Below are 213,162 nucleotides of genomic sequence, written 5' to 3'. Positions count from 1 at the left end.
GAAGTGGACATCAGCACAGTACTGTGTCCCAATTGAGGACTCATACTGCTGTCAATCATTGCCCTCCACGACCAAAAAATTATGACTGCTCTGTACTCGAGGTTATCCATTGTTGCTGTTTCAATAAGGGTACATCTGACTAGATGTTGCATGACCAGAAACTAGCATTACTTATATCATTATCAAAACACCACAAACATTATGCATGTTCTGTTGGTTTGTTGTATTATTGCACAAGACAAGCACTCAGACAGGACAAGTCATCTTGGAGGTTATGGAAAGGGGAATGTGGAGACGAATAGCTTTAACCACTGATGTCAAGACATGTGTATAAGCAGACGACACAAAAACATTACAAGACAAAGTTCTCAATCAATATTTTAATGCCTTGTTTCCATTATTTACAGGTAACTATGAATCTAACAGAACAATAAATAACAATTTCTATGATGAAAAAGTATACACAATCAATTGCCAAGATTCTTCATCATGACAAACTTAGTGAATAAAATACATTTGGGATCATAATTATGTCACAACTATTTTTTACGGTGATTCACAACTTACTGTGATCAGTATAGATAACTGTGCATTACACCTTAGAGACAGTGCAGTAACATAGTGATAAAGTTTTTTACTTGGTTAATCTCTCCTGCTGTACAATTCTGCTGTCAAGATGTCACAAAATATAAACAGATCAAGTGTGGCGCAATGTTGATCAGATGTAACCCGGTATATTGAATCCTGTTCACTCCTCATGCACCCAAACGTAAGTAGAAGTCAGCTGTGACATGTGGATGGAGTACTGCTGAACTTCATGTAGGTTAAGAGTGAGCTTTGGTCAGTATTCATACCTTTAAGATCGGGTTAGATTTGATCTCCAGTAACCCATGCTTGTTGTAAGAGGCAACTGACGGGGTCATTTTTGCTGACTTGGTTGACATGTGATGTCATCATAGCTCAACTGTGTAAATCACTACTCATGCTGTTGATCACTGGATCGTCTGGACCAGACTCAATAATTTACAGACTGGAATATTCCTGAGTGCCCATAAAACTAAACTCACCCAGATACTGTCTTTCTGAGCAAACAAGCATGGTCGTATACTGTTTTGACACTCTTCCTTTAGCATCACACCCGACCATACCAGACACAGACACATTGTACCAAGTGGGGAATACGGGTCTACAGTGTGACGAGCGTTCATTCATACACTTACAATATTCATTCATTCACAGCAATGTTCCTCTCCTTAATGCACATTGTAAACGTTCCATCATATCGTGTTGATCTCTCCCATGATGTTGACTAGTCGACCCTTGTACTTCTTCGATATCTCACCTTCCATCTACAAAATAAAACAATAACTTATATATATACCATGTATATTTTTTTTTTATCACCATATAGCAATATTCCAGCCAGAGTATACTCACTATGTCAATCACTGGATTGCCTGGTCCAGGATTTGAATATTAACTACCATGTTAACTATCATTTTCAGTCATATTCCACAATATTATCATATGTTCCCAACTTTTGGACAAACTATTTGTCTAATATAGGTATTTTTGTTTTGGGAAAAGGAAAAACAGTTGTTTAGCAACATCTTGCATTGATTGTATTGTCTTGTCTATACAACAAATAATGTCAATGTATAATTCACTTTTGGCACCAGAAAATGTTCTTTGAAAAAATTCCTTATATAGTCTATAACTGTAGGATACTTATATTTGCTAGTGCACATATCCATGCAACTTGTACATGACCATGGCACTCATTCACATTTTTTTCTCAGCACTCCTGTCAAACAATCAAGCTCTGTATAATGGACTGGTGCTCAGGGAATAAAACATCAAAACAACTGACCTGCTTCTGCATGACCTTCGTCTTGCTGACCAGAACGTCCAGTTTGGGTTCCAGCTGACCCTGTTCCTCCAGCGCCTGCTTCCGCTTCACAACCATCTCCTTCTCATAGAACGCCATCTTGTCCGCGAGGGTAAGCGTCTGCTTCAGCGAGTCCTTCAGTCTCTCTACATACCTGTGCAAGGGAAGTATGTGAGCATAGGTTAAGGCACATCACACCACATTTCTCTAAAAATACATAAAGTATTACTTTGAAAAAAACTAACTACCAGGCATCAGGGAAGCTACCACATAATTGATTGATTTCATTCATGACAAGCATCGGTGGGTGGGGGGGGTTCACTTACTATGTACATTACACTAATTTTAGGCATGTCATTCACATTGCACATGCAACTCCATAAAAATCATCATCACTCCCCTAGCCATAAATTATGAACGATCCCGTAGTTACCTGGTCATAAATCTGGAAAATATGTACATCCTTACCGAGAAGCAGGAACTGATACAGAGGTCAGACAACAGGGAGGAAGCATCATCTCACCAAAGTAACACTTACCTGGGAGAATTCCTTATCAGCAACAGGTGCTGCATCTGGACTGAAGTCAACTTCTCCAATATGGCCTTGACATTATTCAACATGTCCTTGACCTTGGACACATCAATCTGTATGGAAGACGGCGCTGACTGGAACTGACTCCCTGCTAACACATCATCTTCTGACCCCATGTCTGACAACCTCTGACTCAGGAAGGCTTCTAACTAAAGAACAAAAGTTCCATATCACGGATTTATCCTGGATTCTCTATTTAGTACCTCTATCAGACAAACTGGAAAAGAATCGTCATATTGGTATTTCAAAGTTTATATTATATATGAATTCAGAGGCATTTACCATTGTTGTGAGACTGCATTCAATGCAAAATTAAGCATTAAAACTTGATTAACGTTATGGGAGAGAAACTGATTTGTGTATGCTGAGCAAACATGGAACATGACCATAATGAATATATTTGGAGGCATATTTTGCTGGGAAGATTTAACACCCAATTAAAAATAAAAATCCACTAACGTACATATGATCACAAAGATTCTTGTTCAGTGTATATCCTGCTATTTCCATATCATGTGATCATCCAATGACAAGATACTCATTCTAGTGTTTGTTACCTCCAACAGGTCATTGATAAACTCGTTCCTTGTATCAGGGTTGTCCAGAACAGACAGGGCATCTTTCCCTCTTGCCACGCCATCGCCTGTTAGAGAGTGAGTTGAGTTGAGTTTTACACCACCTTTAGCAATATTAGTTATTGCAGTAATATCATGCTATGGGACACCAGAAGTGGACTTCACACATTGTACCCATGCGGGGATTCGAACCTCGACTTTTGGTGTGGTGATCAAACACTTTAACCACTGGGCTACAGGATCACCTGTAAGTCCATCGCTTGTCTAGAGACTCCAGAAACACAGGTAACCACAAATGTAACAAACTCCTTTATCAGATATTGTGAAAATCCAAAATAAATTCCCCCACAACGAATATCTGGGTCTAAAGTAATGTCAAAAATAGAAAAAAAAACTGTTTCTAGGCTGTTTCTCTGTATCCCTCAAATTTACACAACTGCAAATAGGATATGTCGAAAAGTCACTTTGGCCTAACTGGGGAGGACATATGCAGAAAAGCATTTTTACTCGTAAAATCAGGCAAAACTTAGAAAAAATACTAACAGCTGCTGAAAGCATTAGATCAGACTATAGATGGCAATAAGGTCACTCAGCCGGTATGACGATGGACCATTGTATCACCTGGCATGAAATGCATGCGCTGACTTCTGGCACAAGAGGTCCTCTCAAAGATATTTTTTGCCTTTTCATGTGTTGATCGACATTACTAGATAATGTTATATATATGTTAGGACAAGCCGTTTACCTCCTTATGGAATTATCATATCTTAGCCGATATCTCTGTCCCCAAGACCAACCCCAAATCATCGTCTGTTTCACCCATCCTGGTTTTGTTTTTGAGATGACCCCCTCCTACCTGTTTCTTTTTATAGTGATAGTGAGACTCGATGGTCATTACATCCTTCATATTTTGAGCATGAAGGTTATTATGTTTTACACCAGCAATCATTTATAATGCTAAGTCTAAATTAAAAATGGACATTTAAAAAGTGCCTTTTGTAATACAATATCATCACATACCAATTAGCATAAAGCCATGGTCTGTTCCAAATAAGTTGCTTTGGATTCTGAAAAAATCTGCATTGCTCATTTCTACACTAATCTCTCCTCAGTAAAGTCCTTTTTCCAAAGTCCCTATCTCCCTACCAATGGAACTGAAGTTAGGGAACTCATTTAGCCAAACAGGCATTTCACACTTTCACATATCAACTACATAAACTGTTGAGATAAATGTGAAAAATAATTTGTTCCTATTTCCGACAGCACTTTAGTCATTCTATTTCAAAATGTACAGCTAACTGTGAATCTAACTCGCCACTGTGGATCTAAGATGCCCTAATAACATACAACCATCATTTACCTGCAGCATACTAAATAGTTTCCACATTTTACAAGCCACTCACAGGCTAGCTGTGTCTGAAAGTTACTAGCCCACAAAATATTTCAATAGTCAAAAATAAAAAGTAGAAACTAAGCAACAGATAGATAGAGAGAAACTAAGGAATAGATGAGAATAAGATACTGTCAGCATGACACAGGTTTCATCATTAAGATGAAAATATGGTGAGCATTTTCATAGGGCCATAATCTTGCATAATTTACAAGTGTATTATAACTTTACAAGTCAGAGAGAGTGACATACTTTCAAAATCACCTCATGAAAATTCACTAAGTAGTCAGGGCAGTGACTGTAGAGATTTACTTGCCCAGCTGGATTTTACTAGCCGTGGGCTGGTGGGCCAGTGGGCCAGTGGCTATTTCGTACACTGTTTACCTGCAGTATCCACTGTGATGTCCTTAGCTCCTTCTTCAACCAAGTCACCATAGTCTATACCATTTTCATCATCGACCTGTAGAGATGGAGAAATATTAATGGACACCTGTAAATTCAGGCTGTGATACTTCATGCTGAATTAATAAACTGAAAACTATCATCTTCCATGTGCCTTAACATGTGATAATTACCTTGAGTTCCGTTTCTGCTCCACCGCTTTCCACAGTGATGTCAGTGATGTCAGTGATGTCAAGGTTTATATCGTCACCAAAGTCTATCTGCTCTTCATCACCTCCCCAATCGATCTGACACAGAGACATGGAGTTGACCATCGTCGAGACAACAGTGCACAAACTCTAACTTACGGTAAAATTTACAGTGGTACATACGTGTTGAGAAGTGGGTGAGAATGTTTTCTCTGCAATATTCTATCATTTGCAAACAATCCTTCGAGACTCACCAAGTCAATAAACAAAAAAATGTTTTGATGATAATTTTAAAACTCTCATTTTGATAAAATGTCAACAGAGACAACATCTGTCTTACTAGCCTATTACACAATAATGCAAAAGTGAGATTTGTGTAATTTATCACAAATAAATGGAAAATGTAAAACACTTCCAGGAGCAGGACATCCTTTCACAAAGCTCTGAAGTCACCTTCAGTCACTATGGTAACGTTAAAGCAATGTTGAAGAATTGGAGTTAAGGTTAACCTCAGTAAAGTTAGCTTCATGACCAATAAACACATTCTTACATCTCCTGCCTCTTCAACTACTTCCTGCTCATCAGTTGTGTCAATCTGTATATTTGTGTCTTCAACCTTGTCGGGAGTGCTTCCTGTACGCCACTGGTATGTTGTCACATCACCATGCGATATGACAAACTTCAGAAACTGGAGGGATTCAGATTCAAACTTGTCACTGAAATCACAAAGCAGGTTTTAAAGCAGTGTTTGAAATACTTGCCTACCCGACTGCTTGGGAGGAGTTATTTTCAACAGACTGCCAGGTTCACAAATTCACATGTTTGACAGTCGTGCTAAAATATAAATGTGCATATGAAGATATTTTGTTGTTTTGGTCACTGTTGGCAACGTTTACATCTAACCAGCCATGTGGTCTAGCTGAAAGTTTTGAGAGTTTCACACCCTGTTTTGAAGTCATCCTTTCCAGTGAAACACATAACTTCACACAAATACTGCCTAGAATCACAGCTCTAATACAAATATAAGCATGTTCTAGTGATGATGTTCATAATGCAAGAAAAGTTAAGGAAATAACCCTGTTCTCTTTTAAATTCATTCATTTTAACGGCAAAGCACTAGGTTCCTGACTATAATTATACCTCACATTGGAAACACAGCAAGTTTTCTCCAAGGTAACCTTTTATCAAACTAGATCATTGTTAAAAGGCACCTACTGAACACCAAACAAGTTGATAGGACAACACAGTTACATCCACTAAACAGCCAACAAGCTGATAATATAACTGTACAACCAATTTTTATATATTCATTACCTTTTCATAACATATGATACAAAGTTTGTATAATAATCCACAGCTGATTGAAGAGACATTGCTGACTTTGCCATTTTCTGATATTCTGTTGGAAGATCTCTAACAAGGGCAGCTAACTCTGATTTTATCTTCTTTCCCTGAAAGAAATATAATTACAAACAACAATCATCATCCACACACTCAACACTCAACTCAACACTCTGTAAAAGACGGTAGGCCTATCATTTTCACACAAAGAGGTAGTGTTTAATCTTGCTATAATGAGTCACAAAGACTCCAAATACTTGGATAATGGTTTGTATTTAAGATTTTATTGACATTTCCTACTGTAAAACTCAGCCTCTTTGCAGGATAAATCCCTGTCGGAAATACTGACATTTTCATCCGCTGAATTTGTAGACATCCCTAATGATCATTATCATGTAATTTCCCATCACCAACACCACCACCGGGCAGTGGGTAGTACCTCTATGCCCATCTGTTTACAGGACGCATCATACTTCCGTCTCAGTTCTGATTGGTTGCTACTGTAATCTGCCTCCTTCCTGACACAATCCTGCAACACAAAATAAACTTGAAACTATAAACAGAACCTCATATTTGCACACCAAATTCCACACCTATCAATACGCTCGTAACACTGCATTATTATCAACCTTCACACTGAGACAGTGTGCCCTCAAATGGCATACGCGACCCATGAAGATCGGGACAGGAATTGGTCTTCGGCGACCCATGCTTGTCCAAAAGGTGACCAATGGAATGAAGTAATCAGGCTCCCAGACTTGGTTGACCCGTGTCATCATAAGATGCTAAGATTGATGCTTGGTCACTGGACTGCCTGGTCCAGACTCAATTGTTTACAGACCACCTCCATAAAGAAGGATATAGCTGAGCGCAAACAAAGAAATATACATCAAATGTAATTGTCAGTTCCCTAAATGAACGTAAGTCAGTCACTGTATTGTCTAGTCTAAACTCCTTTTATCACAGACAAGTGCTGGAGGTTCCACGCATGAGTGTGATGTGTGGAGCCCTTTTCTGGTACCATCCAACAGTATTGCTCAAATATTGCCATTGTAAATCCATACTCTTCTGTCACAAGTATTCACAGGTCAAAGCTTGAAACAGCTAATTGCAGCCTTAAACATCAAAGCCATGTGGTTAAGTTGCCTTGGAATACCTAGAACACAGGGTCACCCATGTTCTCCATTTAATAATAATAAAGCCCTCAATAACTGAGCGAGTAAGTGAGCATGGTTTCACGCCACTTTCAGCAATATTCCAGCAATGTCATGGCGGGGGCACCAGAAATGGGCTTCACACATAGTACCCATGTGGGGAATTGAACTCACCCTGAATAAGACCTTAAGCACTTGAAACAATGAAGGAAATGAATAATCCTCCGTAGATCCTTATTTGTAAATATGCATCTCAGCCAGGTGCAGTTTCACAATATCCTTCACAAGTTTAACCCTCCAGGGAATCTTACAGCAATGTTGAAGCCATACCTTCTGAATCTGTTGGCATTTTGCTATTTGTTTCTTCAGCGCTGGAATTTCATAATTAACATTCCGGGATATCATCTGTGCCACCTCCCCTGAAATAGGAAATTCAGATAGTGCTAAATGAGACAGGGCAATAAATGCAGTGCCACAAATGTAATGGGGGGAACAAAATGAAATATCATTAAAACATATCACCAATGTGTTTTTTTCTTTAAACTGCTAACTTTCCATACATTGATTAACTGCCACTTATACCACATGAATTGAGAGGAAGACTATGTCATCACACATTCACTTACCAAGATATACTCCATCTTTTTCAAACAGCTTCACTATTTCAGCCCAATCCTGAAAATACATGGTACAGTGATTCAATGTACCACAGGCTGAGAGCTCAGTGTTTCAATATCGGATATGGTAGGGTTCAAACCAGGTTCATGCATGGAGTAGTCATCAGTATCCCTGTTTCATTGAGTAGACACAATATCATTGTGATTGCTGCAAATAATGCGGACCAAAGACATACTCTCCAATAACTGTCTTGTAGTCTGAGTTGGACGTTATTAGGACCCTTTCGTGGGGTTCAGCTTATGTACGAAACATACCATTTTGATTTTGACCTTAAGAGTCAAGTTGGGTCAGCTTTCTATGATAATGTACGGTAAATAGACACATTTTAGGATTACACCACAAAGCAGAAGACCTACATTACTTGTTCAATCTAGCTCACAATGCCCTGTTGACTTAAATGTCCAGATAAGTTTAAGTTACCACCATACAATAGGTTTAAGATCCCTGTATACATATTCACTTGTGATGGATGAATGTAGTTCCACAAAACCATTAAGTATTAATGTTACCAAAATTTGAAAAACAGTCTGACAACAAATGTCATAAAGTAAAAATTAACTGAAAACATCCCTTAATAAATCTGTATACCAATCTCATACACATGATAAAGATTAAAAAGTGTTCTGTGAATACAAATGAAACATACAACAGTAAAACTGATGGCATCTGTTTAACTGATTGTGAGTGAGTGATCAGTGATCAGCAGCATGAGCATTGATCTGTGCAACTGGGAACCAATAACATGCAAGTCTGACCACCCAATCCCATTAGTCGCCTCTTACGACAAGCATAGTCGTCTTTTGTGACAAATATGGGTTGCTGAAGACCTATTCTATACCAGCATCTGTTTTCACAAGTATCAGCTGTTGATCAGTGAAACTACTTCAGAATAATGACACTGCAAACAGAGGCCAAATCTTAGACCCACCTTAAGTCGTTGGGAAGAATATTGACCAAAGATATTCTTCTTTCCTGATTCTGTTTCCTTCAAAAGCCCCAGGATTGTCAAACAGTGGAAATAGTTGATATCTAAAGGAGAAAAGTCAATGTCAAAGAGTGCTTAAACATGCAAAAAGGAAGACAAATATTGGATTGGTATAACTGATTGCAACAATTCGAGTTAAGACATTTGTTCTTTATTTGTTTGCTAACACCCCACTCGGCAATATTCCAGCTATATGACAGCAATCTGTAAATAATCGAGTCTGGACTAGACAATCCAGTGATTGAAATTATAAGCACTGACCTACACAACTGGGATACAATGAAAGGTGTCAACCAAGTCAGCAAGCCTGACCACCCGATCCTGTTAGATGCTTCTCGGGACAAGCATGACTTACTGAGTTAGAACAGATACAAAACGTGCCACATGAACTAATTCTAAAAATGAAATGTTTTAACTAATTTGAGGTTGCCTTTGTGTTACCTGCTTTTTATCCAGGAACATTATACTTGAGCAAAATAAAACTTCAAGTGCACTTATCACCATCCACCTTAAAACAGCATATTAGCATAATCTGTTGCCAATCTGTTGTATATCATAATATTACTTGTGTCTTATTTCTAGCACTTTCAGTCATAAAAACCGTGAAAAGAACATGCAGAGGATAATTCTCAGGGGACATAATAGCTAATGGTTTGGACAAACTTTTTGCAGATTCATTGACGAAATGGCAGCACTAATACAACTAAACCTTACAAGTTCCTTCAAGCAGTGCCGATATCTCCTCTACTTCTGGCATGTCCTGAATTGCTGAGTTGATCTTCTCCCGGATGGTAATGGTCGCCCTCTGCCACTCCTTGCTGCAGTGGCGCCGACTGATGAGCCAGTCTAATGAGATCAAAGGGAAAACAAAACATAATATTCACTACTGGAAAACAATAAACAGATTATCAAAGGGTACAAAAATGTCATCAGAAATTTTAGAGTCACTTTTCAGATTTTTCTGTTCAGGTTGTTAATGTATATAAGTATAAAGACAAAACATGTGGTTCTCTGTTGTTTCTCGTGTTAGTTAGACATTGCATTAGCAAATTTCACATCTAATAAAAATGATACAACTCACTACTTTTAAGTGATAACTGATATGTCATGAACATAAACTTCCCAGAGTCATCAAGAAATATTCATTCATGACTTTTCAGTTGGTGAAGTGAGTTTTCTAAGAATGAAACACGTTTTCAGGCCAAGACAACGCCAAAATAGATTCTATCGTGAAGTCTTTCAAACACTAAAACAGTAGTTCCAAAACCTCCTGTGTTCAATTATGAGGAAATGTGAGTAACCGCTTAGTTGTTTGGTTACTGCAACCAATCTTCAATTATTTGAAATAATTGGAGCACCACCAATTCTTACCACTCAAAAATGGTCAGTGATCATCCAACTCTTACAGCTTAAAAATAGTCAGACATCATCCCCACAAATTCTCACTGACCTTGTTATTATGCAGAGTGTAATACACCTTCACCTGATATATAAGCAAAAGAACAATTCACATGACACTTACCAAGCAGCTTGTTATAGTGAATATCTATAGGAAGACTTTCAGCACTTTGCTGTGACATCTTTGTCAGATTATTAAATCACCAACACAAGTTAAATGTTTCCTCAACTTATGACACCTGCAGAAAAAGGAAAACAATTCATCACGTCATGAAGGTTGTCATGGTTATAGTATTTACATAAATTTAATATACATGCATATGTGTGCGACTGCATGTTTCAGTCTGGTTTCTGTCTGCTTTCACTGTATTAGTCCACTGACATACCAGGGCCACGGGGTAGTCAAGTGGTTAATGGTGCGATTCCTGACATGGTTACAATGTGCGAAGCCCATTTCTGCCATTTCTGGTGTTTGCATTCAAGATGTTAATGTGATATCGCTAAAAGCTTCATAAAGCTAAACCCACTCACACTCACTTATCAGATGGCATGTTGTCAATTCTCATGACTACTTTTACACACATTACATACTGGATACAAGAATATGCTTCCTTGTTTTATCCTTTGATGCTAAACCCCAGGCTGGGAAATAACAAGTATTGGCTTTCAATTTCTTTTAGAAACCAGGGACTGAACTGACAGGCAGTCAACATATGTCACAATGAGTATCTGGTAACAAATATGAACAGTGGAAAATAACTGCATGAAGTTACTGAGTCACTTGTTTTGATGGATATTTGTAGGGTCATCAGAACATTCGAATGAAACTGAGACATCTAAGTACCAACTCTAGCACAGTTGAGACCATTATTTATAGGCTCTGAGCACAGCGGAACTGCGAATGGCTCATTAGATCAGTTATGGTTCCTTAGACATGCTAGATGATACAATCCTAGTTGGATAACTGTGGCAATTTTAGAGCTAATACATGCACAGACCTGACAGACAGATTTCAAACTGGCATACAGTTTTATCATATTCAGTGCGGCTATCGTCCTTGCTGCTAGTGCCAACTAAAGTCATAATATGACATATTCCTAGCAAGTCCACACTAAGTGAGTTGCCAAGGGACGTAACTCTGTAGTACTCATGAAAACCTGGTCCAATTTTGGGGGTCCTTGTTTTACGCGTTTTGGCTTTTTCCACGATGTATTTGGGTGAAAAACAACGACTGGTCCCTTCAGAAGATATTCCCGCGTTTGCGCCATTGGCGAAAAAGGTTGGTCTGCTCTGTTCTTTCATAGTTTTCCAACACTTTTAAATATTGCTGAACATTGAAATTTGTTTTATCAATCGATGGCACACTTTAGATTATTTTTATCATAAGCACACATCAATCCTCTCCATTATAAAACAAATTTTAACTTAATGTAACCAGGGATGCACATTTCAGATAGATTTGTGTGAGGGAGGGGTGTATTGCCAGGGGCAGACAACTCCATGTGTGAATCCAGCTAACAATGATCGTGTCATTACCTCATTCATTGAGTAATTTTATTTAACATGCTTAATATGTTTTAAAGTGTTCAAATGTGTGTACTTTGATTATTAAACAGGTAGGAAAGCATTATTTATGTTTCAAATACCTTGTGCAATATGTATGTTATTTTCAGATTTACATGTATTTTCTGTCTGTATCCAGAAGTGACAGCCATAGAACACAAAATTGTGGCTAATAATAGTAATATTTGAAAACTGACAATATTTTATTGATCTTTTAATTTAAGCAGAATTCAGCATTATTCATTTGTGGATGTCATAGCACTTACATAAACACATGATGTAGATTTGGGTAGAGAGTAAGTATTTTTTGCACATTACAGCATGACAACATACACGCAACATACACTGATATAATTCAGCATCAGATTTGCTTCAGGTTTGAAACATGGTATCTTCAGCACTGTCTTTAAAAGCACTGTCTAAATTGAATTTTCAACACTGGTGATACAGGTTTAAGATTAGAATATATGAAAACATGTTACAATCTTAAGTTCATCCAGAGACCATATAATATCTATTATATGGTCTCTGGTTCATCTTAATTGATGCAAAACAAAGGTAGCACTTCATAATCTTGACTCTCTAACTTGAATCTGTTTCAATAATTTAGTGTTAAGATACTGATTTTGCCAACATTGACATTGTACATCAGTCATGATGTTTAATGAACCGTTTCTTTCTTCTTCTGCAGACCTGAAACATACATTGATTCGAAGTTCTAGGATGTTCAAAGAAGACATATAATTCCAGATGAAACATTTTTCCTCTGTAAAGCACTGTGCTGATAGAAAAGACTATTAATATATTTGTGGTTCAACAACATTTACTTAAAATAGTTTGGTACTTGAAATAAATAGGTGTGACGTTTTTTTTCACAAAAATGGAAATGTGGACATTTCGCAGAGTTGACAGTAGTTGACTTGATCACCTTGTTGATCAAGAACGGATGGACAGAATTTAATCAGGTAAAGTTTGTTGCAATGCGGATGTATCAACAAACCTTGGAAAAATAGTTTTAAAAATCTGAACCGTTGATCTAAAAATGGTGTGGACTTGCTAATAATATTCCGTATGATATCAAACTTACGTCATGGTGGATTATTTCAGATCAAACAAGATGTGCTATGGTTATTGGATCACTGTCTTCACATCAAAATATATACAGCACATGGGTAATTCAGGAAAATCTAAAAACATTAGCATGAGCACCGACCCGGTTTGAAGTTGAACAGAGAACCGCCAGCATTGTGAATGGTAACACCTGTTTTCTTTTTGACAAACAAAATGCAGCCCGTAAATCGACAGTTGCTGATAACAATAAACACGTCAGCCCAAACTGGCAATTTAAGAAAGATTCACTTACAGACTGGACGTCTACAACGTTTCTCACTCTGCACCATATGTTGTGCAAGTTGTCTCTACTTCCGCACACGTGTTTAACCGTATCTCGTAAATAACGTTAACTCTGGTTGGTTCAATTTTGTTGACACCACTGGCTCCTGACAGTGTTCGTGGAGTGAAGAGTTTCTAACTGCTCGAAGCTGCTGTAAAATACTTCCTTATTGTCGGGCCAAAACAAGCAGGGGAAAAGAAATACCGTTTTGTCTTCTGCGAGCATAGAGAAAGTGCAACGATTGCTATGATGAGACGGAAATTGTAATGATAAAGTGTGAACTATAGTTAGGGACCGTTCATTATTTTTGGCAAATGATGTATTTATGATTTTTATGGAGAAACATGTACCCCACCACTAAAATTATTAGTACAAAGTAAGAGTTCAGTGCACTCCAGTATGATGGGAACAGGTCAAAAGGGCCAAAACTGAAAAAGTCAAATGACTAAAGGAAAGTTAAAATGGCCAACGGAAAGTCAAAAGGGCCATAGACTTCAGTCAAAAGGGCCAAAGACTGTCGTCAAATGGGTCAAACGTTTAGAAAACAGTCAGATTAAAAGAAACATATGACAAGTTTTTGCAGTAGTTCTAATCCTAAACATCCTAACCATATCAGAGTGTCCCAGTCATGTTTATTTAAGACATCTCTTCGTGGTCAAGTATTTACTCTGTACCATACAACTGTTTGTGTAATGATTACATGTAGTCAGCAATGTACACAAGATTAACAGTGGTGGTTAAGTACACTGTTAAGATTCTGTGTCTTTACTGTTGCTTATGTTGCTGAACATGAAGGTTAAGTGTGTCCATCAGTATTTCATGTATTGTTGTTTTTGCTCAGTATTGAATATTACAGTTGTCTGTGTAAGCATAGGCTCAGTGTGTATTATTCGTTTCACTGTTTATAGCAGTGTCCACTAAGTTAACTTATCATTGTTATGAGCAGTGTTACGAATAATACTAAGTTTACTTATACTGGGATATTAAGTTGTACATTGTAGCTAAAATGAATGGTCCAGATTGTCTTTGACAGTGAATGAGTGAGTATCTATAATGGGTCGCCAAATGGCAAACCAGCAAGATTGACCCTCATTTCAGGCACACTTTTAACTGAACTTTGATGTCAGATCTGTCTTATAGAGGACTTTCTCAGTTACACAGGTGCCGTGGCTGGGTGTCACCCAGGTCCATGAAGATCCTGGTTAGGTCTTCAGCAACCTTATGCTTGTCATAGGAGGTGACTAACAGGATTGGGTGATCACGTTCACTGATTCATTTCCCATTTGGTTAGATCAATGCTTATTGATTGTCTGGTCCAGACTCAATTATTTACAGACCACCACCATATAACTTGAATATTGCTGAGTGTGGCATTAACTAAAAACAGACAAACCACTCGTCCACAACATATCATGCTAATGACAATGTCTGGACCAAAACCGATTGGTTCTCACTTAACCAATCAACTAAATTTGATCAATGGTCACATGACAATGCTGGACCTGTTTTAACTGATTTTTATATGGCAAACAGATGCAGCTATGTCTTATATGTAGCATCATGTCTGCAAAGAAGTATTAATTATATAACACCCGTTCTTGTTTTCATGGTATGTCTCTCAAGCAAATAGTACCTCTTTAAAAACAAAATGTGTACAAATGTGTACCAAATTGCAGGCCCTTCTCTGTAGTTTTCTAGACATTCAGTAAGAATCTTCATAGAGAGTGTCTTAACAGAATTTTAAATAAACAGTTACATTCTGACTTGTCAGTTCAATAATCCAGTAAAGTTCAGAATTATCCTGGCCAGTAGAACAGCCCAGCAGTTAAAGTGATTGCTTGTCACGCTGATGGCCCAAGTTCAATTCCCCATGAGTTCTGATGCCCCCTGTTGTGATATGCCTTAATATTGCCAAAAGCACTATAAAAATCATCTCAGAGTGATCTGAATCTGAGACGGGACCATTTTGGGGAACTCATTAGCTCTGGATTGGTACCAACAAACCCAGAAAAATAACCCAGTCACCTCTAGGATTTGAACAAATGGTCACTGGATTCTATCATACCCAAGGTACACAACTCAACTGCAACACTTCAGACACGAAGACATACTGTGCCTCTAAGTCTTTATGTGGTGTTATTATACACATCCCTTGTTTTCATATTTCATTTTATGCTCTTCGTTTTCGATCCAGACAATGTCTGTAGTTCACTACTATTATTGTTGTTTTGTCTGTACAACTACATTTGTTTTTGTTGGAAATGAAAACATACCACAGTTTTCAGTTACAGTTTTATTCACATTATTAGCATCCCATGCCATTAAAATTCAGCATATTCTTCTATAAACAGAATAACAAAACATATTGACTGCTTACAAACACAGACTTAGGATGTACACAGAATTCAAAACTAAACTGAAATTTAAAATAACTTTGTGCTGTTCGAGAAAATGTCTGTCAAAATGAGTTCATTCCTTAATAACAGTAAACAAATATACTAAACTTTACTGATGGAAAAGTACATGAACATATCATTTTAATATGGCCGTGGTTTGTAATTTAACTACACTTGTTAAACCATGTTCAGTTTACAGAATTTTAACGTAGATTCGCCATGACATATGAGTACAAGTGTGGCCATGAGTTGTGATGTCCCTATGACCAGATCCTGACAGTGTTGTCACTGCCGCCAGAGACCATGAAGTCCCCACTGCGGTCAAACAGGACACACTGGACAGCATCTTCATGACCAATGAGAGCTGTTGTCTGAAAGATATAAAAACATGACAATGTTACAATCATAATAGGAACTAAACAGCAATGAATCCCGATGTAACTTGCTTGTCACATCACGAATGAACTGGTTGCATCAAGTTACTGGTGCCTTTTTCAGTGAGTGAGTTAAGTTTTATGCGCACTCAGCAATATTCCAGCTATACGGCAGCGGTGTGTAAATAATCGAGACTGGACCAAACAATCCAGTGATCAACATCATGTGCATGATTGGGGACCTGTGACATGAGTTAACAATTGATCAGCAATTCTGACCACCCAATCCTGTTAGACACCTCCTACTACAAGCATGGGTCGCTGAAGATATAGCCTAACCCAGATTTTGCAGGTGCTGTATGCAGACCAAGAGGATTTAGCTTTAAAAATCCTTGTAACATTACACATTTTTACAATGAAAATGCTAAATTCTCACCTGGCCCGAGCCCACCTCATACATTTTGACAGCACTGTCATTACTTGCTACTGCCACAACAACACCTGCGAATATAACATCAAACATTATCAGAGCAGTTCAAACTATTAAAATATAATGTCACATCACAATTGATATGTTTCTAGTTCTCAATTTAAGACACTCTCTTCTTGTTTGATGATTTATGGGATATAACAGAATTATTGAAATCTCTTTGTTTCTCTACTGAACACACTCCCTCCACTACTGAAAGCCTGCTTTTCAGTAGTGTACAAGCGACAAGGTGGATTCATGCCAATGGTATTTGTCTGGTCAGGATTCCATTACTCTAAAGATAAACAAACTGTAAAATGCTTTATCCACTCACAGTACTAAACATTTACTTTGTGTGAAATATTGTTGGAAGATCCCCATTAAATTTCATTCTAGCCAAATCATATCACCTGGATGGTTCTTTAATTGTATCCGAACATACCGAGATAAAACCAGCTTCTAAAAATGCCTCTCAAAGAAAATGTTCTTCATTGCTAAATTTAGGGGGATATGGGTGGAAGTCTTACCAAATCGTTTGCCCATTGATAGTTATCAAATTAACCAAATAATCTTCATCATGGATTAAGCAGTAAAGCTAAAACATGCACACCTTACAAATGGCAATGAAAGAGTTTTGTTAATATATATATTAAGAAACTGTAGTTTCAAATGCACACTTTGACTACAATATTTAACAAGTGGCTGGCACAGATAGTTTGTGATCTCTCTCAGGTTACTATAAGCATGGCTTACTGCAGTTACACATGAACATGTACTTTACCTGATGGATCAAAGGCCACATTGTTTGCAGGGTGAGGACCGATGTCGAGGCTGGTCATTGGTGCCACATTCCTGATATCCCACAGTTTGACGACGCCATACGAGTCACATGATGCCACTGTGTCTCCCTGCATGGCACAAATGATTCAAGTTAGTAAAATTCATGAAATATCTTCAAATTACTATCAATACTGAAAGGAAGCTTTTTTAGTATTTTTAACAAAGTAGACAGTAGAACAACATTGCTTTTAAATGTGACTTGGAACAGGATAGGCTTCCTTAGTTATATAAATAGAGTGAGTTAGGTTAGGTTATGTCGCTTTTAGCAATATTCTAGCAATAACACTGCAGGCACACAAGAAATGGGCTTCACACGTTGTACCCATGTGGGGATTCAAACCTGGCAGCAGTTAATGCATTAACCACTAGGCTATCATACTACCTCTTTTTATAAACAGTAACAAACCTGAAACTGTTGGATTGCTACTCTACATTGTGAGCCATATTTCCATTTTTATTCTTCAGTGAGTGTGTGAGTTTGGCGTTACTCAGCAACATTCCAGCTATATAGCTGCAGTCTGTAAATAATCTAGTCTGGTCTAGACAATCCAGTGATCAACAACATGAGCATCAACTGCGCAATTGGGAACCAATGACATTTGAGCCAGTAAGCCAGACCACCCGATCCCGTTAGTCACCTCTTATGACAAACATAGAAGAATTTTATAGCAAGCATGGGATACTGAGGGCCTATTCTACGCCGGACCTTCACGGGTCTTTTATTCTTCAGTCTATGTTTAGAGCTTCAGAGTTATCAAAATTCAAGCATTGCTTTTTACCATAAAGAAGGGTGAGAATCTCAAAAACAAAGCTGTCTCTTCAAATTAGGACAGACTGGTTAAGTATAATTTGTGCCAAAGCCTTTATAAACAAACATTTAACACAAAGTGATATTAGTGGGGTGACTGTTTTAAGTCTCATGCCATGGGAGACTTAGTATAGTCATGGTACCAAAATTGTTCCGTGAATCACAGCCAAGAAACTTACAATAGAAGAACCATTTCCACTGAATAATTGATCGTGAGTTGTTTTCTACCTGCAGATCCTGTTTGTACATGCCTAACATGAAGCATCAGTGTTCTCCCTTCTTCTATGCTTGACATCACTGGTGTAGTACAAGGTAGTTATACTTACTCTCATGTTAAATGTTGCACTGTTGACTGAATGCATGTGTCCATAGAATGTCTGTGCACAGAGACCCTGGAAGATGAAATATAAGTTGTCATCCACAAGCTTGGTAGTTTTGGTTCAAGTTATCAGGGTAAGTGTTATTATCAAAATCTTGAAAAATAGCAATTCTGGATTAAAAGGACACCATATATTGGGTTCTCACAGGAAGGTTCCAAACATATGAAATACATGCACGATAGCTGAAGCCTTTTGACAATGATGAAGCTTTATATGAATAGTTAGTATTCTGTTCTTGATGACTCTTCATATAATGCTACATACCAATTTTTTTAAAACCATTCATCTAGCATGCTTGTATTGAGTATGCTTGGAATGTTCCTGTGAGAACTGTTGTCTAAACCATCACACACAAAATGAATGTAAATAATAAGTGTTGTAACATCACTCATCACTTGTAAAATTTCCGATTGTACAATAATGTGCACTTAAAAAGGAGAGAGGGGCAGCTGGGGAAGGACATGCATCCCTGTGCCCCTCTGAAACCATAATTATCGTAATAGCCTGACACTTAGTCTTAGCACTTGTGATTCTCACCGTCCTGGCATCCCAGAGAGACAGTGTTTTATCTGCAGATGCTGTGAGGACCGTGTTGGAGAAGGGAAGGAACTCTATGCTATTGACAGAGTCAGCGTGACCTCGTAATGTGAAGCGACATCGTAAACTGTAATACATCGAGGAAACATCTCTGTTATGGTATGTAAGATTTTAAATTTATTATAAACGACAGAAATATTAATAGATACAACTGTAGAGTGATGCAAGACAACTAGTCATCACAAAATGGATATTTTATAAAGATAACTTATTCTTCATCATTTTTATTATTTGTAAAGATGGAAACATTATATGATTAGCATATTCTTTATTGTTTATAATGACTTCTCTTGTGCCTCGCACCTGTTGAGGTCCCAGATTTTGGAGGTATTGTCCATGGAGCAGGTGGCCAGAAAGTCTCCACAAGAATGCCATGTACAGCTCCATACTGAACAAATAATTAAAGTGTGTTGAAACCCACATTTATCTCATGTTTGATACATTTTTCAAAACAAAATAATAAATAATTGAAAAAATATATTACAAATAATGAATGGAAATGAAATGGTTAACCTGGGATAATGAAATGATTAAAACCTTGATTCTTTGAGGGTTACCTCCCTTTCTACATTTATTACTTAGAACAATAAAACAATAAATAATGGAACACACTTCTTTTTTACTTGCGTTGTCATTATAGGAAGTAATCAATTTTGAAAGGACCATTCCTTACATTTTCACATATTGGTACAAAAATATGTAAATGTAATGACACTCCTTGACTGACCTGCCATAGTGTGATCTGTGAATGTATGCACACACTCAGCCTTACTGAAGTCCCAGATCTTCACAGTACTGTCACCACTTGTTGTTGCCAGTTTGGCACCACTGCAAAAACAAAGACAATGATGGAGTGAAATCTACAGCAGTAGTGAGTGAGTGAGTGTGTTTTTATGTTGGTGTGTTTTAGCAATATTCCAGCAATATCATGTTGGGGACACCAGAAATGGACTTCACACATATTTCCCATGTTGGGAATCGAACCCGGGTTTTCAGTGTGATGGACAAATGCTATAACCAAAAGGCTATCCAGCAACCCTCCACTGAAATAGAAAGTGCACTGAACTTTACAACTTACAATGATGTTGCTCAGGTTTGTTTTAATCCACACTGACAACCATTATTACTGAAAGAACAAACATTAACTTTACATTAAAATGATTCTGTTTATTCTTATAAACTTGAAGCTTTAAACTAATGTTTGCATTTTGTTCAGTTTCTTTCTACTCAGTTTATGTAAAACTAAACAAGTAACATTTTACAATCTATACAAATATGAAATAACATCTCACCAGTTTCACTGTTAGTAACAGTACTTACGACGGATGGAAGTCGCAACTAGAGACCCAGTCTGTGTGACCTTCACCTGTCATGATGATATCGCCACTTGGTACTGACCACATTTTCCATGTATGGTCATCACTGCTTGTTGCCAGAATTTGTTTACGTGGATGCAGGGACAAACTGAAAATTTTACTTGTTAATCTTAAAACACAAAAACAATGAAAAACCAAAACCCGAATAGTAATATATACACTTAAATCGTATATTTAAAAACAAAATATCTCACAACATATATATGTACTGTATTTTGTAGAAGCACTATTATATTGTAGTATGTTTGGTTCTATGGTGAAATTTCAACAGGTACCTACCCACTGACAGGGTGGGAGTGCGCTTGGAACGTGTTTGACAGTCGGAACCCTCCTGTGCGGGTCAGGTGACCAGGAGGGGCTTTTACCTGGGACAGGTATGGATTGACACCAGTGTCCACAGGGAACTCAGTATCCTGAAAAAGACCATAATGTGAGTGAGTGAGGGCTGATGCCAATGCACACAGGGAACTCGGTATCCTGAAACAGGCTATAATGTGAGTGAGTGAGTGAGGGCTGATGCCAGTGTACACAACTACTATTTGCTACAGTTTGCCTGTAAACAAACAACTAAACAGAAATTGTTACTGTCCACTAAGGTCTAGTGGGCAATCTTAGCAATATGATCACTGTAACTCATGCACTTTGACACACACATGCAGTCGACCAGGATGCTATCATTGCTTTGAGCAAGCAGTCCCAGGTGTCTTATCCTTACATCTGGATGTCTCTTGTAGTCTACTCCAAGGTCACGGACATCCTTGCCACTGTAGATGGACCTTTCCATTGCGAGTCGCTGATGGGTAGGTCCACGTCCAAACCTGTCCTCTGGAGCATTTCGGAGTCGAGAAGAAGAGTCTGAATATAATTTGTAAGCACACATTACTTAACCATATAATAGAAATTTACATACAGACTTATGATAAATGTAGAGATGATCTTGCATTTTAGTTTCAACATGTCCTTTACTCAAGTGTATTTTATTACAAACTGAAATGTCTACTGACTAAAAGCTTAAATCTTACTGACCTCAAAAACATTCACATGAAGACCCTCCAATAAATGTTGTTTTAGTTAACTGTCAAATTCAGATGTAATTAGAACATGACTGGATTGTGTGACATGAAAGATGATTATTGTCATTATGGGGTTGGCTATGGCAGTCTGTGATCTTAAGTACCAGTCACAAGCCGTACACTGAAAAATACCTTATACTGGTCTAATGGCATCAGCATGTTTTCATAAAAGTCCCAATAATTAGACTAAAACATACTGAAAATAATGCCAAAAGACCCAAAAGCAAGGGTGATGTACCTTGGAGGTTAGTGTTGGATGCTCCCTTAAAGGACTCCATGCTCTTGAGGGTGCTCTGAAGCCCTGTCACCTGACCAACCGCCCGGTCCCGCTCAAGCTTGGCCAACATCTTCTCCTTCATCGCCACCTCATACTTGGACTTGAGCTGCTGCAAGGTGGGCTCATACTGGACATAGTGACGCTTCAGTCTGAAGAACACACAACAAATTTTGTCTTACAACAATTAGCCTTAAATTAGATCTGAAGAACAAATAATCAACAACATATGCTCCAGTCCATAGAAGAAACTCTTCAGTACTTCCATCCCATTCCATCCCACTCTATAATTAATGGACCCGTGAAGATCTGCGGTAGAACAGGTCTTCGGCAATTCATGCTTGCCACAAAAGGCAACTATGCTTGTGAAAGGCGACTGATGGGATGAGGTGGTCAGACTTGCTGACTTGGTTGATACATGTCATCGATTCCCCAGTGCACAGATTGATGCTCATGCTTCTGACCACTGGATTGTCTGGTCCAGTCTTGTTTATATACAGACCGCTGCCATAGGAATATTGCTGAGTATAACCTAAAACTAAAGTCACTCCCTTTAATTAATGATCAGTCCCTTATGTATGTAAGTAAAACTGTTCATATTTTATCACAGACATTTCAAACAGTCTTTTCTTGCTGTCTTATTGATTTGACCCTGGTGCTGACTGTTTCCTACACACTCCAACATGTCAGTCTTTTTTTCAACACGTCATACCAAAAAAACATAAAAAGATGGCATTTATTGTTGCAAAGCCTGGCAATGGACATTAAGAGAATAATCAAAGGAGTGAGCTCGGCATCATAAAGAGTGAGATTGGCATCATTATTTTGTGTGGGAGTCGGCTGTCTATGTTCACTGTGTGGTAGAGGTCGTACTGGGTAATCTAAAATTGCAACACTAAGCTCTTTGCCTCCTCAGCTCTCTCACCCCAGGCAAGAACTGGTTCCAGTAATTCATGCTTGTTGTTTAATCCCAGGATCCACACATAACTATGATGATGTTAGGGGAGTGAGTGAGTGAGTTTAGTTTTACGCCGCACTCAGCAATATTCCAGCTAAATGGCGGCGGTCTGTAAATAATCGAGTCTGGACAAGACAATCCAGTTATCAACAACATGTACATCGATCTGCGCAATTGGGAACCGATGACATGTGTCAACCAAGTCAGCGAGCCTGACCACCCGATCCCATTAGTCGCCTCTTACGACAAGCTGAGTCGCCTTTTCTGGCGAGCATGGGTTGCTGAAGGCCTATTCTACCCCGGGACCTTCACGGGGCGATGATGTTAGGAAAATATTAATATACACTTCAGTTTGGTACTTGACATGGAAATGAGTTTGAACAGATAATTTGATTGTCTACCTCCTAATATCATCAATAAGTTTGTTTTTCTCCTGAACAACTCTCTTGTGGTGCATACGGTGGTAGTCTCTTTCCTTCCTCAGTTTTACGTACGTCTCTTTGGCTTTCCTGGTAAAAAATATGATTAAAATAACATGCATTCTCAACGGAATCATACTCCACTACAATATGAGAATACTAAGACAGCTCAAAAAGATTATGATGCACTTTTGCATCATGTTACAAATCTCCACAAACTGAAGTACAAGTGCAATCTATATGTTGAGCAACATCAGTTTTTAAACATGAACATCTCAGTAAAATAGGACAGATATTTATTATTATAAAGATCAGCCAAATCTAAAACTCACATGGCAGCATTCTTGAATTTTTCAACCTCTTTTTTGAGAAATTTCACCTCATTATCAAGGTCTTGATTACGAGAGTAAATGTCAGGAACAACACCCACATCTTCCTCATGCAACATTCCCCGCTGCTGGAGTTCATACCTGCAATATCATTACATAAATCGATAACATTGCAAAACTTAGCTTTGAATAAAATTGATATTTTATACGTATCCTGACTCATGCTTATTGTACTTATCTTCTACCTCTATGAGAAGATAGTGGAAATCCCTTGAAGTTCTCTTCTAATTGAATCGGATGTACAATACACTCACCCATCGGAAACCAGGAGTCCTTTCCCGCCAGTACGGTCACATGACCAGCCATGCTTGTCACTCTCTTCAAAATTTCATAAGTCCGACACAAGAATTGCTGTGAATTCAGCATGCCTGAAAGGGGCGGCTGGGAGGGCTTGACGCCAAGAGTCTGGATACGCATAAAATATCAATTTTACTAAAAACAATTACATATTTTTCCTTATCCTGACTTATGCTTATCATGCTTACAGAATCCAATCGAAATGGCAGTGGGTCAGGCCACGCTGGATTCTGTTGGCTGCCCCCGTCCCCTACTATAACGCAGTAGTTTTCATCCAATAATCATCGGTGAAATGGGGTGCATCACATCCAGTCGAACTTGTCTTCTCCCGAAGTATTCGTTGACAGGAACATGATGTTAGATAGATCCTGCTAGTGTCTAATCCAACTCTATTTCAAGATTTCCAGTCAAGACCAGTCGTGACCCTTCTTCATGTACAGGTATCTTCATTACAAGTACAGGGTCATAATCACTCATGCTAGCCTGTTGAAGATGTGCGCATGGACTCTCAACCATTATACTCTGCAGGGCATCTTGGTCTCAACAAGTCACGTGATAAAAGGGTGAGTGAAACTCAGCGCCTTTGTGGAACTGTTAGTTGTTGTGTGACAACAAATGGCCCGAATTGTTGAATGCCAGTGACATGCTCCATGGCGATGTCCCGTAGGTAGTGGTTGGCAAATGCTAAACAAAATTCCAAAAGCAGCCCTCCATTAGAGTTGTTAGCGAGCAGTTTCTGTGTAGAGAGACTGTCGATGCCAACGTTCTCACTCCATGTGGATTGGAAGCTTATGGAGGTTCAAGTCCTGCTGCTATGTAGGCCCTCAACATAAAGGCTCTCATCCATACTAAGATGGTGTTGGGGTATACTACCGTACATGTCTCAGTAGATAGAGGGATGAATAGGCGCTTGAAACATTGTCTCCTTGAGTTAGAGATATACTTTCAACACTCCGACTGTGCTTAATGATAAATCCTGAGTGTCATGTGGCCCGAGGACTGTAGATGATGCCGGGATGTGGAATTGTCTTTCCAGTTGTTCAGGCAGTTGATTTTTGGCAACGAAATCCCATCTCAGTCCATGTTGTACAATCTCACAATGACTGGAGTCGAATCGTGTGCGACTGAAGTGACATTGTAGCTAGGGTGAGTAGAAACAGCATTTTCTGTGTCAATAATTCAAGCGATGTCTGGTCTAGAGGTTCTTAAACATCACTCGTGAGATGTTGTAGAGTAACATTCAAGTCCCAAGCTGGAGCCTTAAATCTGCATTGTTGGTCTTAAAGCTTGAACAAGCCTAGTAAGGCTAGTAGTTCAGGTAGTTTAGTCAGTTTGATCCCCGTTTTCATGGTGATAATAGAGTTGAGTGCCACCAAGTATGGCAAGAAGGTAGAACTTTTCAGTCCTCTGGTATGTCGTAAATGACATACATAGTATGATACTTGAGGACGTGTGGCCTTCATTGCAGTGAAGCCTTTTTTTCTGGCATATCTTTCAAACCCCATCCATTTATCATCAGATAAGGTGCAGGTAGATATACGTAAAGCTAGGGTGAGTGCCTTTGCCTCTATAGGAGAGTATCCTCGATGTTTCAAGCAGGCCTTGATACAATCCAGTCATGAAGTTGGAATGATGTTGTTTTGCCATGTGCTTGTTTGGTTTGTGGATGGATGAATAGGTTCTTCTACTCCAGCACTTTTAGTGTTGGTTGTCCTAGACCTTCAATGAGTACTGAGGACCAATTTCTCGCTGGCCTTTAAGGCACAAACATAATCAGTTATAACTGTGTCATCTGTTTTATCTTTCTGATGACGTTCAGTAGTAGTACAGGAGTGGGAAACACGGTAGTGTTCAGCCCTTCCCACGGGATGTTGAGAGTGTCTGTTGTCCACACTAACAGATCCAGCACTGGAGATACAAAGGTTAGTATCTGTTTCTTGAACCTTGTGGCAAATAGGTCTATTTGTGGAGATCCAAATGTCTGACTGATGAGTCAAAATGCCTCTCGATGTAGCATCCATTCCATTGGAGATGGTTGAAGAGGGTGTGACAGCGTGTTGGCCATGACATTGCATGCTACTTGGATGTGACTGCCTTTATGTGGAGGTTTAAGTCATCGACTATGTCGAAGAGTTGAAAGGTCAGCTGTAGCTGTGTGTGAGATCGTGTTGATCCTTGCTTGTTTATGTAGAATGCTTCTGTGGAGTTGTCGGTATGAACCATCAGTACTTTATTCCTCAATGTTGTCGACCAATGACATACAGCGTTGATTACAGCTTTCACCTCCAGGTGGTTGATATGCTGAATGGGTTCGTTGCTTGTCCAGATTCCTGCTGGTGAGATCCTGAATCAGGAACCGTTGTAATGGGCATAATTGTAGAATTCCTCATTTGGTCAGACTGAGTAGATATTGCCACTTTCATAGTCGTAACAGAGAGAGTAGACCTTGCTCTATCACGGCTTGAATTTTGACCCACCGATCCTCTGGGACAACGATGCGGTTCAACATAGTGACAGATTGAATCCCAAGGAATTGAGGATCTTGCTGCAGCTCTAATTCTGACTTCTGCCATATTCCAGATAAAGACACTGCAAAATCCCTGCAGATGTGTAGTGTTACCCCTAGGGTTCAGAAAGGGCAGGGTAAATTCATGGAAAAGGGCACTTCAAAACATCAAAGGGCATGTTGGTGAGGATTATTTAAAAAACAACAACATGTATAAGAAGTCAAATTGTCTTATGACTTCAATTCTAAAGTTCGTTTTTACTCTTCTCAGTTTGTATTTTAACATTAGTATTTGAAAAAAGCATTTCAAATCTGGAAATTATACACTCGTCATAGTAAGCGACAATGATTGAGGTGAAAAAGGGCAGGGCGCAAAATAAAAAGGACAGGGCGCAAAAGTCAAAGGGCAGGGCGCTGCGCCCTCCTAAATGTGCCTACGGGGAACACTAATGTAGGCAGGTGACAATGGGCTTGATGACTTAAGTAAATAGCCATGTGGCCAAAGATATTCCAAACAGTAGACCCGTCCACTGGTAATGATGAATGTTGAATAAGAAACGCAGATATTTCCTGGAATCCAGATGAACTGGAATGTGTAGGTAGGCATCTTGTAGATCGATGCTGGCTAAATAATCCGCTGGACGGATGAGGTGCCGTAGTTGTGGTAGATGGATCATTCTGCACCGTTCTGGTTTCAATAGATAATCCTTGTTGAACTCCTTCATGATGTATGTAAGTTGAAACTTTTCCTTGGAATTTTTCACAGGTACCAGAGAGAATCCTGGTGTTAGTCGATCCAGGTGACAGTTCTTTGACTGTCTTTGCTCTAGTAGAGATGATATGGTCCTCCTGTCTGTGTGTTTCCCTGGAACAACTGCCATTCCATGAAAGCCTTCAACCATGCCTGTGTGAATCCGCATTCATTGAAGAAGACGAACAATGACAGTACCTCTGACAAACAGGGGATGTTGACAGTGAACAATTGCAGTTGTAGTGGGATCAATAAGTGAAGCACTCAGCAAGTCAATGGAAGGAGCTTCTTCAAAACTGAAACAGAATGATACAGCCGACAGCAATGATTTCCGTTTGAGATGATCCCGATTCTGATGACGTCCTCTCCTGTGATCTAGACGAAGTCTCGCTGGTATCTTGATCATGCCTCTGGGATAAGTCTGGCTGATCACTTAAATCATGAATGACAGCTGTGATCAAAAAACGGTTACTAGATGCAGAATCAACCGATTTAGACATGACTTGAGAAAGCCTACATTGTTTGTCCTTAGCATGCCAGTAGCATAACAGTATATAATATAATGCAAATTCTGAATCAGATAAATTCTTACAAAGTTCACAGTTAATAGTGGAAGAACAAATAGGTTTGCATGAAATACACAATATATGCAGACAGCCGTAACTTACACTGAGAGCACAATTTCATCAACTGAGACCAAGTCTAAGTTGAAGAAAACGTGTCTAAAACACATGAAATTTTATAAATTTCAACAATAATTTTACATCATGATGATAATAATTACAATCCAAAAACTAAATACGACACAATTTAGTTTTCAGGTCTGAAATACAAGCAAAACTTATCGCCGTATCAGGACTCAAAGTGCCTCCAACCGTCCTCATCAGACGATGAAGGAGAGAGTGACAAGCATGGCTGGCCATGTGACCATATTGGCTGGAAAAGGAGGCTTCCGGTGGGTGAGTGTACTGTTCACCCCCTTCAGTTAAAAGGGAACTTCAAGGGTTTTCAAGTGTTCCACTATCTTTGCAGAAAGGGAGTAGATAAGCATAATATGCATAAAGTCAGGATAAGGAAAAATGTTCGGAATTGATTATGATTTCAGCTGTCAGACTCAAAAGTTTTATCACAGTCTGCTATTTATAAAAAGAGCTATTACAGAGAGAAAGGACATGTTGTTATTTTAACATGTTGACTGCCACCACATGTATACTCGAAGTATCAATTCTGCTCTGTTTGCTACTGTGAGTTATCTTGTAGCAATATCAGTAGTATTTCAAACATGTTTCTTGCGTTGGCAAAACAAGAATAAGAAGCGATCATCTCCTGGTGGTAACAAAGAATGCCAGGAGACATTTGTGTCTTGTGCCTGTTTGTCAACATGTGAAACTTGTTTTACAATACCACTAATGTAGCTACAAGATTATTTGTACTTATTTGTATTTGTACAAATTCAGCCAGAATTGATACTACAAAGATGCTCATGATAGGTAGTCACTGTGTTAAAAACATGTGGGGACATTTTTAGGAGCAGAGTGATTAATACATTAAAATATATGATATATATCACATACCAGTCAATTTGTGTAAAGCTTACCATTCTGTTTGAAAGCAATCCAAGGACCTGTTCATTCCCATCCTAACCAGAAAATTTCTGACAAAATCATCCACAACCTCTGGTTTCTGTATCACAGATGCCTTGACACTACTCTCCCTTCGGTTCTGGAAATGTGGTATTATCAACATATAAAACAAAAATGAACAAACATTGTCTTCTGTTTTAGTGTGATATGTTAGGGTGTTGGTGTGTTTAACAGAAATGGTACAATAAACTATAAAATTCTACTAAAAGTAAATTTACACAATGTTATCTGATAGATACAGATTAGGGTTGTAACAGAAGAACAATTGTTTATGTAATTTGTCATTATTTCTTTGTACACTGAACATTATTAATATCACAATACCAGAGCTTCAATATCTTCCGATGCTTCTTTGATGGTTCTCACAGCACGATCCAGATCCTCTTCAACCTCTGGAAAAGCAATATTTACAAATAAGCTTTATGGTTTAAAGGTCACATTCAACGTAAAACACAACTTTGCAGATTCTGGTAACTTTCGGCATGCACTTACCGAAACAAATCATAAAAAATGCCAATTCAACCTATAAAGTTGAAAAAAACGTGATGAAAAGAAAGCCCGCGAAATCGAAGTTCAAATGTTTCACTAAATTCCCCCCAGCACTGGGGGGGAAAGCTGGTTTCAACAGCTGTGCTGCGCTGCATCCATAATGCTTGCGCAGTGAATAGGTTCGCGGAGCTTGAAACAGTATGCATGCTGAGGTCGTGAGCAGTAATCTAATCTTGAGTTGTGTACACAAACAAGTAAATAATCTACTTGTTACGTAAAAAAACTTGTTGATTGTGGTAAGCAGTGTCTGTCACAGAGAAAGCTCAGTGTCTGGTTTATTCACACCTATATGTCTGTCTACCTGTCTGCTATAGACAACATGCAATACACAGCTTCAATCATTGACCACGTGCAGTTTGAACTTAACACCTATCAGACTATACGACATAAAGAAACTGATTTATGACTCGTGGACCCGAGTCTGCCACATTATGTAATTAGGCACGTGTGATACACATGACATGTTTTTATGTCTGTGGGTTGCAAACAAACTACATTCATTTTTTTCGGATGACTGGATCTGACGGAAACTGGTGCAAACTCTTGTCAGAGAACAATTATTTTCCAAACCCAACATCTCTAAACCCAACATTCTTCATGGATAACGACTTCTTTTAGTGTATATGATTTTGTTTGACAACAGTATATGAATCCTTACTGAAACGACGCATCAAGTACACAAAAAGAAGTTGTTATCCATAAAGAATCTTACTTTCTGGTGACTGGCTAAAATGCCCATCAAACAAATCACCTTTCTGTACACACAATGAACCCTCAGCATATCAGCAAATGAAACAGCCAATCGGAAGCCGTCGTTACACTTGAGTGCATATCCACCCACTATGACTGGGTTCGGTCTCCCGAGGGCTTCGTTTCGGGGGAAGTAAGCCAAAGTACAAAATATTGCACTTTTGAATCGCGATTGTACGCTTATAATTTTGTTTATTTGTTTTTTAAAAGCAGCAATGTATATTATATGTCATGAATAAGTGATAAATGTGTTTTAATTATGTTTGATTTTTTGGTTGCATGTGACCTTTTAGAACACATGTATGTGATTGTGTAGAAACCAAATCGTTCGTTAGATTCATAAAAGGGAAAAGATTCCAACTGAGTACCAGTACGTTTTATTCTCAAATAAGCACAATAACAACCCCGCCATTTGAATCCAGTAATCTCAAAATATTGTACTTTTTATCTGTGGGCGCTCTTGAATGATTGGCTCGGTAACCAGATATTTTAGCATTAATACAGCAGTATGTTACAAGTATCCCAATGATATCCCTAGTCCTACCTGAGGGGATAAAGTCTTCATCGATTGGCACTTCCTCATATTGGAACTCATCATCAGAGTCCACCAACAGCTGCTCCTCTGAGGTTCAAGGGTTAAGGAATATGCATCATACTTGAATGACTATTACAGTTTTTAATCTTGAATGACTATTAAAGTTCTTAGTCTTAAAAATAAGAATGAAAACTGTTAACCAAATTATCAGTTTATAGACTGTATCTCGTCTATAGACGAGAGTTCAATTATTTTTATAAAAAAGCTCTCGAAAGCTCTCCTGTTTGTCTCATGTGACTGAATAGATACATTTAGTTATGTTATGTTATTTACAAAAGGTAAGATGTACTTGATCATTGGAGTTTAACAGACAGGCCTTGATCCTATCAAGCCGTTGCATAGCCTAATATCATTGTGATTTTCCAGTTTCTTAACTTGACTACCCGAAAATCGTCGTCTTGTCAATAAACACACAGACTCTTACAAAACGTCAAAAGTTTCGATACATATAGCACGCTTTCCTTGTTGCAAATTACCATCAACATTCTTGAACATTAGATGCATACAGACCTACAGTTGTCATTCTGAAAAAATATATATTATATACACAGAATGTAAGGATACTCTCCAAGTAGTACTTGTCTGTCTCATCCGCCGCCATCTTCGTTTACAATGAGGTTGCTACTGACGACAGTAGTATATATGGCACACCCGCACAGGAGAGTATATAAGGGGAGGTAATAATATGCCTTAACGAAGAGTTTTGGTGTGTTTTTAGTGCCTTATGTCTAATCAAAATAAACGTCTCTGGTCTAATTTTTTCAATAATTAATATACTCCCATAAGCCAAGATAACGATGTAGTACTTGTAATCATTTTACATGTTTATAAAAGTTCACAATGAAAACACATATTCATAAATGGATTTCAGTAGTAAAGATGAAAATACACTCGCAGATGGAGGTTGTGTTACAGGCTTGTCGATAGAAATATTCTAAACTTAGTTACACAAATAAAAAATTAATTTTGTAATGAAACAGAACAATCCCATTTGTATTATATTATATTATATTATATTATATTATATTATATTATATTATATTATATTATATTATATTATATTATATTATATTATATTGCCCCTGAGCAGATAGTTAGAAATCAATCAATTATTTTTAGAAATTTATGAATCACATGAACGATATCAACATATAGAGGGACATTGTTGCTGTTACAAAAACGTTTCTGTCAGTTTCTGATATTACTACTTACATCTTGAAAGGCAGGTAATTTCATTATTTATATCAACTGTGTCTATGGCAATTTTGGTCCTTCTGTCAGAATTTATTAATCACATAGTTGTTTTTCAGGGAAGACTCTGACCACTTAAAAAATAATACCATGTAGTTTAATAACAGTTGTGAAAGACCAATATATTGCATTGACGTTAAAGTCAAATCACTTATTCTGATGCGATACCTCTCAGTGGGAAAATCACATGCATTCTCCGTATGGTGTACACACGTCAAAATGTCAAAATGATATGGCACCACCTTATCTCTCTATCTCTCTAATATTCTAGCAGACTACATCTCTGTGAACACTCTTCGATCTAAAAAATTGAATCTTGTGGACATACCAAAATATAATCTTACCAGCTATGGTCAAAAGTTCCCACATGGGCACATTTCTGGTATTCCTTGTCGTGATGTTGATGAAATATTGCTAAACATTTATTCAAATCAAATCTCAAGATGCGCCCATTTTCAGGCTATTATTCACTGACTTCAATTCATATTCTCTATATCACCTGTTATTACTCATAAGCCTTATTTCGGGCTATAATTAATCGGGTTTTTGTTTCATGCCATTATTTCATTGTCTTTACCTATTCTCACATTTTATTCACTTTGAACACGCACCTTGTGGATAAATATATCCTTTCTATATGGATAGAATATTTGTAAATACTCATCATTGTAATTATTATTTCTTTTGTCAGCTGGACTTGTGTTATGGAGGTGGTCCAGAGCGAACGTCGACCACCCGATGATGAGTGAACTCACGATCGCGATCAAGCACAACACAAAGACTTATATATTTACCCTTAGAACTTTTCGTTTCAGAGCTTTCTCGAGCTATAGGAATCACATGTGTTGGAACGCTTCACTTGCTGGTCTCATACTACGTTGTGTCCCTTGGCAAGGCACTTCGTCCACATTGCACTCAGTCCAACCAGCTGTTTAAAGTGGGCACCTGAAAAAGCGGATGAACGGAACAATACGGTCGCTCTTAGCGCTTAATAGCGGCTTTGAAAGTACAGTTCCGTCAGGGTGATAATGTAATGCCAGAGAGCAACATCGCGTTGCAATCTAGAAATTCACTTGCTGGTCTCATACTACGTTGTGACCCTTGGCAAGGCACTTCGTCCACATTGCACTCAGTCCAACCAGCTGTTTAAAGTGGGCACCTGAAAAAGCGGATGAACGGAACAATACGGTCGCTCTTAGCGCTTAATAGCGGCTTTGAAAGTACAGTTCCGTCAGCGTGATAATGTAATGCCAGAGAACAACATCGCGTTGCAATCTAGAAATTACCATTATTATTTTGATGTCTAGCGCTGACTGGTTGATCAGAATGTTCTCCCGACGTAACCTTCTGTGGAGTGAATGAGTTTAGTTTTCCGCCACACTCAGCAATATTCCATCTATATGGCGGCGATTTAGAAATATAAATAATCGGGTCCGGACTTGACAATTCAGTGATCAACAACATGAACATCGATCTACGTAGTGTGGGATACGATGACGTGTCAACCCAGTCAGTGAGCCTGACCACTCTCTCCCTGCATATATACACGTACCGCCAGATCCCCGTGCATACAGGTGCAACTTGGAAGTAAAATCTCTGGACCCAAGTGCACAAAAGAGTTAGAACTGTTGTAACTCCATCACAGGAATGTTAAAGCAAGTGACTCATTTAAGTAAACATGTCAAGGTGAAAATATGAGCGTAGAGATGGGTTGTTGGTTTTTTTTGCACCAACATCGGTGTGCATGTGAGAGAGGACTCTGATCTTTATGTAAATGAACAACAGTGAATGTTTATATCCGATTTTAACCATTTTGATTAAACATCCAGGTCCACTTACTGGTGTTGCTGACTACAAATGACTGACTAAGGTCCACCCTCTGTATGGAATATCTTTCTTTTATTCAGGATTATGTAGGCCATCGACCCATAATACATAGCATCGTATAAGTTATTTTTATCGTAAGGGTATTCCTGCGATCGGGAGAGCACGAGAAATTCCCTACGGCACTTTTCTATGCGCCCGTGTGTGAAAAGAAACATGCGATAATCGAAAGTGACTTTGAACATCGGAGTAGCTCGTCCAGGCTTCTCGTGAGGTGTGTCTCTCTGGAATGAGAGGGACACAATCAAGCGACACTGACTCTGTGGCATCCAGTGACATGGGATGACGTTCAACACATCAGCCAGCCACTGAATAACACTCACTCCGACGTAAACACAGTGTCAGTGACTGTATTGAAATGTGGCAGTAATCTATCGTATCGTAAACATAGTATGTCATGGACGCGAATGTAATATTCTATGTATTACCGAAGTTGTCACTTTGAGGAAAATAAACCCAACTTTTTTATCAAACATAGGCTGGTGTCCACTGTCGCTGCATGTAGAACGCTACTTCATTGAAGAAAAGGGACGTCATAGCATTGTTCATGACGTCACGTCACGTAACGTCACGTCACCATAACAAATTGCTGTTTTGCCTATATATATATTGTGATGGGCAGCTTATCCCTTTTCTGGTGTTCTGATGTCGAGAGATTCTACTCACCATGGATTGGTTGAACTGACATGGAGTAAATGCAATGAAGTCTTTTTGTATGGCAGGTGATTGTTGCCCGAACAGATTTGACTTGTAGATGACCCCAATTCTGACATGGTGTAACATATGATATGAAAGAAAGTGAAGAGGAGAGTTCATTGTAAGCTTCTGAATGTATCAAAAGTAATTAAGAGTTATCTGACAGACCACTTTGAATAGCACAACAAGAGCTTAGACGCAGTTATCGACCATGACGCATAGTTTTCTAAACTGTAGATAATGTTATTTCATCAAATATTTTAGGATTGTGAAACTTTTATTGAAATTTAGTTATTTTTTCTCTATACTGTGTTAAACATGTGACACCAAATGAATTGTTTGTTTTATATATCAGTACAAATTTAGTCCTCTCCTGTGTGTAAGTAGTAAAACTTACAATGGCGGCCATCTTGGCGACCATTTTGAATTCTGGGTATGAAACAATTCCATATAACATGCTGTCACTCTAGAAGTAAACAGGAAACAAAAACAACTGATTCTAGTGACAGGAATAATGTAAACTTTCAATAAATAAATCACCACCACACATTTCCATGAAAAGTCGGAGAATCGCTAAAATCCCTTGTCTCAAAGAATAAGCTGTAAAACATTATATTACCACGGCATGACCATACAAAATTACTTGTTTTGTGCCCAAGCCACCACTCTAGAAGAGACAAGTGTCAAAAAACATCAAAAGTATCAACAATGGATGTAAATGGAAACATTCATCATTTTTTCAGCTGCCTCCTCCTGGATTACTAGGGCATCGTATGAAAAATGCACGATGTGTCCATAATAGTGGGTGAAATTGTTTGTATTCATGAGAATCAATATCTCAAATTTATATAATCACTTTTGATAATTTGTTATACGGCTTTTTAGGAAAGACATTTCCAAATGCACACGCAGTGCAATGTCGGACCCTCACGAAATGTTGGTATGTAATAATTTTAATAATATGTCAAGCACATTTCCAGATGCGCACGTATGTGGTGCCCTTAAGTGCACAATGGTCTTAAGTGCACAGAAAGCATTAATATTTATCAGTATCACAACACACGTGCAGTAAACACGTCTTTAATCTCCGCCCATTCACGTTTAGTTATGATAACGATGTATTTAAGGCCACTGTCGGTTTAAAGGCACAACACGCGTCCTCACGAAACCGCACTTTAAAGACATCGTCGTATGTGATACAGCTTTTCACATATCCAAATGGACAAGTTCCTCTAAACTAGCCCCTCAATATGAGACGCCGGTATGTAATGGTTTTGATAATACATGATACCGTTTCTCTGAAAACACATATCCAAATGTGCTGTGACGGATAGTCACGAAACCATCCCTTCAAGGACACGAGACTCTGGTATTTATTGCTTCATGTGGGAGCCTTCACAAGAGCAGTCCTTCGTCCAGCTAACCACAAACACATGTTGCATTCTTCAGCTGATAAAGTCTGTAACCGGCGATGTACACCAACATGCCGAGCATGCCATCGTGTTGTTATCGTCTCGCGTACACGCTCAACCTCCGCCACGGACCGTAGCCTCGCTCCAAAATATGTCAGGTTGAGATCGAAACTGATTCATTGGGATCCGATATCAGATTATCGTAAATACATTCTTCGTGCCAGTTGGTATTAATGCTAATGCGTCTTCAGAAACGGACATTGTATCATATTTTGTTTTCATTTCTATCATTTATAACTGTTTACTTATAATGTCTTAAACGTTATACTTTTTATATTTTTTTTCTATTTTCAGAGTGCGAATAATGACAGTGTAACATTTCGTTGACTGTGTTTGTTTTTGATTTCAGTAGATGCAGATAAAGCATTTAGTTCATCGGGGTGAAGGTTTGCATATGCACATGGAATCACACAGCTACTGCTGTCAGGCTTTATTGGTGACGTCGAGAATCAATATCTGATAGGAAGAACTCAGATATAAAGATGGGGGCTGGGGGCTGGGTGGATTCCGACTCCCAGCTGCTTTTCTACTTGTTTTTCTCCATGTGGTCGAAGCCAGGAAACGGTGATGTTAAGCGTTTAGCAATTCCACCTGTTTTGTCAAGACATTTACCATCGCTAACTATTAAACTAATATTAAACAAATTCTTCAACATGTTCACTCTTACACACGTAAGACTCTTAACACTATGGATAAAAAAACAGGGAAAGTTTGTGTTTAGGATCTAAACGTGTTTCCATAGGGAGTCCCCGGCAATCATCAAATCCTTCCTAAATGTGCTTACAATTAACAATAAACAATTATTATTACACGACTTTCAAGACTTTTAAATCGCCATTTAACTGAAGAGAATAAAGAGTCTATTTCAGTCTGTAAGATGATCGCCATGTAAATGCGGGTTCTATGATAAATGACCCTTAACACCAAAGCTCAGGGACCGCGGCAGGGGTCCAGTTACCGTTACATAGCTCAGTGAAACTTCACAATCCACCCATTCTGTATCGAGTTATCGAGGTAACAATGAGTGAGTTTAGTTTCACACCGCAACACTCCAGGACAATCACGGCTGGGGACATCAGAAATGGGTTTCCATATGACGAGCGAACCCTTTAACCATTTGGCTACCCCACCGTTCCGGTTCGAAACAAGCGATATGTGGCTGTCAGAACCTTTTGACAATGACGCTGCCGTCCTGATTCGCTAAACTGGAACAATTGACTTGGTGTAAATGTGGTATAAATTTTGTTAAATGTCACTCTCAATAACCCAGCAGTAAGCCTGCTCTCTGGACAGCTTCGAAATAGTAGTATAATTTGGTTGGTTTGTTTATTTGTTGTTTCACGTCGTATTCAGCAATATTCCAGCAATATGACATCGATCTGGAAATAATCGAGTCTGGAGCAGACAATACGGTGATCAACAGCATGGTGAGTGAGTGAGTGAGTTTAGTTTTACGTCGCACTTAGCAATATTCCAGCTATATGGCGACGGTCTGTAAATAATCGAGTCTGGACAAGACAATCCAGTGATCAACAACATGAGCATCGATCTGCGCAATTGGGAACCGATGACATGTGTCAACCAAGTCAGCTAGTCTGACCACCCGATCCCGTTAGTCGCCTCTTACGACAAGCATAGTCACCTTTTATGGCAAGCATGGGTTGCTGAAGGCCTATTCTACCCCGAGACCTTCACGGGTCACCAACAGCATGGGCATCTGTTTGCAACTGGGATACAATGGCATGTATTAACCTTGTCAGCGAGGGTGATCACTCGATCCCGTTTATGAAGAAAGAAGGGAGACTTAAAACGTTTCCAGTTACCCCGAAATACAATCTAACCTAAAATTCAAATCATGAATGTCTGACAATTCGTTAAAAAGTCATGAAGATTCCATTCATGTTTAACATGCAAAGGACGGTAAAGTGAGTCTGTGAGCTTAGGTTCACGCTGCTTTTAGCAATATTCCAGCAATTCCACGTCGGTGGACAACAGAAATTTGCTTCACCCAAATGTAGGGAATCGAACCCGGCTCATGGGTGTGTCGCGCGAAGGATTTGACCATTAGGTTGTACACCACCCCAAAAGACGCAAAATCCGCCTGAGACAGTAGTTTGTCATAAAGACTAGAATTAAATTGTCAGGCCATGATAGAAGATTTAGTCATGCCAAAATGTGTTCTTATCTCCTTTTCAGTAGGCTACCGATGTATAACACATTTCACTCAATGAACTAATGGCACTATGACAAGCATATATCTGTTTGTATATCATTACGCGTAGATATATATATAAATATCACATCATGTGGCCCTAGAGGCGAGTTTTGACATTAGTGTGACACCCTATCACGTTACGGGGTACATATGTCGTAGTAAGCAGTGCCTACTGGTGTCATCGGCCACCAACCCGACTTTACTTACAGCATATCAAGTATGCATACTAATTCTTAGGACTGTGATTGCACATACGTGAGACAGGTGTACCTATCACAAAAGTTTTGGAGCAGGAAATGTGTTATGCATGTCACCTGTTGTGAAATTCAGGACGTTGTTATAACTCACTCACTCCCTCACTTACGATGCTCACACTGTTCATCACTGGCTTGTCTGGTTCAGCCCCAGTTTGTTACAGACAGCCGCCATATGGCGAGTGTGGCGTTAAACAACTTAATGTGTTCCATGCGTAGACTAGAACTCACAAATTCATCCATTCACCCCTCTTGCATGTGGGGTGTTTGAGTGAATAAGATTTCACTCCGTTTTTGACAATATTACAGTCATATCACCAGAACATCTGAACTGGGGGTCACGCATTGTTCGAATATGGGGAATCGAACCGTGTCTTCGCAAACGCTTTAACCAATAGGGACTATGGAGAAGAGTAATGCTTAATTAAGGCGTCCACTCGTCGTCCAATCGACCTAGGTTCGATTCACCACCACCCCCAACCACACAAGGTCACACACAAGGGTGCAGTGTGTGAAGTGCATTTCTGGCGACCCTGTCGTAATATTGTTGGAACGTCGCTAAAAGCGGCGTAAAACTACACCCATTCACTGACTGTTGCCACAAGGCTGTCCCATGTTCGGTAATTGCGTGGTAACAAGTAGTATTAGTCCGCCTGAACTGAAACATCTGAATAGTAAAACATAACAGTTGGGTAAAGAAAGCATGCCCTTGAAAATTGGATTTGACTAACATTAAACCGTTATGGAGAAGTTACGAGGCTGAAAACAAAGTAGGCTAACGGTGCAATAGGTAACTATTAGACTAGCAGGAAATACATCACCGTCGACTAATCATTTCTCAGGTTATGTACCCGTGAAGGTCCCGGGGGTAGAATAGGCCTTCAGCAACCCATGCTTGCCATAAAAGGCGACTTGCTTGTCGTAAGAGGCGACTAACGGGATCGGGTGGTCAGGCTTGCTGACTTGGTTGCCACATAGTCATCGGTTCCCATTTACGCAGATCGATGCTCATGTTGTTGATCACTGGATTGTCTTGTCCAGACCCGATTATTTACAGACCGTCGCCATATAGCTGGAATATTGCTGAGTGCGTCGTAAAACTAAACTCACTCACTCACTTTCAGGTTATGTTTAGTCATCGCGTAACATGGGTACCTACTTTATGTTACACGCTGTTTACCATATGCAGCTATAAGTTCGAAAATATGCAGCTATAAGTTCGAAAATATGCAGCTACAAGTTCGAAAATATGCAGCTATAAGTTACAAAATATGCAGCTATAAGTTACAAAATATGCAGCTGTAAGTTAAAAAGGTTCACTAGTCATGGGCTTCGACGCAATTATTGAACACTTCATACTGAACAATGCGTAATTAATATCTTCGTCGCTTGAACCTAGTGTAACATTAACGAGGAGAAAGGTAGTACCAGTCTCAAGGATCATATTTCAAACCGGTATCGTCCTCGTCTTAACGTCAAGTTCATCAGCGATTTATATAATTTAGTGTTATATATAATGGATCAGTCCATTGAACATTTTCAAAATTACAAGTAAAATATTCAAATTAAACAACACCCTTTTCCATTCCGTATACGTTTGATGGTGGGCGAAGAGACGTTATCTGTTAACGTGTCACATTTCCTTAAGTGAAACTTACATGGGAAACGTGTGTAGACATTTGTAACTTGACACCCCTTTAGTGATACAATGGACTGGGCGGTACTAGAACTTATATGCATTGTCTTAATCGACAGCAGTCAGACTAAGGGGTGTCTAGAAGATGGCGGGGCTCGGAAGGTGGCCCGTTTTACTGTTCATAGTTCTGACACTACTCAGAGCTACGGAACAAAACTCCAGACAGAAACGGCAAATAGCAGACAGCCAGTAAGTTCCTGTACAATCATTTTCATGTATTTCTAAAACGCGTTTGATCGGTCTTAAGAAGAGTGCATATCCGCCCCCTTGGTTAATTATTCATTGTCACGAAGGAACTATCTCCGTCTCAGACCGACTTACAGGATGCTGCACGGTGACATTCTACGACACCTTTTAGATATTTGAAGTTTAAGAACACATTCAGTTTGGACAAACCAATTATAGTATGTCTGTACATGTGTAGTGCATGTGTTCGCTACATTAATTCAATTCATCCTCGAGAAGCACCATACATTTAACTGTTATGAAACAACATTTTGGTCAGTATGAACAATGTAGAAACATTTGTCTTTTCCGAGAAAAGTTACTTTCATTAAGAAATGAACTTTAAAAATGTTTGAATTTCATTAGAGTTGAAAAATGCTTTTGTGTGAATATCAGTATCACTGATTGGTTTGGATCTTGATTTTCACAACGGCAGGAGTGGATCTCAAGAGAATATCAACGTTGAAATTTGGTTTTAGAAAGGTTTTAGAAAGAATCGATCGCTATGATAACAATTAATATGGCTTTCTACTCGGAAGTGAGAGAATCATACCTGCCAGACATGATGATGAACATGAGGAATTTCTTGGATTTCATCTTCTATGTTTTCTTTGAATCACCGTTCCGGTCCAATCATCAGTTAAAACTCAAGGAATACACAGAAGATGAACTCATGAAGCACCATCTTCTAAAATGGCTATGAAGGGCACAGACTTCATGAGTTTGCCATCCTTGTATATTTGCTAAAACATATGAAAATTTGACAGAATACTCAGTTATCTGTTTTATCATTACAGGCCTCGCATCATCACACAAGATGGCCACTTGATCTTCCAAACGGGAACAAACCACAATATAACCTTCAAGAGCTCGGCAGGGGGCGCGGTCACAGTCGACGGGGAGGACTTCAAATCCGTGGCTCAAGGGGTAGGTTTACTCTCATGAGAACAACATCACGAATGAACTACAGGGATTAATTAGTATTCCATAAAGTTTGGTACCATATGCTGCAGTTGGTTTGAAATGATTGAATTCTTTATTTCCACAAATGTATCTGTTAATGTATTTATTCTTTATAAGACGTAGACTGATGAAGCCTGTTTGCCGATCCTTTGTCTATTTCTTTTTAGGCCCGTTCCATCTTGCCACATTAATCAACATGCACATAAAAAGTTAAACAAAGTATCAAACATTGTATATTTTCTGTCGAAAGCCTAATTCGCACACATATCTATGTTGTATGAAGCTATTATGAATTAAGAATTCAATCGCGACACCCGTTCATTGACATTCGTACTTGTGTCCGAGTTTATGGAAAGGCACCAGTATGGACGAATGGCCTGCATGTGCAGAACGCACATCAGATCAAAGCGTCGGTGACCAAGACGACATTAGCTCACAATTTGGTGTGTATCTTGACAGCGGGTATCGAACTATTTTATTCCCCCAGTCTACAAAGTTGTGAATAGGGACAGGTTCGCTGGTGCCATGTTACTACCAAGTCGTCTGCGGCGCTGACTCATTCGTTGTAGAGAGTTGCGTCCCTTTTGAACACCGCACCCGAAACTAAAATTCAGGATTCGAATCCCTTTTGGTTCAATATACGTGATCAGGTTCGTCTGCTCTATACGCGTGGGCACCAAAGTGGTCAGTTTCTGAGATGCGCGTGATTTGGACTTTCCTCCCAAACGAAGATAACTAGAATACTGTTCAAAGGAGCATAAACCCAAGACGCTCGCTCACACATTAGTCCATCTGGTTATGCAGGAGTACATTCTTTCTCAGATTCATTTTTATGAGGGTCTGTCAACAGGGTGGAAACATGTGATAGGAGTAGCAACAAAGGAAAGCAATATTATGATTAAGAAAAACAATGAAAAGCAACCATGGTTCTTGTTGTACAATTTGACATTTTCTTGTAAAAATCTTGAACTTGAATAATGAAGGAAAACTAATTTTGTTCAAAATCAATCATGTTACCCTGACGACCATGGAAGTTACCAGTTTCTCAGGACGTTTGGTTTTGAGTCAAAATAAATCAATCATATAATAAGAGAAAACTCTGTCACTGCTAAGAGCAGCAAGTGAATTCTGGTAACAGAGTTCTCCACTGTGTTGAATAATGGTTTATGACAATATTAACAAATTTCTGGCAGTAACTTAGCAGGGTACACCAGACATGGGTTCCAAACATTGCACCTATGACTGGAGTAAGTGAGTGACTTAATGCCACTTTTAGCAATATTCCAGCAATATCGTAGTGGGGGACACCAGATATTGGCTCCACACATTGTACTCATGTAGAGAATCGAACCTGGGTCTTCAGCATGATGAGCAGACGCTTTAACCACTAGGCCACCCCACCACCCCACCTATGACTAGAACTGAATATAGGTCTTCAGCGTGATGAGCAAACGCTTTAACCACTGAGCCACCCCACCACCCCACCTATGACTAGAACTGAACCTGGGTCTTCAGCGTGATGAGCAAACACTTTAACCACTGGGCCACCCCACCACCCCACCTATGACTAGAACTGAACCTGGGTCTTCAGCGTGATGAGCAACCGCTTTAACCACTAGGCTACCCCATCCTCCCCGAGGACTGGTACAATGAATAATATTACAAGTAACAATATTTACCAATCAAAGTGAGGACTTAATGACCATTTCAACACCGTTAAATATCAATATTTCTTTGTATTAAAAATGGTAAACACACACTCTTTTCTATACAATATATAGTCTTTATTTAGAGAAAAGATACAAGAAATTTCTTTCTGAGAAAAATAGGTCAGAATAATCTGTATGCATAAAGCAAGTCATCAGTTAAATTTTGGTTTAATTAGAATTTATAAATATTGAAAATATATTTGTAATGGTAAATTTAAAATTTATATTTAGGCACATAAGGAAAGCATAGGGTAAAAGAGAGTCTTTGGACTATTGGTAACAAGGATAAACCTATTGGAATGTTAAGTACATCAATGATCTGCCCAACTGAGAATCAGCACCAAAGTAAGTCTGATGTCATACAGAGTTTAATTTACAAGGTGGCAAAATTTGATCAGGGATGTGATGAATGATACCTCACAATGCCCTGCTGATTGTGTTGGATGATCTCTACAAGACAATGTCCAAGCCATGTGAGAGTATCAGGTTATGTCATTATCAGCAAACTCTCGGTGGATTATGTTACAGCCCTTTTGTACATTAGTAAACACTGAAGATTGTCCAGATAGGGTATCAGCTACGATCAAGATATCAGGGCTTGATTGCACGAGGATGAAACATCACTGGTTTAAACTATGCTCGCAAATTAGTGGCTAATCGTTATGTTGCAAAATTTAAAATTTGAACAAATTATGTTGTGTAGTTCATCAAATTTGTGGATGGTTAAGATAAGAATTTAGTGTTTGAAGTTGTAGTAATTACAGTAGGGTTCAACATGACTGTTCTTGTCGGGGTAAAGGGATATCCTAGTTCGCTTTATGTTAATTAGCTAATTACTAATGTTAATTATGTAGATCTGACTACATTAACTTCTAAATAGATCAAAATGACTTAATCAAGGCATGGATTGAATAATTAATCATCATAATTAATTGTATAATTATTTATTGAAAGATGTCTCTTAATTTTCAAGTTTTAACTAATTTGTTGAATTGATCAGGGGTAGAAAAATGACATGGATAGATGAGAAGATATCAGCTCCAATATGATCTGTTGTGGAAATTGTGTTTATTCATTATGCTGAAGTTTTTGCAGTATCAAAAGAACAGGTTTACTTAAAACATAAATGTGTTTTTCACAACGATATGCATCTAATGTTATAAACTGTATTTTGCACCTGGATATAACTTAGCTCAGTGCAAATTAACTGTACTTTAATAACCTTACACTTTATATAATGCTTAAGCATGTGATAACTGCATGTCACATGTAGAACAGGTTTCTGAGCAATAACTGCACTCTACATGTGGTTATAACATTGGTATTCTAAGATGCTTCACTGAAAGATCAAAGTATCCTTGCGCTTTGACTATTAAAACAAATTATTACACCATACATAGGGTAGAGTAAACTGTATTTCTTAAATAACTGAACACATCGATAACATAAGTTAGTGGGTCTTAACTGTATTCTGTATATGGTTATGACATATTCTACTGGATAATGACTGTACACTCGACATAGGTATAACATAGGTTAGAGGGTCTTTACTGTGTTCTGTACATGGATATAACATAGTAATAAACATACATTTGACATGGCTGTAACATTGGTTAGTGGCTTATAACTGTATTCGATATAGGGTTATAACATAGTCTTCTGGGTAATAGCTGTACACTTGACAGCTGTGACATAGGTTTGTGGGTTATAACTGTGTTCTATATATAGTTATAACCTAGTCTAGTGGGTAATAACTATACACTTGACATAGCCGTAACATAGTTTCATGGGCAATAGCTATCATTTGGCTACAAATACCTGTGAAAGAGATATGTTCTCTTCTCAGATGACATAAATGGTCAGATGAAGTATCAGGTATCCCTTCTATTGTATTCTCAGTTTGTCTTGAGCATGTTGGGGCCGGGGGTGTGATGTCAACATGGTGGAGACTGATAGGGGTGTGATTTGAATCAGGTTTCACAATTATACGAGTGTTACTGTGCGACACTGACCTAACTTGGGCTTTTCATTAACTAATTTGAAGGCCATATGTTTTTTGTGCTGTTGTTTTCCCAGTCAGTTGTCTTTATTTTTCCTAAATCATAAAGAACAATGGAATACAGGTTTTAAGGTGTTGATCAGACGATTGGTGGCGGTAAGATGGTAATCTATTATTAGGCCATGCCAAGTTTATTTCTTGTTTTATGGATTTAGTCCTCAGAAAGTCTTAAGCCAGGAGGGGAAAAAAATAAAAACAGAATCCCCAATGAAATTAACATTCCTTCTAAGTAATCAATGTATTTTACTTTGGGCAATTTTTGAAGTGCAAACGAGATAAAAAAACAATCTAAAAAAAACATTTGTAAAGATGTGTGTATTTTTGGCCAATAGAAACATTATGATTTTATTTTTTGAGTGAAGAAAAGTACTTTAATGTAGCTTGAAATTCAAGTCTTAGTTTAGTAACTCTTTAGGCAATGAACTTGTTTCTGTGAATTTCACTGATTGGCCAGTAAAGACTATAAAACAAGTTATGACATTTGTAAGGCCTCAGTGTTGATATCCACAAATTATATAGCGAATGTATACTGATATCTCAATGTGGATATTCACAAATTATATAGCAAATTTATATAGATACATCAATGTGGATACCCACAAACTATGTAACAAATATATATATATATATAGATATCTTCAACATACATACAATTTTGTACAGGTACTTTTTTAGATGGACAATTAGTTCTAGAAATATAGTTGTAACTAAAAACAATGCATCTACAACATTGCTTCTACAACATTAGTTCCATATGAATCCCAATAGATTTATGCTCATGATGTCAATCACTGGATTGTTTGGTCGAGACTTGATCATTTACTGACCGCTTCCAGATAGGGGTAATATCGCTGAGTGTGGCTTTAAATAGAAAAACCCAAGATCAGCAAAAACCGTCATCATGATAGATTGAAATGGATGATGGACATTCGTTAAATATATAAACAACAGTTTCATCATATGCAACTGAGAGGAATTATAGAACATAATGATGAAATAAATACTTGTTGCTTAAATTGTCCAGTGGATTCTTTGTATTACAATTGTTTGTGAATGATTGCTTTTACAGGTGCGCGATAACAAAGCCTCCATTGACCAGCTTAAGAATGTCCCAACTTCTGTGAGTATTATGTCATAAGGAAAAGAGGAAACAGTCTAGCTGTGTTAAGTGTTGAGAGCTCCACACAGTTTAAATAAATTTTAACATATCATTAAGAAGACCCTTGCATCACCCAATTGAACATATACATTCTTTTGTCTAATAACCCCTCATGTGTGTTTTATATTGTGGTGTTCCCTAACAACACTCCCACCCTGTACTGATCTATGTCATGGTATTCCGACTGCTTAGATTGATGCTCATGATGTTGATCACTGGAATGATCACAGACTTGATTATTTACAGACTGACGCCATGAAGTTAGAGCATTGCTGTGTGTAGCATTAAGCATCAAATAAATTCTCATCTAATGTGCCTACCCATATTCTCATGTTGTGGTGCCCCTGTTATGTCTATCTCAGTCATTGTCGTCCCACATCAGTGACGTGATGATAATGACATCACGTGAACATGCAACTGAAAGGTATGGCTGATTAAATACTGAAGGTCAGTTTTGTCTCATTTCAATTCTTGGCATGTTCCCAATCAATATCAGTGTCTGTCAAAGCAGGAAATACATAATGGCCCCCAAGCCCAATATCTTTTTATCTTGTGTTTATTTTATGTGAACAGATCCCAGACAATGTGGCCTCAGAAATCACCCAGATCAACAACCGATTGGACAACCTGCAGCCCACTGGAGAGGTCCAGACTCAGCTTACCTCCCTTGGGACACGGATGACCACTGTAGAGTCCAATGTAAGGCCACAGACACCATAAGTGTTTTTGTGGACTTGAGTTCTGGGTTTAATTCCCAAAATGGTAACATTCTTAAAAATCTCAGGCTTCGATACTTGTTACTGTACTTCCTTATATATCTTGATGAAATATGCCTTACACCAGTGGCCTAACTTCATAGGGAGTATTCGTTATGGGCAATAACAGCTCATAAGGGAGTGATTCATTATTTTTTATCTTCCCTCACACATAAATTGCGGAGCAAGTATATTTTCTGTGTTACACGGTGGAAATGTCAAACTGTGGGAACTTGTGTGTTACTTTATGTTAAGAGTGTCTGGATGTTGCCTAACTCCAGTACTCCTTATCATGTTCCATTATACACGTGCTTCAGACAGTTCAGAATTAACACTGAGGTGTTCGGTATGATAAATACATTGTTCACTGGGTCCTTGAGGCCCATGTGATGAAGTCTCATCTATGTGCATTACCAAACTATGTCTCCATGATGGTCAGTGAACATGTTATAACTACACAAATTTACAAAATGTATCTTAAATATCCCCTACTTTTTAAGTGTTAGCAGGGTGTTAATCTTCACTAAATCTCCCAGAATCAATCACTTGACCACAATTTAAGTTTCACGGTATTTGTTTTCAGGTGCCGCAGAATGCAGCATCACGTCTGACATCTGTTGAGAGTCGTCTGAACAACCTGCAGCCTACAGGGACTGTACAGACACAGTTCACATCACTTACAAATCGGATCGCTGCAGTTGAAACACGGGTAAGGGATATAAATGTTCTTAGGCCCACTTACGATAAGTGTTCAAAATTAAAATTTTAGCTTGCAGCAAGTACTTGCTACCTGGTTTAAATATAGCTAGCAAAATCCCTTACCTGGTGACAGCAGTTTTTGTAATTAACCCCTCCCTTCCAGTCCCATTAGTGTCTTTGGCCCTATCGAACTTTATTGGGTCTCCTGATCCAGTCTCACCCAGTACCTGTTCATTAATGGTTTATGAGAATTCTAATTAATTTTATTAAACAAATGAAAAGGAAGAAAATATTTTTTAAACTATATCTCATTGCCATTGGATATCATATATTATTGAGTAGTGTACATGTATGATATGAAAATTGAATATTTTGATATTTCTGATAACTTATTCTTTTGTGATATGTAAACATTTTAAAATATGGATGCTTGTTTACATGTCTTTTAATAAGTTATGTTGAAATTAGTTTATTTGAAAGAGTCTGTGAAGATCTTCAGTAACCTGCGCTTGTCGTAAGAGGCGACTAGTGGGATTGGGTTGGCGTGTCATCATATTCCAACTGCATAAATCGTTGCCCATTTTTTGATCCGTGGATTGTCTGGTCTAGACTTGAATATATTGAGACCACTGCCACATAGCTGGAATATTGCTGAACTCAATCTCAATCAAGTTTGTTTTGGTAGGTTCAACTTCTACGTGATTTTCAGTGAAACCGTGACAATCTGGAAATTGGTAATCTTGACTTTTTGCATTTGAACAATTGTTATTTGAAACAATATTTAAAGACAGTTTGCATGTTTTATTAAACCTGCAATCCTTGGGATTCCTGTTTAGAAAAGGTCACCTGTGTGACCAGTAAACAACCAAAGGGATCAACTGCTCAGACTCCATGGCATCAAAACCCCATGTGATTCCCTGTAAATAGTATCAATCACAGGTTCACCTGGTCCAGAATTGAAATGTTACAGGAGATTTTCATACAGTTGGAATATTGCCTATTTGGGCATTAAAAAACAAATGAACAACAATGTCCAGACACATGTCAAACTTTACTTCACTGGGAACTGTATTTTCCAGATTAAACTAAAACATTGTTTCATTGTCTTTGCATGTGTGCATGGTTTTAACAGGTGACAACTCTGGAATCAGGCACAGCCATCACCACACTACGTACAACGGTAGGATTCTTAAAATGACCATGTCATATCTGTTCATATTTCAGGTTTTCATTCTTGTTGATTTGAACAAGGAGTGAAATATTGTATATATGTGAAAATACTGTTCCACCATATTGGACACCAAAAATCCACGTGGATGGAGTTATTTGGGTGGAAAATCAGAGCAGGTATTATATTGTGTCTATGGTGATGGTGATGATTGTGTTCATTAGGTTAGAAGGGGATTTAGGAGACGCCCATCAAGGATTAGAAGCCTCAACAGTTACTCACAGTTCAGGAGCCTTACAAGCAGGGTAAACAAGGGTTATCAAAGAGGCATGGTCAGGCATGATCCTGCATGGTCCTGCATGGTCACAAAGATCACTGTCATTTGGTTAATATGCATGATTATTTGGATGGAACATGTCATATATGCAGTTGTATTTGACTGGTTCTGCTTTGTTTGATATTGTACCTGTTCACTCAACCAGTGTTCTTGATCACCTGGTTAATGTTTTTATTCACTAAGCTAATGTTCTTATTCTATCATTTGATGTTCTTGTTCACTTAGTCAATGTTGTGTTCTTGTTCACTCAGCTAGTCTTCTTGTTCATTTTGGCAAATGTTCTTGATCACAAAACTGATGTTCCTTTTCACTTAGCTGGTGTTCTTGTTCACTTAGCTAATTTTTATGATCAATTAGCTGATGTTTTTGTTCACTCAGCTAAAGTTGTTGTTCACTCAGCTGATGTTCTTGTTCACATAGCTAATGTTCATGATATCTTAGCTGATGTTCTTCACTCAGCTGATGTCTGAGCTGATGTTCTTGTTCATGTAACTGGTGTTCACTCAGTTTAAGTTCTTGTTCACTCAGCTAAAATTCTTGTTCAACCAGCTGATGTTCTCTGTGCTGTCCTTGTTCACTCAGCTAATGTTCTTGTTCACTCAGCTAATGTTCCTGTTCACTCAGATAATGTTCTTGTTCACTTAGCTGATGTTCTTGGTGACTTAGCTGACATTCTTGATCACAAAGCTGATGTTCTTGCTCACTTACCAATTGGTCTTGTTCACGTAGCTATTGACCAAGGATACTCTGTCATTATGCATGGCTCCAGATAAGGGCCGTATTGGCATATGTACGGATAAAAAATGTGCACAGTAAAAAATCAGAAAAAGTAGCAGATATGCATCACAGCAATAGTGTATGGTCTTAGAATCATTTACGGACATGTTTATCTGAAAAAGTATTACTTTATTATTTTTGACCTGTTTACACAAGAGTAACAATGTTGTTATATATGAAATGAAACACAAGATTACGTACATGCCATTAAATTACATTCAGTATTTTAACTTTTCCCAATACTTTTATATTGAAAGGTGCACATACTTCTCACGTTGAAAAATTGGAGCCCTGTTATGATATGCAGTATTCTTAGATGTGCATCAATTTTCTCATGTTGCATGTGTAAGGTCCACTGTCAGTGTTGGATGGCTCTTGACCTATGTGTAATACTAGTAGTGTCTGCCAACGCTAACAAAGTAAAGTTGCTGATCTTGTTTGATGCTCTGACAAATCAGTGTGGGACAACAGTTGACTAATATGTAAGATACTCTGTCAGTATTTTGTGGCACCCTCACTGTTAACAAAGTTGTATGTCTTTCTACAAATTTTTTGTTTGACACTCCAACAAGTCATGTAACGCTCCTGCATGACAGTCTAGTATAGCATCTTGGTTTTTCTGAACTCTGTGTTTATAACAGTATAATTTTTGTTTTTTTGTATCTGTTTTGTATGAATTTTTGTTTTCACCTATTCTTAAATTACCTATTCAGGGTATTAGTTTTTTAAAATCAGACATTGAAACCATATGTAAGGACATTCACCTGATGAAGGAGTAAGGGTATACTCAGAAACATAGCATTCATCATAATAAAGAAGTTGATATCCATAAAAGTCTCTTCCTTATATGTAAGAAAAATGCTTTTATTCTCAAAAGAGAGTTGCTTCTGATGTCGTTTTTTCAGGTTTTAACATATTATTTTGATTTTTTAGGTTCAGACCCTTGCAAGTCAAATGTCACACCTTCAGACAGTAAGTGATACAAAAACATCAAATAATAATAACAGTATAGGTGAATGCAACATGGAATTCCGACTATAAGTCCCGCATGGAATATTGTGAAAAGTTTCTTAGAAACGATCATGACTCATGAGAGAAAGATAAACTGTAAATTAATTTTTTCCCAAATGTCTATGGGTGAGAATAATCAGCTTTAACAAAAAGACCTCTCCAGTCATTTGGTTGTACTATTATGAAGTCTTGTGTGTGATTTTTGTACAGCTTCTTACAACAAATGAGTGTTCTGATACTCCCTGTCGCAATGGTGGCACCTGTGTAGACCTCTTCAACGGTTACTTCTGCCTGTGTCCATCAACATGGACGGTAAGTACCTGACATTGTTGTTATTGTTTGTAGTTTAACGCCTCACTCACCAATGTACCAGTTATATGGTGGGGATCTGTAAATAATGAATGTATCTTCAGAAACCCTTGCTTGACGTAAGAATCAACTGGATTGTGTGGTCAGACTGCCTGGCTGGTACATGTCATTATATCCCAACTGCATTGATCAATGCTCATGGTGTTGATCACTGGATTGTCTGGTCAAGCTTAATTATTTACAGACTGCAACCATATAGCTGGAGTACTGCTGAGAGTGGGATAAAACTGAACTCACTCACTCACTATAGGATAAGAAAGAACTTTGTGTAGAATCAAGGTTTAAGGTAGATTCAAGGTTAAAGGTCACATGCAACCAAAAACTCAAACATAATTAGAACACAGTTATCACTTATTCATGATGTATAAAATGCAATGCTGATTAAGAATTAAAAGAATATACCGAATTTTAAGCATATAATAGCATATCAAAAGTGCCATATTTTGTACTTGGGTTTACCTCCCTCAAAACGAAGCAGCCGCGATGCCAAACCCAGTCAGAGCCAATGGATATGCACTCAGGTGTAACAAAGCTTTTTCATGCTCATTGTTTATGGCTTTAAAGCCCAATAGATGTTGATTTTAAATTGGATGTGGTCAGTGATTGAAATTGTGCATTGCATATTGTCATTAGCAGACAGGCAGACAGGCAGGAAAATTAGGGAATCGTTTAAACTCCGATTGTGGGGAGGGGGGGGAGGGAGTGTTTCATTGTGTTTTCTTTCAACTTCATAGGTTGAATGGAAATTTTTGATGATTTGTTTCGGTAAGTGCAGACATTTCAGTAAGTATCAGAATCTTCAAAGTTGTGTTATACATTGCATGTGACCTTTAATATTCTCATCATTATTGTGACATTGATTTGTTCATCCATTGTGCAGGGTTCCACCTGTGAGACTGATGTTAATGAATGTGCACTTTATGCTGGAACTGACCTTGGCTGCCAAAATGGTGGCACCTGCATCAATACACCAGGGGGCTTCCGGTAAAGTTATTTTTTTGAGTTGGTTTGTGTCAACAAAGTGAATTTCTAAAATCTGCATAACTACTTCATGGGCAGTGGGGTAGTCTAGTGGTTAAAGTGTTTGTTTGTCACACCAAAGGTCCAGGTTTGATCCCCCACATAGGTATGAAGTGTGAGGTCCATTTTTGGTAACCCCTCCATGACAGTGTTGGATTATTGCTATCAGACCCTTCATAATTTATGACTAGGGGGTGTGATGATGATTTTAAGGGGGTCACCCATTTTGTTGTGGGGAGCTGGTGATTGACATAAATTTTTTCACACATGTACAAGGGCAGGGTTCAGCAATTTTGTATATACAAACTTCTAGCAATATCATGGAGGAGAACACCAGAAATGGGGCTTCACACACTGTACGCATTCTAGGAATTGAACCTAGGTCTTTGGCATGACAAACAAACTCTTTTACCCTCTAGGCTACCCCATCATCCCCAATAGTTTTGAACTCGGGGTAATTATAAGCATTAGGATTTGATGTTGGAGATGTCGCTGTGGAATAATTATCAAATAATCAGTGGTTAATCTGAAAATTTATTGTTTCAACCTTCAGTTGTCAATGCCCATCTAACTTTCATGGAGTACGATGTCGGGAGACACATGATGACTGCACAGGAGCATCTCAGTCAGAGCTGTGTGGACATGGAACATGTGTTAATGTGCCCCGTACACAGCCAAACCAGGTGAGTAGGTGTTAGTGTCCACAGGTCTGACAAAACAATCTTTTCCACGGTGAGGAAAAATGCTAAATAGTCCATGGAGTTACGCTTACGAGAGTTTTGTGACAGGGGCCACTGGTCCAGGAGGAGAGGAGTATGTAGGTATAGAGAGATTTAGCTGGTGTAGCGAGGTGCTGGTTTGGTAATGTGGAATGGAGAGGAGCGGAGCGGAGCAGAGAGGAGTGGAGCAGAGCAGAGCAGAGCAGAGCAGAGCAGAGCAGAGGCGTGGAGTGGAGTTGGGATGGTGAACTTGTGTGCAGATGATTGAGTGGTCGGATGGATGAATGTCAGAATGATTGGTAGTTTGGTGTAGTAGATGAAACAGTGGGTGAGCGTTGAGTGAAATTCAGTGTAAAAATGACAGTGTGATGTAAGTCTGGTGTGATGTTGCTGGATGAGCAGGTAGATGGGTTGGTGAATGATATAAAAGAAATAAAAGGAGCTGATGAGTGAGTTGTAGTGGTTGAGTGAGTGATCTTGTATTGTGTGTGAGTGAGTAGGTTTAAGCAGGGATAAATGATGACAAACAATCAATGACGGTGAGAGAGTTTGCTTTTATCCTGCTTATAGGACTGTTCCAGCAATACAATGGCGGGAGACACCAGAAGTTGGCTTCACACCTTGTACCCATGTGGGGAATAGCACCCAGGTCTACAGCATGACAAGTGAACACCTTAACCACTAGGCTCCCCCACCATCCCCAGTCAATGAGACTTACAATGGATGGGTGATAGGATGAGTGATTGATGGTGTGGAGTTGTGAGTAAGTGTATAAGTGAGTGAGTGATAGCAAGATGTAGTGGGAGATATGGCGATGGCAAGGAGTACTGGAAATCACTGTTCTAATGAAATATTTTAACCATATTTAAACTTGGGGCTAAAATTAAAAAATGCACAATATTTTGTTAATAATGAAAAGAATTTTGGAAAGCTTTTTAATCAGGATACTGGTCTGTTAATTCAAAATTGAAAATGATGAAAATGTTTACTCGATTGAGTAGATGTGAACGTGAATGACACTAACTCCTGTAAGGGGACTGACTGACAATGACATTGATAATTACCTATCTCTACAGACAGTATTTAGAGCGTCAAAATCTCTACGTTTGGAACAAAATGTTCCATATTTTAGCCAATTGGCTAAATTTCATGTTTGCCAAAATAGGGGAATTCGAATATAATCAGATGATGGTAATTATATACACACAGTATATTGAGTGTACAAACAGATGAATGTGTTCTAAAAGTAGATTATTACATGAGTGAATTTCAGTGTATTTCGCCACTTAGCTAACACTGCCCCTTGTGCCCACAGCCCAAGTACACCTGCATCTGTGACGACGGATGGACCAAGGTCTCTGCCTCCAATCCATCATGTACAGTTGATGTTAACGAGTGTACGTCAAGTAATCCACCGTGTTCCCAGGATCCTCCTGTCCAGTGTACAAATATCCCTGGTTCATTTGTCTGTGGAAGCTGCCCAGTGGGTATGTATTTTGAATAATTATTTTAGGAGTATAAAAGCAGCAATATTCAAGCTGTAAGACAGGGTTCTGTAAGTAATCAGGTTTTTACCAGACAATCCAGTGATCAACAGCATGAGCATTGTTCTGTTGGGATACAATGACGTTTCAAGAATAAGGGCCCTGGCTAGCTCTTCTCGAAATGGTCGTAGCCGTACGAACTTCTTAATCCCATTCTTAACACATTGGCTACAATCAGAGTTAAGAATTCTTAGGGCTACGAATGTTAGGAATATAGAGGGAGGGGTGTAGTTATGTACATATTCTGTGAGTTAGGGGATAAGTTCGGGAGGAGGGGAATTTAGGGTGGAGAAAACTGGTAGACTAGGATATGAGTTGGAATTGTGAATGCTAGGCTAGGTTAGGGATTGATACAGGTCGTACGGGTTGTGTTAGGGAGTTGGGAAAATCAGAATGGTCTCAAGTTCAATGGAAGGGTAAGAATTCTGAATGGAAGAGTAGGGTAAGGTGGAGGGCTGTTTCGTAAAAGGGGACTGTCATTGCATAGATTATTGATGTGTATCACCATGATGATGTTGCAGGCTACACTGGCAATGGTGTCACCTGTATTGATGTGAACGAGTGCAGTACAAACAACGGAGGCTGCTCCAGGTCTCCCTTAGTGGAGTGTATCAACACACGGGGCTCTCGCAGATGTGGGCCTTGCCCCTCAGGTAGGTCTGCTGCCATGTTCAGGATCATTAGTGTGTGACTTACGTTTACTTGAATGCTGTTAAAATTAGAATTATGTCATGACACGTCAGTTTAGTTCAAACCCAAAAATGGAACCATGAACCCTACAAACAGAGTGAGAGTAAACTATGGCCTTCAGACACAAGGACAGTGAACCAGTATTTTGTGATATGACTGTGAGTTATTTCTTTACTTAATTCTTTATTGACTACCTGGGATAAAGAAATAAGCCCAACTTCTCACACTCAGAGAATTTCATGTGTTGTCCTGATGTATGAATGAATGAATATCATGATTTTTCTATTCAAAATAATTTTGTTCATTCAAGGCTACCAGGGTAATGGTGTGACATGTGTATTTGTTGGCATCTGTGGTGTGAACAATGGAGGCTGTTTCCCATCAGCCACCTGCTCTGAGTCACCAGGTGAGTTTCGGTCACACAGGATATTTTTGTTCAGAGTCTCCGAAAAATCATGCTATGCAATATTTAAAAAAAGACTTGAATATTAATACAGATAGCAAAATTTGTAAGCAAGCAGAATTTGGTGATGTATTATACAAAAGTCCAGCACCTTTAGAATGTACTAGATATACGGATATGTATACTAAATAAATATCCTAGAAGAAATAAAAACATGAATAGACAAGTGATGTACTGTAAGTGTATTCTATAGCACTGTATTCCTATGTTTCAGTACAAAGAACCATTGTGTTTAGTTTAAAGATGATAATTTATCAGAAGTGGAATTTTGTAAGAATGGCAGTGATTCATTTTTTGTCCAAACACCAACTCAAATTATGATGTCCTTTTGTCATTAGATTCTACCAAATTTTTACAACAATTGTAGTTTTTTATTATCCATACTGCTGGTCATAGTGAATGCCGTTGTGTGAATTGACTGTTACCCCAAGTGTGTCTTGTATTTCAGGTCTGAGTGGTCGAACATGCACATGTCCATCTGGATATGTTGGTAATGGTGTTGGCACCAATGGTTGTGTCAGATCTGGATCCACTACTGGAGCCTGCAGTTCCTTCCCATGTAGGAATGGAGGAACTTGTACAGTGAGTGTTTGACCCTGTACACTCTCATGTCCATTTGTAAATAGACTCATGAAGATCTGGGTTAGAATTGATCTTCAGTAACACATGCCTGACATAAGAGGTAACTAACAGGATCGGGTGGTCAAACTCACTGATTTGGTTGACACATGTCATCAGTTCCCCGGCTTAGGTCGAGACTCAGTTATTTACAGACCACCACCATATAGCTGGAATATTGCTGAATGCTGCATAAAACTAAACTCACTCACTCACTCACTCACTCACTCACTCACTCTATCAATCAATCAACCAATCGATCGATCGATCAATCAATCAATCAATCAATCGATCAATCAATCAATCACTCAATCAATCAGTAAATCACTCAATCAATCAATCACTCACTCACTCACTCACTCATGTCCATTTGAAAACAGACCCATGAAGATCTGGGTGAGAATTGATCTTCAGTAAACCATGCTCATTGTAAGAGATGACTAACGTGATAGAGTGGTCAAGCTAGCTGACTTGGTTGACACGTCATCATATCCCAATTGTGTAGAGTGATGATCACGATGTTGATCACTGGATTTTCTAGTCCAGACTCAAATATTTACAGACAGCTGCCATATAGCTGGAATATTGCTGAGTATGGCATTTAACAACAATATCAGAGATAGCATCCTGGCATAGTCATATACATTCATGAAAATTGTAAATATTGATATAAATTGAGTATAGTGACATTAGCATCTACACACTTGTGCAATAAAGATGATGTCTATCCATAAAAGACTGTTCCTTTTTACGCAAGTAAGTAATATCACCATTTATCTGCAGTAAACTGACAGATATATGAAACATATTGGAGCTCTCCAACAATTGCTGTATATTTTAGTTGGAATGCACAGAACAAATTAAAGTAATGAAGTAAACTGGTGATCCCTTTGTGTTCATTTTAATCTGAATTCGTTGTATTTTTAACCCAACTTGTCTCAAAATGGTGTCAAGTAAGGTAATCCTGGCTAAATATGATACAGTTTTCTAAGAAAAATGTACTGAGATATTATACATTGTAAACCAAAAGTTACTGTGTTCTGTAATCTGATTGGTTGAAAAACATGATTAAATGGTATTAGATTCCCGGAAACTGAAAGACTACTCACAGCGTATTGACACGTAAACAATTGTTTTGTTGTGTCATCAACAGTGGTGACGTCATTCAAATCATATTGTGACGTAAAGTTAGAATGACGTCACAAATGAGCAACTCCAGAAGCTACCATGAGAACCAGCTGAAACGGCAAGTTGATGACACTTTACTGCTGTACTCATACTCGATGTAAACAAGTGCAGACACTAAAACCCCTTTGGTTTACTTTTGTGTTTACAATGTCGATAAACATCATGTGTTGGCCAATTTACGGGTGTTATTGAGTATTTGAAGCACGGGAATGCATTTGGAACCGACGGCGTCAGCTGGAGGTTTCAAATGAAATATTCCCGTGCTTCAAATACTCAGTTACACCCGGAAATTGGCCAACACATGATGTTTATCTCCTAATCGAATTATTGAGTCTGTGCATGACCATAGTAAGTCTAGGTATTGTTACATATAACGGGCAATTTGTATCAAATACCTATATACATACGAACAGGTTTCAGGTCACTGTCAACATTGGAATGTACAGTCATCTGCCATGGTGATGATAATACCTGATTCTTCATTTATTTTCAGAACTCTGGCAGTTCCTACTCATGCTCCTGTGTGTTCGGATACACAGGGAATCAGTGTGAGACAGATATTGACGAGTGTGCAAGTTCACCATGTCGATACGGAGGCACCTGCGTAAATAACGTCGGCTCCTTCAGCTGCCAGTGCACAAACTTGTATACTGGACCAACCTGCGAAACACCTCAGAGCAGTAAGTTTATATATGATGCAGTCATATTTCTGTGTTGGGTAGTTTCGAGAGGATTTTGTTTATTTGTTGTTTAACGCCGCAGTCAGCATTATTCTAGCTTTAAGGCAGCTTTCTTGAAATAAATAAATAAATAAATCTGGACAAGACAATCCAGTGATCGACAGTATGAGCATTGATCTGCAAAATTTTGGAAACAATCAGCAAGCTTGACCACCCAATCCTGTTAGTCACCTGTTACAACAATAATTTAGATAATTCAGTCTCTCTGTGGTTTTTCAAACATCTCCATGTGGACAGTCTCATTGTCTTCACAGAGAGCGGAAGTCAATTGTTTGATCACCTGACCAAAGGTGATAAAAATATGGTACTTGCATGGTGCATGTCAGATGTGGGTAAACCAAGGATTTGCTTAGAGTCAGCATAATGTTCCTGAGTGTGGTATCAATGTTAAACTGTGTTATCATGTCATTTTGTTCTAGCCCTGCACAGTTCTTCCAAACCAATACACATACTTTGCATAACAGAGAAGTAATTTTGAACTGAGTTCCTTTTGACTTCACCTCACATTGTGCTTTCGGGATTGTGGACCCTGGTCATCATGAAGCTTCAGATCAAACTCAGTGGTTGAGAAGTCAAGTGTTTAACGCGTTAGCTCATAACGTCAGTGAACTGATACAAGATGTGTAATTTTGAACTAAGTTCCTTTTAACTCCACTTCACATTGTGCTTTTTGGATTGTGGACCCTGGTCAGCATGAAGCTTCAGTTCAAATGGAATGGTTTGGTAGTCAAGTGGTTAAAACGTTAGCTCATAACATCAGTGAACTGATACAATATGTGAGGAACATTTTAGGTTCCCTCTGTGAACATTGCAGTGATATGGCTTGAATATTACTAAAAGCAATGTACAACTAACTCACTGTGCCCAAACTATTTCTGAAACATTAGTCAGACATCTCATGTATTCATCTTCAGCTTGTGGTGGAGCATTGCGAGGAACATCAGGATCGTTCCAATTTCCAACCCAAACTGGTACCCAGTACCCACATGGAGCAAATTGTGCCTGGACCATCACAACAACTCGGGACAAGGTAGGGTCATGGCAGCTGTTCCAGATGAGATGCTTATGATTTGGCAATTACAGATGAATTTTAAGCAAGGGATGTACGCTACTGTAGTGATATATACAATGGGCAGGCAATCTTTCTTGAGGGATGGACAGTCCACCCTGTGTCTCTCTCAGATCCACTTCTGTCTGTTTTATGAGGGGGCTGTGGGGTAGCCTAGTAGTTAAACCTCATTTACCCATCATGCCAAGATCTTGGTTCAATTCCCCATATGGGTACAATGTGTGAAGCCCATTTCTGGTGTCCTCTGCTGTGATCTTGCTGGAATATTGCTAAAAACAGCATAAAACTACACTCACTCACTCACTCACTCATAAGGACACTATGCAAACTTATGTCAAATGTTACAGTTGTAGAATAGGAGCAGTTATAGTCACGGGTGTAGTTGTATTGTTGTACTAGCAGTAGTAGCAATTAGTCATTGTTTTTTTTATCTATGTATTTATTTTTTTCAGTTTTTATTTTCAAGAGGTTCATGTTAAACACATCAGGCACTAATTGTATACATGCATGCATACATACATACATACATAGTTATATGTATCGTATTGAATACATACGTGTATGTATACAAACTAACTTTCTAGTCACAGTCATCACAGAAGTGTACAGTGATCATTATCTGAGTAGTGATAATATCTGATTAATAACAGTGAATCATCATATAATTATTCCAGCAATCAGTCATTATGAAAATAATTTAAAAGACATAAAAATAACAATTAATATTATCAGTATAAGCTGTAGTTTTGTCATTATTTTGATTATGCTGTTGGTATCAACATATCTGTCATACTGATGTTAGCAACAATGATAACTGTCTTCACTCTTCCTCAGATTTTGACCTTGACCTTCACCTCCTTCAACCTGGAATCTCACAGTACCTGCAACTACGACTACCTCCAAATACATGACGGACCCACAGCATCATCGCACATGCTCGGCAAGTGGTGCGGCACCAATCCACCAGGGGGAGGCACTCTCAACACGACCAGCAACCAAGTGTACCTGTGGTTCTACTCCGATGCATCCATCTCTGGTGATGGATTTGCTGTCAGTTGGACAACCAATGACCCAGGTAGTCACATGACCAGAAATTCATCAATAACAAAATCAGATTTTTGTTTTTGCCACTCCTAAACAATCATATGAGGATGTCTCAAAGCAGGCCATGTTGAAGGATGTGTCATCTGAGAAATACAGGCTACTGAGAAAGTAACAGTTTGAATGGCAGTGTCCTTCAACCATGAATGGTTAACAGTACCAGAGTACTGTGCACATAGTACAAATGTCAGTTACAACTCGTTCCCTCAATATTATCATCTAAATCTGGTTTCAACAAGTTAAATGTATCCACAGGAAGTCATAACCAATGACCCATGAAGATTCGGGTTAGAATATTGCTCTTCAGTAACTCATGCTTGTCGTAATAAGCAACTAACAGGAACATTTAGTGGCTGACTTGGTTGATATGTGTCATCATATCCCAGTTGGATAGATTTATGCTCCTGCTGGTGATCACTGGATTGTCTGGTCCAGAGTTGATTATTTACAGACTGCTGTCATATGTCTGGAATATTGCTAAGACGTAGCCTAAAACTAAACTCACTCACTCTCTCATTATGGTGGTGGCTCCGAAAACTGTGTCACACTGAAGAAGTTCCTCAGTGGTGATTGGTCCTCTTTGATCTGACAACAGAGGATGTACACACGAAATGTTAAATGAAACAAACTGCTATTAATGATTACATATATTTGGAAGGTTATGCTGAATTATAATATTTTATAACTAAATATTTTCCAGTTTGCGGTGGTGACTTGACAACATCGTTTGGCACAGTAAACAGCCCTGGTTACCCTGGCAACTACCCCCACAACCGAGACTGTGTGTGGACTGTTGAAGTTGCTCCAGCTAAAAGGATTATCTTCACTTTCGCTACTCTTGCCATTGAAACGCATCCAAACTGTAGCTATGATTACTTAGAGGTATATGTGTGCAACGATTTTCAGATAAATTCCGATAGAAATCTACATCCCTCATGTACTCTTAGAATATTAAGAATTTCAGAATAATGACTGATCTAAATTTGTGGCATGATTTTGAACACGTTCCATTACGGGTAGCGCTGATGTTGTCAAAGCATTTGCTTGTTTTGCTGAACGTCAGGTTCAATACCCTACGTGGGTGCAATATGTGAAGACTATTTCTGGTGTCCACCACAGTGATATTACTGGAATATTGGCTTAAATCCCTACAAGTTCACTCAGTCACTCCCCCTTTCTGACACTGGGGTTGGTGGCGTAGTCTCATGGGTAAAGTGTTTTGCAAATGACATCCAAAGTCTGGGGTCACTTCCCAGGAAATGTTCGATTTTGGAAACCCATTACCACATTACCAGCATCCCCCTTCTATAAGGGCTAAGAAATATACCTACCATAGTAAATGACAAATGGTTGACATTTTCTTTACATAGGAGTCACCCCCCCAACCCCCAACAAAGCTAGAATATGTACCTCCCAGGATGTTTAGTCCCAAATATACCATCTTTCATTTAACCTCTTTCTAATAGTTACTGTCGATGTGGGAGAAAATCTATATGACGTATTTTGAAACTCATTTTGTGAGTGAGTAATTGATATTATGGCATGTCTAGTTGACAAGGGATTAAAGACAACATGAGCATAGTTGAAGCTGACATAACTAGAAACAGAATCAGGCGAGATGAGGGAGGAATTCCGAAGTGAAGGAATTCTTTGACATCAACCACTTTGATTTTAGGTGCAGCCCACCAACAAGTGTATGAAACTTATGAAGTTTGAAATATACTCAAATGGGTATTAAAACCCGCAGTCAAATTAACGCATACCCAAGCGAGGCAACTCTTCTCAGCGCCACCCATGTCCCCACCGACAATGAGTGACTTTTCCAAACCTCCTGTAGGTTATATTTGAGTTTTGATATGATTTCCTTTACATTTGGAAAATATTTATGAAATTTTTTGCATCTGCTTCAGCTCCGAGATGGGCAGTTGGATTCCTCACCCCTGCTGAACCGGTACTGCAGTACAACAAGCCCTGCCCCTGTACGAACAACGGGCAATGCGGCATGGATTAAGTTCCACTCCGATCAGTCCCTGAGTGACAGTGGCTTCCATATAACATATGCCACCATTGATGGTGAGGATAATAATTCATGTCATCACCCATGAAGATTAGGGTTAGAATTGGACTTCAGAACCCCATGCTTGTTGTATAAGGCGACAGACAGGAGTGGATGGTCAGTCTTGCTGACTTGGTTGACACATACTTGTGTCCCACTACATAGATCGATGCTCATGCTGTTGATTAGTGGATTGTCTGGTCGAGACTAAATTATTTATCGACCACCGCCATATAGCTGGAATATTGTTGAGTGCGACATTAAACACAGGTCCACCCATCCATCCATCCATCCATCCATCCATCCATCAATTAATCAGTACAAGCACAAACATATGCCCACACATACAAGCATGCCCAAACTTGCAAGCACACCACATGTACATCACTATATAGAGGCAATAAACCCCCATATAGCTCACCTTATCATTAAAACATACAAATTTATTGTATCTAGGGCCATGTGGAGGATCCTACACTACTGATGAAGGGACTATCCAATCACCAAACTACCCACAGCCATATACCCATAATGCACAATGTGCCTGGTTGATAACAGTCCACACTGGGGACACTATAACCCTGACCTTCAGTTCGTTTGACCTTGAAACTGCCAGCTCTTGCCAGTGGGACAGAGTGGAGGTAAGGATATTTCTGAGCTTGATCAAGTAGCGTAAAGAATTCCTGCCTGGATTGTTGAGGGTCATTGGTTCAAGTCCCTTAGCCACCTTCATGCAAAGAAACATTACAGAACTTGATGTTATATATCAAAGGGTCATCAGGTCTATGCCAGTTGCATGTCTGACTGGGGTATCCATGTCTCTCAGTGGCATCACAATCAGCCTTAGTCCTGACTGAATTAAAGCTGAAGGCAGACACATAGCAAGCCATTTTTATCATGTAAGCCTGATAGGTTGCAAAGCGTAATACTTCACTGTTATTGAGAGCTTGCCCAACTAGAATAGCAAAAATGATATCTAAGCCATGATATGTATTACAGATATGTACCTAAGCTATGTTTCTGTATGTATGAATGAATCCCATGTAGTTGTTTTCATTCATCTGATTGTAAGTGAATATGAAATATCTGTTATTGTGTTTGCATTTCTTACTTAAAGCTATCAAATGAACGTAACACAACAAAATGAAAGTTCTGTTTAAGAAAAATGGCACAATGCAGAATGGACTTGCTTAGGGTAACATTTCGTATTCTGATTTTGGCTTGGGTACTGTATATACAGCAACCTACCTGTGATACAAATCTACAGTATCCATGGTGACAACGATACTTTCAGATCCACAGTAACTGTTACAGAAGCAGACTTCAGTATGGATCCTTGTAAAATATAATAAGTTTCATTTCATGCAGATATTGCCAATGTAAATGTGTACTGGACAGATTGTTCCATGATATATATTTTTTGTAGTTTACATAATTATGCAGTTCATCCTGAGGTTTGAGGGGAATGGTGATATATATATATATCTTTTTGTAGTTTACACAAATATGAAGTTCATCCGGAGCTCTGTTTTTGTAGGTGCGCGATGGTTCTGATCAGACGGCCACCCTGTTGGGACGATATTGTGGCAGTGATTCACCAGCCCCTATCAGATCTACAGGCAACACAATGTATGTCTACTTCAGATCTGACTCTTCAATCAGAGGAGGGGGATTCCAAGCCTCCTGGACAGTGGGTGAGTGAGTGTGTTGGTAGATTGAGGGGGTGGAGGGAGGGGGAGCGATAAAATGCTTTGAACTTTAGCTGTTCACGCTCCTTATGATATTTTAGATCAGGATGTGAATATAAAGAAACACCAGAAAAATATTCACTCCCAACTGGCCACAGAAATATATTCCCCTGGGCAATTTCTTCACGACCATGTGACCATTTGCCTTTACTACCATTTAACTAAATTCTCCACTGCTACTTGACTAAGTTACTTCACAACCACTCAGCTAAGTTTCTTAACGACCACTTTATCTCTAAATACAATTTATACTCTTGTTTGTGTGTGTGTGTGGGGGGGGGGGGGGGGGGGGGGAGAGAGACAGAGAGAGAGACAGCAAGGTGTTACATAGCTTTCAGCAATATTCAATCTGTATCATGGTGGAGGACAATAGACATGGCTTCACAATCATTCAATTCAATTACTTTCAGCTTGTGGTGGAACCTTCACAGCCCCTACTGGAACAATAATGTCTCCGTCTTTCCCAAATGCTTACCCTCACAACAAGGAATGCATCTACATTATCAACCAGCCCTCCAACAACCGAATCACCTTGACCTTCTCAGCATTTGCCCTTGAAGGCAACTCAGGATCACAGTGTGTCTTTGATTATGTAGAGGTTTGTAAGCAGGCCAATTTCATAAGATGCATTGTGTTTTTATCGAATACTTTCTATGTTTTAATTTTCATACCTTGTCCTAAGTGATCTTAGTTCCATGCCCAATTTATACACTAACAGTCAAAAGTAAAGCATCGTTAGAACTGAAGAAATAATTTTTGTCATACTTTTTGTCATACTTTTTCCAACATCACCCATGTAGATGACTCTTGCCAATGATATCTATCTAGACTTCTGTTGCCAGTGTCACCTATCTAACTATCTGTTGCCCTCTGTTGGCCAATGTCATCTATCTACCCCTCTTTTGGTCAGTCATCTTCATTGCTATCTTTCAACCAGTCCTCAGTGACTGGTGCATTTACCAATTGTCAGTCACTTCATCTCTGTGGTGTGTGTACAGGTCCGAGATGGCGGTACGTCATCAGCACCATTCCTGTCTCGGTCCTGTGGCTCCCAACTGCCAGCAGTGCAGGCATCCAGCCAGAACCAAATGTGGATCAAATTCAAGACAGATGGCTCAGTGTCCAACACTGGTTTCCAAGCCACCTATGCAGCGGAGGAAGGTTTGTAACTCATCATTCACATGGATGTACAAGATCAAGGCCTGGGAAACATTAAGACACATTGTTAACCAAAGTTAATCAAAATATCAGAGAAGCTGCACACTGAGAAAGAATTTTCATGCATCATAATGTTAAAAACTGCCTTTGAAGGGACAGATTTGGTCTTCACCATCTCTTGCTTAGTCAGGCTCAGGCAGACAGGCTTGCTGACTTGGTTAATATTTGTTATTGTATCTCAGTTGGGTAGATTGATGCTTATGATATCCATCACTGGATTTTCTGGTCCAGAATTGATCCTTTTCAGAGGGCTGAGTTTGAACATTTTTATTTGCCTGTAATGTTTTTATTTCAGAGGCTAGGTATAATGTTCTTTGTATGATGATAAGTGTATCAGAGTTAGCGTTAAGATTTCTGTATGTTCTGTAGGTTGTGGCCGGGTTCTGACAGGCACCACTGGACAGTTCCAGAGCCCAGGCCATCCAAATGTGTACCCACATGGCGCCAACTGCACCTGGATCATCTCCGTGCCAGCAGGACTTGTCATCAGACTTCGCTTTGATGCCTTCAGTCTGGAGTCTCATTCTAGATGTGCCTTTGATAGCGTGACAATTTACGACAACTCTACCATCAACAGCGGCAGCCAGCTTGGAAGGTTGGTTGGCTGCTTGTTTGGTTGGTTAGGTTGGTGGCTGGCAAGTTGTTTGGCTGGTTTGTTGGCTGGTTTACAGGTTGTTTAACAGGTTGCTGTATTGGTTGGTTGGTTGGTTGGTTGGTTGGTTGGTTGGTTGGTTGGATGGATGGTTGGTTGGTTGGTTGGTTGGTTGGTTGGTTGGCTGGCTGGCTGGTTGGTTGGTTGGTTGGATGGGGTTTTGTGTGATCAGTTTACAAACCTTATAAAGCATTTCTGATATCTATCTAAACACTGATTATGAGGTTGACCTTTAAACTTGGCTTAATATTAGTGATCAAATATACCAGGTCATAACTACCAGCATGACATGAAGAGTTCTGGATTGAAATCCTTTCACTTATGCAAATGAGATTTGTTTTCATCCTATGATTAAGCTGTCACCTCTAGGTACTGTGGCTCCACCACTCCGCCTGTGCTGACGTCAACTGATAATGTGATGACAGTGGTGTTTAGATCAGACAGCAGCATTGCTAATGAAGGATTTACTGCCTCATACACCACTCTCAATGCTTCAACAAGTGAGTAAACCAGCTTCACTAACAAGACCATGTGTGTCTCTCAATGCTTCACTTAGTTAGTAGACCAGCTTTACTAACAAGGCCATGTGTGTCTCTCAATGCTCCACTTAGTTAGTAGACCAGCTTCACTGACAAGACCATGTGTGTCTCTTAATGTTTCACTTAGTTAGTAGACCAGCTTCACTAACAAGGCCATGTGTGTCTGTCAATGCTTCACTTAGTTAGTAGACCAGCTTCACTAACAAGACCCTGTGTGTCTCTGAATGCTTCACTTAGTTAGTAGACAGCTTCACTAACAAGACATGTGTGTCGCTCAGTGTTTCACCTAGTGAGTAGACCAGGGCAATGCTAATGAAAACATGTGCCTCTCGAACTGAAAGAGTAGCATTCCCTGTTGTGTTCATCTCTCTCTGTGCTGTCCATCCGAGCAGAGTGTGTTTTAAGTACTATAGAAATCAAGTAAACTGGGTAAGAGGACTCACAACAAGCTATTCCCTTAAAGACTGAGAGTGCAATGTTTCAAATGCAAGTAGGTTATTTTTATATTTCCTACAGAAAAACTTGAAATGTTTTAAGGGAGACAAGACACAGCGGTGTAGTCTCCTTTAACCTAGTGGTTAAAGTGTTCACTCATCTTGCCAAAGACCTGAGTTCGATTCCCCACATGGGTTCAGTGTGTGAAGAAAATTTCAGGTGTCCCCTACCATGATAGAGCTCAAATATTGCAAAAGTGGCGTTAAAGCACTCATTTAAAGGTGACAAAATGAATATAATGAGTTATGGATATTAGAAAAGAGCACTTGTAGACTACATTTGTAAATTTGTTTTTGTTATTACAGTATGTGGAGCAGCACTGACAAGCCTGACAGGTGTTGTGACCAGCCCTAACTACCCTAACAACTACCCTCATCAGCGGGAATGTGTGTGGACGATCACAGTGCCGTCTGGAAACCAGATTCTTCTAAACTTCACCGACTTCAGCATGGAATACCATCCAAACTGCAACTATGACTATGTTGAGATCAGGTACAAAGGCCACACTATATCAGTGTTTGAGGGGGGATATTTTTAACGCTGTACTCTGCAATATTCCAACAATATGTGGTGGTCTGTAAATAATCATGTCTGGACCAGACAATCCAGTGACCAACAGCATTTGCGATTAGAATATGATGGCAAGAGTTAACCAAGTCAGCAAGCCTGACCACCAGATCCCTTTCGTTGCCTCTTATGACAAGCGTGGGTTGCTGATGACCAATTCTAATCCAGATCTACACAGGTCTCAACACATCAATGTATGTTTATATTTTGGTAAACATAGGTCAACTGTTAAATGTTCAGGAGTGGCAATTCCTAGAGTAGAATCACCTGAAATGTCTAGATAGATGTAGAGCAGATATGAGTCTGCAAATGGAAATTCATGGTGTAGAGAAACCTGAGACTGCATAAAAAATATAAATGTTTCTCAGGCAGATATTTTTCAAAAGTGATGAGGGTGGTAGGACTTTTGAAAAATATTTTATGGAAAAATAGTGATGAGGGAGGAACACGTTTTTATTTTTTTCTCTCAGAAATACAGCTTTGGAAGTGTTGCATGTGTTAATGAGTTGTAGATTCAATCACACTCATTCTTACAGACACTCATTCTTAAAAATTCTAAAAATTGTTCATATAAAAGTGATGCACCATGCCAGAGAAACATTTCACCTATTTATTTAGTGTAAGTTGTTGAGTCCTTTAGGCCGGTGGGATAGTCTTGTTGTTAAAGTACTGAAGTCGCTCGTCACGCCAAAGACTCGTGTTCAGTTCCCCACATATGAACATTGTGCGAAACCCATTCAGGTACCCTTGCTGTGATTTTGCTGGAATATTTCTAAAAGTGGCATAAAACAAATTTCACTCACTCACTGTTAGTCCTTCAGAGATCTAGCTAAACAGGGTAGTCCTAGCTTTATTCATGTTAGGGAAATGTTCCAATAATCATGCATTGTCATAACAAGACCATTTTTTTCAGAAATGGAGGGTACAGCACCTCTCCCCTGGCAGGCAAATACTGTGGCTCCACAAGACCACCCAACATTGTGTCTCACAGCAACCAGATGTACATCAAGTTTAAATCTGATGTGTCCTTCTCTGCTCGAGGCTTCAGGATCTCCTATGATGGAACTGCTACAGGTTTGTCACTGCCCACTGCAGACTGAGTCACAGCCATAATCTTAAATATCTGATCTAATCAGACACAGAACAGTTTAACATGGCGATATCTTTGTTGTAATAGTGCTGAGGTGTCACAGATGAGATTTGAATAGGAACATCTTGTTGTAATGGTCTTAGAAGTTTCACAGAATAGATTTGTGCACCCCCTGTTAGTTTTAATGAGAGGCTGTTATTTCTCTGTGTCTGTTGTTTTGAGGATATGTCTGTTGCTGTTTGCAGGTTGTGGTGCTGATCTAACAACTCCTACTGGCAGCTTCATATCTCCAAATTATCCAATGCCATATGGACACAATGCCGAATGCTTCTGGACAGTGACCACCTCTCGAGGAAGCACAATAACCTTGACCTTTACAGACTTTGACGTTGAGTCTCACACCACATGCAATTTTGACTATGTTCTGGTAATTTCATTTTGAAGTTTTGATGAATGAATCTGTGTGTTTTTGTCTGCATCTGCATCCATCTCTATCAAACACCCTCTTACCCTTGTACTACTTCACTCTGGTAGATATTGAACCTTGTTCTTTTCACTGCTAGGCTGACATAATACCAGCAAAATTATATTCTTCACTCACTCACTTTAACCCTCGCTCTCTTATTCTCTCCCCATGTACTCTCTCACCTTCTTAACCTTCCTTACTCTCTCATAGTCTCCCATTCAAACATTCTTATCCTGTCACGCTGTCACCCAACTCGCCCAACTAACTCAGCTTACCCAGTTCAGCCAGCTCACCCATGTCACCCAACTCACACTGCTCACCTAGTTCACCCGGTTCACCTAGCTTACCCAGCTCATACTGCTCACCCTGCTCATCAAAAGCACCCAGCTCACCCAGCTCATACTACTCACCCTGCTCACCAAACACACCCAGCTCAACTGGTTCACCCGACTCACCCAGCTTACCCAGCTCATACTGCTCATCCTGCTCACCATACACACACAGCTCACTCGGTTCACCCTGCTCACCCTGCTATACCACTTACACATCTACTTGTTCATTCGCTCATTAGCAAGTCTCCTTCTCACCGTCTTCTCACTCAGATTATCTTCTCACCTTCTCACAGCCTTTTCACCTTCCTCTTTTATTTAACCGTTTTAACCCATCACTTCTCACCTTCTTGCCATACTCGCCCTCTCTCTCTCTTTTCATTTTACTCACCCTCCCACCAAACTCACCATTCTTACTTTTCACCTACTCACATCTTCACTGTAAGCTTGTGCAAAATACACACCATGTCAGAAAGAACTCATAAAATCTCAACATCATCATCACCATCATCATCACCACCACCACCACTGCTACCATCTCACCCTCCTTCTGTGTTGTAGGTCCGTGATGGGGACTCTGGGGGCAATCAACTAGCCAAGCTCTGCGGCAACACCATCCCCAGTCCAGTTGTATCCACAAACAACACAATATGGATCAAGTACAGAACCGATTTCTCTGTGGCAGGGCGTGGCTTCCAAGCTGTTTATTCCACATGTAAGATATACTACATCTCCTAATCTCACAATTACATTCTCATGTCTCTGATCTTAGGTTCGTTTTTTCTTTCATACATGAATTATTTTTCTTCTGCATTATGCATTAAGGATTTCATGTTAATTTATTATAGAGTTTACACACTATTTTGAGTTTTATCCTACAACATCATGCAAAATTCATTGTAATCAGTAAAATGCTTGTCTCCCTTTTTGAATGACAAAAAGGTAAAAAGGATGCCATCAAGAAGAAATAACAAGACTGGTTTTATGTTCTTGAGAGGCATTTAGAAGTAGGTATTCAAGTAAAAGGCAAATATTATGGATGATAACTGCTTTATTGGATGTCACAATGTTTCTGGGCTTTTCCTTGCTCCTTCTTCAGGTGGTCTGAAACAAACAGGATACAACAATGAGTATATATATAACTAATTATACATGACTATGACTATTTTACCATGTTTAATCACATAAGCCATTCTGTTAGAATATTTCAGAATTTATGTGATTATTAGAAACATTCTATATCTTCACAATGTATCATTTCTTTTTTATATATTCTCAAAAAAATAGAAATATATCTTAATTAAATATGTTTATGTAATTCAGCTTGCAACAACCGCCTGTCATCATTCAGTGGGGTTATTGAGAGTCCAAACTTCCCAAACCCATATCCCCACAGCCGGAACTGTACTTGGATCATCGACACCACTCTGGGCAACACCATCAACGTCTCCTTCACCAACTTTGACATTGAATCTCACTCATCATGCAATTATGACTATCTTCAGGTGGGTGACTTAGGATTACGAGGCACAGTAGACGAAGGCGTCAGTGATAACTGTACAGTGGCACTGCACAGAATTACTGAGATACATATATACAGCAATATGCTTTTCAAATGATATCTGTTGCAATGTCTTGTATGAGAAACTGTGTAATGATAAAAGAACATGTGAAGTCCAGTTCAAATCTGCATTGACTGTGAGTGAGTAAGGACTGTTGTGTGACACATTTTGAATATCTGAGCACTGGAGGTCACTGAGTTGCATCCCATAGGCAAACCAGAGCCTAGATTTTCTAAGCTCTCTTAGTGCTAAGATAGTGGTAAGTGTCATATATTAACATTAACGTGCAACTGTCTTAATGCTAAGAGAGCTTAAAAAATCTATGCCCAGGATCCGACATTTATCAATTATGCATCTTGTCTCCCAAACAAACTGTCTGTTCTAATAATTCAAATAATACAGTATAATTTCATATAAACATTATTAGGGATTTGTGATGTATTAATGGAGACAGGGAGGTGAGATATATTCAGGAGAGGTTATAGGACAATAAGATATGATCGATTGTGGAGCCCATCCCAGAGGTAATATGTTTCCTGTGGTAACGAAATTTCCACTCCAGATCCGTGATGGTGATGCTCCATCTGATGATCCTATTGGAACATATTGTGGGTCAAGTTTGCCGCAGCCATTTGCCTCAACTGGAAGCAGTCTCTGGATCAACTTCTTGTCTGATTCGTCTGTTGCAAGGAATGGTTTCCGGCTTCAGTGGGTGACAGATGGTAGGAAGATATGTTTTTGGCTACTTACTTTTAGATTACGAACCGAAAACGTACGTTACATAACAAAGTACCATCTCCAAATGGGACCAAGAGGAATTTTCAGTTTTGACATAGAATTAACATCATCAGAGAAGATTGTTGGTTATAGGTTGTTAAAGTGCAAATCCATGAAACTTATTACAAAGGATCAATCTCTCAGTGATGGATACATTTATTTAGAAAGGTTTGTGTGCACAGTTAAGAAAGTGGGGGTGCGCACTTCATTTTCACCCATTTCCCCAAGAGTTTCAACGGTTTTCTAAGAAACTTTTAGTGCTTATGTTTTCTTACATGGTGTGCAGTTTCAAATCAAAAGAGCTTACTAACTGCCAAAAATCTGTTGAACTCATTTGCAATTCCACATGTCAGCTGAGTTTGGGGAGGTCTCTCAAGTCATCATCAAATGGGGTAAAAGGTATTCAGTCAGAGTTGTGTCCCTTGGAGATGCGCGCAACCTGTAACTCTTGGTTGTAATCACAGCTTGCTCCTGGCAATTTTCAAGTTTTTCAGCACTATATTTATGCTAGTAGGTTTTGATAGAGTGGTTATTGTCAAAGAACAGCACAACTTTTCATTTTTCTCCTACTATAAACAGACACCTGAACTGTTAAAGCTCTTGAATTTAGCATTTACCTAAGCTGGCTGACTGACTGAACTACCCACGTACTAATCAGCACAAGATGTAGGAAGTGATTGGTAATACAACGAAATGCTGCCGTGAGGGAAATTTGATAATGAAATCCTCCTCCTTAGGTTGTGGTGGTGACTTGACGGGAACATCAGGTACATTCTCCAGCCCCAACTTTCCCAACCCTTACCCCAACCGGCGCCAGTGTGAGTGGAGAATCAGTGTACCCACAGGAAGTGCTGTCCAGCTCACCATCTCTCCATTTGACCTTGAGTCTCACTCACAGTGCCGTTATGATGTCCTAGAGGTGAGAACTTGTTAAGTTGTGTCTTAGAAGGGGAACTTGTATCGAACTCGGGTTACGATGTCTTATAGTGGGAATGTGTATTCCTATGGATGCAGTAATTATGTCCATGCTCTAGATATGTGATATTATAATGATGTACTACAGGTAGAACAATCACAAGAACAATAGAAACCAAGTGACGTACAAAATCCAGTAGAAATACCACAACCATGTTCCAGGTGTTAGACAATCAAAAGAACAATAAGAAGCTAATGACATTCAAAATCCAGTAGAAATACCACAACCATGTTCCAGGTGTAAGAGAATCAAAAGAACAATAGGAAGCTAATGACATTCAACACCCAGTAGAAATACCACAACTATGATCCAGGTGTTAAACAGTCAAAAGAACAATAGGAAGCTAATGACATTCAACACCCAGTAGAAATACCACAACCATGTTCCAGGTGTTAGACAATCAAAAGAACAATAGGAAGCTAATGACATTCAACACCCAGTAGAAATACCACAACCATGTTCCAGGTGTTAGACAATCAAAAGAACAATAGGAAGCTAATGACATTCAACACCCAGTAGAAATTTCAGTGACCATGATCCTGGTGAAAGACATTCAAAAGAATAATACAAACCTAATAGCTTAGAACATCCGATAGAATTACCACAACATATATGTTCCAGGTGTTAGACAATGAAAGGAACAATAGGAACCAAATAACATACAACATCCAGTAGAAATACCACAACCATATATGTTCCAGGTGTTAGACAATGAAAGGAACAATAGGAACCAAATAACATACAACATCCAGTAGAAATACCACAACCATATATGTTCCAGGTGTTAGACAATGAAAGGAACAATAGGAACCAAATAACATACAACATCCAGTAGAAATACCACAACCATATATGTTCCAGGTGTTAGACAATGAAAGGAACAATAGGAACCAAATAACTTACAACATCCAGTAGAAATACCACAACCATATATGTTCCAGGTATTAGACAATCAAAGGAACAATAGGAACCAAATAACATACAACATCCAGTAGAAATACCACAACCATATATGTTCCAGGTGTTAGACAATCAAAGGAACAATAGGAACCAAATAACATACAACATCCAGTAGAAATACCACAACCATATATGTTCCAGGTGTTAGACAATGAAAGGAACAATATGAACCAAATGACATACAACATCCAGTAGAAATACCACAACCATATATGTTCCAGGTGTTAGACAATCAAAGGAACAATAGGAACCAAATAACATACAACATCCAGTAGAAATACCACAACCATATATGTTCCAGGTGTTAGACAATCAAAGGAACAATAGGAACCAAATAACATACAACATCCAGTAGAAATACCACAACCATATATGTTCCAGGTGTTAGACAATCTAAGGAACAATAGGAACCAAATAACATACAACATCCAGTAGAAATACCACAACCATATATGTTCCAGGTGTTAGACAATCTAAGGAACAATAGGAACCAAATAACATACAACATCCAGTAGAAATACCACAACCATATATGTTCCAGGTGTTAGACAATCTAAGGAACAATAGGAACCAAATAACATACAACATCCAGTAGAAATACCACAACCATGTTCCAGGTGTATGGCGGCCCTGATGACTCTGCCGCAAGACTGACACAACTGTGCCACACCCAAACAACAGCACAGGTCATCACAACCACCGGCAATACCATGTTTGTCCGATTCAAGAGTGACTCCAGCATCGCCGGCACAGGATTTAATGCTACCTTCACTGCGATTGCAGGAGGTAATGTACAGGAAATGAGCTGAACACAATGGTTATACAGAATACAAAGGAACCATTACATTTACTGTCGCATAAGCATAGTTCATTTTATATGTATTTAAAATAAATAAGCAGCAAGTGGTCTGGAACAAAAAGGCAATCAGTTTGTCATAAGTGTTTTAGGATACTGCATTTCTTTAAGTTGACACTTAAAATATGGACTGTAATTTATCAAATAGAAGAGCTAAATAATTTTTCGGGTGGTAACAAAACAGATTTTTTTTTCAGAATATGTCAGATGAATGTTATTCTTTAATAATCTTTGGAGATATTAATTTTTCCACCTTTTCAGTACCCTGTGATTGTGTAAAGGAATTCCTTAACCACACCATCATGAGTGATAACTAAGGGTTTATAGGGTTAACAAAGACAAAAGCATTTCATAATGTCTGGTAAATGATTTGTCCATTTATCATTGTTAGTTCATGATTTATCCCTACCAGGGTTTGAGACTCAATGTCAAATCAAAAAATGAGAAAACACTCACAATCAACGTTCATTTTGTCCTAGGTTGCGGAGGATTTTTCAGTGCCCGCACTGGCACAATATATTCCAAAAACTATCCCAGTCCTTATCCACACAACACAGACTGTCAGTGGCTGATACAGCTGGAGGAGAACCGCCCAGTGGAGCTGACATTTGTAGACTTCGATGTCGAGGGCTCCACAAATTGCCGTTTTGACTATGTTACCGTAAGTTTTTAATAATTATTTGAATGTGACTGATTTGAATGATAAAAGTAAAAGCATGCATTTTTTCCTGAATGTCATAAAATTATAGTTAGCAGTACAAAAATATTTTTGGTGTCAAATGAACAATAATCAGTTTAATACTAAATCTCACACGCGTTTAGTAAAAATAATTTCAAAGTAGCAAGTTTCATATTCTGTTCATTAATCTCCCACATATATTGAGAGCAACTGACTACAGTGTGATGACTCTCAGCTTTACATGAGTCAAGCAAGGTCTTTTACAAATCTGACAGACATAGTAACGACGCCATAAATGTAAACCATTATGATGTCATAGGTGAGGCAGTGTAATACAACTGTAATATTGCTGTAAAAATATTACACTGCAGTATCTAATAAAATATACTATTCAAACCAGTTTTTATCCCCATTTACTCAAGTTTTTTCAAGAATAAATAATATCATTAACTCGTTTAATAAAAGTGATGTAAGACTTAAGATTGTTTAGTATCCTTTGTGTATATTATTGTTATACGACTGACTTTTATCGCAGGTTTCTGAGGATTCTTGAATATAAGTCAGGTGATATATCAAGGTGGTGGTATATGATTTGTTTTCATTTATTCATTTATTGATAAATGTAGGTTAATGATGGTGACAGTGATAACTCGACGGAACTACTACGACACTGTGGTAATGCCCTCCCTAACCCAGTCACCTACAGATCCTCCAACAACCAGATGTATGTACGAATGAGAACAGACTTCTCTGTAGCTGGCAGGGGGTTCAAGGCAAACTATGTAACAGGTATGCTGGCACAATCATGGTTTTCATGACGACGGAGATAACCTCAACATTGTTCACTTGAAGAGGCAACTAATAGGATTTTGAAGTCAGGCTCACTGACATGTCATTGCTTCAGAGTTGCATAGATGTATGCTCATGCTGTTGATCACTGGATTTTCTGGTCCAGACTTGATTATTTACAGACTGCCGCCATATATGTTGAATATTGCTGAGTTCAATATTAAACATTAAACAAACAAATCATATCTTCTAACCCCTATTTGAACCACCAACTGGATTCTCATCCTCTCTGATTTTGTGATTTTCAACACCTTCTGGCTGCATTTCTTCTCCAAACCCCATTTTACAACAACATCTATGTCCACACCCTCACTATATCACAGTTAAGACACAGTAATTGTTTGCATCCTTTTTTAATCCTTTTCATAACAACATGACAGGAATGTCACTTGTCTGTGTCCACAGCATGCGGCGGGGTGAGGAACGCCCAGACGGATGGAGTCCTCACAAGCACCAACTACCCCAACACCTACGAGAGAAACAGCAACTGCACTTGGCTGATCCAGGCAGACCAAAACAGTAGGTGCCCTTGTCATGATCTGAGTGAACATTTATCATATCACTGTCAATAAAGTGATATACAGTGCTATATTCTCATCTGTCTCACACATGTATCTAAATCAAATGACCTTCTGTTCCTAGGTGATCGTGTGACCTTGACCTTCACTCACATGGACATTGAAAGTCGAGGCAGTTGTTCTCGTGACTATGTGAAGGTGTTGGATGGAAACGATGCAAACTCCCCCGAGTTAGGAACATACTGTGGCAACACAGTTCCAAGCCCAATACGATCACAAGGGTCGGCCATGTTTGTCATTTTTGTCTCAGATGCTTCCATCCAAGGCACAGGATTCAGAGCCACCTACACTAAATCATCCTCCAGTTAGTAATTATTGAACTACATTGCATGAAAGGATTAAAGGCACAATGTCACACCACACTTCTCTAGAAATAAATAATGCATTTCTCTCAATAATACTAACTATCACCCTTAGGGAAGCAACCATATCATGCATTCCAACAAAAAAATTACGGAGCTAGATTACAACATCAAATTTAATAGTTCAGTTGAATTAATGCAACATTGCAATATATCCAGGTTCACACCTGTACCAGCTGAACATTATTTCAAGTGTTATAGAGTTATGTCCCTTCAAATTCTCTTTACAAATATCCTAGTTTGGCACAGACCGACAACAAAGCATGCAATGTTTTTCAATGTACAGAGCTATTGTTTAGATTCTGTGGCAAGAACATCAGTGATATGACAAGAACATCAATAGGAAACTATAGTGAGTGCATATGCCCCAGTATATATAACATGAGCCAAAATGTTGTTGAAAATGTGTGACAGTGTGCCTTTAAATATTTCAGAAATATTTTTCATGCAAAGGAACTGTGATGAAACTTGATGGAAACAATTTTACCAAAGCATTATTTAGAAAATAAATCTCAATAAATTTCTAACATAAACACCTTATGTAACTAATGTTACTTCTCTGTGAAGTACAGATTCTATCATGATCTGAGATGGTATTACTTGGATGTTCATTAAACTGATACTGAGCGATGTAACTTGAGTATTCTTCACAATGGCTTTAAACCCTACTCACTCACTATTAACTGATACTAACTAGATCATGACTTTGGCTTTGACCTTGATCTTGTCACCTTGACCTTACAGGTTGTGGTGGAACCTACACTGCACAGAGCGGTTCCTTCACCAGTCCTGGCTATCCTAACAGTTACCCTGGCAACACGGAGTGTGTATGGACCGTTCAAGGTGCACCTGGCAACAGCCTCATGGTTTCATTCAGGTAAGTAAAGACAGATGTCTCAGCACTGAGAATAATTGATAGATCGGTTTCAAAGATATCATGATGATGGCGAAGGTTTCTGATGTTAATACTTGATATGACATGATGATGAAACATTTACTGGATTTCTAAGACTGTACTTTCCTTCACACCTGTGGCTGAGAAACTCAGGTGAGATAACTACAGTAACATGAGTCCCAGGTCAATGATTGGCTAACTCATGGTGATGACCTAAAGTTAAAATATGGAGAACTACTTCTTTGATTTTAATTCATTCATTAGTTAGTCATGCTTTTCTAATTTTATTGTTTGTTTGTTCTTTACTGCCCCTCTCATCAATATTCCAGCTATATGGCTGTGGTTTATAAGTACTTGAGTCTGTACCAGACAATTCAGCAATCAACATCATGAGCAATGATATACACATTTTGTATATGATGACGTGTGTCTGACCACCTAATCCCATTAGTTGCCCAATTTATAACAAACTTAGGTTCCTGAAGACCAATTCTAACCTGGATCTTCATGTGTTCTTCTTCGTTGAACTCGCTTACTTCTGAGTTTAAGGTTTATGGTAATAGAGTGTTAGTAAAGGTTTGCAGGTCTTATGTGTAATGTGTCGTTACCACATGATCACATTGCCATGTTAAGTTGTACGGCATTAAAGACAGACCATCACCATATGATTAAGTCATCCTTTATGCTACAACCCATTTTTCATCATCATGCTTGCTTTGATAATCCACTTGTCCAATGCCACATCATGATATTGTCGTATAATGTTTACAGCATTAAGGACAAAGCTAGTTACGTCACAATGCTGCATCCTATGACAAAACTTCCCTTCATGATCACCTTCCTATTGATAATCCTCTGATAGGATGTAAACTTGAGGTGGAACCTTACACTATGAGCAGTAAGCAGGATGACATGGGGTAACGTTTATGTGCACCTGTGACATGAGAGTCACACAGTGTAGAGAACTGTATATTTTGGGAATCAAACCCGAGACTTTGGTGTGATGTGTGAATGCTTTAACCATGGGACTACCTCACCACTCCCTTAGAGCCTGGAATAACGTAGTGATCATGTGGACTGTGGGATGAAATAATGCATGTAATTGCTCTGAAACAAACAACCAAACACTTATCGTAGATGTGTTGTTGGTACAATGAATAATATTGTACATCCTCCGGGATGCAGTAAAACAAATTTCTGTGTCCGTGCTCTACATTTGTGCATACTGGATGCACATTTTTGCATCCTTCAAAACTCTGCACAAAAATATGTTGACCTGAAGCTAAATTATTTCTTCTTATTACTTGAAAAAAAAATCGCACGATAGATAAATGGTGACTCACAGGCACTTGTGTAGCAATTGGAATTTATCACCCCAAACTGTGTTCCACGGGAGACATCTGTTGTGTCAGATCAGATGATATCTCCAAGGAGATTTTGTACAATGCCCTGACAATACTATGACATCATGAAGTTGATGGTGTCACAATGCTATGACATCGCTGCACTGCAAATCTAATGGAAGTAATATTCAGAGATGTAAATTTTTCATTGAGAACTAATGAAGAATGATTTGGGATGATAAATAGAATCTTACCTTTGAGTGTACTGATACCAGTTATAACAACACTCATTGATAAAGATAAAAATATCCTTGGCAAGCCTTGGGTATTTGTTACTTTATCAACTCATGTTGATATATTTGATTTCAGTAAACACTTGCGTGAGATTCTGTATGTAACACTGCATGAATAGCAATAGTAACAATGTCTCGTAGACTATTCGTCATCTACACTAATAGCTAAAAACCGCCTGCTTTCAAAACCATTAATGTTTTATGTTGCAGTCAATTTTCTTTAACTCAATCTGCAAACTGTTACTCTGACTACCTGGAGATGAGGTCTGGAGGTCCCAGCGGAACTCTGATTGGCCGATTTTGTGGAAGCAGTCTACCCTCTAACATGACAGCTACAAATGGAATTTGGATGAAGTTCAGGTCTGATGCCTATGGAACATCAACTGGCTTTTTGGCCCAATATAGCACTGGTGAGAGCCTATAATATATTGTACAGTCAGTAGTTTCTATATATAGACATCAATGCTCAACAGGCTTGTGACCCAGTATGACACTGGGGAGATTTTACACAGCTCTGTTCTGAGATTTTACGCAGCTTTTATGTGAGATCCTATAATATGTTGTACACTCAGTTAAGTTTCTACAACATCAATCCTCAACAGGCTTGTGAACCAATATGACTCTGGGGAGATTTTACACAGCTCTGTTCTGAGATTTTACGCAGCTTTTATGTGAGATCCTATAATATGTTGTACACTCAGTAGTTTCTACAACATCAATCCTCAACAGGCTTGTGAACCAATATGACTCTGGGGAGATTTAACACGGCTCTGTTTAAGATCCTATAATATGTTGTACACTCAACAGTTACTAAGACATCAATCCTCAATTTCCAGACTTGGGACCCAGAATAGCTCTTGTGAGATGTGACAGATTTGTGTATTCTTACTGTCTATATGTGGTACTCCCAATAGTTTCTCGACTCTCTCATTTCCAACACATATGGAATGAGGATGCAGTATGACTAATCATTATCAGCAGCTCGGTTTGTATTTTCTCTAGGGACTTGAGAATAAACATCATCATTATTATTACTATCCTCAATACCACAGAAACTAATTATTAGAGCAGTAGTTTTATTGTGGCTTATCAGATAATTTGGTGTGGATATACCAGTCTATTATGTGCCTGTGACTGATATTTAAGGGCAAATTACATTACCAAGGTTTTCAATTTGGAAAAAAATATACATGGGTTTCAATTTTTATTTGTCTGTGGTTGACATTTTAATTGTTTGATGTTTCTTGACCCATATGTGAAATGTTTTGTCCAATAGGCATGGAACGCAGTTTGTTCTGCTGTAATTCCTGATAATTATCAGCTGTACATCAGAGCGTGTCTCTTCTTTAGATATCGCAGGAATATTGCTAATTGTGGTGTAAAACCATTCTCACTCAATTTGTGCATTGTTGTGTTGTTTTCCACAGCATTTGGAGGAACCATCACAGGATTGTCTGGTCAAATTGCCTCCCCTGGCTACCCTGGTCAATATCCCCATCAAGCTGACTATGTCTGGACTGTGACCACAACAGTCGGGATGAGGATTAGAGTGACCTTCGTCTTCATAGATATAGAAGTGTCCTACACTTCCAACTGTTACTTTGACTACATAAGGGTAGGACTATTCACATTATTGCTATTCCTTGCAACACGTTTTGGGGGGTGTATTAAAATGCTCTCCGTCTGTGTGTCCATCCTTCCTTGCATGTGTGTTCATTTGTCTTTTCAGAAGAACTTCAAAACTGTTCACTATTTCTTCACCAAGCTTATCACATAGATTGATCTGGTGGTGTACTGGCACCTTTTGGTAGTTTTTGGATTCTGAATAAAGTATTTTGTAGCAATTCCATGACAATTTAAACTTTGATTGGATTTGGTGATAATGTTCTTTTCCAAAGCAGAACTGTAAAACCTGTCTTCACTTAACTTGGTACGTAGATTGATCTGGCAATGTACTTGTGCCTTTAGGTAGTTTTGGAATCCTGAATAAAAAATTTTTTGCATTTCCATTGCAACAAAGTTGACTTGGACTTAATTAGGTGGGTGTTCTCTTTTCTGGTGGAGAACTTTAAAACTGCTCACTATTTCTAAACCAGACTTGGCACATAGATAGATTTTGTGGTGTAGTGGTGATTTTGGGTAGTTTTGGAAATCTGAATAAAAATTTTCAATATTCTCCTTCCTCTTTGCCAAAAAATTTGACATCATCATAACTACATATTCATGAAGAGTATTTTGCCATTGTGGTGATATTGATGACTTTGTCTTAACTTGAGTTCTTACAATAACGAATGATGATCCCAATACATGATAAATGTAATTATAATATTTCAAAAAGTATCTTGGGCATCACTGATTGATTGTGATTTCCCAGATTGTGAAACAGTATATGTATACTACTATTTTTTATGCATCTACACATATAGATAGAATCGTTTCATTGTGAAAGCATCTGAAAAGGGGAAGTTCTACTTCCATTTGTATTGCTCTATGTGCTGTCTTACTGAGAGCTCATTAGACATGTGAATATGGATTCCCATGCACTTTACTGTCACAGTTGCAGAAACATGTCTATAATTGTGCGAAACTCACTCACTCACCAGCTCACTCACTCAATCAATCACTCAATCACTCTTCTTAAAGCTGAGGGATGGAGCTGCAGCTACAAGTCCTATTTTGGGAACATTCTGTGCTACGACTACCCCGCCCTCTGTCCTCACAACATCCAATCAGCTGCGAGCTGAGTTCCACTCAGACTTCTCAGCCACTGGAAATGGTTTCCTGTTCAACTGGACTGCAACCAATGAGAATCCAATTTCACCAACTGTCCAAACTTCACCAGGTCCAACCACAGGTGTGTCGTTTGGAGGATATTTGTGTTGCATGTAATCTATAATGTCAATATTGATATATAGGTCTTTCTCTTTTAAAAAACTTCTATATTATTCTATATGTTAAATATACTACTCACTGGCTTTGTTAAACATATAATGAAACACAAGGCAGATAAGCCTTTTGGCAAGTATGCAATTTGTGCTCACTGTTTATTTCGCTCATAAGTATATATAATATGAATTATTTATATAAACTGAAACTAAACCTTTTAAATTCCCTTTTGTCTTGCCAAAAAGCAGCAATTTTGAAAGTTCCAATTTCCAAATAAATTGCCGGATAGTTGCAGGTTTAGTTTTAACGGAGACCATGCAATAATATTATTAAGTAGTGTCTTTTTTTCATAGAGATTTTTTTCTATCATCAGAATCTGTTTCGTTTTTACAGCCCCAGGTTGTGGAGGAAATCTGGTTGCCACAGATACCATGCAGAGTTTTGCTTCTCCTGGATACCCTAATAGCTATACCAATAACTTGAACTGTATCTGGAGAATTACCTCCCCTGTTGGCACTCGCATTGCTGTCAACATCACCAATATTAATCTGGAATCTCATTCCTCATGCAACTATGATGCTGTTAGAGTGTATGACAGTAAGTGGGGAATGGACATCATTTGAAGCTTATAAAATACACTTATATCATCTTGGAGCTGACAGATTCCTCTCATGGGTGTAAAGCCCTTTTCTGGTGTCCCCTGCAATGATATTGCTAGAATATTGCTAACAAAACTATAAAACCATACTCACTCTTGGAGCTGTGATGTTTTCAATGAATTTTTAGTTAAAGTTTATGCTTCTTTTAGCAAAAATATTCCAGTAAGAGACACCGGATACGGGTTTCACAAATTGTAACCCAGACTCCCAAAGTGCTGATTTAATGCAATGCTGCATTCATTCTTTAAAACTTTTTTATTTAATATTGTAATCTAAGCGCAAATCTTTTGGGGGGCGAATGCATTATATTGTAGCTTCCCTGAGGGCTCATAGTATTACTGAGAGAAATGCATTATTCATTTTTTAGAGAAGTGTGCTGTGACACTGTGCCTTTAAATAACATGAACAGTATGTGCCTGAATGTCCTCTTAAATCTGTTCTTTTTGTCAGACTCACTTGCCACAGGGTCAATTCTTGGAACGTTCTGTGGGCGTACACCAAATGCTGATATCCTCTATGCCAGCAGCAACCGAATTACCATTCAGTTTAGGACGGATAGCTCTGTTATCAGAACAGGGTTTTCTATGACTTATCAAACTGGTGAGTGTCAAACAATTGATGAAATGGTCTGCGCATGATTGTTTGATTGGTTTCTTGATTTCCCCCCCTGCATGTAATGGGGGGGATATAATCATCGCCTTGTCCGTTAGTCCTCTGGAGCATAACTCAAAAACTGTTCAATATTTTTAGACCAAAATTGGTAGATGTAACAAACTGAACCTTTTCCACTTTTCTTGCTTTACATTAAAACGTTTTGGACTCTAATGGCAAAGATGGGTTTCGTTTCCAGAGCATATCTGAATAAAACATTCAATATTTTTCTGCAAAACATGGTAGATATATCAATCAAAACCTAAAGTGGTGCCTTTTGCTAGTTACAGGTTTTTTTATTTATTATTTTCTTGGTTTCCATGGAAAAGATTCGGACTTAATCTCAAAAGGGAGTGGTATGCGTCGTTTCAGGAGCACAATTAATAATAAACTTCTTAATTTTCAGCAACACTTGGTATAAATGAGACAAACTCCAAAGTGGTGCCTTTTGCTATTTACAGATTTTTGGCATTTTTATATTAGTTTTCATGGAAACAATTCAGAGTCTGTCTCAAACGGGAGGGATAGGTTTCGTTTTTGAAAACCTCTTAATATCTGTCAGCAAAACGTGACAGATATGTGAGGCCAACCCCAAAGTAGTGCCTTTTGCCATTTACATTCTTTTTGTGATTTATCATTTTCTGGTTTTCCATGGAAATGATTTGGACATGGTCTCAAAAGATGGCTTCCTTTCTGGAGCACAACTTGAAAACTTCTAAAGATCTTTCAGCAAAACTTGGCAGATATATGACGCAGATCTCGACAAGGTGCCTTTTGCTGTTTACAGATATTTGGCATGTTTTCATGATTTCCATGGAAATTATTTGAACTTAGCTAAAAAAGACATCAAGTAACCATCAGATGATTTGTTCTTTCAAATATGTGGGGGCCAGGGGATATGTCATCTTCTGATGAGTCTTGTTTAACACCACACTCACCAATATTCCAGCTCTATGACTTGTGTAAGTAATCAAGTCTGGACCTGACAATCCAGCGATTGACATCATGAGAATCAATCGGTGCAGTTGGGATATTACTACATCTGTCAACCAAGTCTGCGGGCCTGTCTACCCGATCCCTATAGTCACTTCTTACAACAAGCATAGGTTGCTGAAGACCAATTCTAGCCCTGATCTTCAGCCAACAAACCAGCCTTTCATCCCAGTTCTTAGGCCATACATGCTTACTTAAGTGTTAGCATCAGTGCACAAGCTAGCCATTAGATAGGCCTAAATAATCACTTTTGTTTCATGTGGACAGTTCTATCTCTCCTTTGTCTCCTTGTGCAGCTTGTGGCGGAAGGATCACTGCAACAACCGGTGTAATCCAGAGTCCAAACTACCCTAATTCCTACCCCGCCAATTCCAACTGCTCGTGGGCAATTTCAGTTCTCAATGGGAGAACCATTTCCGTTAACTTCAATCAGACATTCAACATCCCCAGTACAGCTGCCTGTGATACGGACTATGTAATGGTAGGTCAGGTTAACACTTTTCATGTCGTTTCTTCCTTTTTCTTCATGTATTGGTATGTACACCATCTCTTTTCAGTCTTCAGAAGATAATGATCTGGGTGTCATTCTACAAAGTGATCCTAGCACTAAAGTGACCATAACTCCCATACCTTAACATAGACTTAAGGTTATCTTAGCGTTCAGGTTGTTTTGTACAACAGCACCCCCTACATGCTAGGCAGTAATTCTCTCATGTAGAATTGCACCATTTTAACTTTGAACTGATAGAAATTTGTATATTTCCATGATCTCAGTTGAGAAGTATGAAGAAAATGCATGAAATTGTTTATGAAGTATTTAACTTATTATTAATTTTGTTAATAATTCTGATAATTTCTCAAATATTCCTGTATTCTGAAAAGCACACATCCACACTGACAACTTGAAAAGTACATGTTCAGTTATAAATTACACTTACAGATTTGCAAGGAGTTTCCAAATTTGACAATGTAAATCATATGATTTTGTTAAAAATATCATGTATATGTTTGAAATTGCTTAAAACTGGATAGGCTCTTAATGGTGGACATATTCTTGAGTGCAAGTTCATTTCATTTAGCAACTGCACAATTGTTGTCTCTTTTATATTTTAATTCCATAAAGCAGGCACCTTGCTGTTGCCCTCATAAGTTTAATGATCTAATTATCAGGCTTTATTTTTAAGCTCCTGAATGGACAATCTGCCACAGCACCGCCTCTTGGTAATGGAACCAACCGTGGCAACCAGCTTGGCCATTATTGTGGCTCCACAAGACCGGCAACTCTTCAGACATCCAGTAACCGTCTCTTCGTCAACTTTGTGTCTGACAATTCAGGTAGCGGCAGTGGCTTCAGGTTGATCTTTTCTGAGGTTGCCATCACTTGCGGAGGGAGCATCACCCTCACCAATGCTGTGAGGAGCGGCTACATCACATCCCCCAACTATCCTGCTAACTATCCCCACAATGTTGACTGTTCTTGGATCATTACTGCTCCAGCCAATGAGAGGATTATGCTACATTTCGAGGACCAGTTCAACATTGAAAATAATCCTTCGTAAGAGAATATTTATGCCTGTTTGCTCATTCCTGATATTCTTTGAGACCGAATGAAGTATTATTTATCACAGATCATTATCATTGTCATTTTATGAGTAGAAAATATTAGTATTGAATTGTTACAGTTAAGACTCGGATTCAAACCCTGTTGAGGATATTCATTCATCAATACAATAACAAATAGAAATGGTAACCATATGCTTCTTGTTTCCTGCAGGTTTTCACCATTAAGTGCTCATAGATGAGTTTGATGTTCCTTAACTATCCGGGGCGGTGGGGTGGCCCAGTGGTTAAGCATTTGCTCAACACGCCAAAGACCCGGGTCCAATTCCCCACATGGGCACAGTGTGTGAAACCCATTTCTAGTGCCCCCCAACGTGGTGTAGCTTGAATATTGTTAAAAGCAGCACAAAACTAAACTCGCATTAATTTTCATGTTAACAAAATATTGATCTAACCCTAAATTTCTTTACTTGGAATTGGAAGAAACACCTTCTCACTTACAGACCCAGGTCTATGCAACTCTATTCCCCTCAAACTCTGTTGCATCAAGAAAATCTCATCCTTTTGAACTCTTTTAAACACGAGGGTCCAGGGTAGAATAGTCCTTCAGCAACCCATGCTTGCAATTAAAAGGCGACTATACTTGTCGTGAGAGGTGACCAGTGGGATCGGGTGGTCAAACTCGCTGACTTGGTTCACACATGTAATCGGTTCCCAATTGTGCAGATCGATGCTGATGCTGTTGATCACTGGATTGTCTGGTCCAGACTCGATTATTTACAGACTGTCGCCATATAGCTGGAATATTGCTGAGTGCGGCGTAAAACTAAACTCACTCATTTAACCACTTTCATTTTCTCTGGAGCACCTTTGAACAGCTGACAGGTATAGAGCAGGCAGTTAGCATCATTGGTATCATTATTAACTATAATTTGTCAACACATGTTTGATTTTGGTTTGTCTGGAATATTGCTAGAAGTGACGTAAAACCATACTCACTTGAATTTGTCTGCAGATGTGTATATGACTACATTGAAGCTCGTGACGGAGGAGCAGTGACATCCCCATTGCTGCAGCGAGTCTGTGGTACCACCCTCCCCAGCACCCAGGTGTCCACAGGCAATGTCATGTTTGCCCGATTCCGAACTGACAATAGTGTCACACGTATAGGCTTCAAGGCACGATATGAGATAGGTGAGATGGTGACGTATGTTCTGATTTGTTGAATGATGCAAGAAATTTTCTATCATGAAAGAGGAAAGACTATCTACCAACCTATGCAAAACCTATGTTCTGCTAATCAGTCCTTCCTTTGTGTTCCTTCCTACAAGGTAAAATTATTGGGTGCCAGAACTTTTTAGTATTTGTCAGCTTTCTCTTACCTACGATTTGGGATGCTCTCCCTTACTTGACAGTTTTAAAGTTCATCTCAAGACCTATTTCCTTGCAAGATATTAAAATTTACTGTTGTATGTCCTTCAAGCATCCCTATGAGATGTGGAGATCAGTGCTATAGAAATGTCTGGATTGTTATTGTCATAAAGAGTGGCTCAGTAATTGTAGGCGCTGTAGAGTTGCCTCCCTTGGTCATAACAGAAACCTATTATTCTGGGTTTGACTGCCTCTTGTCCCCAGTTCCAGGTTTGTCAGTACCATATCCATGCCTGTTGGTGTTGCCCAAATTGGAAAGCATCCAAGACCTCCATAACTTTGGGCCTTCAAAATTAAGGTGACCATCATACCAGTGGAATATTGTAGGGTAGCTTAGCGGTTAAACAATTTGCTCATCACACCAAAGGCCAGGTTTGGATACTCACATGGATACAATGTCAGAAGCCCATTTCTGGTGTCCCCCGCAGTGATATTGCTGGAATAATGTTGAAAAGGGCGTAACACTAAACTCACTCGATCACTCACTTGTATCACACCCTGCAATTTTGCTGCATATCAGAAGTGAACTTGCAAGAATAGCATTTGAGTTAACAGGGGGAACTAATGGTGAATATGTTGTGTAATTGCAATACTTGTGAGATGGTCAAATATTAGGGTGGTGTTAAGAATATTTTGTCAGTTAAATTTTGTGGAAAGCTTTAATTCTTGGAACAAACCTTATTTGTTTTAATACCTTTTGGGACTCATAAAAAAATGTCTTTCCACTAACAGGCAGGACATGTGTTTTATATGCCTTGAGATCTATATTGAAATGTCTTGGTGAATCAAGTAATGTACAGACAATGAGCCTTTAACTTTCAGATTATTTCATTTTGTATAAATATGTAAATATTTATATGAATATGATACTTTCAGATGCTTGTTTACTAACATAAACAAAATATCTTTTTGCTAAGCAACATGTGGTGGCAGGATCAATGGCGCCAATGGAACCATCACAAGCCCGAACTATCCTCAGAATTATGATGCCAATCTGGATTGTGAATGGTACATCACTGCACCAGATGGCCACTACATAACCTTCACCTTCACATCCTTCAACATTCAAAGCTCGACCAATTGTGCTGCAGACTCCCTGGCAATCAGAGAATTCAATGAAACTGGTTTGTATATGTGACATACATAATTTCTACTACATGCATGTGATATGAGGAAAGGTATGTGATAAATAACATGTATTACAGTTCCCAATCATATGATAATAAGTTGGTGATCATGTAGTGCATCCAAACAAATTTATACATGTTCATTATGCTGTGAAAGTTGAAAATATCTTGTCCTGATATTAAATATCTGATTCTGCCTGTTGTTTTAAGCATGACATTTCTTCCACAGGAACTGCACTATTCAATAGTTGTGGCTCAAGGACTGTTTCACCGATCGACACATCAGACAGTTTTGCCTATGTTCGGTTCAAGACTGACTCCTCCATTGCTGCCCCAGGCTTCAGTATATTCTTCCAGGCCAGTGTGGAAGGTTTGTTCGTTCATTTGTTTGTTTGTTTGTTTGTTTGTTTGTTTGTTTGTTTGTTCGTTCGTTCGTTCGTTCGTTCGTTCGTTCGTTCGTTCGTTCGTTCGTTTTTGTTTGTTTTTGTTTTTTTTTACACCTTAATGTGTTGGAAAGTCCCTCCAGTTGGAAAAGAATTGACTGATTGACTGTTTATGTTGCAGCGTGTGGTGGTGACCTTGTTACACCATCAGGTGTTTTTACGTCTCCCAACTACCCAGGACTGTATGCTCATAATCGCATTTGTGAGTGGAGAATACAAGTTCAGGCAGGACGAAAAGTGACCTTGACCTTCACGGATTTCAGACTTGAGTCCTCAGGAACATGCAGCTGGGATTATATTGAGGTGAGCCATTTTGTGTTCTTCTCCCACCCTGATATTTCTGGTATATGGTGGAGTAAAACTATACTCATTCACTCACTTCTTGTTCTTCTCTATGCACACATACCATATTCACCATGTTCCTCTATGTGCCCCCAACCATTTTTGAGACAAACTTTTATGTATATGTTTGATAATCCATGTGTAATTAACCAGAATATTTCTTGTTTTGTTTGCAAAAAACACCAGAACAGAAAGGGCATATTTTGTCATAGTAACTATTGTAAACTATAGCAACCACACTTACAAAACATTCAGATATAATGAACAACAACCAACCAACAAATCATTGGTTCAGTTATGTTTACACTGTGCATACCTAAGCATTTCCTATCACTGACTTTACTACTGGTACTTAGTTTCCATTTCTGACAAGAATAGAAGATATTGATTCCTCTTAATTCAAGAGCAGATAGGAGGCTTGTATTTAAATCCACATGCATATTTAATATTTCTCTCAAGGTTTACAATGGTATCCTGTCCAACTCTCCAAGAATCGGTCGTTACTGTGGTGACACAAATCCAGGTGTTATTGAGTCATCAGGAAATTACATGCGTGTCAAGTTCCGAACTGATCAATCAGTCACTTATGGAGGCTTCAGAGCTACATACTCTTCCAACAATGAAGCAGGTAACGTCATCATCTTGTGTGTGTGCACATAGGTCATGACCTTGTCCAAAGTTTAGAGGGAAATGCTCCTCAGGGAAAATCTTTTAGTTGGGATCGGGTGCCAACCCACTGGATCTGCAACTAAGATGTGGATTACTCAACAGATGATGATACTCCATTTTCTAGGGGATCATGCCAAAAGAAGATTTTTGTTTTGGGGTCCAAACAAGACATTAAGGTGACAATTCTGTTGTTCCAAAGAGGCCAGGTGGTTAAAGTGTTTGCAGGAAAACCCTGTGTCATAATTCTTGAACAGTTGTTATAATCATCATGATGTTGTCCTTCCTTATCAACTCACAGATTGTGGTGGTGTTATCAATGGTGCTGGCAATATCACCTCACCTGGCTACTTTGAGAACGGCAACTACACGAACAACCTTGAGTGTCTGTGGACCGTCAACAACCCGGTGAATGTAAACTCCTCCATCAAGATCATTGTCAGAGACCTGGAACTGGAACAACATGTCCAGTGCTTATTTGATTTCCTCAACATCAGAGAAGGTACAATTCTCCCTGAACCTAGAGAAGATATATAAAATAGACCAACTCTAAGTCTAGATTTCTTGGAGAGTTCTTCTTGCATTGCTTGAAAGAAAGGCCTGGGGTAGCCACATTTAGTGTAAAAGTTGATGTATAGTGAATATGTACTGATAATATTTCAGTTTAAGCAAGAATGTAAATTGTATTAAGTGAAGATACGATGCAAATAACCATTAATTTACTTCGCCAACTGAACATTTAAATCTAGAAACATTTAGAATTGTATTCAGCTTTGGATAAAAGTTGTTTAACAATCACTATTTCAAATAGCTGTTATTAGTTTGTATTACAAGGGGGTATATTCTTCCTTGCATGAAAGAAAAAAGTAGGAAACATATCTATAACAGTACACATGAAACCCTTCTATAATACCAATTTACCATTTTTATCCATTTTCTCTTCCAGGAACCAGTCAGAGTGCTCCACTTCTGACACAGTTCTGTGGCAACAACACAATTCCAAGACCATTTGTATCTCCAGTGCCTTCATTGTGGTTCAGATTCAAGACAGACTTGTCTATTGTAAAACGAGGCTTTTGGCTGGATGTTGAAACAACATGTGAGTATACTGAATGTGAATAATCGGTTTAAATGGTCTAACATAGCTAACATATAGGAATGCATATTTTATTCATGTATTTTTTCAGACAAACAGATCTGTCTTGGGCAACAGTCTGCTAAAATATAGGGTACTCTTTTATTCATGTTATTTTTTACCAGACAAACTGATCTGTCCAGGGCAATTTAAAAATTGTTTATTTAACTGTATGGTTTTGTGAATGGATAAGACAAACATGGATATTTCCTTTGCTTTCAGCATGTGGAGGTGTTCTAACCCAGCGTTCTGGCACCATTACTAGCCCCAACTACCCAGCTACATATAACCACGGCGATGCCTGTGCCTGGCAGATCCTTGCTCCAGAAGGCACCAGAATAAGGGTAATGTCTGTTACAGATACCCTTGTGAATTTTGGTTTTAAGAACACAATGTATTATGTAAGCAATGACAAAGGGATACATGGTATTATTTAGACATTTTACCATTGGAAGTATTTACCCAGTGGTGTAAATTACCCTGTTTAACACATAATGTTTTCCTTATGAGGTAATGTATCCATTAGTTTACACTCTTTACCCAGTGGTGTAAAGCACATGTTAATCCTATGGTGTAACATACACTTTACCTTATGGTGAAATATATAGAGGTTATTGATTGAGTGTGTTTTCATAACATTAGTATCATATGTTGAGAATGAAAAGTGTAATACATATTTTTTATTCCTAATATATGATATTAATTATGTGGAAAAACAATTTCTGTTAATAATTTCTGTATCGTATGATGTCATTCTTGAAATTACTCTGAAATAAAAGAAGCAATTTGTACATGAATTTATATGACAAGAGTCAACCACTCGTAAAAGAATACTTAGCTTACACCAAGATGAAGGTCATTCATGACAGCAGTTGTGACTGGTCACTATTATAGTACCAATGATGTAATGTACCCTGTTTACCCTGTTGAATAACATACCATATATATCCCATGGTGAATGTACCCTGTTTACCATATATTGTAATGGACCAGTGTCAGGTTTTATCCCACATCAATCTGACAAGACATGGTATAACTGGAAAATTGTTCAAAACATTATTAAATGGAATTCACCCACTCACTCATTTGGTGAAATATTTTCAAAACAGTTTCATAATTACTGAATGTAAGTTGAAGTTTAAACACAATTCAATCCTTTTCTAGAGGTGTATCCACATGTTTTAATGTAGAAATGAAATCTTCATGAATGAGGCATGTTGTTTTCAGGTCCATTACGTGGCAATGAATCTTGAAAGTTCCCCAACATGTCAATATGACTATCTCCAAGTGTTCAATGGAGGATATGGCGACTCACCAGTGATCGGCACTTACTGCAACAGTGTACCCTCCGACTTCCTGTCCCAGAGCAACTCTGTTCGACTTGTCTTCATGACTGATTCTTCAGTCGGAGCAGGAGGATTTAAAGTGACGTATACCTTTGAGACAAATGGTAAGGGGCTTCTTGATAAGCCTTATGATTATCTCAAGTATTGATGTTGGGCAAATATGAATCAAACATGAATGGTTAGTGGATGTTGATGCATTTGATGTGGTTAAATGATAATGTGTGTACCTTTATTCATCTAACATTCACATCTTTCATTCTAGCATTCAAGGTGTATATTCAGAACACGAACATTACCACCCCAGTCAATGTCTTAGTGTGCATTACTAACGCGGTGGAGTAGCCTAGTGGTTAAGCATTTGCTTATCAATCCGAAAACCGGGGTTCGTTTCCCAACATGGGTGAAATGTGTAAAGCCTATTTCTAGTGTTCCCCAGGATGATATTGCTGGAATATTGCTAAAAGTGGTGTAAAACACAACACAACTCACTCACTCACTCACAGCAAGCCAAGCTGCTTCTGAGGCAGCACAAGGTTAACAGTCATATGACCATATCATCCCACGGGGTACCCATTCATCACTGAGTGAACAAAATACAATTTTCATCAAAGTCATTAACTTAAGTTAAGGTCACATGTCTTAAAACACTCTTAGGAGTCAAATGCTGCCAAGCACAGTCATCCAAGGGTTCTTCTTGATGGGTGTTCCTTAATTTCGACGGCCCTTTGCTCGGTACCACACATACTACAGTTGGGTTTGGACCTAAATCTCACAGTTTTTGCTAACTGTTCTGAGTCTAGTGACATTTTAAGTATGTTTGAAATATTTTAGTAAATATGATAAATTTCAGGATCTTTTGGTAACTGTTCTAAGCCTATTGACATATTTCTTAGGTGTGAAATATTTTGCAACATATGTCATATTTGGGATTTCACTTTCTCATTAAGGTACAAATTCTAGTACTTTTTTGGTTGAGTGCCATCCGGGATTCGAGCCCTCACCCTCAGAGTCAGGCACCTAATCGCTAGCACACAAAGTCAGCCGCCTAGCCCACCAAGTCACTGCCAGTTCCACAAAAATGAAAGTCGGACAACTGGTAGTCTAGACTGCGTACTTTGTGTACCCCTCTGATAAGTGTGAATTGGCATGGCTCCCACAGCCAAAAGCTGTGATTACACGATGCCATTTATAAAGTGGTCAAATGCAACATATGTCATATTTGGGATTTCACTTTCTCAGTAAAGTACAATTTCAAAATATTTCGGTGAACTCCAGTTTTAAATGGAATCAATACAAGAATGAATAATATGTAATACAATATGACAAGTACTGAAGGACAAGTCTTAGCTGTAATCATTAGTGTCAGATTTATAGCTTGGATTAAGAAATGGTCTTGACTCTCGATTTTCAGCTTGTGGAGGTCTGTTCCACAGCAATGAAGGAACTGTGATGAGCCCTAACTACCCCAACTACTACCCACACAATACCCAGTGCGAGTGGGACATCAACGTGGACAATGGCTACACTGTTCAGATGACCTTCCAGGCCTTTGACCTTGAAGCAGGAAACAGATGTCCATATGACTATGTCCAAGTGAGTTTTTAGCAGATGACCTTGTTTACAAGGTCATACAACACCAACAGTAAGATGGGCAACAAGCAGTGTATGTGTCCAATTAGTAAAATTTTGGTGACCAGAGTCAAGACAGGTTGTGTGACATTTCTGACAAACGGATGTTTCCTGACTGGAAGGGGCCTGAGCTGAGTTACACGTGAAGTGTGTGCCAGCACTGTTCCACAAGCTGTTTGTCATCTCTCAGTGTGAAGAGTGAAATAGAACAATGTTACATGATAGTTTCTTCAACAACTAGTTCCATGATGAATCATAAATTGTCAGATTCCACATCCTGTTGGGTACAGAGGTTTCAGAACCACGTGTCTTTTTTATGTTCTATGCTCTTATCCCTGTGTCATGTGAAACCAGATGGACTGAAGTGAATGGTCTGAGAATTTTTGTCTGCAATGGTAGTGAATGGCTGCATATATTTTCTTCATCAGCATTGGAGAACAAGTTATTATATTGATATTCAGAAGTGACTGATTGTGTTTATTCATTTGTCTGTGCAGATGAGTGATGTTCTCACCAATGGGACACTGATTCCCAGCCGGCGTTGGTGCAGCACTGTATTGCCTGACCCATTTGCTTCAACCACCAACCGTATGAAGCTCAAGTTTAGGTCAGATTTCAGTGCCAGAGGTACTGGCTTCTCAGCCAACTGGACAACATGTGAGTTTGAACTACAAGATTAACCAATTATGTTCATTTCTGTCATCAATTTTCTGCCATCACATAGAAAAATGTGGCATATATAATTAATATGATAACATGGTCATTTGTTTTGGGGAGGTGGTAAAAGTTGGGTCATAGTAGTGTTATCATAGTTTACTGAACCTCATGCAAAGTTTTGATAGCATTTTTGATAGCTATGGCTGATAAATTATTAATATGGCCAAAATGAACCTCTTGACAATAGTCAGCCCATGACAAAATATGTCACAACTGGTACTGGGGCCTGTTTTACAAAACTCAAGAGTTTTCTGAAATGGGCCCCTGGATGTCATGTTGAGGATACTTGGCTGGAATGAATGAAAATACTGCATTAAAGTTATATTTCATTGTTTGGAACAGGAAGCTGTCATGATGATGGTGATGATGTTTCTAATATTATACTGATATGGGTAGTATGTGAGCTGTATGAGGTGAATGTGATGAGGATAGTAGGATGGTCTAAATTATTAATAATCTGTATTTTTTTAGCTTGCTCAATGAAACACACACATAGATAGTGAATAAACTGTCAAGTTAAATAAATCTAAAGTGTGGAATCTTCTTCAGGCAGGTCGTCAGTCTGTCTGTAGGGGACATGGAAGCTTCTGGTTCTGCTTTTTCTACATTGCTGCAATTTATGTTTTTCAAGTACCAAAGACTGGCTAGTACTGGCATTGTATCCAATTATTTATGACTTCTGTGAGATCTTTACAATACAGGAAACAATAAGGTTACAACAAACAGAAATGTTGGGGCATTTCCTTCCCTGCTTTCATGTTAAACCAATACCTTTCATTCTTTCAGCACTATATTTGTTCCAGTTCAGCATGTGGAGGAACGTTCTATGAAGATAACGGGAATATTCCCTTCTATTCTTTCATGTTGAACCAAAGTCTTCAATTCACTCACACAGCACATTACTTGTTCCAATTCATCTGTGGAGGAACATTCTATGAAGACACGGTGATGTTCCATTCTATTCTTTCATGTTTAATCAAAGTCTTTCATTCACTCACACAGCACTTTATTTGTCCCAATTCAGCTTGTGGAGGAACCTTCTATGGAGACACGGGGATGTTCATGTCACCTGGCTACCCCACACTCTACCCCAACAACATCATGTGCAACTACACCATCATGGGGGATCCAGGGAAATACCTTTCTCTAACATTCGACAGCACACTCTTCCGACTGGAAGGACGTAAGTGGCACACGATATTGTGAGAATTCGAATGTATGACTTCTTCCAGCATTTGCAGAATAAATGACCTGAGGTAGCGATGTTAAGTGTAAAGCACCCTGAATAAAGTGAGAGTTGAATGTTGTATAAAAGTCAATTCTCACTCAGAGAATTCTGACACGTTTCTGTAAGTCTTGTCGTTTTATAATATCAATGATTTCGTCTTGGTACCATTTCTTTTGCCCGTTAGTTTATATATGATATACGCCCACACATTTGTAAACATTTTAACATGTTTTGTTCATTTCAGCATTATCTTGTCGTTATGATTCCATTACTGTGTACTCTGGCAATGATACCAGTGGGTCTCGTCTCGGACGTTTCTGTGGTAACACGGCACCTCAAACCATCACCACTCTGGGGGGAATGTATGTTCAGTTTGTCACTGATGGAAGCATTGTTTTCCAAGGCTTTAAGGCTAATTTTGTTGCTGAAGGTGAGCAATCTTTTCTGTCAAAATTAAAACATTTTTTGTGTTAATGGTACTATACTTTTCTGAAACATCAAGAAATCAGTAGCACAATTAGAGAGACTGCAAGCAGATGACAATAAAGGCTGTGTCATACGATACTTGATGACATCATCCATTAGTGGGAGAAAGCTCTCATCATAACATCTCGCGATTCAAACGTTAGTCAAGATAAACTGAACAAGAGTTTGGCTTGTCAAACCCATGACGTCTCCGGAGTCCATTAACTTTTGTCATGATGCTGTATATATTTTCTGCAGCAGCTGATAACTGAGTAATTCTTTGAGCAACATATTAATATGCAACAAAGGTAGTATGTACAACTTTCTCAGGAAAGTGAAATTCCAAATTAAACATCATTTTTCATTTGGCCACTTTCTGAAACGTATTCTATCTACATTCTGTATTAATGTAGCACAAAATTAAGTTGAACGCGCAGCTTTTTAAGTTTGAAACATTAGATCATGAATAAACAAACCACACAACACAAAAATAAAATTTTATGGTATGGTAGATTTTGGCTATTAGCTGATAACAGTGTTTCCAACTACAAGGGCATTTTTAGCACAAAATAAGTCAGCAAGAATTGAGAGTTACAGAAAATAGAAGTCCAAGGGAAAATTACAGGTGTGAGAGGGTGATTCTCTTGTTTTATGGGTAGTAGTTAAAGCATTCGCTTTTCACACTGAAGACCTGGGTTTGAATTCCTCACATGGGCACAATGTGTGAAACCCTTTTCTGGTGACTCCTGGTGTGATATTGCTGGAATATTGCTAAAATTGGCATAAAACTGAATTCACTCTCATGTTTTCATGTCAGTGTCATATACAGGTGATCTTAGACATCCCACAAAGACATCAAAACAAACTTTTACAGATCACACATCACATTTCTGAAAGTCAAGCAATGGGCACTCACTTTTTTCCCTAGCAGTTATTGCTTTAAGAAATGACAGATACCCAAATGTAATTTGCCAATTAGATAACAGTCAAACACGATTATCAATTCTGTTCTTTCATACTATTTTTCCAGTATGTGGTGGTATATTCAACAATGCATATGGCACCTTCAGCTCCCTGGCCCATCCCAACAACTACCTTAACAATCACAACTGCACATGGATCATCAATGTGGCCGCAAACAGGATTGTGGAACTCAAGTATGTGTAACTGTTGTGGTATCATTCTGTAATTAACAATCCTTTTCTGCTTCATTTGGATTTCACCTAAAGACCACTTTTTATTGCATTTTATCAATTCCTATTTTTGTATCAACCCCACATGGCACTGAAAGTAATTAAAAGAGTCCTCATCCATCAAAGAACATCAACATGTAAAATGTTCGTTACAATGTTGAAACAATGGAACTATCCTCAATTCCTTGCAATCATGGATTTTTCAGGACTGATGACATTTTCAAAATGGACAAATAAATGTATCAGATTCACTAGTAATTCTCTTTTTGAATGACATGCTTCAATTTCAGATTTACAAGATTTGATCTGGAGCTGCATTCACGATGTATATATGATTATGTGGAAGTGCGAGATGGTAACAGTTCCAGTTCTCCTCTGATTGGTCGATACTGTGGAACCACCACACCAGAATTCATTAGATCAACTGGTCGCCAGATGTTTGTTAATTTTGTCACAGACATATCTGTTACAAGAGATGGTTTCTCAGCTGCCTACAGAGAGACATTTGGTAAGCTTTATAATTTTAGTTTTTTCTTATTGAGATTTGCTCATCAGTTCTCATAACAGTCAAGCCAGAGGGGTAGCCAAGTGGTCAAAGCATTTGCTTGTCATGCCAAAGTCTCAGGTTCAATTCCCCAAATGGGTAAAATGTGTGAAGCCCATTTCTGGTGTTCCCTGCTTTTATATTGCTGGAATATTTCTAAAAGCTATGTAAAATCATTCTCTCTCTCTCTCTCTCACTCACTCACCCACTCACTCATGACATATTCACCAAATCATCATGACATACCAAACCATGATACAGAATAACTTGACATCATCATAACCAGCTGAACAAGTTTTATGTTTTTACTTGTGTTGTCACAGGTGTTGCACAGGGATGTGGGGGCTTCCTCAACAACACTGCTGGCGGCACCATCACCTCTGTGGACATTGACAACAACGGCCAGTATGAGAATGACCTGAACTGTGCATGGACAGTCATGATGGCACCCAATAAACTGGCCACTCTCAACATCACCAGAATGAACATTGAGGCAGACAGATCCTGTATATACGACGCCCTTAAGGTAACTCTTCAGATACATAATAACAGTAAAGCATGGGTTCTCCACCAGGAGCACAGCCTTTCTGACACTCTAGGTAATACAGAAGGCTGCAGATTTGGGGAGTCTACATATTCTCTGGAAGGTTCTTGGTGGGTTTGACTAGGCAGCACTTCCTGTGAGAAGTCCCATTGGCTGTGCTTCAAGTAGAAGGGGCAAGGGCCCTGAGCTGATGATGAGCCTTACCAGCCTGACTGTGCCAGGATCACCCAAACCCTCTCTGCTGTATTTATATTTTATCTGTAAAACATAATGATGATAATTTATTCATTAGACTGGGGAAGGAAATGGTTCATGTGGTTTAGATGCCTTCCATCTATTGTATAGATTCTCAAAGGAGCTGTAACAGTGCTGGGGAAGGAAATGGTTTATGTGGTTTAGATGCCTTCCATCTATTGTATAGATTCTCAAAGGAGCTGTAACAGTACTGGGGAAGGAAATGGTTCATGTGGTTTAGATGCCTTCCATCTATTGTATAGATTCTCAAAGGAGCTGTAACAGTACTGGGGAAGGAAATGGTTCATGTGGTTTAGATGCCTTCCATCTATTGTATAGATTCTCAAAGGAGCTGTAACAGTACTGGGGAAGGAAATGCATCATATGGGTTTTACAGAAAGTCAGCAGTGAACAGATGGGTCTTCTGCATAAATTTAAGTTTCCTTTGATGAAGTTTTCCTGATTTCCTTTGGAAGAGAGTTGGAGGATGACATAATCCTTTGGATACTAAGGCTCTTCTTATCACTCTACTACACTATATATTTGTTTAGCACCTACATCCAGCTCAGCTCAGCTTCTCAGAGGTGTTTTGTTTTTCATTATTCATGCTATGTTTTAGTAGCCTGCAGGAAGGCTGGCTATGGACATACATCATACAGATCGATAATCTTTAGCAATTCTTCCTATCAATAATATTTCCCAGTATCAACCTTTCAGCCAGCCCATCCCTGCAGTGTTTGGGTGCCAGAAGGCTTGTTTATGGTGTTACCAAACTTCATGAATCAAATGTGCCTGCTTCCTTCATTTTTTCAACCAATGAAAGATGTTATTAAACGGGGATATTTTTAGCCAGTTCTGTTGTCTGATGTGTTGGTCTGGTAAATCCATAGTCATATGATGATGGTGTAGTTCTTGTTGATGATGATGATGATGATGATGATGATGATGATGATGATGATGATGATGATGATGAGATTCTTTCCTCAAGGTATATGATGGCCCTAGCACTCAAGATTCACTGATAGGAACTTACTGTGGAAGCACACCTCCTCCAGTCATTAGAGGCCTGTCCAATGCCCTCTATGTTGTGTTCACTTCAGACAGTTCTGTAACAAGATCAGGCTTCACTGCCACCTACGGACAACAAGATGGTTAGTCTATATCTCTGCCTTACAAATTATCCACTCCTTTCCCAACATACCTGTGAAGATCCGAATTAGAATTGATCTTCAGAAACCGATGCTTGTTGTAGCAGGCAACGACTTGGTTGACACATGTCATGCTCAACTTCAGTCAATAACACATCTCCAGATCAGTGTTATCTTATTACCAATTCCTAAGTTACCAGACTATTGTGAAATATGTTTATGTGACACAAGATGTCTGTGGCATCTGCTGTCAGAATCTAAATATAGGAACTCAAAATGGTAACAAGGTCAACAGAGACCTAACAAGCAAGTGACGTCACATCAAACACCAAGACCCGATGACACATAGAAGCTTTTACAACAGTGTCATGAGAAGCTACTGTCAGATATCTAGACAGCATTATAATTCAACTCTTGCTCTAATTCTAAAGCTGCCTTTCTTATACACCTGTGGTAGTCTAGTGGTTAAACCGGTTGCTCATCACGCTGAAGACCTATGTTCAGTTCTAGTCATAGGTGGGGTGGTGGGGTAGCCTAGTGGTTAAAGTGTCTGCTCATCCTGCTGAAGACCCAGGTTCGATTCCCTACATGAGTTTCAATATGTGAAGTCCATTTCCATTGATCCCACAGTGACTTGCCTGAATATTGCTAAAGGTGACATAAAACAATACTCACTCACTAACCCACTCACTCTAACACATAAGAAACCCATCCTACCCCTACATATAAAATGTGTGAGATCAAATTCCAGATTTGTCAATGGCTAAGCCATAGTGACCTAAGCTCAGATTATGATTGACAACTTTGGGAAAAAACGTATTTGTGGAATGTCACACTCAGAACTTTGACTGAAATCCCCTCTGTTGTAGCATTGTGTGGTGGTACCTTGACTGCAACCAACACGCCCCAGACTATCATGTCACCCAACTATCCAAATGCTGCCGGTCAGGCAGTCCGATGCCGCTGGGTTATCGACTCCATGTCCAGATTCTCCCAAGTGCAACTTCAGTTCAATGGTCTCAGTCTTGTACAAGACTCAAGCTGTTCCCAGGAATACATTGAGTTCAGAGACGTCCCCTTGGTGAGAAAAAATTTCACACTTCTTAAGAATACATATTGAATAATGACTTCTGCCTTATTGCATTCTGTGATTTCTGTATGTAGTTCTTACTCCATCATGAAGCTGTCATCCTATCCACCTTGAGATAATGGTCCTTATGCAATGTTCAGAAGCTGTTATCCATAAATATATATGTTTCAGATTTGCTCAACAAATTTTACCATTCATATGAAATTGTCATGCACCTCTTACTGCATATTTACAAACTGATTTCCATAGTGTTTTAGTATAAATGAATGCTGTGTAAATCCACATTTGACAGTATTATATATATCATCAATAAATAAGCCTTCAACAAGAAATTCACAACGGTTCATGTAATCCTTAACACAAAAGGTGGATTAAGATAAGAAATTCTTAAACTGAATTGTAAAAATTATTAACATACAAAGTAGCAATTTCACTCAAATTCTTGTATATTTACATACTTATATATAGAAATTAGTGATAACATATTCAACTCAAGAGAAGTTAACATTGTAATAATTAAGCAGCAATTTTACATTCTATAGGTACTTAATGCAACAGTTACCATTTCTCTGTTTCCTCACATCAAATGGTGTAACAATTCTCCAAAAAACATTTATAAAATAATAATTGTACAAATATGAATTTTCTTTTCTAAATCTGATTTGTAGGCCCCAAGTGGTAGAAATCTTCATTATTGTGGATCGACCATTCCTGCGATATTTGACTCCGCTGGGCAGGTCGTACAGGTCAACTATGTTGTCCCTGATGGATCAAGCAGCGGTGGATTTAGTTTAACTTATCAGATTGCCTGTAAGTAGAGATTAATGAATACAGGGGAGATTGCCTGTAAGTAGAGATTAATGAATACAGGGGAGATTGCCTGTAAGTAGAGATTAATGAGTACAGGGGAGACTGCCTGTAAGTCAAGATTAATGCATAAAGGAGAGATTGTCTGTAAGTAAAGATTAATGAACACAGGGGAGACTGCCTGTTAGCAGAGAATAGTGAATACGGGGGATATAGCCGGTAAGCAGAGAGTAATGAATACAGTGGAGATTGCCTGTAAAAAAGAGATTAATGAATACAGGGGGGATTGCCTTAAGTAGAGATTATTGAATACAGTGGGCAGTGCCTGTAAGTAGAGGTAAACTTGTTGATATACAGAGGAGTTTGCCTGTGAGGAGAAATAAATGTGCCATTGAATACACAGGAGATTGCCCGTGTAAATTACTAAGTAAATTTGCTATTGAATACAGGGGAGATTGCCTGTAAAAAAGAGATTAATGAATACAGGGGGGATTGCCTTAAATAGAGATTATTGAATACAGTGGGCAGTGCCTGTAAGTAGAGGTAAACTTGTTGATATACAGAGGAGTTTGCCTGTGAGGAGAAATAAATGTGCCATTGAATACACAGGAGATTGCCCGTGTAAATTACTAAGTAAATTTGCTATTGAATACAGGGGAGATTGTGTACAAGGAGGAGATTGTCTAGGATGAGACATAAATGTGTTACTAAATGCTGGGGATATTGCTTGGGATGATAGATAAATGTGCTTTTAAATACAGGGAAAATTGCCTGTGAGGCAGTATAAATGTGCTATTGAACACATGGTGATTGCCAGTGATTAGATGAATGGTGAACACATGATGAGATGGATATTTTATTGAATACAGAGATTGCTTGAGATAAGAAATACCCATTTTATTGAATATAGGGGAAATCACTTATGATAAGAAAAAAATGTATTGAATACAGAGGAGATTGATATTGAGGAGAGTATTGGTGAGATACTTTGTGAGCTGAGATTAATGTGTCATTACATTCAAGGTGATTGTGAAAAGAATTTACAGTTAAAACACTGTGCATGCCACATCAAATTCACTCATCCACTCACTCACTCACTCACTCACTTAAGAGCGTATGCTGCTATCACATGAACGAACAAACGAACCACAGCATCATGAATAATGATACAATACCTGGATTATGTTTGTCTTGTAGCATGTGACAGAAATGTGACAGGATCTAGTGGCCGTATTGTCAGCCCCGGATGGCCAGGGAACTATCCTCGTAACATCAACTGTGATATTCGACTCACTACCCCACCAGGGACGACAATAGCTCTTTACTTCTCGTCCATGAACATCGAGTTCCACACTAGCTGTCGATTTGACTACCTGGAGGTAAAAAAAATAACAAAACAATTTCCACATCCACGAAGTATGGATGCACAAACTGGAATTGATTGTGCCTTTTTAGCTTTATCATGAGTCTGTATCATTAATCACTTTTAAATAGTTATGAAATCAGGATTTTCATGAAATTACGAATATCCTAGCCAAGAAGTATGTGTGGTATTGGGCATGAATGCTTGTCAAGGACTTATCATTATATGTACCCTAGGTGATGATGATTTTTATAGAGATTCATTTACAATAAGAATGAGACCCATCTAAAACTTAAGTACAAAGGGGGTGACCCAATAACCACCACTACCCCTGCCCTTGCATGACAGGTTTAAAATCAATGATGACACTATTGTACATGTAGAAAACCGACCAACCACTAACTCCCCAGAACAAAATTGGTGCCCCCTTTCCTACAATCATCATCAAATCCCCACATGTCCATTCCCCAACCAAGATTATAAATATTACCTAAAGGCTAGGCAACTGCTAACCACCCACAAAAACATTGGAATGTATGGCCTGAAAACTCAAAATTCACTCAGTCATCAGTTTTGTTAAAAATGAGCCAAACTGGAAATTTGAACGCTTAATTACCCAGTTTGATATGAATGTTGTGAAACTGCCATGTCTAACAACAGATCCACAATGGAACAAGTCGCAGTGACCCCCAAGTGGCTAAACTGTGTGGCCAGGTCACCCCTGATCCCATCTTCATCAATGGCAACCAGGTGTACATGAACTTCAAGACCGATTTCTCTGTCAACCATCCTGGATACGACATTTCTTACACATCCACTACAGAAGGTAAGGGTCAGATACTCAGTACTTATACTGGGGTTCTGTTGTACAAAGTGAGTGAATAAGTTTAGTTTTATGCCGCACTCAGCAATATTCCAATCATATGGCGGCGGCCTGTACATAATCGAGTCTGGAGAAGACAATCCTGTGAGCAACAACATGAGCATCGATCTGCGCAATTGGTAACCGATGACATGTGTCAGCCAAGTCAACGAGTCTGACCAATCGATCCCATTGGTTGCCTATTCTTGTCCAGGACCTCCACGGGTCTCTGTTGTACGAAACAACCTTTGCGCTAAGACTATCTTAAGTATGTGTCAAGGTATGGAAGTTCAGTCACCTTAGCACTAAGACTGCCTGAAGTTATGAGAGTTAAGATCGATTTGTATAATTCCACCCAGGAGCCTATTTCACAAAGTGATCGTAATGCTATGACTGTTGTAAGTCTCTGTTAAACTATGGGAATTACAATCACCATTGTGCTACAATTCCTAGCACTTGCCCCAAAGCGACCTTAGCGCTTAGGTGAACATATCTGGACTTCAGACGGTTGCAGTGCAATGGTTGCCATTGTTTTTTTTTCAATCTACAGTTTTTGAAAGTAAACAGGATGTTTCCAGGGCTACATTATTGGTGGTGCTTTCAAAAGTCTGAGAATCACCCTAATCATCAAACAAACGTATAGTACCAAACACTCAATTAGCTGCAAGGTGATGTGACTTGTGGTGTGAGATGATACAGTGCTATTGTTAACAGGATTTAGGCTTGCTGATTTGGTTGACACATGTCATTGTATCCAAATAGTGTAGATTGATGTGCTTGGTGATGATCACTGGATTGTGTGGTCCAGGCTCAAATATTTACTGGCTGCTGCCATAAAGCTGGAATATTGCCAAGAGCACTGCACGTCAAAGACCCAGGTTTCATTCTCCACATGGGTACGTGTGGAGTCTGGTGACCCCCACCATGATATTGCTGGAATATTGCCAAGAGCACTGCACGTCGAAGACCCAGGTTTGATTCCCCACATGGGTATGTGTGGAGTCTGGTGTCCCCACCATGATATTGCTTCAATATTGCCCAAATCAGTGTAAAAACAGCAGGACTATTTGCTGCCAAGGTTTGTCTTCTTTGTGAACTATGCGCAATACACTGGAACATGACATACCTCAGCACATAACACCCTTAACTCAGGAGGCATTTCCTTCAAACTATTGTTTTGTACAGTGTACTTTACAAAATATCCAATAGGAATCTGACAAACATATATCATTTTATACTTGATTACATTTGACTCTTTTGTGAGATGGTAATCTGATTTTGTTTGTTAATACTAAAACCACAAACAATGATATTTTATCTCGATGTGTCTACAGGTTTGGGATGTGGAGGCAACTTGACTGGCATCAACGGCAGTCTCACCAGTCCACAGTTCCCTGGCAACTTCTCTGGCGTTCAGACTTGTCGCTGGCTTATCCAAGTTCCTGCAAGACGAACTCTAACCTTGACATTTGCGACCTTGAGCGTCCAAGGAGAAGCCCGCTGTACAGACAATTATGTTGCTGTGTACAATGGCGATAGTGATGGAAATCAAATATTTGGCAGATACTGTGATGTAAGTAACCGAACATTAATGATCAGCGTAATCCATCAGAGGTGGTAATTGTGATTTGAAATCTCTCTTATTAATCAATCAGAATTAAGTGTTTTTCTAAACTCATAGCATGTGATTTATCTTTTCATTAGAAGTGATTACTTATTTCAACTGTTGACAGTAACGATGGTAGTTGTGATCTGAAACCTCTGTAAAAATCAAGTATTTTTTTTTTCATTATGCTAATATATAACCCATGAATTTGATCAACATGTTTCTTTCTTGTAGACTGTCCCAGCAACACTTACAGCTTCAGGAACAACAGCCTACGTTAAATATGTGTCGACAGGAAGTGCACCGGCACCTACATTCCGACTTCTGTTCAACAGTTAAATGCCAACCAGATTTGATTATTTATTCTTTGTGACAATTACAAAATTAGAAACTAGTAATGTTTGGTATTGTGATTCGGTCATATTTGATAGATCACTGTACGGCAAATAAATCAACATGTGTGATAAATTTGTTAAGTGATGTTTACATGTCCAGTTGTAACATATACATAAAGATATAGGTTTTTAGTCATTTTCATAGGTATACTAACAAGCAGAATTTTGACAATCACTTTTGGGATCATTTAAAAAAAAATCTTGCTTAAGGGTTATCGAGATCTGCAAGTTATTCAATGATGTAATTGTTTCATAGTGTACCACTATCTTCCTTTGAGGTGAATATTTTTGTAAAACTTTTGCTTAAAATTGTGTATATATAGTATGTTTGTGGTTGGAATGGTATTTTATCATACATTTTCAGGGATGTGTTTCAAATTATTATATGTTTATATGTTCCACATATCATTGTAAGTATCACCTGTGTAAAATCAATAAATGAGGAGCTCCTATGACTTGTGTTATGCAGCTGTGATGGACTGATGATAATCCTGGATTGCAGGTTGCTGCAGAATGATTGAGTGAGTTTGGTTTTATCCTGCTTTTGGCAAATATTCCAGTAATATCACTTTGGGGACACCAAAAACAGGTTCACACATTTATCCATGTGGGGAATCGAACCTGGGTATTCAGCGTGATGAGCAAACACTTCAACCACAAGGCTAACCCGCCATCCTGACAAATACAGGAAATATCTGAACATAAATTCAGACTTCCTTTACACTTTTAGACATTTAACCTGCTGACCAAGGGTCAAGGTGTGCCACTTTTTTTATTCAAATACTACACAAGGAACACACAGATACAACCTTGCCTCTTTATTGATACTTCTGTTAACAACCTTTTGACAGGAACAATGCTGCACATGTATGTACTGTACAACCAACAACAACTGCAGCCATTAAAATGTGAGTCCTTTACCCAGTGTGGTACTAGACCATCTATGCACACCAGCCCAGAACAAGCATTTATACAACAGATTTCAACAAGGGAGACAACTGAGAAACTAATGTATACATAAAAATATCTTTGTATATCACATTGAGTCATGGAAACATACACAACTGGTCTCAAAATGTGACCAATGGCAGGACATCAGTGATCATGTGACAAATCAAATATCGTATATATAATTATTCAAACAGTTGCTATTTTGACTATGGCTATTTTAGGCATACAAATATGAGTGTAAAATATATTGATATATTGAACTCTGAGATACAACAGTTCAGGCTTGGATACAAAAAGACTTACACTGTGAAATCTTCAAGAATTTCAAACATGAAGTTAATTTTCACACAGGGATATTTTATTAAATTTGCCTTAAATGTGAAGAGAGGGAGTAGACAAAATATTTATAAAAACAAAATTATCTGAATAATGTTGTTGATTCTCATTATTGTAACTCTAATTAAAATTTCTTTTGTTTTTTGGACTTGTCAAACTTACAAGGGTCAACTGGGCAATGAGGAACACAAGAAAAAAAGGCAGCCAAACCAGACATTCAAAAACAAACAACCAAGCTACAACATAAAAGATAGCATACAAAACGAAACAATATAAATACAACATTAGCTCTTACAAAATACTCATGAAACAAGCCACCAATAAATAGGAATATTGACGTACATATACATACAAATATATAACATACAAAAATATACAAATATTTAACACTTTATCATGCAGACTGCTGCCACTCTGGCCTCTTAGATTATTAGCTCATAAAAAAAATGTTTAAAAATTGTTCGAAGGCTTTCTAAGGCCAATCAGCATTTCACACTTCAACTGTTGTACTTTTGATTGTTAGGCATCATATATTGTGTTTTACACTACTCCAGGACTTGGTGGGTATCTCATCATCTCTTCACAAACTTCAAATAAACAGAATATGCAAATTCAGAATATGCAAATTAAAGTAAATAAAACTAATAAACAATCAAAAGTAAAGTGGTACAAAAATGGCCCATTTTGGCTCAATATTGGTTCAAATTTTAGGAATTTATTTTAAGGGGAAACAACTGAAAAAATACATCCCACTAGCACGATTTTCTCTCACACAACAATATTGAATGTCTTTTGAACATTAACTATTTTCAAACACATATAATTACTGTATTAAAACTACAACTAATTCAGAAATCCTGTCAAATCACAACCAGTTCTAAAGAATACAATACACATTGTATAAAACCTAACACACTCTCGTCATGTTCACTTTGAATGCGTTCAACAAAAAACTATGGAACTAACTTAGAGCAATGTTTGTTTTGATGAATCGTTTGATGCATTCACAAGCAAGATGATCTATTGTGCTTTTATCACGCTTCAAGATAAGGCTCAGTTTAACTTACCCAATGTAATAAATCTGTACTCTATTAGCATTACACAGGAATTATTCATGAAAATGGCATCACGTCCTCACTGACATGATCACCATTCCTCAAGGTGATCATAACCTTAAGGTGATCATAACTCCCATGCTTCACCAAACCAGTAAACCAGTCGTAGCACTAGAGTTGCTTTGTGGAACAGTCTCATGATCCACAAAACATTTGTAACATTATGACCTGTCGCAATGCTATAGTTTATCATTGGCTTATGAATATCATAGTACTGTGAACATTCAATGGATAGGGACCCAGCTCTTTTATTGCCACCCCAACAAGGGAGTTAAGAAAGACAACTCCTTGTTATATTCATTCAAACCAACATCACAAGGAGCACAGCTTGTCCTTTGGATTGGGTAAATAATCAGTCCAGATATTGTACTTGTGATGAGTGACTTGTGTCAGCTGAGACACTGTGATTGTGTTTGTTAACATATTTTTCAGTTTATAAATTGCTGATACTGTCACTTTAGGTATTCAGATGGATCCTTTTGGATAAGAGTGAATGAGTTGGATATTTTCATCATTAAGAGTGAATGAGTTGGATATTTTCATCATTTGATTTCTATCAATGCATGTGAGCTTAGGTGAGTGAGTAAGTTGGGTTTTATGCTACTTTTAGCAATATTCTAGCAGTATCACAGCAATGTCTCAGTTTTGTACGATTTACACCAGGTCAATGGTTAGCAGACAATAGTGGTCATGGTCGCATGATCAACTTTATTTCAGTGTAAAAAAATGGGGGGGGCTTTGACTTTTTTTACTTCAATACAGCAGTGTTTTCCTCTATGTTAAATATAAAACTGTCAAACCATTGGATATATGCACTTGTTCATAACAACTGTAAATCTCACAATGTTAAACAGCTAGCTATGTATGTTTAAACACTAAACTGTGCATCTGAAAAGAACACATTAATATTTTCACACAAATAATGCCATGTTTCTTAATCTGAAATACCCCTGGCTGCATCAGTACTTGTCAATTTTGCATCAAAACATCACAGATGACAAGACTATAGGTTTGCAATGAAAAGTTAATGAAGAAAATTGACAACAACCCCACCAAGAGGGTTTATGGAGCTCCGCACCATAGCACCTGGGATGCAAATAAAATATAAAAAGGATAATAATTAAGTATTTCAAAATAACTTTTCAATAATTTTCAAGATGGAGGATTAAATCCCACCTTTCCCCTCAATGCTTATGAGGGTTGTATTAAGTAGTACTAGGACTTCAGAGGTTGATGGGTCTCAGACAAAATAGCCACATGTCAGTCAGAATTCAATGAAGCACAAGCTGCATGTAATTATATCAATGATAAGTAATAACATACCTTTAACCATAAAAAACAGATATTCACAAAAATATATAATATTAGAGACTAAGTGCCAGCTATAGATGTACAAATGTTACGCAAAATATATGAAGAAATAGCACTTTTGTTAACTGAATAGCAAAACACGTAGCTTTAAAAGCCATAAATAGAACATATTTAATCCACATAATCATAATAAAACCATATTTTACAAAAATTCAATTTTCGGTTCTGCAGATGTAGAATACTATTGTAATGTCGGAAATAGAAAAGAAAAAAAACAAACTTTTTTTAGGCTGTTACACTGTATCCCTCAAATGTACACAACTGCAAATAGGATATGTAGAAACAACTCACTTCAGCCTAACCGGGCAGTCAGTGGGATGTGTGAGAGGATACCCAGAAAAGCATGTTTACTCATGATAAAAACTTATGAATAGCTTCTGAAAACAACAGATCAGACTATTGATTGCAATTAGGTCACTGAGCAGAGTGTGACAATGGACCGTCTACTCACCAAGCATGAAATGCACATGCTGCCTACGGGCAAAAGGGGTCCTCTAAAAGATATTTAGATTTTTTTGCACTTTTCATGTGTAGTGATAGAGTCTTATTTCTAAATGGACATTCAAAAGGTGCCCTTTGAAACATTATATCTCACACTAATCTGCATAAAGCTATGGTTTGTTCAAAATACATCACTTTGAAAAAATCTGCTTTGGTCATTTCTGCACTAATCTCTCCTCAGTAAAGTCCTTTTTCCACATTTCCTATCTCCCTACCATTGGGACTGTAGTTATAAACAGGTATTTCACACTTTCACATGTCAACTACATAATCTGTCTAGATAAACGTGAAAAATCCCCCCTGCACCCCCCTATTTCCGACAGTACTTGTAGGCATTCAAAAAGCTTTTATCCAAAAGTTGTCTCCCTTTGACAACTGTCCACCATTGAACTATGGAAAATTTACTTTATGGACCAAACATGTCAGTTCCATCTTCATGTCATTTTTATAACTCATGGAGACATTTGACATTTTAGAGATATATATTCCTGAGAAATTCTGGCCTAAAACTGAAAAACTATGCAGCAGAAATGTTGTTACATTCGGCCAGACCAATTTTATGTCTTGTCTTAGGGATCTGCCAGTTGATTTTTTACAAGAATAACAAAAAAAAAAACAACCCAAAATTATTTTTCCCAAATAAAATAAATAAAATCCAAATGTAAAGATATATGGAGTGAGACTTCAACTACAATGCAAACCAGCTTGTTGCACACTAAAACACCGGTATCTGTTCTTATAGACTTCAAACTGAATCTCATAATATCTCCAATAAGTCCAATTTTTTTTTTGCCTCCCTCCTTTCCATAAATTATTCGTCTGCTACTTGATTTACTGTAATGGTTGTGATAATGTCATGAGATTCTTTTAACACCAGGAGAAAACATTCACTCAAAACAAATCCCCCAAACCCATGCCATTTAGGAAGTACGCACAATTGTACGTTTTCATTCACTGCTTTCTCAAGGCATGAGAATGAAATTAATCATAGTTCATAATGTGTATGAAATGGGAGGAAATATCTATTTTTCTGAGTATAACAGAATAAACACTGCCCCTTAGCAAGTACTCGCTACACCAGTCAATTCACAGGCATTTCACCTGTATCTTTGAAAGTCTTCACATACTATATACTTCAAATTCAAAAACGATATCATTAGCTCAACACCCTAAAAATACCACAATACAATAAAATTATGTAACAAATAAGGTGAGTGCCAAATAATATAACAGCAATCTTTTCCAAACATGAATCTTGTGACCTTCACCTTGGACCTTTTTGAGGAAGTCAGTGCAGTAAAAATACCTAGCGTCCAATATATTTGTTTATGAAAATAAAATCTTGGCTTGCAGTCAAATCAAAAAGGTGGACACAAACCTCAGCAAAGAAATACACCCAACATCTACCTCAGCATGTCTGTGGTTAAAGAAACAAAAACTGCTGTTGCACAATCCTTTACTTACTACATTACACGTGTATGTGCAAGTGAAAACAATATCAAGCAGATGGCATGTTATGTCAAAGGTTCATATAAACTAAAAAACACTTTGATAATATCTCTTTCAATCTTTTGATGTATCTAGTCCTGAGATTGATTAAATCTGACTAATGTGATACATCAATATGTAATACCTGAACAATACTGAGACTATCAAAATACAAATCTAGATACTGGCGCCATTGCTAAATTTACGGAAAAAGAACTTTGTATGAATAGAAATTTGAAAAATATTCAAATGGTTTGAGAAAAAAATTATCCTTTAAGAAGCCAACTGTTTAGTATAAGTTTGCTTTTTTTCAAAATGGCTGCCAAAGCGGCAATATCATGATTTTATTTTTAGAAAGTTTAAGCAAAATAAGTGATTTTAACAAGCCATGGTATTTTAAGTTTCAGAAGTTGCAATTACCCATGAAATCAAGCTAAATAAACATAACATAACAAAATCCAAACAATAATGAAACAATACAATATCAAAGAGATCTTCAAGTGATGCGAAAATGAAGATTTTTTTTTATGGTTGACTTATCTCCAAAGATGTTTTTGGCAACAGAACCACGATACAAAACAATAGTGAGTGGTGGATTCACCAGGCTGTGCCAGAGGATCATCCATACTTTTGCAAAAATATTTTGATTTGTGCTGACAACAGCTCTGCTTTCATTGCTCATTTCATAATCCTTTGTCAAAGAAATAGAAATCTAATATAGGATATGTCTTATCTCACAACAAATATAATTATCATTGAATATTGTAATCATAATAGGCAGCTTCAAGAAGCAGTTTTAAAAATGAATATATAGATGAATCTTTAAATATAATGACAACTTTTGACATGGCCCCTTTAAATTGTATATAGTCTATTGATAAGCAGTGTTTGAAATTAAGCATGAAAGTCTACCTATTCAGGGTCTGTTTCATAACCTTAATGGTTCCCTTTATAACCTTATTTTCAAACCCTATAAGTTATTATTGCTTCTAATATGAAACATGTCACAAAATTACAATGAGTATGACAAAGCAAGCTTCTCAGCTATGGCTGTTATCACAGAAAGCTGCTAAGGATATTCAAAAAATATTTAAAACATTTTTGATAGAAGGGAAACCCGTCTACCAGTTGACAAAGGCACTGCACGTTGAAATATCAAACTCACATATTCAACACCAATTGACAATAAGGGTGCAAAATAACACTTAGATAACCATGCTCACATCGTGGAAACAAAAACACGATACAAACTGGTAGTAAGGGTTTCTCCTTCAACCTGATCCTGTCATATGAAAATATTTCCAAAACTATCCCCATGTTACACAACTTTTTTAGCCCTGCGCAAAAGTCTCAGAGAAAATAACAGAATAATAAAAGTGTTTATCAAAACAAGTCCTGCCATTAAGCCAATACTATCCCGCACTGAAAAAAATTCCCATTCAGGTAAGAGCATATGCTTTCGCTCCTGCATGTCTTGCAACACGGCTTGCAATTGGTCGAAAGTTGCCATGATTGAGCTCACATGAAACAACTGATGAGAATGGCCAATAATGTCAAACTTGCCCGGGTGTAAACGCTCGGGGAGATGTGTAGAATACAAGAATGCTGCCAAAAATGCAAAAACAAACTGACGGAAGTGGAGATAATTTGCACTTAACTGGCATTCTTCTGGTGTGCAGGTATAAAATCTTATCGCGATGGGAATGCTATCATAAAAATATGGCAGGGCAAAAGCTCCAAGTCGTAAAAACTTCCGTGAAATACCGGACTTCATAAACCGCGTTTCGCAGGCGGCAATGGTACAAAAAAGTGCATTGGCTGCTGCACCAATGATGTAGAAATCGGCATACCAGGTATTCCTGAGACTGGCAGGGAAGACATAGGCACGGTAGGCGAGGGCTACGCCAAAACTAAACAAACTTAACGCAGAATAGTCCAGGAAGAAACAAATGTGACGAGCATTATCTGACATTGTGTTGAATGTGTGGGCAACAGCACTCGCAAGAGGAAAAATACAGCAGGCAAACATGTAGGCAAGCAGTGGCCACGTGTAGCTGTCATGGCGGAAGTCCAAGGTCTCGGCAAGGCCCTTCATTACATACATGAAGTACCAAGAGGGTAGGAAATGGGTCCAGAAATTCAGGGTTTCATTTGTAGCGTCAAACAGACTTAGGATGCATTGTTTGGCTGAACTTTTAGGATGTCTGTACCCTCTGAGAATGAAGAGTTCATGGAAATGTTCAGGAACTTGTTCCACCTGGTAGAGCTGGCCACTAAGTCCAGGATTCGAGGTTGTCATGGTGTTTGACTTGTGGAATTTGGCTTCGTGAACTGAATAATCCATTTTTTCTGTAAAGAAACAAAAATGTTACATTAAGACAAAATGATAATCTACTTTGGGGAACACTGAATTTAAGATGGGCCTACAGTGAGAAAAGCTAATGCTTCAACTATTAAGTTACCCCTCTCCCCTCTAGCTAACAAGACGGTTCCTGACTGATGACATGTTGCCATTCCATATGATTTCAAGAGCATTTCACATTATTGCACATCCTTCAAGGCTTCAGCCAATGAGAAAAGAACGATTTCATCATTGGGTGAAGAAATTAACACTGATGTGAGAACAGAAATGCCCTTAATAGACAACATTCGGACTGCAGTTCTCAATTGTTTTAATCATTTAAATGGACATACTTTTGTCAAACATATATGTAACAGGGACTCAGCAACAAAATATTGGTCTGACCTATTTTATTTCTTGTTTTACAGAAAAACCCACATGAATTTTTAGAGGCATTGTTCTTTTCACGCTCACACTTGCTGAGATGCTCGAAGTACTGACATACACAAATACTGTTTAAAAATTCAGTTTAAAATCTTTGAGAACAAATACCGTTGTTTTAGTGTCAAACAAACTGCCTTCCATACCTGAAGTCTCACTCCCATCTATCTTAACAATGGGATTTTACTTTTTAGAGCATGGAAAATTTACTTTATTTTTATTTCCTTATTCTTAACAAAATATGACTGGTAGATCAGTCACACAACAAATAAAATTAGTGTGGCCTTAATTACAAAACAAACTTTGAAAACAAAAACCAATCAAGAACTGTTATACAGGGTGACATCAAATCAGACATTACAATAATAGAACAGACACTCCATGTGAATAATTTGAACTAAATACTGTCACATGTATAGAGTTATCACATAAACTTCATTTAAATGTATATAATTGAGTTAATCAATTCTGCATGTGACCAGGGAGCAGTCATTGGATTAGAATGTCAGGTATCATGTTATTGCTATGCTTCAACTTTATTATGAGTATTTGTGCGTGATTTCAATTTTTATATAATTCTACTAATTTTCAGTGACTGGAAATTAAAAATTGTCATTATGAGAAATCTTGGCTTTGAAAGGTTATTCTTTTGGTTTAATCCCAACCAACTGTAACATATTTGAGACAACATAGAGTATTTATGAAAAATGTATGTATTTCCATGAAAACTAACCTGTGTCAAGCATCAGTAGTGTTAATCTGATCCAGGATGGGTGAGTGAGTGAGTGAGTTTCCTTTTAGACTGTTTTCATTCCAGCAATATCATAACAGGGGACCCCCGAAATGGGATTCACACTTTAAACCCATGTGGGGGTCTTCAACCAGATGAAAGCATGCTTTAATCACTATGTTAACCCACCGCCTGTTTCAGTATGGGAATAGTCAGTTGGTGATGTGCTGCTCAGTTTAATCACATTTCACCAAAAAAGATGATGAGTAATTCACTGAGTCACAGTCAAAACTAGATTCTACCATGACAGTGCTAAAAGTCTTCACAACAGACCCATAAAAATTCATACAAACATTTAAGCAAAAACAAACACTCTTTCAATTATTTCACCTTTTCAACTCAAATTATTAATTTTCTCCAGTGAAATGTCCGACATCATTCCTACAAAAACCTTCAATTCAAAACAGGGAAATATTTATGCTGAAACATTCATACGCAAGTCCATTAGCTTCAAAATCTCCTCTCCTCTGCTCTCTAACTCAAAAACAAATAATCATAAATTACTCAAACTAATGCCAAATAGGAAAGACACACTAACTCTTCACAATTTTGTTATAATTTTCGTCAACAACATGTAACAGTTGTTTAACAAACCATCCCTATCTCCATTTGATACTGCAAGATTTGTGACAAGTGTGTAGCAACAGCTCAGGTAAAAGCCAGGTAAGTGGGAGGTATGGGCAAATTTGACGATTTATCCTACTGATTGAACAATTGATTCATCTCACACAATGACGTTTACTGGTGATGTTAAAACTTTAATTTACAAGGTCTACAACTACTTCAAGTCTTAAATGTACATGTTGTGCTGTTGGGGTTCCAGAGCAGCAATTGAAAACATTAACAAAACAAAGACAAACTCATTCTTCAAACCAGAGTGCCCAGGAGGGGGAGTCGGTGAGAGTAAGTGGTGTATTAAAATCCACAAAAATTTATACAAACCTGTAGAGGTTATGAATTCTTTGAAGAATGTCCTCCTTGGGGTACATATATAGCATTAAAATGTCCATTTTAAAATGCCTACGACAGTTGTAACAATATTGAATAAATATTTTACAAAACAAAAAACTCGTTTTGTCTTGTGAGACCACCCCTACATGGCCCCTACCTGGGCCCCTTGACAGCCAAGAGCAGGTAACTCCCGCCGCGAACCTCGCACCTCACTTTTCATGCTGAACTCGTCAGACAGAATGTGGGGAGGTGGGTGGCCGTACCCCAAGGAGGACATTCTTCAAAGAATTCATAACCTCTACAGGTTTGTATAATTCTTTTTCAGAAGAAGTCCTCCTTGGGGTACATATATAGCATAAGACAGACTCCCAACGAACGTGAGTCGGGAGAGGCATTCTGTCTGCTAACATATACCCTTCACACTCTCTCATACACTGCCGAAGCTGCGAGAGATAAAGGAAACACTTACCCAAACACCGAGACCGCTGATGTCAATCAGGCGGGGGCGTGGCAAATGTGGGGTATAGCCAATGAACGGCTGCGCTCAGGACTGATGGACATGAGTCCACATTCCCCAAACCAGCGAACAGTGCCGGGAACAACAGTGCATAATAACAGTAGCGTATATCGACGCTATAAGAAAGTGCCATCGTCTTCTTGGTACTTTTTTTGTTTTTTTTGTAATATATATATATATATATAAATATATATACAAAAACCACCACCAGTATAAAATCCACCACCATAATGAATTTACTGACCCATCACCAGAGGTAAAAATACACATGATCTCGATGTCATTAGCTCATTCAGCTAGGGAGGGTCACGACCCTGCCCACTGGAGAGAACTGTCTGACCAAACCGAGCACGCTCCCTCGAGTGTTTGTCCAACTGATAGTGTCGGATGAACGTGCTCGGCCGGCTCCAAATAGCCGCTGAGCAGATCTCCTCAATGGGCAGTGCCGCTGCATAAGCTTGTGATGTAGCCACTGCCCTAACCGAATGAGCTTTCAGCCCTTGGGGTATAGTTAACCCCTTATGGGTGTAAGCCATACAAATGGCAGAGACAAGCCACCTAGAAATGGTTTGCTTGTTCGCCGGCAGACCAGCTCTCCCCCTGCCATAACAGCAAAACAACTGTTTATCCTTCCGGATATCAGCAGTTCGTTTGATATAAGCTCTGAGAGTTTTACGGACATCTAAGACATGAGTACGTCGACGAGGGAGGCTGCATGAGCGTAGGTAGCTCGATAGGTGCTGTAACATGAAAAGCGCCTGCGATCTTAGGATCGAAGCCAGAATTGTGTCTGCAACTGGTGCAGGAATTCCGCTCGCCTGGAGGCGATCCCTGACAGTGGCCAAGCCACCCATTGAATCCTGGGATTCGGGTGCGGCGCTCCGTTCTGGGATAATAAGTCCGGTCGAAAGGGTAACAGGATAGGAGGCAGTGCCAGAAACCTGAGTAACACCGGAAACCAGCTTTGAGACGACCAAAGAGGGGCAAGAAGCACTAACAGTCGAGCTGGTTGGGTGGCAAGCTGCGAGAGGACCCTGGGAATCAGTGGCAGAGGTGGGAACGCCCACAATACCCTGTCCGTCCAATCGAGTTGGAAGGCGTCCTGGGCGATGGCTCTCGGATCCGGTATCCGAGAGCAAAACACCAGAATCTGGTTCGTCCCCCCAGAGGCAAACAGATCCACCTGGAACGACCCGAACAACCGGGAGATAGTCTCGAATATCTCCCAATGTAACATCCACTCGTGTGGAGCCAGAACACGTCGAGAGAGCGCATCTGCTCGAACATTGTCCACCCCCGGGAGATACACGGGACACACCCGCACGTTGAACTGGTCGCACCAAAGTAGAAACTGCCACGCCTCCTGAAGGAGAGACGGAGACACCGTACCGCCCTGTTTCAGGATATAGGTCATTGCCGTCTGGTTGTCCATCTCTAGACGCACCACACAGCCGCTGACCATCTCCCGAAAATGTCGGAACACCAGCCGGACAGCTCTCAATTCTAGCACATTGATGTGCAGGTGCGTCTCGTTCTGCGACCACAGGCCCGAGACTGATTGACTGCCCAGTACACCCACCCACCCCGTGAGGGAGGCGTCTGTCTGAATTGAGAGATCTGGTAAGGGAGCGTCCAGGGGCAGTCCCCTGGATAGATTCCCTACCACTGTCAACCACCATAAATGAGGAAGTAACCACCCCGGAGCGTGGAGCATTGTCTCGTAGCTCTGGGAATGAGACCACATCCGAGCCAAGGCGTACTGAATGGGCCGCATCCTCAACCGCGCTCTCCACTGTCGCCGCCATGTTGCCTAGCAACTGGAGCCAAGTCCGAGCTGTGGCCGAGGGGGACTTGAGAAATTGTAGAACAACTCTCTGAACTCTCTGAGATTCGATCCGGAGATAGGGAGACCAAGCCTCGCGCTGTCTCGAATCGTGCGCCTAAGAAGATCAGATATTGTGTGGGAACGAGTTCTGATTTCTTTAGATTGATAATCCAACCCAACTTGGTGAGAATACACATGACTGCAAACGTCGCATCTCGACTCAAGTGAGCGGCAAGTGCCCGAAGGAGCCAGTCGTCCAGGTACGGATGACAACACCTGCCCTGTGACCTGGCCACTTGCGCTGGGATTAGCATAACCTTGGTGAACACCCTCGGAGCCGTAGCGATGCCGAAGGGAAGCACCCGAAACTGATAGCATACCCCGTCGAAGGAAAACCGGAGGTACTTCCTGAACTGGGGATGCATGGGAATGTGCAGGTATGCATCCTTGAGATCGATGGACGTAAGCCAATCGCCTCTTTCTACAGATGAGATCACCGACCTCAGTGTCTCCATCTTGAATGAAGGGACCTGCAACAATTTGTTCAGACCTTTTAGATTTAGAATAGGTCTGAACCCTCCGTCCTTTTTGGGAACTAGGAAATAAGTGGAATAAAACCCCTCTTGTTCCTGTCCCCTCGGAACCACCTCGATGGCCGCCTTGACCAGTAATGACTGGACCTCGGCGCGGAGCACCTCGGCTTTCTCCGGAACAGCCGGCACTGGCGTGCAACGGATTCCGGAAAAGAGAGGTGGGTCTCGCTTCCACTGTGGTAAGTGGCCATCCCTGAGTGTGGATAGGACCCAGGGATTGGATGTGACCTTTTCCCATTCCGGCAGGAAGAGAGAAAGGCGGCCACCCACAGGGACATGTGGTAGAAGGCAGTGAATCCCCGACGTCAGCAGTACTCCGCCTGTTTGATTCGGGGTCATGAAGGGCACCAGAGGAGAGACTACTGGGAAGTCGGTGCCGACTTCCCTTTCCTCTGAAAAAGCTGCTGGGGCCCGGCAGCCTTGCCCTTACCCATACCTTTACCCTTGCCCTTGCGCACCTGCAAAGGCTGCGCCCATTTGGCAGTGTCCTTGGTTGGAACCAAAGGATACACCGAGGCAAGGGTCGAGGGCCGCACACGAATGCGGCTGCTCCAATAAGGGTTTAGAATCCTTAAAAGTGGAAACAGCCTCCGCGGCCTCCCGAACTACTGTTGCCGCTCCCGGAAACAGGGTGGAACCCATCTGGTAAGGCAACGCAAGAAGAGCCTGCTGCGTGGCCAGCGAATACCGCGCCACCGAGAGCCACAGCCTACGGAGGGCCATAACCGCAGACATCATCTGGCACACTGAGGACCTAATCAAGTCCCGTGCCAAATGAGACTGCACCTCTGTAAGCTGCTGCGCTAGGGTCGAGGGGGTAGACTCCCCCTTGCCCCCCTCACTGTCCACCAGCTGGCGCTGTAACACCGAAGTGTACGCAGCATGGATGGTGACCTTGAGGCATTGCGCAGCGTTGCGGTACTGCTCCTCAAATGACCTATAGGCGGATTTGAGGGCAGTCGCATTGGAAGTAGAGGGTGGTAGCCTTTGACCCTGCCTCGCCGAGGCAAGCGAGCTGCCAGATGAACCCCCCAGGGCAACCGACGCATAAATGCAGTCGTCTACCACAGGGGGGTTATAAATGCCGAGATCCCCCATCAGGTATCTCTGATCAAGCTCCGGTAAATCAAAGCGAGATCGGGATCCCGACAGGAGGGGGTTGATAACATCGGCTTGACGGGATGATGCGGAGCCGAGTATCCGCCACCTTCGTCGGAGCGAATGCCTCCCCTGGGAGCCGAAACTCCATGGGGTCGGGCGTCGCCGTGGCCACAACCACCTGAGGCAGGACAGTAGCTATACGCTCCCGTACCTGCCTCAGGGAGGCGCCGAGCGAAAAAGAAGCTTTGCTAGGCCCCTCCCGACCCTCCCCTTCCTCCATGATCTCCTCGACGCGATCCTCCAGCAACGACGTCTCTGACTCCAGAGACAGCTCCGGAGGATCGGTCGAGGGAACATCGGAGAGTGAGAGCGGCTCAACGCCATGGACCCGACCGAGACCGAGTCCATGTGACGCATAGCCGGCCCCGCTTCCCTAGGAAGACCGAGAGAGGTCGTCCCCGAGTGAGAGGGACCCCTTGGGACGCCATATTAGAAGCCACACCCCCATCCGGATGGACGCCGATCTCCTGACGGAGACCAGACATCGCGTCCGAAATGAGCGTGTGGACCGAAGCCATTTGCTGCTGTAAAAGATTGGTTAGCATATCAAGGGTTAAGGGTTGTGATGGTTGAGACGGAGGTGCACTGGATGAAGTGGAAGCCACCGCCGGGGGGGGGAGGGGGGGGGGGGGGGGGGGGGGGGGGGGGGGGGGGGCGACTGTACATTTCGCTGATTTGGAAGATTTCCCCCTCGCCGAAGAACCCTTCTTTTTCTCCCCTTTAGCTTTTTTTGAGGGTGGCTCCTGGGCCCAAATGTCACCCCCCGCCTGAATATCAAAGACCGATAGAATATAAGGTCTGCGTGCCTAGTCTTTATGGCCCTGGGTGAAAACCCCTGGCAAATAGCACACCCCTGGTCGTCATGTGCGTCTTCAGCGAGGCACCTGAGGCAGGACGTGTGTGAATCTTGGGGGGGCAGCATGGCGCTGCATGTTGAGCATCCTTTAAACTGGAAAAAACAGAACCAAGCTATGTAGTAGCAAGGTCCGTAAATCCACTAAGCACACATAATTTTTACAGAGAAAAATAAAACGCACGGGCGATATCTAATCTGTAAAAAATAGCAGCTATTATACTGAACTGTATGAATAGCCCCAATGCGCCTAAGTAGAGAAGCCTTAAAGGATACTATACTAAAACATACCAATTGCAAGCAAAGGAAAAATCCTTTATCACCCCATAGCAATAGAATCCACACCAAATTTTTTTAATTAACAAGGCTGGAAACATTAACCATGCGGAACATGCTGACCGCCATCTTGCCAGCCACATGGCTGAAAGACGCGGACACCACGCAAAGTTACAACATTTCATGAATGAAAAGGTCTAACCTATGAATTCCTAATAGCGCCCGTGCATAAAAAAGGAACCATACATACAGAGTTAGAAGTCTTCTCACTCATAGTTAGCCGTAAGCTTTGACAGTACTTGAGTCTTTGTGCTGGACGTCTGTCTCGTATGACGACAGTATGAAAAGTGAGGTGCGAGGTTCGCGGCGGGAGTTACCTGCTCTTGGCTGTCAAGGGGCCCAGGTAGGGGCCCTGTAGGGGTGGTCTCACAAGACAAAATGAGTTTTTTGTTTTGTAAAATATTTATTCAATATTGTTACAACTGTCGTAGGCATTTTAAAATGGACATTTTAATGCTATATATGTACCCCAAGGAGGACTTCTTCTGAAAAAGAATGAAAAACTTCATTCATTTCAAAAACAACTTGTCCAGAACACTATCCAAAGTTTATATAACAAAAACAGACACTTATCATTACACATATTGCAAAAAGAAATGGAACCTCAACATTCCCTCTCAATATCTAAGTACCAGTTCTGAAAATGGCTTCATAAGTTCGCAATTCAGTACACCAAAGTTAGTGGGGAAGTGAGACGTATTCTTTGCAAAAGATCACATATTGTGCGAATGAGAAATAATTCTTTATGCACCATACATCAAAAGAGCAAAAAGGGGTTTGAGCCTGTTTATCTTGATGACACTTGCGTAAATGCAAGCCACACTGCAGCAATGCAATGGGTTCCTAGCACTGAAAAGGCCTGTTTCAGTAGACTGCCAATAAGCAAAGGAAAGCAACTCATAGTGCTTCATACAGGTTGTAAATCTGTGGGACTATTATCTAGGTGTTGTCTTGTGTTTAAGGCTAAAGGCAAAGACAACTGAGATAACAACACGGACATGAATGGACAGGCTTAAATGGAATGGGTACAGAAACAACTGGTACTGGTGTTGCCATCAAAGATCTTTACTGTCATGGACAATGCTCCATATCTAGTGTTCAGGATCCTGATACGAAGGACTTAACTTCAAATTCAAGGAGGACAGACATGATTGTGATGAGAAAACCATAATGTACCATTTCACATAACACAACAAAACCAAATCCTTATGAAATCAGTATAATCAACAAAAGAGCACCTGTGTATAAAACTGACCAGTATCTGAAATCACAAACTCATTATGTCTTACATTTGCCCCCTGATCACTGTAATTTGAACCAGATTGAACTGATCTGGGGTATCATTAAATCGGCCATTGCTCGGAATAACACAATATTTAAAATGACAGACTTTCAATACCTAGTCCACGAATCCATGGCTAAGATTTCATAAGACACATAGAAAAAATCAGTTGAGAAAGTTGAAATTGCTGTGGTGCATCAGTACTGGCTTCAAAGTGGTTTACAACAGGTGACTATCAGTCTTGTTATCATATGAGTGCACTCTGATGACTGACAGCAATGACTCCATGTCTGATTCAGAAGCACAGTGTGATGACTTTTGATACCATTCCCTACTGATGAACTCAACATCACATGTGCACTTGCTTACCTGGTTTTTACCTGAGCTGTTGCTACACCCATGTCACAAATCTTGCAGTATCGAATGAAAACAATGATGGTTTGTTCAACAACCTTTATATTTTGTTGACAAAAATTATAACAAAATCCTGCCAAAAAGGTGTATTTTTCTTATTTACTTTGGCGTTAGTTTGAGTCATTTACGATTATTTGTTTTTGAGTTAGAGTGCAATTCATTCAGGAGATTTTGACTCAAATGGACAATACATGAAACTGTGCCTTTCTTGTTTACTTCAAGTACAAACACACTGATGACAAGATTTGAACAAGTGGATCTGATCATGACACGAGTAATCCTTTCCTTTTACTTACCAGTATATCTTAGTTAAAGCCATTTCTACACCTCCCCCTAATGAGTTAAACAAGAATTAGGTGTAACGTGACCCAATATTCTGCCCATTATCACCAGTCATCTTCAATAAGGAAACAATCACGGATAACTTGACAGTTGGACATGTTGCCATGGTAACTGCTGTTGTCTATAATTAGTAATGACCGTATTTTTCGCAGGTTGTGTTACCCATCATCCATAATGAAAAGAAACGGGATTGTTGAAACATCCTCCACCAGAATACATGAACACCCCTTTTTTAGCATTTTGTAGTTTTTCATCCTTGCTTGACAATGGTTTAGGAACCTATATCGAAACACACATCATGTTGTCATACAGAAGCAGTTATCTGTAGCATACCTTTCCTATTATTTTCAAACTTCTAAATCAAACAGTTCAGATTGTAAATATTACCATATGGACCATACAATCAATGAACTGACATCATGGTCATCAATCTATGCATCTGGGACATGATGACATGCTTTAACCAACTCACTGATCCTGACCAAAACACTGTTAAAGGGAAACCATTGTTAGGGATAGGACGTTATCTTGGGCATGGTGTGCTAACACCTTGACAACAGAGCTACCATTTGAGCTCTTTTGAATGTAGACAACATTAGGACAGGACAGGATAGGAAATTTTGATGAAGTAAATCTAATGGTGCAAGTCACAATAGTCAGTGTTGTTGGTCAGAAGCGCTTGCATTGAAACATGAATAGCTCTTGTAATGGTATATTTTTATGAAGTAAAAAAACATTCTGAACAAATCAATATGTAGATAAATAAAAACCCATTCAGGCAGCCGGCCAAATTAAATGTGAATGGTATGTGGCTCTTGCACACAACTTATCATGACACAAAAGTCAAGTTTACGCTGTATTGGACAGTTTTCCACACTCTCCTACCCAGAGTTCCATGCGGCGAGCCAGCATAGTATCTCTACCACAGATCAGAAAGATGTGACGATTCCTCACATCTTACACAGTTCATTCAATATAACATGCACATTTCATAATTGTTTTATTTTTTAAGAGTCCACACAACTAATTAAATATCATTGTTAAACTGGTTCAGTTTCACTGAGAAATTATCCTAAAACATGTAACACTATTTCGATTTGTGCAGCGATCCATTATTTACATGGATTGTACGGCCCCACGTGCTGTCATCGAAGCCTCACGGAGAAGAAAACATGTAGCCGGTTTCAAATATAAATATGTATTATCATAAACCTTTTTGATGTGGTTGTAGAAGAATATTTACGTAACAGTGTAAAATAATATGAAAACCTTGACAAATCTCTTGCAATATGTCAGTTTCAGCTTATTTAGGAATATACCTCATTTGTTTACTAACAAGAGAAAAGTCTGATCATGTGACATGCAAATTAGCCTGCGGCAGTGATGTTACGCTGCATCGGAGTGCAAGTATTCCAGCACTGTCACAGATGGGGAAGTTCATGGAGTAGCCTTCAGTGTCTACCACTTGCATGAAACCCCATGACCTTGAATCATAATCAAACCAGACACAAACCTACTCACTCAGATTGATTGAGTTGGTGTCTCAAAAATGAAACATACAGCTTTATGGATGCCAACTTCTCATTTACTGCATAGAGCAACATTTCAATGTAGGTTCTAACATCGTCATCATGCTACTCTTAGATTGATAACGATGTAGGAACCTACATCGAAGCGCGTCATGCCCATTTCTGGTGTCCAGCATCCTGATATCGCTGAAATATTGGTAAAAATCAGCGTAAAAACCATACTGCCTCACTTGAGTGAGTGAGTTTAGGTTTATACCACACTCAGCAATATTCCAGCTATATGGCGGCAGTCTGTAAATGATCGAGTCTGGACCAGACAATCCAGTGATCAACATGAGCATCAACCTGCGCAATTGGGAACCGATGACATGTGTCAACGAAGTCAGCAAGCCTGACCACCCAATCCCGTTAGTCGCCTCTTACGACAAGCACAGTCGCCTTTTATGGCAAGCATGGGTTGCTGACGGCCTATTCTACCCCGGGACCTTCATGGGTCCACTCACTTGAGGCATACAAAGGGACACAACTCTGCAGCACAAACTGACACACCTGTGGAACACACATTCCACACCTTATGAATACATACTTTCAAGGTCGAGTTGTCTGACACAACTGATCTCAAATTACTAGACATGTTTTCAGATTGGTACAATTAAAAACATCTCACTCTTTACAGAAACAAACCTCTCTGAAAATTACCAGATACCATTTGACACAATCCCTCAAGGAAACTCTTACATGTTGATGACATCAGCACAGGGCAATATCAGGAAGCTCAGATTGCTTTCGACATTTTCCTTTGAATTCATGTCACACTGCTTCCTACTCTTACCCACTGGCGGATGTCACGAGACTGATAGTCATTGATGTTTGTCACAAGTGCTGTCACCCCTGCACACTTCTCTTGAATACACCATCACTCATTACATCCAATGAAGCAGTTATCAGCTATTTGATGGCATGATGCTGAAGAGTGAGTGAGTTTAGTTTTATGCCACACTCAGCAATATTCCAGCTACATGGCAGCGGTCTGTACATAATCAAGTCTGGACCAGACAATCCACTGATCAAAGATGCTGATGAAACTGCGTGCATATATGTGTCCTGAATAAAGAAATAGAGACACATTTCACTGAAATGGGTTTAAAATATATTAAATAGTACTTCCAGATAGTTGTGCTGATAGATGATGATGATCGAACGACGACAACATTGATGAAAATGATTAAGCAACTGAACAATGTTCCAACACATCAGTAATACATACCACCCACCTCCTCTCAACACTTCATGTTATCACTGTTTGGATATCTGGTTCAAGTTTATAGATAACAAGAGGCTTGTGTCTGTGGGTTCTTTCGACTCTGACGTGTGCTGAGTGAGTTCAAATTTATCATCACATCAGCAATACCAGTGACTTGCAATACACCTGGAGCATCATATATTTCTCCTTCACACTCACTTTCTATCGATGTTATCTTTGTGTCTCAAAAGTTGTGCAGAATACGCACAGAAAGCTAGGTGCAGGAGGCAAGCATCTTTGGCACCACAAGGGATTCTGGGTTAGAATTGGCCCCTAGCAACCTGTTCAGGTTGTAAGCAAGGACATTATCGATTGGAGAGTCTGGTTGGGGGGTATGGCTGAGGCTTGCTGTGTCATCGTTCCCCAATGGCAATGGCATCACTTGAATAGTGATAACAATCACTGGATTGTTTGGTACAGGCATTACTACTTAAAGGCTTCTGTTATAAAGCTGGAATATTGAGGGTGGTATAAAAACAACATATACACTCTATATTTCATAGCAGACGTTTGTTAACTAGTTAGATTGCCTTACCAGAATCCCTTCTCACTGAAAAACACTGATATCAACATACTATCTAAAACTAAGGTCTTGGCTGAGAGGTATAATGGAACACAACATGCCAACTATTATAGTTTTTCACTTCTAACAATTTGAAAAAAAATGCAAGATATATTTCAGTGAAAAGTTTCAACATTCCAATGAAGATATCGGTCTTCCCCAACTCAAGCTTGACAAACTCACAGACAATAAGGGCATAGGAGTTGCCTATTGGTTAAAGCATTCAGCCATCACATCAAAGACCCAGGTTCAAAACCTCTCATGGATACAATGTATGAAGCCCATTTTTGGCATCTCCTACAGTGATATTGCTGAAATATTACCAGAAGCAGCATGAGATAAACTCACTCACTCAAACAATGATGACTGGATTAAACAGAAGGAAAATGATATCCATGTTAGAGAAACCAATAAATCAGCGAAAGACGCATTAGCTCTTCACATAGCATGGATTCTTGCCAGGTCAACAAAACCCTGGATATGACAACATTGTGGTATGTGATAAAACTCATCAAAGGTAATTAATTTATGCAGCGCCTGGTAAATGTTCACCGCCAAATCAATAATCAAAGTGTGATGACCTGATCACAGTGCTACGAACGCTTTGTGGATAGATCAGATAAGCAGCTGTTCAGTTTTCAAGCATATTCACATGGGAATTAACCTAAGCACTCTGTTAATTGGCACTCAATAGTACCTTTCATTGATTGGTTATTTCAGTACTTGGATGCTTTGCATACAGTCGTGACCTCGCATAATCACTGCTAATGCTGGCAGAAAACAATGAGGTACCTTCAGGTTAAGTAATGTAACCAGAGAAGATGGCAGCCATTGACTAGTGTATCTGAGATCATTGTGGTGAATCAGAGATATAATCAATTAAGGACTAACCACAACCTTGAGTCCAGAAACAGCAAGTCCTCATAGTCATAAACACAGGGACACATTTCTTGTGCATTGCAACCACTAGGGACTCATAACTTGGGCCTTGCAACAACTAGGAATGAATTACTTGGGCAGTGCAACAACTAGGAATGAACTACTTGGGCCTTGAAACAACTAGGAATTAATTACTTGGGCCTTGCAACAACTAGGAATTAATTACTTGGGCCTTGCAACAACTAGAGACTAATTCCTTGGGCCTTGAAACATCTAGGAATGATTTACTTGGGCCTTGCAACAACTAGGAATGAATTACTTGGGCCTTGCAACAACTAGGAATGAATTACTTGGGCCTTGAAACAACTAGGAATGAATTACTTGGGCCTTGAAACAACTAGGGATATATTACTTGGACTTTGAAACAACTTGTGACTCATTACTTGGGCCTTGAAACAACTAGGGATATATTACTTGGACTTTGAAACAACTTGTGACTCATTACTTGGGCCTTGAAACAACTAGGGATATATTACTTGGACTTTGAAACAACTTGTGACTCATTACTTGGACCTTGAAACAACTTGTGACTCATTACTTGGGCCTTGAAACAACTAGGGATATATTACTTGGACTTTGAAACAACTTGTGACTCATTACTTGGACCTTGAAACAACTTGTGACTCATTACTTGGACTTTGAAACAACTTGTGACTCATTACTTGGGCCTTGAAGCAACTTGTGACTCATTACTTGGACCTTGAAACAATTAGGGACCGATTACTTGGGCCTTGAAACAACTTGTGACTCATTACTTGGACTTTAAAACAACTTGTGACTCATTACTTGGACCTTGAAACAACTTGTGACTCATTACTTGGGCCTTGAAACAACTAGGGATATATTACTTGGACTTTGAAACAACTTGTGACTCATTACTTGGACTTTGAAGCAACTTGTGACTCATTACTTGGACCTTGAAACAACTTGTGACTCATTACTTGGACTTTGAAACAACTTGTGACTCATTACTTGGGCCTTGAAACAACTTGTGACTCATTACTTGGACTTTGAAACGATTAGGGACCGATTACTTGGGCCTTGAACCAATTTGTGACTCATTACTTGGGCCTTGAAACAACTTGTGACTCATTACTTGGACCTTGAAACGATTAGGGACCGATTACTTGGGCCTTGAAACAACTAGGAATGAATTACTTGGACCTTGAAACAACTACTTGACTAATTTCACAGACAGCCGAGTGCTGCCTTGAACAACCAGCTTTAGACATGGACTATCTACAGACCATTCTCTCATGACTGTAATATTGTCAAGACATCTGATAAACAACAAACTTTATTACACACAGACTATCTACAGACCATTCTCTCATGACTGTAATATTGTCAAGACATCTGATAAACAACAAACTTTATTACACACAGACTATCTACAGACCATTCTCTCATGACTGTAATATTGTCAAGACAGCTGATAAACAACAAACTTTATTACACACAGACTATCTACAGACCATTCTCTCATGACTGTAATATTGTCAAGACATCTGATAAACAACAAACTTTATTACACACAGACTATCTACAGACCATTCTCTCATGACTGTAATATTGTCAAGACATCTGATAAACAACAAACTTTATTACACACAGACTATCTACAGACTCTTCTCACATGGATAATATTCCTGATTGCAGATTACACTGCAACTTATCTGCAACCCACAATACTCACTGCCTACTGATGCTGCCAGAGGGGCAAACAAACCGTAGGCTCATTTCACAACAGACAGATATGATTTTCTCCCAGTATATAAGGGCCAACGCAACAATGTGCAACAATAGTGTTTAAAGTTTGCTAGCCAGCCAGTATAGCTACACCTGAAAGTTACTAGTCCACAAAATACATCACTAGCTGAAATCTGAATGTAGTGTTAAATTTGGGTGAAATTTTGAATGGGTCTAAATTGATGAAATAATGTTTCTGGACCCCCTCCAATGTTAAATAGATGGGCAGATGTAAAATAGTATATGAACATTGCATGATTTAAAAGTGTATTGTAACTTAACAACTTGGAGAGAGTGATTTATTCACAAAATGGCCCCATGAAATTATTCACTGCCCTGACCGGATTTTTACTAGCCATGAGACACCAGTGCAGTGGCTATTTTGCACACTTCACATGTTGTGATTTGATTTATTTTGCCTCATTTGTATCATTAGGACACTCCCTCACTCACCAAAGCTAAACTTTCTTTCACTCAAGCTAAAACTTCAACATTAAAATTATGCATCATCATCATCATATCATGTATGATGCTCAATCTAAGCAATCAGGTAAACATTTATAGTTCCTACTAACTGCAAAATCATAACTTTTATACTCAAGTGTACAAACAACATATGCTCCTCAATAAGCGTAATCAAACACTTCATAATGCTAAAGCTACAATTTAGTAGCCACAAGCTAAGCAATGAAACAATTTAGTAGCCTTAAGCTAAGCAATCAAACAACTTGTGGTCTACAGCGGTCAGACACTGACAAAATCATTTTCCAGTCAGCTAAGCAACATATTATTCAGTTTGTGTGTGTTATTGTCTATCACACAAAGTAAGAAAACATGTCTCTTAGTTACAGTTGGCCAGAGTGTTTTAGAGACTCACTGATACATAAAACACCTGCTTTCAAACAGCACATAAACATTTGTGATAGAGACACTGATATCCTCCGAACAGGACAAGCTGGATTAATCATAAACACCATTCTGATACTCACTTCACTAATTTGGGTTTCTACATTTTACTAAATTTGTCCTGCACATTTGCATGCAACTCAAAGTCCAGTGAGAAAGGATGAATTATTTTGTGCAGATCATGCTAAAATCCAGTACACTCCATTTCTGAACAAGGGTTTCAACTGCAAGGTCACAAGAAAGTCAAATACTTACGCCAGTGCCCCAAACAACTTGAATATTCGACGGGATTATCCTGAATGCTTGTCAACTACAAGCTGCAACACTGACCTAGGTGTGGCTAGTGCTCTTGCTGATGGTTATATTTGTATGTTCATATGTGATAACTGTGTCCTTGTTAATGTAGATACTGTTATTGATTGTTGACCATGTTACTAGGCGGTATTGACACCCGTATTCATACCTACATTCATACCAGTACTGACAAATCTGTATTTGGCACTGTTTTGGTACGAGATTAACCAGAGATTAAGCAAGGCTATTAACACTAAAAGCCCACAGTGTACAGATCTTCTTTATCAACATGACATAAATACGTGGTAAAAGTCATCGAACAATGTACAAAACCATATTTATTGGCCAGTCTAGTGGCCATTCTATTGTCTCCGTTGATATTGACCAGGAGACATGTAAACAACAACGAGAAGTTGTCGCTCAGTGTCAGGAAGTGCAAGTGCTTGGTAATCAATAACCTATTTCAATCAATACAGAATATCCATACAAACTAAATACATCAATAAAACATACAGGAGTAGAATGGTTTACTCTTACTGATGATCTTAAGTGCATACTCAACAGAAAATATATCATTAAACACAGCTAAATTGGTTTCATAATGACATTTAAGCACTTAAAAATACATATTCCACAAGGCTGGGCTAAGTTGCTTTAGTGATACAGTCTCAGACTTCTATATAAACTATTGGAAATGAAAACCAAATTAAAAAGTCCTAAACTTGATGTATATGATAAGACTGTTTTGTTGTTCCTAGGCAACAAAACATATACCCTAAGGACTGGTAATATTACCAAAGTGAGTCAAACAATCTACTTTTCTGGTATGGATTGCCATGACGTGACACTGACCTAGCATGCATCTACGCAAGTCGCCCTTAGCCAAGTGAGAGATCTGGGTCACAACACAGTATAGCAGGCATTTAATCCATACAACACAAACCAAGTGATTGACTCTAAAAGAAATAACCATCCTGTCATCAAAACATTTCTGATCAGTTGTAAGGAAAACAGTAGTAATAATATGTTAACATACCTGATCACAAAACCTGTAAATTTAAAATGAATAAACTATGAAGAAAGCTCAGTAATGAACACAATATTTATCATATTTGTCAAATGCATCTACTGAAAACGAATAAATTAAAAGATGCTCCAAAAGCCCCCAGATCAATGATGATCCATTGTGAAATCCTTGTTCAAATGTTTAGTGGAAAGGTATTAAATACTACTCAGTTATTAAAGGATGATCAAAAACCAACACGAAGACACAGCCATCAATATCCCCTGTGTTAACTCATATTTCAGTCAAAGTCAAACATGTTGCCATGGAAATGCCAAAAATATTTTATTCAGAATTCCAAAACCATCAAAAGGCACCAGTACACCACTAGATCAATCTATGTGTCAAGTTTGGTGAAGAAACATTGAATGGTTTTAGAGTTCTGCTCCGGATAAGATAAATGGATGGACAGGGTGCATTTTAACACCCCCCCACAAAATGTGTTGCGGAGGATAATTAATACTCAGGTATTAAATAATGATCAAATATTAAATAGTCAACAAGTATCAAATAATTCTCAGGTTATCAATTATTAGGTTGCAAATAATAGTCAGGTATGAAATAATGCTCATTCATCAAAAATTAGGTATCAAATACTTGTCAGGTATCAAATAATGCCAAGTTATCAAATAGTCAGGTATCTTATTATCAACAGGTGTCGCAAGGTCAGATATCAAATACTTGTCAGGTATCAAATAATGCTAATCAAATAGCAGGCATCAAATAATTACTAGGTATCAAAATGTTGTCAGGTATCAATTATTCAACAGGTACCAAATTACATTCAGGAGTCAAATACTGATAAAACACGGTGATGAAATCATGACACACCTGTCTGGCCTTTTTCAGTTCACAGTTGCAGAACATGTTATCCCTTCTATTTACACATGAAGTCCTAAATGGGAAGTCAATATGGGTGCACCACTTCACAGGTTTTTCAATTTCACTAAACCTTGGTCACATGACAGGCGAACATAATGGATCAAAGATATTCATTCCACTCCAGGATATTCGATGTGTAATGATTAGAAACACAGCTTTGATTATGTCTTGGAAATCTCATTTGATATTGCCAACACATTTTTAGGTTCACAGAAACATAAGCATACATTTCAGGATGTTTGCGCTGAGGTTCAGAAGATGAATTACATGTGTCAGAAATCCTTCAAAGAACTAAGCAGTCAATTAACAGGGCAACAAGTGGGGGAAACTGTCAAAAATGACTGACAGTATTATTCGCTGACAGGTATATCGCTTAGCGCTTAGTAGCAGTTTTGAAAGTACATTTCTGTTAAGGCAACAATGTAACGCCAAAGTGCAACATTGCGTTGGAATCTGGGTACAAAAATTAGCATTATTATTATCATTAATATTCTGCAAATATTCCAGCAATATCATTCCCAATGCCAGAAATGGGCTTCACACACTGTACCTATGTGAGGAATTGTACATGGGTCTTTGCCATGACAAGCGAAAGCTTTAACCACTAGGCTACCCCATTATGACAGAAACTGATGCAACTATATATATAATATAGTGTTTCTCTATGGCTTTTTCACCAGAGTGCAGCAAAACTGTCCTTTTAACTTTGTGGTTTTTAGTTTCTATTTCATTCACATGCAAGGATAACATAACATAATACTTGGAAATCTGACATAGTATGTCCATCTGGGTGTAAGGGTGCCCATTTTGAAATTCTGTCGCCCTGTCCTTTTTTTATCCTGGGGGGACACATCATAATACCTGCATGTCTACAATGCAAACATGGTGTTAATAAAGCCATTTGAAAAGCATGAAGTCTTCTTCCATTTGTTAAGAACAATCAAATGAGATTAGGGTCATAATAAGTGTCATAAAATATCATATCGTCGCAGGAAGGGTACCTTAACGAGTTCATCAGTATAAAAGCTGAGGACCTGATATTCGATTAAAAATGCAAGATGGCATTTTCAAGTTTGCTATTTCCATCAGAAAAAAACAAATAAAGCCATGGCATTTCAAACATCAAAGTAACAACTTGTTTGGTTACCATGGCAACTGACATTTTTAACTGATGACTATTCTGTCTATTCTTGTTTGATATTAATGTCAATTCTGCTGTGTTCATTCAAGCATTTCTAAAAAGCTACCATGGCCCAATAGCCCTAAGTTATGTGAGTCATTTAGAAAATATTGTGGGTCATGACAAATGGCTGTGACTTTCTAGTCATACACAGCTAGTTACTATTATGAGTTCACTTCCTGATTTAAACTTTCAATCCAGGTGAGGTCAACAAGAGATGCAAAAACATATATACAAGTTTTGCTTGAGTTGCCAAGCAAAAACAAAAATATTTCAGACTTACATTTATGGATGTGCTGACGAGACCAGACCGTACCTGTATAGTGTGTCAAGTTAAATATGAGTGTGTGATTGGCGCAAGGACGCAGCCTGGAATGAACACTGATTCTGCAGCTGTCACTTCCACTTAGTGACATGTTACATCTACTAATGCTGGGAACTGGTTAAAATCTCACAACTGATAACTTGTTTATTACCAACAAGCAATCATTAAAACAAAATTATTAGCATCATTTTTCAGATTTTCTTTGACAGGTTAAAACTGTTACTGCAGATAAGCATAACTTTGTCCTCTGGTGTTTTGTTTTATTTAGTAACAGCACAGGTGTTTTGATTTAATAAACATTTAGACACTGCGCAAATTGCATCAGCAAGTTTCACTTCTGATGTAAAATGATGCAAATTGCAACTCTGAAGTGATGACTAATTATATCATTGACAAAAACATTCTGGAAATAGTCAAGAATATTCAGTCAAGACTTTACAGTAAATAAAAAGAATTTTCTAAAAATTAAACACATTTTCAGGCCCTGACCACTTCTATGAAATGTTCCATCGTAAAACAATAGTGGCAAAATCATGAGTTTGGTTACAAGAAAATGTGATCAATTGCCTCGTCGTTTGGCCAAATAATTATTGCAAATAATTAGAACATAACTAACATCTAACAACTCCAAAATACCCGAGCCAGACCTACAATTCAATAATAAACACAGGCCACATGATACAGTGCAAATCCTAAGAAGAACCTGTCCCTGCAAGAAGGCATTCACTGTGGCATCTATCACATTTATTATGATGTAGGTGAGTTCTCAGAATTTGTAAAATGTACAAATAAGTGTCTATTGATGAACAGGATGTCATTGAATCAGGACTCAATCATTGACAGAACAGATCAAAGACAGCATTGGAAATAATTGCCAGCCAGGAGGCCCAGCTCCAAATATTTGCCGGCCCTTATGGCCTTCAGGATGTTATCTTGTTAGTTTCTTTAGCACTTTAAACTTTTTTAAAAAGTTAACATATACACTCTGCGCCAAAGGCTTTGTTAATTGATTTGGTAGAAATAGTGTGAAATTGTGTACAGTGTAGTCTATTTAGGTTTGTCTGAAACAAATTGGGTCTGCAGATTTCTTTCAGGACCTGTAGATTTTAAAGCCTGTAGATGGCAGCAGGCCAACTGACTAACTAAAGTGTAATCAAACCTGGGTCTTAACGAGTCAACTTGTTAACCACTCTCCTACCCTTCTTTTGTCATTGGCCTGTATCTCCCCTGTGCATGCACAAACACAAGACATCATTTTAATGAAATGGCATCTCAAAGCTATTCAGGTCATTAGGACATGCATTATCAGCAACTATGACATCACAATCCTCGCTGGTGAGGTGGACTTGTTGTAACGTTTTCACTTAATACTTGGATAAAACTTTTATGGTCACATATTGAAACATTTGACATTTATTCAGCATGGACAAAATAAAACCTTGAACCTTAAGTTCATCTAAGTTCAAAAGCGTCCTGTAGCCCTTGAAGATTTAAATGTGAATTGGGGGCAGCAGGGATGAGAGTGGGCATGAGACAATTATTTACTCACACCTACTAGCAAAACGCAAAATCCAAATAATAATAATGACTATGTAAAATATGCGTTAATTCACACTACCACTAGTTGATGACATGAGTTGTCACTTGGTATCAGCAAAACAAAGGCAGTCGTTATTCAATAATCCAAGGGTGAAGGTGACATTTCCACCTGAATAAACCCACAACAACTTCCAATAGGCCGAGAAAAATATTTCATGGACAAAATATTTCTAATTCATAAAAAAGAACTTACTTTTTACTTCCTCATTTGCAAAACACGTGTGTCACCTGTAAGACACACACGCACTTGTTGGCCGTCTGTCTCGCAATCCGTCGCCAGCTCTCATACTCCGAACCGAAAACACCCAATTCTGTGGTCCATGATCCACCCCAGCACCACCCTCGAAGTTCAGTGGCAATTGGGGTCACATTTCTCGGCTGGGTGGCTCTTTCCTGTTTGTCAAGGCAGTTTCCAAGGCAGGTGACTCCTGTAAACTCACAACAAGGCTTTCACTTGCAGAGGGCGCAAGCGCTTCCTATGACAGCGTTTTAGCGATTGTTCCTGATTTGAGGACGACGTTCTTGGGTTAAGAACAATCGCAAAAAGATAAGATACATTCTTGGCACAATGAATCGTATAACATTCTCCTCATGAATTTTGTTGTGTAAGTTGGCTCATCATGGGTTCGATTCCGCGTTTTCTAAATGCTACCCATGAAAATTCGGGTTAGGATTGGTTGCATTCTTGCCGTTAGAGGTAATCAGACTCGATGAGATCACTACATTGTCTGGTCCAGAATCGAGTTTTACAAAACCACTGTCCTAAAACTGGAATATTGCTGAGCGTTGAAAAAAAAAACAACCTTAATGTCCCATCCCTTGATATTGCAGATAGATTTGCTGAAACCTTACTCAGTCACTCGCTACATCAGTACGTGTATATGTTTTATGTTGTTTTAGCTGAGGGGTGGTCAGGATGCTTCTGTGCAATACATTGGATGCCACACAAGGTACATTTTGTACACATTACAATGTTCATTTTGTACACAGATTTCGTTCGTCTTTTGCAAAGCGTGGCAACACGATAAAATGTTCACTCCATTGCTTATGCGTTCTCATTGAAAACCATACTTTTTTCTCTTCGACATATTAAGAGGTATCCATGATGTTTTGCATCCTCTTCATTCATGGTGTCGCCATTGGAATGTTTTGTATGTTTGTGTGAAAAGAGTGTATGTTTTGAAAACAGAAATTTCTCTTTCATCTAATATGATTTTTGGACCATATTGTCTACCACATATTTCAATAGACGTTTGCTCACTAGTGTGGTGCCCTTAAGTGCACAGTGGTCTTAAGTGCACAGAAAGCATTTAAGGGCACAACACACGTGTTTACACACATGTAAACTGTAGCGCAAATGGGTTGCGCAGCATAGAGAAAATGGGAACAGGTCAAAATGGCCACACGACAAAATGGCCAGACTGACCCTAGTCAAAATGGCCACACAAAAAAGTCAAAATGGCCACACAGAGAAGTCAAAATGGCCATACATTGTTTTATTAGTTTTTAATGCTCGTGACATTTGTATTATTTGATATCAAAGTGTGAAAATGACAAAAGCAGCTATATCACACAACAAAACGGTGTTTATTATTGAGGTACTTTCCTAATTGATACTTTGAGACTGAGGTGGATGAGAAGTTCACCCTTCTCGAGACTGGCTCACAGAAGGGGAAACCTCTACTGATGGAGTCTAGTGGACGAACCTATGTCCAAAAGGCACTCTAGCAATGTTTTATCTACCACTTGTAGATGTTTATTTAAAACATTGCAATGTTTTCTTTCTTAAAACGTGGAGATGTTTAATTAATCCCTCAATGTTTTCCTCCTTGATACTTAAAGGTGTTATTTCAAGACTCTTTAATCATTTGGTAGTGTTACGATAACAATACAATAAGTAAGCAACTTACTTACTTGACTCAGTTGACTCAACTCAGTGTCATGATACATTACTATATAATGCTGGACAGATATGAACATGATATCACTTACCTCTATCACGGCTGTAAAGTGTGTTAAGTGCACCAAGATCGTCAGGAAAAACCAGCATGCAAATGCATTTGCATGTGATGAAGTGCCTTGCAACTGTAATTCATGACTAAGGCGGTTTGTTAATTACTGTTTAGCATGTGATTACATCCACAATTAAGATGATCTGATTAAGCCTTAATTAATTAAGCTTATCTGGTTAAGCCTTAATTGATTGATTCATTGTTCATCGTTGTGTTTATTGTAATCGTTCTTATACAATCATGTGGAAGGTGAGTATAAATAAATGATAAGTATTACTGTACATGAATATAGAACATTCACATATATATTTGTTAATTCACTAGAATTAAAATGGTCTCACAAATGACACATAAAAATAAACAGTAAAGAGGTGTTTGTACTTGAAAAACAAACATAAATATATTTGTCATTTGTTGAAAATGATTTAATATTACATGTGTAATAAACATCAAGTTTTGCCTGATATAACTTCTTATGTCTCTCTTTACAAATAAGTATAATAAAATAATAAAATAATGTATGGCCCTTTTGACTTTTTGGTGTGGCCATTTTGACTTTTTGGTTTGGCCATTTTGACTTGGAAGATTTGTGGCCATTTTGACATGTACAGGTTACTCCACAGAATTTTAATTACCGAAACATTTCTTTAGAGAATCAAAACAAACGATTCTGACTTGTCTTTTCAATTTTTTAAATTTCCATCTTTTGAAGTTACATTTTTCCATCTTGTGTGAATTGTCATAGATCAAGTGTGTCGAAGAAGTTATTGTTGTGATACTGTAGTGAATATATTAGCAACGGATACATACATACACAGGTACAGATTATGTATACACACAAACACATGTCATATGGACACATACATATACATATACATTGCATACACACACATATATAAATTATAATGTATTCAGTTGTCGGGAATCAGTGTATATAGTATAGGGTTTCTATGAAAAGAAGACCAGAAGGCACGAAAACTTGCAAAGTTACACTTTGAAGACGCAATAAACGTAGGGATTTCATAATATCTTACTATTTCTTTTTGAAAGGTTAAAACGCTTGGTTTAGTCATATTTCTATTAAATATTAAAGGAGAGATTTGGTCATCATGATAAGAACATTCAAAGGAATATTATGTTTACCGTTTAGTCAAACAACATGTGTTTGATTTATGTTCATTCTCTCGCGAAGAAAATGAATCTATTTGTCATTTGTTAGGCGAATGTGAATTTGTGCAAACTTTTTGGTCAAATTTTTATCATGATTAACAGAAGGTTGTGATCACATCCATAATCTCAAACTCACTTTGGAACATTTTTGACTGTATGTTTTACGGACTCGGTTATTTTCTTTGCATTTTGGGAATAAAATTACTTGAACAAATGCGAACTCAATTCTGCCTTACCAAATATTGCTCAGTTCATAAGTGAGTTGAGATTGAGATATAGTACTGAAAAATGTATTTTCTTTAAAAGCTGTAACGCAGAATTTATTCTAAACGGCTAGGGGATTCACAATGCTTTTGCGTAAAAATACTGGTGACATCAAAAGGCTATGGCGTCATAAACCAAATGACGTCACAATACTATGACAAGGCTGCACTGTAAGTCTAATGGCCGTTCCGTATTCAGAGATCTACATTTTTCATTGTAAACCAAAAGTCACTGTGTTCTGTAATCTGATTGGTTGAAAAACATGATCAAATGGTATTAGATTCCCGGAAACTGCAAGACTATTCACTGCGTATTGACACGTAAACAATTGTTTTGTTGTGCCATCAACAGTGGTGACGTCTTTCAAATCATATGACGTATGTCAGAATGAGGTCACAAATGTGCAACTCCAGACGCTACCATGGGAACCAGTTGAAACGGCCTGCTGATGACACTTCACTGCTGTACCCGTACTCGATGTAAACGAGTACAGACAGTAAAACCCTTTGGTTTACTTTTGTGTTTACAATGTCGATAAACATCATGCTGACGCCGGAGGTTCCAAATGCCTTCCCGTGCTTCAAATACTCAATAACACCCGGAAATTAGCCAACACATGATGTTCATCTCCTAATTGAAAACTAATGAGGAGTGATTTTGATGATAAATCGAGAATCTCACCCGAGTGTCTTTTGATATCAAATACATCAGCACGAATTTATAAACTAACAAGTACATATTACTGAATACGCGCCACGTGTTATTGTCGGTATCCTGCCCTTCGTTAATGAATTTAGAAAATGTTTCAAAACCTAGGCAACACCGACTGCAAATGTGAGCAGTTTTATCAATTTTTAAACGGAGACTAGAAAACTATCATTATTACTGACGAGCACATTAATTTCCAGACAGACAGGCAAATGGACAGATAGATAGTGTTCTCTGGTGTTTAGGATTGTAAAAACTGCAGCTGCAAGAACGTGGTTAAAACAGTCTTGCTACTTTCTTAAAGTTTGGCCCTTTTGACTTTAACCTGTATTCATTTCGACTTTCCCTTGGCATTTTGAATTTTCCAGTTCCCTTGACCTGTTCCCGATGGATGGATGGATGGATGGATGGAAGGATTGTTGGTTGGATGGATGGATGTAAGTATTTACAGTCCGCTGTACTTCCCATCGGCTAGTTACTGTTACTGACGAAAAGGAAACAGTTTGATCGTTTGGCAATTTCCATGCAGTTTTCGCTTGTTTAGGAACACGAAAGCATCGATGAAATACACTATGTTAGTGCTAACTCCTCACCGCGACAATTCAATCATATACTATTTGCCTCAAGCAAATAAAATGTATAAGGTTTACCGCTTACATTTTTTGTTATTTGGCGTATCCAAAAAGCTCGGGGGAAACATATTTTTCTTTAATAAAACCTCACAACAAAACTGTATGTTATTGTGCGTATTCGATGTGAAAATTCCAAATAGAACAAAAGCTGATGCATATAACATAAGTTGCACTAGGAAATGCAGAATATTATAAACTGGTTCCACCGTTGGTGAGCGTCGCTGTAGACATGAGCCCAGTCAATTACAAGCAATCTCGTCTGTGTTCGGGAAAAGACGAGATCATAATATTGTGGCGCAAAAATTCAAGAGCGAAGAGGTACTTCACCAAACCTATGTGGGTCAAATTTCAATGGGTCGATTTGATAGATTCCATTCTGATCGAGCTGTGTTCATAGTTTACGATAATTTTCTATATGCATTGTCGCATCACTGTCTTTTTACTGACTTACTTGTAACTGTAAGCCAATGACAGTCGAATAACAGGATCATGTGGATGGGCTGTCAATGCAAGACTATCATGAAACACCGGAGTCCGTATTCAATACACTGATATGTGGTCCACGATGCATGCCATCACAGTTGATCGATGCTCACGATGTTGACGTGGACTGTCTGGCACAGTCTGGTCTAGTCTCTATATGCGGTCCTATGTTTGTATACAGTCAAGATATCGCTGCTCACGGCAGTTCCAAGTCAGTTATTTACATACCACCAATCGCATAGCTGGATTATTGCCGACTGCATTCCAATAAAACATATTACAGTTTCATAAGCCAAAAGATGAAAGGTGCTTTGACAGAAACATTTTACATAAATTTGCAATTTGCACATCATTGTGCACTGTGGTGTGCCAGAAAAGTGTGTGTGGCTTGGCATTCAAATCCCAGTTTGCATTGATTGTTACTTGTTTTACCAAGGCAGTCAACATACAGGACCTTCATATTTTTTATCACCCCAGCATGTAATGCGGGGGGATATAGTTGACACCTCGTCTGTTCGTCCGTCCCCTATCCATCCATCCGTCCGTCAGTAATCATTGTGTTTCCAGAGCATTACTCAGAAACCATTCAATATTTTTAGACCAAACTTGATAGATATAGTAATCTCAGCCTATGGTTGTGCCCTTTGCTATTTACAGATTTTTGGCATTTATATTTTTCTTGTTTTTCCATGGAACATTTTGGTGTTAGTCTTATGGTGAGGTGGGCTTCGTTTCCGGAGCAGAACTCAAAAACCGTTCAATATTTTTTTGCAAAAGTTGGTTTATATATCAATCAGAACCTAAAGTGGTGCCTTTTGCTATGTACAGGTTTTTGTGATTTATTATTTTCTCGGTTTCCATGGAAACGTTTCAGACATAGTCTCAAAAGTGAGAGGTGTGTTTCATTTCCAGAGCAGAACTCAAAAACTTCTTAATATCTGTCCGTAAAACTTGGCAGCTATGTGTGGCAGACCCCAAAGTGGTGCCTTTTGGTTTTTACAGGTTTTTGTGATTTATTGTTTTCTTGGTTTCCATGGAAATGTTTCGGACTTAATCTCAAAATGGAGGGATGGGCTTCCTTCCCAGAGCACAACTCAAAAACCATTTCATATCTTTTAACAGATCTTGGCAGATATATGAGACAGATCTTGAAATTGTGACTTTGCTGGTTACAGATATATGGCATTTATAATTTTCATGAATTCCATGGAAACAATTCAAACTTAGTCTAAAAAGACAATGAGTAACTCTCAGATTATTTATCCTTTCAAACATGTGGGGCCCGGGGGAATATGTCATCTTCTTATGACTCTTGTTTACATTCCCCCTAGCCAACAGATCATAATTACAAGTCACTTCTCCATATCATTAGTTATGTCTATACTGAAACACCTAAACTTGAATGGTTTTAGCAAATTTAAGTTCAGATTTGTGAATTTAGATAATACTGACTTCTGGGTCCCTTGCTTCATTCGTAGGTTTCACATTAATTTTAAACTCGCTGTGCAAGCTAAAGCATATGACCAAAGTGGAAGTTCACCAATAGATATTTTTACATGTTCTGCACATGCACACAGTGAATCGAAAATTAATATGAAACCAACAAATGGGAGAAGGTAAAGTTCTTTGTACTTTTTATGTTGATAATAATTATGTTACGTTTCAGAAGTCATCATGCCAAGCACAGAGTTGTTCTCCCTTTGTGAGAAGAAAAATGCAGATGGAATCATCTCTTTCATATCAAGTGAATCCAATGTAAGATTTTGGCAAACCATGACGTCATTACAGGGGAAGAGAATGGGTCTTTGACTAAAGCCACTGTCAAGATTGAAGCACACATATGTTGACCTGGAGTCATAATACTGTATTTGAGTACGGTATTCATGCTTAATTGTGGCATTGTGTCTCAGTGAGTTAGCGCTATAAACATGATAAAACCATGCCGCTAAGTCTGAACGAATATTCTTAATTATGACGTTAACCCAGTTTCATCTCATCTCACCTCACCTCACCTCATCTCACCATATTCTCTGGTCTTATGCTGGTTGATGACTTATGCTGGTCAGGCAATTGTAATATTTGTTGTATTAATTTCATTTGATGCATTCTTTTCATTGCGACATGACTTAATCGCTATTATTATCATTTTGTTGTCATGATTAATTAATGTTATTCAGTGGTGTAGTTTAAGAGATGGTTTTATTGAACTCGTCGTTTTTTCAGGAGTCTGTGAGTTAAACTTTGCAGTCACATCGGCAATATTTCAGCCCTATGGTGACTTTTTCAAGAGAGATAAAAAAAACAAGCAGAGATATCTGTTTTTTAGTCCTTCTCACAGTTATATAATTGGAATAATGATAGTGAGAGTGTTAATAATGAAAACTTTATGGGGTCATTATTTTCTTTAATTCATTCTGCAGAAAAATCAGAAAGCAAGAAAACTGCGAGAGACATTGTGTTCTTGTCAGCAGCGAGATGTCAGTGCCATGTGGACAGAGCTGTACTCCATGACGACAGAAGCCATCATGAGTCTGGATGAAGATGAAGAAGTATATGAATTATCTTTTTTATCACACGGCCAATTTATTTCGTTAGCCCTTACTGACAAATAGTTTTAGCAGGAAGTATTGTTACTGTTTATCAATTCAATTGCACTGTTTTGCTGCTGAAAGTCCTTGCTTGTAAACTGAAGTATATTTGACTTAATCACTTGATGTGGTATGGATCATTATGCTTTAGCTTGAAATTAGAAATACAAGACAAAATTGTTTGCATGTATTGTTACATGATGAGAAGTACAATTGAAGCCACAAGATTGATTGAATATTCCCTTTATTTTCTTGAAAATTGAGGCAGTATTTTTATTTTCTAGCAAACTGATGACACATGGCATGAAATGTGTCCACTTTATAATGAAAAAGCTACATGTGACTTTCCATTGATGTAAAGGGTGCATCAGTCTGTCGTGTTATTTTTCATGCACATATCTATATTACTGGAGAACCAATTCCTACATTTTTGGCCAATTATGTAATTAAACTTAGATCTTAGAGAAAATAGATTATCATGATGGTGTTTTCCTGAAAGCTGTTACCGGAGTTGCACTTTATAACTTACATGCTCCTTCTCTCTACAGAAAATGAACCACACATTTTCCCTACTGGAATGTGTGGTATTCATTGCCCGGGCTACCTTGCACAATGAAAAGGACCCAGTTCCGCCCTGTCTTTTCGAAACTGCTGTCCTTCTTCACGGTGAGTGATGCCTAGATTCTATTTACAGGTCGTCATGACATTGCCATGGGGTGAGGTGGGGCAGTAATTAAAGCATTTGCTTGTAGCACTGAAGGTTTGAATCTTTGTGTATGGACAATGTGTAACACTCATTTCAGCTGAAATATTACAGATGTAATTTTGACATGAAACATAATTCACTCACTCACTTATTCAATCAATCAATCAATCAATGCTGACTGAAGCATAAAAGATCATTCATTCACACTTAATACCTCTGTGGTTGCAGGTGTGTTGATGTCTCTGCCGGAGGAGGCACTCGGTCTACGAAGTGACATTGCACAGCTGCTGGAGATGTGGTGGCGCCGGGGTCTGGAGGGGAAGGAGGAGGTTGCAGTCAACACACTCCACTTCTTCTTGGAGAGTGCTCAGGCTGCTGAGAAAGTTACTGTAAGTAATACATGGCCTTTTCAGGCATACACAGTTGACGTTACTCCATCCTGTTTGTTTGTGGAGTCCAGTTGTTAACTGGTACCAAGTGTTGTTTGTGATCACTCTAAACAAATGTTCCTGAAATTATTAAGAAAGAATGTTTTTATTTGAATTTGGATATTGTTTTCCAATTACAAGATATGCAAAATGGAAGGATAACAGACAGCAGCCAATTATATTCAAGGATGGCAATTTTCCACTGATATGTGAATTTCTGTCGACTATATTTCAAACTGATCATTTTGAACCTCCCATTCAATGACACTATATAAAGTTTACAGCAGAAAATAGATTTTCCTATTCCCAGCCCTGTGTATTTCATTAGATAGCAATGTGGTCAATGGTCAGTGTTATGACAAATTAACCCTGTCACCATTACCAAAGCATGTCAGACGATTTATGTTCTTAATATTTGACTCAGTGTTGGGTAGCCTCTTTTTTAAAGTGTTTGATTGTCATGTTAAATACCTTGGTTTGATTGCATGCATTGGTACAATGTGTAAAGCCTATTTTTTTTATGTTGTCTCCTGTGGGAATATTTCTAAATCGGCTTAAACCACACTTGCTCCATTTCAAGAATGAAAACTCATTGCTCATGTGCTTTGTAATTCAAACAATATTATCTGCATTTGTTGCCCTATATTGACTAATGATGGATTTGTTGCATCTGTGCTGTAGACACCTCCTTTTTTTGTTTTATGGAATTGGAATCAACACTACCCATGCATGTACATGTTGCAGGCTGTCAAGGTGAAACGAGTGTGGGCAATGCATGATGCAGTCCTGCTTATCAACTGGGACAATGATGACATAGAGTCACTCAAACAGAGGCTCATTGCATGTGTGGCAGCCAAGCCTTTTCTCCGTGAACCTGATGTAAGTCTGATCCAGGCAAATAGTAGTCCCTGATTCCAGATCACTTTGTTATAGTAGTGTATGCTTAGTAGTCAGGGGACACATGAAGGTGCGGTTTAGAATTGGTCTTCAGCAACACTTGCTTGTCATAAGAGGAGACTAACTGGATCGGGTGGTTACACTCAGTGACTTGGTTGACACATGTCGTCACATCCCATTTGTGTAGATTGATGTTCATGCTGTTGACCACTGGATTCTCTGTTCAAGACTCCATTATTTACAGACTGCCATGTAGCTGGAATAGTGCTGAGTGTGGCGTTAAACAACAAATAGTCAGGGAACATTGGGGTGGGTAGTGTTGTCTTTTGAAAGGTGTCTTTCTCTGTTTACTCTAACATAAAGCTAACATGCTGTCATACATCCAGGATAGGTCTAAAGCAGCATTAAATCAAACGTACTCACTCAATGGGTTGGGTTTTACAGCACTTTGAACTGTACATATAGATATTATAGCATGCTGCATTAATGTGGATTAATGTTTCCAGGTAAAAGTCTCGAGTTTCAGATATTAGAAGTGGGTATGAACTGGTTGGTGTTCTGATGTACAGTGTTTGAGTCAAAATCTTTGTTGTTAAACATCAAGGTAATGACAATGACATCCTATCATCATGACCAACAAGGAGATTTCTATGGCTAGAAACTTCTTTAATGTAATATGAGCAACATTTCGGTGTAGCTTCCAACACAGTTATCCAACAATCATGCTTTATTTCAACACATGAGCTCATAGAGCTGGCAAACACTTTGGGAATTTGGACACCAAATCACTTGCTATATCCTGGTATGTCTAAGGGAGGTTACTTATGTCTACATGGTCTAAGGGAGGTTACTTTGGATACAGAATGGGATACCTTAAGTCTCTGGGCCATTCTGTCCAAGGAGTGAAGATACTGGGACTCCAACTGACTTAGTCCTTGTATGTCTAAGGGAGGTTACTCTTGACAGAGAATGGGAAACCTTAAGTCACTGGGCCCTTCTGTCCAAAGAATGAAGAATGAGGATAAATGATTAACATTGATTTGCTTCTATGTATTTTCTACAGGTTATCTCAAAGTATTGATAAACTAAAACTGTTACATTGATTGTAAATTGTAATGCTATCTGGACCCATTCATGTTTTTAGGGTCGAAAGTTTCTGGCCTTCCTCTTCAACATTTCTCCAGAGTTCACAGGCCAGCTTTATGTGAGGTTTAAAGAATTCTTCCCAGGATCAACAAGGTAATGCTCATTCAATATTCTGTAGTAACTTGACTGTGAATATCTCACTGTTCAGTGTAATGTAGCCACACAGCTTGGCTCCTTTAATTCTAGTGTCCAAGACATGCCCTAGGAAAATGCAGCCTTTTTCTCCCCGTTCTATGTAATGTAAAAGTATCCATACTGAATGAATAGTCACATTTGATCCTGCCATATGAAATTCAAAAACAAAACAAATGGTATCAAAGCAGCTGTCTATATAGTGTTTGGATTAACTTTCAAAACATTTTGAATTGGCTGAGTACTTTACGTATACCGATACCATTGTTTCAGGTACTTCTGGCTTTTGTATTATGTATAAAGGAATCTAACCAGGCTAACCTAACCCAAACCCTAACTTTATCTTCCCTCCTATCATGTGCAGAAAATGCATGAGTGATTCTGGTATATGTAAATTTAGCCTACAGCTGAACTTGACAGAACCATACCCTTCACTTTCCATAAAGTGCTAAACTCCCTTATTTTAATAGAAAGTACAGGGAAAAAAATCCTGTTAATGTTTATGAGGACGAAGGCATTTACCTGATTTTGTGACTTAAACAAAACCAAAACCTTTATTACTGAAGTGCATGTATTACTGAAGTGCATGTATTACTGAAGTTTCCATTTCATCCACAGGGACATGAGTACATTCTATGGGGAAGTTTTCTTCCGAGCATGGAAGCAGGCATCAGGGCCTTGCTTAGAGGTATGATGAAAAAAACAAGTAGAGCTTACAACAGATGGTTGATGTTATTAGCATCAACCCATGTCATCGTGGCTTGATTGTGTGTTTATATTTTAACGCCACACTCGGCACTATTTCAGCTATATGATGGTGGTCTGTAAGTAATCATGTCTGGACTAGTCAATCCAGTGATTGACATCATGAGCATTGATCTATTTATATCATCAGTGTCTGATGAATGACTCATTAATTTGCCTCTTACTGAGGACTAGTAATGTGGAATGCTCTCAGGATTCCTTAGTAATTGCTGTTGTAACTGTCCTAGTTCTAAATCCGTGGGTTTTTTTGAGAGATCAGTGGAATGTATATTTTCAGAAACTTGAAAATGACTGTATCCAGAACCTGATGAATCATGCTGTCCATGCCAGGAGAGACGGAACCAACATATTTTCACTGTTGTCACGGGTATGCCTTCTTTGACTGTTCAACATGTTCGTTAGCCCTGCAATAATTCGTTTCGATTTTTACATGAGGCTAGATAATGCTTTTAGAACATTGCCAAGGATTACTTTACATTGTTGCTGAGTGTCGTAATATGGGACTCGTTCACCTGTTTCTTTGGTATGGGATGCAATATACTTGTCATTTTGACCAAACTTGATAACTCTCAGGTTTAGTGCTTGTTACTTCAAGCAAACAGAAAATCATGAACTATGTTATGCATTTATACAACGCGTGAATTATTAGTTTTTAAAGTTAGTGTGGGTTAAAAAGTTTTGTACATGTACTTATGTGGGTAGTAAGTTTTTATATTGAGTGGGTTATGGTTTGTTATACTTTGGTGTTGTAATATGTGTTATACTGAGTGTGGTTTATAACTTGTACTTTGTGTGGGTTATCAGTTGTGTATATCTCCCTCTCAGTTGCTGCAGTACTTACACAACCAGAAGATACAGACAGGCGTTACCGATATGCTGCTGAGACTGTACAACCCCATCCTGTGGAGGTCGCTCAATGTATGTATCCCCATCCTTGAGGGACATATTCCAACAACTTGAGGTGGCTTAATTTCTCATTCCCTTGAAGCGGCATCGCTACTGGAGTCCCTCCCATTCGTTACTGTCAGTAAACACATGTTTAGATAAATGTTAGTACATCTCTGCCATAGGCATCACAGGTGTTGTGAAGGCTACACAACAATGCTTCATACTGTCCCTTCAGCTGGAGATATTTGGGCCCATGTAAAATGCATCTTAATGTCAAGTGGAATTTCATGTTTTCAGTGGAATTTCACTGTTTCTGGTATCAAGTGTCTTGGATTAAGTTCAAACAGGTTATACCTTACAAAAATATAAGCAATTCAAGCTCTGAATCCAGAAATATTTTCCATAAAAGGGATTGACTTTAATAACCATGAGACACTCTGTAGGCATGAATACACAATGCCATTTAGAAAGTGGTTAAATATTGCATTTGATGTATTTGAGATTACAGTAGTTTACACTTAGAAAAGTACAAAGTACGCAGTCTAGACTACGAGTCGTCTGACTTCCAATCTTGGGGAATGCTCTGCAGCAGAGTGGGACCAGCAGCTAACTTTGTGTACTGGTGATTAGGTGCCTTACTGCGACAGTGTAGGTTCAAATCCTGAGTGGGACTTCATGAAGAAAGTGTAATTCCAAATGTTACATGACACCTGTATGCAGTTTAATAATTTTCTGGGGTTTTGTCCCTGTAGGTACCTAACTGTGATGTGAGGGCAAATGCCACCTTCATACTGTGTGACGTGTTCCCACTTACCTGCCCCGTGCAGAAGGATGAATTCATCAACAGACAGTGTGAAGCTTTGCTGGTAAGTGACTGACATAGGGAAGAAGAAATAAAGGTTTTAAATTTCCCCTACAGACTGCCTTGTGTGATCACTACCTCAAAGCTTGATGTATCGCTGTGGAATGTGTGCATCGAATCCTGTAGAACCCTGTTTTATAACTAAGTTTTTCCCACACAGACTGCCCTGTATGATGACTACCCTGTGGCTCGGCGTATCGCAGTGGAAGGTGTTTGTCGCATCATGTCCAGCTACTGGGAGCTTCTGCCCAACCTCACCATTAAGATGTTCATCACGAAACTGCTCCAGGATCATCTGAATGATGCCAATTCAGCTGAAGTCCGCCTGAGTGTAGTTCGGGTGAGTGTCAGTGTGGCTGTTATCATGATCAATCAACAGCGGAGATTGCAGATGAGCATAAGTCCCCAGCAACATGTGGTTTTAGTTCCAGGGGACTTAATGGGCTGGGTGCTTACTGATTACATGAGAGATTCAAAGGCAATGGAATGCTCATGGTTATTAATCACTAGTAGTTTGGCCTAAACTTGTTTACATCCCTCAGTTCAGTGTCTGGCATCTTGTTGCAGTTTGACTTTATCAACAATCAGATTCTGTCTTTTCTGCTTAGGAAGACAATGGAAGCCAGTCATATTTATAAACAACAAGCGTCTAGATTTTCGAGGCTCTCTTAGCGCTAAGATAGATGTAAGTTAATGTTATTATATGGCACTTATGGCTGATTTTTTGTGTGTCCTCCCCTGGTAGGGTTATATAATCTAATTTTTAAACCTATCCTATCTCAGGTCTTGTACGCTCTCTCTTCAGTTTGACATGCTGAGTGGAAACAAAAACAAATTCTTGTCTTGACCATTTGCCCATATAAGGGTGTCTGGGGTAACTCCTCGGAAGCATGCAACTACCTGCTCACATGAACACCTCTCTTTAGTCATCCTCTTTCTTGTCGCATTGTGGTGTGAAAGTATTCTGCAAACTGATTTTCTGAATTCTCTTCCATCCCTCTCAACATGGAAAAAACTGACGATTCTTCAGGGAAAAGAAACTTTTGCGCACAGTGCAAAAAGATGTTTTCAACTGCTGACCCCCATACATCTTGTGTTGATTGTGTGGTCTTTTGCATCTTGAAACAGCATTGCAACCAATGCAAACCCCTAGGAGGATAGGTTACCATTGTCTTGCTGGTAGCACTGAAGGATACGACCGTTCCACCTCCCCTTCACCTGCCTGTTTCAATGCATTTCATGTGGTTGTGATGGATCAGTCAAATCAAGAGGATGCCCAATTCACAAGATCTCAGGACCAGCAGGTTGTCTTCTCGTCGGGGAACTCCCCTACTGATTCAGGCAAATCCATGGTTGAAGAATGTCTTCCCGTTCCCTGGTCAGTCTCATTTGACAAATCCCTGGGTCCTGAGTCTTATCTGAATCAGATGGACTTGAGTACTGATGTATGGCCTCTTCGTTCTCCTTGAAGATTTCTCCCTCATGCTCGTGATTCATCCAACTGAGTTAGTTCTCCAAATTTCCAGTCATCTTGGATCGTTCCTGGTGCACCTAATTGCGCTGGTTCATTCCCATTTGTCCAATTGAAGGCATTAATCGCACCACTCTCAGTCCACAGATCGTGCCTGTTTGAATAGTTGCCATTGGTTCTTGAAATCATGCAAGCTGTACTTGTTGTTGTGGTTTGACTTTGCCGTCTCCTACTGATCTTAGGCTGTCTATTGCTATGACCATCACATATTCTGCATCTTTAGGAACTCCGGCTGCTACGGTTACACCTCAGCCTATTCCAGAGTCATGGGATCCCTCTCAGGACAATCCGACTGTGTCTGTACCTATTTTGATACGGTGATTCGTGTGATCTCATTTGCCTAGTCTCGGATGCAAAACCTACCCGTTTGATGAATGTACGTCCTTGTTTGACAAATAAACGCCTGCGCGTTTCGTCATATCCTGAGGCACCATCACCATTTGCTGCACAGAACTGCCTTTGCCTGGCCACATGAATTAAGTCTCCTATTCTGGAGGGTAGTTTTGACAGGGTGGAGTGTGATGTTTTGGATTGGATTGTAGATAAGCTAATCGTCTTCCGAGGAGTACATCTATAAATGACTTACCCTGCTCCTATGCTATGCGGAATCGAGACCTGACCTTTCATCTTCATTTGATGATCTCTGAAATTATTGATCTCTGTAAATGATGGATTTAATTCGCCAAAGTTCTTATCATCCCAAGTATCCACATGGTTTCTCTAACCTTGTTGTAGCTATGCTGGTTGACAAGGATATCAGCACGATTTGCTCAAAACAGATTCAGTCACCCATCCTAATGGAGGATCGTGAGTTTACTTGCCTGGACACTGCCACCACCTCCAGAGCCAAAGTCTCCCAGACAACCCTGTACTTTTGAATGTGCTCTTCGATTCTGTGAGATTACATTTTTACCAGAGTCCTGTCTTTAATGATGGCCCGATATGGCAACTGTTACTTAACATCCATCGTGGAAGGGTGCTTTTGGAGATCCGACACAGATTAAGGTTTTAAGGCTTTAATTGCACCATGTGAGATAGGATGAGTTGATAAAATATGGAACTACTCAGATTAAAACATTGCTCCAAGAACGAGAATGGAGGGACAAACTAGGAAGAGCAGGTAGTGGAGAATGCTGCATGCTTCCCAGGAGTGACCCCAGACATTCTTATAAAGGGGCAGTATGGAGCACTGACCCCAGACATTCTTATAACGGGGCAGTATGGAGCACACGGGTGAATGGACATGAGAGGCTTAGAATTTTATCTGCAGTTCGTATCCACTCAGCAGGGAGAGTAAAAGATGTGTAATATTAGTAGTCTATAAACAGGAATATGTACTGTGTCCACTAACAGAATTCTATATGCTATGTCCACACAACATGGTTATGCATACTATGTCCATTGACAGGGTCTGACCGAGTTGCTGGACAACCATCTGTGTCACCCGCTGCTGAAGCAGGTACTGCCCACCATGAGAGACCATGTACATGATATGTCCGAGTCAGTCAGGAAGGCCATGATGGACCTTCTTCTCAAGGTCAAGAAAATCCGAGCAATTAAGGTAAACTTACTGCCTCTATTGTTGCTCACCAGGGTTACTACACAACTTTAATAAACAGTAGAACACGGATATAACGAACTCCAAGGGACCAAGGGATTTAGTTCGCTATATCCGTTGTTCGTTTGACCGCCATATTGGCTTATAGAGATGAAGAGACACGTATATACTTGGGCTACATATTTTTATTCTTGTACATTGACATTAAAATTCTGATTTCATTGTTCAAATACATTATCTAGAACATGTTTAACAATCACAACAATTTCAACACTATAACTCTTAACTGCGTTTAACATAGTCCACAATTTTGCTCTGCACGCCACGTCCTGCCGATTTCATTTTGTTGACTGCTGCACATACATCTGCTAGAGAGTCAAAAGTAGAATTGTCTGATCCTTCACTCACAAGCAGATGACGCAGTGTCTCTAATGCTGCATTGGCCTCAGCAAATGATGGCTTCGGACGAGGTTCATCATCTTCACTGTCCGAGTCGGGAGCAGGTGCGACAGTGGGCGTGGCAAACTGGTGGCTGACTGACGTCACAATCTCGTCTTCTGTAGGTCTTTCGGCTACAACAATTTCATTGTCAGCGTTGAAGTCATCCAGCATGACATCAGCCGGGATTTCTTCTGCCTTATCTGACAGTTCACTCCACATAAGTCTGAGATCGGATCGAGGTTGATGTATACCGCTAAGTCGCTGAGTTGACACTGAGCTGACACTGAGTGAGTTCGCTACTCACGTCGTCAGGAAATCAGTTCGCTATAACCGTTAATTCGCTACTCACGAGTTCGTTATTCACGTATAATTTTATTGATATTATCAAGGGACCATTGACGGGACTTTTAAATTTGTTCGCTATATCCGTTTGTTCGCTATATCCGTGTTCGCTATATCCGTGTTCTACTGTAGATACATGAATATTTCTTAACATTGCATACAGCACAGTATTAGCTGGACACATACAGACTGTAATACAAACAATCGATACTGTGTATTGGTCTGCAATTGACATGTACTGCTAGACACATATTAGATGATCCTGCGCACTAAACGCATTTGTGACAAGAGAGGCGGAACAAAGAAATGGGGGAGTACACTTGGCTGCTACAGGTAGCTTGACAATTATGCACGTGCAGTGCATGCTAACCGTGACATGAAATCAACACCACTACTGATTAACACCCGTCTCGCTACTGTGTAGCACCTGTCTCGCTACTGTTTTACACCTGTCTCAATACTGTTAAACAGATTTCGATATTTATCAGACAACCTGTCTCCCTCTTGTTTCAAGTGGATCATTCTGTGGGGCGTTCCCAAGTATGCACATTGGGGTCATCTTATATGTGTTCACCAGTAATGGTATGTTGTTTTTGATTGGCTTTATCAAATGAAATATATTGAAATCTTCCAAATAGAGGTGGGGCGATGGGGGGTAGCCTAGTGGTTAAAGTGTTCACTTGTAATGCCGGAGACCCAGGTTCGATTATCCACATGTGTACAGTATGTGAGGTCCAGTATTTTTACTTATCCTGACTCATGCTTAATTGCACTTCTCCCTCTTCTGTTGGAAAGTTAGTGGAACACTTGAAATCTCTTGAAGTTCCCCTCTTCATCACACTCACCCATGAGTACCCTCCCTTTCCTCTACTTTAACATCACACTCACCCATGAGTACCCTCCCTTTCCTCTACTTTAACATCACACTCACCCATGAGTACCCTCCCTTTCCTCTACTTTAACATCACACTCACCCATGAGTACCCTCTGTGTGCTCCCAATATTGGTCACATGATCGTGATGACCAGACATATTTGTCACTCTTTCCTTCCTTGCCCAACAGGAAGACTGTGTAGCATCTTGGGCTCCCTAATGGCACTTTTCTCTATTTTTTTCAGACTATTATCTAAATAGACGGTTTTCCGTCTATGCTAATTGTATTAATTCGTCATATTTGCACTACATTTGGTGCTTCCAACATCCGCTGTCATCTTTGTCACCATTTATTGTCTGAATTTAATCAATATTTGTTTGGCATTGTGCAAGGGACAAGGTAAGACGGTACCCATCAGTTATGTCTGGTAAGGCAAATGATTGCGCTATGAACTGAATGCTGATTACTACAGTTGATATTTGTAATTCCATTGAGATGCCAGTCATTACTCAGGAGCGTGACAATGATCTAGTGATGGATGCTGCACTGGCTAAGAGATCTACGTCAAGGGAATCATCCGTATCGCAGAGTAAGTGTTCTAAATCGTCCTTGTCACAGAAGAAGAATACGTCATCATCTGCCACAACGAAACCTTGTTCCTTCACGTAGGATATTGTGCCTCCAGATGACGTGGAAATTTTGGACGAACAAACTATACTTCTGCCAAAAGTGCCGCTCACCAACAGATTGCAACCTGCCTTGAAGGCAAGGATTTCAGCTGCAACTTTCACGCAACATAAATCATCGGGCGATCTACCTTCAATGCAGACATCTTCTACAAAGGATGGCAGTATTGCCAATACAGTGCACCTACATCGTAGTTCAGAAGACATCTGTATTCTCAGAAGAATACTCACCAGCAAGAAGGCCTACATTTTGACCTCAGACTCCTCATTGAACAATTCATGCAACACATGATGTCCTTAATGGATCGATGCTTCATTGAAGAGAGGGCTGCCATGAAGGCACCTGCAGCAACTGTTATCACCCTACTCTCGAACCCATATGAATGTTGAAGAGGATGTGCGCGAACATTTATATTCTCATAGATCATCCCCATTGACAACCTCTACATCACGCAGTCACGATACTTCCACGAATGTTGGCTCAACAGCAGTTCCTCAAGGAGGAGATTCTACTAATTATCAACATCGCGATAGAAAGGATTCTCTGTACAAAAGACCTTCTTTTCATCAGCGACAACGTTATACATCATCTTCACCCTCAGGTTTAGAAGCACATACACCTATACCATTCACCGCATGAGGATTTCTCCACGTGGTTCCAATCTTGGCACAAATATTGGAAGCCTTCGCCTAATGTGCATCGGTTTGAAAATTAGGGCAGAAAAGAACGTGTGTGAAGGGAGATACATGTAGAAGATAAACATAGGAAATTACATTCTGAGAACTCATGCTTTGAGGATCCATGCAAGGATCCACAAACGGAGGTTGCACGAAGGGATGTTAATTATGATTGTACACCTCCATGCAGGGAATCACGCAGGGACACTCGTCATCATGACTCTTTAGATAGATTCTTGGATGAAGAAACGGAGGTTGCACGAAGGGATGTTAATTATGATTGTACACCTCCATGCAGGGAATCACGCAGGGACACTCATCATCATGACTCTTTAGATAGATTCTTGGATGAAGAAATGGAGGTTACATTTTCCGATGCGAAAGTAACTTCATGGATAGCTGATGGATTGGATTTAGATTCTCCGTCGCAGGAATCTAATGACGTGTTAACTTATAGGATGGTTGAGTAGGAGTTTGATACACTCACAGTTCCTCCCATTGATCCAATTTCTAAGGTACCTGACAGTCTCAGCACAGCTTTCAACAAAGCTATGAGATATCAAAGTCAACATATACCATCCTTCAATGCAAAAACCTTTTACATCACATGGAACCTTTCATGAAGGCTACAGAGATTGACAAAGACTATAAACTTATTCATGATGCACGGATTAAATGTTATAAAGTGGATGACAAGAAACAAGCTCAACTAGACACCAGCACCTGTACATTTTATGGTCTAGCCAGATTTAGAGCTATTAATGAAGCACTGATATCTAGATTCAAAAATTTAAGTTCAGAGGCTTTTGTCAGCCCTTCTGACACAGAAAAGAGATCAACGATTTATTGCAGAGCACTTTGCATCCACATCAGCACAAATTAACTCTGTTGAGAAGACAACGACTTTTATCATTGTGCAACTGGAGTGACAGATTCACCAATCCTTTACTTAGAGCCCCTTGGTCTGCACCTGCCATCTTCGGTGGAGGAATCAAGGAAGTCAGCAGGAGTCCAGGGAAGTCATGATGATTAAGTATTGATACTTCGGTTGCTGTCATTCGTCAGGTTTCACATCATTAATCTAACAAATCAAAGTTCTCAGGAGTTCAAAATGCTAGAGACAAGAATTATGGCAGCAGCATAGGAGATTGTGGCTGTTTTCATCGTTCAAGAGGGTACAACAGGACTACCTCCGGTAGAGGCCGTGCCCCTAGGAGTGACAGACAGTCACGTCACTGAAGATCAGGTTCAAAATTGCTGGAGCCTTCCATCAATCATTCCCGTACAGCCATCAGCCACGGGTGGAAGACTACAGTGGTACTGATAACATTGGGTAATACTACAGGATGACTTCATATTGCAGATTCTTCATGCAGGATACAAGAGACAACTAAAGACTACTCCGCCGCTTACCAACACACCACTAATGTTGAAATTATGTCTCTTCTAGACAAGAATGCAAGAAATAAAATCGCATCATCTCACACCACCCCCCAATTTCTCAAAACAAGTTTGTTTCATTCCCCAGTTTTCCTGGTACCAAAGAAGAAAAGGGAAAAGTTCAAAGAAAAGTTCAGACTGATTTACACCATGAGGAGATTATCTACTCAGCCGGGACATTTCAAAATGATTCACCTTCCACAGCTGGAGTGCCTTGTTCGTCCACACGATTACATCGACAGCTAGAACTGCAGGACACATATCTGCATGTTCCTATGCATCCACATTCAAGGAAGTATCTAAGATTCCTGTTCAAGGGTTGTCATTTTCCTATCATTTGGAATATCATCTGCCCTGTGGTTGTTTACGAAGATAACAAGGCCTATAGTAACTTATTTCCATCGTTGAGGGCGACACAGTGCCTTTTATCGTTGAGGACGACAGGATTCAAGTGCAAGAAGTCTCTAAACTTAGACTACAACTTGTCTTCACCATCAGACAACTAACTCAGCTAGGATGGTTAGTCAATCGACTAACATCGAAACTAAAATCGGAACTGAAACCGAAACAGTACCTGTAGTTTGAAGGGATACAGTTCATCACACCTCTCCACCATATTATGATTCTGAATTATCAGTGGATCAAGATTCAGTCCGGAATATCACAAACTCTCCATTGAAACTCCGAGATTGGCAATGCCTGCTAGGACTACCCAGGACGAAATGCAGGGGGAGGTTACAATTAAGGCCGCTTCAGCAGTTTATGTATCTACATCTGACCAACGTGAATCTGATACAGTTACCGGAGAATCTGGATCCATATCTTCTATGGTGGACTCAGGAATCGAATGTCTGCGCCAGAACTTATTTATCAGAGCTGGACTGCTACACACATCTTTATGTGGGTGCATCTCTTCAAGGATGGGGTGCTCATTTTGACAAAAGAGTGGCAGCAGAGACGTGGTCCAATCAGGATTGCCGGTTGGACATCAATCAGCTGGAAAGTCAGAAATCAATGTGATACAACTGATGGTCCACACAGACAACTCAACAGTGGCATATTGCATAAACAAGCATGGATCAACAAGGTTGTTAAACCTGCTTCAACTGACCTTTCAACTATTCAACATAGTTGACAAGTTGAACATTTGCATAAAAACAGATGCTCTTTCTCGTCTGAAGCTGAAAATTTTCACATGGGTGACAGGATCTCCCCTCATAGATGTATTTGCAACTCTGTTCAACAATCAGATAAAAACATTCGTTTCTCCAGACGTCAGAGTAAATTGACAATGTGGCTTTCTTTTCCTTCTCCTCCCCACCTCACCGAGATACCAGTTGGACTCTAGAAGAAATTTGAGAATTACACTGCCATTATAGTTCCTTGGGGGATATTCAGGACGTTTTGCAGGAAGAAAAAATTCCAAGAAGTCACATGACCCACTACCATATCTGTCAGATACTGTAAGATTAAGCATGAGACTGGATAAGGAAAAATATGCAATTTTCTGAATAAAATTGATACTTTATACTTACCCTGACTCATGAGGTCAACCCTACCAATCTCCCCTTCACGTTACTTAGATTTCCCTGCAAATCCTTGTGTTTGGGCTATGAATATTTGGAGAGAGTGACAAATATGGCCAGTCATGTGACCAATATCGGTGGCAAACAAAACATAGAGGAAAGGGAGGGTACTTGTGGATGAGAGTGATTTTAATCCTCTTTTGATGAAAGGAACATCAAGGGATTTCAGGTTCTCCTCTAACTTTCAAACAGAAGAGGGAGACGAGCAATTAAGCATGAGTCTGGATAACAATACAATATCAATTTTATTCAGAAAATCACACTCTGGTGTCCAACGCCATGATATTGCTGGAATATTGCTAAAAAGCGTTGTATATACTAAACTCACACTCGTAACTGAGGTAATGACATGGTGGATACATGTCATTATATCCCACTGGCTTAGAGTAATGCTCATTGTGTTAATCACTGGAATGTCAAGCCCACACTTAAATGTTTACAGACTACCATATTGCAGCTGGGAACAATGTAAAGTCTAAAATTTTATTATAATTAATCTGTTAATGTTAAAAATTAGGTCTTGAAAATGACTTTCAAGATAACTTAGTTTGTCCATTCTTTGTCCATCTTGTAGTTCTGGACAATTGTGCCAGTGGAGCACCTGCTAGCGAGACTGAAGGAGGACTCTGCTGCTGTGTGTAAGAAGATTGTCAAGCTTCTCATCAACAGCTACATGCCACTGGAGCAGACCACAGAGGAGAAGATTTCACGACTCACTCACCTCATCAAGGAGGACGCAGAGGCTGCCAGGAAGTTCTTCCAGTATGCACCCACTGAACTCAAGTTTGAAGAATCAGGTAAACCAGAATCTTACACTTGTCATGGTAACTTGTGGTGTCTTACTGTTCCATTGTTTCAGTGAAGTACCTGACTCTACTGTCTATCAGTTCCATTGTTTCAGTGAAGTACCAGACTCCACTGTTTACCTGCTCCATTGTTTCCCTGAGTGAAATACCTGACTCTACTGTCTACTGACTCTACTAGTCTGTACCTGTTCTATTGTTTGAAGTATCTAACCCCAGTTGTTTACCTGTTCAGTTGTTCAGTTAGGTATCTGACCCTACTGTCTGTACCTCTTCTATTATTTCATTGAAGTACCTGGCTCGACTACGTACTTATTCTATTGTTTCAGTAAAGTACCTGACTCAACTATGTGTTCTATTCTTTCAGTGAAGTGCCTAACTCCACTATCTACCTGCTCTGTTGTTTCAGTGAAGTGTCTGACTCCAGCTGTTTATCTGTTCCATTTTTTCAGTGAACTACCTGACTCCACTGTTTACCTGTTCTATTGTTTCAGTGAAGTATCTGACTCTACTGTCACGTGTGATGCTGGTGCTGATCAAAAGAAACCATGCTGAGAATTCAAATGAAAATCACAACGAAAGCACTGCCAGCTCAGCTAATGACAGTAACGCCAACATCACCAGTTCCACAAATGTCACCAGAGATGATGGCAGTAATGCGAACACTGTATGTGTTGTTATTCTAACAGATCAGTTGGAACATTCAGTCATTCAGTCATTCAGTCATTCAGTCATTTCCTTGAAATCTTCAACTTCAGCAGCCTTAGAAACTCATGCTTATCCACTAGTCTTAAACTGTTAAATTGTGATGTGTGAAAAAACCGTAAAGTATTTGAAAGGTGTTGTACCATACCAGTTCTTAATATGATGGTTTGTCCATAGATTGGAATGTAATAGAGCCAGCAGAATGTGGCAGATTTTATGAATGTGTTGATTCCAGGAGGCAGGAAGTGATGACGATGAGGAGGAGCAAGAACTGAGCCTGAAGAACTCGGAGATCATGATGGGTCTCATAGAGGCCATGTACCTCATGTGGGATGCCATCGCTAAACAGTTACACACGGTCAGTTTTAATGTTTGTGGTTGCATTAGGAAGGTCATAAATATTTATCAGAGATTTACAGGACACAAATCGTCCATCCTATGTGCAAAAAAATGACAATGAAATAGATTATTGTGTCCTCAGGGCACAGAAAAAGTCCAAATACTTTTATTTTTAAATGTTGATCGAGCAACATTGTAACAACTGAATTGCAACAATGTTTTAGCATAGTATTAATAATAATATTTAACTGTCTGGGACCATTTTGTAGTCCAGGAGCCCTGATAATTAAGAGTATGAGACCCAGGGATCCTCAAGTATAGGACCCACACTGAAAATTGTATAATATTGGTGAGGGGTGGTGGGGGGTGACTATGTGAAGTCATTGATTGGTATTTTCTCACTGATAACAGGGCACCCACAATGTCTTTTGAGAAAAAAGTGAAGGGAAGTTGAATGCATACATATTGCAAATGTGTTTTCTCAGAATACTGTGTGTTTGACTGAAGAAGAACTGACATTTTTATGCTTTTAAATACTTAAGAACAAAGTTCTACCATGTTGAAAATCTTGATAAATACAATATATATCTTGATATAATGTTATAAGAAATGTATAGCATGCCAGATTACCTCATCCAGGGAGCCCCATGTCTATGACTTGCAAAGCAGGGATTCCCCTATAGTATCAACTCCAGTAAATAGATAAACCCTTCTTAATGCATACACCTCATTAAAAAGAAAGACCCTTCTTAATAGATACACCAAAGTATATACATACAAAAAGAAAAAGATTTGTTCTCTTTCATGGATATATAAACAAAAACCATGCATATTAAGTGTGTAACATGTAGTTTGGGTGGTAATTGTGTACCAAACTCTTTTTTTTTTTATTTCATGTTTTTCTCATGAATAACTTAGTGAAAATGATGTATTTCTACTGATTTTATAGCCTCAACATACTGACATTCGACATGAGTTGCAGAAACGCTACAGTGTGATCATTCCACAGATGCTACGTATATTCCAGGTTGGTTGCTTCTCCAGAGTTCCAAGTACTTGTCCTTTGTGCCTTTTGCGTGCCTAAAATGGCAACAGCACCATGGACAACTATGTGAGCGATCCTAGTTCATTCTGATTGTGTTTATATAGCTCTCATAGGACAATGGGTTAGACCAAAGGTAAAAGCACACCTTGTCACGCTGAAGATCCAGGTTTGATTGCCCTCATGGGTACAATGTTTGAATCCATTTCCGCTGTCCCCCACTGTGATAATTGATTGAATATGGGTTAGAGCAGCATAAAATCATACAAACTTGATCACTTTAAAACTTGTCAACACCACACATAGGTTTCACCAAAGGGTTGAACGCCTGAGACCTTGGTATAACTGAAATGTTGTTAAAATTGGTATTAACCACATCTTCCTCACTCACTCAGACAGACCTGTTGCATGTTTCCCAGGAACCAAGAGCCTATGCTGCCATCATGCTGTTGTCAGGCTTTTTGCCATCAACAAGAGTTCCTATATTAAGGTAGGTGGTGTTATAGACAAACAAGTTTGTCCAGTTGGACAAAGCTAGCTAGCTAGCTTCCTTGCTCACTCACTCACTCACTCACCAACTCACTCACTCACCAACTCACTCACTGTTCTTGAAGCTAAGGGATGGAGCTGCAGCTACTCGTCCAATTTTGGGAACATTCTGTGCTACGACTACCCCGCCCTCTGTCCTCACAACATCCAATCAGCTGTGAGCTGAGTTCCACTCAGACTCACTCACTTGGACTAAATTCTAGAATGAATGGCACTGAAATCATCTGATGCTTTTATTTATCATAACTCACTTACTTAAAAGTGTGTGTAGACAAGGAGTGGAACTGATCAGTTAAGATGCTCTGCAGTCAATATTATTAACAAACATTTTTGTCCACTAAAACTTATAGAATCATTGACACTCAAATCATCCTGTGCCATTATTTACAGTGACAGCTGCATGTCAAAGCTGCGTAACATGACAGCTGATACGCACATGGGCGTAGCAAACCTACAGAACTTTATCGGAACTCTGTGTAAATGGCGCTTCAGTAATGCCATGCTTGAGATGATCGCAACTTCTGTCAAGGCAGGTCTGGAGGAGAAGACGATTGCAGAGTATAAGCCCGGCGGATCTACCGTTGTAAGTGACCAAAGCTGTTTGAAGCAACTAATCCAACAACAAAGGAAACATGTACAGAACTGGCAGAAATGACTTTATTTACAAGCAAATAGCAATCCACTTTCATGTCCATTTATATTTACATGAAAATGATTTGTTCATTCATGACCCATTTGATTCTGGTCAACAGAAAAAGAAGGCTGGTGCCAAATGTGTTATGCTGAAAGAGACCATCAAGCCCGAACCGCCAATTGCTCTGGAATACCTGGAGATACTGCTGGAGAAAGACCTGTGTCGGGAGGTTATACTTGTGGACCATGTTGATGCCTTGACACAGACCATGGAGGCTCTGGAACACAGTGTGGTATGTTTACATGTCATGATGTTGTGTGTTGGGTGGTTTTGGCTTTATGGAGTGTGTTACCTTCAGACTTGCAAGTAGTTTTGTCATGTGTTGTATGATTCAGCAAGATAGCATGGGACATTTTGAGAAGTAAATTGTCTGATAATGTTGTTTTGTATGAGTGGTTGGATGTATAGAAGAGAATATTGGAGTTATTTCCCCCTTGGCCAGTAACACATGGTGAAGCCACGAGGCTTGTGTTTTGAACCATATTTTCTGATACCCAAGCGATGAATGAGGTCTATCGAACCACAGACATGTTTTCTTGCCCTTTTCCCTCATTTCTATGACATTTAGACTGTTGCAAGTGGTAAATCACGTTTTCCAGACAGTTTGTATTGTGTGGTGTGAGTGAGTTTTGTTTTACGCCACACTCAGCAATATCCCAGCCCTATGGCAGTGGTGTGTAAGCAATCAAGCCCTGACTAGACGATCCAGTCATCAACAGCATGAGCATCAACGAGAATTTGTTTCAACCAAGTTAGTGAACTTGACCACCGAATCTTGTTGTGTGCCTCATACAGCAAGCATGGGTTGCTGTAGACCAATTCTAACCCGGATCTTCGCGGGTTGGTACTGTATATGGCCTGAAGGAGGCACACTTATGGATGGATCTATGCCTGGATTATGGCTGCCATTGTGTATCTGGAAATATGCTCATTTTCCCCAGCAGTGACAAAAGTTCAATTCTATATCAAATTCATTTACATTTTGATGCATGAATAGTGACTATTTTGACGTGAAATATTTGATATATAACCATCCAAAGTATGTGCTTGTTTTGTTCTGCAGGAGATTTTAAAAGCAATGAATAGTGCTGACTCAGAAACCAGTCCCACTAATGAAGACTTTGTTCTGAAGACTTTCTTCCTGTATCTCCGAGTTTCCCTATTGCTACACAAACAGGTAATGTGTCTCATGTATATTTTGTTTCAACATGTGGGTTTTTGTATGATACTATCATGTTTACTCAGGGTATAAAACTCCCAAAAATTTCAGCAAGACCACAGGGCTGGTTAGATGTAAAACTTTCCATCCCAGACTGAAACTTACATGCCCACATGAAAAAAATGATTTTACTTAGTATAGTTAAAAAAACTTAATACTTAACTTTATATGCATGTTTAAATTTTAACCCAACTGTCTGGAGGTGAAGTTTAGCATCTGGCAGTCCATTTTGAAAATACCCCCTCCTAGGCAGTTGGTAAGGCAGGTATTTCAAATGCTGGTTTAATATGTTTTCAAGTTTTTCTTTCTCCCAGAATAAGAGTCAGATTATGTTTTAGTTCTTGAGTTCAGAGGCAAAATAAGTAAGTAGTTAAATCTGATCTAGGAATTAACAAATTTAAATCTAAAAGTGAAGTGTCATTGTTATCTCTAACTCACCCGGGGTGATGGAGAAGCCTTGTGGTAAAGCCTTGGCTCGTCATGCCAAAGACCTGGGTTCAATTCCCCACATGGGTACAATGTATGAAACCCATTTCTGGTGTCCCCTGATGTGATATAGCTGGAATATTGCTGAAAGCGGTGTAAAACTATACTCACTCACTCATACTCACGCCATTAACCACATCTTTGTTTGACCCCAAATGTCTATATAATGTTGGTCACCTTACAGATCAAGACTCAGAAGTATTGTTTCCCCACTTGGAAACTGGTGTTGTGGAAGATATCACACAATATGGATCAGCACTCAGATCTAATAACAGTGGCCTATTTTGTTTCTCCAGGAGGAAACTGATCCTAAGCCACTATTCACTGACTTGCTGACCTGGGCTCAAGAGGAACTGGTGCCTCAGTTGCAGCAACAGGGCAAAAGGTCACGGAAAGACGGGGAACTGGCCTTTAAAACTCTTCAGGTAATTTTAGAAAGTCATGGAATTTAAGCTCTCCTGGCACCTCAGGTTTCTTTTTCAACCACACACTTATGCGAGAGAAAATTCATAATGAATTTTTTTGGCACATGTTAAATATCAGTGAGGTCAAGGTCACTTGAGGTCAAATTTATTATTAAAAGAACAATGAAAACATACATTTTTTTTCCTTATTTGCAAAGAGAATTTAGTAAGGAGTAAAAACGATTGCTAATTCAATATACTGAGGACATGACTGTGTGTTACATTTGTATTCAGTACTGTTTGGAGCATTGGTGACCCTGTTTTCTATCAAGATCCATTATGTGGTTTTGAATCTCTGATCATGGTTTCCTGGTTCAGTCAGCACCATGCCCATGGGCTCCACCAACTGTCCTGTCTGTGTTGGAGTATAGGAGGGGTAGCCTAGTGGTTACAGCATCAGCTCGTAACATCAGAGACCTGCGTTTGATTCACCACATGGGTACATTTGTCAACTCAAATCAGCGAGCATGACCACCCGATATCATTACTTGCCTCTAACGACAAGCATGGGCTGCTGAAGACCAATTTTAACTCAGATCTTAAAGGGTCATGGGATTGTGGTAGTAGCCTAGTGGTTAAAGTGTTAAACTGAAGACCTGGTTCGATCTCCTGCATGGGTACAATGTGTGAAGCCGATTTCTGATATAAAAGCAGAGTGAAACTGAACTCACTCGTTCACTAGAGTGTAGGAGTTATGATCATTGTTGCGCTAAGATAGCTTTGTGTAAGTGGGCCCTGCTCAGTTGGGTCCACATCAACATGTGATGCCATAATATGACTGATTCTGTGAAAATGCTCTCTTACAGATTATCCTGAAGATGAGCTGGCACCTGATGATGGTTGGGTCTGCTGACAAGGACTTCACCTCAATGGCAACTAAACTCTGTATATCTTGTCTAGAAGAAGGTTAGTCAACAAACTTATCAAGATCTCCATTTTCTTCTCATTGGCACCGGGGTAGAATGTGGCTGGCTTTGATCAGGATTGGGAGATAGTTGATAATATTAAATGTGTTTATATCATTTTGTGGGGTGGTGGGCTAGTCTGGTGGTTAAAGCGTTTTCTCGTTCGCTGAAGACCCTGGTTCGATTCCCTAAATGTCTACCATGTGTAAAACACATTTCTGGTATCCCCTGTCATGATATTGGAGGAATATTGCTAAAAAGGGCATAAAACTATACTCAGTCACTCACTCATGTCATTTCAAGGGACAATGCTGTGTCAAGTAATTAGATTACAGGCCTGCCTGTATTCTCATATGTACATTACAAGTTTTTGAAATCATCAAGATGAACAGGTACTGGCTTTGCTTACACAAAGCAGCTCAGTAATGATATTTGTGTTGTAGACAAGACCCTCCGACTGGTCGACAGTGTGTTGACATGCCTGCAGTGGGTGACAGATGCTCGACGCACCCTGGACCGAGAGACAAACAGTGAGGGTCAGCTGTTGTCACTTATCCCCAACTTCATGGGCAAAGTGTTTGTGTGTCTTGCAAGTTACATCAAACACAACAAACAGACCTGTCAGGAGGTAAGGAGAGAATTATTACGTGTCTCAGCACTCCCTAATACTGTCAGAGCTTTCCTGCATAGACATCTATTCTTGTCAACAGATATTGGAGAGTACAATAGTTCATAGGTATATAAGAGGGGCATGGGTTTTTGCACGCTCGATGTTTGTTTATGCATATAACATTAACAAACATTGAGGGTACGTCAACCCATGGGTTTTGAGGGGAACATAAACAAACATCGAGGGAGCATCAGTCCATGGGCCCCAAGGGAGAATGTAAACAAACATTGAGGGTACGTCAATCCACTGGTCATGAGGGACCAGTGAACAACTTATTTATCTTACTGAATAATTCAGTATTAATACTGAATTGTTTAAAAATATTGGAGTACTGGAGTTTTGCAACGCCCTAAGCACTACTAACGCGAAGTACCAAACAAATTCCCACAGTTTGGCATATCAAGCAGGTAAGATAGGAAATCTTACTCGCTTGTTAGCGGGGTACATTGATGGGATCAACCAGTCATCAACATTTATAATGTTTAATCAGAGTTATGTCCCTAGGGTCAGAAACCTGGTTTTTGGTTGTTAATGGCACTCTCAGCAATATAGCTCTATGGAAGTGGTGTGTAAATAATCGAGTCTGAACCAGACAATCCTGTTATCAACTGTACGATCATTGACCTGTTTAGTTGGGATATGAATACATTTGTCACCTTAAATTAGCGACCCTGACCACCCATTACTTGCACTTTACGATAAGCATGGGCTGCTGAAGACCAGTTTTAACCTGGATCTTAAAGGGTCCTGGGGTTGTGGTGGTAGCCTAGTGGTTAAAGTGTTTGCTTGTCAAACTGAACAGCTGGTTCGACTCAATGCATGGGTACAATGTGTGAAGCCCATGTCTCGTGTCCCCACCGTGATATTATTCTGATGTTGCTAAACGCGGCGTGAAACTTAACTCACAGGTCCTGTGATGGTTGGTTTAAATCCCAGTTCTATGGTGGACTTTGTGCAAGTGGTGTATGTTGTAGCAAGTTATACCAAATGTATGATACCACAGTCCCTTCGGGCTCTCCTCCCATTTACTTGGACACAATACTGTTCCCAGCCATGTCATAAACACCTTGCTCACTTTGGGGATAAATTCCAGTCTTTATTGTAGCAATTTAGTGACCTGATTGTGTTACAACTCACAGACAAACTGATAGTTTTGGAAGATATTGTGGAGGGAGATATGTTTAACGCTAGTGTACCTTGCTTGTAGGTAATGTCCAGCATAATGCCCCAGCTCACAGAAATCTTCAACACCACCATGAAGAATGTGTTCCACTACCCTTCAACAGCAGATATGATGACAGCCACGCAAATGACCATCGTGGCTGAACTGACTCATGCTAGTCACAAGGTGGGTGAAGTGTTTTACTGGACAGGATCTCAGATCCATTCCACAACAATTTATTTCTTTTCTTTTTCTGACTCATAAGCATTGGTTATCTCTTCATTCTCCTGAAATGGAGAAACTTATTGTGCTGTGATACACACTGAAAGACATCTCATACAATCCAGTAGTCAAGCTGCTCTTGCCATTTTTGCCCATTGGTTTGGATTTTCTAAACAAGAGTTGCTCCCATTGCTATTGTCATAAGTCTTCTTGGAAGTCTTTCGATGGCTGTATAAACTCATGGCTGGACTCATGGAACTGAGCAATATTATCTTTGTTCTCTTGGAGCTTTACTACAAATGTCTATTCATTAAGTAATCAGGTTTCCAGGTTAAAACATAATATTCACTGAAGGGGCAAAAAAAAGAAGATATTTCAAAGTTTCAAATGACCTTAAGAAGAATTCCGTGAATGTTTACTGTGCAAAACGTTCTAAGTAAGATTACTAACCTAATAAATTTTTAAAAACACTTTTTATGGATAGCCAACTTCTTTATTGCAAGAGATGCAATGTTTCAGTGTAGATCCTAGCACCATTATCAAGTATATAAAAAGATATTTTCAGCTGGAATTTAGACACAATAAAATCAATTGTTTCTTGACCTTCTCAGTATAATGTAACTAATTTGTGGACTTGTCTTGATTTACCTTGACCAGGCAATTATTGCAAATTCTGGTATTGTGTACAAATTTTGGTTCTGTCTTATGACAAAGTTTAAATGGGAAATGGCAGTGAAAAGACAAATGTTTCTTTGTTATTGATGTTGACCATAGTAAATTTATTTGCTGTGTAGGAAAACTTGGATGAGCCAGTTGACATTTCCAGTCTCCCTGTTCTGTCAGCTCTGTTGATGAAGATCATGTTCTCTCCTAGACAGAGATTACAGTAAGTATCTATGTCAGTGAGATAGGCTGGTGAAGATCATGTTGTCTACATCTTGTTGTGCAGGTAAACAACAACCCTTAATATTAAAGTTGTCTCTACACATTTCAGATAGTGAAGATAGGATGTTGTAGGGTTACTTTGAAGATTCATTTACGATTAACATCTAAGAGATTGAGTACTATGAAGAGTCTGCTGCTCAAAGCTGACCGTGAGATTCAGCACAAACTGGTTCTTGAACAGTTTCTGTTAGATTTCATATGTTTTTGCATCAATATATTTCACAGTTGATGCAGTGTATGATAATGTCATACAATGTTTGATGCAAGATTATGGGTGTATCATTACACCACGACACTCTTCCTGTTCCAGCTTCTTCCTGCAGGAGTTAAACACATTCATCTCTTCTGGCAGCATGCCAGATCTTCACCATGCACATGGATGTGCTCATCTACTCTCCGCCGTCAGGAAGACTAAAGGTATAGATGCCTGTGAAGATGTGGGTTAGAATAACAGGCAACTAACAGGATTGGGTGGTCAAGCTCACTGACTTGGTTGACACATGTCATCGGTTCCCAATTGCGCAGATCAATGCTGTTGATCAAAGGATTGTCTGGTCCAGACTTGATTATTTACAGACCACTTCCATATAGATGGAATATTGCAGAGAGCGGCGTAAAACTAAACTCACTCACTTCACACAAAAGTTAATTATTATTTGTGGACCAGACAAACCAATCATTAAACCTAGTATGAAGTACATGAATCATCTGACTACAGACCTGCCCAGGCTGAGCCACAATGTCAACAATTCTGTCTTTTTTCTCCTAGTTCCCATCAACCAAATTTTGTTTATGTTTTTGAAACTTGAACATTTCAAGTTAGGTCAGTATTTCGTGCTTTTAATATAAACGTTTCTTTTTTGCAGGCAGGATACCATTTGACCAATTAGAAAATTGTGAGGACTCTCTCCGCCAGTGCGTGAACACACTGTCTGTGAAAATGGAGGAAAATGATGAAGACTCAAAGTAATATACTCTTTATAATAAGATCCTCTGTTGACACTTTGTTGAGAATAATGTATTTGCAGAAATTGAGGTGTATGATATTAGACATTCATTTTGGTGGATCTTAGTATTGGACTGTTTCAGTGGCAGTGAGGTAGTCTGGTGGCTTGAGTGTTTGCTTGTCACACCAAAACCTGGTTTCGATTCCCTGTGTGGGTTCAACGTATGAAACCCAATATTGCTAAAAACGGCATAACACCTTACGCACATAATGTATCAATGTACATTTGTTTCTGTTTTTGTCTTTTCCCCCCATGCAGATTCTGGATAAGAATACATCATTAACAACTCTGCTGGTTGTAAGAGGTGACCTACTCATCAGATACCATGATCTCAATGGGAAACAGTACCCTGGTTTCTTCATTGTACTCTGACAGTATTGATCAGTGATCATGTTAATCACTGGGGGCTCATTCAGGCTTGATTGTTTACAGGGTTCACACAGGCTTGGGGAAAAAACACCCTGAAATTTTGTTATCTTGCCCAAGAATTGCCATAGAGATAGATACTTAAAAGTTTAATGGGTGTTTGGTGAACTGATGAAATAAAGGGTTATGTCCCCCTGATGGTCAAATCCACATTTGATAAAACTTGTGTATTCAGCTACTGATATTATGTGTGCAGTTATAGTTCCTATAACTTGTTGATTGGGCCTTGAAGAGCCCCAAAGAGACCTTCAGTTTGATGGCTTATAATCTGTACAAATCCTAGTCACATGGTATGGAATGCGGGACACAGCATTATCAACAATCACACACATACTGAGTCCCACCAATGTGTAACAGCGGTATCTTTCAGTCATATTAGGCTTTCTCTTTTCCAGGCTTTGATATAATTCTTTATGAAACTGTTCTACTAACAGGTTAACTTTGTTTCCAGATATTTGCTGAAGCAAGTCAGAGACAAAATGGAGGGTGGACAACAGAAGAGCTGAGTTACGAGACAAGTCATTTATTGATCCAGTGTATGGACAGTGTCAGGATCAGCTTATGTGAAAATTCATAACCATACCGGTATTTATTGAACCACTCTGTTCAACACAATAGGGAACAAAAGATGTTGAAGTGCATTGCCATATTTTCTTGACATCGGACATTTTGGACATCAAGATCATAGCATATTCCATGTCCATGGAGAAATTGTTGAGCACATCATGCAGAAACCAGGACAATAAAAAACTAATCATGTCCAAGCCTTTGAATGACCCCGTGAGAAATATTATGACATCTGTAAATGAAACAAGTGGCTGAACAATATGAACTTACCCTTGAGGCAGTAAATTTTTAACTTACCTTACCATAGGTCTTATGCATATTACCTCAAGCTTCGCTAGTAGAGATCAGACAGACGTTGATTCGCCATTCCCTGAATGGCTACCTCGTATAATCTACGGATGTAGTCACGGAAGTGACGTGATCTCCCTACTCGCGGGAAAGCGAGCCATCCCAAAATTCACTTTTACTTCTAGCGTTCGTCTGATCAGACGTGTTTGTTTCGCTCGGAGTTTTCTATTGTGTTGAATAAAGTTGTCGTTCAACAGGTAGGTATGTCTTGTTTCCCTAGGTGTGTGGTTAGTTAAATTGAATTTAACTTCACTTACCTTGCTACCTCGTGTTGTAAATGTTTCTTTTTTTTCTCACTTCGATGTGGGTTTTCCTGCGTTGTTTGTGAGGTGTCATGGCGGCCTTGGAGGTTCTTTATTCCGTCAGGAATACTTCCTCCATCTGTTCTGCTATTTTGTATGGTATTTCCTCCCGATTTTTGCCGTTTTTCATGTGTTTTTTTGTCCCACGTGGCATGTTTCACAGGTAGCCATGTTGGTTGCTAGCCGTCGCTGTCGCGAGCTTACAGGCGTACCCACTTTAGGTTGGGGGTGCGCTTTTGCTGCATTTTTTATGTAGGGGTGTTTTTCGTTTCTACCTCTAGCGTTATTGTTTTATTTCACGCTTCGGGTATGTTTTTATCTGTTGCAGTTAACTGTGTATGACTCGGCAGTTTTGTACTGTCTGCAAGGGGCAGAAGTCAGCCAAGGATCCCCACCCCTGGTGTCCGGATTGTGCATCGCAGACCTGTTCCCTTGACAGCCGCTGTCAGCATTGTACTAGTCTTTCTGTGGCGGATTTCAAGACCTTTTTAGCTGTCCGTAGAAAGAGGTTTACTCAGCGGAAGAGGAGAATGTCTTCCCCAGCTTCTTCTTTAGGTTCTTTACAGGACGACCCGGAGCTGCCTACCTTTACAGCACCAACGCCGACGTCTGGTTTGGAGCGCTCATCTACGACGCCGGTTCGATCGTCTCCGGAGCCACTTCGCTCGGACGCCTTTGTTGACTTATCCCGTCCGGACGCCTTAGCGCACCCAGAAGTTCAGAGGCTATTACGGTCTCTCCTGACGCCCAGCACTTCTACTAGAGAGCCAGCGCCGACCTCAGCTACTGTGCCAGCGCCCATGTCAGCGCCTGCCTTGATTCCCGAACTAATTTCAACGTCAACGCCTACGCCTATGCCAGCACCGACACCTACGTCAGCGCCTATGCCCACGTCAGCGTCTACAGCCTTGATGGGGACACCTTCACTGGTTCCAATACCAGCACCTATACCTACGCCAGCGCTTGTTCAGACGCCGGCTCCTGTGCCTCCGCCAGCGCCTTACCGGATCCCCAGGATCTCTCACACGCTATCTAGAGAAGAGGTGCTACAACGTCAGCTAGACGAGGAGCGCGCTCGGCGCTTAGAAGCTGAGCGCTCGAGACGCAGATCATGGTCCAGATCTCCGAGGAATCGGCGCTCCCGTTCTCCTCACCGTAGTCGGCGCCGGCGCTCGCGCTCATGCTCACGCTCTCCTAGACGACGGCGCTTCCGTTCGCGATCCAGATCTCCTCGGCGCTCTTCCAGAACCCGGCGTTCACGTTCACCAGAGGCCTCGCGAGTTTCACTGAAGGATTCTTCTACTCGGACGCCTTCTACCTCTTCCACCCAGCGGCGGGAATCGACTTCAGTCTCTTGGGAAGATTTGGAGGAGCAACACTTCTGCCCTGACTATGAAGAAGAGGCAGGTGTAGGCGAGGATGATGGCACCTATCTACCACTATCGGCAGTGTTTGAGTGGATTGCTGACAGGCTACCTGACTGTCCTTCTCCGTCAGTCGATCCTAATAATCCGGCGTCCATCCGTTTGTCCCCGGAACTACTAATTCCACCTCATCCTATGGTGGCGGAGGCAGTGTCTCTCCTGGACGAGGATTTTGCCAAGCTGTCTCTGAATCCTACGATCAAGGCGTCTAAGTCAAGGAAGTCGGATTACAAGATCCACAGCCTAGACTTCACAGATAATGGTGCAGCCCAGGACGACTCACTCAAGCGCTTGTCAAGTTCTTCACTCTCAGCTTATAAAGTGCAGGACTCCAAATTAGCAGCTATTGACACGGAACTCAAGCGTATGCTTAAACCCATTTCGGCGTTAGCCTCAGCTACTTCAGCGGCTGCAGCAGACCTATCAGAAGACAACGCCTCCAGGGTGGATCATCTCACGACGATCTTCCAGTGGCAGGGCAAAGTTCTTCACGACTTACTCGGTCACTTACGTGCAGCGTTGGCTATGACAACTTCGGTTCGCCGCTCCGGCTTCCTGGATACATGTAATTGGCAGGAGGAATTTAAGCGCCAATTACTTCGGGCTCCCTTCACTTCCAAGTTTCTGTTCGCCGACAAGATTCCAGATATTTACAAGTCGCACGCGGAATTAACGAACACTGAAGTCGCGCTGTCTACCTTTGAGGCGCTTGGTTCTGCCTTTCGTGGCAGAGCCAGAGGAAGTGGAAAGAAGCGCTATATTCCCAGGAGGGAATCCATCCGCTCCTCCTTTGGGAGGGGACGGGGCCGCACCAAGGATAATGACACTCAGCGGAAGCCCCAGGAGCGCAGCCGGGACACCCCCTCGATGCCAGGGCGAGGCAGAGGCAAGCGCCCCTACTCTGGTCGCTGAAGCCGTGGATGTCTCCGACTGGGACCTCCCACCCCCAGTCGTACCTGTCCATCCGACTCCAGTAGGTGGGAGACTAGGGATCTTCTGGCCCAACTGGTCATTCCTAGAGGATCCGTTTGTAAGCAAGATTCTGAAGTCCGGCTACAAACTACCATTGGTCGAGACTCCACCGCTGACATCTACTCCCCAGTCGCGGATATATCCTCAACACCAACTAGCTCTCCTAGAGTCCAATATCGACATTCTGTTATCCAAGAGAGCCATAGAGACAGTGCTGGAACCCCACCGCTCCCCGGGGTTCTACTCACCCATCTTCCTGGTGCCAAAGAAAGATTCCGACAAGATGCGCATGATTCACAACATGGCGGTCTTCAACAGACAGTATCTGGCCGACCCTCCTCATTTCCGAATGACGTCCCTAGAGCAGATTCGAGCCAAATTGTCTCCCGGGGCTTGGCTAGCCAGTCTGGACCTACAGGACGCTTACCTACATGTTCCCATACATCCGCGTCACAGGAAGTACCTGAGGTTCGTCTTCAACGGAATACATTACCAGTGGAGGGTGCTTCCGTTTGGCATTTCTACGGCCCCGTGGCTTTTCACACGCATCACGCTTCCGGTTACCAGGTTTCTTCATCTAAGGGGAGTGGACTTCGATCCATACATAGACGACTGCCTTCTCAACCACGGCAGTCCTCTACTGCTACGCAAACACTTGGACTTCTCCACCCGCCTGCTGCATCAACTGGGTTGGATGGTCAACACCAACAAGTCACATCTGGAACCAACTCAAGAACTGACCTTCATCGGGGGATTATTTTTAACAAAAGACAATCTTGTCAGGGTCCCTCCAGATCGATGGCTAAAGATTCTGGCGTTTGCGGATCGAGGTCTCTCTCAACCCATGACCCTCAGAGAGTGGCAGTCTCTGTTGGGTCTTTTGACATCGGCGCAGGATCTTACTCTCAGAGGGCGCCTTATGCTACGGCCCTTACAGAGGTTTCTGTCACCATTCATCCAGATGAACGACCTCAAGTCACGGGTTCTTCTACCTCCACATCTACATCAGTATCTCCGGTGGTGGATGGTAGAATCGAATGTCTGCGTCGGCGTCTGTTTGGAAGACTCCAGTCACGACCACGAGTTGTTCGTGGATGCGTCTCTACTAGGGTGGGGTGCCCATCTGGCGGGCCGAACGACCTCAGGGCTGTGGTCCGACGCCGAAAGGTTGTGGCACATCAACAACCTGGAATTGCAAGCCGTCATTCTAGCAGTTCGCCGCTGGCTACCGATTTTGTCCAACACCAAGCTCCTGGTGGCGTCGGACAACTCCACAGTCCGGAATCAGGGCACGACCAGGTCCAAGCAACTTCTAGACCAGATGTTCGTGTTAGCAGATCTGCTAGACAGCAACAGGATCACAATCAGGGTTCGACACATACCCGGCTGCAAGAACATTCTGGCAGACGCGTTGTCGCGCCCAGGCAGACCTTCACCGACGGAATGGATGCTTCATCCAGACGTGTTTCGTCAGATTTGCCTTCGCCACGGGAGACCCTTGGTGGACCTCTTCGCCACCAGCTTCAACCATCAGCTACCAACTTACGTGTCTCCCGTACCGGATCCACAGGCTTGGGCAGTCGACGCTCTATCTCTGTCGTGGGAGGGTCTAGACGCGTACGCTTTTCCACCACCCGTTCTTCTCCCAGAAGTGATTGGCAAGATCAAGCAGACACAGAACCTGAGACTGCTTTTGGTCGCGCCCTGGTGGCCAGCCAGACCGTGGTTCCCCGATCTGCGACGCCTCGTCAGCGGAGATCCGGTTCAGCTTCCAGATTGGCCACACCTCCTTCGTCATCCGCACAGCCAACAACTCCATCCAGATCCGCTGAGATTCCATCTGCACGGCTGGACCATTTACAGAAGGCATTAAGGGCGAAAGGCTATTCCTTGCATGTGGCGAATGCCATAACCCGAGCTCATCGGACATCCACCAGATCCCTCTATGATGACAAGTGGCGCTCATTTGAAAGCTTTTGTGCTCAGAGATCACAGGATCCCATGACAGCTTCCCCACAGTTCGTGGCGAATTTTTTGATGTTTCTACGTAATTCCAAGCATCTCAAAGGGAGTACGTTGGGTACCTACTTGTCAGCATTGAACTCCGTCTTGGCGGTCAAGACGGATCGTCAGTTTTCTAAAGTTCCAGAACTGGTTGCCCTGCTGAAGGCGTTCAAGTTGGAGGACCAGAAGGTCAAGTTCCGCCCTCCAGCTTGGGATCTGAATGTTGTTTTGCAACACTTGAGAGGCTCCCCATATGAGCCCCTAGAGGATGCTTCCTTCGAGCTGTTGTCCAGGAAGACGGTCTTCTTACTTGCCCTAGCTACGGCAGCTAGAGTTAGTGAGATTCATGCCCTGGATGTCACACAAGTGCGTTTTGAACAAGCTAGGCATGGTCGAGTCCACTTGGGATTGCTGTGGGACTTCATTGCCAAGAATCAGCTTCCCGGGCAACCAGATAGACGGTTCTCCATCCCGCCTTTATCGACCATCCTCGGACGACATGATACGGAGGAGGAGTTCCTGTGTCCAGTCAGGGCCCTTAGATATTACATCCAGAGGTCTGCCTTGAAGAGACATTCCCGAAAGAGACTGTTTATCCCTTTTTCTTCATCGTGCAAGGGGGAAGTTAATAGAAACACTATTGCTCTGTGGCTTCGTGCGACTATCCTGGCGGCGTACGATGCCAAGAAACTCCCCCATCCGACGGCGAACAACCCCCATGAAATTAGAGCCCTGGCGTCCACTATGGCCCTCCACAGGAACTGTACGGTGCCACGGATTATGGAGGGTTGTTTTTGGAAGTCGTCCACCGTTTTTGCCTCACACTTCCTGAGGGACTTGGCTGTCGAGGACATGGAGGGGCTTCAGTCTTTTGGCCCGTTGGTGGTTGCACAGCAACTCACCCAGCCTTCCGCCCATTAGGTAATTGTGTTGTTCTTACCTTTGGTCTTAAGATTAACCTCACCCTCTGGGTGCGTCGGTTTCTCTTTGGAGTTCCCTTGGGTTATCCTTTGTCCTGTTTCCAGGCTTGCCCTGTGACGTTGGCATTGGTCTCCCGGGTCTCCTGTGCATGTGCTTGGTCTGCTGAAGATGTGAAGGTCCTCCGGAGTCCACACCACCGTCCTCTCTGTCGAAGCCATATGCATAAGACCTATGGTAAGGTAAGTTAAAAATTTATTAAAATCTAAATATTTTAGATATTTAAATACTTACCTTACCATAGGGCGGTGACTCCCTCCCAACGCTGGATGCTCCTCCCCACTTTGGACTCATCGGACCTTTCTTTCCTGCTGCCAGTAAAAGTGAATTTTGGGATGGCTCGCTTTCCCGCGAGTAGGGAGATCACGTCACTTCCGTGACTACATCCGTAGATTATACGAGGTAGCCATTCAGGGAATGGCGAATCAACGTCTGTCTGATCTCTACTAGCGAAGCTTGAGGTAATATGCATAAGACCTATGGTAAGGTAAGTATTTAAATATCTAAAATATTTAGATTTTAATAAATTTATGCTGCTGTTAATATTTACTAAATAAATGTTAAATGTTTTATTTTGAGATTAGCTTAATTTGCTTAATTCAACTTAACATGTTGATGGTGGTGAATTATTCAACATACACTCCACACATAACCAGGGTTACACACACCTAGATTACATCAAGCAGCCCTTTGCACTTTAGAGTGAGTGAGTTTAGTTTTGTGCCACACTCAGCTATATTGCAGCGGTCTGTAAATATTCAAGTTTGGACCAGACAATCCAGTGATCAACAGCATGATCATCGATCTGCACATTTGGAAACCGATGACATGTGTCAACCAAGTCAGCAAGCTGGACCACCCAATCCTGTTCGTCACCTTTTAAGGCAAGCATAGGTTGCTGAAGGCCTATTCTACCCTGGATCTTCACGGGTCTTTGCACTTTAGAGGAGGCCAGTGCCTTTCAGTGCAGGTGTGTTTCCACCTGAAAGCTTGGAGGGTGTTGCAGTAGCCTAGTGCTTTAAGAGTTGGCTCATCATGCAGAAGACTTGGGTTTGATTCCTTACATGAATGAGTCCAATGTGTGAAGCCCATTTCTGGTGTCCCCTGCCCTGATAATGCTAGAATATTGCTTAAAAGCGGGGTAAAACCATACTCACTTGCTTAGTCATTAAAAGCTTGTGGACTGTTCTGTGTCCTGGCATCTGCCCTATTGATTCATGCATGAAGGTGCTGTTACAAACTGTGAGATGAGACCATGCACAAATATGATATGATATATAATACCCTTAATGTTTTCTTTGAGGGACAAATAAAACTGATTTCTTCACATTTGAGTTTGTTGTATCCTCGAAGTTTCAGTTAAAGCACAATGTATACAATATTTGGAATCACATTCTATTTCCAGACTGAAAAGCCTCTGGAAATTTATTATTGGAGGGAGGAAAGATTGGACTGAATACGTTTTGTGAAAGCTCAGAATTATTTGACAGCTCAGAATTATTTGACACTAGGGGGCTGCATGACCACTTTATGAAAAACTTTGAAGTTTCCAAAATCGACCCAAGAATGTTAACGGTCATGACTTCTACAGTAACACACTACTTTTGGATGAAACGATCTCACTAAATACGAGTCATACGACCATAACGACAAAGTAATGTTTTCCAACCACGCCTTAAAGAGAAATGGGATTGCACGGGAAGGGGCACAGTGTGGTTGCCTTGCATAAGAAGTGAATAAGGCGAAATACTCACACGGTTCTTGCACTGTATTCTAGCTATTCTAAAGAAAGTATACCAAAACAATAAAAAACAACAACAACACATTGATGCATATATACTAACGGAAATGGTAACCATTTCGAGTAAAGTATACCTTTGAAAACGACAGCATAATTGTTGTCATTTGTATGATTAATGGTTCATCATTACAAAGTCATTGATGAAACAGTAGCATTAGACAGACAGGTCTTAAAATAGGGGTGGTGTGACTGCTCAGTGTCAACTGATGTCGGCGTTGTTTGCGTTGATTCAGACGAGGCAGCAACAGCGCAATGACGATGGACATTAACTTGAGGATGGTCCAGATGTGAACCAAAGATGGGCGGGGTATTAACTGCTCTACCCCATCCTGTCACAGACATTTACCCATCTCATTCTAGATAGTGGCGGTGGGTAAACCTTGTGGTTAAAGCCTTCGCTCGTCACCCCGAAGACCGGGTTCGATTGCCCACGTGGGTTCGATGCGTGAAGCCCAGTTCTAGTGTTCATTGCTCCACAGCAATATTATACACCCTCGAGAAGTCCCTGTGTTTTTTGCAGCAAGTTTCGGTAACGTACGCTATTCAAACTGTCATTTACAATGACAAGTTACGTGTACGAAAGTTACGATACCACCCCATATCATTACACTTCCAGTTCGGAACGATGTTAAAACACTTGTTAAAACGCCTGCATGTAGACCCCTGGTGTCGTTGGTGGTCTGAAGTCGCACTCAGCAATATTCCAGCTGTATGGTGATGGTCGGTAAATAATCGACCAGACAATCCGGTGATCGCTCCTGTGCATTGATCTATGCAACCAAGTGAGAAGAATATGTGGGATGTACATGTACTTCAACAACATATCATCTGTATCTACCAAATGTCGCCAAGGCAAATACTTCTTGACTTAAGTCAAATTGGGCTCTATTATTTTACATCAATCTCCAGTGCCAGGGAACAAGTTTCCAGAAGCTTTCAATGCCGCGAGTACATTGGGTGTTCTGTTTATGACCGTTGTCAATGATTCCGTATTGAAAATGAACTTACAATCTAAACATTTTACTCTAAGCCCATTCCTCTAAGCTCAGTATGAACACAAGAGTACTAAACACCTTTAGATGCGATTTGTACACAGACACTACGGTGTTGCTATGCTCGGGGATAACCTGCTGTGTCTGGTATTCTCCCTGGTATGCTTTACGAAACATGAAGGTAACTAGCATTTCACTCTAAATGAAACAAAAGCAAAAGTGCAATTTGCTAACATTAACTTTGCAATCTCAGAGCACATTCACAAGAACTTAAATATCAACAATGCTGAAAAGTATGTGTGAGTGAGTGTGTATAGTTTAACACCGCAATATTCCAGAAATATCACGGGACACCATTATACCCATGTGGGGAATCGAACTAGGATCTTCAGTGTCACAGGTCAACTCGTTAACCACTAGACTACCCCACCGCCGGTCTCAAATAATGATTTTGTGACTGTATGAAACCCAAACCATGATTGCACGGATAACATTTGCCAGTCCCCTCCTACTTACAATCAAATGTCGAATTCTCAGCATCGAAATCCTCGTCCAATCCTGACGGCGTGCCAGTGTCATTTTATGTAGATTTCGAACAGGCATCCAAGATAGTCGCAAGTATGCCCTGGCCATGGCAATGTTTCGATTGCATCTTTCTGCAAATGGGTCATCCATGGCTGTCGGACGACTGGCAGGGGGATGGTTATAAAAAATGTGGCACGACGGCGATATTTAGTACTTCCTTGCAGTCAAGCCGTCACCCTGGGCCCTGGCTAGCTATTCTCGAAACGTTCGTAGCACTACGAACCTCTTAAGCCCATTCTTAACACATTGGCTACGACCAAAGTTAGGAATTGTTAGGGCTACGAAAGTTTCGAGAATAAGGGTCATCAGTAACCCATGCTTGTCGTAAGAGGTGACGCTAACGGGATCGGGTAGTCAGGCTCGCTGGCTCGGTTGACACATGTCATCGTATCCCAATTGCGTAGATCGATGATCATGCTGTTGATCACTGGATTGTCTGGTCCAGACTTCATTATTTCCAAACCTTCTCTAAGAAGTTCGAACATTGCTCAGTGCGGCGTAAAACTCTTGGACGACCCATCACTTGTCCGATGACTGCGTGCTTCCCCACAAGTCAGCTGATAACCGTTTTATTTATATTCAAGTCAGCACTACTGTTGAGATAGTACGTTATGGACATCCGTGCCTCATGGACATCCGTTCCCCATGGACATCCCTGCACACATATACCGCCATGTATACTACCGACCATCCTCGATATCTCCAGGGTATACGTTCCGATAAGTCTCCACTATACCCTGGACGCATCTACGGCTCTGCCCGATAAATCTATTACCTCCCTTTGTTGGCTCCGCCTTCTCACAGTAGCCAATCAGCTAGGCCGCCGTTATAACCGAGCTTGCCAGTGTCAACAAAGGTAGCGGTCGCAACTGCGAAGGTTTGCTCGCAGTGCGTCCCAGATTTTAGGGAAATCATATAAACAAATTGACAGGTCCGAAACTTTAAAACAATATATGCAAGAACGGCTTCTACCTCTTCCAGAGAACCTCTGCATGGTTCCTGTTGCGAAGTATAATCGGTTAGATAATTCAAAAAACGAAAGTGAGTTGTGATTGGTTCGCTCAACTTCCCAGCGTAGACACCTGATTGGATCAAAAGACAGTCAAGGGAGGTAATAAATTTATCGGGCAGAGCCGTAGATGCGTCCAGGGTATAGTGGAGACTTATGGGAACGTATACCCTAGAGATATCGAGGATGGTCGGTAGTATACATGGCGGTATATGTGTGCAGGGATGTCCATGGGGAACGGATGTCCATGAGGCACGGATGTCCATAACGTACTATCTCAACAGTAGATGCGTCCAGGGTATAGTGGAGACTTATCGGAACGTATACCCTGGAGATATCGAGGATGACTACCGACAAGAAATAAGGGAACTAATGAAATGATAGCGACTTTGAAACTGCTTTAAATATCCACTAAATCAATTTTAGGCGTCAAGTTCAATATCTGGTGTGTCCACCACGTTGGGCAACACATTCACGGCACCTTGATGGCATGCTGTTAATCAATTTCCGGATGGTTGCCCGTGGTATTGCCCACCATTCCTCTTGGAGAGCTGCACCAAGCTGGGCCAGGTTGGCGGGTCCTGGGTCCCTGGCGTACACCCTTCGAACAAGAACGTCCCAGAGATGTTCAAGTGGGGACAGGTCTGGGGACTTAGAGGGCCAGTCCAATGTCTGGATACCTTCTTGTCGGAGATAAGCGGAGACAATTCGGGCCCGATGTGGTCTGGCATTATCATCTTGGAATACAAAATTTCGGCCGATAACTCTAGCCAATGGAGCCACAACAGGACGCAATATTTGGTCAACGTATCGCTGACCAGTCATGGCTCCGTTAATGATGACCAAATCTGATAGTCTGTCATGTGTAATCCCACCCCAAACCATGACACTACCACCTCCATATCGATCATGGTCAAGAATTGCTGCTCTGGCATATCGCTCCCCGCTCCGACGCCAACAACGTTTTCTGCCATCTGTGAATCGTAGGCAAAACCTTGACTCATCAGAGAACATGGTGTAACGCCAGTGGCGCATAGCCCGTCCCTGATGCTGCCTAGCCCATGCCAATCTTTGGCGCTTATGGTGAGCTGAAAGGGTGACACCCTTAAAAGGCCGTCTTGCTTTCAGACGAGCTTGATAGAGTCGGTTTTTAACGGTTGAGGTTGAAATGCGTCTTCCAGTGAGTGTGCGGAATTCTCTATTCATGGCAGGGGCCGATTTAAACCTATCGCGTAGAACAATTAACGTAATGAGACGATCCTGTCGTGGTGTCGTTGATTTTGGTCTACCACGTCCAGGTCTCGTTGCAACCCCACCCGTTTGACGGTACTTATCCCACAGGCGTGAAATTACACTTTTTGATTTACCCATCTGCCGGGCAACTTCACATAATGATGTCCCCACCTCTATCATCCCCACAATTCTCCATTCTGTTGCTTCACCGAGATACTGCCTCGGAGGCATTTCTGTCAGTAAGTGTCAATCTCTATTGCATTAGTGATTGCGACTTCTCCATTTTCTTTTAAATCAGTTCAGAGAAGTTTAATGCATAAACTGGAAATGTTTAATTTCTAAGCCAATGTGCTCCGCACATGCGCCACATATTTAAGATTAATGTGCACTTAAGACCTGTCGGGGTTTAAGGGCTCAACATGCGCCTGCACATATGACCCAGTTATAGTCGTTGAGACATTGATAAGCTCTGTAAAGAACGTGTTTTACGTGTGCATTTCAGCATGCTGAGGTATGATTGGTCTTCAGCAACCCATGCTTCTCGTAAGAGGTGACTAATGGGATCGGAGGGTCAGGTTCACTGAGTTGGTTGACATGTCATTGTATCCCATGCAGTTGCGTATATCGATGTTCATGATGTCAGTCACTGGGTTCTTTGGCCCAGACTAGATTAATTACAGGTTTGATTATTTACAAACCTCCGTCAAATAGCTGGAATGTTGCTGAGTGCGTCGTTAACTTATGAATTTGTGTGCAAAAGAATGAATTTCGATAAAGTATTTCGGAATCTTGAAACAACAGTGCTTTCGATAATAAATATCACATTTTCCGTGATGTTAAACAGCAAATGATGCCAAAGCCTATGGCTGGTGTGATTGTCAGTTTGTGCTACCCCATCTTTTCTGTACAAACTTCATTTATCCGCACCAACTGATTTTTCGACCACCGGCGCTGTGGGTGAACTGGGCATTCGCTCTATGCGATGTAGCCAGCGCATAGATGGCAAAATTTCAGTTCTGGTGGAGTTTCTGATGCAAGCTCCTTACATCGATACCTCTATCCTCGCGTTCATTTTGAGCTCCCATGAACTACTGTGGCACGCACTGATTTGAACCTCGAAGCTAGTTGAAAGAAGGGAGGTAACTTCGTACGTGTTAATTCCAGCTTTCACAAACGGCACTATGCAAGAAAAACGAGAGTTCAAACGTCTTCCAGAAGATGTCGTTCCATGCAACTACAACATTCGCCTTAAACCAGATCTAGATGCATTTGTATTTCAGGGGCAGGAAGCAATAGATGTTGAGGTAATCAACGCAGATAACCCAGTCAGACAATGAAAATGAAAATCAGCTGTTCGAAACGCCGGTCGTATTATGAAAAAGGTTACTGCAGTAACTTACTGCCCCCACCCCCTCCTCCCCACAGACACGCACACCTATACTGGCATTAACAATGATTATGTGCACGAACATCGTTGGGGGTTTGTTAAAATATCTGTTGATGTTTATTAGGGTATGTTTATCTGCACAGGAACACAGTAAAGTGTCTCAAACTTTAACTATCGTTTTGATTAATTTCCAGGTAAAGAATTCAACTAACTCTGTGACAGTCAACTCACTCAACATCAGTATCAGCGAGGTGACATATCATGCACATGAAGGTGGTGGTGAGTTGTTTATAATATCTGCAATGACAATCAAGAAACTCAAGTCAGTTCCTATATAATCCATTTGGCTCAAAAGTGGACTGATGAATTGCAGTCTACCTTGGAAAACGATAAGCATAAAATACTCATTGAAACACTGATCATTATCGAAACATCATACCAACTCTGTGAGGTTTTTGCAGAATCATTAGTGATATGTTTTTGGTTGATATGATCTCTGATTTAACATGTGTTATATCTGGGATTGCACTGTCTAAGTAAAGTACAGATTCTAGACCAGTCCAGATTCAAACCCACACCCTGCAGTTCAGGTACCTAATCACAATCTAACCTGCTCAACCACAATGGCTGCCATTACTGATAAAGTTTAATTCAAAATACAACATGTTACATTTCATCACTTCCTAAATGGCACTGTGTTATCATGATCTCTTTTCATCTGTAATTAGTTTGAATTGTGAGTGAGGATATTTTAGCCTGCATGCTTTTTCTTAGACAGCTCCTTGGTGGCTGAAGTGTCAGCTGACAAGGAGACGGAGACGGCCACTTTCAAGTTCCCCTCAGCCCTACAGGTGGGTTTACGTAAATAGAAGTGACAGAATCCCTTCAACCATCCTATGTTTTGGACCTCCTTGGTGGAAATCACTTGGTTCAGAAAAAGATTTGCTATTTGTACCAGCTGTCTGAGCATCACTTTATGGCAAACATTACTTTGAATTAGGGCAGCAGTGGTTCACCCAGACCTTAATTTGATTTTAGATGATAAACCCTTGATTCGATCATTTTTTATTTGATTTGATTTGATTTGTCATACAAGTAAAAGCTTCATATTTCATTTAACTCTCAGAGAAATCCGCCATCAACTTGGCTATGACTACTAACAACAGTTCTCATTGGATAATTAGCCAGTCTAAGTAAACTTAGTCACAGTGTATTTTGTTAGACTCCACCACTGAGTCTAACAAAACCTAGTAGAAGGTTGTGTCAGGTAACCTTTGAGCGACTAATGGCTGTCCAATCAAACGTGAGTTGGCTAAATGTATTTAACCAATCAGACAACGGCTACTATTTAGGGGTCGGAGGGACTTTCAAAATATTCAGGTCACAGACACAGATCTCTCCACAAACAAAACTCCGCATATAACACAATTATTTGACCTGCAGTATAAGCGCTTTCGGGACATGGTTACCATTACCTATTATTTCCACAAGATGACTTCCTTGAATATTGCCAAAAACACCATTTTCAGCGACTCGCGTTGTCATGGTTGTACGTACGCCGTGTGCATCACCCGGAAGCAAGCATACGCTAAATAGCATTTGGAATCGTTCGGGTACGGACCTTTTCGAGATAAAACGTTCAGAAGGTATGTGCGAATGTCCACTTTTGTGATTTGGTAAGCTGTGTTCCGATTGGTCAATCTCGAAGGTTACCTGACGCGACCTACTATAAGGTTTTGTTAGACTCTGTAGTGGAATGTAACGAAAAGTACTGAGGATAAGTTTACTTAGACTGGATAATTAGCCTTCCATCAACCAGTTATGTTTCCCTGTATTTCAGTGCTCAAAACTGCTGGAGTTGGACTGAAAGTTACTTTCTTGCTGTGTGGAAATAATCTAAATACTTTTTCAAATATCAAGTCAAATTAGTGATAATGGTTATCGGAAGTCAAAACTAAGATGACAATTTTGATTTGCAAATGTCCCAAATAAGAATGAAGTAATTCCCAGTCGATAGCATTACAGTTGTAATTGATTTTGGTTTTGTTGAGTTAGCGTGTTTGTCAATAATAACAAGCTGAAAAAGAAGAGACATTAGTGCTTATATTTACACTATTTTAATGAAAGCAATGTTAAAATGCCTCAAACTATAGGAAAAGAACATTGTTAAAAAATGCTAATTTTGAATGAAGTATATTTTCCTCAGCTTGACAAGGCCATTGAGTTATAACCTTACATGAATCCTTGTTCATGCTCCAGGCTTATTGATGTTTTCAGCCAGGTAAAGGTGTGCTGAAGGTGAGCTTCACTGGTGAACTCAACGACAAGATGGCTGGTTTCTATCGCAACAGGTACACCATGCCTGATGGAGAAAAGAGAGTAGGAGCGGTCACACATTTTGAGGTATGTAGTTCTTGTTCTGTTTTGTCATTGAAAGAGATGAGATCTGTCGTTTTTAGACTGTTTATTGCTTTTTACTAGAACATAGAATTGACATAGACAAGTTAAACACTCCAGTAGCTTTCTGTACCAAACATAACAACCCAAACACAGAATGTATAACATTTATTTATGACATTCTAAATCAGCAACTGTCTTTTCAGTGATTCCGCCCATTTCCGATGTCCACCCATACTGCTTGAATATTGCTAAGCGGTGTAAAACTCACTCACTCACTCACTCACTCACTCACTCACTCACTCACTCACTCACTCACTCCTAGTTTCTGTCACTTCCTGGGCCCACTTGCACAAAACGATCTTAGAGCTACAATTATTGTAAATCCTTAAGATCGCGATCTTAGGCTTCGGCTACAATCGCCATCCACTTGCACAAAGTGATTGCAGGCTAAGATCATTGTAAGTTACAATCAAAACTTACAATTGGTCGTAACCAATTGTAAGGAGCTAAGATCATTGTAGTCAGTAGCAAAATGGCGTTCAAGTTGTTGTCAGTTTCACGCAAATAATTAGCTTTGCGTTTGGGGATTGCTTTTATATTGCATAAAACTGTATGATTCGCCTCGACACTTCAACAACACGGAGAATGCAACATCGATTTAACGTTTGAAATATCGTTATTTGCGGTAGTGAACAATATCGTTATCGAGTCGATATCATTGAGTACAATTCTCACCCGATTCAGTGTTGGAAAAAGTATGAACACCATACCTTTTTGATAAACAAGGAAAGGATAGTAACGAAAGGTGTCTGCATGCGATTAGCAGTGGCCATGACCTTTTCAATGACTCAAGGGCAGCTAATTTTAGTTTTTACGCAAGAGTGGTTTCCCTTTGCAGATTATGCCGTTGCCGTAAAATCTGCCATGCCTAAATACAATGCATGATCTGTTGTGACAGAACAGATCTCCACGTGTTTCTTTTCGGTTAATGATTTTGTCTTAGTTTATCATTGAAATAATCTACAGTTGGATAACGTGCAGAATTATGTTTTTTCTAGTTGTAAAAATTGAATCTGACGAGACAAGAGTTGTAAACTATGCACTTTAAATAAGTATTCTTCAAACGGGAAAAATACACTTGCTGGGGTATGTGAAATTTGCATAAAACGTTTTTTTAACAAAACGAAAAAATAATTATCAACAAAATATCATAAAGTAATTAATATACTGTGGATGAGCATTCAACAACACATACAACACACACGAAATAAGTTACGTTTTCATATTTCCCTGCTATGAATTTTCCACATCACTCCCAAAGTCATGTCACACTTTCATATCTTTACAAATCTAATGCTTGTGGGATATATTTGGGATTTTACTCCAAATAACACCTACAAGATGCCAAACTATGTTCAACTGACAGCCACTGACAAATCATGGTACATTTAGGCATTATGTCATAAGGAAATTGTATTTATGTGCTATCTTTTATTTCATGATTATTAGGTCAATAACTCGAGACCCAATTTGTTAACGTATTTGTTTGTATTTCAATACTTGCATAAAACATGATATTTCTGTGGTTGCAGTATCATGTCTAGTTCATAAAAAATTAGAATGTAGAAAAATTAGAGATTAACCCCTGAGGTACGAGTGATTATACATGTTACGTTCCATGTTATCGCTTCCTTCTTCAACGTTATCATTTCCTTCAAAGATTTGTGGGTTGGGGTTTGGGGGGTTTTTGTTTTGTTTTCATGAAAAATCTGCAAGGTGCGATTAAGGAAGGGGTGTCATTTGCGTGCAGTAACCAGTTCCACGTTTTATTTGCGCTGCATGCTATGCGCACTTGAAGTCAACTGTAGACAGGAGTCGAGTTTAAGAAATTTCTACCTCCAACGTTGAAGAGTTCGATCTTAGTTAAGATCGCGATCTTAAATCCGTGCTGTCTTAAGATCGTCTTTGTGCATGTGGATTAGGGCAATTGTATGGTGATTGTAAAGTTGATTGTAGGGGCCTAAGATTGATTGTAACTAAGATTGCTCTGTGCAAGCGGGCCCTGGACAGTAAAGGATTAGGATTACTGCCATTAAAAAATAATTGCTTACTAGTTTTGTTAAATAAAATGTGTAGACCAGTAATTTTATCAAACTGAATCAACTACCAACCATGAAACAGTGTGCTAAAGGAGGTACCTTCCCTGAATCATCTTCTCTGATAGATATTTGATGCAACAGAAAGGGTAATGTAAGTCTACCAAATGTGCATCTGATTGCCTTTATGCAGAATAGAATGAAGTAGTGATGCCAATACAGGGTGATGCAATGCAAAAAGTGTTGTTTATCAAATGATAAAGTGCTATAGGTGGGTTTGATATTTCAGCGATATATCTTAGAAGTATGAATTAGGGATAGGAGATGAACTTACTTCAGTGTAATTCTACTAGACTTAGATTTAACAGAGCTAAATTTATTTTGGAATCGAAACAAGATATCATGTGGCATTATGCTGTATTGACATAGATTGTTGCCAGTGTATGAAATGCTGTCAGCCAAATGGCTTGCTAGTTACATCTTTATTTTATAGCCAGCCCTGTGGGTCAATACATTTTCAAAGGGTATATATACTGAACTGCAAAAGAAACACATCATCCTACAGACAATTTGGACAGATATATTCCATCTTAATTTTAGTGATTTGTTCACTTTTTTTATGTTACCTAGACTTGGTTCATATCCACATTTCAAGGAAGTTTGGTTTCAGATTCTGTGTTTGATACAAAAAGACATGTCTTCAGAATGCAGTTACTAAGGTAATAGTGGGACAAGGTTTTTGTGTGTATTTCATGAAAATGATAATGGATGTGCCTCCCAAGGTGTCATCCCTATAAGAAGAGCCACTGAACATGCACCAAATCTTTCACCGTAGTAGATTATCAAGGGAACAGAACGAAGCTTTAGGAAGACTGAATGCTGGCCAGACTGCAAGACATGTCGCAAATAATTTTTCTGCTTAATTTAAAGGCATTAGTTATAAATACCATGTACACGTATAGCAATGTGCTTTTGAACACAAATGGGATGCTTATTGTATATTTATCAAACATGAAATTTCCATTTTGAAATTTTGCAGGCAACAGGAGCTCGCCAAGCTTTCCCTTGCTGGGACGAACCAGCAGTCAAGGCCACCTTTGATGTCACGCTTGTTGTACCCAAGGATAAAACAGCTCTCAGCAATATGGTAATATAGATTTGAAAAATTTCTTTAAAATATATGAATGCATATATTACATGGGCAGGGCTCAATTTAGGAGACTTTAACCTGCTTGCACCTGGTGCAACCTAAGAAAATAACCTAGTTGCACCAGACAAATTCCAGATGTACTGCTTTTGTTGCAATGTATAATGAAAAAAATATACTTTTGAATTATTTAGATGTTTTATTTAGATGTTTACCCACTCAAAAATGACACCTGGTGCAACTTAGGCTAATGACTAGGTTCCTATTTGTGGGTTTCACAAGTGCGCTAAAGGGTAAATTGTCTAAAATGTCGGGCATAATTTCATTTCTCTTTCAACACCCAGGGTTCTAGTCATTAACTGACCCCTTTGTGGGAATGTTAAACGAACATGGCCAGGATTAAAGGACATGGTGAAGTAGCCTTGTGAGACTGAATGAGGTGTAATAATAATCGTAGACCCAACTGTAGGATATTGCTTCAGTATTGCTGAAATCATACTCAGTTACTGTCAGAAGTCACTGGGAAGGTAGGGGAAAGGATGATGATAGAGTATATAGGTAATATTGTTGATCCAGTCGACTAAAGTGGCACATTTCACTGTTCAGAGTTATCTCCCTTATCTCCACTCGAAACCTGTAATTTTGAGTTTGAACCTAAAGCTAGATCAACCCGTGAAGATCTAGGTTAGAAATGATCTTCAGTGACACATGCTTGTCATAACAGATGACCAAAGGGATCGGGTGGTTAAACTTGCTGACTTGGTTGACACATCATCATATTCCAATTGGGTAGATTGATGCTCTTGATGTTGATCTCTAGATTACCTGGTCCAGACTTGATTGTTTACAGACCAGACCATACAGCTGGAACATTTCTGAGTTAGGCATAAAACTAAATTCACTCACTCATCAAAACTTGTCATGTTGCACATGAGGTGAGAGTAAGCTAAATATCACTGTGTTACAATGAAGTTTAGAAATAGCATAATGACTGGATGTATTTGCCCTGTAGCCTGTCAAGTCGGACACCCCAGACAAAGATCCAAAGTGGCGTGTGGTGGAGTATGACAGAACACCCATCATGTCCACGTACCTAGTAGCTTTCATTGTTGGGGACTACGACTATGTTGAGGACAAAGATGTGGATGGTGTCGTCGTGAGAGTCTACACACCTGTGGGCAAGAAGGAGCAGGGCAAGTTTGCCCTTGATGTAGGTCAACAGCAGATCCATTCATGAAGTACTTGGCCACTCGACCTGTGAAAATCTGGGTTAAAATTGATCTTCAGTAATTCTAGCTCCTCTTAAGTGGTGACTAACAGGATCGGGTCAGACTCGCTGACTTTGCAGACACATGTCATTGTATCTCAGTTGTGTTTATGATGTTGATCCCTGGATTGTGTGGTCCAGACTGGTAGAGTCCAGATGCCAGTGGGTAGCCTATACATGAAAGTATTGGCTTTTCATCCCTAAGACCCAGGTTCGATGCCTCACATGGGTACAGTGATATTGCTAAAATCACTAGTGAAATAGCTTCAGAGTGAAATTAACTGAATGCTTTCTTAGTGTCAAACCATGGATAGAGATATCCAAAATTATAATTGGGAATTGTAAAAATTACTTTAATTTTTCTCATAATCTCCTCATTTAGAAACATTTGCTAATGTTTTGTTTATTCTATTTGAAACCTTCACGTATGCTATGTTTTTGAGTTCCCAAATGATATGTTTAAGGTTGCTGTAAAAACCCTGCCCTTCTACAAAGAATACTTTGGCATCCCATACCGATTACCTAAGATGGATCTTATAGCCCTTGCAGACTTTCTCATAGGTAAGAGTGGCATTGGAGGACATTTGTAATCTTGGGACCTTTTGGAGGTCAGAATAGACTATGTTTTGACAATATTCGTAATTTGTGGAATTCAGAAGAACAGAAGACTGAGCAGAGGGACATCACTCCCAGTGTGTCACAGCAGAACCCCTGCCTGCTGTGTAGCAGATGAGATATATCGAGGATGAAGCAGTTGGTGGCACTTGTCTTTCATTTTAATATATTTGTTTTGTTCTGTAGGTGCCATGGAAAACTGGGGTCTTGTGACGTACAGAGAGACAGCTCTGCTCGTAGATCCCACCAACACATCTGCAAATGTCAAGCAATATGTGGCACTGGTTGTGGGACATGAGCTGGCGCACATGTGGTTTGGGAACCTGGTCACAATGGTATGTATGTGTGTTTGGGTGTGTGGTGTATATTTATTTTTATATGTGTATTATGTTTTTGATTTTATATGGGTTTGTTTTTGTGTGTGTGTTTACATGTGTGTCTGTCATTCTGTGTGACTGTCTACCTGAATGTCTGTCTTTGTGTGTGACTGTCTAAATGAATGAGTGTCTGTCTGTCTGTCTGTGTGACTGTCTAATTGAATGTCTGTCTGTCTGTCTGTCTTTCTGTGTGACTGTCTAATTGAATGTCTTTCTGTGTGACTAACTGAATGTCTATCAGTTTGTTTGTCTGTGTAACTGTTTTACTGAATGTCTGTCTGTCTTTCTGTGTGACTGTCTAACTGAATGTCTGTCTTACTATCTTTCTGTGTGACCGTCAAACTGAATGTCTGTCTTTCTATCTTTCTGTGTGACTGTCTAACTGACTGTCTGTTTTTGTGTGACTATCCTACTGTATGCCTGTCTGTCTTTCTGTGTGACAAAGTGGATGTCTGTCTGTCTGTCTGTCTTTCTATGTGACTGTCTTACTGAATGTCTGTCTGTCTGTCTATCCTATAACCTATGTCAAAACATTGCTCTCATTGTAATACAGAAGTTGTTTATCCACATATTATTATCCATCTCCTTGTCTGTTTGTCTGCATATCTCTGTCTGTCTGTCTATCTGCATGTCTGTCTAATACATGTATCTGTTGTTTGTGCTGCAAGGAATGCCTTATGTGCTGCAAATATATTAATTGATATAAAATAGTTGACATTTATAGGAATGGTGGACCAACTTATGGCTAAAGGAGGGATTTGCTTCTTGGATTGAGTATCTGTGTGTGGATGAGTGTTTCCCTGAGTATGACATCTGGACTCAGTTTGTAAACATGGATCTTGGCCGAGCCTTGGAGCTGGACGCCCTCCACACCAGTCATCCAATTGAGGTGAGTGAGTGAGTTTAGTTTTACGCTACACTGAGCAGTATTCCAGCTGTATGGTGGCGGTCCGTAAATAATCTGGACCAGACAATCCTGTGATCAACATCATGAACATCCATCTATACAACTGGGATACAATGATATGTAAACCAAGTCAGTGAGTCTGATCATCCAATACCCTTAGCTGCTCCCTACAACAAGCATGGGTTACTGAAGATCAAATTTAATTCAGATCTTCAGGGGTTCCTGTTGCTGGAATATTGTCAAAAGGGGTGAAAAACCATGCTCCTCTTTCTCAGAGCAATCTTAGCAATTGTAACTAAAAACCTTTACCATATTCTTGCAACACATCTACACATCCCGGAACAGCTTTATGTATTTGGTGTCATCACACAGGTTCCAGTTGGCCATCCAGCAGAGGTGGATGAGATCTTTGATGCCATATCCTACTGCAAGGGAGCTTCTGTCATCAGGATGTTGCACGACTACCTGGGGGATGAGGTCAGTTGATGTCAGTCATTTGTTTATTGAGGTTCTTTCTGCAACATTTTGTGAGAAAGGTTTATTGAGTTTCAAGGTCATGTTACCCATAGGTCATAATACTGACTATATTATAGCTATATGCTGCAGGTTGTAATTAATGACGTCTGGACCAGACAATTCAGTGATGTTATGAACAACAAACCACAACTTGGTTCTTTCATAGGAAAGATATAAGGTAAACTGTAGGTATTTATGATTTTTGTGTTTGATTGTAAACAGTAAACTATATAATACAGGATTTCCGTAAAGGAATGAACAAGTACCTGACGAAGCACTCCTATCAAAACACAGAGTCCGAGGATCTGTGGGCATCTCTAGGAGAAGCCAGCGGAAAGCCAGTGGCCAAGATGATGAACACTTGGACCAAACAGATGGGCTTCCCTGTCATTAAGGTAAGCAGAGGACTCGCGGGGGACAGGCAGACAGGTTTGTGTGGCTTCAGTGTTGGCTTTTCTACCGAGGAGAAGACAAGATGGACTTTGGTAACACTTTGTTTTAAGATAAAGTTTAAGTAAGGAAACCATTTGAAAGACCTAGGTTATGGAAGTGTATAAAAGATGGCACGTCTGACCGTCCAAGACAGGAATCTAAGAAAATTCTTTTTGTCTGATCTGGTTAATCCATTTGGGGCAGGTAACATTTTGAAGTTACTGGTCCTGAAGTCTGGCTGGGTATTTGGGTTAATTTGTACCATTATTTTCTTGTTGGGTACAAGGACTGGTCAGTAAAATGTGTCTTTGGGGGTGTTAATGCTTAAATATGGCATGGTGTCTCAGTGAGCTAGCTCTATAAGACCAGCTTATGCCTGGACTCGTACAAGACGTCACACATGCACATGCATGCATACCGTAATCGGAGCAAATTAATCTTAAGTGCGATGTTAAACCCCATTTCACATCATCACTTCTCTTTGTCAGGTGAATGAGAGACAAGACGGAGACAAGCGGGTTCTCACAGTCACACAAGAAAAGTTCTGTGCTGACGGTAACCTACCTACAGGTAACGATCAGAATGATATTTCTTTCTGAGGACATTAACATCATCAGTACTGGATGTTCAGGGTATCATCTTGGATAAAAATTTAGGCAGTTATGACTTTTTTTATTCCCCTGGCATGTAATGCGGGGGGATATAGTCGATGCCTCGATATAATAATCTCAACCTATGGTGGTGCCTTTAGCTATTTACAGATTTCTGGCATTTTTATTTTTTTGTTTTTCCGTGGAACATGTTGGTAGTCTAATGGTGGGGTGGGCTTCATCAAAAACTTGGTAGATATATCAGTCAGAACCTGAGGTGGTGCCTTTTGCTACTTAGAGGTTTTTGTGATTTCTTATTTTCTCGGTTTCCATGGAAACGTTTCGGACATAGTCTCAAAAGTGAGAGGTGTGTTTCGTTTCCGGAGCACATCTCAAAAAGTTCCGAATATCTGTCAGCAAAACTTGGTAGATATATGTGGCAGACTACAACATGGTGCCTTTTGCTATTTACAGGTTTTTGTGATTTATAATTTTCTGGGTTTCCATGGAGACGTTTCAGACTTAGTCTCAAAATGAAGGGATCGGCCTCTTTTCTGGAGCACAACTCACACAAAAAAAATCTTTCTGCAAAACTTGGCAGATATGTAGGGGAGACCTTAAAGTGGTGCCTTTTGCTATTTACAGATTTATGTGATTTATCAATTTCCCAGTTTCCGTGGAAACGATTATGACTTAGTCTCAAAATGGAGGGATGGGCTTCGTTTCCAGAGCACAACTTGAAAACTATTCAATATCTTGCAGCAAAACGTGGCAAATATTTGAGGCAGACCACAAAGTGGTGCCTTTGCTATGTACAATGTTTTGGCATTTTTATTTTTCCCGGTTTCCAAGGAACCAATTCTGACTTAGTCTCAAAATGGAGGGATATAAAGTTCATTTCCAGAGCACAACTCGAAAACCGTTTCATATCTTTCAACAGATCTTGGCAGATATATGAGACATATCTTGAAGTGGTGTCTTTTGCTGTTTACAGATATATGGCATTTATATTTTTCATGACTTCCATGGAAATAATTCAAACTCAATCTAAGAAAACATCAAGTAACTGTCAGATGATTTGTCCTTTCAAATATGTGGGGGCCAGGGGTGGGGGTGATATGTCATCTACTGACTATTGTGTTACTTCAGCATATTTATTGGAGGATACACTTTCCAGTAAAGTACAGATTCGAGTAATTTTGGTGGGTAGGATTGGGTCACATTTGAGATTCAAACCTACACTCTCAGAGTTAGGCTCACTAAATTAGAGATCCAACCCACTCAGCCACCACTCAGAAAGTGTAAATCCAAATGCAGCATGTGTTATATTTTTCCACATTATAAATGGCATCGTTAATTCATCAGGAATGTTTGTAAGGATTATTCTCAGTTTTCATGTGCGTGTCAAGATATATCAGCAGATCAATCAATCAGCCATTACAAATTAAATGCCATGATTATTTGATGATTTTTCTGGTTTCTTATTTTACAGATCTATGCACTGTTATCTACTTGCATGATTTCATTTTTGAGATGCTCAGAGTTTGACATCATATATATATATATATATGTACCTCAACTTGTTGTGACAGACGACAAGTCCAGCTGGTGTGTTCCCATTAGTTTCTCCACTGCCAGCAGCCCCTCCACACCAGTCAAGACCATCATGCTAGAGGGGAAGAGTTTAGAGGTCACACTTGACAATGTCAAGGCTGGAGAATGGGTCAAGGTCAGCAGTTTGCACTCTCTTGCATCGATTTTAATGGAAATCAATGAAGTGAACTATTTCTGTCATGAGCAGTTTTCACTGTTTTGTTAATCAGAGACTGGACATGAGTTGTACATGTGTCTCAAAGAAGATACTAAATGTCATAAACGTACCACTTGTGTTCCATTCTTTAGTTATGTAGCATGTATGTATGACGTGCTGCTTATGTACCACATATGTACCACTTATGTACCTTGCAGATTCCTTTATTAAACTATTAAGTATAAATATATGTTTTAGATTACAGTCAGCGGTACTTATGCTTATACCTGCGTGTTAAGCTACCTACTGTAAGTCAAGTGGAAACAAGATATAAACACAAACAACCTCACTGTACAATTACCTCCCCTTCTGTGTCACTAATCTATCCTGTGCCTCTGTACCTATAGGACGTGTAAAAGTGAGCTCTATATTTTTTCATGTTGTTGATAGAGTTTTGAGTAGTAAAGTTTTACTTAACTTTTTTCTTGGTGTAAACATCTTGGTTGCTTCGGTGAATTCTCTTTTTTTTCACAGCGACTTTGAACACTTTTTGCACAATATGGTGTGAACACATGTTATTGGCTTCTTGGTGTTCCTAGTGTCAACGGATATTTTCTAAGGCTGACCCCAACAGTAGTTGTCTGCCATGCCAGGACTGCTATGCTCCATGTTGTGTGGAACTGAAATGCATTTTGTGTGATGAATTGTCTAAGGAGGATTTCACTACATATTTGAAAGTTATTGCTAATTTGTGCGACGGTGGGGTTGCCTAGTGGGTAACACGTTCGCTTGTCCTGCCAAAGAGCCGGGTTCGATACCCCACATGGGTACAATATGTGAAGCCCATTTTCTGGTGTCCCCCGCTGGAATATTGCTAAAAGCAGCGTAAAAACAAAACTCACTCACTCACTATTGCTAAGTGGGAGGCTGATCGGCATATGAGAAGATCTGAGGAAGGAGGCTGTTGTTGACAATTTTCCATCCAGAGATAAAAGTATAAGCTGTCTCCCACTGCCACTTCACCATCTTGTGTCGATCCAGGTACATCGTCTGTCAACCAACCGAAATCAGTGTCCCGACTCAAGTGATAGCAACTCAGTTGGATGTGATGATGTTATTCCCTGCAGTACGGTTTTGTCGTTACCTACTCCAACTGAGAGGGAATCGGTGGGTGGGGGGGGAGTGTTGACACACACTCCCGTCTGTATTGTTCTCATGTGGGCAGTCATTCATCATGTCCATTGGAGCGATCTGGTTGAATTGTACAGAGGAATTGATGCAGTCAGCTGGATTGTTATTACACCACAGATAGAAGGGACCATTTTCAGCGTTCCATGGATAGAGTCTCAGGCCAGTATATGGATTCTCATTATGAGCACTATAATAAAACCGATACTGTGTCATCCTGGCAGTTTGACGAGTTTTATTCATCCAGGGATGATATCCCTACTCGTAATGATTATTACTGGTCATCTCAGTTACTCCTTCCCATTACAAGGTGGATTACTTGTCTCCACATCATTGTTCTCCTTTTCATTATGTGTGTAGTCGTTTTCCTTGATTTCGACATCCTACCATGACTATTACTTGGTCCAGTGTATACCCTGATGACTTGCCATCCACTTCGGCAACCGTACCTCCTTCTCTTTCCTTACTGGTTGACATCTTGACTCATTTGCATGCTGTGCCTTTTCTGTCTGCCAACCATGTCGTTCAGCTGACTCTGTCGGTCTGTACTGTACCTAATGTGGCTTCATCTTTGTCATTGAATGTTGCCTCAACCCCTGCACTGGATCTGGATGATGGGGATGATAGTCCATCCTGACAGACCAGGGACAATGAAGTATTGGCATGGATGTCCAACTTCATGGACACTTTTGATGCATCAAACCCCACAGCTGGGGTTTTCAGCTTGTCCCTTTGTCCAATGCCTGCATTACGCATTTACCTTCAACATTCTGGATCACGTCAAAAAGATTTTGTCATTTGTTTGTCATGTTATCTCCAACCTTCAAGTCACACATTTCCTGGAATACTCTCTCTTACTTGTTTTGGTCTATGATTCTCTGTACATGTGCTGTATATCCGCCGTCCCCTTCTCACCCTCATGAAGTTTGGGTGCTTGTGTCGACATTGCTCCTCCATTGTTGATATTTGCATACTCAATGATTCATAGCTTTTCTGCTGATTAGATACAGTTCCGGTCATCCTTATGTTCTTGTGGACTGTTGAGGCTGTGTAGTTATTGTTCTTTAATTACGTCTTGGGTAAACACAACCGTCTATGTGAAGTCTGTCACCAGGGGCATGTCGGCTTCGCATGGGTAATTATGTGGTTAAGCCTTGTCCCCCATTGCCTGCTGACATGATAAAGCACAAGTACAGCTGAATGTGAGCTAAAACATGTGGTTTTTTTAAGTTTAAAAACATTGCTTTAACAAGCTTACATTCAGACATATGGTTTAGTTTGTCGCTCTTCCCCAGCTTTCTGGCCGTAGACTCAGAGAGATGGGTAGCAAGCAAGGGAGGTAATTGCACAGGTGTTTTTACTCAACTTATGATTAGCAGCTTAATAGGTAGGTATTGGCATGAAAGAATGTTTTTCATCAGAAAAACCCATAACTATTTCAAGAGATAATAACATGTTAGGATTGGTCTTCAGCAACCCATGCTTGTAAGAGGCAATGAATCAGATCACGTGGTCAGTTTTGCTCACTTATTTGACACATGTCATCATCTCCTAACTGCATGGATCGATGCTCATGATGGCAATCATTAGACTGTCTGGTCCAGGTTAAATTATCTACAGACCAGTGTCATTTAGCTGTGACAAACAAAACAAACGACTGTCATGAAGATGTAGCTTGTTTGTCCCAGGTACCTCTGTGGTACATTGGTTGTACACAGGTGTTACCTACTTGTGACAGTTGAACATAAACACTTTCTGCATCTACTATATACACAGGTGGTGTGTGATTGGTACAGAAGTAGTACAAGAATAGTACCAACGAGGTACAAAGATGGTACATGGGTATCTTTTGTTTGTGGCAGGTCAACACAAACACAGTGGGTGTATACAGAGTACAGTACCCTACAGAGATGTTAGCGGCCCTGATCCCCGCTGTCAAGGACAGATCCCTCCCTCCCAGAGACAGACTTGGACTCCAGAGTGATCTCTTTGCACTGGTCAGTATTAATACTATCTGAAGGACTGGAAGTCATATTCCAAGAGAATGCTTGGCACTCAGCGAATACATGTTAGAAAAGAAGCCAAATGTCTTAAACAGGGTTCTGTACAGTCAAGACCACTTCATAACTAGCTATATTCAATGTTTGTAAGTGTGCTTGGACTCCAATGATGTGATCGCTTCATTCTTAGTAGATTTAAGTTTTTGATTGAGCGAGTGTGGTTTTACACTGCTTTTCCAGTATTCCAGCAATATCACAGCAGGGTAAACCAGAAATGGGCTTCACACATTTTACCAATGTGGGAAAAGAACGTCTTCAGTGTGATGAGCGGATGCTTTAACCATTAGGCTACCCCAATGTCCCTTTGAGTTTGTATTCATGCTTGTTCATTTCCCCAGGCCCGAGCTGGTATGGCAGCATCCGAGGAGGTCCTGAAGGTGGTCGAGGCCTTCATCAACGAAGACAACTACACAGTGTGGAACGACCTTGCCCTTAACCTTTCCAGCATGGCTGTCCTTCTCCAATACACAGACTCTTATGACCTCTACAAGGCCTTCGCCCGTGACCTCTTCTCCCAGGTGGCCAAGACTGTGGGCTGGGACAAGAAGGAGGGGGAAAGTATGTCTGTGATTAATTAAATAATTGAAAACTCTTAATATTGAGAAAAGGCATAATTTGTTGGTAGTTTATAAATTTACAAGTGACTGTAAAACCAGCGCTAAAATCCTTTTGCATGGAAAGAAAATTGCCTTTAGATTCTATGAAATGTAAGACTTACCCTGAGGTGGTGGAAGATTGTCAGTGACCCAAGTACAACGCTTAATAACTTGTAATAAATGATAATGAATACATCAAATTGATATTTATAGTTGCTGTAAAGTATTGAAATTATGGGTTTCACAAAGTAAATAATAGAGTAAATACGTTTCAATTCATTTTTTACACATAGCCTATATGCAAACTTTTGATGAACTGGCTGTTCAGTATTTGGCACAAGTTGTGCTTGAATTTTGTTTTAATAAATACCACAAGCAACATACTGTATTATGTGAAACATGTAATATGTGTCTACCTTTGGAGGGAATGTTCATGGTTCCTGTAATCACATTGGTATTGTAAAGTCTGTCTCATTTCCGATCTCAGGTCAACTGACAGCCATGTTGCGAGATCTCGTCCTGACCAAGATGGGTCGTTATGGTGACAAACCGACAGTAGCAGAGGCCAGGAAGAGGTTTGAGAGTCATTGCAGTGGAGATAAGGTCATCTCACCTGATCTCAGGGCTCCGGTGCGTGTCCGTTCCATTTGTAAAACACATTAGATCAAAATATGATACCACCTTTTATCAGTCATAGAGATATTTTCTGATTACTGCATTGTGATACAAATGTCTGTATCCATGGTAGCAGATGTCATTTATAACTGATATACCACTAATGGTTGTAACACTTGCAAATGATGACAACTCAGTGATCATTCTTCCATTCAGGTGTTCATCACAGTATTGTCTGAAGACAGGAGTGAGGACTTCGACAAGTTGATGGAGGTAATTCTGTTGCCATGGCGACTTGGATGTTTATCCAGATTTCTCAGCGCTATGTCTTGATGAAATCTATGAGTAGTCACAGAGAGGTTCCACAGATGTTTGCAGTGAGGTTCAAGGGATCTCATTGGCTGTCTGCTTTTTAATGAGACCTGCTAAGATCCGGGTTAGAATTGATCTTCAGTAACCATTGTTTGTCATAAAAGGCGACTAACGGGATCAGGTGGCCAGACACGCTGACTTGGTTGCCCCTTGTCATATTATCCGAATTGTGTAGATTGATGCTCATGCTGTTGATCACTGGATTGTCTGGTCCAGACTCTGTTATTTACAGACTGCGCCATATAGCTAGAATATTTCTGAGTGCGGCATAGAAATAAACTCACTCACTCATTGCCAGGATCTTTCTTTTGAAACACCTGTACAATCTGTGTATGTGTGGTGTATTGACACTGTCTTTGTATCTCGTGTGTTTTGATACTGTTTCCCTGTTATGTTTAAGAAAGTGTCACTGAAGTGTCTCTGTGTTAACACTGTCAGCCATATTATGCTGGTCAACAGTCAATCTGGTTTTTGTTTACACTGTGTGATACGTGTGTGTCAGGAGCTACTGAGTCCATTCTGGCAGATGCATTTTATTGTATGAACAAAGCAAGCATGTGTCTTATAACAGCATGCTTCAGTGGTTGCCTCACATGGTGTGTGCTGGGCCATTGGCATGTGTAGTTTTAAAGATAACAGTCATGTGACCATACTCTGTTACACTGACAGGAACTGCATGTGCCAAGGCCCAGGATGCACCTGGCAGACCACAAGTAAGGTGGTCTGTTTACACAAACATCAGAGCCAGTGATGGAAACTATGGTGCAGTTTTAGTGACAAACAAATTTTACCCTGTGACACTTGTTAACACTGTATGTACATAGAACCTGATGTCTAGTGACACTGAGAGTGTCTGTAAAGTGTTGATACAGTCTGTGTCTCTCTGTGCAGCTCTATGACAAGGCAGACATGCAAGAGGAGAAGATACGGATAGCACGAGCTCTTGGGGCAGTCAAGAAAGAAGAACTTATCAATCGTGTCATTGAATTTGCTGCCAGTGTAAGTTAAGAGAAGACATACAATGATTGTGTTTGACATACTGAGACCATTTTCATGCAAAAATAATTTTCTTCGGGGGTAATAAAGTTATCTTTTCTTGATAGCTTAACAGACATTATCATCATTGAATAACAAAGAGAGTGAGCTACAAGGGGATTAAGTAAAAATATTTGTTAAATAAGATTCGGTAGTGTTTTCAAGTATTTGTAAATTATTTAGAATCACATACTGGGATAAGGGGCATCACATAATGCGATAGAGGTATAACATACTGGGATAGAGGTATCAAACAGTGGGATAGGGGTGTCATATTCTTGGGTAGAGGTATCAAATACTGTGAAAGGAAAATGAGATACTGGGATATAGGTATCAAATACTCTGAGAGGGGTATCACATCCTATGAGAAGGGTATCCGATACTGGTATAAAGGGATCACATCCTTGAATAAGGGTATCAAATACTAGGATAGGGGTATCACATTCTGGGATAATAGGATCAGATACAGGTAAGAGGATTGCAGTCACAATATGATGGTCATGTTGACTATTGTTAATGCCTATATTTCAGGACAAGGTACGGGCACAACACAAAGTGTCTGTGCTTGCTGGGACCACTGGATCAGCAAAAGGGAGAGAACTCACTTGGAACTATGTGAAAGATAATTGGAAAGACCTATGTGAAAAACATCATGGGCATCTGTTAACGAGGCTTGTCAAGGTAAGTGATGTTTCAAGCAGTGAATGTTATATCGTATAGAGGATAACAAAATCATGAAAGAACCTCTGAGGGTTATGTTTAGGATTCTCTGTACAGTGTTTCTGTCCCTTGGGCACGACATGAAGCTTAGATAGTTGGTTTGAATCCTGGTTCGTACGAACAAGGTTTCTAGGTTTGTCACCACTATACCTGTGTTTAGTTTTCAAAAGTGTTAAACACCTGACTCTTGCATTATACAACTGACACCTGAGATTTACACCTGACACCTGTGGTATACACCTTGACACCTGCGATGTGCTCTTGATCCTGTGTTCTACACCTGACCTGAGTTACACACTTGTCACCTGTGTTATACATATGACCCCTGTGTCATACACCTGACACTTTTTTGTACACTTGACACCTGTGTTATGCACCTTACATCTGACACCTGTGTTACGTACCTGACCCTGTGTTATACACCTTAAACCTGTGTTATACACCTCATCTGTGTTGCACACTTGATACCTGTCTTACACACTTGATATCCTTGTTACACACCTGACAAATGTTACACACTTGACACCTGTCTTACACATTTGACACCTTCTATGCACCTGACTCTTTGTAATATACTTGACACGTGTTATACACATGACACCAGACACCTATGTTCTATACCTGACTCCTGTGTTCTACACCTGTGCTCTGCACCTGACTCCTATGTTATTCACCTGACACCTGTCTTACACACGTGAAACCTGCATGACCTGCTGCTTTCTTCCACATTGAGATGACACACAGTGATAGAACTGGAATATTGTTCAAAGCAGCATTAAACCCATGTCACTCACTCACAATAATGACTGTCATCCATAGTGATCCCATTTGACTTAAGTGTATTTTGATAAATACTCTGGAACCAGTTGCAGCTTAGCTTTGTTTTGTAAGTGACTTCACCTTCTCCATACATTAGATCTCTGACTAGGTGCAATGCATGGGGTAACTGAGAGAACAGAACATTCGCTTGACATGCCAGAGACCAGGGTTGTATTCCCCACATGGGTGCAGTTTGTGAAGCCCATTTCTCGTGTCCCCTGCTGTGATTTTGCTGGAATATTGCTAAAAGCAGCACAAAACCATTCTCACTCACTCACTATCTCTAACTGAGCACAGAATGTCTCTTGTTCATGAAATGACTGAGTTTTAATCTTGACATTCTGATCATTCATGCAGTTAACACAAAATATTGTTTTATAAGTCCAAAGATATGAAAGTAGAAGTGGAAGGCTTGCTGAGATTTACATCTCATCTGTCTCATGAATGACCTTCGAGGGTCCAACTATGTGACATAACCACTCAAAGAGAAGACCACTAGAACATGTCAAGACTTGACAGATAAGCTGTAGATTTTTAAAGAACTGGATCATCCTTAAGTTCCTTTTAGTAGTATGGATAGTAGGTTAGATAATTTGGTTGGGGATAGATCTTTGTCAAGTCACTGTCGAGACATCACATATTACATATGAAAAGAGGGACTGACATTTGTTTTCGCCATGTGGCTTTTCGGAGCTTCAGTGAGTGAGTGAGTATAGTTTTACACAACTTTTAGCAATATTCCAGCAATATTACAGCAGGGGACACCACAAATGGGCTTTACACAGTGTGCCCATGTGGGGAATCGAACCCATTTCTTTGGCCTTATGAGCTGATGCTTTAACCACTAGGCTACCCCACCACCCCTCAGAGTTCGAGCATCTGTTTGAATATCAGGTAAGCAGGAAAACTATGTCTCAATGGAGTCATGATTGCTCTGTTGTACTTCGATTCTTTATTACGTACCGTGTTATCTGCATTGTTGTTTTCTAGGCATCGACACAAAATTTCGCTACTGAGGAGAGGGCCAAGGAGGTCGAGGTAAGTCTGTATCTTTGGGCACTGTAGTGACAAGACTTCTTACCACTTAAGAACCGTTGTTGAAATATCTTGATTATTTGACAATTTCAAAGATAGCTACCAAAACTCATTAAGTGAAATAAACCTTTCTGATGGTGAAGAATTTACTTATATGATGACGCATATTTTTCAAGTGTGCTTTTTAAGAAATTTGTGTTTTGATAAAAATCATCATTGACATCATTCCTTTTTATCCCCCGACATGTAATGTGGGGGCGTATAGTCATTGCCTTGTCTGTGTGTCCAGCTGTGATAATTCAAAAACCATGTGATATCTTTCAACAGAACTTAGTGGATATATGAGACAGATCTTGAAGAGGTGCATTTTGCTGTTTACAGATATTTGGCATTTATATTTTTCATTATTTCCATGGAAAAAATTCAGACTTAGTCTAAAAAAACATCAAGTAACTATCAGATGATTTGTTCTTTCAAATATGTGGGGGACCGGGAGGGGATATGTCATCTTCTGATGACTCTTGTTGATCACCTGAGTACAATCCAGGTAAGAGTCTTAAGTCATGTGACTGCCGTTGTCTACAATTGTAAACTTGCAGGGCTTGCAGGGCTTGCAGGGCTTGCAGGGAATATATGTAGCTATTGTTTTCTTCACTTTGCTCACTTTTCAAACATGCATGCTGCAAACAGTATCAGAGAGACTTTAATGTCTGGATATGCATTGACTTTACATGGTGCAAAGAAAAATGCTCTTTAAACCTTATTCATAATCACTTTTTACATGCATGCACACACGCACACACACACACACCATATAACAATATATCAAGGGCAGAAGGATAGCCAGGTGGGTACACTCACTCACTCACTCTCATTGAGTAGGGTATTCAAATTGAGTTGCTTTATTGCCAATTGGGTACTTGTCTGATTTTATGTACTTTGTATTTGCAGGAATTCTTCAAGGCCAACCCTACACCAGCTGCAGAAAGGACTGTACAACAATCAGTGGAGAACATCCGACTCAACGCTCGATGGATGAAAGAATCAGCAGACAAAGTTTGCCAGTTTCTTAGAAGTAGAAATTAAGATCTCAAGAAACTGCTAGTTTTGCAATTCGAGAGTGTCAGGAATTTAAGCACATATTTTGTGGATATTATATAATTTTTTTTATTATGTTATTGTGAAGCGATTATTTTTCTAAGATCTTTGTATTTTTATACCTATTTTGAGTGATGATGGCATCTTTAAATTTACAAGTATTTTGTAGTGTATTAAGTTGTAGTGAAACATTGCTTTCACCTTGTAGATGTGATTTAGTTATTTTGGTCGCAAACTGTCCATCAGGATATGGTGTATGGCTTAGACGTTTGGTAAAGTATACACAGATTGCTTGAGTTATCCTCCTTTGGCTGACCTTTATTCTGGTGCTCTTACTTCATTATAGGATGTCCAGAGGATATGGTGACATCCATTCCAATGATTCATGGTAATGTGTACGAATTGTAAAATATATTCAGTTGAAATTGAGCGCAATCTTGCACAGAACTGAGATGACGTTCCACTGACACAGAACTGAGATGATGATATACTGACACAAAATTGAGATGGCGTTCCACATACACAGATTTGAGATAACTTTCCACAGAAACAGAATTGGGATGACGTTCCCCTGACACAGAATTGAGATGATGTTCCCCTGACACAGAATGGAGGTGACTTTTCACTGACACAGAACTGAGATGACGTTCCACTCACACAACCAAGGGGCACATGTTTTTCTGACACAATCTTGAGCACAAGTTCCCTAATGCATCCTTAAGATCAAGTTACTCTACGTTGTTATGACTTATTCAAAGATTGAAAAATTGTGAAATTCTGTTCTGTAATGAAGTTCCTTTCTTAAATGGTTTCAAACTATTACAAGGTTGATTGTTTATATAATTTATTTCTGCCTCTTATATTGTTGTATTTGTAGATGTTTATTTTTGTTAGATATTTTTTTCATTCGGTGTCTTCTTTTTATGCTTTGACTAATATAAGGACTTAACTGTAAGAGTTACTGTCAGAGAGTTATCTCCCTTCTGCCAACAAGCATACCCTAATCATGATTCATCCTGATTATGAACTGTGGTTTGTCAGCATCTATCCTATTCGTGCCATCCGTCAACATGAATCAGTATTACTGAAAAACCATCATTAAGAGATCTGACCATCTAGTATTTGCATGACAGATTTTATGTCATTACAAACATTTTCTGTCAGTATAAGGTTATACTGCCACAGTAACTTCCTAGTCTATATGCATGGACAAGATGAAATACTACTGAAAGAACAGTCTACTATTCAGAGAAGCACTCCTCATTTTAGTGATTAATATCATGAGCAACTATGCACCCTCTTGAGGACACAGGCAGACAATCAACGAAATCATTGCGTCCAACCACCTAATCCTTTTAGTGACCTGTAAAGACAGTATTGGTTGTTGAGATCTATTCTCACTTAGCATGTGATAAAGGTCAGTATCAGTTACCACACACCTGCAGTTCCGGTTTGTTTGCACTCGATCTGAAACTCCTTCAAGAAGACTGATTACACACACGCTACAAACTTTCTGTGATCACCTACATAGTCTCGTGGACAGAACATCTGTTCTGAGATCACAGGTTTCGGGTATTTGATTGATATTGGAGTCATCCCAAAAGAACCTACTTTCTGCTATGCTTGATGCTTGGCATTTTGGAAATATAACAAGGAAGTTTCAGGTTAGTCAGCATACTCTGAGTGGAAGATAAGATAAATCCCATTTCACCCAGCCTCCCATGGGAAAGGGAGATTCCGAGGTGATCAGGGTCCCATTCCTCAAAGTGATCGCAGTGCAAAAATGATGGTAATGAGGAACAGGCCCCAGAACTTACCTGTGCTTGGCCCCAATCCTGACAATGTTCATAATGGTACGACCTATAGGGTTTATCACAGGGTTTATCATATGTTAGGAGTGCAGTGCTAAGAACAATATGTAGACCCTGGTCATATGAGGTCACTGAAATGATCTGACAGACTCTAGTGCTTGGTTACTTGCAAGTGGTCACAAACAGATGCCAAGGATCAATGTTTAGACATCAATCATTGGCTTGTGTGGCCAAAATCATGTGCAGACTCCAGTCAGCACCATCACAACTACATACGTATTTTTTGCAATAGTATGCTGTTTATGTAAACAGGAAGTAATATTATGTTATGTATTGAGTTTTTTCTATGCAGTATTTTGTATCAGTTTAAGTCATGTCTTTACCAACATCTTCAGTGAAGAGTGTTGTCATCCAGTCAGGTCTATGACCTTAATGCAAGGTAGATAACTCTCAGTTATAGTAATCCTCAATCATTTATATATTTTCAACTGAACATTACTAAATATGATTCTGTTGACGTTACCAATTTTACCTGACATACCGTTTTGTATCAAGACGTTACAAAGTAGTTGATATGGTATTTGATGCAAGGAAACCACATACCTATTTTGTCCCAGCAGATTGCTCACATTGTTCTTGACCCCATCCCAGGTAACAATACATTCCGTACCACCAAGCTAAGTGGCTGACAAACAAATCGCAAGGCTGGAATTGAGTGTGTTCGTGTTTCTTATTCACAATTTAAAGTGTGAATATGGGCTTAGCTACATTTTCCTCCGAGTAACAACTAACCGCGCCAGAACAAGTGGTGAATAAATGACTGTCAGTATAGACGTCACAAAGTTTTGTGTTTGTTCTAATGTTTAATTCTGATTCTGCCATAGATGTGTAACATGCCACTGCACATAGGTCTGGTTGGGTAAGCAGTCTCGGAAAGAGGTCGCGCAACTACTCCTCCGTAAGACTGTTGTTTTAACACCTGTATAGATGGGCGGTGGAGTAGCCCAACGGTTAAAGCGCCCTCTCGAAGCGCTGAAGATCGGGTTCGATTCCCTTCATAGGTACAATGTGTAAATCCCATTTCGGTGTCTCCCTGCCGTGATGTTGCTGGAATATTGCTAAAAGCGGCGTAAATCCCAAGTCACACATTAACCAAACCACAAGAAATACACGATGTTACTCAACGGCGATTGTTGACAATTACACCCACAGTAACGATGAGGCTATCGACATACCCAGAGCCTTTATGTCGATATCCATGTTTACAGTGTAGACAACACAGCAACTCCGGTGATGTAAAGACCGTCCCAGCTGCGCACCCAGCGGAATCCGAGTGTTGCAATATGCCCTGAACACACACATCAATATCCGTAATGTCGTTACCAGACTTGAGAAGATCTAATTTACGGATATGGATTGTACATATGTCATAATTACTATGAAACCACTATGGATTTGATGCAACTATGGACAGTTTCAAAGTTTGGTCTACGATGTCTTGCCACTCCGCCAACGGCTGCACAACCACTTGGACGTCTTTAAACACAAGGGGACATCTTTAGCTGTTTAAGCGTATGGTTTCTCATCCTTTATACAGTTTTAGGATGCTACAATGGAACATTTCGTTCCATCTTTTCATGTTAGTTTCAGCCAGATAAACGACCTGATCGATAATTTGTCGAAAATATTTGTATGCATGTGAAATACAAATAATCTCCAGATCTCCTCATGTGAGTGTCGTTCTCTGTATTAGATCACAGCAATAAATTATTACACCCTAGTTTGTGCTGTCCAGGTGAAATAAGGATATAGTTCACGAGCAAGAACGTTTCTTAAAGTCCGCGTAGAAGCAAGGCCGACATGTGAAAATCCGGGTTACGATTGGTCTTCTGCAGCTCATGCTTGTCGTAAGAGGCGACTAACCAGGCTAGCTATTCTCGACACGTTCGTAGCGCTATGAACTTCTTAAGCCACAGAGACTACGATCAAAGTTAAGAATTCTTAGGGCTACGAACGCTTCGAGAATAAGAGCCCTGTTCGGGAAGTCAGACTCGCTGACCTGGGCCCTTATTATCGAAACGTTCGTAGCCCTAAGAATTCTTAACTTTGATCGTAGTCTCTGTGTTAAGAATTGGCTTAAGAAGTTCGTAGGGCTACGAACGTTTCGAGAATAGCTAGATCCTATCGTAACTGAGTAGATCGATGCTCATGATGATGATCACCAGATTGCCTGGTCCAGACTCGATTATATACAGACCTCCGCCATATAGATGGGACTATTGCTCAGTGTGGCGAAAAACTCAACTCCCTATATTGTCTGTATTCTTAGCATCATGATGTCAGCTTTCATGACAGATTACCTACAATAATAAAATATGTACTGTAGTAGCCCTTAACCACTTTTTAGTTGTTGACAAAATACACGTTTTAGTCCTGAAAAAGGGTGATAATTGACTGAGATTGTAGGGATTTGCAACATCTCTGTAGTTGAGTGTGATATTCTGCCAAATAAGTGTCTCCCCACAGAAAGCTGCAAAACTGCTGACGCGGAGTTTATCTGTGATTATCCACTCACTATTTTGAATAGAAATAATAATAGTTATATGTTGTACTGATGAAGTAAATCATTATGAAGCAGTGTTTAATATGTGACGTCGACAATGATCGATTGTGACGTCATATATCCTGACATGGTGTGCTAAAGTAGGCCAGTAGAAACTGCACTGAACCAAAACGTTTCTGATAACGGGCCAGATTTGTGTTTGATCTGACAAGTAGGATGTTATTAGTCGCCATAAAATAAATAAGTAAAAATAATAAAATAAAATAATCAAGGTTGGACAAATATTTTTTCTGCATGTTTTTGTAATGGGATCTGTTATCAGTTGTTGGAGCTAGTAGAGTGTTCAGCAACATTCCAGCAACGTCACAACTGTTAACACCAGAAATGGGCTTCACACATTGTATCCAAATGTCGAATCGAACCCGGGTCATCAGCGTGACGAGCGGACGCGTTAACAATTAGGCTACCCCACCACCCCGTAAAGTAATCAGTACACCTATTCTTGGTTCGTATGACCCGAAAGTCAACCGTGTTTTGAACCCGAAGTCACGTTTACAATGTAATCCAAGATTTCCGTACGTTATATCACAGTTTGCAGTCCGAGATGTAGCCATTTTGTCAGAAAGGATATTTAGATGTAAGATCAATGAGTTATCCTGTGTAATGATCGACCCTCAGACGCGTCTGTGACAGTGGAGATGTAACTGACAGGTTAATGGTGATAATCTGCCATGTAACTCGGGGCGTTGCTCAAGACTGTCATTGATTGAAATCTGCCATCCGTCGGGGACGTTGTGCAGATCCGAAGACGTCCACACAGAGGACTGAAGTAAGTACTGGGTCTGACACGGATGAAGGCAGGTATTCTGTGTCGCTCAGGTGAGTTAAGGTACTACCTCATGTCCCTCATGAGTGAAGGTACTAACACGTCACACACAGGAGAGTGAAGGCACATACTAATATCACACAGGTGAGTGAAACAAAAGTTGAGTGAAGGTGATGCCACGTCTCACGCAGGTAACTGAAGTAAGCATTGGGTCTGACACGGGTTGATGAAGATATTCTGAATCACTCAGGTGAGTGAAGGCACTACCTCGTCTCACACAGGAGAGTGAAGGTAATACCGCGTCTCACACAGGAGAGTGAAGGCACTACCACGTTTCACACAGGGGAGTGAAGGTGCTACCTCGTTTCACACAGGGGAGTGAAGGCACTACCACGTTTCACATAGGTGAGTGAAGGCACTACCACGTTTCGCACAGGAGAGTGAAGGTACTACCACGTCTCACACAGGTGACTGAAGCTACTACCACGCCTCACACAGGATAGTGAAGGTATATACATCATAACGTCTCAAACTCCCTTCGGTAGGAAATACAAACGGCAAACCTTTTTCCAGAATCATAAGACACCTCTGAGATGAAATGCCATGTCTTCCGAATTTACAGTCAAACAGAAGCTGATAAGAAATGAATGGCTTTAAGATATGTTCATGTTGAAAGGTGTGTAATTTCCCGCAGGCCAAATACTTTCGATGAAATGAGTTGACGTTAAGTACTTGATGTCCAGTGTGAAAGATACGTCTGTTCATGCACTGGAGTACCGGAACAAGAAGTTGCGAACGGATTCGGGATTGGGGATTCGAATCCCGAATCTGAATATTTGTTTCAACATTTGAATCCCGAATCTGAAAAAAATATTCATACATACATACATACATACATACATACATACATACATACATACATACATACATACATACATACATACATACATACATACATAGACACATACATACATAGACACATACATACATAGACACATACATACATGCATAGATACACAGATACATACGTAGATACATACAGAGATACACAGATACATAAGTGCATGTATACAATTATACATACAGAGATACACAGATACATGCATGCATACATGCATTCTAACTTCATGTTGCA

The 213,162-nt window shown here is 39.7% G+C and overlaps 6 protein-coding genes across 8 annotated transcripts; 3 read left to right on the top strand and 3 right to left on the bottom strand.

Moving 5' to 3' along the window:
- Window positions 1-365: 365 nt before the first annotated feature.
- LOC137297978 (CDK5 regulatory subunit-associated protein 3-like) lies at window positions 366-13,644 on the bottom strand. Of its 2 annotated transcripts, none has more exons than XM_067829991.1 (15): window positions 13,518-13,644; window positions 10,716-10,830; window positions 9,908-10,039; window positions 9,137-9,237; window positions 8,157-8,205; window positions 7,861-7,949; window positions 6,816-6,905; window positions 6,350-6,486; window positions 5,586-5,751; window positions 5,021-5,134; window positions 4,830-4,905; window positions 3,038-3,123; window positions 2,427-2,629; window positions 1,871-2,042; window positions 366-1,349 (listed from the first exon to the last, which is right to left on the bottom strand). In XM_067829991.1, exons 2-15 carry the CDS (start codon window positions 10,771-10,773, stop codon window positions 1,278-1,280), a joined length of 1,545 nt encoding a protein of 514 aa, XP_067686092.1. In that variant the 5' UTR covers window positions 10,774-10,830; window positions 13,518-13,644; the 3' UTR covers window positions 366-1,277. The 2 variants fall into 2 exon arrangements, with proteins under 2 accessions (XP_067686092.1, XP_067686093.1); XM_067829992.1 differs by having other exon boundaries at window positions 13,368-13,563.
- Window positions 13,645-15,825: 2,181 nt separating this feature from the next.
- On the bottom strand, window positions 15,826-31,656 carry LOC137297725 (sperm-associated antigen 16 protein-like). The gene is made up of 17 exons (XM_067829662.1): window positions 31,556-31,656; window positions 30,941-31,018; window positions 29,422-29,489; window positions 29,052-29,176; window positions 23,844-23,981; window positions 23,494-23,601; window positions 22,099-22,286; window positions 21,503-21,642; window positions 21,067-21,200; window positions 20,732-20,875; window positions 20,139-20,239; window positions 19,715-19,799; window positions 19,352-19,478; window positions 18,761-18,826; window positions 17,568-17,694; window positions 16,754-16,818; window positions 15,826-16,314 (listed from the first exon to the last, which is right to left on the bottom strand). The coding sequence occupies exons 1-17, from the start codon at window positions 31,590-31,592 to the stop codon at window positions 16,204-16,206; spliced, it is 1,842 nt and encodes a 613-aa protein (XP_067685763.1). The 5' UTR covers window positions 31,593-31,656; the 3' UTR covers window positions 15,826-16,203.
- Window positions 31,657-40,544: 8,888 nt separating this feature from the next.
- On the top strand, window positions 40,545-107,649 carry LOC137298017 (cubilin-like). Its single transcript, XM_067830047.1, has 68 exons — window positions 40,545-40,648; window positions 41,482-41,611; window positions 46,485-46,535; window positions 47,148-47,273; window positions 47,913-48,038; window positions 49,421-49,501; window positions 51,244-51,282; window positions 51,532-51,633; window positions 52,571-52,674; window positions 53,264-53,393; window positions 54,745-54,916; window positions 55,495-55,626; window positions 55,974-56,069; window positions 56,575-56,708; window positions 58,426-58,612; window positions 59,587-59,702; window positions 60,576-60,816; window positions 61,543-61,724; window positions 62,753-62,915; window positions 63,355-63,539; window positions 64,436-64,592; window positions 65,057-65,244; window positions 65,645-65,807; window positions 66,234-66,459; window positions 66,886-67,016; window positions 67,856-68,042; window positions 69,031-69,191; window positions 69,453-69,634; window positions 70,564-70,717; window positions 71,326-71,507; window positions 72,127-72,286; window positions 73,079-73,260; window positions 74,895-75,063; window positions 75,613-75,794; window positions 76,439-76,601; window positions 77,067-77,180; window positions 77,304-77,543; window positions 78,346-78,478; window positions 80,343-80,542; window positions 81,560-81,747; window positions 82,776-82,986; window positions 83,412-83,615; window positions 84,128-84,277; window positions 85,618-85,802; window positions 86,506-86,876; window positions 87,897-88,075; window positions 89,230-89,436; window positions 89,669-89,809; window positions 90,004-90,185; window positions 90,684-90,852; window positions 91,192-91,392; window positions 91,837-91,989; window positions 92,248-92,369; window positions 93,253-93,475; window positions 94,783-94,964; window positions 95,498-95,657; window positions 96,742-96,900; window positions 97,190-97,375; window positions 98,441-98,567; window positions 98,894-99,111; window positions 99,471-99,673; window positions 100,914-101,076; window positions 101,943-102,154; window positions 102,832-102,973; window positions 104,168-104,349; window positions 104,994-105,159; window positions 106,530-106,768; window positions 107,036-107,649. The coding sequence occupies exons 1-68, from the start codon at window positions 40,545-40,547 to the stop codon at window positions 107,138-107,140; spliced, it is 11,205 nt and encodes a 3,734-aa protein (XP_067686148.1). The 3' UTR covers window positions 107,141-107,649.
- A 350-nt stretch (window positions 107,650-107,999) lies between these two features.
- On the bottom strand, window positions 108,000-137,557 carry LOC137298015 (membrane progestin receptor gamma-like). The gene is made up of 2 exons (XM_067830044.1): window positions 137,329-137,557; window positions 108,000-115,307 (listed from the first exon to the last, which is right to left on the bottom strand). The coding sequence occupies exon 2, from the start codon at window positions 115,300-115,302 to the stop codon at window positions 114,277-114,279; it is 1,026 nt and encodes a 341-aa protein (XP_067686145.1). The 5' UTR covers window positions 115,303-115,307; window positions 137,329-137,557; the 3' UTR covers window positions 108,000-114,276.
- A 4,584-nt stretch (window positions 137,558-142,141) lies between these two features.
- LOC137298279 (condensin-2 complex subunit G2-like) lies at window positions 142,142-179,514 on the top strand. 2 transcript variants are annotated; one of them, XM_067830463.1, is made up of 30 exons: window positions 142,142-142,239; window positions 144,071-144,159; window positions 144,825-144,953; window positions 145,541-145,658; window positions 145,927-146,087; window positions 146,871-147,005; window positions 148,168-148,262; window positions 148,920-148,989; window positions 149,344-149,433; window positions 149,892-149,984; window positions 150,707-150,820; window positions 150,977-151,156; window positions 153,756-153,908; window positions 160,527-160,749; window positions 161,250-161,422; window positions 161,696-161,818; window positions 162,749-162,826; window positions 163,261-163,331; window positions 163,781-163,973; window positions 164,143-164,316; window positions 165,148-165,261; window positions 166,086-166,214; window positions 167,060-167,159; window positions 167,602-167,786; window positions 169,036-169,176; window positions 170,007-170,098; window positions 170,468-170,574; window positions 171,024-171,123; window positions 172,042-172,437; window positions 178,702-179,514. In XM_067830463.1, exons 2-29 carry the CDS (start codon window positions 144,079-144,081, stop codon window positions 172,094-172,096), a joined length of 3,477 nt encoding a protein of 1,158 aa, XP_067686564.1. In that variant the 5' UTR covers window positions 142,142-142,239; window positions 144,071-144,078; the 3' UTR covers window positions 172,097-172,437; window positions 178,702-179,514. The 2 variants fall into 2 exon arrangements, with proteins under 2 accessions (XP_067686564.1, XP_067686563.1); XM_067830462.1 differs by having other exon boundaries at window positions 142,180-142,257.
- Window positions 179,515-184,876: 5,362 nt separating this feature from the next.
- LOC137298011 (puromycin-sensitive aminopeptidase-like) lies at window positions 184,877-209,483 on the top strand. Its single transcript, XM_067830038.1, has 21 exons — window positions 184,877-185,109; window positions 185,387-185,471; window positions 185,967-186,043; window positions 187,470-187,595; window positions 190,728-190,835; window positions 191,848-192,045; window positions 192,567-192,663; window positions 192,904-193,052; window positions 193,819-193,983; window positions 194,374-194,478; window positions 194,757-194,912; window positions 195,438-195,519; window positions 197,132-197,268; window positions 200,340-200,474; window positions 200,876-201,095; window positions 201,621-201,763; window positions 201,965-202,021; window positions 203,012-203,119; window positions 203,687-203,836; window positions 205,685-205,732; window positions 206,681-209,483. Exons 1-21 carry the CDS (start codon window positions 184,987-184,989, stop codon window positions 206,813-206,815), a joined length of 2,604 nt encoding a protein of 867 aa, XP_067686139.1. The 5' UTR covers window positions 184,877-184,986; the 3' UTR covers window positions 206,816-209,483.
- The last annotated feature ends 3,679 nt before the right edge of the window (window positions 209,484-213,162 follow it).

This window comes from Haliotis asinina, chromosome 10 (genome assembly GCF_037392515.1).
Source record: "Haliotis asinina isolate JCU_RB_2024 chromosome 10, JCU_Hal_asi_v2, whole genome shotgun sequence".
Taxonomy (NCBI): Eukaryota; Metazoa; Mollusca; class Gastropoda; order Lepetellida; family Haliotidae; genus Haliotis; species Haliotis asinina.
This window is presented reverse-complemented; position numbering and strand designations above follow the sequence as displayed.

Excerpts from the sequence above, each read along its gene's own strand:
- LOC137297978 (XM_067829991.1), bottom strand. The coding sequence starts at position 10,773 with ATGTCACAGCAAAGTGCTGAAAGTCTTCCTATAGATATTCACTATAAC. Across the intron at positions 2,630-3,037 it reads TTATCAATGACCTGTTGGAG|TTAGAAGCCTTCCTGAGTCA; the intron begins GTAACAAACACT and ends TTTGTTCTTTAG. Across the intron at positions 1,350-1,870 it reads CGAAGGTCATGCAGAAGCAG|ATGGAAGGTGAGATATCGAA; the intron begins GTCAGTTGTTTT and ends TTTATTTTGTAG.
- LOC137297725 (XM_067829662.1), bottom strand. The coding sequence starts at position 31,592 with ATGGCGGCGGATGAGACAGACAAGTACTACTTGGAGA. Across the intron at positions 19,800-20,138 it reads CACAGATCACACTATGGCAG|TATGGAGCTGTACATGGCAT; the intron begins GTCAGTCAAGGA and ends TTATTTGTTCAG. Across the intron at positions 17,695-18,760 it reads GTGCAACATTTAACATGAGA|GGAGACACAGTGGCATCATG; the intron begins GTAAGTATAACT and ends TGTGCCATGCAG.
- LOC137298017 (XM_067830047.1), top strand. The coding sequence starts at position 40,545 with ATGGCGGGGCTCGGAAGGTGGCCCGTTTTACTGTTCATAGTTCTGACA. Across the intron at positions 61,725-62,752 it reads GTAGCTATGATTACTTAGAG|CTCCGAGATGGGCAGTTGGA; the intron begins GTATATGTGTGC and ends CATCTGCTTCAG. Across the intron at positions 105,160-106,529 it reads TTACACATCCACTACAGAAG|GTTTGGGATGTGGAGGCAAC; the intron begins GTAAGGGTCAGA and ends ATGTGTCTACAG.
- LOC137298015 (XM_067830044.1), bottom strand. The coding sequence starts at position 115,302 with ATGGATTATTCAGTTCACGAAGCCAAATTCCACAAGTCAAACACCATG.
- LOC137298279 (XM_067830463.1), top strand. The coding sequence starts at position 144,079 with ATGCCAAGCACAGAGTTGTTCTCCCTTTGTGAGAAGAAAAATGCAGAT. Across the intron at positions 148,263-148,919 it reads TTCTTCCCAGGATCAACAAG|GGACATGAGTACATTCTATG; the intron begins GTAATGCTCATT and ends TTTCATCCACAG. Across the intron at positions 169,177-170,006 it reads TGACTCATGCTAGTCACAAG|GAAAACTTGGATGAGCCAGT; the intron begins GTGGGTGAAGTG and ends TTTGCTGTGTAG.
- LOC137298011 (XM_067830038.1), top strand. The coding sequence starts at position 184,987 with ATGCAAGAAAAACGAGAGTTCAAACGTCTTCCAGAAGATGTCGTTCCA. Across the intron at positions 190,836-191,847 it reads AAACAGCTCTCAGCAATATG|CCTGTCAAGTCGGACACCCC; the intron begins GTAATATAGATT and ends TTTGCCCTGTAG. Across the intron at positions 205,733-206,680 it reads AGAGGGCCAAGGAGGTCGAG|GAATTCTTCAAGGCCAACCC; the intron begins GTAAGTCTGTAT and ends TTGTATTTGCAG.